Source organism: Ambystoma mexicanum, chromosome 12 (genome assembly GCF_040938575.1).
Source record: "Ambystoma mexicanum isolate Mex_15411 chromosome 12, UKY_AmexF1_1, whole genome shotgun sequence".
Lineage (NCBI taxonomy): Eukaryota > Metazoa > Chordata > Amphibia > Caudata > Ambystomatidae > Ambystoma > Ambystoma mexicanum.
The window spans coordinates 542,322,031-542,610,388 of record NC_090936.1 but is presented as its reverse complement, the minus strand read 5'-3'; the positions used below and the strand labels follow the sequence as shown (position 1 = coordinate 542,610,388).

Below are 288,358 nucleotides of genomic sequence, written 5' to 3'. Positions count from 1 at the left end.
TCCTTCATTAGGTCAATCCCTCCAAATCCATCCCAAGAGTTATATCTCTCCTCGAAGAATATGGCCAGTTATCAGGGTTTAAGGTCAATCAATCTAAATCCATACTGTTCCCCCTCCAGGGCACACCAGAGGCGAATGGAACACAATATTCCTCCCTTGGATTGACGTTAGAACATGACGCTATGCAATATTTGGGGATTCATATTACGAAACGAATAGACGCCCTATACGAGGCAAATTTCCCAAAACTCCTTGCGAGATTCCATGCAGACCTAGCCAGGTGGGACAAACTAACCATCTCGTGGCTTGGCAGACTTAATGCTATAAAAATGACATGCCTTCCGAGGTTCCTCTATCCCTTTCAGATGCTCCCCAATAAAATTCCGGAACGATACTTTGCCGAGGTCCGAAAAGCGACCCTAAAGTTTTTGTGGCAGGGGAAGAAAGCCAGAATCGCCTACCGCATATTGACACTGCCCAAAGACAAAGGAGGAGTAGGCCTTCCCGATATTAAGAAGTACTATGTCGCGGCTCAACTTCGAGTGCTCATCCCTCACTTACGCAACCATAAAGAGCCTCAGTGGATAGCTATGGACAACCACTATTTAGAACCAGCGACACTCTCTGAGTGGCTATGGTCCCCAAGAAAAAGAGTCTTGAGCGAGACAAGGGAGCATCCCCTTTTTGCCACCTTATGGGAAATATGGAGAGAGGGTCCAGAGATAAGAGAGATCACGACGTGGCCGTCCCCCTTGAGTCACCTGTGGTCCCCGGGCATTAATAACTACATCCCCAATGTTGAAAGATTCCAGGCGTGGTATGAGGCGGGACTAGAGAGGGTAGGACAGCTCCTCCGATGTGATTCCTCCATCACTCTCCCGGAACTGACAGAGGCCCTTCATATAGGTGTACTGTCCACCTTCCATTATCTACAGATCAAAGGGGTCCTAACGAAGGCGGCATGGAAGGCAAAACTTAGTAGAGAACTCACCATCTTTGAAAAGCTCTTGGACTCCAAAACTGACAGGAAAGGCCTGATTTCCGCCATGTATAAACTACTCGTAGAAGCGGGTGGAGGGAACACACTTAATCTGAAGACGTGTTGGGGGAAAGACATGGGCCTAGAAATAGATGATGACATGTGGGATAATATGTGCTGCATGGCAATGCGCACATCCATATCGTGCCAATACAAGCTCCATTCCATCAAACTTTTGCATCGCTGGCAGTATGACCCCTACAGACTATCCAAAATGTATCAGTCATCCCCCTCCCCTCTGTTGGCATGAATGTGGACAAGTTGCGGACTACTGGCACATGTGGTGGGGATGCCCTAAGATTAGGATCTATTGGGATGAGGTTTTGGGGTGGATTAGACACCTGGACGGGATTCAGAGAACTGCGGACCCTCACCTAGTCCTTTTCGGTCTAGAGAAAATAGACGATGAGTGGAAGAGAGTGCAAGGCTTGGCCCCCCATCTCTTGCTTGCAGCCCGAGCCTTAATAGCCACCACGTGGAAATCAGCTATGACCCCAACCGAGACTGAATGGATAAACATTGTAATGAACATATCCACCATGGAAAAAATCATAGCCTCACTCCACGGCAGAGCAACACAGTGTGAGACCCTGTGGTCTGACTTTTTATCCAAACATACATCAAACAGACATCCACCCTAGTGGGGCAAGGTCCAATGTTCGTGTGGCTTGAATGGGTCCCTCCCCGCTTGATGCTGTCCCTCCGCCGCCCTCCGCTTTGATCCTGTTCCCATACTACCGACCAGACAACATCCAAATCAAGATAGGATACAAAGCCCTCCCTATGGAGAACCCCTGCACACATGACATCGAAAAAGTTTCAAGCTGTGACAATGACTGCATGACCATACAAGCACGACTCCTTGGCAACACGACTTCCTAGTCCACGGGGGGTGGGGGGTGTGGGGAAAGCGTAAGAGAGTGAAGAAAATGAGGAATTTAAGTAAAACGTTTCACTGTTATTCAGTTTGATTCATGGTAACGAAATTGTGCAATGTACTCTGGTTTTTATTTCCACCTGTCTAACGCCTATGAATCCACATGTAACTTTTTCTTTTGTTCCTATTTCGTTTCTTTTCCATTGAATAATTGTAATGTGTTAAAACCTAATAAAAACCAAATAAAAAAATAAAATATTAGATGGATGGCTGGAAGACCTTTTTGTCTTCAGAAGCGGATGATGGAGCACCCATGTGGCTTGAAGATTTAAGTGATGTAGATCATGTTTTGAAGGTTGTTTAATGGTTACAATCTGCTGTGCAGTTTTGGATTCTCATATTGATGAGTTGATTATGTTTGGAATGTTGACATGGATGTTATTTGAGTATAATTTTGCACATGTGTGACATTTTAATATTAAATGTGGAATAGCGTCAAAGGCAGGTGATTGGAGACTTTCCTTAATTCCTTCAAAATCTTTATAGGTCTGAGTTTTGCTGACTGAATTTGAGCTTTTTGGTGTGAGGCTATGGTTCATTTTATGGTTCCTTCTAGTGGCTCGCAGGGCATGTAGGTTTTTAAGTGAACGTCTGTTCTCTATCTCCTTTGTTTAGTTTGTAAAGATGTACCCTCAATGTTAAGACCTGCTGTGAACAATGGAGCTGACTGTTTCTCTTTTTTTTCCTTTTACTTTTTATGGTGAGAGGATCAATGTCATCAATTATGTCTTATTTGTGGGCGTTTGTATGTAGAGGAGGTGTGTTTGTGTGTTCAAGTGCTTTTAGACGAGCTAGCTGTAATGTAAAGTGGGAGATTGCATGGGTGAGGGTCCAGTACGACAGCCAATTAAACCATCAAAACACATTTTAGGTTCATGACATGAGACAAGGAGTTCCTATATTTCTCTAGCCCCAAACCATTCCATACACTTGCCCAAAACAGTATGGGTTTAAATGAAATCTGAGCCGCTATCTGGACATTGTCAAGTTCTAGGTGACCAAACCCAAAGGGGCTGACACAGGTAACAGCAATAATTTCTTTAATAATTTATTTTCACAGGTGGATAACTCAGCAGAATTAAGATATCCCCACAATTCAGAACCAATACGTAGATGGTGGTATGGCTTGTTTGTGAACCAGTTCCAATGCGGGGGAAATTGCACCTCTGTCATGTTTAATAAAGAACGATAGAATTCTGCTACAGTATTTAGTCAAAGAAAGTGCTGATTTAGCCACCTGTCTCTTCCTAAATGGCCTTAACCCAGCTTGAAGATAGCTAGCCACTTGGTCCCAGTCAGCCTACTCATGGAAGAGCTTGAGGATAAGTTCCAAAAAAGCTTACCACCACCATCCACGAGTGAGATGGGACTGAAATTAGCTGGACAATCTTTCCCACCCTTTTGTAGATGGTAACAATTATCGCACTATGCCAGGAGGCTGGAACATCACGACTACACAGGATGGCATTAAACAGCCTGCTCAGCACCAGGGACCATATCTCTACTTCATCCTTAAAGAGGTCTGCCGGCATCAAGTCTGGGCCTGTTGCCTTGTGTTTTTAAGGGTATTAGGTGTGTTTGTGTCTTCAGGTTCTTTTAGAAGAGCTAGATGTAATGAAAGTGGGAGATTGCATGGGTGAGGGTTCAGTATGCACTGTCAGCTGTGGTCAGTTAAAAGACAAAGGTTGCACTGATTGGCTGCCAGTTCCTTTCGATTCATGTAAGAAAATATAATGTTAGCATCCATAATTTGAATAACAAAGCTCCTTTTGTTCTACTGCCTGGAGGTCCCACATGGTACCAGATTACAGAAATGTCACTGTATTAGCACTGGGCCAAAGATTGCCCTATATTTTTAAAAAAACTGGGACATATTACAAAATCTTTGCACTGGGAGAAGTGCAGTTGTGCATGGTATAAGAACATTTTTGGCATGTTGCATAAACCATGCCACACTGTACTTATCATGGTGCAATAGTTTTGGAATATGTCCCAGCGTTTTTAAAAATAGGAGTGCTAATACCGTGCAACTTTGCTCTTGCCCCCGTGCAACGTTTGTGTTATCTGGCCCCGGTGTTCAAGTGAAATTTCCTATAGCTGTTGTTTTTGCACAGTGATGAAAAGTGCCATTCTGTACATCTACCTAATGGTGAATATTTGTTTAACATCTATCTTGTAGTCTATTCATTGCTCTCAAAGACCACGATTGGAGACGTCTGGTTTATTAGGTGCTGTTCTACACATTTCTCGCGGATAGACGTTGTTTTGCCAGAAGACATATTCACCAGAGGAAAAAATCAAGGAGTAAATGAACTGATCAAGCCCACAAGATCATCCCTGTTGTCATTGTGCACTTGTCAACATTAATTAATGCTTCAGGGATCATGTCCCCACAGGCAAAGAATCGCATATAAACCATGACCACAATTTCAACACACCAGACCTCACACGTTGGATAAGAAGGATGTGCTGATATTTCCTATGCAGTGGATTCAGGAAGTGCCTGCCTGAAATACCTATAGGAAATGGAGTTTCAGAATTAATGTTGCAATGAACAAGTCGACCAACTGCTCTCCTGAAAGGAAACAGGTAAACTGTGAAATGTTCAGAATGTACTTTCTCTTATCATGTTTGTTAAAATCATATCTGTACATCAAGCTACCTCTGCCAGTCTGTACTGTCATTTCTTCAGTTATTATATAAATATACCCACAGAATAGGGTATAATTGGAAAAAGTGCTTAATGTTCTTAGGCCTGAAGTCAGAAATCACATGTTCCAATTGCAGGCTCTACCGCTAATGATAGGTGCTTGAGCTGAATGCTGCACCTGCCTGAACCACAGGGTCCACATTTTGAGCTACAAGTGCTCAAGTCTATTCTAAATGACTTTAGGCATTACTTACACATGACGAATTGCCAGATTTGAGCTAGATCCTAATGAACATGTTTTATAGTTTTAACTTATTTCACCAAGTTGTTAAACCTCCTACATTTTTCAAAATATTGTCTAACAATTTCAAAGAATTCCACATAGAATCCATTAAATCAAATAGTCCAATCAGTTGCCATTTTTTATTGTTCTTAGAGCACCATGCATTGGGTGCATCTGCCATTTCCATGTATGGACTACACACTTGGCAGGAAGACACTGATTCTTAGGACTTGGATTGGTATTCACTGCTCTAATGCATTTTAGGGTAACCAGAAAAGAAGCAATTAAGAAACAGTGGCAGACATTCTGGCAATTAGGGTGGTGATTTTACCTTTCGAGACCTGTAGGGGTTAAGGAAAGAGAATATCTATTCGTATTCGTTAAATTTTTTCTAGAACACACACAAACATGATAAACTGATATGGGACAGACAACCAAAATGCCATTGTTTGACATCCAAATAATACATAATGGGCCTCATTATGACCCTGGAGGTCCGTAAACAACGGTGGCAGTAAATCCGCCGCCACTGTTGTTTCCGGACCGACTGATTGCAAGTTCTACAGGCGGGAAGTGTCACTCCCGCCAGGTCTGACCTGGCGGGAGTAACGCCACCCGCCTGCAGGCGGAAATGGAAACCCTGGCTCTGTCATAGACGGAACCAGTGTTTCCATTGTCCGCATCCCCATGGAGTCCTATGGGACTCCATGTGAATGGGGATTTACGGAATTCCGCCTCCGGAATTACCGGGTCACCGGGGTTGTAATGCCCCGGTGATTCCGGCAATCACAGAGGCGGAATGGAATTTTGGGTCCGGCAGCAGCCTGCCGGTTTTTCCGGCACGGCTACCGCTGGACTCGTAATGAGGCCCATTGTCTCTTCATAACCTGTGTGTTGAGGTCGAGTTAGCCATGTCTTGCGTCACTTTTGCATGAGTAGGAATGCAAAAAGCAAACAGATAAACCATACATAAATATCCACAAAAGAAAATCATTATCTACTCTCAGCAATACCAAATACGAACATTGAGAGGTCCTGTTACTACGGACTGCTAGCGAATATTCTTTTAATAACATTGAGTGAGGCCCATCTTTATCACTGAGACTGTTCAGCAGGGTATGATTATGCAATTTATTAGAAACAACATTTTAAAAAGACTGTAGCTCACAAAGAGCAGAAACAATTATTGACAATGCAGGTATAGGAAGGCATTATATTGTGACTCTTTACTCTGCAATAGCAACAAAGTAGGCTAACTGTATACGTGTGGCAGTCATATTCTGTCACTCTCTCATCCTCTCATCCTCCTCCCTCTACTCTCTCCTCTACCTCTGGTGCCCCTGTGGCCACCTCTCCTCCCTTTTCTCTTCCTTTCCTCTGTTCTCCCTTGACAAGGTTTCTATACAAGTCTGATCTATGACAGTCTCGGCAAAACAGGTTCTTCCATGTTCTTCTAAAAGCACCAAGGACCACATTGACACCCTTGCTCCTGTGCTGGCTGACTTCTACAACCACTCCTTCGCCTGCCACTGGAGCCTTTCGTTCCCCCCTGAAGCTCTCTCTTGTGCATCCTCTTCTCAAGAAACCTTCAGCCGACCCCTCCTGCCTGTATAACTATTGCTTGATCTCCATCACTCCTTTCCTGGGCAAACTCCTGGAAAAGCTGGCCATCTCCCAGATTAATCTTCACACTGAATCTGTTGGTTGTCTCCATGACCATCAGTCTGGCTTCAGAGCAGCCAGAAGCACGGAAAGTTCTCTCCTGAACATCTGTGAAGACCTGCTCTCTGAACTTGATTCTAATCTCCCCTCTGTCCTCATGTTATGCGATCTCTCTTCTGCCTTTGACATGGTTAATCATGCCATCCTGCTTAATCGTCTCCATGATAACCTGGGTATCACTGATCAGGCCCTGGCCTGGTTGACCTCGTTCATCTCTGAACGACCCTCCTGGGTCCAACTTTGGTCCTTCCTTTCCTCTATCTCACTCTCTACCTGTGGTGTTCCCCAGGGGTCTAACCTCTGTCCCTGGCTGTTCCACCAATACCTGGCACCTCTCGCCCACCCCATTGCCGCTCTCTGATCCAACTTTCAGTGCTATACGGATGACACTCAGCTCGGTTTCAGGATCCCCTCTGCTACCTCTTCTCCTTCTCTCATATCTAACTGTCTGTCTGCAATCCAGGAGTGGTGTGCCGCCAATCATCTCTGCCTTAGATTCTCCTCATCAGCACACCTGCACCCTCCTTTCCTCTCACTCTCTGGCCGGCCTCCCTTGGCCCTCTTCCTGCTCCCACCTGTGAGGCTAAGAACCTCGGGTTCGTCTTCAGCTTCACACTCTCCTTTTCTCCTCACATCTCTGACATTTCTAAGAAGTCATATTACCAACTGCACCTCCTCAGAGGTATTCTTCCTTTCCTCTCCTTCCCCCAGAAGCTATCTCTAGACCTCTGGTTCTCTAGATTGGACTACTCAACAGCCTCTTTCTAAATCTGCCTGCTTCTACTCTCCACACTCTGCAACTCATCCAGAACAGGACTGAGAGACTTGTCATTGGCCTCAATCCCAGGGATCGTATCTCTCCAGCACTGAAATCTCTGAATTGGCTCCCAGTGGCTGCAAGGATTAAGTTCAACACCCTCTTCATTGTCCACAAGGACTTCTGCGGCTTGAGTCCTCAATACCTCCAATGCTCTCTTTGCAAATACCTTCCTACTCAAGCTCTTTGCTCCTCCACCTCCAACTCTCTCAGGGTCAGTCGCTTTTCCAAGCAACGAGTTGGTGGTAGATTTCTTTCTTCAGCTGGGGCTTACCTCTGGAACAGCCTCCCTGCCTCTATGAAACCTGTGGAGAACCATCTCTGGTTCGGGAAGCACCTCAAGACCTTCCTCGTTGCTTCTGCCTTCTCTCTTCCTCTCCTCTGCTGATTTCCTGTCTGATATTGCACTGGTCACCTGGCTATCCTATGATTCATGCCTAGGTCCCTGCCCGCCCAGTTGCACACCTGCACTGCCTCCCGGCAACCCTTCCACTTGGGTCTGTATCTGTAACCCTATAGTCCCCCTACCTGCACTTTTGGACACCTGCTGTCTGCACTTACCCTTGCACCTGCTGGCTGTACTTCTTGTTATTGTTTTGATCCCATGTACTGCACTGCCCCGTCCCCTTTCCCCTGGCACTTTTCCCCTCCCCCCTGCACATGCGTGATCTCAATGTCACTTGGCCTAGTAAGAGTGTTGTCTCTGTCCTCCCTCTGTTCCCTCTTCCTTGCCTCGTCACGCCTTGAAACACTTGTGTATAGGCGCGTTACAAATGCCATATCATATCATATCATTGCTTTCTTTATGGCTCTTTGCACATGGCTAAACTGGTCCCATGTCATGTCCAAGTGGTGCATTGAGTCACACTCTCTTGTGCATAATAAACTCCGAGTAAGGGCTCTGCCTATTTTCTTTTGATTTGTCCCAATGGTATACAAAGCTGGCAAAATAAATCACTGCCTCAAATGCTGCCTTCTTTGATATGTATGCAACCTGCTGGTACATTTTAGAGTATTGCCTTTGGAAACGCAACCAATAATCCTGCCTAAGAGGATCCTTTCAGAAACATTAAATTGGGTAATAATAACTCAAATTAAGACAGTATGCAGCCCCTACTTTGAATGGGCTAATCCATTGGACAACTGCAGAAAACGTGATTTGATTCTGTGGTTTGAACTATCTCGAACCCTAGCTCAACGGGGTGGTGAAGATTTCCTAAAAGGTACTCGGCATCCCATGCAGACATTTCAAACCAGACGTCCCATGTGGGGAATCCAACATTAATTTAAATGAAATATACCTTGCACTCTGTAGTACATCATTAACTAAGCATGGATTAATTTTACAATCAGAACCACAAATCACCCACATTTCAATGCAATGCACAATGTCAAACCTTAGCCAAACTGTTTAAGATGTTTGACTGAGTTTGCCCCCATGGCCTGTAAAGGGACACAGAGGGTTGGTCTGTGTTTTTAGCCGTAAGCCACTTTCAGGAGATGGTTGCTGGAAGAAGGCTTAAGACATTTAGGGAATGTTTAATATGCTGGAATGGAGTTAGAGTAGTTGAACAGTTGTGTAGGGAGAACTGCAGCAAACAGGAAATGTGTGACTGGGGAATCAGATTTAGATTTGATCATGTCTCCCTCTCTTTCATTGTGGACTAAAGAAATATGTTCTTTCACTGTCCTCTTCTTAGTTTGAGTTATTTTTTGTAAATTATGGGCCTCATTACGAGTTTGCTGCTGTGCAGCTTTTCTGATAGATTTACCGCCAGAATACTTCCAAACTGTATTACCATTACCAGATTACAAGTGGGGGTATGGTGGTGTTAGTCCCCATGTATGGAGACCATAGGCCTCCACAGGGATTTCAGCAGAATTACCACCACCGCTAATCCCGCCAAATGGCAGTTCTTTGGGCTGTAGGGTGGTGGAATGATCTCCAGCATTTTGCTGACGGTTTGTCCTCCACTCCCCATACCCCCTAAGAAAATCCTACTTGGGTGTTGCGGTAAGGCGGCAGTACTAGCCAACTACTGCCAATTTTAGCCACACGTCCAACTTGTAATGAGGCCCAATAATTGCCTTGATTTTGTACCATCCCAATATGTTCAGCACTTTGGAAAAAAAAACCTTAATGGGCTAAAAAATAGAAATACAAAATACATCTGGAGAAGATACCAGTGTTTGTTAAATGCAGCAGCCTTCTCTAAGTGACTGTAAGCGATACATATGTCATGAGAAAAAAAACCTGTGTCCATCTTGTGCTTTACACTTGGGAAGAGCAGGAGGAGATGAGGATTCATGATGGCAGCTTGAACAAGACTCACACCTACATGCCTATCGTGGGCGAAAGTGTCCATCTTGTGAAGTGAGTGACCAACACATTTAGCATTGGGTGCCACTTGCATGCAGGAGTAGATAATCCACTATGTTTGCATGTGCAAGATTGTAACTTGTGTGATTTTAGTGGGTGGACGTAGCAGAGATTCAGGGATGTGGGAAAAACTAGTCAGTATCTGTTACTTGAAGTGAGTGGATGAGACACCTGCCATTGGGTGACACTTTGGTAGAGGAGCAGAGAATCTTTGGGAGCAGCTTGTGTGAGACTCATGCTTGCATGATGTTTTGGGAGAATGTGTCCAACTCTTGAAGTGAGTGACCGACACATGCCGTTGGATGAGTTAAACTCCCATCTGTGTGATTTTAGAGGGAGGAAGAAGCAGACATTTAGGAAACCAAGGGATACCAGTTAGTGTCCTCTTTTGAAGATGAGACACAAGCCTTTGGGTGACAGTTGAGAGAAAGAGCATAGAATTCCAGAAGGCATCATGTGAAAGACTCATGTTCGCTTGCGTTTTGTGGGAGAAAGTAGCAGAGCTTGAGTGAAGCAGAGGGTACCAGTCATTAGTCTGTGTCCATCTCTAGAATAAAGTGAATGAAACCCATCCCATTGTGTGATACTTGGGAGGAGGAGCAGAGAAAATCTGACTGCATCATGTTAACACGCATTTACGGAACCAGCCCTGTGGGAGCGTTCTGAGAGGCTTACCTGTTTGATGAACATGGTTATTGACACTTCAACCATGCCAAACCCAATCTAGGTAAAGTGAGCTGTGCCGTAAAGCAAGTTTCAGAGGCTGTCAGGGTGTATTACAGGTACAGTTAACTAGACACAGAAAAAATGTAATATTGGTATCCACACAGAAATAAAATAAAATATGAATGTATTAGGCCTTTTAACGGAAAGGGGCTCCTTCCACGTTTGGCGGTGCAAGAAAAATGTGTGGTAATTCTGTTACTGACACTTATTCCTGCACTGCCAAACGATGATTTTGGGTTGATGTCCCACTGGTTTAATTACCGGGGGGTAAATCAGCCAATTTTTTTGAGGAAAAGTTGCAGGTTCAGAATCCTCCACTTTACTTCCAAAAAGTATCAGATTTTCTGTGCAGTCATTTCACCATGGAGTCTCATGGAATCCAAAAATAGGGAATTACACTGTCCTACCACCACTTGTAATCCTGGGTAAAACCAGGCGTCCAAGTGGCAGTAACAGTAACAGATTCTGGCGGTAATTTGGTGGATTTACCACTGAATTACCATCAAACTCACAAGTAGGCCCAAAGCAGCTAAAACTCAAGAAATGTGTATGCCATACAACTCACATATGCACAAGTATGCACACAGTTTGCAATATCAAAGCAATATCAAAGTGAGATTAGCAACACCTTGCACGAAAACACAGCAAACACAGTAAACACGGTTCATTTAAGTCAAGCAAAGTATTTGACATAAACCATAAATCATATACTCTACGTTTTAAGTATAAGGCATACACCTATGTTCAGCAGACATTCCCAATCAGGTAAGTAGTCCTGGTGCCTCAGAAGAATCTAATTTTGAGGTAAGTACCTGTGAGGTGGGGGGGGTATCATGCATACCCCAAGCAAACTTTGGCAAAGCCAACAAGTTGATACAAGGATGTAAATGTATTCCAAAAGTACCCTTGGGATGAGAAGGTAAGTATGAATTATTTAGGGGTAGAGGTAGACTTTGAATTCAACACCAGTTACCTTAGGGGCTGGGGGAATTCTTGGCTAGCATTTTATCACAGCCATGCAAGAGAAAGTTAGCAAGTAAACCTTGTGCCCATACCATCCCGATAGCAGCGGGGTGGGGTGGAATGAAAACAGTCAAGTATGCTTGTGCCCCTTTCTCTGATTGTCTGAGTGACCACACATGGGGTACTCAGAATTGCTGGTGACTTTTACTTCTAACCTTGCTCCCTTAAATGGACGTCCGGGGTCTGCAGGTACAATGACAGAATACGATGTCAGGATTGGGTACAGCTTTATAGCTATGCAGTGGTTCTGATCTTCGGTTCTGGAATGGCTCTGACAGACTTGTAGCTGGACAGGTAAGACACTTCAGGATAGCAGCCACAGCAGATCTCCAAATGTGAAGACTCCAGGACAAAGGAAAAAGGGACACAAAGTACCTCTACGCACTTTACTGTAAAGTAATGTATGCCATTTTAAAAACAACACAAGGATCATGAAAGGGGACACAGTCCCCCTGTACTGGTAATGCTAAGGGCTGACCAGTGTCCCCAAAATAAATTAGCTGAGCGTGGTAAGTGAAGAAAAAAGGCTTAACTTACCTCGAAATTAATGTTAAGGCCAAAGATATAGCAAAAACAATATGGGGCTCATTACAGGGTTACCAGTATCACGCTGGTCATTCTGGCAGGATACCGGCAACCCTGCCTTACCGTCTCTGTCACCCGATATCCCGGTATTACTGATATATAATGGGTGGCGGAGTGACGGTAAGTTCCCATTCCCATAGGACTCCATGGGATGGGATTCCCTGAATCACTGGCACCGTTTCTAACGGTGCCGGTGACTCAGGCACTTGTTTGCTGGTAGGGGCCTGAACTCCGGCCAGGTCAGGCCTGCCGGGGGATTAAGTGTGCCCATCCGGTAAAAATGCCAGAGCTGGAATTACTGGCATTTTTACCAGCATTATTACTGGACCGGCACACTTTTAATGAGGCCCATATGAGTCTCCTTGATGTATATAGAAAGAAAGTTGAAAAAAGCAGCATGTTTCTTCAAAACATGTGTGAGACTCACATTTCTAGGAGGAAGTAACAGAGAATCAGGAAGGTGGAGGCTACCAGCAAATGTCTATCTCCTGAAGTGAGTGGACTAGACACATTCCATAGGGTGGTGCTTGGAGGGAGAAGAAGGAGGAGCAGAAACATTCCTGGCATCAGCTTGTGTGAGACTAAGGGTTGCATGATTTTTGTTGGACTAAGTAGAGAGATTTAGGTAGGCGGGGATACCAGCTCTCGTCCGTCTCCTTTTATTGAAGTGATTGTAATGTAATGTCATGTTAAGTGGTCTCATATAGCGCCATTCTACAAATAATGTTGGCCTTGCTGCGCATGGCTCTGTAAGCCGGGAGGGCAGAGTGTGTTAGTCTGATAGCAGGAAGGCAGATGCAGAAACCTTTGGTGTTGATGGATGCAGGTCAAAAGTATCCATTACCTGTGTAACGATATGAACATCTCTATGTTGTTTGTGGTTACGATAGTGGGATAGTTGAGAGCAACAACTGACAGCATGGTTGTTGATAGCAGATGGATAGGGTCTGAATTTGGTAAGTCTGCTGGACCTGGTTGTCATCTGTGGGAGGTGTAAGGATGCGAGATTTAGTGGTTTGGAGTTATTTGAGGGATGAGGGGCCAGAAAGGGATGATGGTGGAGGGAGTGAGGGTATTGATGCTTCCTGGCTCTTGGTTGCAGGTTTCACTGAGATTAAGGTGCTGACCAGTGTCCCACAGCAGAGATTCCATGAATCCAATTGGTTTCCCACAGAAAGTAGTTTTCTGGATCACAGTTATTAGTTGGTTTCTATTAGTTCTCATTTCTTTCAAAGTGCTTGGTTGAAAAGCCAAGTATTTTGCTGTTTCCTGAAAGTCAGGTGGTTCTCTTCCAGGTGGAGAGGTTTGGGTAGGGTGTTCTACAGTTGTGTGGCCAGAACTGAAAAAAGGATCCTCCTTTCTGTTTCTTGTTTATGTTGGGGAATAGTACTAGTGCAGCATTGCTGGACCTAAATGTCCTAGAAGGTGTGTAGTATAGAAACCTACTTCTTAAAGAGCAAGAGTCCCCTCTATGTTATGAACGATGGGTGATGCACAGGTTTTGAAAATAACCCTTTGTTGATGGGTAGCCAGTGGATAATACTTAAGGTTGATGTGATATATTTAAATAATTTCTTTCTGAGAAGTTCTTGCTTGATTTTGAACTTTTTGAAGTAGGGGTGTAATGTAAATGTTGAAAGATAGAGGTGAGAGTGTGTATCCTTGGGGCACACTCCAAGTAAGTGGGAGAGTGAGCATCTTGTCACCATGTGTTCACCCTATATTTGTTGAAGATCGGTAAGAACGGGTAATATATTCCGGAGAGATGGGAGGGGTGATTTTTACTGTTCAATGTTCTTTGGGCCTTAGTTTGTGGTTGGTTTGTTAAGGATTTTCTTACATCTCTGTGTCAATGGTTAGTTGAGAGACTGTGGAACTGTCCCAAGAATACTGTAGGCCAATTGGCTTCTAGACTATATAGATTAGATGTTTTTCTAGGGGCCAGATTACGGAAATGATTCTTTCGCTGTTGCAGTGTATGCGGCTGTGGTTATAGTGATTCCGGGATTTATGAGGAACTGTTTGTGTTTGATACTCTTTGTGCCAGGGGCCTAGTTTCACTGAGATTTGACTGAATATGACATAATAGGTATAATAAGTGTGTTGATTTAGCTTGGTGCTGGTTATTCATGCAAATACAGGGAGTCCAACCAGTTATTCGTTGGGGGTGTAGACAAAATTCCATGAACTACTGTGTTATTATGGGGATAGCACAGTGAGTTAAGGTCTGTAGAAGACTAGTATGCAGGGCCTGTATGTGTTTGGTACATAGGCACAACTACAAGTAAACTAGCTATGTACTAGGTAGCAGTAATATGTCTGCAGTAATGGTGGAGGCACAGATACGAATTCAACCTCCCTAAACGGTAGGGATGTAAGCACAAGATGGAGCTAAGCATTAATTAAGTAGGAGCAAAATTGTATAAATTCATGATGCAGATGTTATGAGCAAAGCTTTATGAGAAAGGCTTCTAATGACTTTAGTGTACAAGGAAGTGCAAAGGATCAAATCTGGCTGTGGATGAGACACATGTCTTCACATGACACTAGGAAAAAGCATCATGAAGAGTATAGAATCCCTGAGGGCAATTTGTTAAATGCTCATTTTCACATGATTTCTGTGGAAGTACGCAGCCAAGATTTGGGACGGCAGGGGACACTGGCCCGGATTTGCTGCTTTAATTGAGTGGATGTGGCACTTACCTTTGGGTAACACTGGGGAGACGTTGTAGGAGGAGTGGGAAATCCCTGAGGGCATCTTGCATACTTGCAGAGTTAAAGATCCAACAAAATTACAAATGACAATGCCTGCACCAGGGCGCCCGGGGGCCCAGAAATAGTGATGTACCGATGGGGCAGGAGTGGATAGAAATAGTGAATTGTGCGCTGAAGCATTGCTTCATAATAAAAGGCTTGAAAGGCATGTTGAAAATGAACAATAGGAGCTGGGAGAAGCAGAGGCATGCATTCAGAAATGATCTCACCCCCCTTGTAGGACTATATATAACTTATCACTGAACCACCTAACTGTAAATGCATGTAACATTAATGTCACAGGCACAATGTGTAAATATGCCAGGGCTCCTGGTTTGGATCCTATTCTGCCCAGGAGGACTCTATAGTCAAAAAACAAGTGAACAGTGTCAATCATGCCTATTCAATTAACCAAAGAGTATTATCAATATAACATAGTAGACACACCTTTTTTTTTACAAGTATATTCAAAGGAGGAGACCATATGGTCTAATAGCATATGGAATACATCGAACATGTCATTAGAGGCCAAAATATGAACCAAATGCATTGTACTGTAAAACATGCATGTTTGAGACATTTGCGGCTCAAATTTCAGTACACATAAACTAAAAAACAATGAGTTGCCTACTATTGCAAGAAAAAACAACAGGTGTCACAACAGATAATATAATTACTGGACACAATATTGGGAGGTGGTGAACAGTGTTGACAATTGACACAAGGAGTGGAATTGAGAGAGTCTACACAGGTGTGTTTCAGCCCTCACAGGCTACTGTATAAGCCTATCTTGAGCGGGCCCTCATCAGGATGGAAAAGCTTGAGAAATGGCCTGTTCGGTGTGTGTGCTGCCATGTTTTAAGGAATAACTCAGCACGGTTTCAATAAAGGGGGGGGGGATGCCTATGACGTATCAGATGTCCTCTTTAGCAGACTTCAAATGTTGAAGTCCAATCTGTGCAAGCCACAGCGTATCTTTGGGAGAATTATTGTGGAAGAAGTGGCTTATGTCCACGCTCCTTCTGCCACTGAATCTAAGGGACCCACATATGGTTAGCGGACAGGAACCCTGCTGGGGTTGACCCTGGTCCCTGCGTGTCACCTTGCCTCTAGTCGGGAGGTGTATGCACCACCGAGATCTTAGTGGCTGGACCTTGTGTCCCACTAGGTACAATCGTCTCTTTGTTCCGCTTGTTCTCTGTTATCAAAGTGTAGATGGCACTGTGCGTGTCCGCCGTGGAGAAACAGGAAAATCCTAGCTCATGAAGGAGCCCTGTCACGTGGGTATCTCTATAGATTGAAAGAAAGCTCCGCCACACGGCAGTCTCGCAGCAGAGAAGATACAATTTGGCAAAATGTGCCTTTGAGAGTAAGTTAAATATATAACGGTATTGCACTATGCCACATGCAAAGGCAGGCTGAAAATAATTCAAGTGTGATGTATGTATGTGGAAAGATTTCAAGTGCTAAAGCGCACGGAATCATTTTAAACATATGGGGCCACATTGACAGTTCGATAGAATTAGCATTACTCTTACTATTCTGCCACATTCCGGGTTCCGTAAATTTGGCAGTAATTCCTCCTTTTACGGTGTGCACTGACCTTGTGTGGTACGTGTTAGTTGTTCTTATGCATGCCACACCTGCTGTTCCTTTGCAACATCATTGTGATCGTCGGTGTCCACAGAAATGTCTACTTCTTGCACAGTATCCTCATTTTCGAGTTGAAGTATGGCTCCTAGTACCCTAATTGTGAAGTGCAATGTCCTAGTACTGTCCCTCATCTCAAACAAAATTGCATTTCCAGTGTTAACATGTATGGGTGGATCTTTTTCTTGTGGGTGAATGACAATTTCACCAACAGCCTGCTACTCCTGGTGCCTTCTGCCTTTGCTCATCCATTGCTTTCTCGTGAGGTTATTGTGTTACCATCTAAAACAAAAAAAGGAAGTAGCAATGTTAGTCAACACTCTCATCAAATGCATTCACACCCCACCTAACACTTAATTCCTCTGGCAGATATGCATGATGTTTGTTCTAGTCCTAGATGAAAGTGCTAGCAAGGTCTGTTAAACACTTAGCATTAATATGGAAGAATCGTTCTCAGGGACATTGCGTGGTAATTGCTTTTTAATACATGCACAGATAATAAAAGTAGGGGTATGTTTACTGTAGCTTTTAGTTATAGAATGTGATGATGTTATGATGGGAACTATTGGCTTGTGGGGATGCCAAATGGAAACAAGTGGGAGGGGATTCTGAGGTAAAGCTTCCCCTTGTGAAATGTCTATGCGACATCTATTTGCAATGAACACTAGCATGTATTGTTTTTATTTCTTTCTAGCATACTTTATTGAGGGGCTTCCGTGGAACTTTTTACCTTGGGTAGTGCTTGTCCGATATGCAGTCAAATAGCGCATGCACCAGACGAAGGTGCTGCTACAATGATTTTGGGACTGGTTGAGCGGACTAGGTGAAGGCCACAAAGCTGCCATGTTTGGGACCAGCTGGTTCTGCCTGGTAAGGTAAATGGAACTCTGTTAGATACAGGAAAAACATGAGATCATGCTGAATCAACCCCCCTTCTCTGAGGAGGATGAGATGGAAAGTCGAGACATTTACTGAAAGAAACCGGAGGACTAGGTCACATGGTGATGGAAACGTAAGAAGAATAGAGGCTGCTCTCTCACCAGAAAACAGGGGGTTTCTTTGTTAGCGGGAGATGGGAATGGTATGCCCATAGGCCTACATCTGGTGTCTCAGAGATTCAGGGTTCAAGCATCACTTAGGGTATACAATGTTGAGGTGTAGGGCATGGAATGTTTTTCTAGGTTTCAAGTTTAGGATTCTGATTCTCTCTTGCAAGACACATTGTTAAATGAAACTCGTGATTGTTCATTCCAGAACACTAAATCGATTAATGTTTTAGTCTGTTGATCAATGGTGCCCGTGACCTAAATCCTTTGCACAATGCAGCTGCCCTTTGACATTTGGTGCCTTCTTCCAAAGTGTTCCTGCATGTTCTGATAATAAGGTAAGGAGCCCTTGTTAAAAACTCATAAAAGGGCTATCGCGAGGAGGATACCGGGGCCAGGGAGAGTGCATGCAGGTCCACACAGCAAGCCAAGGTTTAGGAAATATAGGCAGGAATAGAAAGGCCAATGGAAGGCTTGTTTAGGGGTTATCCTAATATGGGATGGGTATGGTGTAATAGTTTCTCTGTTTGCCTGTTTTATTGCAGTGATTTAGCCAATTGTTTATTGTCTGTGCACAGTAATACAATTATAGAAAAATAATGGGAGAGCTGACTATAAGTTGGTTACAATGGTTCTGTACATTTGTTTTATTCAGACTGTGCCCACTCAGGTCTTGAGGGGAGAAGGTATCCGTGGGAAACCTCTCTGTGATTGAGTTTTTATCTTTTTGTTGTCACTGGTTTAAAATAGTGAATGAAGAGGTAATAGAGCATAATTGGAATTTTAAGTTCTGAAGCCCTATTAACCAGGGACAGACAATGAGTGCTGGTTCAGTGCCCTATATTCCTGTCAGAGCAACTCTGCAGTGTCTCTGGTAGAGAGCCCATCCCTCTTAGGACCACGGAGGAGTGGAGTCAAAGAGTGACTGGTACAGGGGTGCCTGGGTGATGGGGACATTGGAAAAATGAGCAAGTGGTGGGAATCTAGCTAAACAGATGGACAAGGAACAGTCAAAACAGGCAGAGGACCCCTCAAAGGGGTCACCCACCAATTATTACGTTAATAACGCTAAATGTGACCTTTTCGGATTTTTGGTTTTATTGACTTGACAGAATAGACAGTTCCCGATCGAGGGAGCATTTTACATGGACAACCTGGAAGCATTGGGACAATCATTGATGGAACAGAAAGGCAAGGTGACTCTGAAACAGTGGGTTGCTTTCAATGTGGCTAGAGGAGGAAACAGCTTAACATAATGTGAAAGGGTTGAAGGACGTAAACAATAGGTTGCAAGGGTAACACAAACATTTGAGGTCAACAATATGAGATAGAAATATGCAATCTTGCCCTCAGATAGTGAACAAGAATGTTTTTTTTTAAAATATATGTTATTTCGGAAATACAAACTTATTTCCATAAAAACAACATCATAAAATAGCAGAGAGCATTACCAAAACATGTAAACAAAATGCCAGCAAGATAAACAACATTACAATATAATTAAAAGTAATTCGATCACATTCCTATTGATTTCATCAAATATTTCCTAGTAAATGATGCATTCTTTAAAAATGACAGAAGTGCCCACCCCACACGAGGTGAGACAGCCCATATCAAGTAAAACAGAGTGGGTCTATATCCAGCTCCTGGAAGAGTTGTTTTAACATATGCCCTATTAATCTAGGGCAAAAACAAACATGGGCCAAATCCTCCCTAGGTGCATTAAACAAAGGGCACAACTGATTGCCAATATCATTAGTACACGCTGCCACCACAGCTCTTCAAAAAACAAAATTAAAGTGTGCCCTGGTTAGAAGAATGCATTGAGAGGGATTCTCAGCCCATAGCAAGTAGCTTTGGGACTCCCAGTTCTCTGAGATATACAGATGGACGCTCGTTGTCACAGCTCTCAGTTCACTAACAGGCCACATATCTGATGGGAGAAACAAATGGCCACATTCATTTCAGCCAGTTTTACCTTGACATACACCAGCCAAGCTCCTGAAGACCCACTTTTTCACTTCTTCCTTCCCCCTCCCCTGCTAACACCCCTGTCTGCTGCAGTGACAGGTTATGTTGCCTGGTTCCCTCTGAGTTCTACAGGGCACCAGCCGCCCACCCCCCTCCCTGGCACTTGCCCCCATTGCCTCCCCTTAGCACTCATCTGGCTCCTGTTGCTCCTATACCCCTCCATCACGTTCACTCTGTACTCTTTACCCTGCACTTCCCTTCCCACCCTAACACTTAGTATTCACACTGACTGGCACTTCCGCCACCCCCTTCTCCCTCGCACTTCTTGTTACTGCACCTGCACAATCAGAAAGTCAGATTATTGTTATCTTCTCCCTTGCTCCGACTCTTGTGGTCCCTTGAAACACCATTTGTTTTATAGGCGCCTTACAAATATCCAATTAATAAATAAATAAATGCCCATGGCTCTGGACACCCCACTCCTGGCCTGCTTAAATCTCAGGGTTTGTTTGGCTACATGTGAATCAGGGCTAAATTTAGAAGAAAATCTAACTGGGAGGTAGTCCAAACTGTGGGCTCTTGGCATCAATCATCGGGGGTTATGCACCAATAAACATGTGTCATCCGTGTACAACAGGAGTGGCAAAACTTAAATTAAAAGGGAAGAGAAAGACTGAGGAAGAGCAGTGTAACTGGACAATGATTCAGCAGAAGATATGGCAGAATTGTTCACAATTGTTGGAGCCACGATGAGGGCGGGACAGAGATGACACCAGCAAGGACTGCCTGATCCAGGCGCGGGCCCAACTACAGGGGCCACTGTTAGGTTAACCCTCTGCACCTTTGCAACCCGCTCCATGGGAACAGGTGGTTTCGGCAGGTGCATATTTTCGTTGCACTGTAGAGCCCCACCGGTCTTGCAAGTGCCTTGGACACATGTGCCAACAGGTACCGAGAGGAAGATAGGGAACAACAGCAGCCAGGTTTGACACTGTACATGTACCATGAACTCTAAGTGATTTGTGAAATCTGGTGAAGGAATTTCCACATATTTTGGAGGAGTCGCAGCACTTCATGTTAGAACTGCAGATGGTTCTTCAATGTTACAATCCCTTTTGGGAAGATATGAATCAGCTCATGAAGTTAAAATGCGATCTCAATTGTGACAGTGTTAGGCAGAATCACATGCAGTACCCTTGGGGACTACATGCAATTAAGACTACAAGTGTCAGTACAATTTCACCTTTGATACAAGCCTGTACTACACAGTTATGTGGTAGCAGTGGCTGAGCAGCCATACCTATCTCAAGAGTTGAGTGAGCAGTAGAACAAGTTACACATAGGACCAACAAATACAGTGATTCAAGCAAACACTTACTCAAGGTTTCTTGGTAAAAGATTATCCATTTATTTACATTTATTTACAAAGTCAGTTTGAAAATATTACACCAGCAAGAGCAGCTAAATATCATATACTAATACACCACAAATACACAACCAATAAGTTACTGAACAAGTTCAGCCCCCCTAAAGTGGGAGCAAAATGGCACTTCAGATACTTTTAAAAGGGGTAAAAAGACAAGGTTATAAGAATCAGTAGCACAAACGCTTACATAGGCAGGGCAAAGGGCTTCAGTGAACTACAACCAGCAATTCAGTTCATAGGCCTGGGCCAAAGTCAATGGTTCAGAGTCTTTGTATAGGATAGCACAGTTATGGTAGTAAACGGTTAGGTCTTTGCCACAGAGTTTTGAAGAATTTGGCTAGGCGAAAAGTTAGACAAATGTTTAGGGCTGGACAAGCCTTCGAAGTTGGGAAAGTTTCATAAACTTTCGCAGTGGCCAAAAAGATTTCCAGACCGCGTTTGCACAGTACATTTAAAGTGAAGAAGAGCTGTAGCTGAGGCAGTTGTTCCTGGCAGTTCGAGCAGATCTCTCTGTTCCTGAGCTTCAGTCAAACGGACAAGAAGAAGGACGTCGGGAGGTTCCTGTACTGCCCAGGGATGAGGCCACAAGCTTGGAAAAAACATCGGTTTAAGGTGTGAGTGCCTTAAAGTGCACAAACTGGTTTCCTTCCCCCTGGCTATCCGGTTTTCAACAGCACTCTGATGAAAATTCAACCAGGATGGGGCTGGTGTCCAGGTGGCTTGCGAGTTGGTTGTTCCCACCAAACTCAAGGGAAGAAGTTAACCTTGAGGGGCTTCTCTGTCGATGGAGTTTCAGGCAATTCAGACCTGCAGCCGGGCTTCACTGGTCGTCCAGGAGTTGCAGCATTCGTCTTCCTTCAGCTCGTCTTCGGTTCTTTCGTACCAGTGGTCGGCGCTGCTTTCCAAATCCCAGACACCTGCTTTTAAACAGTTTTCCCCAATTCATTCCAGCATGGCTGTCACTCACACAGCAGGGTGGCTGTCTTTGCCGGACAGCCAGCCGGCCAATCACGCCAGAGTGCATTCAAGTCTCCTAGGAGAATAAGCAGAGGGAGTTTTGTGCACCTCCCTCACATCCTGTCCACCCCAGACACTCCGGCACTGAAGACCAACAAAGGCCAACGAACAAAGGGACCAAACCTGGTTTGGCACGCAGAGACAAACTCAAGAAGGACCTTTCCTAAAAGAAATGGCGAAAAACGTTGACCGGAGTCTGTTTGTACAGATAGGTCTGGGGCGCCATATTGGAAAACATGGCGAACCCGATTTTGAGCTACCGTTTTTCGTGGTCGGGAAAAATCATGGAAGTTTGATCTAAACCACTGCCACCAGCCATTTAAAGTAGGAAAGGCTATCATTTGACTGTTACCTGAGTGTTTTGACTCAGGGGAAGCTAGGCAACCCCTCCAGCACTCTATAGGAAGATAGGGTGTGCTGGGTCTGTAAATTTAAAGAGACTAGTAAAGTCAATTTAACTTTACATGCTCTGGGAGACAGTAGTCAGTCCCAGAGTCTGAAAGACATCCCTGTGCCACTTCAATGAAGGTGCTGTGTGATACACAGATAAAGATGATGCCTATGGAGTTGTCTTAAAACTCCATAACCGAAGAACACAAAAGTAAAACACACATCAAAATAAATGAAAGAGTGGAAAAAAAAGGCTCACACTTTTCCCAGGTAAAAAATAAAATCCTAGAAATCCAGCAAAGTTACTCGGGGTCTCAAAAGGTGAGGGAAATTAGCACATTCTTGAGAATTCTCCCTAACAGACAGAAATGTATAGAACAAGATGATTGACTGGGGGCAGACCCGGCATCAGGAGATCCATTAGTTCAGATGAGAGAGATGAGATCTTACTCACAATTCCGGAGGTCTGTCCATGGATGACTGGCTGGAGAAAAATAGGGAACTGTAAGCAGAATAAGTGACAATCCCAATAGACTATTTATGTATACTAAAGATAATGTTCACTCAACGCTCATGCATCACCAAGCCAGACAAACTGGCTCATAAGGCTAAAGCCAATTTTTCATTGTTGTGGTTGCAAACCATTGTGTCACGTCTCAAGAGCAAAGTAAGGAAACGGTTTGATGTTCATTCACCGGCAGTGTTTTTTTGTATTGATGTTTTTGCCAAAGAATTCTTTCCCAAACAATAATTGAAAAATATAGTGGGTAGTGGGCAAAGATTATTAGGTGTCGGGAGGGGGGGCAGGAGTAGTGTAACATTAACAGGGGAGGCAAAGGTTGGGAGGAACACCCAAAAATACAAATAAGAATGTCAATGAGTTTTTTCAACAAAAACGATTTCGGCAAAAAAAAAACATTGAAAAAACACTGTTAATGAATGAACATAGAACCAAGGAAACATTTGGAAGTAAGCTAATGATGTTACAGATGGAAAGCTTGCAGGAACAGGCGAATGGCCAGGTGGAGAATACGTAAGCATACACACAAAGGGGAGGGAAAACCCTGTTGAAGGGTCCAGGCTTGGCTCTCCGATGAGACATGTTATACAAGTGGGGCGAACTGGAGGCTTTCAAGGACCAACAATTCAGCAAGCGCAGCAGAGACCATCTTTTCCCCAAGGGCAGTGGGGCCCACTGTTATGATGCGCCTGCAAGTGTATGCTGAAGCATGTGATTTAAAGTGGAATGTTATGGTGTGAATGAGAGAATGTTTGTGGTGAGGGTTCTAAACCAAGGCAGTTGGAGAGCCCCTGCCTGGGTGCTGGGAGTCGCTGCTTGTTCCGTGTAACTGTTCCGTCCTGGTGTATCTCAAGAAGATGTAATAAAGCTTAATGGAAGTTACCTGCGTCCTAAGGAAGTCACTTTGTTATACTGGTGACGAGAATGGTCTTCTACAAGACAAGCAACAGACCTGCAAGGCAAAAGAGAGACAATTAAGAGACCAGGCTGCTGCAGTGGGCGCAGCAAAAAGACAGAGGAACACACTGCCCCCATACAAGTAAGTCCCAATACCCAGTGCTGGTATGTTCCAGGGGCAAAGCATGAAGGGCTGATCCTGGTTGGGTACAGAGGAAGCAGGAGCTGTGCCCATAGTAACAGAAAGAGTAACCCAAGGCGATGAAGAGGGGAGCCCAGTGAAGATAGAGAAGAGAAGCTGTGTCTCACTTGAAGTGCAGTGTACATACCTCCAGGGCAAAGAGAAGACAAGTATAGAAAATACAAGTCCGCGGGCAAAGAGCAGCACAAGGAATAAGCAAAGGCAGGGTACACAGCAAGATGTACCTTGAGGAGGCCAGGTGCTGGTATGGTTGTCCGGAGTGGTAGGGGAAGGCACAATACCAGAAGATGCACGAGAATGGTTGAAAGGACATGCTGTGTTTCTTCTAGTATGAAGCGTGCTGAAATAATGCCTTGGGCATAGCTACATGAATAGGCTAGCTTGATAATGCGCGGATACTATTGCGATTTGCCCGGTGTCATCGAAAACGAGTGGGGCGTTGGGAGCAATAGTTTGGCGATGGAGAGTTCCTTGCAGTCTGGTTTATTTGTCACGACTGAATGACGTATTTGGAGCACCGTAGGGTATGGCGAACACTCAGCTGCGCACCTTGAAGAGGAACAATGAAGTTATAACTAAAAGAACGGCACCCAAAGGGTGCTCTGTGTAATGACGTGTTGCTATAATCTGCGGTGGTTGAAGTACGAGGTCCCGAGCGTGAACCAGGAATAGGTTTATAAAGGGCTTCCCCAATCTGTCAGCTTCCTGATGTTATGGAAATTGACGGAGCACCTGCCGCTCAATGGCGATGTGGAGATGTAGAACTACGAGTGCTGGATAACTGGTGCCATTCGACCAGCATAATGAAATGAAGGCAGCACTGAGGGACATTAGGTTTTTATTTAAGTGGGGATTTTGGAGACGCAGTGAGGAAACGTCTGTTATGATTTGATAATGCTGTGTCCAGACGGTCATGTTTTTTTTAAAATCCCAGCAGTGGCAATAATGTAATACGCAATGGCACGGCAATGTTTTGCTGTGTCTTGGCATATTATTTGCAAAGGTGTGCCATTACAGTGGTGTCTGCTGTAAGTGTGAGTGAAGATAAATATGGACATTCGTCTGGTGGATGTTTGGGTCAGTGACCGGTGATGCTTGGTGAGAGCACTTTATAAGTGCAGCTGATTGATTTTGCTGTAACTTCAGCTGATTGATTTTGTCCTAGTAGATAACCTTGTGAGGAATTTTAGGGAAGCCACTCGCCGTCATGCACTTTTAGGCTTGAAGAGTATATGACGATGTTATGGGAAACAAGATGGGCCTCATTACAAGGTGGGCGGTAAGGGATTACCGGCACCGTTAAGGGCACCGGTGCCGGTAATCCCTTACCGCCCTACTACGAGTTCCCTTTGCAGGTCCACCCTTAACGCCTGGTTTTCCCAGGCGTAAAGGACGGGACCCGCAAAGGGACTCTGGAGCTAATAACGGTACCGCAATTTGCGGTACCGTTATTAGCGCCTTCTCCATTCCCATTGAGCCCTATTGGGGCCTATTGGGGCTCAATGGGAATGGGGAAGGGCCGTGGTGAATGAGGTATTACCGGTCCCGCCAACCTTGGAATGGACCGGTAATTGCTCCATTCACCAGGGCTGAGTCGGAACGGGTTTGGAGGACAAGGTGAATTAGGATTCCAACTGCCATAGTACAGACCTGTTTAATTGGTTATGTGAAGTGGAGTAGATAAGGGGGTCATGCCCTCCGCAGTATGAGTGGTCAGGAATTGTGAGTTTCCCACCAGGGAAGATAGGGGGGTCATGCCTTCTGCAGATTGACTTTAAGTCAAGAAGAGTTGCTGTATGAAATGTCAGCATGAGTAGAGAGGGGATGTAAGACTCCCGCTATGTGAGTAGATGTGTGTGAATCTGTAGAAAGTGAGTGGTCATGCAAGTTTGCACTATCTTAGGCTGATAGCGGTGTGGTTGCATTGCGCCATGGAATAAGAGTGCTGCATGAAGTGCCAGCAAGAGTAGAGAGGGAGGGACGCCTTCCACGTTACGGATTCAGAATATAAGGGTGGACGCCTCCCATAGTTATGCTTACAGAGTTACGCCTCTCTCTAAATAAGGCGCACCGTGCATGCGTGTGTGTGTGTTGGTAGCATGTTTTACCCCGTGAATGTGTGATGTGCCCCGTGCTCATGTGGTGATTCTGGAAGAAAGGGAGATGTTTTATGATGTGCATGCGAGTGTATGCATAAGCATGTGATTTAAAGCGGAATGTTATGGTGTAAATGAGAGAATCTTTGTGGTGAGGGTTCTAAGCTCAGGCAGTTGGTGAGCCCCTGCCTGGGTGATGGGAGCCAGTGCTTGTTCCTTGTAAGTGTTCTGTGCTAAGCTACCCTGATGTAACTCAAGAATATGTAATAAAGCTTAAAGAACTTACCTGCGGCCTAAGGAAGTCACTTTGTAACACCCACCTACAGATCAGCAACAGTCAGGGACATGGGTTAAATTGCAGGGACAGCGGGTGTCCCCTCAAACCCTTTAGTTTTGAAACAGACAGCACACTAGAAAATTGAATGCCCCTACCAACCTAGAAAACCATATTCTCAGAATAATGTGCATGAGTTTGGAATGCAAGTTCCTCCCCCTGTAAGAGCAGCCCCTTTTCAGATCAGACTTAAAGAACTCCACCTCCTTTTCCTAATCTGAGCAGAACCTGCCCACTCGTATACCTACAACATCCTAATTGAGCAGGATTCCTTCTGACTACAGGAGAGGGAGGTTTAGGAAACACATTTATTCCAGTTGGGCACGATAGTCCTTATGTACAGTGTCAGGTAGAAGGAATACCTGTGGTGTATTTGGTAGATTCAGGGCTATTAGGTCAGCATTATGTATGGCTACCTTCCCTGGTATTCCTCTATCCATAGAGATGGTAAAGGCTGTAGGTATTCCATACATCAGTCACAGAAACTCTCACTATCACATGGGGTTCCATTACTGAACAACATGACTTTCTTTTGAACCCCACTGCTCTGGTGAACCTGTTAGGTAGTTACCTTTTATGTAAGCTCATATGCACAATTTGTTGTACCCCAGATGGGTTATTTCTTAGTGTGTCCTTCACTAACTCTGAAGAGGTTCTTGCCACTCTTCAAGTATACACATAGGGGGAGATGGCATAAGGGAAGAAGGGGGGGCAAATTATATGAAGGCTCTAATTGACAGCATTCATTCTTCTCTGTGGTCAACTCATGTCAATGAGGTGGAATATATTTATACAGCTGAACCACTTACGATTAGAGAAGATCCATTCATGAGGTTGCCTTGCATCCCTCAGTACTCCTGAAGCCCGAAGGTGAACTGGGAATAACAACAGCTATTCAGCCACTGTTAGAACAAGGAATCTGTGTCCCTTCTACCAGGCCTTGGAATACTCAAGATTTCAGAGCTGGTAATGCAACTTTCCCTGTTATCCCAAATCCTATTGTTTTGTTTATCCCTCCTGACGCCACTCACTTTACAATGGTAGCTCTTTGTTCGCTTTTGTTTTCATCATGTATACGATTCCTAAACCTCAGACTATCACACAAATGAGGGCTTTGTTAGCGGTAGTCAGTTACTGCTGGCAATGGATAATAGGCTACAGAGATAGTTAGCCCATTGCAGCATTATACAGAATTTGACACAGTGGATCAGTTGCAGTGGACTCCCTAAACGGAGGAAGATTTAAATGGGTACACGCATGTCTAGCTGAATCACCGGCTTTGGGACTTTGGGACTACAAAAGGGGATTATCTTTTTTTTGTTATTTTTGTTTAACTTTATTACTATATGGTTTATATAAACCTTTACAAAACAAACGGACAACATTTTTCGTGACAATACATTTAAAATGACAAAAATGGAACAACCTTTTCACATTGCCGTTTTTTAAAATATACACATAGTAACCCAAATCTCAACTAATTTGCTTAATATTCCTTTACATCTTATTCTCTTTTCATCACTTACAACATTCTACATATCATTACCATCAGTTTTCTATCTTTTTACTATGTTTCCTTTCATAATAATTAAAAACAAAAAAGGAAAAGTCTTAAATTCGGAATATAACTCAAGTCTTCACATAAACTCCCTCATTTACAATAATTTTCACAAATATCCCGATTTTAAACACAAATTCTCATGCTATACAAATTAATATTCCATCTTAATATTTTCTGAATTCAATCTATAATGCAAACATTTTAAGAAATGATAACACTCTTAACTTTAATGACATTGAATCACCTTGTAATAAAGTTAACCAAAACTGATACCACTGGATCAATTCCTGGTTTACAAATCCTTTGAAATACTTTATCTGCATACTTAGTAAAGCTGGGCACAGCAGTAATAAGTGTAACAGCGATTCAGTCTCTGACCCATTTTTACAATGTCTGCAGCAGCCTTTTTATCAATTCTAAAGGATTACAGATAAAGTTTATCTGGTTTGTTGTCAGAACATTACATCTGAATCTCATGATACCATTCCTAGCCTTTCTGCTAGGATACTTAATTAGATAATTATCCATAGAGTCTGGGATTGTTTGTGGTGACACGACTTGTGAATAGATACTGAAGTCCAATATCTCAAGTCTATTTCTTTCCCAATCCATACTCTTATTGATCTTCTTAACCTTTCTTGGGTTTGTTGTTAGGATATCTATAGGGAGACCGGGGTTCCCTAGGATTCTATCGCAATCCTCGTGACAGTCCTTCATGAAACCTACAGTGTCATTCACCACCAACAATTTGTAGAAAGTCCAATCAGGAGAGGATTAGCATTTTCTTAGTAATGACAATTTTCTCCATGATACAATACTGGCAATTGACTGCAGACCCAACTCGAATCTTATAACCTGTATTTGGCAAGTAATAAAGCACGGACCTCCATATTGTACTTTCAATTACTTTAAATTCAGACTCTAACACTCCTGGCAGGAATTCTATACCATAACAGATGCAGGCAAAAACATTGCATCTGTAATATTCCCTACATGGCATCAACAAAAATGTCCTGTATTTCATATCTGTTTGCTGCATTTGTCTAGCCAGAATATTTGCTTTTAAATAATATTTAAAGAAGATGTTTTTGTATCTTGCCATCATTGGGTAATCCAGATATTGCATGTTGTCTTTTATAGCCAGTACACTATTCTCCCATTGCTATCGTAACTTGGATGATTATTTGTCTTGCCCATTGGCTACTCTCATTATGACTTTTTTTGAGGAGTTTATTTTAAGATTTATGGAGTTCATGTATTCACCAAAAGCAGAAATGAGTCTTTGCAGACCTGTGGGTGTACAATCCACCAGAATAAAATCATCGGCATAGGCCGCCCAATTTATTTTTAATGCACCAATTTTTGGGGATACCAATGATTTGTTATCCATTGCACCACCAACGTCTGCCGCATACAAATTGTACAATGTGGGATCCAGGATGCAACCATGCCATATCCCTCGTCGGGTAGTGCATACCCTGGATAACAAGCCCTCTGAGTTTAATCTTATTTTCATTTTGTAGTCTCTGTTTAAATACATTACAATGCTCAGTAACCCCTTAGGCATTGCAAACCAATCCAACTTCTTACACGACACAATAGGTTTCTATTTACAGTGTCAAAAGCCTTACTAAGGTCCATTGAAGCAAGAAATACTGCAGAATTAGGTGATGACCAGGCCAATCTCTGTGAACAACTCAATAGTAATCCCCCACAGTCTGTGCCCATATTCCTTCGAAACCCCATTTGTCTGTAAAGTGGTATGTGGTTTTCCATACTCCATTCTTCTATATGATCCAACACGATAGCAGTGAAGATTTTGGGGCCACATCCATTATCGAAATAGATCTATAATTAGTTGGTAACAGCCTAGATCCTTTCTTAAATATTGGCACCATGTGAGACATTTTCCATGTTTCTGGTGTTTCTTGCAAATCAAATATATTATTAAATTGAATGTGGAGTATTTTGGCCAACAATCCCACATTTTGTTTCAGGATGGTATTTGTTAGTTTATTCAGCCCCTCTGCTCTTGATGGATTAGCTCTCATAATCTTTGCTGCTATATTCCCTACTGAGGTGTTTATTTTCCACCTGTCGGAGGGATCCATTTTGTCCTTGAATACAGGAAAATCTAATTTATGGATGTCCTCAAAATACTGCAGCCAGACCTCCTCAGAAATAGGATTAGTTACCAATAGTTGATGATTTTCCTCCATTTTGCTTACTAGCTCCCAAAAAGCTCTGGAAGTCTCCCTGTCAGAGTTTCCAGCATTCTTTTCCTATCGTGTATTTTTGCACGTTCAAACTTAAGCCAGTTCTGGTACCCTTGTTTCAGTAAACAAATCCTCTCACCACTCCCCTCACCATAAACCCTATCATTCTGGATAGCTCTAAACTCTCTGTGCAGTTTGGTTTTCCTTTCTTTAATCTCAAGATTGAAGACATGTCTTTCTGCTGTGTGTGCACTGCTTTTCTAATCCCGTGACACACTCATACTAAATCAAAACCCCTCCAAAAGTACGGGAAAACTCTGAACACAGTACTTAGTTGTTTTATCTTCAAGAGGGGTGGAATTAAATGTCATCATCATTGTATTGTTAAATAGACTCATATTCTTTGTCCACCTAATCTGTTCTCACTTGCATTAACTTTCAATTTACTCAAATTTTCATCTAGTGCTACCTTCTGAAAAGTCAATTTCAGCTGTACGCTCAATTGCGCATGGTCACTAAATTCAGTATAGTTAACCTTGTGATCATTACCTTGGGGGACATATTTGTTGACAGAAATACATAGGGCCTCATTACAAGTCTGGCGTTAGCCGTGTCGGTAAATCCAGGAAGCATTTGGGTCCCATAGGACTCAATGGGAATGGGGATGATGGTTGCACCGGCACCGTTGATAACGGTGCTCCTGCTTCCGTGAAAGTCTGCAGGCCGGTGCCGTCCCTCCCGCCAGTTCAGACTTGGTGGGCGGGGCAGCAGCCGCCCGCAGACTCAGAGTGTGCCGGTCCGGTAACAATGGTGCCGGTAGGATAACCAGCACCATTTTTACTGTACCAGCAGAGTTGTAATGAAGCCCATAATTTATTTCAGATGTTAAACACCTTGCCACCCACGTGGGAGAATCATTATGCAAAAGTATTAATCCTCAGCTTTCCGCAAAGTTTAACCACATACCCCCATTGAATTATTTTTTGTTTTTGTTTCGGCACCTGTCCATGATCCTCCATAAGATAGTTCAAAATATCCATCCTTTGTACTTTGCAATTTGCATTTAGATCCCCTGCAAGGATTAAATCACCCGTCGGGTGGGTTAGATACCACTTTTCATTTATTTGATTCAACTTATCAATTACCATTTCCAGGTTAAGATCAGAGGTTCAGTATATGGGATATGGACAAACTATGGAACTATAGGCGCTGGTAGGGTATAGTAGTCCTATGTCCGTTGGTTTCAGCAGAAATTGTAGGTGAAGGATGAGGCAGATTAGTTTTATATTTAACATGTGATTTGTTTTATTTCTATTAGTTAAACAGCACTAATACAATTCTTAGCCAGTTTCAACATATTGATAGCTTTACACAGCCACAGCCGACGCGCGTTTCAACCTTAGTCTTTATCAAGGCCTTTGAGTAGTGTCATGTGCTTCAAGAGATTGGTGTGCTGGTCCTCCCCATGTTGGGGTGCCAGAGGACTGGTTAGTCAAGCTGTGCCGGCTGGCATGAATCTGCTATCTCGTCACGTTCTCTATCTCGGTTCAGTATACATCATTTAATAGTACATGAGAAATCCCATTCTCCCCATTTACCTCTAAAGCAATCCCCAGGATGTTGTCTATAATCCTCCATTTCTGGATTTTCTGTGATTCTTGCCCCTTTTTAATTGCCATTGCAACACCTCCCTTTGTCCTTCCCTTCAACCCCTGCTGAGCACAAATATTGATAACCTCAAAGCCATCCAAGATTGAGTTTGCAAAATCCCAGGTTTATTTGGAGAAATATCATGTTCTTTTAACTCCTTGCATACTGTTGCGTTGGTTAACAGGTGCCTATACCCCCTGGTTTTCCAGGTGAGGAAATTAAGCGTACGTATTCTAAAGTGGCTGGCTTAAAGATTTCAATTGAGCAATCGACTCTTTCAATGTTAGCGCCATCCAACGCCTTATTAGGACGCTTACCCATCGGTACTCCTTGGCTCAAGACTTCATCCAACTCTCTAACACTCCCCCCACTTTCCAAATATTCCCTCCCCCATGTTTCCTCCTCAGTATACAAAGCATTTTTAAATATTGCGATGTCATACCCATATTTCTGCAAATTGAGTGTTTCTTTCAGTATAATGTTTCGTACCAACAGGGATTGTATAATAAGCCTCACAAAATCATAGCCTTAACGGTGAATAAAATAAACCAATTGGATGTCTGCAGATGTAATCAGGCGTAGTGCAGAAATCTCATCAAACAGTGCAAGTATTCCCATCCTGTCCAATGAATCAGGCCCGCCTTCATCAAATAAATAATTCAAAATTGTACTGAGGGCCTCTGGGTATTTAGGTTCTCGTGACTTTGCTGCTTGCCCTCTCATATTATCTTCACCTCGTTTATAGGGATTTAGCTCCCTACAATCTGACTTTTCTACTTCATACTGGCCAAGTGTAGTCCCCTGAAGTGAATCCTCAATTTCTCTCCATTGCTCCCCCATCTTTTCAGGATTCTTACCTCCTGGATTTATTTTAACCACATCCTTTTGTTCAACTACATTCTCATTCTTTTTCTCTTCCAAAATATTTCTCACTTCAGATTCTGATAGAGCAGGACCTTTCAATATTGATCTCCCGTGATACCCTCTTTCCTCCTCCCCATCACCCGGTCCATAACAACTACGTCCTTGACAGTTTCCCCCTTCTAGTTCAGACAGTGAAGAGTAGGCCTTCTTTCTCCACCCCCCCCAAATGCTTTCCTGACTCATATGTTGGCTAACGGAATGAAGCCTAGGCAACTTATGTTGGGGGTGTATGACATTGTTAAAGATGTCATATATTTGTTTAGTTTCCACAGACTTTCTTAGATTTATATCAGATCTTCTTTTTTGTTTTAAAGAATCTACAAGTGTTTTTTCGGCATTTGTACATTCACATTGCTTATATTTGCCTTCATCAGACCACATTGAAAAAACCCTCTTATATTTCTCATGATCTTTCTCATTACTTATGCATTCCTCTTCCTCAATTAGATCCTGCTCACTACTTACTTCCCATTGCAATATTACAGAGGAATTTACGGGACGTGACTTTTGAAGTTTTAAGTTCAGATGCCTTAATCAGTCTCTGTTTTTGGAAGTCACTATTATAAGTGGATCCCCTTCCATATCTTGAATCCCTTCTTCTTGTACATCTGTTGAAACAACAATCACTTCCCCTTCCTCCCCCATACTCACATCCCGTAGTTCCACAGCTAAATCTGTCCTTGTTTCTTTTAGCTTCGTCCCAACTGGGTCCTGTTTCACATTTACTTCAGTTCCAATACCACTTGTTTTGCTGATCGGGTCTCTTATCAAGAGACTGCTAATGACCTCTTTCAAGTAAACAGTGTGTCAGCTTGATTCCCTCTTTACCCATGTTTTAATTTCTAGGACTGTCTATAGTATCATCTTTTGACCTTGGAACTCATTTATTAGATCTGTTGATTCCCCCTCTTCCACATCTCCCGTCCCCAACTCTTTCAGATGTTACATCATGGCCAGAAGTGTGAATTGCCCCCTTAAGAAGATGGTTGGGGTGTCCATAAACAAGTAATCATGGGCTCAGCTCCCCTACACCCCTTCACCCTGTTCATCCTTTTCAACCCCTCCAACATTACGCTTGACCTCTTACTCATACAGTGATTGTGAGTGACCCGGCACCCCTCCTTCTTGTATAACTACCCCCTTCCATATCCTTTAATGCTTCTGGCATTCGATTTTCATTTCTCTCAACTGCCCCCTCCTCACAGTCTCTTTCCTCTAACTCAGAGTCTGTTTCTGGAGACAATGGGAGGGGCAAGGCCAACGCTCTTGGTATTGTATTCCACCTGTTGGAAAAAACCAGAGGGGCAGCCAAAATGTCTTTACGGCTGCTCATGTTTTTTTTTTCATTTCAGAACTATGATATGCACTTACAGTTTTACCAACCTTTGCGGGCTCCTATAATAGAGACCCCACTTATGACAAGCAATATAGCACTACGACACACTGCGCAAACAGTTGCAATTATTGATAAATACAATGAGTAATCTTGTTCAGTACAATCAAAGACCTTATTTAATCATCACGGTGTACTGCCCCCCTCACTCCCAGCAGAACAGCAAAACAGCGTACTCTTAAGCGTACAGCTGATGTGCGCGCACTGATGCGCACAGCCCAACTGTTAAATATCCTGTCCTATGGGCGTGGCCTTACTTGCTCGTTTTGTTTTCCAGGAAATATTGAGTCATTTATATACACACGACTTTATGCTTCTTCCAACGCTGCGTAATGAAACATCAAAGGAACATCATTACACATCAAAATAGCGTACTCTTGAGCGCAGTCCTGATGCATGCACTGCTGATGCATGTGGCACAAGAATTAAATATCCCACCCTGTGGGTGTGGCATCACTTGCTCATTTCGTTTTCCATGAGATATTGAGTCATTTAGATCCACGCAGCTTCATGCTTCTTCCAACGCCACGTAATAAAACATTAGAGGGACAGCGTTCCACAGCAAAACAGCATACACTTGAGCATACTCCTGATGCAATCTCCGGAGTACGCTCAGAAGGGGATTATCTTATACTGCCATGAGAAAGCTCAGTTTGCATTGGCAGTACTTACTCAGAACATGGATTCTCTGTAGTTCTGTAGCATATTACAGCAAGAAGGTAGACCCAGTAGCACTAGGGCTAACATCAATGGCATCGGCAGCCTCTGCCACAGAACAAAGTGAGAATATTGTGTTAGGATTTTGATTAGAGGTGGCTGTCCCACACGCAGTGCTTTCATTACTATTGAAGACAAAAACGCACCACATGTCTGTTTCTAGAGAGATATGAAATTCTCATGTTGAATTCTTCAAATATCAATTTGACCAAGTGGCCTGTATTAAATCATGCCCCCCCCATGCTCCATACACCACAATATAGGGGCCCCATGCCAATACGCCACATGACTTGTACTGACATTATGGATGTGTTCTTACCAGAACCGGATTTACTGTTTTTCATTGATAAATCCTTTTATAGAGATCAAAATGGGAGATTGGTGTAGGGGTCCTGGGTGTGCCCCAGGGGATATGGCAAAAGGTGGAAGGCTAACCCAGTTTATATCAGCACATGTGGCAGAAAAGGTAGCTCTACTAGAGCCTATTGCTAAGCTGCCCATCATCTATCTATCTGTGAGAGTATGGTTACCCCTCCCTTAGTCTTAGAAAGCACTTAAGGGCTTTCACCATTTAATTACATCGCTGTTTGCCGCGTCTTGCACACACAGCTAAAGAGAGAATGAATACCAAATGATCTTATGTCACTTATTTATTTTAGAAAATTATTATTCAGCATACAAGATTAAAAACCGCTGAAGTCAGCTCAACAAAATACACAGATTTACAATAGTTAAATCACAAAAAATGTTTTGCAAAACAATCTTTTTTACAAGAACACCAACAAATGAAATGTGACTGGGGATTAGTATACAGTGACTCTGCACGATACGTTTTGACACATAGCAAAGTGCTGAAATATGAAAAATTAAAGGTCTGTACTGCAGTTTTTATTTTGCATTCATTTGTTTGACTTCACAACAGTTTTTTAGCTTGGCGAGTCCAAATTGCTTTACTATTATTCAGTGTCTTTTTTGTATGTGGAAATACCAAACAACCATGATGTTAGGTTTTTCTCTCAGGTCGACACGTGTTTTTTATCTCTTTACTCATGATACACTTCTACCCCCGTGTTCACGTAGTTGGTTATTAGAGCCATCTTCAGGACATACATGTAATTCTATTTCAGGGTAAGTCAGTTGAATGTTACATTGCTCACACTTCCTTTAATTGAGGCAAATAACGTAGGGTTTTGGGGGTGGGGTGATTATTTCCAGTCTGAGTACTTGGTTTGGCCAAATTACTGCTCAAGGGTGCATTTGCTTCCCTCCAGTTTTATATTTCAGTTGTTTTTTCTGGTGGATCCGGTTTACAACACATAAAATTCTTCCTTAGTGCATCCCAATGTGGGATTAGATCTTTTTCATTAATTTTAGAGCCGGATGGCATAACTCGCACAGTTGTTAAGCGGAACGCTGCAGAGGACTCTCGCATTGATAATTTGGCATTCAAGTGTGCATTAAGGAAGAGTTTTCAGCTCCCAGGTGCTAACATGTATCCAGATTAGAACAGCCCACACGGATCAGTGAGGTGTACAGTCGTGTCTGTTACTGCTGATCTGGAAAAAGAACCGCAGATAGATGTAAAGGTAGGTGATCAAACGTTTTCATTCCTGGTCAGTGGCTACAAAATCCTGCATTAAGGAAGGTGAAATCCCCTTGTCACTCAAAACCATGGACACGCAGGGATTCTCTGGGGCTATCCTGACGGTCCCTTGCACTGAAGATCTAAGTATTAAAGTACTGTGAGAAACCTGAAGGTGTCTCCCTAACTAATCCCCAGGGATCTGTCATCCAGGTGGCCAGGTCAGGACCATCTATACTTGATCCAGTTCCTGTGGGTGGACCAGTGAGGGAGGATCACCTGAATGGGGGGTCCTCAGGGAGTGGAAGTGGGACACTGACGGGTGAGACATGGTATCCCCCTTCTTCCTACACCTTTTCCCCATCCTACCATGTAGGACATTAAGAAACAGTAACCACCCTTTTCCGACACAAACACTTTTGCACACCACGAAAGATGATGGACAAACACCAAAGCCGTTTGCCTGGCATGTCCCAATACAAGGGTCAGGTAAAGTCAGGCAATTGACCAGGATCGCACACACACCTGACGGCTCTTTCCCTTCCCACAGGAATAAAAGGTGGAGCATGACAGCACAACATGAGCAAGGCAGACTGCAAAATGAGACAGCTATCGAGGCACGGCAGCTCAAGAGGAGGAGAAAGGCAGTAAGAACCGAAAAGCTGACAAGAAGAGAAGTGACCTTGCCATTTCTGACCCAGACCCATGAGACCTCCCTTGAAGGAATTGTAAGACAGCGAACAATAGCCGGAGTGTGTTGCAGCAGATGACAATGGTACACATATCATGCCTACGCTGATAAGCAGGACAGAGGGAGACGCCGGCTACTGTGGTACCAGCCTTGACTCCCAATACAAAGAAAGCAAAGCGGGTCATCATAGCCAGTGAGTCGAGGGGAGAACCAATAAAGAAACCAAACTGTTTTGAATGAAATTCCCAAAGTGGCACATTGAGGAAAGTTCAAAGAACTGTAAATTGATTAGGGAAGACCAGCTGCAGAGGGGTCCGGCACCACGTGGGTGCTCACTAGAGAGACTCTGGTTAATCACATGTTTGAAGGAAAATACTGATACCAGAAGGCCCTATGGGAGTCATGAGCAAAAAGGTCAAAGTGGTCATACAGGGGTCTAGCAAAATCCCTGTACAGTTGAAAGTCTTTGACCGGCAAATGAAAGTATAAAGCTAAGGGAAGTGAATCCCGCACTGTGTGAATTACAAAAGTGGGCAAATGTGAACCCGACGGAGGGTTGCAGTTGAAAAGGGGCCCGAGTCTGAAGTGCCAGTAAATAGTCTGTTGACAAGAGTAAACCAGGCAGAGTGATGTCCACAGTGAACTGTTTTCAAAGACATTAAGATTTGTGAAGCATGATTTTAAAAAGACATTAAGAATCCTGAATGCAACAGGAGAAACAAATTTGTGAAAAGTCGTAGTGAACCCGATGGAGGGAGGCAAATATTTAAGAAAGGGTCTGAGCCCAGACGAGGCGGATCCAGGGGTGAGAAGCCATCACCCCAACAACATATGAATGCAAGTGAGAAAACGTCTTTGAATGCAAGCCAGAGTGAACTTGATGGGAGGGAGGCTGATGTTCGAGAGGGGAATGAGCCCAGGAGAGGGTGACCCAGAGGTGAAAAATCATCACCTCAAGTGCAAATCCAAAAGGAACTTTTATTTTGAATCTATCAGATCATCAGAGGTAAGAAAGCCAAACTATGAAAGTCCTGATATCGTTAAGAACTATTTGGGGATCTGAACCTGGGTGAGGAGGATCCAGGGGTGAAAAGACATCACCCAATGTACAAGCAGAAAGGACATTTTTTTATTTTTGAATTCATCAGGTCCTCGGAGGCACAAGACTTTGTGTAGAAAAGAGACTTAACCACTGATGGACCTGCTATCTGAAAGCTCAACAGTTGTCTGGTGCTGGGAAAGCCTGAGCGTGTGCTGTGCTCAGGAGTCGCACCTTGTCCCGTGCTCAAAACATGAGGAAGGGAGACACCCAACTCGGCTAACACATCCTTACTTATCATTTGTGAACACTTCTTTCTTTCTTGTGAAACCTTTCCCCACACTCATTTAGAAATTAGTATATGGGTTGGCAATAGGCTTTTCTTAGTACAGCACCCTTTTTATTTTTACAAGAGGCCACTAGGACTGCCTTATTTTATTTTGATGGTCATAGCTTGCTCTCATCTTAGATTTAGGATTAGATTCAGTGTTTTTCCATACCTACCTCGACAGTTTAATGAACACCCTTGAACTGTGATTGCTTGTGACTGTCTATTCTTGATCCCAAATGCTTCTCTATTGACTATCCTGCTCTTCTCATTAAGGCTGAAAGGAAGAAGTTCAAGAAGGTTATCCTGATCTCCAACCCAGGCCTCCCTATTGCCGATACCTACACCAGTGCATCCGCCAGACAGACCCTCATTGACATCCTCTTTGTCGTTCCTTTGCCAGACCTTTGGACTCCTTTCTCTTCTTCTTCAATGATTGATGGTGGCACCCTGTGGGAGGCCCTCCTGCCATCCTTCCACTCCTCTAAGGTCCAAGGCCCTCAGGCCAACCTTCTCCTCTTTGATGGATGCTTCCAGTGCTTCATCAATTTCCTGCTGTCCCTTCTTTCCCTTCTTCTGCTTCCTTACCTCCCCCTCTGCTTCCTCCCTGGCTACTTTGCCCTCCCCTCTGTCCTCTTCTGCCCTCCCTCTGGCTCCTTCTTCACCTCCACATGAAGTACCTCTGATGTGTACCCCTCCCTGGAAGTCTTTCAAAGTTGGCAACCTTCTTTATATTGCCACTCTCAACTCTAGCCCTGAGCACTGCCGTCAAACACTCCTCTGACATCTGCCGTCTCCAGGAAGAACTCGACCTTGATGTCCTTGGTCTCACTGAGACTTGTTTCACGGCCAGCTCTGTCAAGAGCTTTGACACTCACCTACCTGATGGCTACAAGATCCTCTCCATGCCTAGATTCATCGGTCCCATTGGCGGTGCAGCCCTGATCTTCCCTGAGTGGATCCCTGTCTCTGTCATTCCTATGCAGGCCTAATCCTCTTTTGAATGCCTTTTCTGTAGGCTCTCTCTTTCTCCTGGTAACTCTCTCAAGGTGGATACTGTCTATCAGCCACCTGGCCCGACCACCTCCTTCCTCTCTGAGTGGGCGGACATCTCCTCCTCCCTCCTGGCCTCGACCACTCAACTCCTCCTCCTTGGAGACTTTAACATCCAACTGGATGCTTCATGTCCCTCCTCTGGACTCTTTTATGACCTCTGCAACGCTCTTGCTATTTCTATTCTCCCCTCTGACCCGACTTATTCTGCAGGGCACACTCTGGATGCTCTGATCTCCTCAGACCTCCCCCTATCCAACCCTCTCACCACTCCTCTCTCCTGGAGTGATCACTTTCTCCACTCCTCCCATCTCTCCCTCTCTACCCCTCAGGCCAAGCCAACTCCAGCACTACCACCTACCTTCTCGGTAATCCGACCCATGAAGCGTGTGTCAGTTGAGGTTTTCGCCAGCACTTTCTCTCCTCCTCCTCCACCAATGGCTGACACACATCCCAACACAGCGCTTTCCATGCTCCACTCTTCTATCTCTGACACTCTTGATGTTATTGCCCCTGTGATGAGGATCTGCTTGAAGCCCAAAGCCAAGTGCAACTCCTGGTATGACTCTGACCTCTTCACTCTTAGGCAATACTGGCTCTCTGATCACACTAAGAAGAGAGCTCACATCCAAGCCTGCATCACTGCGGCATCTAACAACTCGGCCGAATTCTTTAAAAGATACAAGGAGCAGGCCAATCCTGCTGCAGACTCTACCTCTCCTGTCCCCTCCCATGCCCTCTGCACTTCTCATTTCATCTAAAAAACCCAGGACATCCTGTCCACCCTCTCGTCCTCTCCTCCTTCTCCGCCTACTCTCTCCTCTACCTCCGGCCCCCCTGTGGCCACCTCTCCTCCCTATTCTCTTCCTTTCCTCTGTTCTCCCCTGATGAGATCTCTAGACAAGTCTGATTCATGAAAGTCTCATCAAAACAGGTTCTTCCCTGTTCTTCCAAAACCGTCAAGCACCACAATGACACCCTTGCTCCTGTCTTGGCCAACTGCCACAATCAATCCTTTGCCACTGGAGCCTTCCCCTCCCCCTAAAGCACTCTCTTGTGCACCCTCTTCTCAAGAAACCCTCAGCTGACCCCTCTTGCCTGGCTAACTATCGCCCGATCTCCATCATCCCTTTCCTGGGCAAGCTCCTGGAAAATCTGGCCGTCCCCCACCTTAATCTTCACACTGAATCTGGTGGCTGTCTCCATGACCATCAGTCTGGGTTCAGAGCAGCCAGAAGCACGTAAACTGCTCGCCAGAACATCCATGAAGACCTGCTCTCTAACCTTGATTCAAATCTCCTCTGTATCCATTTCTTACTCGATTTCCCTTCTGCCTTTGACACTGTCAACCATGCCATCCTGCTCAACCGTCTCCGTGATAACCTGGGTATCACCAATAAGGCCCTGGTTTGGCTGACCTCTTTCCTCTCCAACCGACCCTCGCAGGTCCAACTTGTGTCCTTCCTTTCCTCTATCTCACTCTCTGCTGGTGATACCCAGGGGTCCAAGCTCTCCCCCTGGCTTTTCAACCGTCACCTGGCACCTGTCGCCCAAAGCAATTGCCGCTCTCTGCTTAAACTTTCAGTGCTATGCGGATGACACTCAGCTCGTTTCCAGGCTCCCCTCAGCCACCTCTTCTCCCTCTCTGATCTACCGACTGTCTGGCTGCAATCCAGGAGTGGTGTGCCCCCAATGATCTCTGCCTTAATGCCAGTAAGACAGAGATCCTCCTCATCGACACACCTGCACCTTCCTTTCCTATCACTCTAAGAACCTTGGTGTCATCTTCGACTCCACACTTTCCTTTTCTCCTCACATCTCTGTGACGTCTCTGACGTCTCTAAGAAGACAAACTACCAACTGCACCTCCTCAGAGGTATTCTTCCTTTCCTCACTTTCCCCCAGAAGCTCACTGTCCCTAGAGCTCCGGTTCTCTCTAGGCTGGACTACTGCAACAGCCTCTTTCTAAATCTGCCTGCTTCTACTCTCCGTCCTCTGCAACTCATCCAGAACAGGACTGCAAGTCTTATCCTTGGCCTCAAGCCCAAGAATCGTATCTCACCAGCCCTGACATCCCTTCATTGGCTCCCAGTTGCTACAAGGATCACGTTCAAGACCCTCTGCATTGTCCACAAGGCCTTCTGGGGTTGGGGTCCTCTATACTTCCAACTCTCTCTTCAGAAATATCTTCCTACTCGAGCTCTTTGCTCCTCTACCTCCAACTCCCTCAGGGTCAGTCTCTTCTCCAAGCAGCGAGTTGGTGTTATATCTCTTTCTTTGGCTGGGGTCTCCCTCTGGAACAGCCTCCTTTCCTCTCTGAAAATGTGTCCAGTTCCAGAAGCACCTCAAGATCTTCCTATTTGCTTCTGCCTTCTCTCTTCCTCTCCCCTGCTGATCTCTTTTCTGATACTGTACTGGTCACCTGGCTACCCTCTGAATTCGGGCCCAGGTTCCTTGCCTGCCCAGTTGCATACCCGCACTGCCTCCTTGCTAACTCTGCACTTGGGGCTGAATATGCGACCCTACAGTCCCCTTACCTGTACATACTGGACACCTGGTGGATGCACTTAACCCTTGCACTGCCAGCTGCTGGCTGCACTACTTGTTATTTGTTCCCATGTACGCCACTTGCCCTTCCTCCCATTCCCCTCTTGCCTGTACTTGCATGATCTCAATGTGACTTGGCCTAGTAAGAAGTCTTTGTCTCTGTCCCCTCCCTTGCCTTTCACGCCTTGAAGCACTTGTGTATAGGCGCATTATACATGCCATATCATATCATACCATGCCTTCCTTACAGTAGGTACACACAATTAATCTGCTCCCTTGTTTTACTGTACAGATAACCCAGCAAATCTTTTGGGCAGAGACCCCCCAGTAAACACAATATGACCATCGCTTTCACAGAAGAAGGTATAGTATGCTTGAATCCAGCTTTGTATCCAGTAAAAGAAGCAGCCCTTTTGGATGCATGTTACAAGGAAAGCGTGGCAAGGGGGGGTTCCTTTATGGAGTAATGGTTGTATTAAGTTAGGTCCCGGGGATCAGACGTGGTGGATAACAATTATATTTTGTTTTGACCTGCTGTGTCACAGGAGGTAACACCAGGCACCATTGTCACGATTCTCCTAAAAGCAGTGGTTATCAAGTAGGAGAGGGTCATTCTATCTGGGACTGATGAGGAACGCCGAGAGTGGCACACAGTCTTGTGCATCGATCTGACCTCATCGCTAAGGGACGTGTCAGACGAACAATTGTTTGACGACAATTGTTTGAGGATGCCAAAGACACAAGTAAGATGTTTTTTGAGTTTGGGGTGTCTTGCGATAGAACCAAGGGAAGTATCACAGGCCATGTTCATCGTTGAAAAAACATTGCCATTTTGGAACAAGGATTTGAATAAGGTCCCAGACCATTTGCGGAACAGCAATCCTCATGATGTGGGGCTGTTAAAAAGTGTTGAAGACGTATGAGGTAGTATCCCATGTTTAGAGAGACTGGCAAAGGGATTTATGAGACCATTACTCTGTGAAGAAAGCAGAGAGGTCCAGTATGAGGATGGTTCAGGATTAGGGCCCTCTGAATAACATTGTCGAGGCAGAGTTTCCGGTGGTACCAAATCCTGCTACCATTCTCTCTAACATCCTTACTGGGTCGTCCAACTTCACTGTGATCGATTTAGAAAATGCATTTTTCTCTGAACCTTACATCCTGATTCCAAGTACCTTACTGTGTTCACGTAGTGTGGTCAAAGATCTGTGCTCACATGGTTACCTCAGGGGTACTGTGAATATTCAAGTGTTTTAAATAGGGTGGTTCAAATGGATTTGTGGAATTTACGTGTGTCTAGTACAGTAATCCAGTACCTGGATGATTTACTAGTCTGCAGCACTATAGAAGAGCATTGTTGAGGAGATTCAATAACACTCCTCACCCTGCTTGTGGAGACGGTGGACAAAGTGGAGAAAGAAAAGTTGCAATACTTCCAGACAGAGGTAGTATATTTGGGGCAGGTAATATTGTCTGCAGGATGGAAGGACGGAAGGTAATACTGAGAAAGCTACTGCAGTGTAGAATACCCCTCAGTTTTTGAGGCCAACACTGCAAGGACTTAAGGGAGCGCAGAAGGAGAAATGCCTGATTGAATGGTCCAATGAGATGGTGACCTGATTTTGGGAGCTCAAGGCAATCGTCCACTCTTGGCGACCCTAGATTATCAAAAGCCATTTTATCTATTTTCACATTCAGATGGGCAGGTGTTGACAGCTGTCCTGGCCCAGAAAACATCCTTAGGCCATAAACCCATGGATTACTACAGCAGACTCCTAAACCAAGTAATGCAGGGCCAGTCCCATGTAAACTAGCTCTAGCGGCAGTGGATTTTGTGTTACAAATGCATTGGCCGTTGCCATGGGTTGTCCGTTGACATTGTATGTCGAGCATTTGTTGCAATATAGGAAAAGTACAAATCAACTCTGATGACAAAGAGCGTCTCGGGGTATACAGCTATCTTATCAAATTCTTCTATGCATCCAATACAATGTATAGATGGACCAGTAAATCCTGATGCCATTGTCCATGACTGTGTGACTTATGAGAGAGAAGAGGAAGAGAGGATGAATGTTAAGGATGATGCCTTGGGGGGAGGTGAGGTACTCTTCGTTGATCATTCCTCGACAATTAATCAGTAGCGGCAGGTACATCCTGTCTTTTTTAGATATTTTACTTAGTGGGCGGGGGCTATTACTGTCTGCTGCTCATATCCTCGAGCTCACTATTCGTGCGGCATACCGACAGGTATGTCCTATCTTTTTTAGACATTTTGCTTTCCTTTGAATGCACATAACTGTGCTGGGTGGGTGACTGGGCACCCGTGTACAAATTGATTTATTTTCCTTGTAATCATCGTGCTCGGCGGTCAGGAAGTTGCCTGGCTTCCTTTGCTTGCCTCATTTCAGACACGCTTTGCAGTCTGTCTACTATGCCCTTCACTTAGTGGGCGGGGCTAGTACTCTCTGGTGCTCATATCCTCGAGTGTTTTACTCTTGAGGCATACCGGCAGGTACGTCCTGTCTTTTTAAAAAATGTTACTTTCCTTTGAATACACATTACTGTGCTGGGTGAGTGACTGGCACCCGTGTACAAATCATTTTATTTTACTTGTAATCACCACGCTCGGCGGTCAGGAAGTTGCCTGGCTTCCTTTGTTTGCCTCATTTCAGACACGCTTTGCAGTCTGTCTACTATGCCCTTCCCTTAGAGGGCGGGGCTAGTACTGTCTGGTGCTCATATCCTCGAGCTCACTAATCTTGCAGCATACCGGCAGGAATGTCCTGTCTTTTTTAAACATTTTACTTTCCTTTGAATTACCATTACTGTGCTGGTTGAGTGACAGGGCACCTGTGTACAAATAATTTTATTTTCATTGCAATCACCGCGCTCGGCGGTCAAGAAGTTGCCTGGCTTCCTTTGCTTGCCTCATTTCATACACGCTTTGTGGTCTGTCTACTATGCCCTTCCCTTAGTGGGTGGGGACTAGTTTTTGCACCATATGTATTGGTATTAAGGACCATTTGTGGAAGCACAGTGGGAGAGGGCTCAGCACGCCGAAGTCACGCCAAATTTAAGCCTGTTTGTGCTCGTCCATGCACACTCCATGCCATGGATGGATAATTTGGAGGTTGGGGCTCATATTATTTGGTCCAGGGAAAAGCTGTTGTCGTTAGCACCACCTTGTGCAGTTCTGCCTGCCCTATGTGACTGGAGAACTCCTTCTCTTGATCCATCAGGGAATGCATTGACTGGGCTACTTGTCAATACTCGCACTCTGGTTAAGCACACAGCTGCCTGTTCTGATCTGTTATCGGATCTGGCCCCAGACATGTTATGTGTTACAGAGACGTGGCTGAATGATGCCTCCGGGCCTGCACTGGTTCAGCTTCTTTCAGATCACCAAACAGCTCAAGCAGGGGATGGCACTGCAATGATTGTTAAGTCTGGCCTGGTTGCCAGCCATATTCCACTGATCCATTCCATAAAAATTGAGCTGATTTTAGGTAAAAGTGTTATTTCTACCCATTTTAGTTGACACAGTCTGGTGGTTAACCGCCCCCCTGAGTGGATGGCTCCTTTTGTGACCAATTCTTTGAGTTTGTCACAGATCTGGAACTTAGATATCAGCACCTCGTTATTACAGGTGACTTAAATGTGCATTTTAACTGTCCTGCCACAATGGCAGAGAAGCAGTTTTTTGCAGCAATGAAGGATGTGGGTTTGACACACCTGTTGTCTGCTCGGACTCATTCAGACGGTAATACACTGGATATAGTTTTTGCCAGGAACCCCATGGTCACTGCTTTTCCCTCCTTTCCTATTCTATTGTCCAATCATTTAATCGTGCCTTTCCTGATTCAGGTACAGGTTGCTCAGGCCTCGGTGGAAGGCAAATATCAACATTGTCGAAATTGGTTATAAACCTCTAATGTGGATATTGCCTCCAATATCCAGGCACAATGCCAAACAGAAGGTGCAATACATTTCTTCACATTAACGAAAATGTTCACTGGTGTGGCAGATACCTTAGCCCCGCTTACCCTCAGCAAGCTGAGAGGTCGACCCTCTCAGCCTTGGTTTACGGATGAACTTAAGGCCATACGGGCTAAAAAACGGCAGGCTGAGCAGAGGTGGAGAACATATTCCGCCAGTGCTAAGTCAACCTTTACCCTGAGCTGTAGCACTTATCATCTTGCCATTCGGATGGCCAAAATGCCTTTTATACTTGCACAGTTGAAAAATGCTCTGAATCCACCCCGAGAACTATTCTCTGATGTTCTGTCATTTTTTTCTACTCCGGATACTGCTTTGCAGTTTGGCCATTCTGAAGTTTTCTGTGACGACTTGGCAGCATGTTTTATTAATAAAGTAAATTTGATACAGGAACAGATTTGTCTATCCGCTTTTCCTGTTCGTGAGCAGCAGCCTTCTCTCTGCCCATCATATCATAGCTGGTCAGTATTTCCCATTTTCTCAGTTCAGGAGATGGAGCTTGCGATTGGCAAATTAAAATCTGCCTCACCTTTAGATGCCATCCCTCTGAGAATGTTGAAAGACATCTTTCCCCATATTTCTAAATGGCTGAAAGAAGCGGTTAATGACTCCTGTCAAACTGGATCTATTTCATTCGAGCTTAAGCAGGCTGTTATTATTCCGCTTTTGAAAAAGCATTTGTTATATCCATCTTCTCTGGTGAATTTTCGGCCTATTTCTTTGCTTCCTTTTTTTATGAAATTGTTGGAATCCCTTGTCTCTCCTCTGCTCACCTCTTTTCTGGAGCATTCTTCTTTTTTTTAACTCATTCCAGTCTGATTTTCGTTCGAGCCGAGGGACGGAAAGTGTTGTGTTCTCAGTGTATGACAATCTCTGCCTGTTGGCTGATGGAGGTGGAACAGGAACCCTCATTTTGTTAGGCTTTTCGTCTGCGTTCGATACAGTGGACCATCAGGTACTACTGAATTGTTTGGTAGTGGCTGGCCTTTCTAGTCAGGTCGTGGCCTGCTTCGCCTCTTTCTTGGCCTACCATAGCCAAACATTGACACTTGCTTCCTTTTTCTCAGCCGTCGCGGTATTGCTGTGTGTGGTCCCCCAAGGATCAGCCTTGTCCCCGGCCCTTTTTAACATCTATATTCAGCCTCTTGTTTTGCTCATCCGCTCTTTCGACTTCAGGTGTTACTCCTATGCTAATGATACGCACATCATTGTCTGGTTGGATTCTACACAACCGGGCCTCACATCTCAGTTTAGGAGTTGCCTGCTGGCCGTGAGTAAGTGGATGGGCAGTAATTTGCTGAAATTGAATGGGGACAAGACAGAGGTCCTGGTGGTGTACTCCCCACAAGGCCCTCAGGCGACTGTTTCTGCGTCTGCTTCAACTTGGTCTCCGGCCTTCTGGCCCATGGAACTAGGTCCATGTCCATGCCCAGTTTTGCAGGTAAAAAATTTGGGAGTAGTTCTTTCTGTTTCTTTGTCAATGGAGGGTCAAGTTGGGGCTATCTGTAAACAGGATTCTTCCAACTTCGAGTGCTTCGCAAGGTTCTGCCGTTTCTCCCTGTCCGACTGAGGCATCTAGTTATGGCCCCCTTAGTTCTAAGTCGGCTGCATTATTGCAACTCTCTTTTTCTGGCCCAACCTCTGTATCTTCTCCATCGTTTGCAGCTCCTTCAAAACTATGCTGCACGTATTTGTACTGGTACCCCATATGGTGCCCATATCTCCCCCATTCTTCGATCACTGCACTGTCTCCTGGTTCTCCAGCGGGTTCGATTTAAATCGCTGGTGATAGTGCATCTGGCTTTTTATGGCTCTGGTGCTGAATATCTCCAGGAACAATTCCGTCCCTATGTGCCCTTTCGCGAACTGCGGTATAAGGCCTTGTGTTTTCTCGTGATTCCTCGTTACCAGTTCGAGTGGGTGGGGGTCCGCTCTTTCTCTGTGGCTGCCGCTAAATTGTGGAACTCCCTGCCGGTCTCACTAAGGCCACAAAAAGTCTTGTTTTTCGTCGATTGTTAAAAACCTACTTGTTTTAAATATTCTTTTTGCTGTTAGCTACTTCTTAAATCCTTCCGGTTTCACTTTAGCACCAAGATGCTTCGGCGTGTGTGCGCTTTACAAAATCAATTAACATAACATAACAGTGCACTGGTGAGAGGCACACAAGTTCAGCCAGTGTGGGCCTTATGGATGCAGAATACTGGGTCCGAATGAAGAAAAGGTTGCCTTCACATTAATCTGTGCAAACAGCAGAACTAGTGACACGCAAGAGGCACTGGAAATAAGTAAGGAGAAGGCAGTCCCTATTTATTCTGACTCTGCATATGTTACCTCCACTGTACATCCAGGCTTGTCAAGATAGCAGAGAAGAGGGTTTAGGATATCTGACAGGGCCCATGCCAGCATGCAGCACTGCTGTCCAGACTAATCAAAGCATTAACACTGTTCACAGAAGTAGGAATAGGTAAGTGTGCTGCACATACTAACCGTACCATACTAACCGTACTGACCTAATATCGCTTGGAAATGATTCCGCAGATAGTGCTGCAAAAGAAGCTGTGTTTCTGTTATTCACAGATCCCCAGAAAATGGAAAACGTGTCCCAGCAGGTACAGTTCCAGCCCTGTACACTCCAGTCCCTTTGCATCATATTGAGGAAATGCAGGAAAGAACACTTAAAGATGAGAAGGAGTTCTGGGAATAGAGGGGATGTGCCCCTCACCCATGGATTTGCTGTGCAGACAGGAGCTTAGGGGACAGGTAGTAATACCTGTATAGCTGCTTCCTGTTGCTCTGGATCATCTACACAAACCGTCACTCACTTATCAGTGACAAATCGCAGCTGAGCTCCAGGAGGAATGGTTTATTGGTTAGGTGAGTAAATTTGTAGGGAACTGTATAGTTTTTAGGGAATTCAACCCCAGAAAAACCTAAGTGGGGCTCGCTAAGTGGGATTAAAGAGCGGCAACCAGGAAGGCACCAGGTGGGCGGGGCTTAGGCCAGGTGACCAAGATCCACTTGTAAGTGCTCCCATCTGCAAAGGAAAAGAGGCTGAAGGAGTCCTTAAGTAGGGAAAAAGAGCGGCAACCAGGAAGGCACCAGGTGGGCGGTGCTTGCTAAGTGGCAAAGGAAGCAGGAATTACACCTGAACCTTAGTTGGACTCTCTTTTCTCTTGGTTGCCTTCCTGGATGTGCATAGCTGTGAAGATCCTCATGTCGATTTTTGTTGTCTTGCTTATTATTTTTCTGTACCTGTCAGATTATCTTATGATGATGTTCTGCCCATATACCTAAAACAGCTGCCATGATGAATGTGACCCAGTCCAAGGGTAGGACCACTGCCATTTCATATCACATGTGTACTCAGACTTAGTTAGAAATGGATCCAGGGTTGGTTGGGACTCGAGGGGCGGTTTTATGTCCTCCACCAAATTGGGATGATTGTGCAGAACAGCGGATAGACTATGCCCATAATGGGACTAGCATAAGAGATGTTTGTAGGGCTTTGCTTCCTCAAGATGATGGGCTAAAATAAAAAGGAATTTGTTTATTAGGTAATATATTACTTAAAGGGGGGAATGTTGAGGTGGTCGATATAGGTCTCAATGGGAAAGAGGGGTTCACGTTGCATGCACCATATTGGTGGCTGGGATGATGGTGATGTGGATGCAGCGTGGTGATTTGGCATGCATCTAGTTTAGTTAATGTGAATGGATTGAGAATTACTATTACTGTGTATAGTTGTTACATTTTAGGTTTACACATGCATAGCAACATAAAGACAAATCTGCTGATGCAATAAAAAAATGATGTAGTCTCGTGGCGTGCCACATAGCACCTAAAGATGTGAAGCAAGGAGCTTCATATGGGCTCACAAGAAAGGAGATTGCCGCATAGAGAAGCTACTGTGAGGGACACTTTAGTCTTGAACATACATGTACATACATACATACATGGGGTCTTCAGGGAGATGTGTTTGGGACAATTGGGGGACAAGGGGTACATGGTAAATACACAGACCTGTAAACCACGAATCCCTCATAACTAGGGGTTGTGCAGGCCACAGAAACCTGGGGGGGGGACAAGATATAATTTTTGTGACCAAAGAAGCTGGTTGATCGAGGTTGAAGGCTGGGGGAAGGCAGTTAACTGCATTCAGCAGCTGTGATAACATCAGATGATCTTGTTTTAGGACTCAGTGCTATTGTAAAGAGGAAATCTAATCTTTAAAGTACATGGGAGTCTGTTGTTCAGTGTCCATTGAAGTCGGGCCACCTGGTAGTGTCAGTTTTGGGCTGGGTAATAAACTTGGTGCAAGTGGTGCTTAAGGACCGAATGGACAAATGGTTTATGGATTTAGATCAGGTTCTGAGGAATGACCAGGATGTGGCAAAGGCCACGCATGCTGAAATGGTAGTTACAGATTAGTGTGAAATGAGGACGCCAGCAAGTCTGGGCAGGTAAGATGCTTATCGTCAGTTCAGAGGGAACTTGTTTGTTTCTCTCCCTCCTGGCATTGTTGAAGTATCCTTAGTAAAGCCATGCGCATCATGACCGGGGTTAGAGGTCCCCGACCAGATGGAACTTGGAGTACATTAGGATTGTTGTGTGAATGTGAAAACATGTGATGATGTCATGACCTACTACGCAAAGATCCTGAAAAGGGGTATGCAGTAAATATGAGATAATGCAAATGTATGTTGAAAGTGGATGGTGGTTAAATAAATGTATCCAATGAGAGTGTGGGAACTGAAGGGGATTAGATTTATTTGTATAGAGTTGGCCAATCATATTTGGGGGGATGTCTTTGTAATGTAATATGTGGGAGTGTATTAACTGTTGCCATAATGTATGTAATGTGAAATCTTTGTGTATTTCGGAGAGACTCATGTTACTTTGACTCTATGGCGTCATCAAGCCCCTCCCGGCCATTTGTACAATAAACTTGCTTTATGGACAAATATGCAGTTGCTTCTTAAGAGGTGGGCCTATTTTTGGTATGGAGATTGGAGGGTCACACACACCACTATTTGTTCATTGATTTGCCAATATGCAGTCTGTATTGGTAAAAGTAGCACCAAAGCATTTGATATGATATGATATGGCATTTGTAATGCGCCTATACACAAGTGTTTCAAGGCGTGACGAGGCGGGGGAGGAAACAAGGGGAGACAGACAACGATCCTACTAGGCCAGGTGTCATTCATATCGCACAAGTGCAAGGGTAGAGGGGAAGGGAAAAGTGCATGGGGGAAAGGGAGAGGGGAAAGTGCAGTACAGGGTTATTAGCATACAGCATACAGGATAAATAACAAGGGCCAGCTGGTGGCAAGTGCGAGGTAAGTGCAGACAAGTGCTGGGAAGGGGGGCTGTAGGGATACAGACACAGTCCCGCAGTGCAGGGGTTGCCGGGGAGGCAGTGCAGGGGAGAGTGGCTGGGCCAAGGACCAAGAACGGTGAGTGGCCCAGTTGCAGATTCAGTGCAGTTTCAGTAGTATTAGCAGCGGAGAGGGGGAGAGAAAGCGGAGGCAAAGAGGAAGGTTTTGAGGTGCTTCCGGAACCGGAGATGGTTCTCCTCAAGTTTCAGGGAGGCAGGAAGGCTGTTCCAGAGGGAGGTCCCTGCAGCGTAGAGAGATCTGCCCCCAACTCGTTGTTTGGAGAAGCGGCTGACCCTGAGGGAGTTGGAGGCGGATGAGCGAAGAGCTCGAAAAGGAAGATATTTAGGAAGAGAGAGTTGAAGGTATTTTGGCCCAAGGCACCACACGACCTTATGGACAATGCAGAGGGTTTTGAACTTGATCCTCGCAGTCACTGGGAGCCAGTGTAGTGATTTCAATCCTGGAGAGATACGGTCCCTGGGCTTGAAGCCAAGGACAAGTCTTGCAGTCCTGTTCTGGATGAGTTGCAAAGGGCAGAGAGTAGAGGCAGGCAGATTTAGATAGAGGCTGTTACAGTAGTCCAGCTTCGAGAGAACCAGGGCTCTTGAGACAGTGAGCTTCTGGGGGAAGGAGAGGAAAGGAAGGATACCTCTGAGGAGGTGTAGCTGGTAGTGTGACTTCTTAGAGACGTCGAATATGTGAGGAGAGAAGGAGAGTGTGGAGTCAAAGATGACCCCGAGGTTTTTTGCCTTGCAGGTAGGAGCAGAAAGAGGGCCCAGAGAGGCCGGCCAGAGAGAGGAAGGAGGGAGGGGGAGGGAGTGGGAGTGCTGATGAGTAGAATCTCAGTCTTACTGGCATTAAGGCAGAGGTCGTTGGCGGCACACCATTTCTGGATAGCAGAAAGACAGTCAGAAATGAGGGAAGGAGAAGAGGAGGCCGAGGGTAGCCTGAAAATGAGCTGATAAAGAAATACGTGATGCTAAAAGGAAAATGCAATAGGAAATTAGAGATATAAAAAATCAGAAATTGTCCCTTAATTGCACATTTATGTCCATAAAGAAAATTAAAATTGTTATCGCAATTGGGTGAAATGGTGAAAGTTCTATGGAAGAAATGCCCAGTAGCAGCAGATGTTTGCTTTCCTGAGAAGCGGAAAAGCAAGGCAAAGGGCTAGGGTTACTAAAGATACATTTATAAAAAACCTGATAGATGCATAAACCTGGTGGCAGCATATTCTGAATTGGCTTAACACTAGAAAAAGTGGCAAGCCCTGCTGTGAGAATGGACTTATTGCTTGGCCTTTGACTATAGATAAAGAGTGTGTCCTGGATGCATTCTTGAAGTTAAAAAAACTCAAGGGGCCTAATGGATTAGCCAATGTTGTCCTTAAGAGTGATCCTTTACTTTGGGCTCAAATGTTTACTATTCAATATGGCAAAATCTGTAAAACTTGTACCATACCTGATTCATGGCGGCAGCCAATTTTAATACCAGTCTTTAAAAAAGACTCAAAACTGTCCCTTGAAAATGACAGATTTTTGTCAACGCTCGAAGCGACTGGGAAAATGTTCACCTCATTTGTTTTAAAAGAACTACGAGAGAATGGGCAGACAACTATAGTTTCATTGGAAATGTTCCAAACTGTATTTAAAACTGGATCTTTAACTTCCTATGGCATTAGACTTATCGACAGGTTGACTAGTAAGGCCTTTAATAAAGGCAACCCAGTTTTATATGCAGTTTTTGTGGACTTCAGAGCTGCCTTTGGCATTGTTAATCAATCTTTATTATGGGTTGAGATGGAGAAAATGGGATGTCCTTTGGCACTTTTCACATAGTTAAGCTATTGCATGAAGACACAACAGTACAGATCAAGCTGATTGGTGAAGGAGTACTCACAGCACCTGTACAAACTACTAAAGGTGTTAAGCAAGGTTGTGTAATAGCCCCATTCTTATTTAATGTACATCTTGGTGCTCTCTTTATAAGATTGAATGCAGTTGAAAATTACCCTCCCAAAACTGGTGTCTCTAAAATGATATGCCTATCCGATATGGACAATCTAGTCCTTTTAGGTCATACAGCTAAGGTTATGTTGCAAACATTGAATGAGTTATGGACATATGCTTAAGAAAATGAACTTATGATTAATATGGACAAAACAAAGGCCATGCAATTTACATCAAAATGGGTAATTAGACCAAATCTAGTTACCCCCTTTGGCAGAGATGAGTATGTTGAGAATTACACCTATATCGGGGAAATGACAAATAGGACAGCAACATTTGCTGACCTATTTCAAGGTAAAAGAATAATAGCCTCACAGCTTATTGTCCTCTTTGACAGTTTTGCCAAACAGATGGTAGGCTATAGCTTGGCCCATTAGCTTAGATTGTATAAGCCATGCTTTTGTCCGGCAGTGTTATATGGCTTAGAGACTTTGACTATCAGAGACTTGCATTGGTTGAACATTCCTGAGGGAAAATGTTAGTGTAGTATCCCCCCCTTGTTACCGATGGAATACCTAAGACTTGAGCTTGGTCTTATTTCTCTTCAAGGTCAAACTTTGAAAAGACGGGGAAACTATATTTAATCTGTATGTTTTCCCACGTGTCCATTACTGACTGCCATTGATGAAAATGATGCTACTGAATCCATGGTTAAACTACAAAACTAGGAATCATTTAATAAAGTGTTCTTTAAATTGAATGACTGGGAATATCCTGTAGGGGTAAATGGCTCTTATCATATATTGAAGAATACTTTCGGGATAAAGGTTGACCTGGCGGATTGGAACACCAATTAATCTTAGTTGGGTAATTTGAAGTCCTATCAGAATGTAAATAGGGTTACTCACAATTTTAAGATCCCTCAACCATACCTGTGTTACTGCACTGGTTACCTGGCCACCCTTCTGATCTCGGGACCAGGCCCCGCCAGTTGCACACCTGCACTGCCTCCTCGGCAACCCTTGCACCTGGGGACTGTTTCTCTGTATCGCTACAGTACCCCTACCAGCACTTACGTATGCACTTACCTTGCACTGCCACCTCTGGCCTTTCACTATCTTATTTATTCTACTATCCCAAGTACTGCACTTTTCCCCCTCCCTTCCCCCTCACACTTTTCCCTTTCCCCCTTCCCATGCACTTGCGCGATCTGAATGACACTGGGCCTAGTAAGATCGCTGTCTGTCTTCCTTTGTCCCCCCTCCCTTGCCTCATCGCACCTCGAAACACTTGTGTATAGGTGCGTTATAAATGCCATATCATATCATGTCATGTCAATGCAATGCCTGAACCCTAGTGTACGGAAATCCATCCCATTGTTGAGAACAAACCATCTTCCTGTAAAAACGCTAGTGGGATCGAAGTTAAAATGACCACATACTGCAAGATTCTTCTGCATGTGTATAATGCAACATATTGATGAAACAGCAAGTCTTGATATAACAGAATGCAGCATTTTGGGTAGTGTTTTATGTGTAATTTAGGTAACTATGTAGGTAACCATGGTACTATCAAAAGTAATGAATTCTGGAATCTTTGCCTAAATACCAACAATTCTTCTCTACACATTGCACTTTATAGAGTATGGTTATAAGTGTTACGATTATTGTAAAACAAATGTTGTAAATAAGATGTAATTTAATGTGGTTTTAATAAGGAATTTTAAGATTGAAATGTTTAATTTATTATCATGTAAACTGTTTTTATTATGTATATTTGTGAAAAGTCTTATTGTACTAAGCACAACAAAACAAATGAAATAAATAAATGTATTGTTATCATTGGTCACAATAACATATAGGATGTATATGTTTCCTATGTCAGCTTTTGCTGGATGCTTAAGTGTATGTACCCATCATTGGCATTCCCTGGGGCCATGGCAAGTATGACAACAATGCCGTGAATGTTGCCAGTAACGTCGTGCCATTTGATCAAGTGCTGGCCCTTCCATCTCATGTTTGCCTGCAGAATGTCAGTAGAAGACCACATTACTGTTTTCCTAAAATCAATTATGTCATACTCATAGAGACATATACACTGGCAGTCATCCTTAAGAACCTGATGCTCCTCATGTGTGTCCCCACTCCTTTGAATATCCATATGTCTCCTTTTTTTCTACTAGAACTCATTGTCGGGGGACATGGATGAAAGCAACAAGAACATGACAAGGGAGTTCACACTATTTGGACTCACTGATATCCCTTGGCTGCAAGTTCCACTACTGGTGTTTTTCCTTCTCATTTATATCTTAACACTGCTGGGAAATATTGGCATGGTGACATTAATTTGGATCTCATCTCCTCTTCATACACCCATGTACTTCCTTCTTGGTAATTTATCATGTATAGACATTTGCTACTCCTCAGTCATAAGTCCAAAAATGTTATCTAACTTCCTGTCAAAAACAAAGGTTATTTCTTTTTTTGGATGTGCAACACAGATGTTCTTATTTGGTGGTTTGGGTACAGCAGAGATTCTTCTTTTAGCAGTGATGGCCTATGACCGTTATTCTGCTATATGTAAACCACTGCAATATTCTGTCATTATGAACAAAAGAGTATGTATCTATCTTGTTGCTGGAGTTTTGTCCATTGGCTTCCTAAATTCCCTCATACAGACCATTCTTGTCTTCCAATTGTCATATTGTGGCTCTCATACTATCTCACATTTCTTCTGTGATATTCCTCCTCTGTTGAAGCTATCATGCTCTGATACCTCCCTCAATGAGATAGTGCTTTTTGCCCTTTCTGGCTGGATGATTGTCGGATCACTCCTTGTTATCATCGTCTCCTATGCCTACATCATTGCAATGATCCTGAAGATACAGTTATCTCATGGAAGGTATCGGACGTTCTCGACTTGCTCTTCTCACTTTGTCAGCGTCACTTTACTTTATGGGACTATTCTTTTCATGTATCTAAGACCTAGCTCTGCTTACTCTCTTCATCAGGACAGAGTAGCTTCTGTGTTCTATGCAGTGTTAATTCCCATGCTGAATCCACTGATATACAGTTTACGGAACAAGGAGGTGAAAGGTGCTTTAGAAAAATGCTTTGAGAAATATTTCATGATTAATAAAGAAATGTGATGAGTGAAAAATTTGACAATACATCCAGTCCTCGCTTCATCATATTACAATTGTTTCTGTATAAATGAAAACAACACTTTAATGTCTATTCTCCTGCACAGTGGCACCTGAAAAAGTAGAATATCAATAACTATATATATCTGACACTCCACGACACGTGTGTATCAATAAAGACACATATGTTGTCTGTAGGAACTAAAACTTGTGATTCTAAGATTATAATAATAAGGGTGCAAATCATACAGGAAAAGTTACACACATGTTCTGTGTTAAATTCCTTCACAGTGTACATTGCAAATGTAGCAAGGAATGAAGCATCCATCTTAGGGCAATTGCCAAGAACATCTGCTGCTGTGGAACTCTCTTCTTCAGTACCTGTGCCTGGAAAATCATAAAAGGTTCACAGAACTTGTTTTCTTTCTTCAGATGACAAATATTCTTTACTCATCAACAGTTTCGCACTTCAGAAATCTAGCACAACAAAATTAGGATATATTACTTGGAAAGATAGCTTAGTGAGATAAGAACTCACCTCTGCAATCAATGTCCAACCTGCGGAGTACAGGTTTGAATCCTGGTAAGCCTTGCTCATCTATTTATCTTTCTGTGACTGATAAACTGCATACTAGTACATTGGGTTTAATAATGCAAGTTATTAGCAAGTTTAGAAATCTATCATGAAACACTATATTAAGTGAGGTATTATTTGATCAGTTTAAAAACTGTAAGACTACTACACAAATCACAACAATCTGTATTTTATCTTTTCTGTCTTAATCGAGTTGTATTCTGCTTCTGCAATTATAGCCCTTTGAAACTGTGTAACACATTACATGTATACAATAGGGAACAATAGCATACACTTCTGGCTTTGGACCATGGCTTTTGTGAATGGAACATTTGCTCATTCTGAAAGAGTGTTGCGTTTGTGCCCATAGGGCTTGTGCATGTTTGGGTTTTTACAGATGGATTCATAGTAAAAGACAGTAATTATTGTTGCATGTGAGGAATTAATCAGAGGTGATTGAGAAACAACAGGAGACATTGCATGGCATCTTTCTTTCTCACAAATTACAAAAATGGAACACTTCATCTACAAATACTTCCCAAAATGTTTCAAATTTGTCTGAATGTAATCAATTAGTATTCATAAATAACATACAAGCAAACATGGAAATGGCAGTACTAATGGAAGTTTCGACATTAATCAATACAGACTACTAATCTGGTCAATTTAATGCATCAGTTACTTTTTATTTCACAAAATAAAAAATAAAACAATCACCAACATAAAGAAAACAGAAATAGATATGTTGTATTCACTAGAATATGCATTCAAGTGTGTCTATGTGAAAATATTATTCAAATATTTACATTATCCTTTGGACCCATGTATTAATATCTACAAAATAAACATATGATCACAAATAGGCAAACATGCTAACGTATTTATTTAGTACATATTCTCTAATTTCACAATTTTTTACAAGTCTTACCACCATAGTGAATAGTATTTTTCAAACCGTTAACATCTAGAATTTAGCACAACTTCATGATTTTATGGGCCTGATTTACGAAAACACGTTTGAATGGGAATATCCCATTGAAAAAATCTTTGTAAATTAGAACCTTAAATGTTTACAGATGTTCCTTCCAATCACAATCAACTAAATCAGTCTTTGTTTCTTCCCAAATATTGCATTCAATCGTAATAAAATGAGTACATTTTACGCAAGGTGATGAGAACTTATTTCCTAATATTTATATTTTCTTGCAGAATATAAGGGCCCTCGAATGAGGTCTCCTAATTGTTGCAATTCACTCTTCCAAAATAGCAAATCTTGTTAAAGTGAACACTGGTGACTGCTGCAGATTCTGCTGTTATACGTGTTTTAATGGGCAATCCAACAGTATGCTTCCTAGATTCTTTCCAATCCTGCATCTGGACCTCTTAACTGATTGCAACTGTATTGATGATGAAATGAATACTGCTTACCAACAGTACAGAAACAAGTAATGAATAAAAGTCCGTCTCAGCCCCACACTACTACTAAACCAGCCGCGATCTCAGAAACAAGGGGGGACAGGTAAAGTAGCATTGGCTGATGGTTGGTTACACTCTTCAGGGGAGCAGGGGAAGGTGAGCACAGAAGCAGTCCACAAAACAATTCTGTATCAAAATAAAAGAGTATGCAACCAAGATTCTATGAAAATAGGACACTTTAATCAATCTAAAAATTGCAAACAACTAATAAAAACCCTAATGACTCACAGAGAATGTAGACTTTCCAATAAAGAGGGATTACAGGCAATGATTTCAACAGTTATTGTCCAACGTTACTGGGGATGCTTTGAAAAAGGTGGAGCATGGGTATTTACAAGTCCCTAGGATCATTAAAGGCGGCTCAGGACAGGTAACAGAACCTTGCAATGGCCATATTCAGGCTCCAAAGCATTGAGCAAGACTTTTATGTGCGTTCAGTGGGATGCATTGGTTTTCAAACATTTCAAGTCAGTCGTTCCTATGGGACCGCTGCTAAGAGATAGTTGAGTTGGCTGGAGGTGGTCCCACGATGAGGTGCAGTCCTGTAGCGATGATCGGCTTAAATTGTGATGAAGAAGCTTGATGACAATGGGTTTAATCAGTGTCTCTAAACAGTTGAGCTGGCATGACAGGGACCAACTATGGGATGTGGTTATTCAATGGTGATTAGCCCAAACATGCTGGATAGCAGTGTGATGTTTTTAATCAAAGGAATGTTTTTGAATTTTATTTTTAGCATTTAATTTTTTTAGGAACAAATGTCCCTGATTTACCACCCTCCAGGTTGTCAATCCTACCATACATCTGGAAAAGAAACAGGCGGTTTTCAATCTGAGAATTCAGTCTTATATAAAACTAGCTGATATACCTGGCATTGCCCGGGATTTTATTTTCTTATAGGTACCATTTGTTAGAAATACCTTAAGGTAGCTTTACGCTTTTGGGAAAGCTCCATCAAAAAGGTGAAAAGAATAATTCACCACATTTTCTGATTATTTTGGGGTTGAAAGCCCGAGGGAGAATTGTTCGAGGGAGAAAAGACTGAAAGATTATTTTTCTCAAATAACCTTCAGTCTTTTCTCCCCTGAACATTTCCGACTTGGCCCCTGTCCCCACACACACCCTTATCCACACCCCACCACACCCCCAGCAACCCCCATACTTACCTTGCTTCCAACTGTCTGTGTCCCTGCAACACCTGTTCCCTTTCACTTCTGTGATCAGGAACCAGAGCTGCAGAGTCCTTTCCTTTTATTTTTTTTATTTTTAAATGTCAGGACGGCTGCGGGGGACACCCCCACAACCCCCGCTCACAATGTAGTGAGGAAGGGTGTGGGAGACACCCGCCTAGCCCCCAGTACAGAATGCGTGATTCGGTTTAACTTTTCAGCCATTGGGAATTTTGGAACACCCAAAATTTGGCCAAATCATGCATTCGGTCATTTTTTGTCAGTCATTTTGGAGGTGAGAACAACATGGAGAATTCTGAGCAGCATGATAGGTGACAAATGTTACTAAAGTACATGTCATTGTAAGGCTTGTTTATAAACAACATTTTTTGTTTACCTTCCCAGTGAACACTGTCGCTTCAACTACATTGGGCAGCAATTTTGTGACGCATAGCCTTGTGACATTACACAGCCTTGGTGGGCCGAGTTTGCAAAGCAGCACGATGAGTGGCCCAACTTTCCATCAAAGGTGATGTGGTGGCATTCCCGGGGGGTCGAATGAGTTGAGGAATTCTGTTGGATAGTTTACGGCTTTGTCGGCATCCACTACCATATCGATTGAGCTGTACTCAGTAGCTGTGCCTGAACACATATCCAGAATCTGATCCTAGGACCTGATCTCGAGTTTTGTTCCTTGTGTCAGGACCGGTTCTACTATGCCCACATTGATGTCTGCAGGCTCCTAAGAGGTAACTATGCAAAATTTGGTGCAGATTGGTGAAACAGTGCGGAATTGTATAAGGAACGCTTCACCAAGCCACAAACCCACAACATTTTTTTGACTTTCGCTGAAATATGGGAATGGGTGGGGTGTCCAAATGTCAGGTAGCCATGTGCGGAGAGTCCTAACAGGTAACTATGCAACATTTGGTGTAGATTGGTGAAACTGTGTGCTCTTCCACAAACCCACAAACACATGTTGATTTTTGCTGAAATCTTTGTAGAGGCGTGGGGTGTCCAAATGTCATGTAGCCAGTAATGTCTGGAGGGTCCTAACAGGCAACTGTGAAAATCCTGGTGCAGACTGATGAAACAGTGTGGAATTGTATAAGGAACAACACTTCGCGTAGCCACAAACCCACAAACAAATTTTGACTTGTGCTGAAATCTAGGGAACGAGATGGGGTGTCCATGTTAACAGTAATGTCTGGAGAGTCCTAACAGGTAACTGATACAAAATGTAGTGTAGATTGGTACAACTGTGTGCTTTGCCACAAATCCACAAACACATGTTGAATTTTGCTGGAATCTGGGTATAGGGGTGGGGTGTCCAAATGTCATGTAGCCAGTAATGTCCAGAGGGTCCTAACAGGCAACTATGCAAAATGTGGTGCCGATTCGTGAAACGGTGTAACATTGTATATAAACAATGCTTCACCACAAATCCCACCACAACACATTTATATATATAGATAATAGATCAAGAAATTAAAGGTGTTCACCTAAATTTCAGTGTCAGAGAAGTCAAACACAAAAGTAGACATATATATAGGCATCCAGTCTACAGAAAAGAAATGCAACCTGCCTGCTTTCTCTCACTAATGTTACATTCATGATTCACGCAGACATCCACTTGTATAAAAGCAAATCTGAATAACAATTTTAAGCAAAAGAATGCAATCCTCTTTAATAGAAATGTACATATTGTCATTGAAATTGCATTAAAAACAGAATCATTCGTAGATTAAACTTTACCCAATACAATTGACTTAGCTTTCTCTGAAACCATTGACACATGTGGGCATCAGAGAAAATATTGTTTTCACATAGAATTGTAGTACTTTATACTTTTGGGTACTATTGGTTTATGGTTTATATGGTTTGGTTATTGTCTCGAGAGGATAGCTCAGGGGCAACATGCTTGCCTTGGAAGCAAGACGACAGGAGCACCACAGGTTTGATCCCCGGGTCCGTGCTTAGAAACCTCTGGGTATTAAGCGTGTTATAAATAACCTATCATATCACATCATACCTTGGACATAGATACAAGAATTTTTGATAGGTTTTATTTGCCTACTCTGTCTACAGGCTTTGGTTTAGGATAGAAGCAAAAATATCTTAAAATATTAAAGGGTCACACAAGCATGAGATCCTAAACTTTAGATATAAAATGAATCAGCAAATTAACTTCACTTGGTATTAGGAGTCCATTTAACGCACAATAATGTATTTTCTGAACAATGCTAGTTGGAAAATATGATGTTAAGAAAATTGACATTATTTTCTTGGGAATGAAGGAACATAAATAACATGTTTCCTATTCCACTCTGAGTGGTAGAAAACTCGACACCTGACTATGATTTTCACAGACCAAGAACTCTATGAAACCTTGAAAATCCGTGAGTCATCCCACAAACCCAAATATAAGTTTCTCCTGGGAATTAGTTAACACTTGGTTACTGTCATATGCTCTTCACAATTTAAGGTGTGATGGCATTCTATGTTAAATATTCTCCCACACATTTCCATTTAGAGGCTAATTTCCTGCTCAGAGATATAGCTTGTAAACAGGTTTCATCCAAAAGTTTCAATTACTATCAGGGATTGAATACATTTTTAGGATATTTATCTAAATACACTGGTATTATTGTAATTACTTTCAGTTTGTCTTTTAAAGTCACAGAGCAGGTAGGGAATCCACAGCCCCAGGCAATTGTGCCAGGTAAGCTCTTCCTTTTGTTCTGTCCCCCTGCTTCCAATTCCCTCTCAGGCAATCTGGTCCTATTGTGGGAAAGACTTCAGAATTTAAAACCCTCCGCAAAAGGCCTTCTTAAAGAGGATTTCCTTCAGCCACTTCCAGGTGAAACCCCAAACAGCTGTTCTCCTGTTGGACAGTCTCTCGACATTGGCTACTAATGTGTTTGAATTTAAATGTTCAGCAATTTTTGATTGGCCAGAACCCGTGTTAGATTCCCCTCAAAAATCCTACTTGTTGCTTGAATTGGCCCAAAGTAATTTCCTATATCACACGGGGATGTATTTAGATGTGGGTTAGCCCCTCTCAGGAATTATGATCAAATTAGACTAAAATATGCCTTCCCTCTATCATTTATGTATGTATCTGTCTCATTGCTGAGGCCTGTATATTAGGAATCAGAAACAAATTCTGAATTCAGGGACATCTTTGAGGGTTCTATAGCTGCAGGTATAACTGTGAAATTATTGAAAAATAATTTTCATATATTGTTTTATAGGTATGCCATGGGACCTCTTTGCAAAAATTAAAATTGAATCTTGTTTTTTGATCTGAGCAAAGGATTCAAAAGTTATAGCCAATAATGGAATTCATTATTGTATCATCATAATTGCACATTGTTTCCAATCCACATAAATGCATGTTTTTTTGGAGTTTTGAAATTAACAGAATGATGTGCTAATCAGACATGCATAGGAAAACATTTAATAAAATGTGTTTTTTTTTTTTTATAAAGCAGACACGTATAACCCTAAACATTTACCTAGGCAGAGCAATACAATCATCCATTAAGTGTCTGCTTCATGAAAGACACCATATTTACAGGCCGATTCATGGAATAATTAGCGCGGCGCAAGTGGCCAAAAACGTGCGATTCGCAGTGGAATAGCGAAAATCGCAGTGGAATAGCGAAAATCGCACGAAAAGCAGAGCACATCGATTCATGGAAGGCCGTGCGCGAGAAAACCATCGGACGTGCGATAAGAAAGTGCGCGGCGCACGTTGGCGCACAGGCCATCTAACGGCATGCGCCAGGTCACAGCGAAAATCGCACAGTCCACAGCGAAAATCGCACATAGCGCGGCGCACGCAACAAAAGTAGGCGGAACACGGGGCGTAACACTCGGAATGGGGAACAACTTGCCAAAATGTGGGCGTCAAGGGGGAAGCACAGGGTAAAAGTGCGCAGAACGCCCACACGCTCGCCTACAACACGTATTCATGGAATAGAATAGGTCAAAAAAGCGCACGCTCAAACCAGCGCACAGGCACAAACACGACCGCCACAAGAAAGCAGGCGGTAGCGTCTCAGCGGCTGTAAGAAATGTGCACCAAAAGGTGCGCCAACAAATAGCACCCATATACTGCCATGATGAATGTCCTATATTGTGGCCCTCCAGGACAAATGAGGTGCAAAGGGGTACCCACAAACACGGACACGCTGACAAAAAATACGTGTGCGCGGGAAGTCTCACACGCGATTTGGCCGGGTACGTGGATTTCAGGGGTGCGCGGGAAGGTCCACACGCGATTGCAGCAGGGTACGTGCATTTCAGGGGTGCGCGGGAATTTCCACACGCGAATAGCCTGGCCGCGTGTATTTCAGGGGTGCGCGGGAAGTTCCACACGCGATTACAGCAGGGTACGTGTATTTCAGGGGTGCGCGGGAATGTCCACACACGAATAGCCTGGCCGCGTGTATTTCAGGGGTGCGCGGGAAGTTCCACACGCGATTACAGCAGGGTACGTGCATTTCAGGGGTGCGCGGGAATTTCCACACGCGAATAGCCTGGCCGCGTGTATTTCAGGGGTGCGCGGGAAGTTCCACACGCGATTACAGCAGGGTACGTGTATTTCAGGGGTGCGTGGGAATTTCCACACGCGAATAGCCTGGCCGCGTGTATTTCAGGGGTGCGCGGGAAGTCCCACACGCGATTACAGCAGGGTACGTGTATTTCAGGGGTGCGCGGGAAGTTCCACACGCGAATAGCCTGGCCGCGTGTATTTCAGGGGTGCGCGGGAAGTCCCACACGCGATTACAGCAGGGTACGTGTATTTCAGGGGTGCGCGGGAAGTTCCACACGCGAATGCGCGGGAAGTTCCACACGCGAATAGCCTGGGCGCGTGTATTTCAGGGGTGCGCGGGAATTTCCACACGCGAATAGGCTGGGCGCGTGTATTACAGGGGTGCGCGGGAAGTCCCACACGCGATTACAGCAGGGTATGTGTATTTCAGGGGTGCGCGGGAAGTTCCACACGCGAATAGCCTGGCCGTGTGTATTTCAGGGGTGCGCGGGAAGTTCCACACGCGAATAGCCTGGGCGCGTGTATTTCAGGGGTGCGCGGGAATTTCCACACGCGAATAGGCTGGGCGCGTGTATTACAGGGGTGCGCGGGAAGTCCCACACGCGATTACAGCAGGGTACGTGTATTTCAGGGGTGCGCGGGAAGTTCCACACGCGATTTGGCTTGGTACGTGTATTACAGGGGTGCGTGCGAAGTTACACACGCGATTAGGCTGGGTGGGTCCTGTCACCCTCGACGGCCCCTGCAGGCAGCCCACAAAACAGGGGACTACCCTGCACACCTGCTCATGTCTCCCACCACCCCCACCCCCCCAGTCACCAGGGGTACCCTCCACCAGGCCCCCACTCATGTCTCCCACCACCCCCACCCCCCCAGTCACCAGGGGCAGCCTCCACCAGGCCCCCACCCATGTCTCCCACCACCCCCACCCCCCAGCAGTGCAGGGGCAGCCTCCACCAGGCCCCCACTCATGTCTCCCACCACCCCCACCCCCACCATCCAGGGGCACCCTCCACCAGGCCCCCACTCATGTCACCCACCACCCCCACCCCCCCAGTCACCAGGGGCACCCTCCACCAGGCCCCCACTCATGTCCCCTATCACCCCCACCCCCCAGCAGTGCAGGGGCAGCCTCCACCAGGCCCCCACCCATGTCTCCCACCACCCCCACCCTCCCGCCACCAGGGGCAGCCTCCACCAGGCCCCCACCCATGCCTCCCACCACCCCCACCCCCCCAGTCACCAGGGGCACCCTCCACCAGGCCCCCACTCATGTCACCCACCACCCCCACCCCCCCAGTCACCAGGGGCACCCTCCACCAGGCCCCCACTCATGTCACCCACCACCCCCACCCCCCCAGTCACCAGGGGCACCCTCCACCAGGCCCCCACTCATGTCCCCTATCACCCCCACCCCCCAGCAGTGCAGGGGCAGCCTCCACCAGGCCCCCACCCATGTCTCCCACCACCCCCACCCTCCCGCCACCAGGGGCAGCCTCCACCAGGCCCCCACCCATGCCTCCCACCACCCCCACCCCCCGCCACCAGGGGCACCCTCCACCAGGCCCCCACTCATGTCACCCACCACCCCCACCCCCCCGCCACCAGGGGCACCCTCCACCAGGCCCCCACTCATGTCACCCACCACCCCCACCCCCCCAGTCACCAGGGGCACCCTCCACCAGGCCCCCACTCATGTCACCCACCACCCCCACCCCCCCAGTCACCAGGGGCACCCTCCACCAGGCCCCCACTCATGTCACCCACCACCCCCACCCCCCCAGTCACCAGGGGCACCCTCCACCAGGCCCCCACTCATGTCACCCACCACCCCCACCCCCCCAGTCACCAGGGGCAGCCTCCACCAGGCCCCCACCCATGTCTCCCACCACCCCCACCCCCCAGCAGTGCAGGGGCACCCTCCACCAGGCCCCCACTCATGTCTCCCACCACCCCCACCCCCCAGCAGTGCAGGGGCAGCCTCCACCAGGCCCCCACCCATGTCCCCTATCACCCCCACCCCCCAGCAGTGCAGGGGCACCCTCCACCAGGCCCCCACTCATGTCACCCACCACCCCCACCCCCCCAGTCACCAGGGGCACCCTCCACCAGGCCCCCACTCATGTCTCCCACCACCCCCACCCCCCCGCCACCAGGGGCACCCTCCACCAGGCCCCTACTCATGTCTCCCACCACCCCCACCCCCCCGCCACCAGGGGCACCCTCCACCAAGCCCCCACTCATGTCTCCCACCACCCCCACCCCCCAGCAGTGCAGGGGCAGCCTCCACCAGGCCCCCACTCATGTCTCCCACCACCCCCACCCCCCACCATCCAGGGGCACCCTCCACCAGGCCCCCACTCATGTCACCCACCACCCCCACCCCCCCAGTCACCAGGGGCACCCTCCACCAGGCCCCCACTCATGTCCCCTATCACCCCCACCCCCCAGCAGTGCAGGGGCAGCCTCCACCAGGCCCCCACCCATGTCTCCCACCACCCCCACCCTCCCGCCACCAGGGGCACCCTCCACCAGGCCCCCACTCATGTCACCCACCACCCCCACCCCCCCAGTCACCAGGGGCACCCTCCACCAGGCCCCCACTGATGTCCCCTATCACCCCCACCCCCCAGCAGTGCAGGGGCAGCCTCCACCAGGCCCCCACCCATGTCTCCCACCACCCCCACCCTCCCGCCACCAGGGGCACCCTCCACCAGGCCCCCACTCATGTCTCCCACCACCCCCACCCCCCCAGTCACCAGGGGCACCCTCCACCAGGCCCCCACCCATGTCTCCCACCACCCCCACCCTCCCGCCACCAGGGGCACCCTCCACCAGGCCCCCACTCATGTCTCCCACCACCCCCAACCCCCCGCCACCAGGGGCAGCCTCCACCAGGCCCCCACTCATGTCTCCCACCACCCCCACCCCCCCGCCACCAGGGGCACCCTCCACCAGGCCCCCACTCATGTCTCCCACCACCCCCACCCCCCCGCCACCAGGGGCACCCTCCACCAGGCCCCCACTCATGTCTCCCACCACCCCCACCCCCCCGCCACCAGGGGCACCCTCCACCAGGCCCCCACTCATGTCTCCCACCACCCCCCCCCCCAGCACTGTGGGAACCTGCCAGCAGGCCCCCACACATGTCCCCCTGGCCCCAGGTCCTGACGATACACAATCATGGCAGTAATGGCCAGCATACCCAGCACAAACACCCAGGCAAGGATTGCATCCACCCACATAGTGAATGCAATCACATGACACAACCCCAATGCCAAGTATGCAAAAGAACACATGTCTGTCACACACACATACACAATGGGTGCAAGTGAATGTCAAAACCCATATCATGACATGTAACAAACCAATGAGAAAATAACACAAGTGTAAGAAAATATAAAAAATGTATTAAATACCAAAAATAAGTGAACTTTTCAAACATACAACGATGTGGCTAAGTAAATAAATGGCCCATGTCCGAGAACAAAAGTGATAAACAAAAAAACAAAGGAATAAAAAATTAAAATGATTTTGTCCAAAGCAATATCATGTCATAGGAAATTAATGAAAAACCATTACGTCATGGTGAAAACAATAAGAAATTAAAAAAATGTATCTCCCAAAAAAACAAACTATATACAGGAATGTTCCAGGGTCCATGAGCCCAACACCAAAAATGAAACCTACCACTAACTAATGAAAAATATATGTACAAAAAAGTGGCCATTGTCCGAGCGGTCCAAAATAATAAAAATAAATAAAGGAAACCTAGCACTAACTAACTAAATAACTATATACAAAGGCAGCGGGCAAGTCCTGCGGCTCACTTGGTGATGTTGCTGGCCAGGGCATCATCGAACTCCATGTCGATGTCCTGGAGGCGGGACTCTGTCCTGGCCCCGAGGTCTCGCAGGGACAACCCCATGTCCACCTCAAACTCCCTGCGAGCTTCCTCGAGGCACTCAGCCCGCCTCAATGCCCGACGCATGGAGAACTCCGCCCTGACCATGGCGAGCCGCTCCTCTTCCGCCCGCTGCCGCTCCGCACCTATCTGCTGGCCAAACTCCTCCCACACGGAACACACCACCATCCCAGGGTTGCCCTGCCCTCCGGCCGATGCCTGCCCCTCTGATCTTGATGGCCCCGAGCCATGATGCCTCCCACGTCGAGCCCGCTGCTGCCTCCGACGCCACTGCCTCTGCCAGCACGACGGCATCCAGGCTGATGGAAACCACCGACGCCGTCGTGCACGTGCCCTGCCCGATGATGCCGTCACATCTTCCATCTGCTGGGGTCCACTTGCTGTGTTGTCCACCCCTGCTGGACCTCCGACTCCCAACTGTGGCAGGGATGGGATCCCCACCGAGCTGGCTGCATTGGTCGGGGCAGGTCCACAGGGGGCCCTGGTGGCATCTGGGCCGGAAGACGGCAAGGAGAACGACCGGTGGATAGCCTGCACAGAGGAGGAGAGGGCCGTCAGATTGGCCAACACATGCAGGAAACCCCCGAACATGGCCAATCCCAATTGGGCCACGTCGGCACGGTGCACTTCGTGATGACGTGCGTGCTCCTCCCGGGAAGCACGCACGTCATCACGAATCACAGCCGTGCGCATCGCGACCCCAATCAGGACCTTCTCCACGCGGCCAGGGGTTACCACGTCCGCAGGTGGAGGGGAGTCAGGTGACATGGACATCCCCTCTACCTGCGGACGGGCCTGGGACGGGGCATCCCTGCTGGTGCATGGTGGTGCACTCACAGGGTCAGGGACAGTGACATGCACAGGCCCCTCCACGGTGACCTGTGCTGCCTCCTGCCCCTGGCCCTGGACTGCACCACTTGCACCAGCAGGGATGCTCCCACCAGGCCCCATGTGTGCACCAGTGTCGGCCTCCTCCTCCTCTGTGCAAACCACCAACCTGGATGGCTCCTCACCGTCTCCCGCCGTAGCAGGCCCCTGTTGGGGCTCACCCACCCCTTCCGCTGCGGCCGTGGGGGCATCCCCGCCGCCTTGCTCCACAGCGCCGTCTCCGCCCTCTTCTTCACTAGCCGCTGCGTAGAGGGAGACAAAGGACACAAGCATCAGGCAACTGTACAATGGTCCCCTAGACAGGAAGCAATAGCAGATGAGCACCACTGTCAAAGTACACTTCCATCATGTCCCTCCACAACACATGGGTCAGTCCAGGCAAAACACACACAGTAACAGGCATGGTGCATGCCATGGACATTTCCATGCATGTCCAATGGACTCTAGAAACATTCAATGATATGTAACTCACATGCATCATGGCTCATGCATATCACATGCACACACTTCACCTCAGTCACATCCATCTGGCCCCAAACACACCGAACACAGGCGAAACAAGGGTAAGTTGGGTGCGTCACTGAATCTGTGCATTGTCACACACATGTGTCATGCATCCATGGCATGCACAAGTCACAGACACGCAGGTCAGGCACACAGACATGGCTACCATATATGTACCTGGCATCAGCACCCATCCTTCACCCCCATCCATGTCCAGGTACAGAGACTGGCATGCTCTCATGTCCAAAATCTGCATAGGGCTCCCCATGCCGCATTTCAACACATGCAACAACCATGTGGGTCACACATCACTGGTCGCACATGCATTACCATGATGTCCCTGCACACATACATGCATACATGGCCCATGGCACACATACAGGCAAGTATCATAGAACCAGCACACCGCAACATGCCCTGTCTCACACAGTAATGCTTGGACACATACCGCTCAACTCCAGACGGGCCTCCCTCTCAAGGACCTGGGCGTGGAGCGCTGGGCGTACGCGTTCCAGGACCCTCTTCTGGATGGAACTCATGCGGCCCCGGCCCCCCTCCACGAGGCGCCGGGCCTTCACAAGGGTCCTGGACCTCAAGTCCTCCCAGCGCTTCTTGATCTTCTGGACGTTGCGGGTTGCCACCCCCTCCGCGTTGATGGCAACCACACAGTCGGCCCAGATCCTCTCCCGTCCTTCCTTGCTGGCGCGGGACGATCCAAAGAGGGCATCATACTGCCCCAGGACATGCTCCACCAGGACACCAACTTCGGTGGCAGTGAAGCTGGTGCCCCTCTGCCCCTCTGGCCTGGGGTTGCCACTGGTGCCAGATGTGGAAGTGCCCGACATGGCAACCCCAGAGGCAGGTGTGGGTGGGCAACTGGGTCCTGGGGCTGGGCTGTGGAGCGATGTAATCCCAGTTGGGAGTCTTCAGTTCCAGCAGGGGTGGACACAGCAACTGGACCCCTGCAGATGGCTGATGTGCAGGCACCAAATGGCAGGGCACGGTGGCAGCAGGCAGGCAGGCAGGCAGCAGCAGATAGCACGTGGGAGGCTGCTCGGGGCACTGGGGGGCAGTAACTCGGCCTTCTGGGCAGGAGCGTGGTGTTCCGTGTGTTTTCGGGTGGCCAGCTTGATACGGAGTGATTTGGCACGTGAAAATCCTGCACGTCAGCGTGAAATCCGAGGAAAGGCCCTTAGCGCGTAAGCGCGTCAGCACGCATACGCGATTCTATTGGACCAGAGTCCCTCAGCGCGTAAGCGCGTCTGACGTGACCCGCACGGGCGTTCCCCACTCAGCACGTGATGACGGAACACACGTGGAAATACTGCACGTCAGAGTGTCATCGCGTGATTGGCCTATGTACGTGTATTTCATTGCGTGTAATTGGACAAAAGTGCGCGTACACGCGATTGGCCTATGTACGTGTATTTCATTGCGTGTAATTGGACAAAAGTGCGCGTACACGCGATTGGCCTATGTACGTGTATTTCAGGGGTGCGCGGGCACTTACACACGCAAGTACGTCAGCGCACCTGTATGGCTGCTGCGTAGGAATTTCCACACGCTATTGGAGTGGGAACTAGATTCCAGGGGTGCGCGGGTCACACGCTCGCCTAGAACACGCGCAAAGCATTAATTTGCGCACTTTTCAAATAACAAGCCAGATGCCAGGATGAACATACCGTTCCTAGCAGCAGTGGCAGTGGGCTACCAAAGGAGGAGGAGGAGGATAGTCAGGGCCAGAATATTCACACCCAGAACCAGCCTTTTCGGGATGCCTGATGACCAGGTGTATGGAAGGTACAGGTTTCCACCACACATAATACTGGACCTGGTGAGTGAGTGGGAGGATGACCTCACATCACCCACCCTGTGCTCTCAAGCACTCAGCCCCCTGGAGAAGGTCCTCAATGTACTGCACTTCTTAGCCACTGGATCATTTCAGCGGACAAGTGCCATAGTGGGTGGGGTGTCACAGGCCACCCAGTCACGCTGCCTACACCAGGTCTTGGACATCATCACTGCACGCCCATCAGTCCGCAGGCACATATACCTGCCCAGAACACCTGCTGAAAGGCATGCTGCCGCCCTGGATTTTTACGGAGTGGCACGATTCCCCAAATTGCTAGGTGCCATCGACTGCACCCATGTGGCTCTACGTCCCCCCAGGGCATCAGAGCACATCTATAGGAACCGCAAGCACTGGCATTCCATCAACGTGCAGGTAGTATGTAATGCCAAGGGAATCATCACCTCAGTATATGCCAACTATCCCGGGTCCACCCACGACAGCTTCATTTACCGAATGTCCACCCTATGCCGGGACATAGATGCTGGGCGGCATGGCGATACATGGCTTCTCGGTGAGTATGTATGCCACTGCACATGCATGCATGTTGGATACTGAGCAAGGTCACAACCCCACCAATGATACCAATCACCACCTCCACAGGGGACAGTGCCTACCCTCTCAGCCCCCACATGATGACGCCAATTCGGAACCCCACCACGCCACCCGAGGTAAGATATAACACAGCCCACATTACAACCCGGGGCATAGTGGAGCGCACATTCGGAGTGCTAAAGTGACGCTTTCGCTCCCTTGACCGTTCTGGCGGGCAGCTGTTATACGCTCCCCCAGTAGTGTGCAGGATCATAGTGGCAGCATGTGTCCTGCACAATGTTGCAACACGCCGGGGCCTGCCCGTGGACATGGTGGTGGCCCCACATCCCCAACCACATGCACAGCCGCTGCGCATGGAGGGGAAAGGGCACGAGGGGAGGCAGCCCGTACACAGCTAGTGGCTAATTACTTCACATAGTATTCACTCCCCTGTGGAGTGCACACTGGCCTGGCACATTCCATCTGACAATCAATGATGACTCAACCTGACACTGATCCTGAATGTCTGGAGATTCAACCGTGAAAAGCATATCAGCCTGAGATTGTTCACCTGGAAGTGTTACAATGTGTGCATCCCTACCCACACACAACACCAATGCAGTTTTGTGAAGGAACACATTCAAGCAGCCAAAATTAATACCCACTTGCTAAATGCAACAAGAGGACAGTGCCATGTCACCCAACCCATCCCCAGCACCGCCACACAACACACCGTGCCATGTCATGCTATGTGCAGGTAAACAAAGTAATCCCCACAACATGACAAGTGTTGCGATGTACAGTGTCCCCAATTGAAACTTCCTACACCTGAAATGCTCACTGTAATGCAGGACAAACAACATACTTGAGCACGTACTACCATAAACATGACTTCAGTAATGTAATAAATCAGTTGTCTCACCACCTGGATATGCCTGCACTCCCACCACTTCCAACTGAACAGTGTTGGTGCCATGTAGAGTTGTAGGTGCACTGCTGCCAACAAGGACCCCATCTCCAGACTAGAGGGCCTTGTGTAGACATGAGGAAGGGACCTGCAAATTGGGAGGCAGACACAGATGATGAGTTACACATCAATGCAACATGCAGTGTACAACACAACAGCAATATGCACTAGGAATGTATACACAGTATTGACTAGACTACCCACACATGTAGTGGGAGTCCAATGTCACCATGTACTTCAATGTCACTTGGGCACACCCTTTGCAAGCCCATGGAAACGGGAAGCTGGAGGGGTGTGTGTGACTCAAACCCAGGCATCTGAACCTAATACATGACAAGCCTGCATGTGCCCAGCCACAATGCAGCGTATGCCCACAGGAACCACGGAAGCCTACAATGTGTCCCCAAAAAATTGGGTAAAATATAAAATTAAAAATAAAAATTTAAAAAATATAAAAAGAAAAAGAAAATCACAAATGGCCATTAAAGGGCCCGGGGGGGTTGGGGAGGCCACCCAGGAGGTCCGAGGTCAGGGTGCACACCAGAAACCACCTGTGTGGATCCTGGGAAAAAAAAAACACCTCCATGGGCTCATGGCCCACACGGCTACCCTATTGTGGGAGTATCACTGCTGTCGCTATTATCACCCTGTGCAGCTGCATCCGGAGGTGGTTGCACTATGGGAGGCAGCCCACACAAGGCCCTACTCTGTTCCTCCATGGCTGCAAGCATGCGGGTGTGGTAGGTCTCGTTCTGGAGGATGAGGGTGCGGAGGTCCCCATGCAACAACTCACGGGATGCCCGGACCTCCGCCCTCGTTGCTTGCATCTCAGCTGAGAGCGTACGGGTGAGACGCTCCAGCTGCTGTTCTGTCCTTTGGTGTGTTGAAGCCTCTAGCTCAACAAGAGTCGTCCTGAGTTGATGTAGCTCCTGCCTCAGGGCTTCCCTGTGGCCCTGGGACTCTATGGAGATGGCCTCCTGCAGAGTCGCCAGTGCCGCCCGCCTGTCCCTGTTGGACGCCAACATGTCCTCCCTGTGTGACTGGCAGATGGAGTCGGTTGCCTGCTCTAGTCGCTCCATCAGCCTTTCAGGGGGGACAATGGAAGTGGCCACCCTATCCATGGCCTGAGCCATCATCTCGGATGATGCTGCCTGTTGGGTAGCCATACCGTAAATGGATTGCTCCCATACGGTATTGCCAGGTGGCGTACGGCCACCACGTCGGCGGGCACCACACCTGTCTGGGGCAAGGCGGACTGCGCCTTGCTGTGCCGGCACTGCCTGAGGCTGCAGGACTGCATTCCCCCTCTGATCTGCTGGCCCAGGAACAGGATCAGATGTCGCGGAGTGTGACCCTGCATCCGTAACCACCAAAGGCCTAGCTGCCAACACTGACATCCCCATTGAGGGTTCTGACCCTGGAGCAGGTGGGTGGGACAGAACAGATTCCCTCCCTGGAACACTCACCTGCGACGGCACGTAGGTCTCATCATCCGAGTCAACAGCTGAGTACAGCTCGGGGGAGGTGCAGCCAGAGACACCCCTTAAGAGCACGACCTGCAGCACTTGTGGGTTTTCACCCACCAGCACACCACGTCCCTCACTGGTGGTTGGTCGGCCCTCGGACCCCTCCTGGCTCTGCACCATCTCCACAACCCCAGCAGTATCAGGTGCGTCTTCCCCTGCAATGACATAATGACAAAGAAATGGAAACCCGCATTAGCACCATGGCACACAATGAGGGCTGTGAAACAAGAGAACCAGTACTTGATTGACACATGTCCCACATGACTAAGACCCTCCCATGCATGCACCCTCACTGCGTATGAAGGGCAGGCAAATGGCACACACTCATTACACAAAGATGGAAGATGAACACATTTCATGCATGCTGCCTGGCAGTGGCATCACACATTGCCCTGTGATTGCCAGGTGACACACACATGCCATCACACAGATGGCATGTGCCATTGCTATTGAGTGTAGATGGAGAGGAGGGCAGCACTTATTCATTCTGTCCAGTTCCCACATGCAATAGCTTTTCTAATTCTGACAGGTCTGCTTTATCACCTGGAGCTGCCAGTCCAATATGGTCCAATTGCACAGGGACATGTGTGAACATATGATATCCAGGTAACAAAGTAACTCCACTTTACCATGGCCATGCCATACATGTGACTAGAGGACTGAGGAATGCCTAGTATAAGTGGTGGAATGCATACAATCTGTCTGATTGAACATAGGAAAATAATCAACAATGTAGTGGCAAGGTGACACTTCAAGGCCAACTTGGGTGCTGTTGGGCTAGATGTCTACTGTTGGCAGAAGGGATACTGCAATGGCGAAATGCAGCTGCCCAGGATGTCTTGCATGAAGCACATGGCTGACCCATTCGACTCAGGCGCACACACTCTCACCTGGCACACAAACAGATGCCCTCACACACACACCATGCACATGGATGACACACACATGCATGTGCACTCACCGGACAATGCCTCGTAATCAGGCAGATCTCCCACGCCTTGGATCTGTTCCTCCGTGACGTAGGTCCCAGCGACTGACTCATGTGGAGTGAGTTCCATGTCTTCTACTGGAGACCCACCTCCAGTCACTAGAGTTGCGGCATGACTTGAGGCCAGCTTCTTCTTTGCCCTGCGCTTTAGGTCATTCCAGCGCTTGTAGCAATCATTGGCTGTGCGCCTCACGATTCCAAGGGCACTTACGATGTCCGCAATGGTCTGCCAGTGTGCCTGGCGTTGTGCAGGTGTGGTCTTGGATCCTGCAATAATGACCATCTCGTTATCATGTCCGGACACATACTCGACAAGTGCATTCAGTTCCACATCCGTGAAGCTGGGCTTCCTCGACGGACCGGACTGTGTAGCCGTGTCGGGGGCATCAGCCTGTGCCGGACGAGCACTCTTCCTCTTCCGCTTGGAAGGTGGTGGTGATCCTGAGTGTCCTGCGCCACTCTGGACACTAGGGGCAGGAGCCCTGGTGGGCTCTGTATCAGGTGTGTGGGATTGCACACTCAGCATGGGAGTTGGTGCAGGCATTGGCTCAAGTGTAATGGTGTCATGGGGAATGTCAGCAGAATGGACTAGGACGGACACTGTCCTGGCTGGGTGTGTGAGAGCTGGGGTGGATGGAGCTGCAGCTGCCCCTGCAGCCTCTCCGCCCTGCCTACTTGGGGCAGCAGATGACCTTGCTGCCCCAGATCCACGTGGCATGATAGCATCAACGTGCACCAGCGCACGTGTCGTAGCCCTGCTGACCTGGAAGTCAGCCATGGAGTCAGCCAGGTCTGGTGCCACAATGGGCTGGTCCAACAAGGGCTGAGCATGGATGGTGTCAGCCACTTCAGCCTCAACGGGAGGGGGGGAGGGGAGGGAGGGGGGGATGATGGGTGCCCTTGACTGGTCCTCCACACATGGGGGGACAGGCTCACCCTGCAAGTTACGACCACGTCCCCTACCGGATCCACCACGGCCACCACTTGTGGCTCTTCCACCTTTGCCACCCTTACGGAATCCTCGCCTCCCAGCCATGGCACTGATATTAATGTGCGTATGGGAGTGGCTGTAGACAATTGTCCTGGGCAATTGGGGTCAAAGGGGTTGGGTACCAGATGGTAATTGTACCCTAGTGCTCTAGCACGGCTGATTGTAACCCCTGGGGAAAGATGACGGGTCACGCAACGCACAGGAGGCCCAAAAAAGGGAGATGACGTGAACGCAACCCCTCCTAGACCACGTGTGCAGAAAGAAAAACCTGCACTACGCTGTGGCACCCAGTAACACAAGAATGAACGTATGCGTGTCACACGCAGCCTAGAATGACCTCTGAAGGGGTAGGCTACACACGGGGCTAGCACAGAAGTTGGATACGTGCGTGACTCACCGTCTGCCAGGTAAAAGAGCGTGAAAAATGAGCGCGTTTGGCTGGCTAAACCCCCGCCAAAAGAAGATGTGTACGCTGTCTGAGAAGACAGGACAACAGTAGAAGGGGACACTGTTTGAGGGAACAGGCCCAGGTAAACCAGTACAAGAGGAAAAATAGAGAAAAAGCTGTCAGAGGTAACAGGGAGTACGAACTGGAAACGCCGTGAAGTAAATCGCGTGTGAAACGACAAGAAGTACAGAATTCACCCACTCGCTCTCCACGAAAAGCACGTACAAGGAAATGGTGTTCTACATGTACCTTATATACAAGCCCACACGTACAGCGTCACTTACGCGGCGTGTACGTTCACCAATCACACGCTTTGTCACTCCTGCGTGTAGATCCATTTTCACCAATCACACGCTTTGTCACTTCTGCGTGTAGATCCATTTTCACCAATCACACGCTTTGTCACTTCTGCGTGTAGATCCATTTTCACCAATCACACGCTTTGTCACTTCTGCGTGTAGATCCATTTTCACCAATCACACGCTTTGACACTGGGACGTGTCACGCAACAATTTCCTGCACGTGCAGGTGACTATAGGCGCGCATATGCTGTTGACGGGTTTACGCGCTAAGGGCCTTTCCTCGATTCACACGCTGACGTGTGGGATTTCACTCCCTATCAGGCTGTCCACGCGTTCACACACGAGAGACCACGCTCCTGGCCAGGAGGCCAAATTACTGCCCCCCAGAGCCCTGAGCACGCTCCCACCTGCCATCTGCTGCTGCCTGACTGCCTGCTGGCCACGTGCCCCACAGTGCTGGTGGGTGGGGGTGTTGGGAGACATGGGTGGGGGCCTGGTGGAGGCTGCCCCTGGTGGCGGGGGGGTGGGGGTGGTGGGGGGCATGGGTGGGGGCCTGGTGGAGGCTGCCCCTGCACTGCTGGGGGTTGGGGGTGGTGGGAGGCATGGGTGGGGGCCTGGTGGAGGCTGCCCCTGGTGGCGGGAGGGTGGGGGTGGTGGGAGACATGGGTGGGGGCCTGGTGGAGGCTGCCCCTGCACTGCTGGGGGTTGGGGGTGGTGGGAGGCATGGGTGGGAGCCTGGTGGAGGCTGCCCCTGCACTGCTGGGGGTTGGGGGTGGTGGGAGGCATGGGTGGGGGCCTGGTGGAGGCTGCCCCTGCACTGCTGGGGGTTGGGGGTGGTGGGAGGCATGAGTGGGGGCCTGGTGGAGGCTGCCCCTGGTGGCGGGGGGGTGGGGGTGTTGGGAGACATGGGTGGGGGCCTGGTGGAGGCTGCCCCTGCACTGCTGGGGGGTGGGGGTGCAGGGGGACATGAGCCAGTGTGCAGGGTAGTCCCCTGTTTTGTAGGCTGCCTGCAGGGGCCGTGGAGGGTGTACAGGGAACACCTGTGAGGACCCACCCAGCCTAATCGCGTGTGACTTCCCACGCACCCCTGTAATACACGTACCCAGCCAAATCGCGTGTGATGATTCCCACGCACCCCTGTAATACACGTACCCAGCCAAATCGCGTGTGATAATTCCTGCGCACCCCTGTAATACACGTACCTGGCCAAATCGCATCCCTGTAAGACACGTACCCAGCCGAATCGCGTGTAAAACTTCCCGTGTACCCCTGTAATACACGTACACAGCCAAATCGCATACCCCTGTGATACACGTACCCTGGCCAATCGCGTGTTAAACTTCCCGCGTACCCCTGTAATACACGTACCCTGGCTAATCGCATGTAAAACTTCCCGCATACCCCTGTAATACACTACCCTGGCCAATCGCGTGTTAAACTTCCCGCGTACCCCTGTAATACACGTACCCTGGCTAATCGCGTGTATAACTTCCCGCCTACCCCTGTAATACACGTACCCTGGCCAATCGCGTGTTACACTTCCCGCGTACCCCTGTAATACACGTACCCTGGCTAATCGCGTGTATAACTTCACGCGTACCCCTGATATGCACGTTACCCGCTTTGCGTTCCTTGTTTGGCAGCCCTGTAAACTGGTCCAGGGTTAGCGCAGCCCTTTGCGATGATTTTGCGATTTTGATGGCTTTTCCTTGCGCAAGGGCGTTCTTGGGGGCGTTACTGGCGCTGCTGCTGGGTCGCTGCGATACTCTGCGCCACGGCTGGTTTGGGAGCCTGAAATCCATGAATACGCTGTGCGCGGAAATCGGTTTTAGCGCACGTGCCTGGCGCAGTCAATCGCACGCGGACACTCTGCGCCAGCCGCTTGCGACACTTTTCTGCGAAATTCTATGAATTACCCTGTGCATGAAGCCCATCTGTTCCTCAGAAGTGGCCAGTACTAGCTGGCAATGAATCATGAACTATTACCTTAATTTTCTTTAAAAACATGCAGGTCCACCCTTTTGAGATAATTCTAATATATGGCTCACATTTAGCTCTTTTTGTGGTATTTTAAGATAAAGCCATTTGTATAATACCCATATCTGTGCCAATTCATGCCTTTTAATGGATTAATACCTGATTAATGGGGGTGGGGGTCTGTTTTAGAGAAAGGATACCTTTTCACTATGTATCTTAAGTACTGGGTCCTGTAAAATATAACTCGAGTCCAACTAATTTGATTGTTTCAAAGTTACATTTATACGGTACAACAACATTATTTGTGTAATTCATACTGGTAATGACAATTTAATTAAGTGTATGCCTTATCAACAAATGTATTTCAAATATATTGCTTTTAATTAGTTCTATGTTCTCATCAAAATATATTAAATATAATTGTATCAGTCTGCACATTTCTCATACACATGGCTGGAGAAACAGTAACTCTTTGCATCAGGTAATTTCCTTTCAGAATATAAATCCACATGTTTAATTAAAAACACATTACATTTATTCAAATAACTTCAACAGCAGGCAGGTGATGGGCCAAGCCTGACGGCTTAACAGCGGATTGAAAAAGCAGAGATTGTCGAAGACAGGTTTGGGTGCTTTGCAGCAGCTCAAAAAGTATCTTGAAGCAGGCGTGTGAGCTCGGAAATGGATCAAAGCTCGAAATCAGCATCTAGAGCTGGCCCTTGACATGTGGGTTCTGTGGGTCTGGCAGCAAAGTCAGTCCTTTCTTCTGTACTTCACAGCCAGAAAGTTCTGAGTGAACGCCTGCAGGGTTCTGTCACCTCCAGTAAGCAAGTCCTGTGTAGCAGTGACTAGAACTGGGGGGCACCAGCTTTTGTGTCACCACTCATTCCCTTTGGATTACTTTATCTTTACCTCTAAGGCAGATGACTTAGGTTCAGACTGTACTTCTCACCAGTATTCAAGTGTCCAAAGAGGAATCAGCTAAGCCTGACCCAGAGATGGTCTCTTTCAGAATATTCTTGCTTGATGATGTCAAACCTAGAGTGCTGTGTCTGCAGGAAATGGATAGGGAGACAGGAATGTAGAGAGCCCTAGAACATTGAGGATGGGGGAATGTCTCTTTCACTGGATAGTCCTCTCCTGGGCTATTCCACTGCTCGCCTTCCACTGTCTGTACACCAAAAGGCCTCTCTTAATTGACAACCTGATTTACTTCCTTTGGCCTGTTAGAACGTAGCCTTTGAAGCACTGGATCTTTTCTTGCCCCTTAGGGGCAATTCATGTTGTCTTATGAGGTGAAATATCCTGTGATGGGATCAGTCTCAAATGTCCTGTTTTGGACAAAACACAGCCCCACACATAAATACTCCTGAGCCCTTGACCAGGAAGATCACAAGTAACAAAGCTAATAATAAAATGACATCAATAGGTTTGGCAAATATAATGTTTGAGTACCAGGAATGGTTGTAGGTGACTTGTTCAAAATACAAAGGATCGAATGCCTTTTCTTCGACACCAAAAGTGCCAGAAAAAAAGTTTTTAATGCTTTTTTTTTGTTTTTTTTTACCCCGTATTCTTTTTTTAAAAAACACTTTTTTTATGCATACTAAACTAAAATATATATAAATAAATAAATAAAAAAGCATTCAATTTGGTTTTTTTCCGGTCCTTTTGGTTTCTAAATAAAGGGCATTCGATACTTTTTTTTTCGAAACTATGACTGTACACCACCAGGAATCACTATGTCATAACCAGACATGGCTTGTATTTAGATTTGTCATCTGCCACCATATCTCGGGGCACACAATTTAATATTTTAATTTAGGCTCAGGATTGCCCACAGTTAAATGCCTATTATGACATGCTGTACGTTTGGGTCAAACAGTTGCTGACAGGAATGCTCATTTGAATTTGTAACTGGTATGTAGCCAAACTGCAAGGCAGCTGTTGAGAAGTGGATGCAAAAGTGCCAAATTTCATCAGACTTTTGATCAAGCACTATCGATGAGGACCAGTTGCTGTAAGACATTTCAATAATTCCTGAATCTAGCATTTTCTTCAAATCCTCCTGAATATTCATTTTTCAGGCCTTTGGTAGCCTGTAGGTTCTTCATCAAATGTCCTTTCTTGGTGGAGTTTTGATTGTAGGAAAAATATTTTATATGCTTCCTGATTACATGAGAAAACATCAGAGTATGTCAGGTCAATGAGTGACTAGGTTAGTGAGAAAGTGAGTGGCCTTCAAGGATCTCTTCTTGGGAGACATTGATTGAAAGCCTTGGGGATACCTCTATCTCTACTGAATAGACTTCAATACATTTACTGGGATACCAAGACCTGCATCAGATTTGGGCTGGATGAAGAATGTACAGAATATTTTTCTGTATTAAGGAACATTCATGATATGATATGATATGATACGATATGATATATGATATGGCATTTATAACGCACCTGGACACAAGTGTTTCGAGGCGCGATGCGGCAAGGGAGGGGGAACAGAGGGAAGACAGAGACAGCCATCCTACTAGGGCAAGTGTCATTCAGATCGCACAAGTGCAGGGGAAGGGGGACGAGGAAAAGTGCTGAGCAGGAGGGGGTGGGGGACAGTGCAGTACATGGGATAATAGAATAAATAAAAACAATATGAGAAGAAGGGCCAGTTGGTGGCAAGTGTAAGGGTAAGTGCAGACATCAGGTGTCAAATGCTGGTGGGGGCCTGTAGGCATACAGAAAACAGTCAGGGGTTGCCAGGGAAGCAGTGCAGGTGTGTAACTGGATGTACCTTTGTTCACCATTGGATTATTTTATATGTCAACACCAATTCACATGCTACTGTCCTCCTAGCCATGATGCCTGCTGCCCTCCAAGACCTGATAGAAACAGATGTGTCATGTATGAGCAAAAATGAATTGTCTATTCACACAGTGAATGCAAAGGTTTTGGTAGTGGGCAAAAACATGTATTGTTTTTTTTTTTTTATTAGTTTAAAGTGCAATTTGGTTAATTAAAACCGTATACACTACATAAAAGAATACATCAGCAAAAACAATTACATTTCAGTCATAAAACCATTTAGCAAACATATTACAATTATTTCCAATCTAAAACCATATAATAAAGGAGGAAGGAAGAAACACATAGTTAAAAGACAATTACAAATAATTTACTAACAGGTTGCTCGCTTCCAAATATAAAAGGCTGCCCCAATAAAAACCTTTATCTCTCCGTCATAAATAACTGACCAAAATTGGTCGTATTCAATCATTTGAAGATCCCCAACTATATTTACATACCATTTGTAATACAATTCCTTTAATTTAGTACACATGGTAAGAATGTGTCTTACAGTCTCCACCTCTATTTTACAATGCCTACACAGTCTTTCTGTTTGAGGGATATTTGTCCATACCCCGGTTATTTCATTACAGGGGGGTTATTCAGGCGTAATTGCAAGATGAATCTTCTTAGAGCCCTGTTACCAGTATTTAACAGGTATTCTCTCGGGGTGGCAGGTTTAAGACCTTGGAGAGCATAGGCAGCGTATTGTGACTTAGTATAGAGATAGGATTGGTTTTCACACAGATCCCAGATACATGCTTTTTCCTTAAGACTTTTCAAAATGCAAACAGTGTTGTCTTTCTCCATAGGATCCTTAAAGCCTAAAGCTTCAAGGAAGGGTAATACTGTATTTTGTAAACTTACAATATAAGTATTCTTAAACCTGCCTTCGCTTTTACTTTTTCCTATAAGATTAAGCAGATTTCCTTCCTCTCCTTCCCCCGATATTATTCTGAAATAGAGTTAACAGCATCTAGAGGTCTATGAATCTCCCGCTTTCAGTTTTCTAGATGCTGCAGGGCAGGCAAATATGTATAAGGCTTTGTGGCAGAGGTTGCTTCTATCGCTGGTTTATTGTACATGGGTTCAGTTTGGCACTCCAAATGCGCTGTGCAGTTCATTGTTGTTTCCAATGGCAATGGAAGTGAATGTAACCTACCTATTCGTTGAACTCTGGTGAAATATTGCTAATCTGGCAGGCATGAGTCGGTCTGATAGCACAGCGAGTAGACTGCTCACTTTGACATCTGTGCAGAGTGTGCTGATGCAAACTCAACCTATCATCCTTCCGAGGTCGATAAATGAGCACCACACACCGTGGGTAATAATAAGAAGCGCTCAGATGCCTGAGGGCTCGTAGCGCTATATGAATGCAAAATTATTATAATGATGTGGGGCCGAGCCAGGTGGATAGGTTGTCTCTGGACTTTACTGTTCTGCTGGGCAAAGGGCATGAGTTAAATGGGCTGATGGCTGACAGAAAAGGATTATGAATAAAAGTGATAATGTCATATAGAGTGCCACAAATATGGTGAACCAAGTCATAACTCCATCACAGCCATGGGTCCATAACAATGGATTTTGACATTTTTTGAATTAAGGTCGGTGTCATGGTATTAAAGTCGGTGTCAGGCATTGTAAAACAGGCCTCGTCCAGATCCGTGATAGAGACGAGGGGAATCAACTTTTGAATGTATTACCAGCCAACAATAGCCCATTTTGGCATAAGTCCAGAAATAATGTTAAGTGTCTATGAATGCAAGAGTAACCTGTGCTTTCAATCATAGGCCCTCATTACAACCCCGGTGCTAAACCATGGCGCTATTAGCACCATGGTTGGTGCCGGTGTTGTAATGAGTCCGCCATGGTGGAATGGGGAAATACCGGCCCATTCCAAGGTTGGCGGGGCGGTATTTCCCCATTTCACCATGGCCCTTCCCCATTCCCATTTTCGCCCCATAGGGCTCAATGGGACTGGGGAAGGCGCTAGTACGGTACCGCAAATTGCGGTACTGTAATTAGCACCGAGGTCCCTTTGCGGCACCCTACTTTAACGGCTGGTAAAACCAACCATTAAGGTCAGGTCCCGCAAAGGGACCTCGTAATCAGGTGTTAAGGTTTTAACGGCGCCGACACCTTTTACGGCGCTGTTAAACCCTTAACGCCAGGGTCGTAATGACCCCCATTGCCTTCCACTTCCCTCGATATTGTGTTTTCAGAGTTGGAGCTTTACAAACACTCCATTCCATCCTCTTTATATATATCACAGAGCGCCTCATTGTGATTTTGTAAGCAAATCATAACAAATGTTTATAAGGTGTGCTATAAAGCACAAGGTGTTTCCAGGCACCACAAGACAACAAGGGGAGGGGGACAGGGGAGATGAACAACAATAACGGTCCTACTAGACCTTGCGACATTCGGATCGTGCAAGTGCAGTAACAAGAACTGCAAGGGGGCAGGGGAGCGGTGGTGGGGGGCCAGCGGATAGGTAAGTGAACTGTCGGTGGAGGGTGCATAAAATGCAGGGTGTAGGGGAAGAAGGCAGAAAGGGCCCAGGGGCTAGGCAAGTGCTGAGGTGATTAAAGGGGGGTAAATGCTAGGGAATGTCGGGGGTGAACCACTGTGTAAGTGCAAGGGTGGGGGTGGAGCAGACTCAGGAGGGATCCCCAAACCCCAAGGCTAGTCAGGGAAGGGGGCCCAGAAGGGCAGTGCTGATTTGGGGGGTTGCTGGTATGGGAGGGTTAACATGATGTATAGAAAATGTTGCCACATATACGCTTAATAAAAGATTTTGCAGAACGTTTTACATTTCTGTATTACTTTATTGTCTGATAAATATGGGTCAGCAAACATTTCTAACATTATTGAATGTATAAAAAGCAATATTTGTTCAAATGAAAATCAGCAGTTAAAATATATAACATTAAATGCCTACACCATTTAATGTAAATGCAGTTTTTATGACCCCCATAAAAGTTATCTTGTGTGTGCATTTCTCTTACACACAACATCATTTAAATAGCACTTCAATATAAGTGACTTTTCTGAAACAGACTCTATTCATAAGCCTTCAAGCGAAGCCTGAGTGTGTTTTGAGTTCTTCTCGGTTCTGGAACCATGACAACACTGAGTGAATCATGATTATCTAGCAGTTAGCCATGCGAGTTAAAGTCTCCAAGGACTAACCACATTAACACCAACTTGTATTTGTACCCCTCAGTTCCTCTCCCTATCCCATTCCTTATAGTATGAGGTGCCTGCCCTCATGGATGCTTTAGTGCAGCTGGACTAGACTTCCTCTGGGCCTAGGCAGCTAGATTGTCAATCTATTCACGAAGTCCTATTTTTGTATTGGCTCCAGAGATCTACCATGCTCTCATAGGTACTGATTAACACTGTTGCTTTCACACAATGTAGGCTATTCGCCCCTCAATATAGGCATTTTAAATGCATAAGGGACCCGCCCTGCTCCGGATTGTGCCCTAACTCACCTTTTATATACAAACTGTATTTCGGCTAATTGGCATAAAGGTTACACAAAAGAAAACATAACATACCACCAATAACATTCATTAGATGCAGACAAAACATTGTATAGTTACTAGGTACAATCACAGAATGATCCTTAACAATTTAAACCTGTCATTGATACACTTGCCCATACAAGCTTGTTATACACATGTATAAAGTTAACAGCTCCTTCTCTAGGGCAGCTTTAGTTCATTCCTAAATAAAATATTTATCGTTTATAATCAGTATCTTGGAGCCATTATTTCTTACAACTTGCTATTTATAGCGCAATGGACAGATAGGTTTCTCTCCCTCTCCAAGCACTTAGTAGTTAGGTTGATACTGCAAAAATAACATCCACTGTACTTGCTCTTTTAGACATATCTTCTGCTGCAATCAGGAAGCAAATACCTCTATTCACTATATAGCTTTTCCGGTTCCTCCTCCTAATATCAGAATACAAAGGGCAACCACAAAGGACATACTGTAGAGACTCGTTTTCCCTAGTGCAGAAAGCACACATAGGTAAGTGTTTGCTTTCCCATCAAGCTTTCATCACTGCTACTGGCAAATTGCGCCGTGACATTCTCATATATAAAGCTTGCTGGCTTGGATTTACAATGTAATACAGGTATTTTCTCAAAGAAAAGCTTTCTTTGAGGTACAGATAATCATACCCCATTGACAAGTGCAGGCATTTGGTTACATACTCTCCCCATATCCAATCTGTATATCCATTCATAAGAGTTTGTCTTCTGCAACCATTGATGCATTCTGGCCTATCCCAGAAATCTTCTAATTTCAGCTGGTACAGGGACCCCCTAATATAGCTAACCCATTTTAAGGAACCAGCCTTTTGATAGGAAAAGACATCCTTATGGGCTTCCCTACGTTTCAAAAGGACATCACAAGACCTAATAGGCACCCAGAATAAAGCGGGTTTTAGAGCTATTTGGTCAATGATACATAACAAGCCTTGTTCCATATAGAGTGGTATGTTTGGTGTACTCTATGGAACTCATAGCAGCCTTTTCAAAAGGTCATTTTAATTTACCAGAAGAGCTGTAGCCTTACTTTCTCCTCAAATCTCTGCTCCATAAAGAGCTCCTTTTAATGCCAGTGCTCCATACATTTTGATCGCGAGGGCTGCACAAGTTTTTCCGAATATATTTGCAACACATAAGGTACAGTTGCATTTTCTACATAATGCCAGCTTAGCCTTGTTTAGGTGCTCCTGCCACGAGCGATCAACTGCAACCCTAACTCCTAGGTAGTAATAATCGCTCACTTCATATATTCTCAAGCCATCTATATTAATATCCAAGCTTGACCATCGCCCTTGTTCTCTACCACCTCTCATTGCCTTGTTTTTGTTGTCGTTTACTTCCAAGCCTTTTTCCCTACAAAAATTAACAAAGTGGCTAGTCTGTTTTCTCAGCATGGGGTTTGGGACAAAATAACCACATCATCCACCAAGAAAAGTATACCAATAAAATCACTTTAAGTACCCAATCAATTATATTCCACCCTCGGAAATGGAATTCTTCTGGTGGACCATCTGACAAACTGGCCCGCAGCCTCCTTCAAAGGCAATATCGACTCTGCATCCGCTCCACGAAAAGAGTCTTTATCCAAGCCCGCAGCATCTCTGCAGCATCAAACAACACGGCCAGCTTTGTGACACCTTGGGAATCAGATGTCAGGCTCTGGCTTGGTTAACCTCTTTTCTCTCCCATCCGGGGTCGAACTTGGTGCCTTTCTAGCAACTATCACCCTCTCAATCTGCGGTGTTCCCCAGGGTTCTAACCTATCCCCCTGGTTCTTCAGCATCTACATGGCTGCCCTGGCACGTGTGATTTCCACTCTCACATCAAATTTCCAGTATTATGCGGATGACACACAGCTATCCTTCAGGCTACCCTTAGCGGCCTCCTTCTCCTCACACATATCTAACTGTCTGTCCGCTGTTCAGTCATGGTGTGATGTAAATGACCTATGTCTCAATGCCAGTGAAATGGAGATTGTTTGCATTGGGACACCTGCTCCCGCTTTCCCCCTCTCACTCTGGGCAGCCTCCCTTGGCCCTGCTCCTACCCCCACCTGTGGGCCAAAAACCTTAGGGTCATTTTCGACTCCAATCTCTCCTTCTCCACTCACATTTCACACATTTCAAAAAATCTAACATCACCTCCCTAGAGGCACTCTACCTTTTCTCACTTTCCCTCAGAGGATCACTTTCTCCAGAGCCCTAGTGCTCTCCATGCTGGACTACTGCAACAGCCTCTACCTCAACCTCCTTGCTTCCACCCTGCGTCCTCTGCAACTCATCCAGAACAGAACCACAAGACATCCTTGGCCTCAAGCCCAGGGAATGCATCACTCTGACACTGACATCCCTCCACTGGCTCCCTGTGACTGCAAGGATCAAATTCAAGACCCTCTGCATTGCCCACAAAGGTTTCTGGGGCCTGGGACCTACTTACCTTCAACATTGCCTTCCTAAATACTGGCCCTCTCGAGCCCTCCGCTCATCTACCTCCAACCTTCTGCGGGTGAGCCGGTTCTCCAAACAGAGTTTTGGATGGAGATCCCTTTCCTCAGCCGGTGCCTCCCTCTGGAACAGCCTTCTTGCCACCCTCCGTCTTCAGCCTGAAATTCTCAAGTTCCGGAAACTCCTCAAGACCTTCCTCTTCTCCTCTTCCTTCTCTCTCACCCTACCATGCTAACCTAGCTCTCTGCTCTTCTTCTCTCTCTCCTTCCACACAGCTTATTGACTGGCTGCCTGGTGTACCTCAGATCTCACAGGTGCCAGGCACCCCTGCCAGTCCTTCTGCACTTGCCACAAGGCTCTACACCCCACTGCACTTGCAATAAAACCTTGAGAGCTTCTCTCTCTGCACTTCACCAGTCTCTACTGTCTGGGTGCACTTGGTCCACTGCCCCTCCCTTTCCCTTCCGCACTTGCACAATCTGTATACAGCCTGCCTGAAGATCGTTCTTTCTCTTCTCCCTTTGTCCCCACCTCCTTAATATGCACTTGGAAAAAAACGCAGAATCACCAGCAGGCCTATTTGCTGTATCTAAACTGTTAAATGTATAATATTTACTTAATCTGTCTGTGCAGACTGTTATCGTCTCAGAAATTCAAGCGCTCTTGAGCGACTGTTGTTTTTCCCCATGCTCCTTCCCTCCTTGAGCACTTTGAAACACTTGACTGTGTAAATAAACAATACCATACCACCACTTGGCAATAACTACCTCGAAATTGCATAGAGCCTCAGTCTTCACCACCCACCTTTCCAATTTGTAAACCATTAGCAAAAATCTTGCTAGTGGCATTGTAGGGAGAGAGGGCTCATAACTTTAGCCAAGGCTCTGAATGTTAACTAGGACTCGGAATTTCAATAAAGATGAAAACTGATTGAACTTGCCAACAAGACTGTGAGACTCAGGTGTGAGACATTGAACTAGATCTAGTGTATGTCAGTATGTGAATGCACAGAGCAGAGAGCACATGCCAGCTAAAATAAGGTGTTTATCTTGGCACTGCACAACAGCTGCTGTTATGTTATCATTTTGCACCACACCACAGTTATGAACTGGGTGCAATGTAGAATAAACTAACATGTTCTAATAATATCTCCTAACATGAAACATATCCCCTTTTAACATTCACGGCTGTTCATTCTATGACTTGTGGTACAGACTTTGGTGCAGATTGATAAACTGAATGTGATGGCAAAAACAGGCTGTGCAATATTAAATGAAAGTGCAAGAAATTGAACATGAGAAATTAGATTTGTTACACGTGACAAGTTGAAGATTTGGAATGTGGAGAGCCACATTATTCAAAGTAGCCCCAGTGTTCATTTTCAGAACAGAAAAACATAGTGGATTAATGTAACACTATTCATCCATTACTGCACTCTAAAAGCCAGGCTGATCACTTGTTTCTAGAACATTCTAGTGAGTTGGTTTGTCAGTGGGAGGTGGTTCTGATTAGCACATGACATCACTTCAAGGGTGGTATTATCTTACATTTTATGTAGGCAGACATGCATCTATGGGAAGTCTCAGACAGAGGATTTAAAAAGAGCTGCCTCAGGCTCGGGCACTCTCTCTCTCGCTGGCTGTGGGTCGATGTGCACCATTTCACGACAGTGCGTAGGCTGATAACTTCCCTTGACAAGTGGGAGAAAAACAGATAAAGGAATTCTTCAGTGCGGGCTCCATCCATACAGATAGAAAGAGGTCCTGACTTTGCTTTACCGGGTGGGTTCCAGTTAATTGAGGCATGTGAGATGAATGAATGAATATCCTTACAAGAATAATTTACAGGCACTTACAGTATGAAGAATTTTAGATAAATTAACAAATTTGGGTAGGTCATTTTCATGTGCTATTCAATGTAATTACTCAATTTCAAGTGTTTTGATAGATGCATGTTACAAACTGTGGATGTTTAGATTGTAGAGAGATATTTTCAATTAGTTTTTGAACAATCATGTAATAAGATTCAGATGCAACAGAAGTTTAAAAGGCTGCCAAGATTAGTAGCTAATTCCAAGATCAGTATTATCATAGCACAATTCACTGAGGTAAGTACTAAACGTGCACCATATGTTTCTAGGCCTAGATGTACTTGGCATGGTGAATATATATAGTTCCTCACAATCCTCGGCCCACATCATTTTGGAAAACTATTCCTGTTAGGTGGGTGGACTGACCTTTTTCCAGCATTGCAGTATACAGCGTTTAGAAGTTACACACCTAGTGTTAAAAAAGGCTTGAATACATTTTTCCTGAATGATCTCTCACAATCCAAACATTGCCTCTATAGGCGAGTGTAGGAGTGGGCGCTCTACTATCGTTGCTAGTGTGTCGAGCACTTGTTTCCAGAACCTCTGAAGCATATTACGGCTGAAGAACATTTGCAAGTGACTAGCCCCTTCATTTTTGTACCGGGGGCACCTACTAATCTGGTCTGGGTATATCTTCTCAAGTTTACCGGGAGTGTGATATAACCTGTTAAGTATTTTATACTGAATGAGTTTGAACCTAGAGTTAAGGGATACAGTTTTAGTCAGTGAACACATTTTATACCATTGCGCATATGTGATATCAATTTCCAGCTCCTCTGCCCATTTGTCTCTAGCCAAGGGCGCCTGTTCACCAGTTTTATCTATAATCATCTTGTACAGCGTTGCCAGTATTTTGAGGCATCCATAGGAATTACACATATACGCTATAAACTCATTGTCTGCTGGATCCCCTGTGTAAGTGTTCCAACACCTGGACACCGCTGTGCGCATCCTATAGAATTGCACGGTGTCAGACATGGTGCTCATGCCCCCCTGCTTCCATGTCTGCATGGTAATGAACGTCCCATCAGGGAACAGATCTCCCACTGCCCGGTACCCCAATGCTTCCCATCTCCACATGAGCGTGTAATCCCATGTGGGTCCCAGCCCTGGGTTCCTCCATAATGGCAGCCATTTGTAGTAAGGGGCGGGAGACCCCTGTGTGTTGAAATACGCCTCACCATGCATGCAGCGTGGTTTGCACTGGATTGAAGGGGCAGTCATCAGTAGATTTCCTATCCAACCATAGAGTTCTAAAATCGGACTTGCCAGATGCCCTACGTTCCAGACGAACATGTGGGTACATGCCCTCCGTTCCGTACCAATACGTCCAGAATTGTGCTTGGGCCACAAGCCAGTATATTTAAAAAATGGGTACGGTAATGCCATGTCAACCCATTTCTTATGAACTGACCGAGAATGCCATAAGATCTGTGCTAGTGTACAGTGACGTCTGGTGAAGTACTCCTTGCCTGGCCATATGGGCACATTTGCAAACAGATATAACAGGGACGTCATTTCACCAAAATTCCAGGGGTAACGCAAGTGACATCACACGACCTTTGACTCCCCTCATGACATCACAGGAAGTAATGTCATTTGACCCCACCCCAAAGTGATATAGCAGGAAACGATGGAACACAACCTTTCACCCGTGGTCAAAACAGGAAGTGGCATCAAATAGCATTGTACACTATGAAAAATATGGTTACGATATCACTAAAATGTGATGTACATTTCATACAAGAATGGATCGCCATATGTATCATTAAGATCAATGTGTATAGGCCCATATTACAAATTACTGTGAATGCAAGCAGACGTCCATGACCAAATGATAATGATGTTACTATATTGTACTTACGCGTAAGCACTTTATATAGAAAACATATACACCAATATCACCCAACCTGTGTTTGTACTCATTTATCGACCTCAGATGGATGAAAGGCTGAGTTGAGGCATTTAAGAACAGACTTAATCAGTGACTCACCCCGTGAAGTGTACCTGAAATAAACCTTTAATGAGTCTAGAAATGATTGTACAGAATTCCAGAAAGACACATTATTTGGTATTCCTATTCTTTCTTAGTTATGGTCAGTGGTGAAAGTGTTAGACTTGTGGCACCCCTGTTCTCATTTTTCTTCTTTTCTTTAAGGGGCCTGAACAATAAACCAGCCACTCCAGAAGTAAAGAGCCATATGGTGCTGGCCACAGCGCAGGAGCTTGCAATACAAAAACAAAGAAAATGTTTCCTCTTTTTTTAGAGGTCACAAGGGAAACCTCAGAGGTTGCAGTTGTGACCTTTGGTCACCCCTAAATGACGTCCTTGAGATATAATCATTTGGGCAGAAGAATCATTTTAACCAGTGACCGTGGGAAATCTTCCCCACCACTTAAGTCTCTTGCACTGTATAGTTACGGGTTAGTAAGGATGTTTTGTCCCTAGACACCTGGATCCCCAAATAGCGAATACCATCGGGTTACCACTTTAGAGAGTATGCCCCAAGAGGCTTGCTCATCTGTTCAGTAGGGCAAACATTTCCAATTTTGATTAATTCATTGTGAAGCCGCAGGAGGTCCCAAACTCAGTTTTGTCGTGTATTATCGGGTCTAGGTTCACACTGAGGTCTCTAATGTACAGGAGGACATCATCAGAGTATATTGAAATAACGTCCGGGGGACCAAGCAGTCTGATTCCCCTATTCATGTGCCACTCATGGACCATTATCCGCCATTGGCTCAATTACAAGCGCAAATAGGCGTGGGGATAGGGGGCAACCCTGGCACAGTCCCCTATATAGCCATATTGCCTTTGAGAGTTGTGAGTTCACCAGCACTTTAGCCAGTGGGTGTGTGTACCGGAGCTTGATACATTTGATCATATTCTCTCTAAGGCCACATTTCTCCAGAATAATGAACATGTACTCCCAGGAAACCATGTCAAAGGCTGTCTGCGCATCTAGTGCCACGGCCACTGCGGTGGTGTCATGTTGAAGGCATGCCATGATGTTAAACAGCCGACGGATGTTCAATGCTGTGGACCTACCTGGTATAAATCCTGCCTGGTCATTATGCACTAAGTGCGGCATAAGGGAAAGGATTATGTTTGCAATGATTTTGGCAAACATTTTTGTATCCACATTAATTAGTGACAGAGGCCTGAATGACCCACACTCGTTATCTAGCTTGCCAGGTTTTAGGAGAATTGTTATGGTAGCTTCCCGTAGTGTGTTGGGCAGAACCAAACACATCAGTGCCCCTTCCCACACCTTCACTAGGTGGGGACCCGGTATTGGGCTGTATGCTGCAAAGAACTCAGCCGTTAGTCTGTCTGGCCCCGGGGGCCTTGCCCCTTGGAAGTTCCTCTATTACTTTGTCAATTTCCACTACAGTGAATGGGGCATTTATTTTTTCCCTAGCAATCTGATAGTGGTACCCTGTCTAGCAGTGATTCAATGACACAGGACCTACACTGCAGGGCCGCCCTGAACAGCGCTGTGTAAAATTAATTGAATACTTCTAGGATATCTTTATCAGAGTGTTTACTTTCTCCTGTTCATTCAGAACCTCTTCCACATGTGAGGGGTCCCTCTCTGCCTGTACTAGTCAGGCTAGTGTCCTGTCAGGACTCTCGCCCTCCCTATATTGCTGTACTGCTGCAGGTCTTAAAAAATACTTAGGGCCTCATTACACGGTAGGCATTATGGATTTAACGTTACCGGTAACAGAATACCGGTAACGTTAAATCCCCAGGCGTATTACGACCCAGCTCACCTCTATTAGCGGCACCGCTAAGTACAGTGCCACTAATAGCGGGCAGGCCGCGTGCGTGCGACCCTCCATCCTGTAAATTACGCCATGCCGCTATTAGCACAGCATCACAAGGCTAGTGGACATGCCAATAGCGGCATGGTAAAGCCCCCAAACCCTTACCACCATGGTGCTAATACTGGCATCGCGAACCACACGTTAAGAGAACTGAGCAGTGTTCCCACCTACCACAGGTGGACACAATCAGCACAGGTGGAGGCAATGGAGACTGTGGCAGCTCAAAAGGAGCACACCACACCCCTTCCCACACCCCTTCCCACACCAAGATGGTTCCAGTACTAGCAGCATTACATGGGCTGGAGGACATGATTGCAGCGCAGCTGCAACAACAACAGGCAGCACAAAGGAGACGCAGGAGGAGGAGGAGGAGGAGGATGAGGGCAAGACAGGCACAGCAAGCACCACCACGGCACCTAATCATACCACAGAGGCACCCACCAATCCCCAGGATCAGAGCCAGTCCATTTAACCTAACCCCTGAGCAGATACACACCCTGTACCGTCTGGACCGGGATACCATCACCAGCATCGTGGACATGATACACGACGACATTGTGAGCCTCATAGACATCAGAACTGCCACCCCCCCGCTACTGAAGGTGGTGAGTGTGCTCCACTTCCTGGCCACCGGCACCTACCAGCATACAGTGGGCCAGATGCATGGCATCTCACAACCAGTATTCTCCCGCACGCTGAACCAGGTACTCAATGCCCTCCTGAAGCATGCACCTGAACACATATCCATGCCACGGAATGCCCAGGAGATTGCAAACACCTAAATTGGCTTCTATTCACTGGCAGGCATCCCAAGTTGCATGGGGGCCATCGACTGTACACATGTGGAATTGGTGGTCCCACATCACAATTAAGTAGTCTACCGAAACAGGAAGCAATTCCACTCCATCAATGTCCAAATGGTATGTGATGTCAACAAGATAATCACAGATTGCTGTGCCCGATTTCCCGGATCAACCCATGATTCCATGGTCCTGCGGAACTCAGCTATCCCATGCTACATGGAGCAACACACCGGACAACATTCGTGGCTACTTGGTGAGTAGCAGGGCAAGCACATGGCAGCGCGATTGAGGGGGAGAGATACATACTCCAAGTGGGTGTGATTTAGGGGGGGGGGGATACATACTCCAAGTGGGTGTGATTGGGGGGGGGAGAGATACATACTCCAACTGGGTGTGGCTTGTCGTCTGTCGGCAAAATGCACATACAGATGTATGCCAATGTCCATCTGGGAAGGCCGCAACGTACTTGAGATGAACCGACATGCAAGTATAAGCTACACAACGCAGATGACATTCCAGGTCTAGTAACATTAAACATCCATCCACATACACATTGCACAACATTCCACGCCACAAAATACAAAAATTTCACACATGCCATCAAGATAGTCATCCTGAATTAGTCCAGCACAAAATCAATAATGCAATGCGCCCTATAATGCATGCAAAGGGATCACCCCTAGCCATAGCATTTCACCACGCACCTATACCACCACCGAAGTGATGCCTCCCTGCATGGCAACATCAATGTTGGAATGGCAGTACACCAGCAGTGTGGAACCAAATCTGTCTGGGCCCAGGGACACGTAAAACCTCGCCTCATTCAGGACATGTCAATTACTGTTGAAGGCATTAATATGACATGTCTACTTGCAGGGTCGAGCTCACCCTTGCACATTGCTGTCACACAGACCATCTGCATGTATGCTGTTAATTGTGTACTTGAATCACAATGCAATGTCAATTTGTCTGATATGAACAGGCCGCTCTTGAGGTGAACATTAACAGGACCCCGTTCGTTCCCCCATACAGGTGATGCGGGCTATCCCCTGAAGAGCTGGCTCCTCACACCTGTACGGAACCCACAGAACAGGCACGAGGAGGAATACAATCGTGCACATACCCGTACCCGCATCGTGATCGAGCAGACTTTTGGCCTTTTGAAGTCACGGTTTAGATGCATTAGCAGGTCTGGTGGCGCTCTCCTGTATGGACCTGAGAAGGTGGCCAAGATCACCATGGCATGTGTCATGTTGCACAATATGTGTATCAGACGGAATGTGCCACTGCCCCCTGACGTTGAAATAGAAGCACCTGATGAGGATGATGATGGTGATGAGGACGGAGGTGAAGAGGATGCAGGTCTTGCAAGAGGGGATGGGCAGGAGGGACGTGCTGTGAGTCAGCATCTGATCAACCAAATATTCTGAGGAACATGTTTTCGTACTGTCACATGGATATGGGTAGTAATGCACTGGTGTATGTTTGGAAGCACGCAATGGACCCTGTCAGCAATAAAGTACACACACACAATGAAGATGTCCAAGCCTGTGTTCTGATCAGACACCAGTGTATTAAGTAACGGACAGGTGAAAAAGTGCAAGTCCCCAAACATCCCACCACCCTTCCCCCCACCCCCCACAACAGACCCATAACACCCTTCCCCCCACTCCCCACAACAGACCCATAACACCCTTCCCCCCACCCCTCACAATAGACCCATAACACCCTTCTCCCAACCCCCCACAACAGACCCATAACACCCTTCCCCCCACCCCCCACAACAGACCCATAACACCCTTCCCCCCACAACAGTTCCTCATGTGTCTGCCATGTTTGCGTTGGCCCATGCATGCAGAGGAATCGCCATTAAACCCCTATTGGCCATTGTCTGTAGCAGCATTTGGAGGATGGCCAGACGTGCGCCTGGTGGTGCGTGTTGAGCGGCGGAGGGGGCTTGTCTGTCTTGATCCGCAAGATGACGATGGGGCAGACTGTCCTGGTTGTGAGAAGTGGCGGTCCATTGTGTCGGCCATGAGAGTAAGGACCTCCCTGAGCCTGGATATCTCGTTACACAGCCTGTCAGTACAGGCGTCCAACCTCTCAGTGGAGTGCCTTGCCGTCTCCACAATATCCTCCCTGAGATGGGCAGCCTCCTCAACATGCTGGCCAACCAGCACAGTCAGTTCCTGTTGACGCTGCAGGATGGTGGTCAGATGGAGGGCAGTGCTGGCTGATGGTGTACTGGATGCTGTGCCCCCAGATGCATCCATTGCAGCAGGTGAAGCCACCATGGGGGACATTATGGCTGGATTGTTGTCCTTAACAGTCACTTCAGACCCAGGTGTCTGGAATGGTGCTGGCTCTTGGGTTCTAGGGGGGCTTGGGGTGTGCATCTCCATTGGGCCAACTATAATGTCCTCAGGATCAAATAGGGGGGCAGTGGCGGCTGCCTCACCAGCAGAGCTTGCCGCAGCTGATGGTGGGCCCTCGGTGGCTGGTATTGGTGCCTGTGGGTTCACCTCCGGTGGTGGGGTTGCAGTATGTGGTGCAGCTACTTCTGCCCTGGCAGTGGCACTCCTATGATGTTTCACGCTCATCAGGTGTGACCTTCCCCCCTTGCCCCTGGATGTTGTGGGGGTGTCCTCCGAGTCCTGTGCCCTTGGCCTCTTACTCATAGCTGGTGCCTGGGATGCATTAGCGGCATCCTCACCATCTGTATGTGAGCCTGTCAGGGACAAGAAGGGGGATGGTATTGGTTGTGTTTCAATATACGTAATGCAGATTACATCAATGATCCAGTTGTGGCCATTGGGAGTTAGTAGTTGTGGATGCAGGGGATGTGCCAGTTCAGTGCCTCATCCATGCATGGTTGTGTTTGGAACTTGTCTCTGGTGATGTGTGCATGTGTGTGTGTTTGGGTCTGACGCTGACATGGTGAGGGATGGATGCATGTGTGGATGTGTGGCCATGCATGAGAGGAGTCTGTACTCACATATGGGGGGAACAGTACATTCACATCGCATCCTGTCATGTGTACACTCACCTCCATCCGCAGTGGTACCCACGCCGATCTCCATGGTGTCTACTCCCTCAATGGATTCCACAGCGATTAGGTTTCCACAGGTCTCCTCCCATTCTTTTACTCTGATGGGTGAACCATCTCCACCTGCACTGGCAATTCGGTGATTTTCGGCAAGGATGCCCCTCACCCGCAGTCTGAGGTCGTCCCACCTTTTCCTGCACTCACGCACAGTGCGGGTGCTAGTGCCCCCTGCACTGACTTTCACTGCCACTTCTTCCCAGATGGCTTTTTTTTAAGTAGTGTCGGCCGCTGCATGTCATTTGCAAAAACAACATCAGCATTCTCAGCCAGGGTCTGTGTCAGCATGTTCAATTCGTCTGCTGTAAATTTCTCTTTGTGCTGCTTGTCAGTGCTTTTTTTGAATGCCTTGGGCATGTTGCAGGTGTCCAGGATGATTTTCAACTGCTAACGACTCCAAACAGGTCCAGGGTGTGGTGTCACGTGTCCCGTTAGCCGGGGCACGTGACCCTAGGAAAAATAAAGGAACCACCGGAGCTGGCATCAGCGCGCCAGTCTGGGTTTATGCACCTCAGCAAGTGGTCGTGTCTTCCTTGCTGCGCTGCGCCCCGCCGCGCACCAGAGTAGGCCTCTGTCAGGGCCCGCTCCCTAACACCGCTGCCGCCCGCATCACCGGCGGCAGCAAACATCACACTGGCGACGAGGTACAGAGAGAGCCCAGCAAGACCCTTCTCATCAGAGCCGCGCTGCCCAGCACGCACCCGCTGGCCCTCACCGCCTGCAGCGGCAAAAGGAACATTCCCTACAAGGCCGTGCATCGGCCAGAACAACAACGCGACTCCGCCCCACTATCCCTCCTGGAAAGAGGTGAGGTGACTTAGCATACGCGCACCATCAGCGCGCAGCGGCCGCGTGTAACACGCACACTGGCAGCGCTCCATCTGACACCAGAGGAGGACGTCGGGCAGGGCCGCGTATCGGCCTATACAACGACGGAAAGCGCGTATCATATGCGCTCCGTCTTCAGCATCGGCTGCAACGTCATCAGGAAAGAAGAACGTTCGTCAACGTTCCTAAAGGCCGTGCATCAGCACACCGCGTCGACGAAAGTACGCATCATACGCGCTCCGTATTCAGCATCTGATGCACCGTCTCCAAGAAAAAAAAAAAAAGTTTGCCGACGTTCCAAAGGACTGTACATCAACCCCCTACAGCAACGCCGTCACGTTATTCACCCAACGTTTGTGAAACCGGCCAGGGGAAGGGATTTGCCATCAAACAAAACGCTGCATAATACTATCCCTGGAATAAAGGGAGACGACACTGGCAAGCCTAATCTGCTAATGCCTCCAGAGTACACGGCATCAGCCTCAACAACCTGTTGTCACACAATGTGCAAGGTCCGTGGACGACCAGTACCAGTGCCAACACCAGGAACAGCAAGTATCGGTGAGCGCACCCCTACAACCGCCCTCAATAACCCACAGCAACATGTCTAGCACCGAAACTAGCCCTGTGAGGGCCACCACAAGCTCAGCCATCAGAAAAAGCATCACCACTGACCATCCTGACCCTGCACTGACCACGCTCATGCCACCATTCGACCCATTTACCACGGGAGCAGCCATCAGATGGGGAATCTGGTTGCAACAATTTGAAATGCACCTGGTTGCCAGAGACATTACCATAGCAAAAAAGAAGCGCGGGTTTCTCCTACTCAATGTCGGAGCTGCCACCCTGCGCCTATTCAACGCCACCCCAGACCGTAGAGACAACAACAACTACGACGCAGCCAAGTCAGTACTCACAAACATGTTCAAACCAGACCTCAACCCAGACTATGAACGCTTCCACTTCTGCATGGCCAGGCAGCGGTAGAAAGAAACAGTGGACAAATTTCATGCTCACCTTCGTGAGATGGCGGTTGGCTGCGAATTCCCGGATGAAGAATTTGCAATCCGCCTCCAAATAATTAACGGCATATCCTCAGAAAAGCTGAGAAGAGCGATACTCTCTGAAAGAAACATGCACCTGTCCCGTATCCTAGAAATGGCGCGCCTCCGCGAGCAAACAGAAGACCAGGTAGCAGTGATTGAAGCAGCAATCCAAAGGCTCCCGCTGGACAACCCTAAACCATCTGAAGACGTGGCAGCCATATCCAAACACCAGAACACTTGCATGAAATACGGCCAGAGAACACCGGTGCTGCAAGAACGAAGCAAGGCTTGCAAATGGTGTGGTGGCCCATGGCACAAAGGAGAATCCTGCCCAGCATGGGGATCCATATGCAGAAAATGCAACCGTCTCAATCACTATGCGGCGGTCTGCATGAACCCACCAAATCGAAACGATAGGGAAACAACGTCACGGCCAGCACCTGAGCAACGGAAGAAGTTTGCACCGAGAGAGTCGTCACGTCAACAAGACCGAAAAAGGAAAGGCAAAGCCGTCGACCACTCTCAAAGGTCCCCAGATAAGATTGACAGCGAAGACAGCGACGACAGCGGGGGACGGAAGAAAGGAGGTAAACGGATACATCGAGTACATCTTATATCAGCCGTCCAACCACACCGGTCACGAAAAAGGAAGAGACCATCGTGCACCGTCATCGCCAACGGCGAACCTCTGAAAGTGGTCATTGACACTGGCGAGACAGTGAATGTAATGCCAACGTCAGCATTCAGCAAGCTTCACCCGAAACCCATGCTCCACAAGAAGAAGGTCAGACTATATGCGTATGGATGTAAGAGACCCCTACCAGTACAAGGGTCCTTCAAGTCTGATTTCACCCACAAGAACACTAGCTGCAGGGCGCGCATCTATGTGGTGGACGCTGGCTGTGAGACGCTACTCAGCTGCAAGACCGCAGAAAAACTCAAGCTAATTCACTTTGCTTTCAACCTCCAACACAACGACCTTGATGATCTAATACAGCAACACAAGAAACTATTCCAAGGCATCGGGTGTCTAAAAGGCCGCACAATCAAGCTTCACATAGACCCCACGATAGAGCCGAAAGCGGTACGGCATCGGCGGATACCGTTCCACCTGCAAGAAGCCGTAGAGGAAGAATTAACTAAACTCAAAGAAGCATGAATAATTGAAAAGACATCCTGTCCAACCCCGTGGGTGTCACCAATGGTGGTGGCCCAAAAACCAAAACAACCTAACGCTGTGAGAATTTGTATAGATATGAGGCTCCCCAACGCAGCGATCGGAAGGGAACGCCACATAACCCCAACGATTGACGAACTCATTGTAGATCTCACTGGAGCAACAATCTTCAGCAAACTAGACCTGAGATCTGGCTATCACCAGCTCAGACTAGCCAGAGACTCAAGGTACATCACAACATTCTCCTCTCACCTTGGGCTAATGAGATACAAGCGACTCAACTTCGGAATATCGTCGGTTGCAGAGGTATTCCAGCACGAAATCCGCAAGGTCATCACGTGCCTAGATGGCACCACGAACATCAGCGACGACATCCTTGTGTACGCATCAAATGAAAAAGAGCACCACAAATGCCTAGCAGCAGTCCTGAGCAGGCTAGAAACAGCAGGCCTAACGCTAAATGCAGAGAAATGCGAATTCGCAAAAGAAGAACTATGTTTCTTTGGATATATTTTCAGTGCCAAAGGTGTGTCCCCTGATCCGTCGAAGGTAAACGACATTAAGAACACCAAAGCACCTCAATCAGCCACGGAAGTGAGAAGTTTTATGGGGATGGCGACATACTGTGCGCATTTCATTCCAGACCTTGCTAACATCGCAAGCCCACTACGTGAACTGACAAAAAAGGACCAAAAATGGGAATGGACATCGATCCACCAACAAGCATTCCAGCAAATCAAGGACACATTGTCAGCATCCACAACCATGGCATTCTTCAACGTAGACAGACACACTGAACTACTAGTGGATGCCAGCCCAGTAGGCCTAGGAGCCGTCCTAACCCCAACGGATAACGAGGGCAATGTATTCCCTATTGCTTTTGCCAGTCGGGCACTCACCAAACCAGAGCAAAACTATGCCCACATAGAGAAGGAAGCCCTTGCCATCCTGTGGGGATGTCACCATTTCAAAGTATATCTGCTCGGAAAGCAGGCAAAAGTCTATTCCGATCACTAGCCATTGATTCCGATATTCCGAGGCTCTGCTCCACACCCACCGGCACGCATTGAGAAATGGATGCTGCAGCTACAGCCCTATAACATAGAGGTTGACTGCCGCTCAGGGACAGACAACCCAGCGGACTACTTGTCCCGCCACCCGAGGCCTGCCACCAAAGGAGAACAACACCACTCAAAAGAAACAGACGAACACGTATGCCACGTGGTCACCTGCGCCCGACCACGTGCCCTCACCATGCAGGAAGTAGCCGGCGAAACTGAAGCCGACACCATCCTGCAACACACTACAACTGCCATCCAGTCAGGCAACTGGAAGACCTACCTCACATCCATAGCTCAGCGCACCACATCAGCCCAAACCAAACTCCGGACACTGTTCGGGATACGACACAAACTCTCTGTTGCTCCCGAAGGAGTGCTCCTCAAGGGCCACCGCATTGTGCTACCTGAGTCATTGGAGAAGAGAGCCCTACGGCTAGCTCACAGCGGCCACCAAGGCATCATCAAGACTACAGCATACCTCAAGTCTAGAATGTGGATGCCCAATATACAACAAAAGGTAATGGAGCTAGTGGAATCATGTGCTGCGTGCCAAGCATCCAGGAGACCGGAGAGCCCAGAGCCCATCAGCAGCGCCCCAAGAAGCAGCAAGTGGTGGGATGCAGTTAGCATGGATCACTGCACAATTGCAGGTGAAGGATACCTACTCGTAGTAATCGACGTGTTCAGCAGATATACTGAGATAGAGCACGTCGCATCCACAAACGCGGAAACCACGATACTCACGCTGGAGAAGATATTCGCGACACACGGAATTCCGAGAAAAGTGAAGAGCGAACACGGTCCATCGTTCACCAGCCAAGAACTGCGAGAGTTCTTCAAAGAAACAAACTTCAAGCACCAGTGCATCACCCCCAGATGGCCCCAAGCGAATGGCGACGCAGAAAGATTTATGGGATCGCTGAACAAAATCATTCGCATCGCAAAAGGAAATGGACATCCCTGGCTGAAAGCTGTCTATCAATTCCTAAGAACTCACAGGCAAACCCCACATTCATCCTCCGGGGTCAGCCCTGCCGCCCTCATGCTCGGGGTGCCGATAAAGGCAGAACTTCCCATACACCCTCTGTGGGTAGCCCCCGAACCGGACATCCCAGCCATAGACGCAATGAGACTGAGGCGGAACCAACAAGAAAGTATTGCCCGGCATGCCCGCCACCGAGAACTGATACCAGGTGATCCAGTAATTGTCAGAAACCGAGAAACACCTAAGAAAACGTCCTTCAACTTCGAGCTACAACCACAGCATGGTCACCACCAAACGAGGACACGAGACCGTGACGAGAAACGTGTCGCACTTCAGGAGAGTACCAGCTGAACTGTGGGAAGAACAACCAACATCCCCAAGAGCGAAGCAACAGGGCCGCTCACACCCCAGAGCCAAACACCATCACAAACCCACACCACAATGCCCACCTCCGGAACACAGCCCCAGCAAGAAGACCTAGCCATGCCGGCAACACCGAGAACCGGTGCACCGGAGAGAAGTAGCACTCGGTACCTTCTAAGAGGAAGACCCAGACCGTCGTCCCGTCTTCAAGGATACGTGGTGGACAGAGTCTACAGAAAATCCTGCCAAGAAAGACTCTGAGACAGTGGAGCAAGTAATATTCTATTATAAACACTTATGTTGAACAGTTGGTTAAACACCTCCAAGTTGGGGAGGAATGTGGTGTCACGTGACCCGTTAGCCGGGGCACGTGACCCTAGGAAAAATAAAGGAACCACCGGAACTGGCGTCAGCGCGCCTGTCCGGGTTTATGCACCTCAGCGAGTGGTCGTGTCTTCCTTGCTGCGCTGCGCCCCGCCGCGCCGCGCACCTGAGTAGGCCTCTGTCAGGGCCCGCTCCCTAACATCGCTGCCGCCCGCATCACCGGCGGCAGCAAACATCACACAGGGGGCAGAGGATGGCAATGGATTGTGTTTTTAAAGATGGCCGTCGTGCTCTTTCCCGTTCCTGTGCGATGACGCTATTTCCGGTTCCGCATTTTAACGGTCACTGCTAATTGTGGTGACCGCTATTTGCATGCAGCAGGAGGGCGGAGGTGCAATCTGCACTTTCATCGAGGGCGGTAGGTGACTTTATTGGGTCTTTAACGCCATGGCGGTAGGTGGTTTACTGGCATGGTGCTATGCTCGTGTCCGCGTACTCGTAATGGTACGTTATTAGCGCCCTCTTGCGAGGGCGGACACATTGACAGCGCCATGCCGGTATTTTGGGGTTTTTACAGCACAACGTATAATGAGGCCCTTAATCTCCCTGTGTGCGAGGCTCCTGAATTGTTCTAATACGCAGTGTATCTCAGCCATAATTGTAGGGTCTGGGCCAGCTGCATATGTGTTTTCTAGCATTTTTAGTCGAAGCTCGCAAAGGTCCAACTCCCGCCTAATTGTTCTAAGGACCTATCACCATCCCCCTGGTGTAGGCCTTGAATGCTTGCCACAGTGTACCGTGTGATGTATCCCTGGGCTTGTTGTGATGAAAGCAAGTGCATATGTCTTCTTCAATGTCTGCTTTAAACACCACATCCTGAAGGGCTTCTGACTTAAACTGCCAACGTGAGGGAGTTTTAGACTCCGAGCCCACCGCAATTGACATGGTAAAAGGGGAGTGATCCGAGAGCGTGCAAGGTAGAATAGCACAACTAGAAACTCTCCTTACCAAGTATTTTGGGATTAGTATCAGGTCAATACGGGAGGCCATGTCATGGACGAAGGAATAATATGTGTATTGGTGGTCTTGTGAGTGAAGTACCCTCCATATGTCCCTCAATTCCAGCTTGCCCATCCAATCAGTGAGACTGCAACTACTTTTGGATAGTGGCTGGGTGGCTGTCCCCATACGATCTAGGTCCTGATCTAATATGCAGTTCATATCGCCCAACCAGATTATCGGGATCAATGGGTGTGTGCAGATGTGTCATCAAGAGCCTCATAGAAGTCGTCTGTATATACATTTGGTCAATAAGTGTTGACAAGCAACAATTTTACTCCTCCAACACATATCTACCCTCTGGCTCAATTTAGGTCAATGTGGGGCCCCTTAAGTACATATTTAAGCATTTTGTTTATTAGTATCATAAACCCTGTGGATTGAGTTGAATACACTGTGAAAAATCTATCAGGCCCCCATGAGGACGCATTCTGATGGTGAAGAAAGAGAACATTGACTTTATGACTTTTGGCATGGGATATTATTGGTAGGGCCTTCGTGTGGTTTCCCAGGACCCTGACATTCCAGCTTAACAAATTAACCACCCACATAAAGTTGTTAAAGAGCGCCCGCCACCACAACAGGGCAGCCCAAATACTCTGTCAGCATATATCTGTGTGCATCTGATGTCAGCCATGGTGTCGTAGAAAACCTACATGTCAACATATGGGATTTTGTGCAATATCCCTGGCCCCTGATACTCCAACTCAAGTGATTAATTACCCCCATTGTGTCTCCAATCGATGTCCAACCAGTAATAATAATCCACCCTTACAACACAGCAATACCCAGGCTCTGCAAGCATCACTCTTTGTCCAGTTTCATCTTTCCGGTTTCATCTGCCATAGCCCTTGTTATGTTTTTCCAACCCCCAACAGATCCCATCCCAGCCCCCCTTGTGCCCCCGCAAACAGGGCAATGGTATCCCCCCTCCCAAACAATGTGTGTCTTCTTCTGAACTGGGTGAACCATACAACAACATACCAATTGAACAGTGCAGAACTGCATGGGGGATCTGTTGTTTAACCTGTCTTAAACTCACATTACCAACACCAACCATCAGTTGACAGGATAACATGTTAAATTAGCACACCGTAGACCCCTAGTATAAATGATTGGTTTCTCAGCTTAAGTGTTCTTGCCTGCCATCTCACCATTTTCATTGTTGTGATGCGGGAGGGGACTATTTGCTTCAATATAGGCAACAGTCTTTGTAGGCATAGTAAAGAATAGTGTCTTTCCCTGGTGATGAAATCTCAGTCCTGCCAGGAATAGCATTGCGTATTGCGCCAAAATGTCCCTCAATAATATCTTTACTCCTGCAAATGTCTTGCATTCCTGCTGGACTGCTGTGGAGAAGTCTGGATAAATGTGGATGTTAGAGGATTCATACCGGAGAGGGTTCCTCTCTCTGGAAATCAAAGGATAACATCATGTTCATGATAATTCAGCAGGTGGACCAGCACAGGCCAGGCGGAGCCCCAGTCTTAGGCCTCACCGCCGTTGACCTGTGGGTGCACTCCACCACAAATTATGTTGAGAAGGGTGGGTCCCCTAAGAGTTCCCTTAGGAGAGTATGAATCGTGACTTTCATGGGCCCCTGCCAAACCCCTCTTGCAGCCCAACTATGCAGATGTTATTATGCCTGGAGTAAGATTCAAGGTCATCACATCGTTGCAGAGGGCATTTGAGGTTTTTGGACTTGGGGGTTACTTGTGTTTTCAGTTCAACAATATCATCTTGCGCCGACCCAATTCTTGTCTCTGCCTCCATCACCCTAGCACTTTCTCGCTCTATTTTTGCGCTCAGGGTTGTGACCTTGGTGTCAATGTTGTCAAGCTTACCACTCATAGTTGAAAAGCCAGTCTGCATGCTCTCCAAGTACAGCATGGGGAGCAGAGTGGAGCCTCCGCACAGCACCCCTTTATGCAAAGCAAAACAACCAGGGCCTGGACCACCCCCCAGTCATGGTGCCCCAGCATTCAATGGGGGTCTACCCAGAGGACAGCAGTGTCCAGCACACACCACTCAGATGGGCACCCTAGCCACCAGCAGCCATATTATGATCAGTGGTCTTGGTATATGCAACACCTCACCAATAGGTTTAATGGTGGCGTCCAATCCGCTTCAAATATTCACAGCCCCGACACACAGCAATAGTTCAATGAGGGTGAGGGGTAAGGTTGGGCCCAGTCCGCCTCAGCATAACATGTCAAGAGTGTCCCTCTTTCTAGCTGGCCAGCTGCCACAGCAGTGTAAGCCCTCACAACCAGGCTTTTATAAAGCAAAGAAAAAGCGAGGTGAATCAGTCTCAGACTACTTATCATGTGTCTTGGTCTCTTGTGGTAAAACACAGACAGCTGTGAACCAGATGGTATTTGCATATTACTGCAGGTGATGATTGTATTTTATCGCTTCTGGTATCCTGGTAAGTGTGTGCTGGTTTACCGACAAAGCGGTATTGTAGATAAAATACCACAGGAAGATGAAATTATGATTTAGAACGTACCAAGAACAGTTATGGCTTACTGTTTATGTTCTCAGTATAAGAACAATATCAGGCAGTCCTGTGTATTTAGGCTTCACCAATATACCATGAAATTCACCCACAAGCTCCTCAAAAATACAGCAAAATACCTCTAACAGCATCTAGTATGGAGATCGGCCTGTAATTTCCATGATCCCCTTTTTTGAAAATGGGGACAATCTCTATCACTTGCCATGAAGGAGGTTTCTGGCCTGTTTTAAGTATAGCATTAAATAACGCCAAAAACGTGGTACGAATATTACTGTTTCACTCATATCCCAGTCCACTGGCATACAATCACAGTCTGGGGCTTTTCCTTTGGCCTGGCTACACACTACTTCAGTAACCTCTGCCTGTGTCAATTTTAACAGTGATGAATCAAGATCTTGAATCCCTAGGATAACAAATTCCCTCCTGAGATTCAAAAAATGAGGTCTTGTTTCATGGTAAAGGTCTGTGAAATGTTCTAGCCTGGTATTTTTTGCCACAGCAAATTGATCCGGGTTTTGACTGAAGCAGTTTCCCATTGAAACCAGCCTCCAAAAATCTTTGGCATTTTCTCATTTAATACTTTGTTCAGAGAGTCCCATATTTCAATAGATGTTGTTTTATCTTCCTTGCTACGATCAACTTTTATTCCTTTCTATATATTTTGATCATCTCATTTCCTCCTCCATTTCTATCTTTAAGGGCACCCACAATCTTAGCCTTAGCGGATCTACTCCCATGGTCGTACCAACTATCTGTTGTAGTTTGTAGACCTGTCACAACTTTTAAGGTTGTTGAAAAGAAAGGGGCAAGAGTGTTAGGAATTAATGTGGCAGTTGTTAACATGGCACTATCAATAACTTGATCAGGAATCATTACAACTTCAAGGATTGGTAAAATTGCTTCATAATCCAGTGGCAAATTGTTTTTTTTTAGGGCGGTTCCTCCTATTTTAATCTTCAGCTATTATTGGAGGGGCATAGCACCTGAGTAAGTAATTTAGCTACATGGACCATAGATTCAATAGCAATGGTCAAAGATATTACATTAGGATCACTCTCACCCCTCATGAGAAATTCTAGGGATTTTAGGGTTTTCCAGTTTGCCAGATCCACCAATATGTAGCCAAGAGGACCACATTCATCTCCACTAAAATAAAATTGGGATGGGGCGATATGTGGTCTAAACAACCATTGCACTCCCCCAAGCCCAATTTGAAAAAGAGTTCTGCAGACTGTAAGGATTATTTGTATGATGGTTTCTTAATTGGCCCTACTAATTGTGGGAACTTCCGTCCTCTCCTTCTATAAATTCAGTCAGATCGTTCATTGGCTGGAATTGGAGGTTTATAGCCCCCTTAAATTATTACCAGGTGTTTACAACTATATTCTTATTTCCCTTTCTAGATTATCCCCTCCAACCTCTTGAGAATATTCATGTCTTTTGCTCCATACGGTCAATTATAAACTTCACAAATTAATACTTCTCTTCTATTCTTTATTTCAATGAGGAGGCATTGCAAATCAGTGCAATCAGTATCAAGTATTTTAGTCTGAACATTCTGACCTGTACTAACCCTTGTACATAACCCTCCACTAGGGTGCCACACTTTAGTCCTAGACCTAAAAGCTGGAACCATCAAGGTGGAATAACCCGCGAGTATAGGTCGTGCATGTGTCTTGCATGTGTCTAGCTACTCCCACAATATTCCATGATACCACAGTTATCTCATCTCATTATCTCATTGTGCTCATTGTACTCTAAGGCTAAAGTATCCGAATGGTTTCCATTATCTGCTCTACTGAAGATAGAAGATAGATGTAAAGTGAGGTTCTAGGGGGCATAGAACTTACTATGGAATTGTTAACTTGCGTTACATTGGGAATCGGGCACCTGCTATGCCTATCGCTGGTGCATAGTTCTTCCCAGTACCAGTACAAATGTGCCCTGATCGAAATAGTGTCTGCAATATCCTCTCAAAGGAATGAAAGAAGCCAGAGTGGGATTCCATTTGAAAAGAATGATCCAAACCCTACCCACTACAGGGTTTGAGACAAACAGGGTCATTCATGGATTATTTGCGCTGAAAAAACGGGATTTGTGTGCCATTCTGCCCGCAAATCCCTGTTTAACAAATGGGGATTTGCGGGCAGAATGGCGCACAAATCCTGTTTTTTCGGTGCAAATAATTCATGAATTACCCCCATAATCTCTTGAGTCCCTTGAAGCTGACATGCCCCAGCCCTGCTACTCGGGACACAGCCTATCTTCAACACATTCCCTTCTCAAGGGTCTTGTGCCCTGCATATCACCTTGCAGGATAGGACGAACTGTGCTGACATTCTTGATCTTGCGTAAATAAATCATGATCAGCTTAGACATATCCCACAGCAACTTCCCACCTACCTGAACATTAAGAGTATGACGGTGGGGTATGCCTTCCATCTTTTGGAGACACTTTGGAGACTGAAATTCCAGATGACTGGACACAGTTATTGTATGTTGTGGTTATGCAAAATATTCCTTTTCGTCTCTCTAGACTCGGTACTGAAGCTAAAATCATAGTCCAGAGACCCCCTAAAGAAAATGTGAGAGCATTTTCAAGACATTTTAGAGAAAGGAGCTGACAAAAAGTCCCAACAGATGATAGTGGGATGGGGAGTACATTGCATTCTGCTCTTTGTGGTGAACCAACATGTCATGGATGTCCTCTTCAAGATAGAGATGTTCCAATTGAGCATTCACCTTGTATCACCAAGGCGTTTCATGACCTTGGTTGACCGAGAGGAAGCTTATGTTTATGTACAAGTCTTTCCAACTCATCTGTGGAGCCTAAAGTGAATGGTGGAGGGTGTCCAATATCAGTTCAAAGTCCTTAAAAGGGACTGCAAATCCACCCTAAGAGTGTTTACAAAGATTCTTGCACCCTGAGCCGGCATCCCCCTTGACACATGAGAGGCAGTTCACTACTAGTATTGGCTGATTACCGCTAGCCTAGGCAGCTGTCAATACCAGCTGGCTGTGCAACCCTGTGACAGAGTACAGATTGCTTCTCGCTTGTGCTCCCACAGTTCACATCTCTTGCTATTCAAAGTGTTTGAGATCCCATGTCCATGATTAGATCACTGTTTCCAATCTGGTACCTCCCATTGGAAATGATCTTTTATTCCACCACTTCAAACACAGAGAATCAATTAACTTGGATTGCATGTCCTACAAATGCCTTTGATTAGTTGACATATGCTTTCCAAGTATACTGGGGTAGTTTGACAGATTTATGTATACTACCCATATTTTCACATTGCATTGTAGGTACCAAGCTTTCATCCATCATCCCTCTTTCCCCTGCCAGTAACATTGATTTTCTACTTATATGAGGGCCTAGCCGAGCGCTAACACTCTGAGGGTCGCAGGACAGAGTGCCACGGGTCTCTTCCCCTAACTCCTTGGATTTTGACAGAATAGCACGCACACAACTAGCCCTTTAATTCAATTGAATTTAGGAGGATCTACTTCCAATGAATTTGGTCCCAGATGTGCTAGTAAGAAACCAACAATGACCTATCTGATTAAATGGGTTAGGACAGCCATTTCTCTTGTCTACCATCCCTTCAACATTTCCCCATTAGGCCAACCCGTATGCAATCTATCAGGGTAGTATCCTCCTACTGGGGCAGGCTTTAATGGGTTTACTCTGGTTGATATTTCTAGGGTGACTGTCAGGAATTTCCCTGACACTTTCATTAACTTCTGCACATTTTATGCGATCTATCGCTGCCCATCTTTGAATTAGAAGTCCTCCGCTAGGTTAATAATTGACTATTCCAGTTGAACGAAAGGACAATTGTTTACACAGTACATGTTTGTCACCCTGGTTTCTTGGAAATGTCTGGTGTACTGCTTGCCATGACCTTATTTTGTAATGTCTGGAAAGAGGAAGAGAACAAAACCGAGTAATGACTGGATTACATTTCTGTAATCACGTTTCACTGAGTTCTTCTCTTCCCCATTACAGTTGGTGAACTACACCCACCAACAAATGGTGGACATTGCCAGTATCATGTATTTCCTTCAATATGTTCAGAGCATGCTGGATATTCTGAACCTGCTGTATATACCAAGCCCCAGACTGGGAGAAGTCCCAGGGGTCAGCAACCATCAAACAATATTTTATTGATTTTTTATCATTGAGGTACTTGTCTCTGAGGACGGATGTGCTTCCTCATATCGGAAGGACTGGGAGAAGGAAGAGTAAGACTTAGTGTAATGTGCATATTGTTATGTAACCATAGTATTCCTTACTGTATTCAAATGTCCACCTAGGTAGGACAGAATAGGGGCTCGACCAGGCAAATGTTCAGGAATTTGCTGCCAGTAACTTGCTGTAACCTTTGCATTATTCAATTACCCTATTGTTTTTACTGCATATTGCAAAACACATGGTGAGGGGCGCATTTGAATTAGTAATAACATCCTGGCTATTAAGACACAAATAATGTGAAATACCAAGACACTGCATGGTGAAAATGAAAGAGAAACACACAATGACTAAGAAACAGCAATACAAAATCTGTCAGTGGTGAGGCTGAGTGTAGCTCGGAATGTGTCGAGTGCTACAATATCTAGGAACACAGGACACAGAAGTATAAAATGCTACTGAGCAGTGACACTGTGCTTTATACATGTACTAACATAGATAAGCTTTGCAATATGTTAACACATTATAATGCTTTCTGAAGAGATCTTAGTGGAAAAGGCATTACTTCCGTTATGGTCATCTGAAAATGTGGGAAAAGAGGAAAGGATGTAACTAGGAAATTAGGTATAGCCTGGAAATAAAACAGAAAGCATTTCTCAGTCAAACAGAACCACAGAATTGTCAATGGTTGACTTCTTGAGTTAATTCTGGGTTTTTAAGTAAATTATACTATTTGTGGCAGAGCCGATTTTGCTGTACTTATTACTACTAATCATGGCTCAATATATATCACTAATAAGTCATGACTTTAGAGACAATTTATTTTCACATCTAGACACTATTTTATACCATCATGGGATCAGAGAATACAATAAGAAATGTAAGATTGAAAAGATGAATGCACGCAGTCTGTGTGGTTATTATCAAATGTCTGCAGAAGAAGACATCATTATATTCCCTCCACGCACAAAAAGATGCTTTTCAATATGTTGCATTGCAGAATTGATGAACCTACAGGTATGTTCTGTAGAGTAGATATTAAGTACAGTTCTTTGAGTTAAGCCTCGTGATATTCAATTTGATACCCGAAACATAACATCTCTCATTGCCCCTTTCACTTCTTTGTTCCTCAGGCTGTAAATTAAAGGGTTCAGTAATGGAATCACTGCTGTATAGAACACGGATACCACCTTATCCTGCTCCAGGGAGTAGCTGGATCTCGGTCTGAGGTACATGAAGATAATTGTCCCATAGAATAAAGTGACCACAACAAAATGAGAGGAGCAGGTGGAGAAGGCTTTTTGTCTTCCTTCTCTTGAAGGGATTCTTAGGATGGTGGCAATGATACGAATGTAGGAAATCACTATTACAAAAAGGGATCCAACTTCAACACTTCCAGCCACAGTAAAGAGGATGATCTCATTGAGGGAGGTATCTGAGCAGGACAGCTTAAGCAATGGAGGGACATCACAGAAGAAATGTGCAATAATGTTTGAAGCACAGTAGTGCAGTCTAAAAGTAAAACTGGTGTGGACCAGAGCATTTAAAAATCCTACTATATAAGCCCCAAATGAGAGAGAAACATATTGTCTCTCTGTCATAATGACATGGTAAAGCAGAGGATTGCAAATTGCAACATACCGGTCATAAGCCATTACTGCCAGGAGTAGAGCTTCTGTGCTTCCTAACCCAACAAAAAGGAACATCTGGATGGCACACCCAAGAAAGGAAATCTCTTTCTTCTCTGACAAGAAGTTCACCAGCATATTAGGTGTGATATTTGAGGAGTAAACAAGATCTACAAATGACAAGTTGCTAAGGAAGAAGTACATTGGTGTTTGAAGACGAAGAGAAATCTTGATCAGAACAATGATGCCAACATTTCCCATCAGGGTGATGGTGTAAACCAGTAAGAACAAAACAAACAGTGGGATCTGAAGCACTGCCCTCTTTGTGAGTCCTTCCAGAATGAATTGTCCCACAGTGGTTTCATTATGTCTTATCATTTTGTCCAGAAGATGAAGTCTGCAACAAGAAATAGAATAAGGTTCAAATGAGATGGATGTTTCCCTTAATTCTGATGAGTCTTAGATTTTCTTCCCATCAACTTACTTAAAACATGTGTATAACATTTGTATTCAAAAAATAAAAATCGGTATAATACATGCATTCTAAATCTGATATTGTTTTTCTCCAGTTACCACATTCCTTGTGATTGTTCTATTGCCCTGTCCAACTCCAACAGATAACTGCACAATTATTTTTGTAAGGGAGCTTTTTGACAGATTATTCTGAACTGTGACCAGCGTACACTTTCAGGATATTCATAATTTTAATCATGCAAGCCTAATAGGTTTCAAGGATACATTTGTGACAATGCAGCCAGAGAAACCATCTGTAAACAGTTGGGTGGAAACTACAGAGCGTTCCCATTTTCCAGCTAGTAAAAACAAAACAAAATTTCACGTTCAAAGGTATTTGGGTGCAGCTGTAATGACAGACAATTCTAAGCTTTAAAAAAGCAAAAACCGGTTTGTTTTAGCTGACAGAAAAATAATTCCTGAAAATTGCATTGTTGCAGCAGGTCATCTTCATAGTGTATCACTGTGCTCTGTGTCTGTATGTTTCCTGGGATCTGTAGTACTCTGTTAAAAATACTTGGTGATTCGCAGTACCCTTCAGGCAAGCAAGTGTGTTGGAATCTTTGGCCTCTGTACGTAAATGCGGTAAAGGTAAAGGGCATGGAGTCCGGGTGTAGTGGGATAGAGAAGAATGCATTCTTAATTATTACCACAGTGAAGTGAGTTGCTTCTGCAGGAATATTTCATCAAAGGATGGCAGCAGGATTAGGGAACACTGTGAATTCTACTGATACAATGTTGTTCAATGGGCACAAATCCTGAACCATTCTCCAAGATGACCATTTTACTTTTTTGACTGGGTACACAGCCATGTTACATGGGGATTCTGATATCTGAATGAACTCTTGCTGCCACAAGGCTACGAAGATTGGGTAGATGCCTTCCTCTTCCACTGCAGTATGTGTCCTAGCCCCAAATGGATCAGGATAATCTAATGCATACTTTTCCCTCACTCACAGCGGGACGGGGCAAGTGGATCTATGTCCTAGAAATACACACAGCAGGAGTTACGTTTGCGGTAGTGGATATGAAAAGGTTGCTTGCCTCCCTGTTCGGGGAGCAGGCAGATGAGATTTTGGGAAAGTCAGGACTCAAGGGAGTGACATTGCGCAAAACCACACACACTGGTGGTCTCTTTAAGAAAACCAGAGTTAAGCACAGTTGTGGATGCTTTTGTGGGATATATGGCCTGATAGGGCAGATATGAACTCTATTATGGCCCACACAATGAAGGCAGGTGAGAAATCCACAGCTTACATACAACAGATACAATCAATGTGGCTATTAGAGACCAGAGAAGCATGGGACACAAACATACCCGTTTTCTATCACCTGCTTTGTAAGGGCCTCCCCACAGAAGTACACGCAAATCTGAATAAGGCGTTTGGGATAGAAGCAAAATCAAGGACTGAGATACAGGCACACATAGTATATTATTCTCGACAGAAGCAAGAGAAGGATAAGGATTGGGCAGAACAGACACAGAGAGCAGAAGCAAAGTTAGTGCAGAAGTAATTAGGAAACATGAACATTGAAGGTGCAGTAATAGCCAGCACCATGGACGTACAACCAGAGCCCAGACCCATACAGGGAGGGGCACCTGGGCTTAGAATGGACATGCAAGGACATAAAAAGGGATGAGGAAGCTTTCAGATGGGTAGAAGGGAAGGGTTCACAGGGACAAGATCATGAGTGGGACAGCAATGTTGGTCATGTGTGAAGATGGGTCATTTTGCATGAGAATGTATGACCCCCCAGGTGCAGCAATATTCCCCCGCTTTTTATGCTGCGGGCCCTGCACCACAACTGTACGTACACCCCCAACAAGCACGGCATGAGCAAATGCAGTCTCAGGTGCAGACTCCCTTCTTTTCGAGCGTGAAAATGCATTCCTCCCTTTCTAGATTGTAATGCTTTCCTTGGTGTCCTGGTTTTAGCTAAGGTTAGTGAACCAAACATCGGTCAATGTCTGTTGCTCCAAGGGGTTGGCTCCTCTGAGACATCTGACTCCCACTCATTATCACCTTTGTCTCATCCACCCCCTGCATACATTGAATCCTGCTCTGGCACCCCTCTGTCCTTGTTTGTATGTTCCTCATCCTCCCTTTCCCTTGTCCCTATGAGGGGTATTTGGACCACCTTGCCATCCATTTTAAAGAATATGTGTACCACTCTACGCTCATCGATCGCTATGGGTGTGTTGTGCTCTTGGTTGTTGCTCCTACTCTGCAATGTTTTCCTTAATTCTTGTTCTGCTTCCAGTAATGTTTCCTCTACCTGCCTGCATGCCCTTTTCTTGATGGCTAAGATAACTGACTCACCAGGGGTACCATGTGACTTTCATGACTTCCCTTCCTTCCATCCCAGAGAGAAAATATAGAGTTTGTGTTTCCTATAGCGGACTGCAATGTGAAGGAGCAAAGGGGGCAGTTGTGACAGCAGGCCCCTCCCTTCCACTCTTTGGGACACTCCCTTCTTCTACATTTTCCATAAATCTAAAGTACTTTGATGATTTTTAAATTGCTTTCCCATATAATGTGACAACAAATAAGTGTACAAATGTCCAATGAATGCTTACCATGTGTGCCCTCTTCAGGACATGATGAAAACATTTTTCCCCAGTTCCAATTTCCGGTGACATTTTAAAACGTTGTCCTTATACTGTGTTAATGTTTTACACATATGATATAATGATGTGTCCATATTAACTTAATAATATTGACCAAATTCAACTTTTAAAATAAAGTCTTGTTAGCTCTGATGGGACGGCTGTTCTCAAACAAGAACACGACAAATCAAAGTTACCTTCAAAGCTCCCCCTCTACAGCGAGATTGTCCTATTTAAACCTGTGAACAATGTGCAAACCCCAGCCACCTCTGGCTTTTCCCTCACAACCAACAGCGCCTTACAACCAGCGCTTACACAACTGCTACCGTCACCTAAATAAACAATGATCAACAATAGCAAAATTCTGGGTTGCAAATTCAAGAAAAAAAAAAAAAACATTTGTATATACAATATTATTAACAATACTTTCAGGGACAGGTAAAGATATAGAAAAGCGTAGAAGAAAAAGAGCAAAAGAAACACTTGCATTTATACAAGTGCCTGTATTAAATCCTGCAACAAAACACGTAAATAAACACTATGTTCACCCTTGCGCTTCCACACCAAAAAAGTCAGATGTATATACACAATAATGTAGATTTTTCCTTTGTCCCCTTACCTCGGGACGAGCGTACTCAAATCCTCCTCATGTTACCTTCTCTCTAGCTAACCTTTCTATTAGCTGCACAACATTGTCTTTCTTCTCTCAGAGAAGCATTTCCATTCTTCTCATTAATTTATTAAAATATCTAAATCAACATAAGACATAGCAAACAAGAGAAAAGTAAAAAGAAAAACAGCAAACGTATTTCCACACAAAATGTGCTCTCAACTTACTATGTGCTCTTTTTCCCCTTGATGCGTGTCCCCCTCAAACTGCCTGCACAGATCAGCCTGATGCCCCCTTTCAGAAATCAGGCAGATGTTTAGACAAACATGGTGACTACTAACCTATCCATTGGTTGTGCACAGAAACTCCTCTCAGGGATGGGGCACCCCAGTCTGATGTGTGTGGTAGGAGGACCCTCAGCTTCCCTCTGGATGACTGTGATCGCAGTCCGCGAGTCGGCAAGTGCCATTTAAGGCATTCTTTAAGATAGTCAGGTGAAATGTGAGATCGCCTGTCCATATTGGATACTATTCTGGCAGGCACATGTTGTACCACTTGAAGTCACACATTACTAAATGCAGGAGCCCTCTACAGTAGAGCATTCCCATAATCCAGTTTACTTCCCACAATTCCTCTAGCGATGGTGGCTGCTTTGGTGTCTGTTATAAACGGCTAATCTGTTGCAGCAAACTGATATGATAGTGACATGCACTTACAGTGGCTAAGATGTGAGTATTCCTGTTCATATCTGAATTTAAGATGATGCCCTGGAACTTCGCTTTATGAGGAATGGGAATAGTATAAGAGCCAATTGCAAAAGAGTCATAGGCCTTTCCCAATTTCTTTGACATGGCCGGGGTGGCCAAAAGGAGTAACTCTGTTTTTAGATCATTGAGACAGAGCCAATTATCCTTCATCCAATTATTAGCCACGTTGAATACATCATTAATCAGGCAGTTGTCATCCTCCTTATTGACAGACAACGTGAACAGAAGCTGGGTGTCATCAGCATACATCTGGAAGGTAATGTGTTTCTTCCGTAACAAGTCATGAATTGGCTTAATGTACAAATTAGGTATTGTTAATAATATTGTATATACAATTTTTTTTTTTTTTTCTTGAATTTGCAACCCAGAATTTTGCTATTGTTGATCATTGTTTATTTAGGTGACGGTAGCAGTTGTGTAAGCACCAGAGTTTGGTTGTAAGGTGCTGTTGGTTGTGAGGGAAAAGCCAGAGGTGGCTGGGGTTTGCACATTGTTCACAGGTTTAAATAGGACAATCTCGCTGTAGAGGAGGAGCTTTGAAGGTAACTCTGATTTGTCGTGTTCTTGTTTGAGAACAGCCGTCCCATCAGAGCTAACAAGACTTTATTTTAAAAGTTGAATTTGGTCAAGATTATTAAGTTAATATGGACACGTCATTATATCATATGTGTAAAACATTAACACAGTATAAGGACAACGTGAACAGAAGCTGGGTGTCATCAGCATACATCTGGAAGGTAATGTGTTTCTTCCGTAACAAGTCATGAATTGGCTTAATGTACAAATTAGGTATAAACAAGCCCCCTCTGGGACTCATTTCAGGAGGGAAAGGGCATTAGAAGATGATTGGATGAGCACTACCTTAGCTGATCTACCACCTATGAAGGAGTTGATCCAATAAAAGGACTGTTGACTCAGATTGAGATCATTAAGTAATTGCATCATTAGTACATTATGGTCCAAGACATCAAAGGTGGCAGCGAGATCTAAGAACATCAATAACCCTGCCTTACCTTCATCTAGAATTTCCAATATATTAGATTGGAAATTTAACATTGATGTTTCAGTACTGTGCATAGGGCAAAATCCAGATTGATGTGTTCAAAGCAGATTTTGTAAAATCACAAAATATTGTAATTGGGAATAAGCAATTTTGCCTAGAATGTTTAAGAGGAAACATATGTTGGTAATGAGATGATAGCAGGGTCATCTAGATTAAGTGTGGCTTTCTTAATAATAAGTGTTGTACATGTATCCATTAAAAAATCTGGGATTATACCAACAGAGAAGGTATCATTTACTATTGTGGGGATAGCTTCAACCAGACATAGAGAACATTCTTTGATAATATTCCCGTGACAGATGTCTCTTGCACAGTAATTGCTTTCAGCCCCTAAATTCTTTTCCCGAACTAGGCAGACTAGACAGGTCTAAATGAAAACCAGGAGTGAAGCTCTGAACTTTTTTTGCTACATCTTCAACAACTGTAACCTCTTTAAATTATTGACTTGTGGGAACTTTAGCATCAATGGTATTTCTGATCTTTTGAAGTAAGAGCGTAAATTGGTCCATTAGGCGATTACACCATGTAAAAGTGGTCCAGTAGAAATGATATGGCCCTTTTCTAAATTGTGCAGTAACTTAAATAGTTATCTTTGGCCATTTAGTGCCATAAAAATGTTGGTGTTATAAAAATAAATCTCTCTTCGAGATTAATAGGTCTGATTTTTATATTCAGCTTGAGCTGAGGCCCATTCCTGCTTGTGTTCATTAAGGCCCGGTTTGCGCCATTTTCTCTCAGCCACAGAGCGTACACCTGTGAATATGTTTTATATTAGGAGCATCTACAAACAAGTTTTTCTGTGATCTGATTGTCTTTTGCCTCATAGGTGAGATGAGGTCCAACACATCTTTCAATGGTGAGTGATAGCAATTGACTTGTTGTTCCAGTGTTTTTATAAGAAGGAGTCTTCCTGCAATTCCGAGAGCAGCAGCAACACAGTCTCACAGAAAACTTTGATATGGTTGCAACACACAATTTCGGTTATATTGGCAGTTGGGAGCTTTAATTTTGCCCTGCAGTATTAGATCGAATGTACTGCAAAGTGTTAAAATACATTAGCAAAAAATCTAGAAAAGTCACTCTGTTTACATTGGCATACACATCCTGGTAGCACTTTTAAAGGATCCAAATTGTCTCTTCAACACTTATATAAGAGGTTTGAAAAAAAGAATTTGAGGATTTCTCCAACTCAGCTGTAATGTTCAATTGGTCGTTAGACACACACGCTGGGATTGAGTCCTATTTAATATATTGGTAACACCTGAATAGCTCATCAATAGCTCTATGAAAAAATAAACATTTAAAAAAACAACAGCACTGCCCAACAAAACAAGAAGATTTTAAACAAATATCAACATGCATCAGCAATTTGACATACATGCTAGAAAATGGATAATCAAATAGAGGATGCATTTGACTCTGGCAACTTTATGGAGTCCATTTATGTTTCATATACAGCTTGTTTATTTGACAGAATCTCTATAGAAACAGCAATTACATTGGTCCTATTTTGACAGTTTTATCAGCAATTGTATTAAAAACACAATAGCCCTTTAACACTGTACCTGGGATGAAGAAGTGGTAACTTGCATTTTTATATTTCTTCCTCATGAGTGGTAAGAAGGCATGCTTCACACTGTAATACAAACATGTGAAAGTCATGATTTTAACAAAATAGTTCCATGTCACTGAAAAGATGTAGCAATAAAGACAATATATAGATCTACAATTGAATTATTAAAATTGGTGTTAAGTATGCAGATAGGAAAATATTTGGTCAGTTGAAAGATTGTGATACATTGTTAGTAATTACTTGATCTAGAGTTCTCTAGTGAGTTTTCTACTAATTGTATTTTAATGGTTTAAAGTGATCAGTGGATGCCAGTATGTGGTTGTTTATGACATTCTAAATTCACTTACTGACCAGTTTTATTTTAACATATTGCATAGCCACACTGTACTCGAGAGAGACATTTGTATGTATTATTCGTTTTAACTGTCAGGAAATGCCTACTTCAGCCAGCAGCTCCACTGACACAGACCCTGAAATAAAATGGTGACCTTGACCAAGCATTGAACTGCAGATGGCATCTGTCTAAATGCCGAGCAGGGATCAGTCAGAAAAGCAAACATCAGCTTCCTCCATTTGTGAGTCACATTCCTGCATTTATTTCGATAATCATTCTCAAACTAAAAGCAATACGTTGTAAATTAACATAAAGTGCAGTGAAATAATATCTAATAATATACGTACTGTAGTGCTTTTGAACATATTTTTTACACCGTGCAATGTATAAAAGACTCTGGATCTGCTTTAAAAAATAACAATCCAACACCAAGAACAATCCAACACCACGTAACCAAAATATAAACATAGTTATGAATGCAAGAGTCAGGAACAAAATAATGTATATAGTCAATACTTTCTATTCTATTTCAGGATGACAACCACTATTTGCAAGTTGTTCCCAGTTATATTTTTTGGCAGAGATGCATGGGAGTATGCTTTAAGCAATATGAAACTAGTGACCTTATGACAAAGGGCCAAGATTAAAAATGTCGATGGCAAGTTTGATACATTGGTGGACGGCATTGTGCTTATCTATGACTTCATCTGTACAAGCTTTATTTATTTGATATCGCAATACTTTTGCCAGACAACATTGTATTGTTATAGAGAAATGTTTTGTGGAACAAATTATGTTTCTGTCATTGCCTAAATTCTGATTTTAATCTAAATCTCAGCCCAATGCAAAAAACAAATAGTGGAATGTCTTAATGCAACACCTGAAATGGCTTCACGTTGAGACTTTCACAGCAGTGGAACACACACATCACCTCTAACCTATGGTTTCCCCACGTCCATTTCTTATTCATCATAGTAATAGTGAGCCCTACCAGGAAAATATATACTTGCTGAGGGCAGATTAATTAAAGTCAGCAGGCAAAGCCTTTATTGCAGTGATTAAAATGATTATGCTCTATGATTTGTATACTCTACAATATGTGACCCATGTCTATCACTGTTTTTAGCCAGCACCAACAGTGTTATGTTATCTCACTTCTCCACCCTTCATAGGAAATTATGGTTTGTCATTTATCCTCATTTGGCATGTGGAGGGCATGAGGGTGTATGGAAGCGTCTGCTAAAGGTTTTTCCTGAAGCTAGGACAGCGCTCCACAAATGCCCTAAACAATAGTCATAATAACAGTGATAATAATAATAATAATAATAATAATAATAATAATAATATACAAAATGTTCTGGGAGCCCCTCTACCAAGCACAAATAAACTGTTCCATGGGAATGTGCTCACTCGTGAGGGACTACAATCACGTTTTAGCTCACTGTACCTGTCGCACAGGAGAAATATCCATTTGTATATCAGTCTGGTCCCAACCAATTAGGCAATCCAGCACCGAAATGCTATCAAATTCTCCTCTGAACAAGAGTACCAACAGCAACCACAGACACTTGTTTTGGCCTAGTTGGGCCTCATCAGTGAGGTGCAGCTGTGCCTCTTTAAGCACAATGAGCAAGGGGTCAACGTCTGGATTACCCTGAGCAGTCCAGCACCAACATGCTAGGCAATTCTCCTCTGAACAAGATTACCAACAGCAACTCCACACACGTGTTTCAGCCTAGTCAGCCTTATCATTGAGGTGAAGCTGTGCCTCTCTGAGCACCGTGAGCAAGGCTTACTGTCAGGCACATGAAAAAATAACCCCTCCCAAATCAAACAATGCTGCAACAAGCACCATGAACTATGGTCAAGAAGGAAGGCAAATGCCTTGTAAGAGACTGGCTGAAGAACCCATGTCCCTCCCCCACCAGAACATGTCTCAAACACTGCTGCAACAAATACCAAGCAGCCATATACAATGGCAACGCCACCCACTACATCCAAGAACTCCAGATTTCAGCCAATTGTACACCTAAACATTTCAACATTATGAAATCACTATCCTCAACACCATCCACAGCCTCCACATGGCCATCCACTTCAGTATGCAACTCCTACATAGACTACTTCAATTCTAAAACATACAACATCAGACAAGTGCTCTCTGTTGGCTGTTCCACTACCACTTCATCTCCCAAACATTCTAAAACACATGAGGCATGTTTCACCCTATTGACAGAGTCCCCCTTTGTCATCCTCACAGCCAAAACAAAAGCTGAACACTTACTTGATGATGCATGCACACCTCAAGTTGTATTCAAATGCATCACCACCCTCACCCCAGACTGACTAAACATAATCAACTAGTGTCCCAAAAACTACTGCCTCATCACCATCATACCATTACACACCAGAATCATGAAATGCTTCTTCAAATGCAACTCCAACAACACATTACCACAGACCTCCTCAACCCCTTCTTATCTCATTTTTGACCTGGCCACAGCAATAGCACAATTGCACTTCACATCCTCGATCACCTACATAACATCACAGACAAAGCAGATGCTGTCCTGCTCATGCCCCTTGAACTCTCTGCAGACCTTGACACAATTAACCACACCATTCTCCGCAGCAGTCTATCACACAGAATGAAACTCTCAGACAATGTCCTCAAATGGCTCACCTCCTTACTCACTAATAGCACTTGTCACCATTCCCCCTTGTAAATATAAACTCACCCCAATCAAGAATGTGGTCCTGCAAGGATCCACTTTGTTTCCTCTCCTCCTTAACCAACATGTGGAATTTCTCAGACAGAACACAACCTTCACGTTCACCAATACGCAGATGACACACAAATATGCTTTCAAATCTCATCCTCTTCAAAAACTCCACATCCTCAAAAACTGTGTCTCCACCATTACCACATGGATGGCCACTCACTTCCAAAAACGCAACGCTTCGAAAAAGGAATACCACCTCATCTGTGCACCAAAGCAAAACCCCAACCTCACCCAATCAAATAACTCCCCATGGACAACCCAAACATATTCCTCTCCACACCAGTCAAATGATTACTCAACCCCATTGTCCCCATCTTTCCTTCACTTCAGGCATTAAAGCATGCAGCCTACAACTACACCTCCTCTGCGAGATAAGAGACATCCTTCCACCTGCTGACTTTGGTGACACAGTCTAAGCACTGGTTCTGTCCAAGCTGGATTATGGTAATGCTCTTCTCACTGGACTTCCCAAGAGCACCCTCACCGCAATGAGAGTCATAAAAAATACCTCAGCAAGACGCATCCTCCACATCCCTGAACACTCACATATGACATAAGCTCTCACCCAGCTCCACTGGCTCCCTGTACTATGGAGAACAACCTTTAAAATCACAAATATTATTCAAAGCCATCTACCTCAAAACCCCACCTTACAGTCATGACAAACTGAAACCTATCACCCACACAAACACCAGTCAAGGTAGCCTGCATCTTCTAGACATTCCACTCTGCAAATTAAAGCACAGAAAAACAAGCGTTTCCTCAAAGGGCACACAGAGCATACAACACACTACCACATAATATCCTCACTGCACTCTCCATAACCACTTGCTGAAAAAGCATGAATACATACCTGTTTCTGCATATATAATCCATCTATTCTATCTCGCATGCTATTGTATATCACTCCTAATATTCGTATCCTGTCCTTTGACCACCCACATTTCACATTCTTGAATCATGTATGGTGCTCCAAGATGCTCTGGGTAGTGTCAATGCCGAACAAAAATATAATTAAATAAATCATCTTCATTCTAATGCCAGCTTAAAAACTCGCCAGTTTCTGTCTCTTACAGGTCAGTAAAGCCAATCATCTCATTCCTGCTAAATGTTCCTCTATTATGTCTCCCCATCACAGTGACAGCCTTCACTCACAATTTCAGTACTTTAAAATGTATGCTTGTCCTTTCACCTCTTCCCTACCCATTCCCCTTCTCCACCTGTTATTCTTTCACATTTTAGTCACTTCTGTGGCATTAAGGGCTGGAACGGGGATTAAGGGCACGGCAGCCCAAGTTATCAGCCAGAGCGCCAAACCCCCAGTCCTTGGAATGGGGGCTTAAGTCTATTAGCACCCCGGGTTACCAAAGCTGTAACCCGGGGTGCTAAAAAAAAGGATTGTCCTTCATTCAATGGGACGCCTGTGAGTCCTGTTTAATGAAGGAAAATCCTTTACAAAGATGGCCGCCATGGACAAGGGAAGGCAAAATAAGGTGAGTGACAATAAAGAAATGTGTGACATTTGGTTTACTGAGACATGGGTACCATATTACAACAAAAGGTACACTGAGTGTAGGCCATTATTTAAAATGTTGATGATAAGTACTGTCACAATACATGCCTGCAGACTATGGCAAATCACCACTGACCGCATTCAGCGATGATGGCTCATTGTCCATGTGAGTTCAGATGTAGGAAAGTGGAGTGGGTTTGTTATTTGGTGCTAATGACTCTGGTAGCTGTATAGTACCACAGTTGGAAATTAGTGTATTATCATTTAACTTATATTTTTAATGAACATTACAGGGAAAACAATGCATTTCTGGCACAAAAATGCATTCAAAAGTTTTATCATTGATTTACAGAGTGGAGGACCAGTGTCCTCAACAATGGGTGAGATGATGTGGATACGCGACCAACTGATGCAGGGGAGGTAGAAACATGAACACAGGATAATGACAGAAGAGCCTGACATAGGAACGGGAAGTGGAGAAATATTTAGGATTAAGGAATGAGGGATAAGTGCCATGAGGTATTCATAGAGAGTTAGGGGCAGAGGAGAACAGGGAAATGTGGTGGTGTAGAATGATACGCAAGTGGTTCTTCAGAAAGGAGGAGAGCTAGTAGGTTGAATTTATATAGAGAAAGAGTGGGTGTAGTGCAGATAGGGAGAGGAAGGGCATTCCAGAGTAAGGAAGTGAGGAGAGAAAGAGAGCAGAATAAGAGGTTAGCGCACGAAGTATGAGAGGTGGCAAGGAGGTGAGCCGAGGAAGATCGTAGGGAGCGAGGGAGAGAGTAGGGAGTGGTATGGGCTGGTATGTAGGGCGGGGCAAATCTGTGTATAATTATGAAGATGATGAGAATTAGTTTATACTTTGCCCTCTGTCTCACAGATAACCAGCATGACTGATGATGGGCTGGGGTGGTGAATGTGTAGCGTGGAATGTTGAAGAGTGACTTGTTAGCAAAGTTGAGAACTTTGTCGTGAAGCCAAAGAGTAGACTGGCAGAGCAGCCAAATTGAGAAAGTGCTAACTAGGAGATTAGCTGCTTAGCAGTGTTGAAGGGAAGAAGATGTCTTATTTTTCTGATGTTGAAGAGATTGTCTGGCCATAGAGTCATATTTGGAGATGAAGAGCAGGAAGTTGTGAGATGGGTCAAAGACAACACCAAGGCTGCAAGCAGAAGTAAAGTAGGTAAGGTAGTCAGGAGAGAAGAATGGAAGAGTGCTAGAGGAAGATATAGCTTATTTTGATGGGAATTAGAGAACTTCAGTCTTGGTTGAGTAGAGCATGAACAGTTAGAACATGTTGACCATAGCTCTTTAGATAAGGATGGAATGTATAAGAATATCTGAGTGTCATCAACAAAGAGTCGATAGGAGAAACCATAGGGGGAGATCAAGGTGCCAAGAGCAGAGGTATAGAGAGAGTGAAGAGAAGTTGACCCAGGACTGACCCTAGGGAAGAACAGTAAGGGGAATGAGTGGGGAAGTAGAGCTATTCTTGGTCACATAGAAGTGTCTGTGGGCAGGATATGATGCAAACCTAGTGTGGGCCCTATTCCTGATACCTAGGAACGTTAGTGTTGAGAGAAGGTCAGAGTAGTTGACAGTCTTGAAGGAAGCAGAGAGGTTGAGAAGAATAAGAATAGACAAATGGCTAGCATGATGAGTGGAAGAGATGTAGTTACTGACATTGAAGAGAGCTGACTCAGTAGAGCACATAGCTTGGTAGCCTGATTTAAGAGAATGCCGTGGTTGGGAGTGTCAACTTCCCGCTGTATGATTTTGCGATACAGCTAAATTAAGCCCAAGATAACATGTCATCTTCTTGATTGACAATGTTAGAATGTCAGTCATTCACATAGTTGAATTGTTCACTCCCTCCCCTCATAAAATAAAGGGGTTGCTTCATCAAATTTATGTATGGCTTCCACACGCAGGAGTGTTGTAAATTTAAAACTATGTAATTCTATGCCACAAAGGGGAGTTGCCCACTCAGACATGTTTATATCCCAAAAGAAGACAGCTAATTCTTCTAACTCCCTCTTTTCCCATTGTCCATTTACAGGTGAGTGGGATGGTTGTTGACCAGGTGTCTCCTCAAAGTATAATTGTTTGGCATGTCACTCAGCACCCTGGCTGCATTCTGTCACTACAATCAGGAAATGTGCACCTGCATACCAGAATAATCAAATCAGCAAACACTATTTGGAGTCACATTCACATACAACACAACATTGGTCCATCCAGGTAGTTGTGCCATGGATGAAAGACCAGGTTATTTGAAGGTGCTTCATCATTTGAGCTAATTCCGCAGCTTCTCCTCTGTCACGTGTATGCATTACCATTTGATCTTTCCCTACACATTATCATGTCAGGAATCTCCAGAACAGCCCCATTTGCCACCCTCTCTACCACTGTCTGACCCTCCTCCCCCTATTCCCCATTCACCCTTCACTACCCTCTCCTGCAGTGTATATATGAAACTAAACAGAAAATAACAACACAGTCTGCGGTCTTCAAAAAAGCATCCAGAAACAACCACTATAAAGCAGGACTCTTGCCTGTTCCCCATCAAATAAGATGCTGTATGAATATCCATTTACTGGCTGCTAGTTCACTACAACAGCAGTCTCTAGCATGTTTATTCAGATGGCAGAGATAAGCAGGAGCCAACGCAATAACGCAGCACCCTTTCATAGTTATTGATCAATTATTTTATCATCTCTAAAATTCCTAAATGTGAAACAAATTGATAACAGCAAAGACAATAAGCCAACATGCCACACAACAATAAATTCACATCAGAATTGATAAACTGACACAAAAAAGTTACCAATCCCTCTCGTTTGCAGTTTCTCTCCAGCTCTCTCACATTAACTCTTCAATTTCAGAATCACCTCATCGCCCTGCAACCTAACAAAACTCATAACTCCAGGTTGTAATTTGGATGAAAGGTTGAACAGCCAAGCAGGCTCAGAGGTACCTATGCACCAGTTTGAACTTCCATAAGGAATTTAAAATGGAATCACCAGCTGTTTTAAAGACGTTTACCCAGAGCCACCTGCGTGTCACAAGGTTGCCAGGGCAGAGCCATTCACCTTCTGAGTATATTACTGCAGAGTTGTCGATAATTAAGTGTTAACATCATCCCTTCCCACCTAGCCCTTTACCTTTCCTAGAGCCACCTTCCATTATATTTTATATTTAGAATATTTGTATTACACATGCCTGTCCTACAACTCGAGCCTCAATACTTATGTGAATATTGTCCAGAATGTCATGGTTTATAAGGAGAATAATGCCAAACCAGGATGTAAGAAAATATGTAAATACGTGTGAGTCATTCTAATTCTTCCTTGGAGATTTGTGAATACGAGCAAATCGCGTTTCAATGTGTTCACAAAAGTATTTATCACTACAACTAGATCTCTGTGTGACACCATGGAACTTGGCTTTGTAATGGATAAAACATAGTTCAGGTTGCAATTGAAAAATTGTATACATGTTTCGCCAAGTCAGAATCAAACACAATAGTGAGAACTGGACACAATGGGTACAATATTATTGATTTTATTTTCACTTTGTAACTGAAATATGAATCTCAAACAAAATGAATGAAAGGTTGATAAAGAATCGCCTTCTAAGTGGATCATACATTAACAGTTTGCACAGTCCAATAATGCGAGCCTAGATCTTTAACCTACACACCAAAAAAGCAACTCTAATCAATGGAGTTGAAGGAAATTGAGCTTGCATGAAGTACATTGGACACAGGTAAATATTTACAGGACATACACATACCAGCAATGTTGCTAGCATGCCAATTGAAACCTACCATGCACTGTGATGATTATTGAAAAGTAACACAATGTTAGGGGGATACATGTTTCTTGCAACACAGATGTACATATTATTTTCTCATTCAATCATTTGTACAACTAATAATCCAGGCATAGGAGTCATACATTTTTATAAAAAGTAAAACATATGGTCAAAACATTTCTAAAATCTGCAAAGGATGAACATACTCAGCGGTTTCAACAGGGTAGCATATGTAGCATCTGTAGAAAGGATGTTGACTCCATGAAGACATCACACTTCTCATTTAGCCAATGTTTTGTCTGTGCCCAATTGTATTTGCAATTGCGACTTGCCTCAGCACTTTATTGTTCCTACCCTGAGGAACCATCTTGTATGTGTTTCTTTTGTTCATCAGAGATATTCATATATTGAGCCTGAAGGCCAATTGGCTCTTCAGTCACACCCTCTTGACGGCTTTGATGTAAACTACACTGATACTGAAAATGTCTTTCATTAACAATGAAAGTCCACACATGTACCAATACCTTCACTTGCATCTAACGCACATTTGGCAAGTTGGTCAACTCTGTAAAACCTCAAAATGAATCTTTTGGAAAACCCTTGAAATGCATTCAAAATAGCCCAAATTCCCAAAGCAATATGTTGCCACGCTTGTACTGTTCATTATGAGTGATGTCAAAGAAAAATTGCAGTATTAATCCAAGTCTACATTTAATACATTGCAATTTTTAAATTATTTTGGGGTGGTATTGTGGAAAGAGTACGTTGTATGAGTAATTGATGCATTGAGAGTTTCATATCTTCTAAACCAAACGATAACTCTCAGACCAACTAATGATGGTTCAAGCACTCAATACTCTAGTATGTTAATTGCATCACCAAATTGAATTTGCTGTTCTGCACATCCCTAATTTACCTTTGCTAAGACGTACAAGCTGTGTGTACACGCTCACACCTGCAACCCAGGAACATGGTGCAAGTTAAGCCTCTGCCCCCACTCCTGCGAGAGGTGGGAGATGCAATTGGTGTGTTAGGCAGAGAAACATTCTGCTCCTCTAACATGGACAAATGAGAATATCTATGCTGCCCTTGACCTACTCCCAAGAGCTGTAAATCCAAACTCATGTCACACATCCCGACTTCCATTGATCACCACCAACTTCAACCCATTTTCCAGCATGCCCAAATGTGTTTCTGCTCCCGCAGAACAATTCAACTGGTTGGTTTGTGCACGAGTGCACCTGTTCAAACAAGCTGGACCATTGCAGATTCCTCCTCTGCCATACTGATCAGTGTGCTCAAGCAGGTGATGTGATGCACCGGACAGCCATTCTACCTGCCGCAAATTCCCATCACCTGTGATCACCACCAGGTCCCCCCAGAACAATTCAACTGGTTATGTTGTGTCTGAGTACAGCCATTCACATGAGCTATCTCAGCACAGGTACCTCCTACTGCTCAGTGCTAAAGCAGCTCATTGTGTTACACAGCCAATCAAACTGCCAACATTTCTCACCAGCTGTGATCACCACTGCCTCAAACAATTTTTCCGGCACTCCCAATGTCATTCTGTTTCTCCAAAACAATTTGATCAATTGTTTTGTGAATGAGTGTGTCCGTTCAAATAAATTGGCAGAGCGTAGATTCCTTTCTGGTCCCCTTTTATCTCAGTATGCTCAAGCAGGTAATGCACTGCACCAGACATCTATTCAATCTGTCACAAATGCCCACTGCATGTGATCACCACCATCTCCATGAATGTTTCCAACACCCCCACATGCTTGCCTCTTACCCCAAACAGTTGAACTGCTTGTTTTGTATATAGGTGTGTCTTATCTCTCTCAGTATGCTTACACAGGTGGTGTATTGCATCACACAGTCAAACAACCTGCCAATAAATGCCCACTCCCTCTGTTCACCACCACTTCCAACAAGTGGTCCAGCACTTACACATTTATTTCTGTTCAAAGAAAACAATTCAACGTATTGTGCTTTTTGTGATTGTGCCCATCCAAACGAGTTTGCACATCACACATGCCTCCTCCGTTCTACTGCTCAGTGCTCAAACATTTGGTCTGTTGAATCACAAAACCAATCAACCTGACACTAATTGCTCATGCTTGTGCTCACTATCCCCACTAACAATTGCTCCAGCACCTTCAAAAGGTTTCACATCCCCAAAAATTATTCAGCTCCCTGTTGTGCAAGTACAATCGTTCACATAAGCTGGCCTTCATGCAGATTCTGCTTCCATCCTACGGCTCAGTGTGCACAAGCAGGTGGTGTGTTGCATCACAGAGGCAATCAACCTGGCACACATGCCAACTGCCTGTAATCACCAAATGTTTTCCAGCACGTTCACTTTTATTTTTGGTCCCACAAAACAAGTCAACTGCTTCTGTTGTGAACAGGTATACACATTCAAACAAGCTGCCACAACACCCATTCCTGACCTCTACTACTACCCATGCAGATTTTGTGTTTGCATGAGTGCACCCATTAAACAAGGTGGACCAGTGCAGATTCCTCATCATTCATTCTGCTCTGTGTGCTCAAGCAGGTGATATGATGCAACACACAGAAATGCAATCTGCCCCAAATTCCAGCCACCTGTGACCACCACCAGCTCCACCACTTTTTGCAGCACCCCCACATTATTTTCTGCTGCTCCAATACTTTTCAACTGCTTGTGTTGTGTGTGTACACTCATAAAACAAAACTGTCCCACCACAACTATCCACTACTGCTCAGTGCTCAAGCAGGTGGTGTGTTACACAGCCAATCAAATTGCACTCATTCCCACCAGCTGCAATCTCCACCACTATCAATGTTTACAGCACCCCTATTTGTTCTCTTTCTCTGTTTCTCTAAAACAATTCAACTGGCTCTATGTGCTCAAGCAGGTATTATGTTGCATCACACATCAATTCAATGTGCCACACAAGCATTCCACCTTTGAATGTAACCACGTCCAACAATTGTTACAGCATACCAAACATGTTTCTGTTCTGCAAAGTAATTAATGTGTTTTTGTTGTGCGTCAGTGGGCCAATTCAAACAAGCTGGCACAGTGATGATTCCTCCTCTGTCCTGCTGTTCAGTATGCTCACGCATGTGGTGTTTTGAATCACACCACCACATAGTCAATCAAGTTGCCACAAATGCCCACTTTATGTGATCATCACCACCTCCAACAAGTTGTCCAGCACCTACAAAACAATGAATCTGCTTGTGTTATCTGTGAGTGTGCCCATTCAAACCATTATGCCCCGTGTAGATTGCTCCTCTATATTATTGCTCAGTGTGCTAACGAAGGTGCTGCGTTGCATCACACAGCCAGTCAGTCTGCAGCTAATTCACACTGGTTGTGATCACCACCACCTCCAACACTTTTTCCAGCACCCCCATTTTTTTCTGTTTATCAATTCAAATGCTTGTGTTTTATGTGAGAGTGCATATTCCTCCTCGTTGCTCTTCTCGGCATGCTCAAGTCAAGCAGGTGATAGGTTTCATAACACAGCCAATTAACCTGCCACAAATGTCCACTGTCTTTGATCACCACGACCTCCAACAATCTTTTCTGCACCTTAATGTTATTTCTGTTCCCCAAAATGGTTTATTTTTGCTTTGTGTGAGTTTGCCCATTTAATTGAGCTTGCCCAACACAAATTCCTCCTACGCCCTACCACTCAGTGCCCAAGCTGGTTACAAATCAACCTGCCACTAATGCCAACCGCTTAGGATCATGGCCAGTTTTGACAGCACCCCCCTCTTTTTTTTCCTGTTCCCCAACATTGTGGCAAATACATATATTCCTCTGTATGATTGTGAATACTATCAAGCTGCTCCACTGCATATATCCAAAGTAAAATTGCTGATCTGTCTGACAGAGATAGTGGAATCTCTCAACAAACTCCCAACGCCTAGACCACCTTTTTGTGAAATGCAGATTGCTTTTAAATTATTTTCTATTGAGGACTGCCTAAAACCCACCCAACTCATGTTCTCTACTGTGATATTAAATGAAACCTGCAATGATGCTGTGTTTACATGTGATCTGAGATTCGAAAACAGACATGAAAGGAACACGTATTCCACAGCACAGTATACATACCCAAACAAGATTAAAGAGGACCCTTTTGGTTTCTATCAAGCAAGAAATAATGCTGAAAATGAATGTAGTTCATATTGAGCCCAAAGTGCAAAAAAATCTCAAACAGTGTGGGGACGCTAGAGAGCCCGGCCAAGATGGCCATGAGCCCGTGAGATCTCCACACTACGAAACATATCCGATCAAAATCCTGCCATATAACTACCTCGAAGTCAGACTCTGCACATGGGACAAGTTGACTGAGGGTCCCTGGCACACACTGCTGAAATCCGGTGCCTCCAGTGCCTCGCACCGCGGAGAAACAATCAAAAAAATCTGGGCCGTGAGACCTCAGAGAAACATGATGCGGTGGGCAGTGGAGTAACTTTGGTAAAAATGTTGGGGGGACAGGGGTGGGGTGGAAGGAGGGCGGGTGCTAGCTGTTAGCGATAGTTTCGGCCAAATTGTTCAATAAAATTTGCTTGAATTGTAGATTTGACTGAATTCGGTCACCACCATTAGTTCGAAGCCAAGGATACCGAGCATGAAGAGCTGGGGTTGCGGGAGTGTCCCCCGCTCTCCATGTTCGGTATTTTATACTTCAGCGGTTGCCGGGGTATCCCCCACTTCCTCAGCATGGTTGGCAGGGGTCCCAACAAAAAAAAAGAAGAAAAAGCAACACTTCACCGTCAGACCCGACCCGCGTTAGAAGGATGGATCTGATGCTGCAGGGTACAGGAGAGGGTTCCATGTCATTTCATCGCGGGATGATTTTTCGCAAGGTTTTTTACTGTGATACTTTTATGAAAAAACTCTACAAATTTTGTAAACAATAATTTTGGGGGGGTTTCCACCCCAAACCCCCCCCATTTTCTTTAATTTGAATTTATTACCAAACACCCACACCAAATATATATATAATGTACTAACCCCCCTAAAAAAAGGGCTGTTTTTTTGCGAAAAAATATTTGTGGTAAAAAACCCCGTGAAAAGACAACCCGCGATGAAAGGACGTTGTACCCAGGAGAGGCGGCGGATGGAGAAAAGGTAAGTAGGGGGGTTTATGGGCATACTGGCAGTTTGGGGTGGACATGAGTTTGTTTTTTTTGTACCAAAATAAAAAACGTATTCGCAGCAAAAATGTCTACGGTCAATTTCCCTGAGGGATAACACTAGACTACTACACCACAAGAGTCCATGGCTGATGCTCTGTTATAACTTTCATAAAACTGGTGGCCTATCTTTAAAATTCAACTGGGCCCCCACACTTCTCCAGCCGGCCTGCCATGCACCCAGTGACACAACATACACAAACTTAATTCCAATAGAACATACAAACAATGCATTATTTATCATTCATTCACACACAAAAGTCAACAGACATTTGCTCGTATACACTCTCACTCACACACAAATGCACCCAGCGCAAACATTGACATACACTGTGTGCACACAACATTTATATGTACATATACAATAACACAAACAGTGGGTCAACGTCCCTTGAGCAGACCAGACTATCACCCCCTGATACCTGAAATTCTGGGCTAAGTTGACTTGACCTAGCTGAACGATAAAGCTCTGGCCGAAAGGGACAGATTCACTGGAATGTCAACAATTCCCTTGATTTTTTCTTTCATTCAAAGGCAGAAGCCATCGGTTAATGCAGTGCAGTGGATGACCAAGTGTACTTGGTATCAATTTTTAAAAGTCATATATCTTCAAACTTGGGTTCTGCACAGCACCTTATATGTGTACGTGCTGAATGATTAAAATGAATGTATGTTTACTGTATTCAAATGGCTCCAAGCAGTGGAGTACCAAGCGGGAGAGGTGGGGGGGTGGCAAGCTGCTCCCGTGGCTCTATTAAGAGCCAGACCGGGACATTTTTCATTGGGACAACTCTCCCATTCGGCAAATCAAAGAAGGCGCCCAAAGGCAAAGGTGTCCCGCTGGCAGGACAATGTGTGCTGAGCAATTCCTACTCAGCAAGCTCATTGTCCTGGCAGCAAGACACCTTACCCGTTACGAATGGTAGCGGTGTCCCAAGGAGCTCCGGGCAGTAGAGGGTTCTCACATTGCTCTGTATCAGCAGAGCATTACAATGCGAGCGATTAGGCACTGATAGGAGGGAGGGGGTTTACTATTAGCAGGGACTTTTGTCCCTTTAGAAATGGAATGGGTGGGAGTGATCGGAAGTGAGAAGGGTGCATAATGTTGCATGCTTTATGAAATAATGCTATGGCTTTAAAACCCAAGGGGGATTTGTTAGGCCCACATTAATCTACATGATGCTATTGTGACTTTGCATGCGTATCGAGGAAAATAAAACTAAACCCATACTCCCATTGCTCAACATATTTCTATGGCAATCTATATAGTGTATGGTTAGTTTACTATGAACAGCTAGTTTATTATGTAATGTGGTTTGCTTCCAAGGCTTTTCTATAAATAATTATTTAAGCACATGAAATGTAATGCAAAACCTTAATAAATATCTATATCAACTGAACCTGGGAAGTTGTGCGCAGTCGCTTAAATTGTCCACATCCCAGTTTCACCATTTGTCCAAGTGTGTAATCCTGAGCAAATCATGTAATCACATGGTGCCTTATCTGCAGCTCTGGAAATGACTCTGATTCAATTCAAAGCTTATGTTAATGTATCATGGTATTATAATGGAAAAGCCTAATGACTAGAATTGCTCCACCTATAGCAAAAGTGCAATTTAGGTATTTTGCTCCACAAAGTTATTCGTCACTTGGCTTATTTATGGCAACTTATTCTAAAGTCACTTCCATTCTGCCTCCCAGAATCAAGGACTGATGATGCGCCTTGCAATGCCCTTTTCTGTGAAGTCCCTTCTGTTGGTGCAATCCATATAATAATTAGGAAGTTTGCATGTATTTTGCCTCAGAGGGCTTGTATAGAGCTCTAAAAGATGAGTTTCCTGCATCTGGAATGATCCTGCACTTTTATTTTTGTTGTTGTGTGTTAAAATGCCATCTTCCACTAATGTAACCAAAACAGTAAATTGGGGCAGTGGTGGGTGGTTTGGGGGCGCCAATGAGACCATGTGGAATTCCACACAATGCATTTCGTTGCTCACCCCTTGCCCCCCACTTTTACAATGCTGGTTACTCCCCTGCTTAGTTTGGTAAGTGAAGAAGTTGTTGGTGGCCTGTAACCTGAACCATGACACCCATTTACTAATTTGCACCAAACCGTCTGGAAAAAGTGTCTGCAAAACTCAAAATACTTTTTGCCAGTTTGGTGAAGATTACTTTTGGCGGTAGGGGGAAAGGTTAAACAGGGCTCCTAAAAGTGTGCTTTTAAGACAAAATTCCATACGGTTCCTTCTGGGCACATAGAGCAAATTCTGCTTTGCAAAGGTTCACCATGTTTGCAAGGCGTATAGCACTCAAATTCATTTCACATAATTTGCAGAGTACGACAGTTTTGGGTCACAGGTTTCCTCAGCTTGACTCTTTCCGCTCTACTTGGGGAGGGCGAAACTTCCGCCAACTTCATTTTGAAATTAAGATGGTGGTGCTTTATTAGCATCTGAAAAGTGGCAAGACTAATTTAAGAGGCGTTGCAGAGCTGTGGCTTGCCACATAGAATGCTCCATTTGTTATTGTTAGTGTGTCTTCATACCTGGGGCCTTAATGTGTACTGTGAGCTCTGCTCACATTGTCCAAATGTGACATGCGCCCTCACTAGGGTCAGCCTGCAGCCCAGCCCCCAACAAACATACACAAACACAATTAAACATTATTATTTTTATAAAGGTTCCTCTGCTCTGCTCTCAAATGCCACCCGGGCCACGTTTCATGTTACACCGACCTAACCTCTTTGCACTCACGCACCTCCAGATAGAAACCAGTAAACTGAATGAGCTTCCTAGTTCCTGTTTGTGTGTCGCAAGAACACAAAGCCGGAAAGCGATTCTCTGAGCCGCGGCCCCTGGAAGTGCTGCTGCTAGCGTGGCAGCACAGGTGTCAGTCCCTGCAACACCCAGTCAGCATCCTGGCTGCTGACTTTGAGTCAGGCCAGCCAGGGTTAGGGACTGAGCCATTGCAGGGCATCCCGGCCCTGAATGTGGTGCAGAGTGGCTGCCAGGCATCTCAGCATTATGTAATTAGACAGCGCAAGCCTTGCAGGGCACCCCAGCCAGGCTTGCGCTGTCCAATTACATAATTGATGATTGTGGCCCCCCTGCCCTCCCTCCAAAAGTCGGGGGGGACAAAAAGACATGCCACAGAAGTTGGGGGGGATAAAACCCCCTGTCCCTTCCCTATAATTACGCCCATGGCGGTGGGAAGAAGGTGGCGCTGCAGGACCCGCGCCTGAAGAATACTCCCGGCGAACACCCCAGCCTGCATGAGTGCTGGCAACTCGGCGTGAGAAGGATTGGAGTGCCCCACGAGAACTCCCCTCCACCCTGACTGGCGCCAAGAAGACCAGAAGCTGCCCAGGAGATCCAGCGCAAAACACTGGTGAGCGGGGAGACACCACTGCTGGGCCATTGCATGGCACAAGCAGCAGAGGTGCAGACGCACGTGTAGGGCGGAACAAACAGCAGGCCACCTGGCCCCTAACTCCCTCAGCCCCCAGAGGCATGGTGAGTCTCCCGGGTCAGCACTGGGACCTGCAGAAATTACTCCCATCCAGTTCCCTGGCGCACAGCGGGAGGAGGGAGGAGAAATGTAAACACCCGCAGCCAGGTGCAACAACAAGGCAGCGGAGCACAACTCCCCAGGAGGACGGGAGAATCTCCTCGAAAGGCAATGTAAAATGAGGACCACAGTCTGAAGTAACAGTATGGGCCCATTACCTCGAGGAGGGCTCGCACCACCTCTGACCCATAGAGCTGCACAATGCAGCGACGCAAGGGGCGTTAACAGCCACCCCACCATAGAGAAAATCGAGACTATAAAGACAGTGACACCCCCAAAGCTGTCTCACATATGTGGGTGCATTGAATTATACATAGCACCATCTGATAAACCCAGAAGTAAGGCTCATTGTGAAGATCAAGGGCAATCTTTTATCCACCATCGGGATCCCCTTAGAGAAGCAGCATAATAAAAAGATATTTTACCTGCAAAGAAACGCACGCTAGAAAAAGACACTTGATCATGAGAGCATACCCTTTGCAGAACCCTGGAACTACAGACATCACCAGGTCAGTCAATCATCTCCTCAGCGCTGTGTCTCTTGAGCCCCCCCACGACCACCAGTGATACACCACCAACTGTATGGGGGCTGGAGCACAGGCAGTCACTCGCTCATCCTAAAAGATCTGTGGTTGAACAATAAAGTAATGATCCACCTCAAGCAGGCAAAGTATTGGGGGGGAACATTGGGCGCCATCAGAGGCTGTGATACAGAGCGCAGACAGCACTTAAGGAGCACCCACCACACACCACTTAACATCCTCACACCGTAACATCCTGATGGCAGTGCCCACACCCGCCGGACAGAGGTGTACAACAACAGAAGCGCACATCACAAGGGTCAGACAGAACTAAAGAAGCACCCAACACGCACCACTTAATGCCCCTATGTCACAACACCCTGTGGGCAGTACACACACCCGCTGGATAGAGGAACACAAGAAGATAGTCAATGCAGGCATTGTTGGGAAAAATCCCCCGCGGAAACAAAGCGACACAAACTTGGTACTGAACAAGCACTTGACCAGCAGAACATACCCTTAGTGGGACACTGGAGATGAGAACGGCAGACATTGCCAGGTCAGACATTCAACTTCCCGGCCGGAATCTCCAAAGGCCCCCACGACCACCACAGGCACAACATCACCTGCATGGTGGCTTGAGCGAAAGTAGACAATTACTCATCTTTAAAAAGCCTAAACCTGAGGTTGAACAATAAAGTAGTGATCCGCTCCAAGCAGGCCAAGTATTTGGGGTTCTGAATGCTGGGCACCACCAAAGGGTGTAAAACAGACCTTGGGCAGAACTACAGGAGTACCATTCACACGTCACTTAATAGCATCACATTCTGACATCCAGAGGGCAGTGCCCACACCCACCGGACAAAGGTACATAACCCATGAAGAGAAATGGCTTAGTGGAAGAGAGATATTGGTGGATAGTAACAGCCTGAAGGATGGCCAAGGCAAATAAGAGCGGCAAAGAGCAGACCAAGCTCCAATTTGAGGCTGCTTCACAACCTCGACATATCGTGACAACAGATTCGCCCGAGGGGTGCAACCTACAGATCACCCATGACACCTCAACGACATTCCACAATGTAAAGGAGATGTTTAGTCAGCTGCAAAGTAGTATACATTCCCTCGATGGGAAGATGGACACGCTGACTTGCAATGTGGACCACATGCAACTCTGCCTGGACAAGCATGGAGAAACACTGGATGAGGTGGAGGGAAGGATCTCAACGGTTGAGGACGAGGCGGCCACGACATCTAGGGAATTGCAACAAATGAAGAGAACACTGAAAGAGCTCATGGAAAAGCAAGATGATTTAGAAACAAGGTCCAGAAGGAATAATCTGCGAATAATTGGCACTTCCGAAGCAGCTGACCAACGGAGCATGCAAACAATGGTAGAGGAGATCTTGAGAGATGCATTAGGGCTGGAAGGCTTTTTGAACATCTTTGTGGTAGAAAGAGCACTCAAAATACCCAGCGGTAGGAAGCCAAACCCTGGAGCACCACCACAACCAATAATCGCATGAATGCTAAAGTATCGGCACATGGATTTAGCACTGCGGAAAGCAAGAAAGAAGGGGCCCCTTGCAAACAAAGGAGACACAATAAAGATCTTCCTCGATTTCTCCGACAAAGCTCAGGCATCACAAAGAACATATATTGATGTGAAGAAGAGTTTGCGCGAGAGAGGCATCCGCTATGCCATGATGTTCCCAACCACGGTCCGGGTGGAACACGAGGGGTGCACAATGTTCTTCAACAACCCAGCGGAAGCCGACAAATTCCTTGAATGCTTTCCCCAGAACCCAAGACCCAGCGGGAACAATGACTGAGATAGCACCGAGATTAATACAATCTTTGGGGACCAGGAGACAACGAATCAAGGAGGAGAGACTGAGGGGGTCATTAACGGACCTCATTGCTGTAAGTGTGGAGACACGTCGGGCTACTGGATGCCACCCAAGCGGAAGCAAGATTAACAGACCTAAACACTGGCAGGTTGGGGACGCCAGCCAAGGGAGGGTGGATGTATATTACTGACAGTTTGGAGTTGTCGGTGGGAGAAGGAGAGGGTAACGGGGGAGGTACATGTCAAGAGGAAGCATTACAACACACAAGAAACCAAGGTTTAGATGACAGGGAGGGTCTGGGACTACGGTTCAGGACACATCCAAGTCTGGGAAAAAGCGCTTGGAAATGGGAGTGCAATAACTTGACATATGGCTGGGTCAATTAGATACCTCACATGGAATGTGTGAGGGCTGAATTGCCGGTTGAAATGTCGAAGGGTCCTTCTCTATATGCAGCGTCAACAGGTGGGAGTTAAGTTTCTGCAGGAGACGCACCTCACAACAGCAGTTGAAGCGAGCTTTGGAAAATCCTTGGGCTGCCACTGATATTTTTCTTCCTACTCATCCTAGGCAAGAGTGGTGTGCACTCTTGTTCACAGTACAGTAGGGTTCAATGTAATCTCCATAATCAGGGATAGTGAAGAGAGGCGTCTGATAGTGTGGGGCACAATACAGGGCCACTTGTATGGTCCAGTTAACTACAATGGGCCTAATCAGGGGACAGTTACAACTTTGGAAAAGCCTCACCAGGGATATAATCTGAGCGGGCGATTTTAATGAGGTTATGGACCCGGTATTGGACCGCACAATAGGCCCAATGCGACCCCTGACTAAAGGACACAATGAACTAAGAGGAATGAGTCAGACGTGGGAATTATAAGATGTGTGGAGACTCAAGAATCAGGGAAGTGGCAATATACCTTTCACTTTTCCGTCCATGGCACAGCATCGCACCTGGACTTCTTTTTGATCTTTCAGGCACTAATGGGGGTCGCAACGGAGGTCACCATCTTGGCCTGCACACTTTAAGATCACGCTCCGGTACTACTGAACATGGAACTGTCAGGGAGAGGGAGGGAGAGGAAACCATGGCGATTCAAAGGAGAGGCCCTAGCGGACACATTGTTCTGCAAGGGTGTGTCGAAGGCCATCAACTCCTTCTTCGAGACTAAAGAGAGCTCTGTGGAGTCGGCGGGAATCCTCTGGGAGAGCTTCAAGGTCATGATACGGGGGGAGTGTATTGCCAGAAAGGTGGGGATTCTTAGACAGATTAGACGAGAGCTGGGCACTGTCGAGTCATGCTTAAGCATACTACAGGCACCCGGGGACTTGGAGACCCCAGGTAACAGGCAGAAATTAAACAGCTCATTGAGCAGTTTAAGACGTTGACACACAGGGAGATGAAAACATTTGGGTGGGGAGCAGTCATGAGGCAGTACGTGGAAGGGCAGAAACCAGGAAGGCTACTGGCAAGGGCCGCGCAGGTTGGAAACACACAAGGGATGGGTCACATCTATAACAGATGAACAAGGTGTAGAGTGATTTGATGACGCTGGGATAACACAGGAGTTTTGACGTTTCTATACAGACCTGTATTTGTCCCATACACATGCCTCCAGAGCAGAGCTATCGGGATGCTTAAAACAGATGGCCTTATATTGGTGTACAAATGAAGACATGGTGGGACTGAATCACCAAATAACCTTAGAAGAAGAACTGACAGGCATCAGGTCTCTGCCATCCGTGAAAGCCCCCAGGCCTGATGGGTTCGGGCCGAGTTCTATAAATACTACACACCAAAAATAGGCCCCCCCCTCCTGCAAATGTATCATCAAAGCGCCCTAGAAAGGAAACTCCCGGAATACCTGAGGGAGGCCCTAGTCACAGTTTTACCTAAACCCGGCAACCACCAAATGACTGTGCATCATACAGGCCGATCCCCCTCATTAACCTAGATAACAAGATCCTAGCTAAGATATTGGCTTCAAGACTGTCACCCCTGATGAACAAGATGGTAAGAGCTGACCAGGCCGGATACATTCCGGGACGCTCCACGTCTTTTGGGATAAGGACAATGTTTGGACTGATCTCAGCAGTTGATCAGAAGGACCACATAGTCGCTGCATTGCTAGATGCCACCGAGGTGTTTGATTCAGTGCAATGACACTTCTTGTTTACGGTTCTGCGCAGAATGGGGTTGGGAGAGTAATATATTGCCTTGGTGGCGCTACTATAGCGTCAGTATCACTAGAGTGAGGGTCAATGGCCAACTCATGCCAAGGATAAATCTCACTAGGGGTACGAGACAGGGATTCCCCCTCTCTCTCCGTTTCTGTTTGCCCTGGTGATTGAGCCACTGGCTGAAATGGTTAGGGAGATCCACATACACATGGGTATCCAACTCTTCAAGCACAAGGTAGTCTCCTCGCTATATGCAGACGATATGGTTTTGTTCATCAGGGACCCTAAGCAGAACCTGTACCCCATCATGGAGGATGTGGCCAAATTCGGGCTCTTCTATGGCCTCATGATTAACATGACAAAATCATTCCCTTTCCCATTAACAGAAAGTTTGACACAGTATGCCAACAAATGGGGGTTCCAATGGCACCTTGCACAAACTTACTACCTGGGGGTCATCATGTCCCGAGATGCGTTCACAACATTCAAAGGTAGCTTTCAAAAAGCACTAAACCAAGCAAGAGAGGCAGTCATCAGGTGAAGAACTTACCACTTTACCTATAGGGCAGGGGCTCCCTGATCAAAATGGTGCTGCTTCCTCGATTCCTATATGTGCTTCTCAATGTGCCTATAGCAGTCCCCGCAGATTATTTCTTGGAGGTGAAATTAATAGTTACTTAGTTCATCTGGCCCGGTAAACAGCCAAGAGTATTGTGGGATAAATTAATAGTACCAATACATGGGGAGGGCTGGCGGTACCAGATTTGGAAACGTACTATAATGTAGCGCAGGCTGGGTTTACCCTTTATTGGTTTGGAGGTCAAAAATAGAGTAGACACATGGAGTTAGAGAGGGCACTAGTGGCTCCCTTTTTTTTGCTGCGATCCAGCTTTCTCACTGCCCCCAATAGAGGACACAGAGCGAAGAACATGGTGGAACTCACTTGCACCGCATGGACACGCATAGAGCCAAGGTCAAGGACAAAGGTCCTCTACTCCCCAGAACTAACGGGTCTGTTTACCCTGAGTATCCCACTCACCTCAGAAAGGGGCTTCATTAATCTCATGAGGAAACTGGAAGTCCACTGTTACTGTGACCTGTTTCCTGAGGATAGCTTCATCGCATTAGATGAGCTGAAGACAAGGGGGTGTTTCTATTTTATAGGTTGAAAACAGCCCTCCCTAAAATATTTCCAAATTTCCCAGAACAACCAGCAGCAGCTCCAATACTCCATAGGATGATCTCTGGGGGCAGCAAAAGTGGCTGATCTTGGTCATGTACGCCCTGTGCCTGGAATCTAGGCCACTTTTCTTGTCCCCTAGGGAGAAGTGGGAACAATCCTTGGGACATGACAGGAGTGGAGATACTGTTGTGAAGGAACTAGGAAGACAGCGATAAACGGCAGAAACAAACTAATACATTGGAAGTTCCTACATCAATTTTACTATACCCCTATCCAGATTCACAACTACTTTCCAGAGGCATCCACCAACTGCACTAGGTGCAATGAACCATACATGGCATGGGGGTGCCCACAGTATATACCTTTTGGAAAGCAGTGTGCAAAACTGTAGGTTTTGACCACTGGCCATAACAGAAGGCCATGACTAGTACCCATTCATGTGTTAAAATATATTTGACCATGCACACTGACTATGACTGAAGGCTGTGCTTAATACCAGTTACTGTTGTAATAGAATTAGTGATTTCATCAGTGATGTGATCTGTGATGTTATCATTGTCATCATAGGCTGCGCAACAGGCAGCGCAAAGTTAAGGTGGCTTAAGCTGAATTTCAGGGGTTTTGTTGCATTAAGTTCTCACCTTAATGTCCATGCAACTTAAGTTTTTTCCTTGAATATCAAAGTTTTTTTTTTACAATGTATTGTTCACCTTAACGTCCCTGCAACTAATGGTTTTTCGTAGAATTAAAAGGGTTTTGTTATTCCATAGATTTTTAGAACGCTTCCAGACCACTAGCATGGTCTTCAGCCATGATTCCCACTGCCCATTTTAAAACGCTACCAGATCACTACCCATGCCCTTTGGATTGCAGGCTTTAAGAACTCACAATGTTTTTCAGCAATGTGCAGTGAGACCAAAATGATTTGCCATGGACCACACACTTTGGTAAAGCATGCGCTCCAAGCAGTACACTCCTTTTCAGTGCCGTCATTTTGCCACGTGCCAATTTGGCCAAGCCATTCCGCTGCAGCACCTATTTCGGTGCACCCTTTTCGGCGGCAAAGCCTTTCCGGCGCCATTATTTGTTGCGCAAGGGATGTTTGGGCATGGCTGACATTGTAGTCACGTCTAAATTCCCTCATGCCAAATAAGATCACAGGACTGCACTGCAAAAAACCTCGCCACCTTCCAGTTGTATTACTTTTCGTTAAAGTAAATTAAATTAGTTTTAATAAAAACATAGAGCCTTGAACATGTGTGAGCGTGTGTGTGTACATGGTGTGAAGATGTGTGTAATGTATTGTGCATGCAGTGTGCATTTGCTACATGATGGTGAGTGTTAGTGTGTGCACAAACATGGGCACCCGTGTTGGTATGTGAGCATTGTGATACGTTGAATATGAGTTTTCAGTGTCAGTGTGTGTGTATTTGAGTTTTTATTTTGGGGCATTTTGTGACTTATAGTTTTGTTTTGTCGATCAAGTGTCCTGTACTACAAGTCCCAAAATGCAAAGTAAAAAGGAAATCTGAATGATCATCTTACAAACAATAAGGGACGTGTGGCATATAACAATATATAGAACACATGTAAGTAGGCTATATTCATGATTTCTCGTGCACCTTTATTTGTTTGGGTTGAATGACAGTAGGGGATCTGTACGTTGTTGAAGGAGGAGGTACGTAGTTTAGAATCAGAGGAGGGGGAAAAAAGTAAACTATGTTTTTTTTTCAGCTGGGGAAAGTGTGAATAAGGGGCTGGAGAGGATTGGTGTCTACTTGCCCAACCGTTTTCAAATTCTAAATGCAGCGCAATATATCAAGGGAATAATGGGACTGTGTGGCAAGCACCTCCCTTGAGCTGCAAAGAAAGTCTTGTTTGCGCTGGCTCACATGCAATGGAAGACAACTATTATTAACCCATTGTTAGTGCAGCACAAAAGACCTTTTTAAAATCATGCAGTGATTGGGTGAACATTTCCATGAAGGAGGCCACATGGATCAAAAGCATGCTTGTTAAGACTACATAGTCCGGAATACAGAGTGTTTACCAAAATATATACTGTTTGACTTTAAAAAGAAAAAGTCTTCAAGCCTGGTCTGCCAGAGTTCAAGGACGAGCATTCAACCACTACGCCACAATTGCTTAGTGCTTCATGGTGCATACATGTCATACTTAGCCGACAATTTAATTTGTCCATTTATAAAAGGCTAAGTAGGAAACTTGTGAAAACCAAAAAATATCATTGTAACATGATGGTTAGGTGCTGCATCTCAAACTCCTGCAGGCTAGGCAAAGGCAGCCTTCAGCACAAATGTGTTCTATTTCTTTTTTTTCAGTTTTATAATGTTGCCTAGAGATGGTCTAATACGTGTTCTATTCTTTTTTTTTAATGTTGCAGTAAATATATATGTTTCATGTTTAATACGTGTCCATTTCTGCAACTTTTGTGTAGTACATGCCGCATCCTGTTTTATAATGTTGCAGTAAATAAATGTTTTTCACCTTTAATCAATATCACAAAATGCAAAGTGCCTGCAGGTTCATGCCAATTGCCACCTCTTGCGCCAAAACATCCTTGACCTGAGAGGTACACAATGCAATGTGCCTGCAGGTTCATGCCGTGCCAATTGCAACATCTTGCACCAAAACATCCTTGTACTGAGAGGTCCCTTCACCCAACTGGCTGCATCTAACTGGGTGCGTCAAATTGGGACCTGCAGCGAAACGGTCGTGCTATAACTGTGTGTGCCCAACTGACCGCGCCAAAATGTCCTGTCCCATGCTCCAAGCATCATGTTTTCTGGTCGGTCTCTTGTTGACTGTTGTGATACATAGCACCACCCCAACCAACCACATTTAAGCATCACGGAAATGGGAAAAAATGACTAGCTGCAAGAATAACATATGCCCAGGTACTTTCTGCATCCATAGTGAAAATCAAAAGCTGGCACCTATGTATATATGCACAGTACTGCTTAGCTTCAAAGTTATTAAGGCACCAGCCCCCTCAGGCCATGTTGCTCTAAGTGGTCATGTAAGTTTGCCTCACTAATTAGCACCATGGCCTGAGGGGGCTGGCCTTTTCCTCAATTTGAAGCGAAGTAGGATCGGTCCTGGTTACTGCATGAATGGGAGAGACGGGCCACCTGTGATATTCACCCTCGATGTCGTTGTAGCTGTGAACATATCTATGTCTTTTTATTATGCATAAATGATTGCAGGCTTTGAAAACTCACAATGATTTTAGTTAATGACCTGTGCAATTAAATTATTTGCCAAGGATCACACACTTTGGTTAAGCCCCTTGTTGAATGGCCAGTCTCTTGGTGTTTGTTGCCATACATCGCACAACACCAACAAACCACATTTAAGCAGCATGTAAAAGGGAAAAAATTACGAGCTACAAAAGTAACATATGCCTAGGTACTTTTGCCCCATAGCGAAAATCAAAAGCTGGCACATATGAATATATGCACAGTAAGTGAAGATATATCTGAAAGTGAAATAAACAAATGTAGTTCAATAGACCTACTCATTAGATGAAAGTGTGCAAGACAAAAAAGCATTGGACATTTAAACAAAAGTTATGAACACCAGAAACATATCCTGAGAGAGGAAATGTTCCAATAAACATGCTGGCAAAGTATAAAAGGTGCTCAGCTTTTAAACCGAGCAATCTGTCATTAAATATTCGCATGAAAACGAAATCCCAATACGAAACAAGTGCTTGTGGTCTTGTGAGTAAGCATCTGAACGGGGAACATGACAACCTGAGTGAAATTCTAATAGCCAAGTACTCTCTGAAAAAAGTTACGCTGTCCACCCATATGTGTCCTTTATTGGTGCCGTGAAAAGCAGCCACAATCAGGGGAAAATAATTGCACCAGTGTCCAGGATTGCAAACTATCGTGCCACATTTTGCGCAAATACTCATGACATACTTTTCCTCTCATGATTTTCCCTCCCCAGCCCCTTGTCTAGCTTTCAGAAATACTCTGCTTTGTGAAGCTAACTTGAAAAGTGCAGATACCATAGTGTCACTCAAATATATAAATCCTTATAGAACTATGTTAGGCAAACAGTGGACAATTGTGGCATTATTCTCCCCATCTTGACTGTGAGACTAGAACTACTAAAATGCAATTCAGCTAAAGGCAAAATATGGTCTCTGAGTGTAGAACTTTCAAGGTATGACAATAGAATGGTTTAAAAAAAAATCAGATGCTGTCTGTAATGAGATATTTAAAACTAAGAAAACACATGGCATTCAAGACTGTGGACTGTTTCCCATCCATGCAGTAACCCGGACCGACCCTGCTTAATTTTAAAGCGAGGAAGGATCCAGCCCCCTTAGGCCATGTTTCTCTAAGTGGTCTTGGCAGGTGGGCTCATTTTTGAGGCAACATGGCAGTAGGGGCTGACCCCTAGGCATAGCTAGGCCTGGCTTTTAACCATGCACATTGGTATTTTTGAGCACTAGCTGATCACTAGCTATAGCTTTCGGTGCTAACCATTGACCACAGCCTTTGTCATGGCCAAGCCCATGGCCGAAATTGTTATTAAGGTAATCAAGCGTTTCATGAGCTAACTTATAAATGATGTTATGTCTATTTCTATTATTGATGTAATCAGTTACATAGAATGTAATTAGTGCTATCACCAGTGATGTGATTTGGAATGTCATCAGTTTTTTCATACATGTAATTAGTGAGCTCATCAGTGATGTGATCTGTGATGTCATCATTGTGGTCATAGGCTGTGCGGCAGGGGGCGCAGAGTTAAGGTGGCTTTAGCTGAATTTCAGGGGTTCTGTTGCCTTAAGTTCTCACCTAAACCTCCCTGCAACTAAAGTACTTTCCAATATATAAATATATATATATATGTACAACAACACAGCTTTGGAGTTGCACAGCCTCAAATGTAGTGAGTGCCTCCGGGCATAGCTCATCGACACAAGAAATACATCAAAATGACCTGTAATGTGTCACCCACAAAAGGGCACACTAACCAAGTTGAAAATAAAACCTGGCACAAATGTAAAGCACAGAAATGTACCATACTGATTAAAAGTATCCACAAACCGTGTAGATTTTGAACCGCAGTAAGGTCTAGTACCCCTGAATTAGTATTATGCCACACTTCCATTCCCACATTTAGACTTCCTCAGGCAAATACAATCTACAACGGATGGCTCTCCAATGCTATAGTTCCTGCTTTCTACATTCATAAAAAGATCCTGTGCATGTGATCTTTACTGTTTGAGATTTGTTTGCACTTTGGGCTCGATATGAATTACATTAATTGTCAGCATTAGTTTTTGTTTGAGAGAACCCAAAAGGACCCTCTTTAATCTTGTTTGGCTATTAATGATGTGAGTTTTGTTGCGTTAAGTTCCCACCTTAAAGTCCCTGCAACTAAAGTTGTTTCCTTGAATATATATATATATATATATATATATATATATATATATATATATATATATATATATATATATATATATATATATTCAGTAAAAAAATCTTTGTTAAAGGGACGTTATGGTTAAGTTGCACTACTAAAAACCTATGAAATTCATACAAAAAAACTTGGTTAACGGGACGTTATGGTTCGCAGTAAGCTAAGCAACCATAACTCACGCCACCACCGTGCACTGCTAAGACTAACACCCAGGACATCAAAGATGACATCACAAATGTCATCAAAAACACTTACCTTTCTTATGCAATATACACATGGAATATACACATAGATATAACGTTCACACATTTGGAACCATGCTCTCATCCCAAGCAGTCTACTGTGCTATGCCATTCTCAATTTCTATAGGAACCTACACTTGCTGTCGAGCCTTACTGCATTTTTTAAAACATGTATTTTTCACTCTTATTTACAAATGTACCGTTGAAAACTGAAAAGAGGCCATATACCCCTCAATGTCCCCAATGCCCCTATCATGCTGGTGTCATCTTTGTTTTACTCAGTTGGCACCCATGCTCTGCTAATTGCAACAATCAACTATTAAGGGGACTGTACTGTCCAGTCTTGTCACCAACTGCCCTTATCGAAGGCAAATGTGTGTGGGATTACTGGGTCATTATGTGTGTACAACCTTCCAAACAGCTGATTACCATTAAAACACAAGAGCTGTTGTAAAGTTAGCTTGAAAAAACAGGATAATAAGGCAAACACAAACAAATGTAGTTATGTTTACAAGCTGGAATGTGAGGTCTGTCTCTAAGTATGAAAACTATTCTAAAAAAAATAATATATCATTTATGGGGAATTCATTCACTTCTCAGTTATAGTTTATCTCAGATATAGGACCCTAGTAAGAGAGGTGCAGAAGACTTCAAAACTAAGCAAAATAAATTTAAACCACCCACAGACATTGGGTTGTAACCACAGTCCTAGATGTACCAGAGATCTTCAAGTCGGCCTTTTAAGCATGCATGCTTGCTTGAATAGTGGACACAAGATGTACAATTGTAGCTAGCAATACATGTTTTCTATTTCTCAAATACATTTTATTTACAAAGGGTCTCATTCTGAGTATGATGGTGACAATGGTGACAATGTAAATACCACCATTTTTACCGCTCTGCAATATCACAAGCATGGAGGTAAATAGGATTAAGTGTGTTCACATTGTGGGTGGGGGTATTTCCTGCAGAAAAATGCAGTCCTGTCTTTGACACTATTTATCATTTGAATGCATCAGCCAGTTTAAGGGGAGCTCCTGCTTCACATGCTAGCATAAGTGGATGCAAAATACATTGAGAATACCAAAACACAACTGACATCTGAGACAGCTAAGAGACGACATTGTTTTCTATCAGTTACCGAAGCTACAGAAATAGCATCCCTACCAGTGGTTACAGGGAGACAGACGTCATCACCTTCATCTCTGTGTTGTAGATTGGTACTGATATTGTGGAGTACACTGCAGTGTTTATATTATCATTGGACCCCTTGTGTTCTTCATCCTTCACACAATAATTACAGCCCAGGAGATCAAATTAAGAAACCAATCTCCCTAGTCGACCTAAAACATTAAACCATAAGGGACAACAAACAATTTGGCTAATTTAAATGGCAACATGACTTATGCAGATGGATTAGTGAACACTGCAAATGTGCTGGAGAAAGGATTGAAGCTGTCTCAAGCAAAGTTCCACTGTGCCTCCTCACAGTCCTTTTAAATAATGCCAGATCTAATGTTTTTATGGCCAGCATGGCATCCCAAACGGCTTCTGATGATGCCATCGTAGGCCGATACCTTAATTCTACCTTAATGTCTTTATTGTAGTAATGGTCCTTCATGGGTAATACACAAACATACTGCACATTAAGAAACACTGTCAACAATGAGAATGTGTATTTTAATATGCCAACGCTCTCATATTTGCTTCAACCGTCTATACATTTTAAGATCCTCATAAGGTACAGATATGCATTTTTTTAAGAGAGATAGGCATCAAATGGGTCAATCACTAACCATATAGTCGTGGACAATATGGACATATTCATAAGGTTGTTCTGGCATGTGTTAAGTGCATTTCATCTAAGTATGAGTACGCTATTTAAGGTGGAGGTTTAACGCTTTATGGTGTTCAGCCGGACTTTTCATGTGAATAGTGGGGTTGGAAATGCACCCACTGCCTCTGACTTGTAGATTTGTTTCTCATCTATATAGGTCTTGGGGATAATGGGTGGAAGAATTGAGAGAGCATGGTGCCTGCAGGTACCACTGCAAAGAACAGCTTTAAGCTATGGTATTTCATAAAACTGCAATGTTCACTCTTTGATGAACAACTGAAAATGCCAAAATTTATAAGAAAGACATGTTTTTCTTACCAGGCTCATCTTACGCAGATAGCATACACTGAAAAAAAGATCCAGAGGACTTAATTAGCACTGCATTAATTCCACTGGGTGTATCCTAGCATGTGAGATTGTTAATTGATTATTCGTTCATTCACCTGCATGAATGGGTGTTGTTTGATTTGTAATTTCGTAGGTTTTTATCACAGTGATGTTAGAAATAAATGTGTAAATTAATTTGTAGTATATACTTTTGGCTCCCTGATGAAGACTTTGTCAAAATGAACCGACACATCGAAATCGGTTGGTAGTGAAACTGATTGGGGATGTGATCATACAAAATTATAACCACCATCAAGATCCACGCCAAAATATGATGAAATATATAACATCCATTGAATGTTTTGCATTTATTTATGTTGTCACCAAACATTATTTATAATGTATGTGAAAGTATTATTGTATGTGTATGATTGTATGAGTATGGTTGTTGAATGAATTAATGGTGTTTGTTGTGTAGAAATGATTAATGTCATCTACACGTTTATTAGATGTGATTTTACCTGCAACCTAATTGTTGTTCTTGTTTATGATGTATTCAATATTAATTATCATTCATAATTATTTCATCAGTTTAAATAAGTATTTTGGGTACCGATTTATTAAATTAAGTACTCTGGATCTTTTTTCAGTGTATGTATTTTGTGATGAGTTTTTGGTCCAGAGTGTGGGGTCTCCCTGATCTTCAGCGTACTAGGCATCTCACACAGATAACCATAGAAAGCCCCAAATCAACCTCTCTCTCAAAACTCCATTTCAGGATAAGTGAAGATAGCAGAGACATCTATTGCCATTAAGGTTTGATTCTGCTTTGGTCTGTAAAGGGTCAAAGACCCTTGTGCCACTGATAATGAAATGTACATGTGTCTGCCATTTTACATACTGCACAATACCTAATATCGACACACAAACACCTCACACGTCCTGACCATAATCCAGTCAAGTAATGGGTCAAACAGATCTGTTAGGCAACTAACACATACGATATCTTTCAGGGAACACATAGTACACATTATTCCAATAAATACCCCAGATGGAACCACCCATGGTATCTTTTGAAAATGCCAGGAAACAATTAAAATGAGTTAGAACCCTACAAATCAATAAATATAAGGCATCATTCCCATTCACAACATTGATACCCAGTTCACAGCATAAAACATGTAACAATGCATTTGATATGAATAGAAATTCCCTCATAGATGCACAAGTATCAACAAAACAAAATCTACCTCAGATAACATCAAAAATTCATCAAAGTAGAAATGATACAACCAATTAAAGATTTTGTAATTCATTCAAAAAGACAAAACATTCCTCATCCATGTTGTTCCCATAAGGATTCATTGCCCATTTGCAATTGTTAGTCTGGATTCTAGCTGCCACAGCTTCAACACCCTATTTCGGTTTGTCAGGAGTTCAGGAATATGTTCAATTTTATAAAATGTCATTAAAAAACGGATTACTATTGCGATATTCTGCAAAATATAATGCCAGTGGATAATTTGAATCCTTATTTTTAAGAGCCCTGTAAAGTTGTAAAATACAAAACTTCATAGGACAAATCATGGAACCACTATAGATTAGTTCACAAAGATGTAAAATTGCATGAACTGAACATTATGTTCAATGGGTAATTGCATGGCTTGTATATCATGCCTTTGGGTATTTAATATAGCTAAACTGCCCTACTGAATTCGCCAGTTCACACATTTTGCACTTATTATATTTAGAAAAACAAAACGGGTATTTTTACCTTAGAAAGCCAATTATTTTCACAGGTTTTTAAAAAATAATGTTCTTGGTGATATTCATTATTTCAGAGATGGAACTTTGTAACATGTATTCTCTGCATAATTACCTTCTGATATACATACATCTGTATTAATCTGAAGAATGAGCTCAGGGTTTAAGAGGATCTGTTTAATGGCACCATGTTGAATATTCAAACTAGTGATAAATCTATAGCTTTATTTTCACTTATTAATGGTGGCAGGGATTTAAAAATATCACGTATTTTGTGAGACTTAGCTCTGCAATATGATCTCACAATGATATTATGAGAGTATGCTCACACTACAAATCATGGTAACTGGAGGGACAGCCCGACTACGGCAGAACAATGGGCTGGTGATACTTGGTCAACTAAGGGGGTCTGTTCTGACGTATAACGTTTTCTGGGGACTACTTATTGACTTTAGTAGGCCTAGGTTATTTCTATGATGTCAAAGAGATACAAAAACACTTTGAATGTGAAAATGCACAAGAAGGAGTTCAGACACAAATAGATATCAATCTGACAGCTTTTAAATTTATTTTGCTGCTAGATGCATTTAGTAGTCATACATCAGTAGTTTTTTTAGAGAGGCATTTGTTGAAAAGACAATCAGAAATGCGAACGATTCATTCACAAATACAGAGTGTGCAGGGACGTTAATTCTTAGTCTTAACCTTTCCCTCAAACAACTGTTATGGCAAGATAAATTTGCAGAAATCCAACAGTAAAACAAGATAGTGTTTGAAGAAACACTGTGTAACCACCACCTATAGTGACAAGTGATTTAACATGTAGTCAATACATAGTAACCAAAGCAAAAGCAGTAAATGAGAAAACTCTTGGTTATATGTAGCCAGGCTGGAGGGTGACCTAACACGTGGTCGACGTCTAGATGTAGATCAAAGAAGATGTTGGGACCAGGAGGAGTACGGAGGTGCTGGTCGGAAAGACGTTTCGGCTAAGTGCCTTCATCTTGGGCCTGGAGTAGGTCTCCCTAGGATAGAGATAGGGGGACTCTATTAGTGACTGAATGGAGAGTTTAAAAACTATTTATTTTTAAAAAAAACACAAGACATAATGTTTTCCAAGAATATGGTACACCACTATAAAATCGGGGACAGGGGAGACTCGGGATTGACCTTTGGGGCTGCAAATCTGCATAGATCTGGAGATTGCTGTGGCACCGGAGCGGCGTATGGTGCAGGATAGATTAGGCTTCTGGTGTCTAGCAGCCGGCTGTGGATAGCTGCAGGAGTCAAAGCACATACAATTCCAGGTAAGTATACTGTTAATGGTGGTCACAAACTAGAATGTGGTGAGCTAAGTGCACAAAATTAGCATGCGCTCACATTGCTAGGTAACATCTGCGCGAAAAATCACAGGAAATGCGCGGGGTGCCTGTTGAGTGGCAACTGTTCACAAGGCTGGGGACCAGCGAGAAATGGTGGCTGGGTGAGCCTAACCTGTAGCTGTCCTGTGAAAAAACGAGATGCGTACTCCCGTTTAGTTAAATGATGTGACTAGATTCTGCATACAGTAGGAATACCGGGGTATGCGTTTACCTGGGATTGGTGTCCCAAACTTGCTGCAGGCTGGCGTGTGGGGCCGCGTTTGCAAATTGCGACTGGAGCGCGACGTGTGGGAAAGGAAAATTACCAAAGAAAATGCCGAGCTGTTCACGGCTGTACTGGGTGCGCATGCGCGCCGGGGGTATTGTTTTTCTACTACCCAGCGTGTACGCATGTGCAAGACCACATTTCTGTAGCGTTTCTGTGCGTGCCTGAATGTTCCTATATGCTGGTCTCCTGCAGATGTGCACTCAGAGGCGGAGTGCCGAGTCCGTCATAGACTTTAAGTGGAATGTTTTCCGTGCCTGCATCTGGCTCTTGACCTGTGTAGGCTATGTGGAGGTCTGGAGGCCAGATGCAGGCTACAGCTTAACATTAAGGGGCAGTATGTACACTAAATTTGGACCTGCAGGCATGTGTTTGTGAACAGGTTATCGGGTACTACCCAGTTAAATGGGAGTAAAAATGTAGGTGCCATATTTGAAGGAATGCGGGTCCTACAAGGTGGCAAGTGCGCGAAGTGCTCGTAAAATTAAATGTGTTATCCGTGCCTGCATCTGGCTCTTGACCTATGTGGGCTCTGTGGAGGTCTAGAGGCCAGAAGCAGGCTGCAGCCAACACCAATGGACAGTATATACAATAAATGTGGCCCTGCAGGCATGAATTTATACGCAGGTTTTCGGTTGCTTCCAAGTTGGATGGGAGTGTAATTATGGGTGCCTTGTTTGGAGAAATGCGGCTCCTACAAGGTAGAAAGTGTGTGAAGCGTTCGTGAAATAAAATGTGAGGGGAAGATAAGAATAGAAAAGGACCTCTTTGATGCCATCTATGGTGGTATCTCCAGTTGGCAGGAGAGGTAGAAGATGACTCAGGAAGAGGAGACAAAGGCTCTTAGATTATCTACAAAAGCACGTGGGGTCTATCTAATTTAGCCCGTTTGTAGTGCTTTTAAGTTTAAAAATCCACCATGCTTCTTTATGGTTGAGTGAGTTGGTGGCGTTGCTTGTATTTGGTACTGAATCTGCTATCCACCACAGGATATCGTCTGGTCCATGATGGTTTTCGATGAAATGTTGTACCATTGGGGCAGTGGCAGATTTACATCGGATTCGAGATCTGTGTTCTCCTATCCTTTTGTGGATTTGGCGAGTTGTTTGGCCAACGTAGCGAAGACCACAGGGACATTCAATAATGTAAATTACATTTGCCGTTTTGCAGTTTGTGAACTGTCTGAGTTGCCAGTCTTTTTCACCTATCCTAAATGAAGACATTTTTCTGGTAAATCGACATACTGTACAGGTTCCACCGGGGTGATGCCCCCTTATTTCCCGCATGTTCCAGAGCGTTGATCTTTGTGATTTCTTCTCTAGTCTAGCATGTCCTTCAGATTCTTGGATCCAAGGCCTCTAGACCTCCACAGAGCCCACATAGGTCAAGAGCCAGATGCAGGCACGGATAACACATTTAATTTTACGAGCACTTCGCGCACTTGCCACCTTGTAGGACCCGCATTTCTTCAAATATGGCACCTAAATTTTTACTCCCATTCAACTGGGTAGTACCCGATAACCTGTTCACAAACACATGCCTGCAGGTCCACATTTAGTGTACATACTGCCCCTTAATGTTAAGCTGCAGCCTGCATCTGGCCTCCAGACCTCCACATAGCCTACACAAGTCAAGAGCCAGATGCAGGCACGGAAAACATTCCACCCAAAGTCTATGACGGACTCGGCACTCCGCCTCTGAGTGCCCATCTGCAGGAGACCAGCATCTCGCAGAGTCAGGCACGCACAGAAACGCTACAGAAATGTGGTCTTGCACATGCGTACACGCTGGGTAGTAGAAAAACACTACCCCCGGCGCGCATGCGCACCCAGTACAGCCGTGAACAGCTCAGCATTTTCTTTGATGATTTTCCTTTCCCATACGTGGCGCTCCAGTCGCAATTTGCAAACGCGGCCCCACACGCCAGCCTGCAGCAAGTTTGGGACACCAATCCCAGGTAAACGCATACCCCGGTATTCCTACTGTATGCAGACCCTAGTCACATCATTTAACTAAACGGGCGTACCCATCTCGTTTTTTCACAGGACAGCTACAGGTTAGGCTCACCCAGCCACCATTTCTCGCTGGTCCCCGGCCTTGTGAACAGTTGCCACTCAACCAGCACCCCGCGCATTTCCTGTGATTTTTCGCGCAGATGTTACCTAGCAAGGTGAGGGCATGCTAATTTTGTGCACTTAGCTCACCACATTCCAGTTTTTAACCACCACTAACAGTATACTTACCTGGAATTGTATGTGCTTTGACTCCTGCAGCTATCCACAGCCGGCTGCTAGACACCAGAAGCCTAATCTATCCTGTACCACACGCCACTCCGGTGCCACAGCAATCTGCAGATCTATGCAGATTTGTAGCCCCAAAGGTCAGTCCCGAGTCTCCCCTGTCCCCGATTGTATAGTGGTGTACCATATTCTTGGAAAACATTATGTCTTGTGTTTTTTTTAAAAATCAGTAGTTTTTAAACTCTCCATTCAGTCACTAATAGAGTCCCCCTATCTCTATCCTAGGGAGACCTACTCCAGGCCCAAGATGAAGGCACTTAGCCGAAACATCTTTCTGACCAGCACCTCCGTACTCCTCCTGGTCCCAACATCTTCTTTGATCTATATCTAGACGTCGACCACGTGTTAGGTCACCCTCCAGCCTGGCTACATATAACCAAGAGTTTTCTCATTTACTGCTTTTACTTTGGTTACTATGTATTGACTACATGTTACATCACTTGTCACTATAGGTGGTGGTTACACAGTGTTTCTTCAAACACTATCTTGTTTTACTGTTGGATTTCTGCAATTATACCTTGCCATAACAGTTGTTTGAGGGAAAGGTTAAGACTAAGAATTAACGTCCCTGCACACTCTGTATTTGTGAATGAATCTTTCGCATTTCTGATTGTCTTTTCAACAAATGCCTCTCTAAAAAAAACTACTGATGCATGACTACTAAATGCATCTAGCAGCAAAACAAATTTAAAAGCTGTCAGATTGATATCTATTTGTGTCTGAACTCCTTCTTGTGCATTTTCACATTCAAAGTGTTTTTGTATCTCTTTGACATAATAGAAATAACCTAGGCCTACTAAAGTTAATAAATAGTCCCCAGAAAACGTTATACGTCAGAACAGACCCCCTTAGTTGAACAATAAAAACACACTACAAATCAATCACAAATGATTTTAGTTTCTCTAAAAAAGTATTTTTTGCTAGAAATATTGTTTTGGGCCCTTCAAAATTCTTCCTCTGGGATATGTTTTATAAGTGACCTGGAATGACATTTAAAACGGAATTTGATGTTTTTCGTTTTATATATAGCCTATTTTTCAATGGATTACCAATGATCTGAAATCTTACATCTAAGAAAACAAATTCTTCCAAATTTGAAGTTGCTGTTATTTTAGTTTAACTGTCCGATTCATGGAATTATCTGCGCCTTAAAAGGGGCACTTGCGCACCAAAACACGCGCAAGTGCCCGTTTGCCGATTCATGGAACACAATGCGCAGGGTTTACTGTAGACTTGCGAGGAATCCATGTGGGTCCAACACGTCACTGCAACACTACGAATGCCTTGCGCCAGACTCCCAGCGAAGGGGCGTACCTTCTTGTGCAGTCACCTAAAAAGGGGGCGGAATACGTGGAATGGGGACCAACAAGCGTAAATGTGGGCGTTACGTGGGAAGTACCATGGTAAAATACTTGCAACGCTCACACGCATGCTAACAACACGTATTCATGGAATCAAACAGGGCTCACGGGCACGCGGGAAAAGACACACAAATCCGAAAACACGTCGCCAATGCGAAAGCTGGCGTAAGCATCACTGCGCACAAGTACATTGCATAAATAGACGCGCAAAACACAAACGCTCATATACAGCTACGATGAATGTGTCAATTGTTTCAGCAGTGATCGTGGGACACTGCAGAAGAAGGAGGATAGCCAGGGCACGCCTTTCTTTACCCAGCACCAGCCTTTTTGGGATGCCTGATGACCAGGTCTATGGCAGGTATAGGTTCCCACCTCATATCATCCTAGACCTGGTCAGGGAGTGGTAAAATGACCTCACATCACCCACCCTGTGATCCCAAGCCCTTGGAAAAGGTGCTGAATGTACTGCATTTTTTGGTCACTGGGTCATTTTAGCAGACAACTGCCATAGTGGGGGCTGGGGGGTTTCACAGGCCACGCAGTCACGCTGCCTATACCAGGTGTTGGCAATCATGACTGCACGCCCATCAGTCCGCAGGCACATATACATGCCCAGAACACCCGCAGAAAGGCAGGCCGTGGTCCAGGACTTTTACGAAGTGGCGCACTTCCCTAAAGTTCTTGGTGCCATGGATTGCACACATGTGGATGTCCACCTAGGGTCACTGAGCACATCTATCGGAACGACAAGCTCTGGCATTCCATCAATGTGCACGTGGTATGTGATGCCAAGAGAATCATTAACTCTGTATATACTAACTATCCAGGGTCCACCCATGATAGTTTCATATACAGAATGTCACCCCTACACCAGGCCCTGAAAGCTGGGAGGCATGGCAACACATGGCTCATTGGTGAGTACGAATGGCCCTGAAAATGCATGCATGCCTCACACAGACTAAACCACACCATTGACAAACAATCTCACCTACACAGGGGACAGTGCCTTCCCATTGAGCACCTACATGATGACGCCAATATGGAACCCCACCACACCACCCCAGGTAAGATACAACGCAGCACATATTGAAACATGGGCAGAGTGGAGTACATTCGGGGTGCTCAAGTCACGCTTTCGTTCCCTTGACCACTCTGGTGGAGTGCTCCTATATGCACCAAGAGTGGTGTACAGGATCATTGTGGCAGCATGTGTCCTGCACAATGTTGCAATACGGTGGGGTGTACCGGTGGACATGGTGGTGACCCCACATCCCCAAACACATGCACAGCGCTTGCGCATGGGAGGGGAAAATGCATGTGGCGAGACTGCCCGTACCCAGCTTGTGGCACAATTGTTCACCTAAAATCAAACCCCTGCGGAGTGAACACTGGTCTGGCACATTCCAGTTGACAATCGATGATGACAAAGGGAAAATCATCTGTCCCAACCTTACCACCCTGAGAATTTGTCCCTGGAAGTGCTACATTTTGTGCATCCCTTAGAACTTAAACTAACTCAATCTGGTGTGCACAAAAGGCACACATGGAAGATGCATCATGCCACCAACCCCATGAAAAAAAACACATCCAAATGCTGGTATTTCATCTAAAACCTCCAAAGTGACACATTAATGGCCAACACACAACTTTACTGTCAGAAAGCGCTCCAAGAAAAACGAAACTAGTACTGAAATAACTCACTTTAGCACCTCAAAACATTGTGTACAATGGAACAGCAATTGGCCAGTATAACCTAAAAGAAACACCAGACCCAACAGTAAATATGTCTGATAGACACCAGAAGTGCCTGAATGTGCCCTAACAACCCCATTGCACCCTTCTATTGGTAGTGTGTCCTTGCCAACTACAGGGGGCAGGGAAGCGCACACATCATGAATGCCAACAACAATGACGACCGGCAAGCTAATACATCAATTTGTAACATGAAAACATGATGGATCCCAATGTCAAAACAGAAAGTGATGGGAACCCTGCACTGGACAAACAATCATTAATCCCACTAGGGGTGTATACACAGGTTGGACTTGAGACTGCCCACAGATGAAACAGAACCTCAATGCTTCTGTGTAAGTTACTTTCACACGCTGCACTCCTTGCAAGCCCATGGAAAGGGGAAGCAGGAGTCACATATGTGTCTGGACCCTAAGGCTCCCAAACAAAGAGTGCACCAACACGAGACAAGCCTATATGGGCCCAGCTGGAAATTACAGTGGATGCCCTTGGATGCCACACAGAGCAACACACTGTCACATAAATGCCCAAAAGACAAAAAAAATAAAACAAAATGAAAAATGCCCATGGTAGACCGGGGATTTGGGGGGCACCCAGGAGGGTGGAGGGACAGGATGCACCTCAACACCCACATGTGTTGATGTTGAGAAAAAAAATGAAAAATAAAAACACCTCAATGGGTTTGTGGACTGCACGGCTATCAGGTATCGGGAGCGGCTGTCGCTGCTGTCGCCACCCTCTGGTGTAGCAATAGTAGGTGTCAGTGGTAATGGAGGTAGACCACGTATAGCCCTGGTCTGCTCCTTCATGGCAGCAGCCATGCAGGACTGCGATGTTGGCATCTGCACATTATGGCACGGATGTCTGCATGCAACAACTCATGGGATGCACGCAGTTCTGCTTGCAACACCTCATGGTTCACTCACTGTTCCACAGATATGGTGTGTGTCAACTGTCGCTTTTCTGCCTCTTCCTTCAGGGCAGCCCTGTGGGCCCAACCCTCTGCAGCCATGGCTTTCCGCAGAGACCACAGTTCTGCCTGTCGGCAACTGTTGCTGGCCTGCATGTGGAGCATGTGTGAGTGGCATGTGGACCACACTGCCTGCTGCTGGAGCTCAATCTGTCTTTCTGTGGGGAGAATGGAATTGGCCACCCTATCCATGCCCTGAGCCAACATCTCTGTTGGCACACCCCCAACACATTGGCGGGCCCCACGCTTGTTGGGCCCAAGGAAATCTGGCCTTGATGTGCTAGTGCAGTCTGTGGCTGCAGGACTGCATCCCTCCCTTGAATATCTGTCCCAGGAACAAGAGCCAATACTGTGGAGCATGGCCTTGCACCCATAACTACCACAGACCGATGTTCCAACACTGACTGGCTTTGTGAGGGGTCTTCCCCCACTACAGATGTTTGGGATAGGCCAGCATCCACAGTTGATTCACTCACCTCCAACAGTTCCAAAATATTCATGTCTGATTCAACACCAGAGCCATAGGCTTCCTCAGCGGTGGAGTCAGAGTGAGTCATGGCCAGGATGGACTGTAGCACCAGTGGATGTTCATGGGCTACCACACCATGTCCTCCACTGGTGCCTGGTTGCGGCTCACTCTCCTGCAACTCCTCCACCTCGTCCTCTGCATCCAGTGCCTCATCACCTGCACATGGACAGAAAAACACATGAATACACTTGTAAATAGCATAGCCCACAAATAGGTATCACAGTGTAGTCATGCAACACATCGACCTGAGATGTCAGTGAGGTCACAAACTCTGGCACGTACACAGTGTGAATGGAAGGCAAAGGTATCATGAAAGCAGACATGGATGTGTGTCAAAGGGCACAACACCACATCTAATGGATGCTGCATCTCACCTGCTTCACACACAAGCACTAGACTGGCATAGTTGAGTCACCAGCATCACTGATGCAAATTTACAGATGCCACTAGCATGGCCCTGCCTGAACTGTCAAACAGCATGAGATCTAAGTTGATGCCTGCTGTCCCTGATCCATGTACAAAGCTTTTGACATGACATGGTATGGAATTAACAATTACAAAAAACCCAAGTGTCACACGGTGCTACGATGCTAGGGTGTTGGAACAAAGTGAAGGCAGGCATACCAATTCCATGAATCCAGGTCACATTGACATAACGGAAGTGAATAGGCATGTAGAAGGGAGACCTGGGTTTGGAAGTGTGAGGTGGCATTGCAGTACATGGGAATGTGCTCAACGTAGAATAGAACTACATAACCCTGAAATGCAAAGTTGCGGGCTGACGGTAGTGTAAATGCAAGTGCATGAATCAGGTGTAAAGTGTTGTCAGTGGGTTGGAGATAAATAGTAAATACCCCCCCCCCCCCAACTGCGGGTGGTGCCTGGGAGCCAGTGCCATCCTCACAGTCCTAGGGAGAAACCTGGCCCAAAAACAAAAGTACCCATTTTTTTTTACTACATTTTACATTATTGTTCTTAATCTCGTAAGTATAAATAGTTAGCTATATAAATCATCTCATTTAGCATACATTCTAAGATAAAAATATAAGCTATTGTAGATTCATAAAAGACAATCAATAAATCCATAAGAACATTAAAATTGGCTAAAAGATGCAGATGAATCTAAGCGATGACTTTGTTATCAACAGGTTGTAAATCAAGTTTGGCAATAAAATTCACTATGTCAATTATTAATCTGTTACTAGAAGCATTAAAAATGTCAATCCATCTTTCGATCAAATAATTCTGTGCTTGAAGTACTTAAAAAAATGATTTTCTCTTAATTTAGATAGAGTCTCACATTCAGTTATTAAATGAACCATAGTCTCGGGTTGAGGATCAAATTTACAATATCTACATGAGTCAGAGACAGTGGATCCTTTAGCGTAAGATGCGATTTTAGAATTAGTTGGTAGAAGGTTGAGTCTGAAGCGTAGGAATGTATCAGCATAAGATCTATCCGGAAAAGCTTGAATGTAGGTTGGAACCTCATTTAATAACTTCTCAGGAAATGCTCCTAATTTAAAAGCTTGATAGTTCAGACATCTTTCCCTTGTGTCAATCCAATCTTTTCTATATAATTGCAGCTTAGCTTTGTCTGGAAACTCTAAAAGTAGGTCTATGGATATGGAGGCATCCAGGAGGGTATTTAACCACTGTTTGTTCCAATTGGTTAAAGAATTTAAAGATGTACTTGTTAGAAGTTTTTTTACTGCTGGAAATAGATTTTTAGATATGTCTGGGGCAAGGAACACTTTTCTATAAAGTGCTAACATTGACTATTTAACAGCAATTTGTAATGAAATTAGACCCAATTCATGTCAGGTGAGAGCTATCGGAATACTCTAGGGGACTGGTAATATTGTTTTCCATAAAATTCCCTCGAGAATGTCCCATTTTACCTGCTTATTCATTAGTTTTGTCTGCCCACTGTAGGTTATAATAGGAATGTCCTTTTGTAAATAAAACATACGGACTGGCATTAAGGAGAACCTTCCATATTTGCGATGGATAGCTTCAGCTTGATTAGCTAACATTCTCATTCTTACAATTAACTCTTCTTTATATGGTTTCTCCTGTGGATGCACATTCATGTTAACTCCTAGGTACTTATAAAAGTTGATTTGAGCAAGATTTTTGTTAGCTAATTTCCAGTTGAATCTGAATTTAGTCTTTTTATTGCCAGGATTAAATATCAAAATGTTAGACTTTGTGGTGTTTATGCTTAGATTGTTATATTCTGCAAATATAGTCAAAGCTGTTAGTTTTCTTAATAAACCAATTGGTGTCCTGTCAAAAAGGACCAAATCGTCTGCATATAGCAGATTTGGAATATGTTGGTTGCCGACCCGTGGTGAAAAGAAGCGGATATTAGACAGAGCCTTATAGAAATCGGCAATATTAAAATGTAATGAAATAGAGGTGAACGGACAGCCCTGTTTCAATCCCATATTTGTTTTGATTCCGAAAGACAACCATCAGTGGTTAATTTTATTTTAATGGTTGTATTAACATAGAATTGTTGTATTAGATAAAAAATGTACCGAGGGCATTTGGCTTTGGACAATTTGTCCCATAGGGCATTTCTGGATACCAAGTCAAAAGTTTGTTTGAAAGACACCAGAGCAACAAATAATGGGTATTTATTTCTGGTTGCATCGGTTTTAATAGCCAATATGATCAGGAGATTTAATGCAGTTCCAATGCCAGGAACAAATCCAGACTAATGTGGATCCATTAGATCTTATTGAATAAGCCATTTGGTGAAGTCATATATTATAAATCTTGCTATGATCTTGCCAGGGACATCTAAGAGCACAATAGGTCTTTAATTTCATGGATCTGCTCTGTCGCCTTGCTTAAAAATTGGGATTATAATGGCCGATTGCCAAAATAGCAGAATGATCTTGGATTAGATTATTTTTTGGAATATTATATTCAGCAAGCTCGCCCATGCCTCTGGATTTGCCTTAAGAATACTATTAGAGAGCATATCCAGTGCTCTAGATGAACTTAGTTTTTTAAAATTATTTTTACAATGTCCATGATGTCAAACTTTAGTTCTGTTAGGTCAGATGGATCAACATAAGGATCTGTGGATGAGATTTCATTGAACAGTAGATTTTGATAATGAGTTCTCCATGTTTCCTCATTAATGCCATCTAGTTGTGTGGATTTGTGGGCATGTCTAGAAATGGAGTTTATAGTTTGCGATATCTCAGTTGCAGATTTGCTCAATAGTGCTTTAAACATAGTGTCTGCGTCATTTTGTTTTTGGATTAAAAAAATGTGTTTAATTTGATTTTTATATTTGGTCTTTAAAGTGGTTTTAAGGGCGATGTTAGTGTTTCTAGGTAAGGCCCTTAAGGCTTTTCGTAGATCTCTTTTTAAACTGCCAATTTCTATATTCGGTTTGTGTTTGTAGAAGAGGTTTGGTTTATGATTGTTTCCAGCTCGTTGAGCTATAACCTGTATATGCTCATTATAAAATATCTGAGGGGTCTTTGGGTCAGTATTAGAAACAAGTCAAACTTTAGCTTGTGGAAATTCAATGGATTTTAAGTTCCATTTAATTCAATTCTTAGCCAAGTTTACCTCAATGGTAACTTGGAAGTGAGATTCTACTCAATGATGGTCATTGCGTTATTAGTATTTAACAAGACGTTGTCTAGAATTTCCTCAATTTGATAAAAAAAGAGTTATCAGTTGGAGACAGTGGATTCCAGTAGATGTTTATTACTGTTATCATTGGGAAAAATTGGTGATTTTTGTTTTTAGTTCTTATGATGACAGGTTGTATACCATGGTGAGGGGATGGTAAAGCTTCCATATATAGCTGTGAATCAAGTCGAGTCGCAATTAGTAGACAGGCGGCAAGTCTTCCCTTAGCCGGTTTGGAAGCTGAAACAACCGTGAACTGATGATCAGGCCACAGCAGGGCCAAAGTCATCCAGGTTTCTTGTAGTAGAACTAAGTCATACGTATTTAGATGGTTGTTTTTTGTGGTCAATAAATGCGCTCGTGTGTCTCAAGAAACCATTGTGCATTTGCGCAATTCTGTTGTCACTGGTAGCTAATGATTATTCACTGCTTTAGTGTTAGCGGCTGAAAGCCAAGTCCATTTGGAAATTAATGCTGGCACCGTGAATGCTGGTGTCTGGTTACAGTTACAACAGAAATTTGGTCCCATTTTGTTATTGTTATCAGTAGTTTTGTCCCAACTTGTCAGAGAGTTAGTTGCCTTGGTCGAGGCCGATTTGCTCGGCTTAGGATGAGTAACCATTTCTAGAGCCAGGCCCTTTTCACATAAAAGGTGTTTCTGTTGCCAGATGTAATTCTTAATTATTAATGAAGATACCTCGATGTCAACAATATCTTGATATGCAGGTTTTGGATAAGAGACTCGCTGGATGCCATTGGAGTTAATGTGACGTAATACTGGAATGCACTGAAACACAGTTAGTAAAGTGGCTCTGCTTGGAAATGGGTCAGAATGGATTCTATCTATCATTGTTATTCTTAAAATGTCATCTTGTAAGTTCTCCATAGGGCAGATATTCTCACTTGTGGAAGGTTGTAGGTGCTGGAGATCGTGTACAATAGGGGCCAACAAGACCGGTTGAACAGATGGAGAGCTCTTCCTATCATGGTCGATTGATGAAGGAGGGGCCAGCAAGATCGGTTGAACAGATGGAGAGCCCTTCCTATAATGATCGATTGATGGAGGAGGGGGAGAACTTGTAAAAGGAGCTCTTTTAGTTAAATCATTTTGTTTCTGTTCCAAAGTTTTGAAAGAAATACAGTTATGATTTAGGTTCACACAAAACTTCGGGCTATGTGTTAATTGAATTGGGTTAGGTTCATGCAGGGTTTGATGCACAGCGTCAACAATTACATCATTACTATGTGAGTAAACAGATAAATTCATCTTTTCTTCTTGAGAGATCGAATTCTCAATATTAGAGCAGTTAGCTTTTGAACCAATTTCAATAATAGGGAGGGCAACAGGAGCTTCAAGTGTCTTACCTGTGGAGCCTGCTGGCCCAGGCGAGGCAGTAGGGACAACTGCTGCGTCGACTTTGCTTGCGTTCTCAGTGTCTGAGGGCGAGCAGATTTTATCTTTGGATCTCAGGGTTGATAAGTTTGCTATGAATGCTTTGGTTTTAGATGTTTTGTTTTTCTTCGGCACTGCCATGTTTTTTGATTTGTGTGGTTTAGTATGATTAGTTGCCGTCTTTAATTCATCACTCCACTCTGATATCCGCTTTCGGTTTTGTCTTTTCTTTCTGCGCATATTTTGAGAAGGGCGACAGAAGACGTCATAGAGTGGTAGCTCTACATTGGTTTGAGGGGTGAGTTCATTTGTGATTAGTTGATCATTGGCAGTAGGACTTTTACCATTGATTATCAGTTGGGGAGGAGATAGATTGGGTCCCTCAATAGAGGGAGAGATCACTTCCACAACTGGATCATCGACAGGGGACACTGGAAGCTTCTGTTGTAGGCTATTACAATAGACAGAAGGGTGCACATTTTTTGATACATTGGGAACATTCCATCCCAACCAGTCAAGCTTGTTAGTAAGCATTGTCAAATGATTTTCGTGAACGGTGGCTTTAGTTTCTAATATTTCCAAAATTTTAGTGAGAGCTTGGATGGAAGTGTTGATGGTGGTTAAAGCCATCTCAAGCGCTTGATTGGGAGCGGGGGGAACCGATGGACAGCCGTGGCATGGGTTTAGCAAAGGAAAGGGGGAGAGATACATTTGAATCAGGTGAAGAAATGATGTCATTTGGGCGGTCTGTAGGGTAGAGTTCAGGTGATATAGATAGTCTAGGTTCAGAATGCCCAAGGTACGGCTTCTCATTGCCTGATATAGCAGGAATTGTAATAACCTGCGTCGAGTGAGCTACAGGTAGAATGTGATCAGAGGTCGATCTCAGCGGTAGTTGAGTCAAAAAGTCCTCAGATTCAACTGATTCACTTGAGCTGTGAGCCCCCTAAGTATATCTGAATAGAGAGAGTGAGGGGTAGGAGAAATCATAGATTGAGAAATAATAGTGTTGAGTTAATGCCCAGATCCCGTGGTTGTACCTAGTAAGACTACGGGCCTCATTACGAGTTTGGAGGTAGCCATGGAGCCTACAAAACGGGCTCCTTTACCGGGTTCCTGCAATGGGGACTTATCGGGTCATTCCGACATAGGAGGACCTGGTAAATCCTCCTTGCAGGAACCATTCCTCATTCCCTTTTGAGCCCCCATAGGGCTCAATGGGAATCGGGACGGAGGTAACAACGGGCACATTATAAGTTTCCCGTTGTTACCTCCCTCTTCCCCTCGCGGGACCTGGAAAAGACGTCTGGTTTTACCAGACGTCTGGTCCGGGTCCCGCAAACATTCCAGGAGCGCAAGGGTCGTAATGAGGCCCTACGTCAGTTTTATCATGCATGGGGATCTGTTCAGTAGCATAGGAATCCATATTATGGTCAGAGAGAAAATGAACCAGTGGAGCAGAATTCGGTGAGATTGGTAGCTTGATCAGAGCCTCCCCTTCTCCATAAGAATGAATTTCTGGCAGAGTAGACTTGGGTGGCCTAACAGTGTGCCTTCCCATGGAGGAGAGCTGGAAACCAGTACGTATATTCAAAGGCATACGATGGTAACAAAAAGGTGGGGGGGCATCCCCAAAGTAAACCGCATCATAGTGAGACAGTCAGTTTTTTTTTTTTTGTTTTGTTTGTGTAGAGTTAGCTTACTTACTATAGGGCAACTTCAGGATTTTGAAAATAATTAAGCAGTTATAACTTAGCTAATCGGTGCTGAGTGCATAGGATTCTACTCACTCTAGCTTGGTGCATAGGATCCTACTTACTCTAGTTTAGTAAATAAGCGGCTGGTGAATAAATGAAAGTCTCGATGTGTGGCCACTGAAGGGGGCAGAGCTGGCACGTGGATCTTCTGTAAATCCGGGAGTGAATTACCATGAAGTTAGAATGGATGACTGGTGACTCAAGACCGCAGTTATCATCTGCAGTTGTCGAAGCAGTTGTGAGGTGACAAAAAGAGATTCAGTGAACCACGAGATTGAATGTTCGAAGGGCGTGTTCAGCAGTCCACCTTATCACAAGCTGATTTTTGTTGGATGTTGGGGTGAGCATCTTAGCATCAGCTGTCGAATTTCAGTTTGCTTATTCACGGGAGCATTGAAAGCGAGGTGTGTGAGAACACCCCTTTGAAAGAGCTGTTGGGACGCAAGTAGCTACGGGTGAATGTAACACCAGAATTTTAAGTTCAGCGGCAAGACAGATAAGAAGGGTTAGAGGGGGCGGGGAGCGGGGCACAGGGAGCTGGGAGCGGGAAGCGGGAAACTGGGAAAGGGGAACAGGGGACAGGGAACAGGGAACGGATAGTGGATAGCGGAAAGCAGAAAGCAGAAAGCGTACAGCAGACAGTACTCGTCAAGTACTCGCTTCTGGTGCGCGCGTGCTGGTGCACGCGGGCGCTGGATTTATGTGATGGTCACGGAGGGAGGGGGCGTGGCTAAAAAAAACAACACAAGACTAGAAAATTAGCGCTTAGTATTGAGGTTCTTAAGTCCATGGGGGTCATTACGACCCTGGCGTTAAGGGTTTAACAGCGCCGTAAAAGGTGTTGCGCCATTAAACCCTTAGCGCCTGATTAAGAGGTCCCTTTGCGGCTCCCGACCTTAACGGCTGGACCTATGGGGCAAACATGGGAATGGGCAAGGGCCATGATAAATGGGGAATTACGGCCCCGCCAACCTTGGAATGGGGCGGTATTTCCCCATTTACCATTGGCGGACTCGTTATAATACCGGCAGCAACCATGGTGCTAATAGCGCCATTGGTTACCGCCGGTGTTTGTCTCAGATGAATGTCCATAAGGTCTTTAAAGTTCAGGATTGCAGCCAAGGTAGTAAAGCTGATTATACCCAATGATGCTTTTTAAACTAAAAGTGTCCACATCAGAGACGATCCGGGCAGCGTGGCTAGCAGATCAGCAGACAGTACTCGTCAGGTACTCGCTTCTGGTATGCACGCGCTGGTGCACGCGGGCACTGGATTTATGGGATGGTCACGGAGGAAGGGGGCGTGGCCAATGATGCTTTTTAAATGAAAAGTGTCCACATCAGAGATGATCCGGGTAGCGTGGCTAGCAGATCAGCAGACTGTACTCGTCAGGTACTCGCTTCTGGTGATACCATTCACACAGACCAGTCCTGGGTGAGTTGCAGAGGCAAGAGAGTAGAAGCACAGAAATCATTATATAGTCTGTCACTGAAGGCCAGCATAGGAAGGACCAGTCCCCTGGAGACAGTGAGCTGATGGGGGAAGGAGCTGAAAGGAAGAATACCTCTGGGGAGGGACATCTGGCAGGGTGACCTCTCAGAGACCTCAAGAGATGTGACGAGAAGATCATCACAGGCAATACTCCATGACAGGTTGCAGCTGGAAGAGGGCCAAGAGAGGCTGCACAGAGAGTGACATGGAATGAGTGAGCAGGAGTGGTGATGAGGATTGGCTCGGTGTGCAGCACATTGTCCCTATGCAGTCTGCATGACAACAAGCACACCAGTCCACCATGACATGGTCAACCCATGGCAGTCAGGTAATTGTAGGCATAACTACAGAACAATCATGCCACTTCATCCAAGCATCATACACATATCCCAAACACACACGCATCACCATTCACCGCATATATAATAAATTGGCAGGTCTCCCACGCCTTGGATCTGCTCCACATTAATGAGATCACTGACAATCTCCTCATGTGGAGTGAGTTCCTCGTTCTCTGGCTGTGTCCCACCTCGGGTAGAGGAGTAGGCAGTACCCAGCTCATCCTTGGCTTTGCGTCGGAGGTCATTCCAAATCTTGATTACCTCCTGAGCTGTGCGCCTCTCATGGCCCATGGCGTTAATACCATCAGGACATATGCTGAGCAGGCATATGTGTGCTCCCTGCCCACACAAGCATGTCATGGTCGTACTCCAACATGTAGTCCAGGAGGATGTCGAGTTCCTCATTACAGTAGCTCTTCTTCCTCAACATGTGGGGATCCTGTGCCGTGCCTGGGGTTGGAGCCTTTCCCGCTACTGCGCACCTTTGCTTCTTGCAAGGTCATGCAGACCTGGAGTGTCTGGGACCACTTGCATCAGTAGGGGCTTGAGTCCTGGAGGACTGGGCCATGGCATCAGCCACTGATGGCACAGCAGCAGGCTGACTTGCAGATATCCGTACCAGGGTGCTGGGGCCAGTACCTTGCACTGCACGTCCTGTATTTATTTATTCATTTATTTACAATTTGAAAGCGCACACACAGCCCGGGGGCATCGAGGCGCTGTTACAAAATTTGTTTTTTTTGTTGTTGTCTTAGTTGCTTATTTATAATGCATTTAAAAATACCCAGAGGTTTCTAAGCGTGGACCCGGAGATCAAACCTGTGTTGCTTTGTGTCGTCTTGCTTCCAAGGCGAGCACGTTGCCACTGAGCTATCCTCCCGGGACGTACAGACAAGGACATGTGCCGCTGAGTCACTCTGGGCCTGTGTTGGGACAACTACAGTCCGGCCTGGGTGATCCTGAACCTGTGGGGTGGTAGCCATAGCTAACCCTGCAGCTTCCACACCCTGGTGGGTCGGGACAGGAGATGACACAGCTTCCACACCCTGGCGGCTCTGGACAGCAGATGACACTGCTGGTCTGTGACCCTGGGTGCTGGTGCCAGTAGCCTGCACTGCACGTCCCTTGCCCTTATGAAGATGGAAATCAGCCCCCGAGTCACCCATGGCCTGTGCTCGGACCACTATAGTCCGGGCTGGGTGACCCTAAGCCTGGGGGGTGGTAGCAGCAGCTGCCCCTGCAGCTTCCACACCCTGGATGCTCCGGACAGCAGATGACACTACTGGTCCAACACCCCGGGTGCTGGGGACGTCAGCATCAGCTGCATCTCCCTGACCCTGTTGGGTGGGGGACATAGTTCTCGCTGCACGGGTCTGGATACCTCAGACACCTTGGAAACCTTGCAGATCTCGCCCACCTTGGCCACCTTGGCCACCTCCGCCAGGTTGCCCACCTTTGCCTCTCTTCCCACTTGTTGCCCTCTCAGCCATGGCACTGATGGATAAGTGTAATGGGAGGTGCAACTATCAATTGTCCTGGGCAATTTGAGTGAGGGGGCAGGGTGCGCGATGTAAAACATACCACTGTGCTCCAGCAAGGCTCATTGTAACCCCTTGGGAAAAAATAACGGGTCGCGTAATGCACAAGCATCCCATAAAAATAGAAAATGTGTACACAACCTCTCGGAAGCCCACGTGTGAAGTAAACACGTTAGACAGCACGCTGTGTCACCCCGCAACACAAAAAAAGCATACGCGATGAACATGTAGGGTACTATGGCCTCGAAAATGGGGGCATGTGACACACAGGGGAAACCACAGTATGGATAATACGGATGTGACTCACCCTTTGCCTCGTACAAAACAAAAAAAGTAAAAAATCTCATGCGCGTGTGTGCATAGGCATCTCCCCCGCCAAAACAAGAGGTAGTACCGTCACAGTAGTGAACAATTCATGTGGGACCCCAACAAAAATCTGAATTCCACGCGTTTGTCTGCCACGAAATGCACGTACATTGTAATATTGTCCTACGCACACCTTTAACCTGATAGTGAACGCCAACGCACAATGTTCAGCGCGAGTCACGTAACTTACGCGCTTAGGGACTTTCCTCTGATTCCATGCTAACGCGCTGTTTCCGCACATGTGGAGTCACTCTGTTTCCGGCTGGCCACACAAGAGATACGGAAGACCCACGCTCCTGACAACCAGCCAATTTACCTGCCTCCAACTGCCCCAGGCTGCCTCCTATGAGCCATCTGCTGCTGCTTGCCCACTCTTTGTGCCTGCTGCCCACATGCCCTGCATTTGTGTGCCTGCTCATCAGCCATTGCCAGTTATCCTGTCATGCGACCACCTCTGCTGATCCTGAAGACTCCCGACTGCCATACCACTGCTCCACAGCCCAGCCCCAGGACCGCCTTGCCCACCCACACCTGCCTCAGGGGTTGTCAGGTCTGACCCAACACCATCTGAGGCAAGTGGCAACCCCCCCGACAGAGAGGGCTGTCAGCTTCTCACCCAGGGAAGATGGCATTCTGCTGGAGCAAGTCCTGGGGCATCATGATGCCTTCTTCCCCAGACCATCGTAAGTCGTCAATGAAGGGCGGAAGAAGATCTGGGCAGACATTGTGGGTGCCATCAACGCGGAGGGGGTGGCACCCCGCAACTACCAACATGTCCATAAGGGCTGGGAAGACTTCAAGTCCAGGACCCTCAACAATGCCCGGCGCCTCATTAGGGCTGGTTATAACCAAAGGTGGTGCCGGGGATGGGAAGCAGGTCCTGGAGCACTTCAACCCAGTGCTGCATGCCCAGGTCTTGGAGTTGGTGCTCCATCTGGAGTCGACTGGTAAGTGTCCATGTGTTGTTGTCCATCATAGTGCATGTGCATGTTGACGTGTGGTTGGAGTGTGCACCTTGGCCTTATGTCTGGCTTGCCTCCTGTAAAGATGTCTTTGTGCATGTCCCAGTCACTGCTCCATGTGAGTCCATTGAAGCATGTGCCACAACAATGATGTCTGTGTTGAAATGCGTGATGCGTGCAAGCATGAAACAACGTGCACATGTTTGCATCCTTGTGTCTGGATTTGTGCATGCGAGAAGTGTGACAGATGGGGGCTTTTGGCAACATCATGGACATGCATGGTGTACATGTGCATGTGTCTGGCCAGTGAGTGTGTGACTGGCCAACACTTTGTGATGTATGTTACTTGTGCTTTTGATTGAGTGATTTCCTAACCCTGGCAATTTCACCTCGAGTGCACTCTGTCATGATGGCTCCATGGCCTGCCTCATGATTGTCAGGTGATGTGTGTGAATGAGATGTGTATCTCCCATGATGCGTGTGAGCTGAATGCACAATTTTGATTTTCTGTCAGGATGCGAATGTCTGTTGTGAATGTCAGACATGATTGTGCAAGATTGTGCATGTGTGTGAATAGCACTGTGAATAGCAGGTCCCTGTGTGTAGTGTTCGCTGATGATGGTTGTGACCTTTGACAGTGCCACTGATGTACATTTGCATTGTGCCAAACACACATATGTTCAGTACCCTGATGTTTGTGTTCTATGTTTCCCTATCCACAGCGACGATGGAAGAAGAGGCCAGAGAAGGTGCTGTGGAGCACAGCAGCAGGGGTGCCTCCACCAGGCGTAGACGCAAGTCCAAGTCATCCTCCCAGGTAATGTCATCTTCCGGGAGCGAGGATACTGGTGACGCGTCTGAGTCAACGACCGCAGCTTGTGAGGGTACGTTCAAGAGAGCGAAGATGGTGGAGGACTCCTCAGCAGTGGGAGGGACAGGTAAGCCCACACAGGGGCAAGACACTGCAGAAAGAAAGTGGGGAGGCATCCAGGTTGGCGGAGGAGGGAGAGGAGGCCACATCAGCCCAGCCCATGGGGCCTGGCAGGGGTGATGACGTGGGTGTGACTTCTGCAGTCCAGGGTCAGAGGCCTGAGGCAGTGCAGGCTGCCGTGGAGGCGCTGGTGCCTAATCCTGTCGCTGTTACTGCAACTGCAGCAGTATGCACCTGTGGGCATGCTCCAGGTCGGACCCGTCCGCACATAGCGGTTGTTTCCACCCAGACGGAAAGACCAATGCCCGCGGATGTCGCAATTCGGTACAGGGTGGAACCTGTGCTAGCCGGTATCATGGGGCGCGCAGACTCCATTCGTGATGATGTGCATGCTTCCAATGGGCGCTTGCACGTCAACATGAGGAGGTCTGCCGTCTCATGAACTGGCTAGCACATTTCCTGGTATCGCAATGGGTGCATGGGCTGGCCACCTATGTGACCCCCTCCCCGCCTGCCTCCTATGTGTGCCAGTCGTCCTCCCTGCCGTCTTCCGGCCCAGATACCACCAGGGCCCTCTGTGTACCTGTCCTAACTCTGGCGTCCAGTTTGGTGGGGACCACATCCTTGCCAGGATCGGGAGTCGAAGGAGGATCAGCAGATCCATCCGGCGACAGGACGTGTGGCGATGGTGGAAGAGCTAGCACCAAGCAACAGGGCGCATGCACGACAGCCCCAGGGGTTGCCATCATCCCAGAGGCTGTCCCAGAGGTGCAGGCACCAAGCTTTTAGGCGGCAACAGGACTCAGGGCTTCCAATGAAGGAGAGGCAGGTATCGGCCATCGGGCAGGAGGCACACGTGGACCTTTCAACAAGGATGTCGTCTGTGTTAGAGCGATTTGGCCAGCAGTTCGGAGCAGAGCGGCAGCGGGTATGGGGGGCATGACTCACCATGGCCAGGGCAGAGAATACCCTGTGTCGGGCAGAGAGGCGGGGCGAGTTCCTCGAGGAGTCTTGCAGGCAGATTGAGAGGGGCACGTTGGAGTCCCTGCAAGCCCTCAAGGGGAGAGCACAGGCCTGCCTATTGGAAATCGATGCAGAGTTCGATGATGCCCTGGCCGAGACCTTGGGGGGAAATTGTGAGTCAAAGGACTAGCCCACTCCCATTGTCCATAGTTCTTTAGGTGTAAGTTTCCTTTTGTTTTTTTCTTTCTTTGGAGTTTCTGGACTTTACTCCACGTTTTGTATATAGTTCTTTGTTGTTTTTATTCTTCATCATTATTGGACATGGGGCCTCATTATGACCCTGGCACTAATGGGTTAACGGCGCCATAAAAGGCTGCGGCGCCGTTAACCCATTAGCGCCTCACTACGAGGTCCCTTCGCGGGACCCGACCTGAAAGGCTGATCTAGACCAGCCGTTAAAGTAGGGACCCGCAAAGGGACCGTGGTGCTAAGTAAAGTACCGCAATTTGCCCAGTCCCATTGAGCCCTATGGGGCAAAAATGGGAATGGGGAAGGGCCAATGTTCAATGGGGAATTACCGCCCCACCAACCTTGGAATGGGGTGGTAATTCCCCGTTGAACATTGGCGGACTCGTTACGATGCCGGCACCAACCATGGTGCTAATAGCGAGGGCCATGGTTTGAGACAATGGACCCTTTTGTACATAGTTCTCTTTTTCACTGATCATTTTCAGTTTCACCATGGAGTAATATATATATATATATATATATATTTTCATTTTGGACTACTTTGTGGACATGGAGCACATCTTTACTTTCATCTTAATTTGTTTGACTTTACATTTTTTGTATTTTTTACAACATTTTATTTATTGCCTCATTTAATGCTGATTTAATTTATTTGTTATGTCTGAGTATGACTTAATACTGTTTTCAATATATATTTTTTCTTTTGAAATCAAAGTGGTGTCTGCTCTCGATGGTTTAGTGCAAGTTTCACTCTTGCTTACTCTGTTCTATGTCCATGATGCTGGACTATGTTGTTCATGTGTGTGTACACATGCATGCATGTGTCATGTTTGACCTCCAATGGCATGTTGCATGTTGTGGTGTGCATGACCAATGGATGGGTGTTAAGATGCACTTGGTGTGCAGTGTGTGGTGACATTTCATTTCACATCTGCTATATTTAAGTCTGTCAGTCCACAGCGTGTTGTGGGTTGGGGGTGTTCCATGAGGCGGGGCCTGCCTGCAGGTTGCCGTCACAGATGGGGGGTGGGGACATGAGGCGGGGCCTGCCTGCAGGTTGCCGTCACAGTTGGCGGGTGGGGATATGAGGCGGGGCCTACCTGCAGGTTGCCGTCACAGGTGAGGACTGGGGACATGAGGCAGGGCTTGCCTGCAGGTTGCCGTCACAGGTGGGGTGTGGGGACATGAGGTAGGGCCTGCCTACAGGTTGCTGTCACAGGTGGGGGGTGGGGACATGAGGCGGGGCCTGCCAGTGGGGTATCATCACGGGTGATGGTGGGGGTCCCATGTGTTGTGGGCAGCCAGCGGGGTATGGTCACGGGTGATGCTGGGGGTACCATGTGGTGTGGGCTGCCTGCAGGGTATGGTCACGGGTGATGGGGGGCCATGTGGTGTGGGCTGCCTGCGGGTGTGTTCACAGGTGATGGTGGGGGACCCATGTGGTGTGGGATGCCTGCAGGGTATGATCACGGGTGATCGGAGACCATATGGTGTGGGCTGCCTGTGGGGTATGGTCACGGTGATGGGGGACCATGTGGTGTGGGCTGCCTGCGGAGTATGATCATGGTTGATGGTGGGGCTCCCATGTGGTGTGGGCTGCCTGCGTAGTGTGTTCCAGGTGATGGCTGCTGGGGTCTGGCTGTCCCATGAGGAGGTGTCTGCTTCCACGGGAGTTGTGCGTGTATTGCAGGGTACTCATGGGCCTTTCCACGTGATTTGGCTGGTGCGGTGGGGTACGCGATTACGCTGGGGTGTGGATGGGCTATGCTCAGGACTTTCCACATGATTTGACTGGTGCGACTGCGGTACGCGATTACACTGGGGTGTGGACAGGGTACGCATGGTCCTTTTTCACGCGATTTGGCTGGTGCGACCGGGGTATGCGATTACGGTAGGGTGCGGACGGGGTACGTGTGGGACTTTCCACATGATTTGGCTGTTGCCATCGGGGTACGCGATTACGCTGGGGTCCGGACAGGGTACGCACGGGCCTTTCCACATGATTTGGCTGGTGCGACCGGGGTACGTGATTACGCTAGGGTGTGGATGGGGTACGCATGGGACTTTCCATGCAATTTGGCTGGTATGACCAGGGTACGCTCTGATTTTTCACGCAATTATGATGGGGGGGGCTGTGTGCTGTCCCACGGGTGGCACGGGGCCTTGCACCGTAGTTGGCATTTCATTGGCTTTTTCCTGTGCACAGGGGAGAGTTGGGAGCGTTACTGGTGCTGCTTTATATTCATTGTGCCACGGCTACTGATGCCTCAGAAAATCCATGAATATGCGTGCCACGCAATTGCTGGTTTGCTCCTTCTAGGCGCTTGCGCTGGATTCCATGAATCGGGCCTTTAGTGTGTTCATGTTTAAAATATTCACATATTCATGCAAATGTTGTCAAGAACCATTCCAAATGATAGACACATCATTGATGTATCAAAGCCAGTGTGATATATTATACACATATTTATCATATCTTTCTGATGTAGCTATTGTTTCTTTCCACCAGTCCATATTTCAATTGGAATAGGTAGAGACTGGACATGAAAGTATAAAAGTTCCACATACAGGGGAGGACTGGCAACCTTTGGCCAGAGAGGCAAGTATAAATGAGTGGCCCATGGTGAAGCAGCCTAAGCACAATGCAGCAGCCTAAATTTCCCAAAGAACGTTAAGTGATGCCAGCAATTTGACAGCAGGCTACATTGTCTCCCATCCCATTCCATCTTTAGTGTTAAACCAATGTAAAGAGGTGTGGAAGCTACAGAATGCAATGCTAGAGCCAATGCAAAGAGGTTGGGAAGCTAGCACATTGAATGTTAGAGATGAGGTAGAGTTGAGCCAGGGGGCCTGGCTTCACTCTAGGCTTCACTCTAGGAGTCAAACTCGATCTGGCATGGCAGAAGACGCATACCTGGCCTCTTCACATCCTACCCACAACACAAAACCCATAACTGGCACCCTGATTAGCCAACTTCCACAACATAGTACCTTCACTTGGCATCCTGCATCTTTACCTTACAACACAAGACACATGCCTATAAACCTGTCACACCCACAGCACATATTGAATGGCCAATATTAATAGTTTAGTTACTTATGGATTAAAACAATACATTATAATATCATAGGAATGACACGTTCCCTGCAAAAAAAGCATCCTAATTTTGACAGCTAAGGAAAATAAGGAACAGTGAGGTAAAGTGATTTGCTCCGGATCACAAATTGAATGAAGTGCAAAAAATGGGGATTTGTGCACTAGTTTCCTGATTCCACAGCAAAGGAGACTTCATCTTCTCGTGTTCCAAATTCAGTTTTAGAACCGACAAAGGCTTCCTGCAAAGCTGTTATTCAAGGGTTAAACTGGTACATATTCCAGTAAATCAGATTTTCACAATGTTCTATAAATCTGCCTTTCAAATCACCAGGTTACATGATAAAGCAACCTGACAAGTTTAGGAGAAATCTTAATCGAAAAACATGCTAAAAAAGCAAATATGCACCACTTCGTCAGAAAAAAGAAATGGGTCCAGCCAGGCCCACAATTTGGTGCAGCAGCATGAAGGTTAGGCACAGATCTCAGGAACTGTCAACCACTTTGCTGACCTATCTTTCCAGATGTGCACCTCTGTCTCATTTGCCCTATTTTCCTTGCCCCATCACCCTCAGGTGTCCTTCCCTTGCACCTCAACTTCAATGCCCTTTCATCCTCTTACAATTATCTTTCAGACAAGAGCACAATTCCTCGTTGCTCCATCTATTAACCCTTAACAGAATCCCTTTCCCCGCACTTAACTCCTTTCTTTGCCCATGTTGCTCAGTCATCACTGTTACACTCAACGCTTCAATTGCACATTGCAACAACCCTATACATTGCTCCTCACCACCTGCCATTGCTCTGGCTTACAAGAAGTTGGTGAATCACCTTGATTTTTCACTCAACCTCTCACAGACATGCCATTGGTATTGCTGGTAATTGTGGCATTGGGGTCCGAACTTGGACAACACAGCAAAAGATTGCAAATTACCTTGGCATTCATTGTGCTCCCAAGTTGCATTTTTCTGTAAAGGCAGCTGCTTGCTTCAATTCATGCAGGCAGAGGAAACTGTGAGGGGAGTTTGCCTTGGAGCTGGTGATGGAGATGTAGTAATGATGCCATATTATATGTATTGGTGGTCACCAGGAGGATGTGTGTGTGTGTGACGGTGGGTGTGTTGGTGTCTGTGTGTGCATGTGTGCACTTCAGTCTGTGTGACTTTCTGTATTTGATTGCATTTGTCACTCTATAAAGTATATGTGTAAGGATGTTTATGTGTTCATGCAACTGTGTATCTATGTATATGTAAATCTTGCTGGTGGGTATGTGTTTCTGTTGTTCACGTAAGAGTTTTCTGGGCAAGACAATGAAGAACTATTGCAAACTTGCTTTGTATTCTACAAATAATACATTCCCAAATTGTACATCTTTCAGTGTGTGTTTGTCCACAGTGCCCAACAATCAGTACCTCAAACAATCCAACAGTGATTACAATAACTATCATTTAGTAACATTCATTGCTGCTATTCAGGCTTCTATTAAACTCCTTTTGTAGTGGACTCAAACGTGATCAAGAAATTTACCAGAACACAAGTGAAGCATTTTTACAAGATAAAACCAAGAATGCACTCTACTAAGATATCAACCCTTACTTCCTTATCAACAAGGAATCTTGACATGCTGCTGAGGATCAGAACAAACCATTGGTGTATGGAATGCAGTGGAACCAACTTTACCATTATGATATGATATGATATGATATGGTATTTGTAACGCGCCTATACACAAGTGTTTCAAGGCGCGACGAGGCGGGGGGGGGGAAACAGGGAAAGACAGACAAACGATCCTACTAGGCCAGGTGTCATTCAGATCGCGCAAGTGCCGAGGTAAGGGGAAAAAGGAGAAAGTGCAAGGGGAGGAGGTGGGGGGGAAAGTGCAGTACAAGGTAAGTAGCGTAAAATAAATAATGAATAAAAAGGGCCAGCTGGTGGCAAGTGCGAGGTAAGTGCAGAGCAAGTGCTGGGAAGGGGGCTGTAGGGATACAGTGACAGTCCCACGGTGCAGGGGGGGCCAGGGGAGGCAGTGCAAGTGGAGAGTGGCTGGGCCCTGGACCGAGGTCGCTGAGAGTGGCCCAGATGCAGGTTAAGTGCAGAATTCAGTGGGGAGTTAAGCAGGTTTAGCAGGGGAGAGGGAGAGAGAAGGCAGAAGCGAAGAGGAAGGTTTTGAGGTGCTTCCGGAACCGGAGATGGTTCTCCTCAAGTTTCAGGGAGGCAGGAAGGCTGTTCCAGAGGGAGGCCCCTGCTGCGGAGAGAGATCTACCCCCAGCTCGTTGCTTCGAGAAGCGGCTGACCATGAGGGAGTTGGAGACGGATGAGCGAAGGGCTCGTGAAGGAAGATATTTAGGAAGAGAGAGTTGAAGGTATTTAGGCCCCAGGCCCCAGAAGGCCTTGTGGACAATGCAGAGGGTTTTGAACTTAATCCTCGCAGCCACTGGGAGCCAGTGAAGAGATTTCAGTCCAGGAGAGATACGGTCCCTGGGCTTGAGGCCAAGGACAAGTCTCGCAGTTCTGTTCTGGATAAGTTGCAGAGGGCGGAGAGTGGAGGCATTCATTATTCAAACATGTTAATTGCCTCTGGGACATATGAATGTGCCCGTAGCACCTATGCTCTTTTCCACCACACTCACTAGCAGTGGAGGCCTGTGAGGAATTGCCATTTGACACGGATGTACCTTTTTTGATTTTTGTTACTTAATAAAATTATGCTGGTAATTCCATCTCTGAAAGGGTAATCTTCTAATCAGATTTCCCTTTCATAAGCTCTATGCCAAATGTGTAATGTACACATGTATCCTGCCTAACCTTCAGTGCCTACTCTCCAGTGGCACAGAGCAGGTTCAGAAGACACAGGTGTCCCTATGACAGCTGCAGTGATAGCTGTGATGAATTAGAGGTGATTATCCCAAGAACCATGGCCTGGAAACTACTCATGTGGCCAGGGAAGGGCACACACTTCCTGATCCTGGGGGTGGTGTTGTGTGGGAGGATAACGTGAGAGATGACTCGGGTCAGGATAATTGGGAGAATCCTCTAACTAATTTCCCAAGAGACCCTACAGTTTTGATGGCCTATTGCAAAATTTAGGCCTACAATATATATAGAAATCAGAACATTGCGGACTTCGGTTTCCACAATGTCCTAAGCACTGGGACGAAGAAGGGGATCTCAGAGGCACCAAACTGCAGTAGGCAGTCTAGTGGTTCTAAGGCCTTAAAAATTCAAAACTTTTGAAATTTGAAGGCCCCTGTATGAGCAGGCCATTAGAACAAGAGGGTCGAGCAGTAGTAGGAGGTGCCAGCCACAGTGGCAGCAGCAGAAGCAGAAAACTGAGCCGTCGCTTTCTTTGAAGTGGACTAAGTCCTGCGAGTGTCCTCTGAGTGGAGAACCTGAACTGCAGAGGTTGTGCAGCAGGAAGCAGCATTGTGACAGGCTTCCCCGCGGGAGAGAGATACTCTCCGTATTGCATATCTGATCCCGGTGGCTGGCGAGCACCGGAGTGCAGGAGGAGCAAGGCAGGCTCCTTTACCGAGCGGCGCAGGTTGTGGGAATGCAAACGAAGCTGCTTGGCATTCAGGAGTCCAAAGAAGAAGCAGAGGCAGCAGGTCAGGCCAACGCGTGTGGAGAAATCGGCAAGTTGGCCTGTCTTGGTAACCCCGGAAGGTTTCGTAGCTGAACGCTGACCACTAATGAGTGTTTTGAATACCAAACTAATGCAAGAAGGTTACATGGGAGATATACTCACTTTAAAGGAAAGTCAGTAAACAAAGGTTACAATTACTATACTGAAGGAAAACTATAACCACCATTACCAAAGTAAAGAGGGGGCAATTTTGTATTTGTATTTATTTTATTTATAACGCGCAACCCGCAGGCGCGTGGGCATCAGGGCGCAATTTGTAAGGTTACAGAAATGCATAGTTACAGGAGTCACGATGCATGAATTTACAGAGGAATGACATTACATGATATGAACAGGACATTAAGTACACATAAACAGTCAGCAGATCAGAGAGAGTAAGACAGAGGCGCTGTGTGGGACTTAAGGCAGGTCGAAAAGCCAGGATCTGGTATTGGCTTTGAAAGTGTGAAAAGACTCTTCCGCTCTGATAGTAACAGGGAGAGAATTCCAGAGCTTGGACGCTAGGACCGGGAAGCTTGAACCCCCTGCTTTTTGCAGTTTAAATCTAGGGATTGCTAAGCAATGGGACTGGGCAGTTCTTAGTGGATGGGAGGTTGAGTGTCGCGACAGTCGACTGCCGAGATAGATGGGGGCCTTGTTGGCCAGACATTTGTGCGTAATGGCGAGTGCTTTGAGTGAGATTCTTTGCTTGACAGGTAGCCACTTTAACTTTGATCTGGTTTCTGAGATATGGTGGTTACGAGGGATGTTTAAGGCGGCACAAATGGCATTGTGTTGGGTAGTTTGGAGTTTATTTAAGTTCTCTTGACTAGTGCCTAGGTAGAGAGCACTGCAGTAGTCAATTTTAGCCATGATGAGGGTTCTTGCTAGTGTGACACTGTTGGAGGTGGTAAGGAAAGGTCTGCAGGCTGCAATGAGTTTGCATGTGTATGCTGACGCAGATCTGACAGCATTCGTTTGTCGGGTTAATGATAGCGTAGCGTCAAGGTAGAACCCTAATGTTTTAGTGTCTTTTGAAACTCGAATGCTATTGCCATCTATAGTGAAAGATTGGTATGCCGGTTCAAGTCTGCTCAGGCGTTGTGCAGTGCCCAAAATGAGAAGCTCTGTCTTATCATCGTTGAGGCATAGCTGGTGTTGGGCCATCCAGGCTTGTATAACCAGGTAGACATCATTAAGGGCCTTGGTTTCAGCCAGATAATCACCAGTAATGGGGATGAGTATCTGGGTGTCATCCGCATAATTAGTGTAGGAGACACCCAGATAGTCAAGCACATCAAAGAGTGGTTTTGTGAAGATGTTATAGAGTGTGGGTGACACACAAGAGCCCTGAGGTACGCCGCAGTGAATTGGGGAAGGGTCGGCAGCTGCGGATGGGGCAAAGACTCTCATGGATCTGATGCTCAAAAAGGATTTGATCCATGCTGCAGCGGAGGATGAGAAGTTGGCAGCGGTGTGGAAGTGCTTGCAAAGGATCTGGTGATTAACCAAATCAAAAGCGGCCGAGAGGTCGAGAAGTAGTAGCATTGCTAGCTTACCCTGATCCTTTAGGACTTCGATTTGGGTTTTGAGGTCTATTAACGCAGTCTCCGTCCCGTGTCTGGGGCGGAATCCAGATTGTCGTAGACCTAGCATGTTATTGGATTCCAGGTCGTTTTGAATCTGAAGGTACGCAGCACGATCTAGAATCTTAAGCAGAAATGGTACTGTTGTGATGGGTCGGAAATTAGTAGGAATGCTTGGGTCGAGGGAAGGTTTTTTGAGCAAAGGGATCACCCAAGCATCCTTCAGGTTATCTGGGACAATACCAGTTTTGATACTTCAGAAAACATATAGCCCACACTGGCAAAATACCAAGAGAACAGGATTGCAGAGCAATTGTAACCATTATTCCCAGAGTGAGGAAGAGGTAATAGCTAATCCATCTATTAACAAGCATTACCTAAGCCAAATAAAGGCAAATATGACACAGAGAAATGTCAGCAGTTGTTTGATGTGAAAGTAGGAAGTGAAGAGTGGCAGGAGAGAAACCTTCCTTGTCAGAAGTATCAAGGAGGAGAGGAAGATAACCTGCATTGCCTGTGGCAAATACATCAGTGGAATAAACAGCACCAATGTGTAATGTGTATTCACAGAAGAAGATGTAAATCTTCATGTTGTTAAGAGTAAAGAACTTTTCTAAAACTGCAAAGCAAGCCTTACCATATAGTACTTGTACCAGTGTTTGGAGATTTTTCATCCTGGCAGCCGAGTATACCAGGATAGGAATTGTTTGTGGTAGTCCTGGCAGTTAAGTGGACCAGGAAGAAGACATTGAAATGTCCTTCCCCTAGCGTGTACCCATAAAAAGAGGTCTCTGGCAAAGGCAGCTCAGAGCGATATATGGTCTTTCCACCCAATATACAATAAGGGAAGGGAACAGACCCAGGGCTTCTCAGGACTTTGAGGGACAGGAAGGGAGGGAAGTGGCAGTGGCCATCTGACATTTGTTCTGGAATCCATTGATTCCTATGGCAGGACCTTGGTGTCCCATAATGGAGGAGACACAAAGCCCCTGCAAAATCAGCATGTAGCTGCCACCAGCCCATATCCTGCTCTGTCAGGCAACACACAGGTGCCCAACACCACACACTAGGGGTACCCATACCCATGGGTGCAATAGGGGTATCCCAAGGGTTTTGTTCACCAACAATACAATAATTAAGAGATGCCCTGCCTCGGGTCCAAACTGAAACATGCAGCAACACAGACTAGAGGAGTTGGGGGACAAGGATGAGGATGCCCTGTCCCTCCAAAGCATTTCCAGAATCACAATGTTATTGCAAACTTTATCATACCAGGATTTCCCCACATAGAGTGTATTCAAGCATTTATTAACTGATCACGTAAGGAGATCAACTAGTGGCTCTGTTATGAAAAGATACAATCATGATCTTCTGTTAAGATGATGCTACCTAGATAGTCATCAATTGCCTGAGAAATAATTGACAGAACTTATGTTATTTTCATTGGGATATTGTTTATAGTCACCTATTATTTGGGAGGTTCTTCTGGAAGATATGTAGTTGGGGTGAAGAAGGGACGGTGTGATTAAATGCCATGGTAGTGGTCACTTTCAAAAGCCAAAATTGTTTGGAAATCAATTATGTTCTTTCAAAATTCCATGTTCTTTAAAGTATAATCTATATATGAAGTATAAAAGCACACAGAATACATACTTAGTTTCTGGATTACATCAGTGATTGCTTGCCCATTGGCCGTATGTTATCAATATTTGTGCTACCTGCTTTCTGACAAAAGTCACAAATGGCTTCAATAACTCCCAGACGCTGAACGATTTTTAAAGAGCTTTTATTTGCAAATGGTAAAAAGGATGGATTTCATCTGGTCAAGGTGCAAGAGGGTACACTTATAGGGTTCCCAGTATCAACCTTGTGTGGACTCCGTCCAGCTTAATCCAGGTGTCCCTAAATTCCAGGTTTTGCAAGTATTGATTGGTAAACCCTACTATCTAAATGCAAGCTACAAATGAGGACCTAAAGGCCAAAGCATCATTAATTGGGTCTCTCTGGTGTTCTTCTAAAGGGTTTCAACCTAACACTCCCCAGGACTTGTGCCAGTAACAAGCAACCTGGTCCTTTCTGTCATTTGTGTCCACATCTCTCTCTCTCCCTCTCTCTCTCTCTCTCTCTCTCTCTCTCTCTCTCTCTCTCCTTTCCCTTATGACGCTTTTCCTTTCACAACACACTCTACTCTCAAATGCCCCTCTTCCTCCACTGCCTTCCCTCACACCCTATGATCTTCTTCCCCTCCTCACTCTCCCTGGTGGCTTTTCTTCTCCACCATTGTGGTGTCTCTCTATATAGGTAATAAAAACCTTTATTTTCGCAGGTGGATTCTCTTCAGACTCTTGACACCCTGTTGGGTTTTTCCCACACATTCTCCTTGGGATGGGTTTTCCTGCCTTACCACTGGCCCAGTTAAGTCGACCCTCATCTTTTTCCTCCCCAGTGTTTAGCAGGTGCAGCCCCGGGTCTTTATTCACTTTGTGATCCTGGACTGGGCTATCCCTTTACTGAGGAGGTAAGGTCAGTTGTCCTGAACACGGCTTCACCAATGGATCGGGCAGGACTAGGTGTATGCCACCCTCTTCTCTGCTCCCTAGCTCCTTGTCAAGATCTTTCTATAGAGGGAGGACTTGCTGGGGCTGATATTGGTGCTCTATCTCCTTTCCCAAATCGTTCTATAGAGGTTGGGCTTGCTGGCGCTGATATTGGTGCTCAGGCTCCACCGTACCACTGCAGACGCCAGTAGCCCTTGCTACTTCTTCACCTCCCCCTGGTGGCAGGTACTGTGCCAAGACCTCAAAGGAATTCTTTAGTTCCACTTGTCAATATATTGCACCCTCAGCAATGGGACTGGATTCCCATCATGGGCAACAACTATCACTATAGGTACTTTCACTGCCTGCATCTTGCTTCACAATCCACAGGGTATCACATCAAAACCTGTCATTTATCTTATCCCCTGGAGCTGGATAGGTTTGGGGAGGAGATTGACCAGCAGGGCCTAGACATTGCTACACTTCTTCACTGGGTTGACCACTTTATCCAACTGATACAGTGGTATCTTCAACCAAAACTACTCTTAGGTCAGTCTCGACTGTGATCCTCAGATATGCGGGGAGCCAGTAGGTGGGGCTATGAACATCATAAGTGGCGATATTCAGGTTGTTGGGCATGCCTGATCGGTCAGTGCATTGAAGATTGAACCCGGGACTCTAATTTTCTTTCACTTCATAGCACTATTCCTTCTTTCGCACCCTCTACTTTAGTCTCACTTGCCTCTCTCCTTACTCTGCCTTCTCTCACACCCTCTGGTCTTTCCCCTCTCCTCTCAAGCTCCTTCTGTTAATCTGATGTCCACACTCTCTTTCTTTCTTCTCCACCCCACCTTCTCTCTTCTCACCTCTCTCTCAATAGCCCCGGTCTACTCTTCTGTCTCCTGATCTTATACACACTTTCCACTTGTCTCTCCCCACAACCTTCCCCCTTTTCTCAGCACTCCCCAATACTATCCTACTACCACCTTTCACTCTCTTCCCCCACTCTCCTGTCTCTCTCTCTCTCTCTCTCTCTCTCTCTCTCTCTCTCTATCTCTCTCTCTCTCTCTCTCTCGCACTCTGTCTCCTCCTCTCCCTCCCTCTTCCTCACAAGACTAGACTCAGCTGGTACCATTCTCTCCTACACACAATGTGCATTCCCTCTGAACACTGCCACACTCACCTCAGCACACCACTGTATGCCTACCACCTTCTCTAGTGATCCACCACCATCTACATGATCTCAGCCTGACACCTTTCAATCTCCTCTGTGCTGGCTGAACTTGTATAGTTCAGCCTTCACCCTTCCAACACTCCTCCAAGCTCCCATTTGTCCCCCTGGTCAAATCCACCCAATCCATGGAAGAATTCAAAAAGGAATATAGCCCCACCCCCTTTTTCGATATCCATTTGAAGGGTAGTGGCATGTGCTCATGCTGCCCGTTTTCCTTGTAGTTTTTTTCACATGCTGGTGAGTGTTTCTTCCAATTCAGTTTGGGGAGGATTTTTGTGTCTCTCCTGGTCCCCTTTTCACCCTTAGTTCATTTTCTACTGCTCCACTATTTTCCTTTGGTCCATTTTGGGATTTCGGTTTAGGTGTCTCATGTCTGTTTGGCAAGAAAAATCCCAGCCCATTCCATTACGTTCTCAATGTCATTCCCCTAGTTATGGTCTGGGTGTTCTTGGTTGAGCGCAGGTGCTTTCTGGGAGTTAGTGTCTTGAAAATGAAAGAACAGAACTATGGACAGAAGAGAGGCTGACAGGCATTTTGGAAGAGACATCAGTCCCATAAAATGCACGCTCAATTGGTGCAGGATATGCCATGCCCCCAGTCCCTCACACCATTTATTGATGGGGTCCCTGTTCAGCCCTGACAGGGTCATGTCCGTGACAATGTCACAGAAAACAATGGGCCTCATTACGAGTCTGGCGGTAACCGAGGTGGTAAAACCGCCTGGTTACCGCCGGACTCGTATTATCATTCCGCCTCTGTGACTCCCGGAAATACCAGGGCATTACGACCCTGGTGTCCCGGGAATTCCGGAGGTGGAATTCGGTTAATCCCCATTCCCATTGAGTCCTGTAGGACTCAATGGGAATGGGGAAGTGGAAACACCGGCACCATCTCTTGATGGTGCTGGTGTTTCCTCTTCCGCCTGCAGGCGGGTGGTGTTAAACCCACCAGGTCAGACCTGGCGGGAACATCACCTCCCGCCTGCAGGAGTCGGGATCGGGCGGTCTGGAATTAACAGTGGCGGCGGGTTTACCGCCACTGTTATTTCCGAACCGCCCGACCTGTAATGAGACCCAATGTCTCACCTGGGGTCATTTTCCATCCCAGGTAATCCCCAAGAATAGTATTTCTCTAAAGAAAATCAGATGTATTTCAATCTTGCTTCTAGGGAGACAAACTCTCTCGCTGTGATTTATAATCGCAGAGGAACTCAGAATAATAGACATTATTTGAATACAAAAACTTAAAGGTGGGGCTGACCAATTGTTAGGATTACTGTTTGTGATCCTTAGTCAGCTAGAGGTTCGGGGAATCATATAATGTTTGTGTCTGTTCCCCCCACCCATATTTCTTCTGTTTCACTTTTGGAGGAATCTCCTAACTGGGTGCAGCACTGGGTTGTATGCCCTTAAGGGGGTTCTGATATAGCTTCCACATCCAAGAGGTAATTTAACATGTATTGGTGTCCTAGTACCACTATAACTACATCAAGGGTTTTGAGGAATTGCCATCTGGCAAGGGTGTAGATGTCCTGTCTTTTTAATTTGTACTAGCTGATATACCCAGCATCGCCCAGGATTTAATTTTGTCATAGGTAGTATTTGTTAGAATACCTCAAGGAAGCTTTACAGTTTTCAGAATGGCTCCATAATTAAGGGGAAAAGAAAATTCACTACATTTTTTTAATATTTATTATTTTTCAAATGTTGTCTTATAAAGACTGCACAATACCATTGTTTTTTCTTCTTAAAAACTCATTCTGAAACGTATAAGTGTATGTGAAAACAACACAGAGATTCCTGAGCAGCAAGATGGGTGACATGATGCCAATGGTGCCAACAACTATGGACCTAAAGTTTACCATCACCAATGTTCATTGTAAGTCTTGTTTAGAAACAAGTTTTTTTTCTCCAGTTGGAGCAAAGATATACAACTGATTTGGGGAACCCACTCTAGAACATGTAGATTCCAAGTTTGAATCAGTGCACTTCATTAACTGGCCCTGTGCCTTGTTGATCGTGATACCGAATTCCAGCCTGACCGGGTATGGTAGGCACTTGAAACTGAACGGCTTGTCTGTCGGAATGAGTGGAATGCAGGTGATAAACCCTTCTCCTCCTTTTCCCTTCCCAGTCAACACAAACCTGATTTTTAATTTCATTGACAGAATCATTTTTAGCAGCAAGGATGGCTCATTCACACTGCCACGTGTAAAATAACACTTTAGCACTATTAGTAAGAGAGTAATCGAAATGCCTGTCGCACCTCTTAATATAGCAACAATTTGGAAACTTCTGGAATTCTACCTGCCTTCACTTTCGGCTCTCAGGTTCATTTGCCTCCAATACATCTCACCTTCGCCTCCCATACGCCTCTGCCTTTTGTCCCTCATACGGCTTTGCCTACCATACGCCAACTCTTCGCCAAGCCACAAACCCACAAACATGTTTTTACTTTGATATATATGTAGATTATTTAATAAAATGAAGCAGGTAATTCGATCTCTGAAAGGGTAATCTGCCAATCAGAGTCCTCTTTCATAAGCTCCATGCCAAAAGCACAGTGTACACATGTGCCCTGCTGCACCAGTAGCCTGATCTCAAATGCTTGTTCTTCAGTGGCACAGAGCGGGTTCAGAGGACACTGGTGCACTTGTGACAGGCAAGTCCCTGCAGTGCAGGGGTGGCATTTAAGACATGCTCCCCTGCACCGAAACTTTAGAATTATGAGCTACTGTCCTGGTGTCCGAGTAATCTTTAAGTTTAAGCCATACCTGAGTTATCTTGGATGGTACCCTCATAATTATTACAGCTATTGCAGTTTGATATCACACATGGGCCAGCCCTGTTAGACCAGCTCAGCTGTGAGGGATTATGTGTATTCTCCCCAGACAAGGATGGCTCTGCTACTACTAGCAAGACTATAGCCTTTGGGATTACCTCTCTTTGTTCCTTTTCTGAGGGCAGGTAACACCCTTCCCAGAATACAGCCCCTCCACAAAGCTTGCCTGGGAACAGGAATCAAAGGAGCACACTTATTCACACTGGAGTAGCCTCACACCAGTGCACTGCATATCTAAAGGCCTTTGATTCTTTTGAGAAGGGAAGGGGTGGGGTTAGTGTAACCAGAGGGATCTCTTTTAGTTGGAGGAAGGTTCATATCTTGTTTCCCACAGTGGGACACAACAGCATCCTGAGTGCCAAGACTGCCAAGATCCCTGTCCTTCACTGCATCAAATCAGTCTGTCATTGAACCGGGTTGACTGCATCCCGAACTAGCAGCACTCTCTGCAGCTGCCTGGGACACTCACCACATTCTTTGAACTCAAACTGCATGTCTAAACCTGTTCGGTGCTGCACCTCACCAGATGAGTGCTACATTGCCTCGATTCGGCAAAAACTGCTCTTGGTTGCATCTGCCGCTGCCTAAACAGCACTCCCTCCGCCAGCCTAACCACCACTCCAGCTGCTGCATCGAACCACTCAAACTGAACCTTGGCATCTAGTCACCACTGTCTTTGCCATCTACTCGACTGTCAAACCAACCATGGTGGCACACACAATCCACATCTCCTGGAGCTCTTCATCAAACAGATGCCACACACAAGCACATCCTGTCACCAACCTCTTCGAACTGACTCTGGCAGCACTCATAATCCTGCTCATCTCCAAGCATTGCATTACAGCCGCAAAGAGCCCTGTTCGATCCCTGTTTGACATTGCTCCCCACCAAGTACACCGCAGCCGCTGCACGTGAACAGTCTTGGACCGCAAAGATGGTACTATGGGCCCATATATGCCCCCTTGGCCCATTTTGAGCCCTAGAGACTGGTTAGGTACTTGTGCACGTTTGCAGTTAGCGTGTTTAATTAAAGTGTATATATTTTAAAGAACCTCGATTGGGCATTCCCTTTGTTCTGAGCTGTGATACGTTGCTTTTTGGGTCACTACTGAAGCACATCCATACTCCTCTTAAGAGTATAGCCTTGTCTCAGCCACATGTTCACCAAAGGCAAAGAAGGCATATCTCTTGACTCTGCCTGTTTTACCTTTATAATTGGGATCAATGTTGGCTTGTAGAGGTGTGAGGGCTGAATAGGTGGTGTATTGGCTACTCACTTACAAACTGTGGTTACTTTACTATTTCTACTCTATTGTGTGGACTTACTGACAGCAGAACCTGATGTAGACTGTCTAATTATTGTTCCTGCCTTCACTATTTTATTTGCTGTATCATCAGGGTTTTTAGGGGTTGTCCCCAATATGTGTGTCTTATTGTAATGAACTCAGTACACCTCATTCACCAGAATATGTGCACTAGGACCATGAGAACTGAAGCAACAGACGGTGCATTATTAATATTATTATTATTATTATTATTATATGTGTTGAGTTGTGTTTAACTGCCAGCAGCTTTAATACAGATGTGAAACAATCCAATTTACAATAAAACATGTACAATTAAAAAATGTTATCAAAATTGCAGCAACAATGTAATACAATAAGTAATACAAAATATGTTCAAAGTGAAACTCTCCAAGACTAATTGACCCTTGGTTGCCTGGAATTGGGAAGTGATTGTCAGATGCCTCCTTCTGTGGTGCGGATTGACATGCTTAGTGAGCGCTGAGATACGTTGGGATACGTCCTTAGGTCCATTTCTCTAATTCTTTTTGTGTCGTGCCGTGGTGATTTGGGTCCTGAATTGCTGCTGCTGTTCTTGCGTCCCTAAGAGTGCACTGGCGTCAGGAATTGTATTAATAGTATTTGATGACTCACTCTCATCAAATACAATTAATACAATTCCTGACGCCTATGCCCCCATTTGCACAGCGTTCGTGATGAAAATCTAATATATTCAGAAGTTTTAGAAGTTGCAGCATAAGGTACACAATATTTGCAAAACAAGTGATTAAGAGAAATTGTAAAATAGGGTCTCTCAACTAAAAATATCAGCTATCTCCAATCGTAAATAACAGTCTGGTCTAACCAGCTGGTATCATACATTTGAAATACACAATACACATCAGTTGCCCAACTGTATGGTCAGGAGAGCATCACCGTCAAAAACAGTATTTCAAAATGTGCAGCAGTAGCACGAGATATTCAATGTATTCAAAACGAGTGATGAAATGCAAAAGTAAAACAGAGACTCTTAAGTAGCAGAATCAGCTGGCTCCATGCCAAAATGTAAAGACCCTGTGGATTCCAGCTGTTATAATGTAAAATATAATATATGCACATCTCGCGCCAATTAACCAATTTCATTGTCAGCCAACACTGGTGTAACAGAAACAGTGTTTCAGAGGTTGTAGCAACAGCATAAGATTCTATTGATCTATATATATTCTCAATGAGTGCAAAACGTGTGATAAAGTGCAATTGTGCAGTAATGTTTCTCAATGAGAAGTATCAGCATTCTTAAAGTGGCAGGTTACAAGCTATGCATGCCCCGGGCCACTCTCCTACTTCTGACCTTAAACCTTACATTTTTACCTAGAAAATTCTCGCCTGGCTCAGAGGAAAGGGCTTCAACTGGAATGAATTGTAAACTACTCACTCAAGGCTACCTTCGCACCAAACTTTAAGGCAGGTAAAGCAAATCATCATCTAACAGACATAATACGTATTGAACATGCATGTCATGATAATTAATTCGTTGAATGAAACTTGGTACAACAGACCAAAACCAAATGGTGTTGTTTGGAAATGACGCAGAGGCCTAGAGACAGCACAATATAATGCTGATTCATAGTAACACGTTAAAACGAGTCATAGCAAACTCCATTGCATTTAGTGATCTCAGTTACAAGAATATACGTCCCTGTTCCCTACGTCTCAAATGTATTTCTTAATCCCAGCCTCAGAAACAGAATAACTAGGTACTCCATAAACCACACATCATGCCCCAAATCAATACAGAGCACCTGGTTTCTAGGTTCAGACTTCAACTGAGGCTTCAATTCAGGATCAATATAGACACTGTCACCAGCAGTGCTGACTGTCCCTGACCAATCCCCAAACGACCATGCTTTTCTGCAGCTGAAGTGGGGAGGAGTTACTGATTAATGTAGCGGGATCCCAAGTCCTCCATTCTGATACGCTAAACTACTGTGCTGCACCAACTGACCTGCTGCGGAGTAGTTTTTCAATAGCTGAATGGGGCTGAGTTGCTTATTACTTTTGCAGTGTCCTCAAGCTTCCTACACTCTGATACGCTGACCTAGATTGCTGTGCTGCTGCACGTCGTGCTGCTGCACGTCATGGCATGCGACATACTGGATTGTTAGCGGCTGAGGCAGGGCTGAGCTACTGATTACTGTTGCAGGGTCCCACAGTCTCATCAACTCTGAAGTGCACTGTATGCTTCTGCCTGGATGCTATGAGGACTGGCTTTTCAGGGGCTAAGGTTGTGGGGGAGGGCAGCTATTGGTACCAGCTGGCCCACAGGGGTGCAATGGGAGACCGGCGCCCTGGAGGCCCGGTGTCTCAAGGGGTTGCCAGGGAGCACCCAGTCATAGGTGGGGGCAGGGCAGCCCATACCCTGACCATGCGGACCCTTGTCACCTTGGTGGCACGAGGGCCCCACGGCATCATGGCCTGCAGGCCCGTGCTCACACGCTGTGAGCCTGCAGGCCTAAATGAAAGACAGACTCTGTCATTCCTCTTTAGGAGTCTGCAGCTGTTCTAATGCACGGGCCTGCAGGGGCTCCTTTTATTAGCTTGGGCCATGACACAGTCATGGCCCATCTTAAAAGGGCAATACACATGGGAGGGACACATTCCATTAAAGGGGCAACACACTTGAGAGGGACACACACCACACTCCTCCTTTTTCAAAACAAACAAACAAACAAATGTTACTGAAACATAAATGATTTCTTCCCCCGTTACAAAACAACATTGCATATACCTCTTGGGACTTGCAGGGTAGACAACTAGCAGGATATGCTAGTGATACGCACAAAGGGACACAGGTAGTTGCAGACACAAAACACTTATCAGCACACTCTAAATATGATAAGCAGATTACAGTCGTGGTGGGCAAACCGCTGGTGGAATGTTGGTAGTTCTACCACCTCTCACAAGACCCGTTATTAACCTGGGGTAAGTGGGACTTCCACCACTGAATGACGCCATTGGTAGCTGCTGGCACCATTTAGAACATGTCTACAAACTACAGGAGCACAGCTTCACATCCATTTATCTGGGACCATTTTAAGCACATCGTTGACATGCAGGCTCACAGCATATAAAAACATGTTTACTCCGTCTTCTCCGAGCACTTGCAGGATTGCAGGAGACCAGTTCACTTTGCTTCAGTGTCCGTTCAGGATGGTCATTACCACGGGTCCAGGTCTGTTGATGGTACAGTTAACAAACTAGCAAAGCCGCACCTGGAGGTACCAGGGGCCACATCGGCGTAGTCCCTTGACTGTTAGGGCAGGGAGTGAGACATTGGTAGCAGGGCGTCTAGGCTCTGCCACATGATGTTGACAGGGCATGGGGTGACAGCATGTTACTCACCCCCCTTTTCTTGGTCATGCTCCCGCAGGCAGGAATGTCACTTCATTGCTGTGCTACAGGAGGGTGCACAAGCACTCTTGCAGAGCTGAAACCCATACTTGCCCGTTGCACTTCTTCCTGGTGGCGGTTGTCAAGGCCGCATGATGTTGGTTGGCCAAGCACAGGTGACGGTTGTCTGGCCCATTCCTTTTCCTCTCCCAGGCAGGGGTCACTGCTGTTGATGGAGAAGTAGTCCTGGCCAGTCTTTCTTCCAGACAGGACAATTGGGCAGGTGATGTCCCAGTTCGGGTGGCAGGAATCGCACCCGGGGCCACATCGGCCTGGTCCATGGATGGTGGGCCAGGCAGGGCGACACTAGATGAAGGGTGTTGGGGCCACTTGCTTCATACTTTGCTCCCCCAGGCAGGAGCCACTGCTCTTTCTTTCCTTTTGCCGCAATCACTATGGCAGGTTATCTGGGCCACTTCTTGTTCTGCCCCACTTGCAGGGCAGCAGAGCGACTCTAGTGGCAGAGTGTTAGCCATGCGCCCCCCAGGCAGGAGTTCTTTTGGTCACCTTCTGGACCTAGCCGCACAATCTCTCTCTCGAGGTGAGAGCGGCAGCCAAGTGAGTGACTTGAGGGGCTGAGCCCGCCCACATGTCAGCAGGGCGGTTGCACTGGGTGGTCTTCCCACGTCAGGAGATGTTTTTTTAAAACTTTTACTGTGGAACTTTCATGCAGCACTTTCCTCTCCCCCCAGGCAGTTGTTCAATTTACGGCAGCAGGTGCAGTATATGGCGGATTCAGCCGCTTCTGCTGACGTTCAAGTTGGCATTTTGCCCACCCCTAGGCCGGAGCCGCATTTATTAGTCGCTGGCGTTCTCAGTAACCTTCAGGTTACACTTGGAGAATATTTCATGGATGTTGAAATTGGCCACTTGAATGTTCTTTTCGCTAGTTTCACACCGCTGGTTTTACACTGCAGTTAACTGCCTCCATGCAGGATCAATTTGGGTTTGAGCATCAGGTGCCCCCTCACCCCCCATTGTTCCAACGCTGACTGTTCCTTTCCGTAATTGCAGAAGAAGGAAGTTGATGCAACTGCCGCCCGACCATGAGCTGGGAGTAAGCCTTTGTGTGCCCGTTCCCCACTGAAATAGCAGGGGGTGCAATGGGCCAGGATTGAGGTGTACTGGAAAAACTGCATTTTTTTGCAGTACTCAAACAGCAGAGTTTCTTCATTTCAGCACCACCAACTTATGTAATTGTATAGCACGCTGTGCAGGTGTGAGGTACACTGGGCTGTGTGAGGGATCTTAGCGCTGGGTCGGCAATGAGTGCTCTTGAAACAGCATTTTCTCAATGCAGACATGTACTTATTTGTTGCTGCCGTTCCGAGTGTAGGGGGAACACCCATGGTGTTGTGCAGTGTCTATATTTCTTTTCTGCAGCCCTCAGCCCGGGAACATACAACCTTCATAGAGGTAGGCATCTTTATTTATTGTTAAATATGCAAGGGCTCCTGGTTGAGACCATATTCTGCCCAGGAGGACTCTATAGTCAGTAAACAAATGAAAAGGGTCAATCTTGCCTATTCGATTATCCCAAGAGTATCATTAATGTAACATCATAGACAGACCTTTTTTCAATAAATGTTTATATTCAAAGTGTTACCAAGGTAATTACACTGCCAAAAATCTACGCACGACATTCATATTGGATCATGTACGGCACAACTATGATGCATGCACCCAATTTGTAAATACAAAAAAATGTTTAAAAAAAAATTTCTTTAAAAAAATATAATTTGTATATGCACAGGGATAGATTGCATTTAAACCCTGTGATGGCTCCCAGACATCTAAAATTCATTTTATTTAAACCTACAGGCACCCCAACTAGGTACCTGATAATTAATCACAGACAGGTCTTCGACCGTCAGCGGCACCAACCAGTGCGGACTCACCGTCCAGCCATTGCAGACTCATAATAACGCCGTGGGTTGCACAGGTAAACCCTTCTTTTGATACACAACATGACATGGTAATATTATGACACCATTGATCAATGTAGACGATCTGTGACACAAGCTGTTGATTTTATAGATTGGAATTCAATATTTTAATGCACGAAGTCCAGTTAAGAGGACATCTAATATGTTATAGATCTCCATCCGTCCACTTTTAATTCTTGAACCGTGCAGAGCAATTCGCTACAGCACGGTAAAATAAATCAAACATTAATTGATTACAAAAAAAAATAAGGATACTCTCTTGCCTATTCGACAATTTTAAAATACTGAAACTACCCCTTGTCTTTCGTTTTGTAGGCAGCACATATACTAAACAGGCTTTTTCAACAGGTCTTTTCGTCCTGATGAAGGCCTGTGCAAGAAAGGACCAATCAGTAGCCTGTGAGGGCCAAAACACACCTGTGTAGACTTCTCATACTCCACCCCCTTGTGTCATTTGTCAACACTGTTAATCATTGTTCCAACACCATGTTTAGATATTGTATTAACTGTTGTAACCCCTGTTGTTGTCTTTGTCTACAACAGTAGGTACTTAATTATTCAATGTCAATATGTACTAAAAATTTGAGTCAAATCTCTCAAATATGTATTTTTACAACACCATGCATTTGGTTCATGTTCAGCCATCAATGAAATGTCTGTGTTTTCCGTGTGCTATTAGACCAGTAGGTCTCCACCTTTGAAAATAAACATTTATTGAAAAAAGGTCTGTCTAGATGTTACATTAATGATACTCTTGGGATAATCGAATAGGCAAGATTGACCCTTTTCATTTGTTTACAATCTTTATTTATTGTCCACGCTCCACTCCGGAGCACACTTCAGACACTCCATCTGGTGTTTTCTTTTGTCAATCAGCGCCCATGGGCCCCGGATCGTGCTGGCCCATTCTGCATTTTTTGTGCCTATCGCAGACATGGAACACTTCTTTTTTCCTGTCGCTCCGACACAGAGCTATATATTCTTTCACCGACTGCAGCTCGGATATTCTGGGCAGTGGGACTTGGTTGCTATGAACTCCATCACCAGAGTGTATTAAACCTCACTGCTGTGCGGCCTGGGTTCTTACTGGGAGCACCTTTAAAATTCCAACATGGAGTGCAATCATATTCACCCAGGTGGCCTGGGATTACAAGGGAGCACAAGCAGCCTCCCTATTCACTTCTTCCAGGCGGGCATTACCTTACAGCGATGTGGTGGTGTTCTTTTCACGCCCTGCTGCTTCTTTGCCTTCTCTGATCAGGGAGCACTTTCGTTTCACCGCCGGGTGGCCCGGGTTATCAGTGGGGGCCCCGGCGGCCCATGCAGGCTGCTGCCTGCAGGGGCCAATCGGCTTCTCTCCCTCCCTCCCTCCCCTAGGCAGGAGGCCATTACAGTTGTGGCAGAGGCTGCGCTTCCCTCCCAAGGGGGGGGACTGCTCACTTTCTTCCTCGCGGGAAGGAACAAATACACTGGGTGGCAGATGTAGGAGAAGCTGCAGGCAGACCCCCACCCTGGCTGCATGAGCACCCTCTTCACCGAGGGCGGTGGCCAGGTAGGAGCCACCGGCAGGGGGCTTGCGTGCCACACTCTCCTCTTTTCCCATGGTGATGGATGCCACTGCGCCTTTTCCCCACGGCAATCGATGCCGCTTCCTCCTCTCTTCCAGAGAACACCGCGGCAGCAGCCAGGCCCCAACTCACTGTTTCTCCCACAAAAAAACATTGTTTTTCCTTCTATGAAAGGGACAGGAGAACCCGGGGTGGGCACATTGTGGGGGTTCCGTATCTCGTCGCCATTGTTGGGAGGGCTGGCTATTGACATCCAATTCGGCCCTCAGGGGTGCTATGGGACACCAGAATCCTGGAGGCCCAGTGTCTCGAGGGGTTGCAGGGAACACCTGGTCTTATGTGGGGGCAGGGCGGGCCATACCCTGACCATGCAGACTCTTGCCACCTTGCTGGCACGAGGGCCCCACGACATCATGGCCTGCAGGACCGTGCTTACACAGTGTGCGTCTGCAGGCTTAAATAAGAGATGGACTTAGTCATTCCTCTTAGGGATTCTGCAGTCGTTCTAATCAGGGTCGGACTGGGCCATACAATTGTCTCGGGCACCAATGAAAAAGTGGCCCACAGTTGCAAATGGCAATTCATTCCTTTTGTGACACTCTTTGAATAGTAACCAAAGGGGAGCTTTTTGATACGTGTGGTACAAACTGTACATTTTAAAGAATATTTATTCAGCAACACTGTTCAAAACCAAAACTACTAACCACTGAATAAAAAAACAATCATCAAACTGACCCAAATTGGCCAAAAAAAGTGTCCCATGTTGACCCGAAAATCTGGCCCACACTAGCATTTTGTGTTTTTGTTTCGGCCCTTTGTTAGGCCATTTCGAGCCTGGTTCTAATTCACGGGCCTGCATGAGCTCATTTTGTTAGCTTGGGCCATGACATAGTCATGGCCCATCTTAAAAGGGCAGGGCAATACACATGGGAGGGACATATTCCATTAAAGGGGCAACACACTTGGGAGGGTCACACACCACAGAGGTGGCTACATCACTGATTACTGTTGCCGGTCCAAAAGCCTCTCCCATTCACAACGATGCTCTGCCCCACATGGCCGTACTGCTTACGCTACAGAGGTAAATGCGTTTGTTGACAGAAACATGTGCTTATTTCATAGGCCACAGATTCAGAGCTCCGGAGTTTCCAATTCCATGCGTAAGAGGACCGACAGTCCTATTTTTTGTCTTTTCGATCTGGGACTTGTAGTTTTTTATTTTCCTTTGAAATGTGTTACAAGTCCCAGAATTTGAAGCAATAGCTGGACAGGATAGCTTTCTCACGCATGGCCATGGGGTACTTTAAAGCTCTGGCAAATTACAGCTGATTCAGAAACCTCACACATCACAGCATCCATGACCGGCACATGGAAATATGCATGTCTGAAACTTGCAACACGTGCACGCTACTTACATACAAGCAGATATTCAAATTAATGGACAGGGTGTGTTTTTTTTCTTCCAGACACACCTACTGTGCATGTGCAAAGTGGGTGTGTCTGGACGAGTTGCAATGTCCGGGCAGTCTAAAGGAGTGAGGTGCCTGCAGTCACATATGAAACAACTTTATTCACACAGTACATGCTCCTTTAGAATCTTTCCCAGTTTCATCCTGAACATACACTGGAACCATTTTAAATATTTTCCCAGAAAGTAATTCACTTGCCCCAAAGTGTGGTGCACGTTCAAATAAAATTATTTTAGTGGTTACCTTTTCCCCTTTAATGACTATTTCTCAGTTCTAATGACGCATGGATTCTTTACCATTCTTTTAGAATCAAGTGCTTTTGCAGTTGCAAAATGTGGTACACAGAAATTCTGTGTGATGTACAATTCCACAGGAATCACCAAGTTGTGGTTGAATGGCCACAGACACAACTTGTGTCTACTGCCCTTTGCACATAAAAATGGAAATCTTGAATAAGGTGCAGACTTTGTAGATGATTGTGCTAAGGAAAGCATTTAATATCCCCAGCTGTCTAATCATTTACATATACTATGTATGCAGAGAATTGCTCTGTAATGTACATCTAAGTTTTTACACTGCATTATACATGTTGTTTCATCCAACTAGTCAAATCTATGCATTGTAATGAATAATCAGCGTGAGGGGGTTTAGATTCTATCAAAGACACCTAGGCAAGTGTCATGCCATCCATCTTTACTACTAGACACCACAGCAGCAAAGACAAAACAAAGACAAAACAAAGACAAAACAAACTTCAACATAAAACATGTTTTGTTTTCAAAGACAAAGATTTGTGTGTTAACATAATTTAAAGGGAATAACCCCAAACCTATATGCTGGACAGGTCATGCCCTGCCAACAACCAATAGGCAGGGACACCCCACCATATAAGTCCTTTCCTTCATGATGACATCCTCTTCTGTAGCTGTCCCATGATAGACACTATCCTAAAGAGCCAAACTCTGTAACACCGAATCCGAACCATCAACCGAATCCGAGGTTTGCTTGCACGACTGCCCTCTGCTGTATCTTCTCAGTGGAAAGCACCTCACCCGAAGCTGCATGAAAAAAGAAAACATACGGGTGGTAGGGTGCGATAATACTCACCTCTGTATCTTTAATAGAATCTAAACCCCCCTCTCACGCTTGTGAGGGGGATTATTCATTCTATTTCAAGCCAGGAGGCTTCATATTATGCAATTTTAAAGCCCTTGCATTACGTCTATAGCAACATTCTGAATGCGCTTATGATAAAAGTTCTTGAATGTGGACTCTTTCGGCCAATCAGCTGCTTTTAAAATATGTTCCAAACTTAAGGCAGCTTTTGAAGCCATGGCATCCCTTACTGTATGAGCCCTGAAAGAGAAGACATCGATACCCGCCTCCTTTATGACCCATTTTAGCCACCTGGCTGGAGTGGCCGGAAACACTAGTTCCTGGGGTCTACGGTAATAAAAATTAGCAGCTGAGAGGTACCTGGAGCTCTAAGCCCCACAGTCTAGTGTTCAAAACATTTTAAACATTGCACTACACACAGTTTGTGATCGTCCGGGAAGGAAGGGTAAGAAACTGAAAAAATCATACATGTTGTTCTTTTATATACAACGAAGGTCACCCCTTGAGGGGAAAACAATGTATTATTCACATCCAATGCCCTGATCTCTGAAACCCTTTTAATAGAAATGAAGCACAACAACATGGCTAGCTTGGAGAAGACTTGCTCCAAGGTTATTTTGCTATAATCCGGCTAAGACTGAAACACACTCAAAATTAAATTAACATCCCACAAGATGGAATACCCAGCCCTAGGTGGAACCTTGATGCAAATTGATTTGACAGCTTTACGCAACAGAACATTTCTCTACATGAGCACATGCCCAGTAGAAATGGCACCATTAATTGTTCTGTACGATTTACCTTCCTTAAATAACTCAACCAAGAAATGAACCACTTATACAGGAGAGTCAGAAAAGGGATTGAAGTGTCAAGCCACGCACCAGCCCACCCACCGGTTCCATGCCAAGGAGTAGCCAGACTTGGTGGAGACCACCCGAGAGTCCATGATGATTAAAAAAAAGCATTTTGCGAAAGCCCTCAGAAACACCAGGAACAGCTGAAATCTTCCAGACCATGAGGGAGAGATGGCCCTGAAGGACCAGCTCATGAGTTCAACCCAATGGGTCTGTTATGATGTAAGGGTGAAGAGAAAGAAGTTGTGGAACATTGACCACTAACTCCAAAAGGGCCAGAAACCACACTTGATAGGGCCAAAAAAACGGAGTTGCTATTATCATCTTTGCAGCCTGCTTGCCAACTTGTACTAGTACCCTCGCTATCAAGGGCAAGGGATGAAATGCGTAGACATGATGCCCGACCAATTCTGAAGGAACGCGTTGGTTGCCAACACTGGGATCTGGCCTCCAACTGTAAAAGTGCGGTACCTGGCAATTGAGTCTGGAGGCAAAGAGATCTATCTGAATCAAACCGCATAGAGAGAGGATCCTGGAAAACATGCTTCTGTCTAACATCCAGTTACTACTGTCCTGAAGGTGCCTGGAATTCCAGTCTGCCACTGCATTGCTGGATCCCATAAAGTATTCTGATTTCAATAGAATAATGCCAAAAGTTTCTCGCCAGGTCTGCCAGGGCCTTTCAATGAGGACCTTCCAGATGGTTGACGTAACAAACTGCTGATATATTGCCCATCCGAAAGAGGACACAGCAATTCCCCTGGTCCTTCAGAAGACTCTTGACTGCAAAGGAACCTGCTAAAAGTTGCAGACAGTTGACATGCAGAAATTTCTCCTGATCTGACTACTTTCCTCCAGTGGACATTTGTCCTATTCTGGCCCCCCACCTTCCCCTGCTGGCATCTGACTCCAGAATGACATCCGGAGATGGACCATAAATCACCCTGCCGTTCCAGGAGACCATGTGCTTGAGCCACCAAAGTAGTTCTATCCTGGCCCCGGGAGACAGGTCTATTATTTGAGAGTAAGAAAGATTGTTGAGAAGATGTCTGGATGTCAGATGTTGCAAGGCTCTGTAATGAAGTAGGGCTGGAAATATGGCCTCAAAGGAGGCTGATTGCAGCCCTACTACTCTGGCTAAGTGTCTGAGGGAAACTGTTGCCTTCCTGCGGAGAAGGCGGATCTCCTTGTGGATTTTGCACAGCTTGTTGTCTGGAAGCAGGAGGATGCACCGCTTGGGATCTATACTGAAGCCCAAAAATGTGATACATTGCGTAGGCTGGAAAATGGAATTGTTTGCATTTATGACAAACCCCACTGCTTGCAAAAGAGAGACTGTTATTGCTAGATGAGTCTGAAGAGTCTGAAAATGTTGTGCCATTGGAGTATGTCATCCAGATAGATGATTATTTGTTTCCCTTTAGACCTGAGATGGGCCATAACCAGCCTCATTATCTTAGTTAAACAGCACCGAGCTGAGGAGAGGCCGAATGGGAGAGGTTGGCAGTTATAGGGTCAAAAACAAAAGGATGGAATGCCTTTTGATCGACAGTCAAAGGACCGAAAAAAAAGGGTCGATTTTTTTTAAAAAAAATTTGGGGGCGGGGGGGTTTCTCCCCCAACCCCACGTTTTCTTTATTGAAAACATTTTTTTACCAACCCAAACTAAAAAAAAATATATAAAACAAAAATTCGACCCTTTTTTTTTCGATCCTTTGACTGTCGATCAAAAGGTAATTCGATCCTTTATTTTCAATCCTTTGACTGGACACCATGGGAGAGAGACAAACTGCCAAATGTGAGCCCTCCACTGGAACTGGAGAAACTCCTGGTCAGGAGAGCAAACCGGGACTACCAAGTATGCACCCTTAAGGTCTATCTTGAACATCCAATCTTCAGGGAGAAGCATATACCTGAAGAGGTGAATGTCCTCCATCTTGAAATGTTGATAAACCACGAAGGAGTTGAGGGCTCTTAAGTTTATGACTGGTTGAAACCCCTCCTCAGGATTCAGGACTAAGAAAAACATGCTCAGGTATTGGGAGGTCCTGAAGGTGGCCATGACCACCAACACTCTTATAATGAGATCCTGGACCTACACATTGACTGCATTCTGTTTGGCCTTGTCGAATGAGAGTGGAACCAGGCATGTGAAAAGACATGAGGGGAGTAGAACTCTATGTCAAAGCCTCTTACTGTCTGCAGGACAAAGCGATCTGAAGTGATCACCTCCCATTGCGGAAAAATCCTAGCCAACCTTTCCCCTAAACCTCTGTGGGAAGAAACATTTAAAATATGTGGCATTACCTGGAGCTGTCCTTGCTCTACCAACAACTCTGCCGGCACATCCTCTCCACTGGCACTCCCTCTGGGGAAAGAATGCTACTTGGGCACCTCTGAGGTGGAGTTGTGTGCACCCCTGGTCACATTTTATGTGGGACAGCATGAGCCCTGGGAGTGGCAGCCAGAGGAGCAGGCTCTACCTATTCCGGCCTGGTCAAAAATCTTAGGTGCAAAAACCTTTAGGATATTCACCTCAACTTTGTCCAAAGCTGACAAATCTTTTATAAACCTTTCTCCCCAAAGATTCCCCATGGCCTTTGGACCTGCTTTGCCCTCCACCATGTCTGCCAATTTGGAGTCAATCCTCATGAGAAGCGCCTTATGCTGTTCCCTGGAAATGGTGGCATTGGTATTGCCGAGCAGGCAAATAGCTCTTTGCACCCGGCCCCAGAAGGCGTACACATCGAAATGAGAGTTGGAGAGTGCAGCATGTTCTGCCATTTCAAAAATATGCATCATAGGACCCAAGATATCCAGAAATCTATCTTGACAGCCGCTCAAGGCCTTATCTTCCCTTTCTGTGATAGAAAAGAAACCAGGCCAATATCTGGGGTAAGGGCCGCCTTATCAGGAAGGACCGGTCTGGGACACATCCAAAAAGAGCTTATTCCTATCTTCCTTCGGCAAAGGCCTCCTGACCCAATGTTTTAAGAAAGCAGAGACAGCCCCTGGATGCCATTCAGCTGATCTGGGATGGTGAATGAGGGAAGAGTCGATGGTAGGCACCCCACTATCATCTAGAAATGGGGCATCCACACCCTGGGAGAGACCTATGGCCAGATCCTTAATTAGTGAGCAAGGCATACAGTTGCCATAACCAGATAGGTGTACATTGCCTTTGACCCAGATTGACCGCTCTTGTCAGAAGCCTTCATGAATCTCTGGGCTCAGGAATCCTTGATGCCAGTCTTTGCATATACCGAAGATGAGAAGGCAATGGCCCTGGAAATTGAGCACACTGGCAACTGATATCACATGAGACCCACAACTGTTGCAGCAAGATGCACCACTCTCTGATTATATGGAAAGGCTGACAGAAACATGAGGAACTGAGTACATGGAGGCAAGGTATTTGGTGTACCGTGACTCTTGGAGACATGCACTGAAGTTATTCTACTCTGTTATGAGGCCTCTTAAAAATGCTAATCATGCAAAAAGACAAGTGGTCCAGATAAGAAAAATTATACATCAGGTTTCCTTCTTACAATCAGAAGCATGTTAGGTGACTATTCCTGTTAGTGAACATTCTTCACAATACTAAGGTTGACACTGTGGCTCGCTACCCTCATCTTTATCACCTGCCAGCACATGCATCCTTCCTGTCACATGCAGCACAGAACATTTTGTGAGTGTTATTTCCTCTACAAGTGTATTGATATTTACTTACCTATTTTACTTATTTATTTACTTTCCTCGACTCTCAAGATATTCATTTCCTTCAAATTTTCCATCTTTAATGTAGGTGGTGATTCACCTAGTACACTATTAACTTGATTAGTGGGTAAATGTGCCTCCTCTGTAAAGTGACTTTCAATAATAATTCATTAACATGTTGTGACATTCTCATTGTGTCCATTCCACCTGGTCTTGGTCCATGGCTGCAGGGATATGCAAATGCCACATTCAGCTGTATGATGGCACCTAACCATGGCTTCACCCTCATCAGCAAGCAGGCACAAGTAGATCAGCATATGGGTTATTACATTCAAGATGATAGCAATCCAGGGCAAGCCACACCTATCCCTCAGGAGTGCAGTTTTCATACTGCTTCAAGATTAAAGCAGACAGCTGATGGGCGCATGCAAGGATGACTTTATGCAGGGTCGGATATCAGGTTGACAGTGAAACAAAGCACATGTACAGGGCTAATCAGTTGTGATTAAACCCAATACAGGCCAGAACAAATACAAGCTAGTGCAAATACTTCTATGCGCTATGCCCAAACATGTGCCACAACATGGTTCAGTGATGTTTTTGCCATAAAGTTTGCACAACTAGAAAGTGAACTTCCTTTGTCTCAATGTTGGAAACATTGGCTGATATGCGAGTCAGCTGTTCAAGCTTCCAAGCAACAGCAACACTAATTAACTGCCAAAAGCCATCCATCAAAACCTCCCCTGCAGCCAACGCCTAGTAATTTTCCAAACTCCTTCTACTATCTTCACTGTGACATCTGTACCACACTCATTCTTCAGGCCCGGATGACTATGCAACATTTTCATCCTGCAGCTTCTTGAACAAGCAAAGAATTTTTACAAAATGTATCCCACTGCCTGCATGTACACTGCGGTTCAACTTCAACTTCAACTTTCACATGTTATGCATTTCTTTCTAAACTCACATCACTGTGTGAATGATGCCTTTTTAGCCATGACCCACAGCAAGGTCTTCTAATTAATAACAGTTTAGTTTGTTAAAATTATTGGTTAATGGTTAGTAATTAGTAGGTTAATTGTTAGACCCTACAAATTACACTACACTGTCATGCTGTGCAATGCAATGCTATTCTATTCAATCAATTCAACTTGTGCTATGTTCACTCCTTTTTTTGTTTGTATGATTGAGGCCTTGGCTGCCATATATTAAAAAGAATCAACCTCTCTGGGTTACAGTCAGATATTTAACAACTTGCCTATGAATGGGACATTTGATTCAAAAACCTCGGCTGGAACGGACCATGAATGGAAATTCTTCAGGAGACTAGATGCAGAAAAAACAAAAACCTAACTAAGCAGTATATTGCTAATGAGTTTTATTCTTCATCTAAGAGATATACTAATTGGTTTGAAAGACCTGAACAAGTGGTATGTTGTTTAACCTCAGGGAAAATAAATTTCTTATAGCTTCTTCAGGGAAAAACTGGAGCAATGAGTACACCTAAGCAAGACATCCTAGCTGTCCCGTTAGCAACCAGCGGTGGATGAACGAGCACACCTGTTTTACTCTTTTTGTCCCCGCTATACTCTCCCAAGCAGAAAGTATTTAAGGATAAGATATTCTCAAGGATACGAATGTTAATCAAATGGGAGAGGCAGAAAGATTCCTGTGCTCTATGCTGAACAAATCAATTGCCCTGGTACCATATGTCTACATGGAACTGTTAAGATGGATTTCTAAACTCTGATTTGGTGGGCAGAAGTTTAGGAGGCCACGTTAGTTTAGTGGAACAGGGGAAACTTCTGGACAAACCAGACCAATCTACGTTAGCTTGGCAGGCAGTCAAGACCAAGTCTCAGGAGGGCTGAGAGTGAACGGAAGCCTGCAGAGAGCACACACAGTCAAACTACACAGATTACTCTTAGACAGATGTATATCAAAAATACATTCATTAGGCATGGCTTGAAGCTATACGGTCGCTTCTTTGAGAGCTCTGGAGGGCTCTGAGCCGTATTAGCTGGTACATGGGCTTAATCCCATGACATTGAACAGGGAGCAGCACTGAATAGCTGCGGAAGGTCCACAGATGAAAGCCCTGCAGTTGCAGGGAAAACCGCAGCCCACAACCGCAGAAAACAGGGACCGAAGATCAGCCGGCCCGACAATAGGCAGCTGGCGGCCTCCTGGCATGGTGCGTGGTGAGACCTGCGCCATCTGAATAGACAGCAGAGACATGGATGCCTCTGCGTTGTGGAGGGAACGAGAGGCGGTCCGCCCCGTCCATGCTGCTGGACATCACCAAAATGCCGGCACCCGCAGATGAAGCATAGGGGAGTGGGGCCCCGGAGTACTGGATACTGGAGCGTCTCTACTCCGTACCATGAGGAGAGGCTCCTAATAGGCTGAGGTCGGGACCAGTAGCCAGCAGCAACACAGCAGTTATCTACGGCCGCCCAGCTGAGTTGGCGTGGTAAGCGCAAGGCCACAGTCGGCGTGCTCTCTCACTGGGAGCGGAGGAGAAGCGACATGGCAGGGGTGCTGGCTGGCTGCTGGCCCTTTCAGCACCGAGCCCTGGTGCAGCATACCAAGAGCAAGGCAAACAGACAGAGAGTCTGCAGAGGCGGCAGTCGGCGAGGAGGATGTGGCCCCCGGAGGGACAACTGCGGTGAATAATATAAAGTAAGTCCACCCCTGCCCCTCGCTGGCAACCTCAGACAAGCATACATACAAGAAGCAGGGGGCAACCGGAGAGGGGAGAAAAGGGGGAAGCTAGCATCAGCACAATCTAGGGCCCTCCATCCTCACTGGCACCACCAGCACGGGGACCGGCAAAGACGGTAACAAGAAGCCCCCCCCACAAAGACTTAGCCACGCTGACACCCCGTAGGGGGTAGTAGGTGCAGGAAGACAACTGGGAAAGCAGCCAGCAGCAACCAAACTCACATCAGAACATCACCACATCGCGGGACGCCCCCAGACACAATGGCAAAACAATCCAAAGCCCAGAAGGCAACAGATGTTGCCACCATGCTACGGCAGGACAGGACCAAAAATCTGACCAGGGACAAGCCACAACCCACTCCCAGAGCGACCGACAGGCCACTGGGCCACCACAGAGGACATAAATTCCCTTTTGGCGACATAAAGGCAGAATTCAGGAACTGTATGACCAATATATCATCTAAGGTAGAGAACCTCGATAACCGCGTGGTGGAGGTGGAACAAAGAGTTAACTGGATGGAGGAAGAAGTCTTAGCCCACGCAGCCCAACTGGCGGAGCTCCAGAGGAAAGTGCAGACCCTAGAAGAGATTGGTGAAGATATGGCACGTAAGCAGGAGGACATGGAAAATAGGCCCCGGAGGAACAACATCCGCATCTGAGGAATCGCACCATCAGTCACAGGCCAGGCCCTCCAAACTTATGTAGGGGACCTCTTCCAGATGCTTCTCCCGGACTGCGACAAACCCCTATTACTGCTGGACCGAACCCAAAGGCTGCACGACCGCAGGAGACCCCCAGCAAACAACCACCCCCAGATGTAATCACCCAGGTCCACTTTTTCTCCACTAAACAGGACATCATGGCCGCCAGCCGCACGCAGGGTGACTTGACCTACCAAGGCTCTCGGTTCCAGATATATCAGGACATGGCAGGAGCGACAGTACAAAAGCGAAAGGCGCTGAAACCCCTAACAACTTTCCTCCAAGACCAAAAGATAAAATATTGTTGGTCTTCCCGGCAACGGTCAGCTTCACTTTTGAAGGCCAACTACACACAATCAATTCTGTAGGGGAAGCCAAATGCATATTGATGGGAAGACCCTCCACACCAGACAAAGATGTGACCAACCCATCACCCTCAGGAGGCCCAAAAAAGACCCAAAAGCCCAAAGAAGCTCCTGGACTAGAGTGACACGCCAGGGGAAAACAACATTTCTACCCTTCAAACCTTGAAAGTCCGCCGTCATACAAAGCCCTGCAACCGGCAGACCCCTACAACACTAACTGTAGCACCCGAAACAAAACTGAAATGTTTGGAGCCTGCACAGCTCACCCCGGCCCTAGGAGTGCACACACTCTTCGGCCCAAGGCCCTATGGGCCCAACAGGAAGTTAAATACCATTCAAAGTTGCGTTGTTGAAAATGTTGCATATTTGCAAAATGTTAAAACCCTGGCTGCAACGGAGACGCAGGACACCTACTGAGTAAAACAATGATGGGGGTCCTCCCAACCTCCAGGACACCCTACACCAGTAGAAGACCCACCGGGAGACACCCCACATCATCAAAGACTCTGCTTCATAACCCTTAACGCCAATGGCCTGAACGCCCCCAGCAAACGGAAGTCAGTTCTGCGACAACTCTGGGATTTTTCGGGCTCAGTGATCTTCCAGCAGGAGACCCATCTGGTCCCAGACGACTTCCACAGACAGAGCAGAGGAGCAGAGCCTTCCCAAAACAGTTCCTGGCATCCAGCAGCTCCAAAAAAGGGGGCACAGCGATCCTTGTGGCCGAAGGAGTCACATTTACAGAAGTAGAGGTTCTCAAAAGCCCCGAAGGCCACTACATTGTCGTGAAGGGCAAGCTACTCGGGCAGCTCTACATCCTAGTCTCAATATATGCCCCCAATGAGAAACAAGAGGCCTTCTATCAAGCCTTGGAAACAGATCTCCATCCATTCCTTGAAGACCATGTAATGATGGGAGGGGACTTCAACAGGGTCCCAAACCCACTGACTGATCAATCCCATCATCCAGCACCAAACGACTTCAAAATAGCCCTGGTCCTGCTCCACCTCTTCAAAACCTGCAAAGTGGTCGACACATGGAGAATACTAAACCCTAACACCAAAGACTTCTCCTTATTCTCACCAGTGCACTGCACCTCCTCTGACATTGACATATTGCTCGCTAGACCCTAGCTGCTCTCCTACACAGACGAGACAATAATAGGGGTAAAGGTGATATCCGACCATGCCCCAGTAATCCTGACATCCCGGGTGTATGACCCAGACCCTCCACGAGGCCCCAATGGTCCCTCTACTACCCGTTACTAAACAACCTGCCACTGCGGGATACACTGACCACAGCTATCCACAATGATTTTTTTAAAAACCATACCGAAGACACATCTACGGTCACAAGATAGGAAGCAATGAAGGTGGTCATAAGGGGGGGGCTGATAGCCCACAAAACAACCTACTGTAAACGGCGCTCAGAACTACGAGAAGCTCTGGAAAAAGACATAGCAGCAGCAGAGGCAAAACACCACAAAGGCTGGTCACCCAAGGAAGCCCGAGCCCTACGTCTCGCCTGTAGCAAACTCGAAGCGCACTATGCGGAAGACACAGCTCAAATCCTCAGCAGAACCATTCAATGCTACTATGCCAACGGCAACAAATCCAAAAAATTCCTAGTCAGGAAACTGTCAAAAGCACACTCCCGGAACTACATAGCAGGCCTAAAGGATGCTGAAGGGGCAACCCATTACGAGGAGGAGCTTCAAATAGCAGCAGCACACCTGCAAAGCATCATGACGCCTCCCACTGATCCGCAGACCAGCAAAAGCAATAGGTTACTGAAGCCAACTTGCCCCACCTCTCAGAAGCAAACAGGCAGGCCCTAGACCTCAACCGAGGAGGTGGATGAGGTGATAAAGACCCTGATACCCAGACCTCCCCGGCCCAAATGGCTTCTCGCCCAAGTTTTACAAACTCTTCAAAGGCCCCGTGTTAAGGCTGCTGACTGACCTCTTCAATTCTTTCCAAGAAACGGGTACAATAACCCCATCGATGCAAGACTCAACCACAATACTTCTATTGAACCCAGGGAAGGATCCGAGAATCTGCGCCTCCTACAGACCCATATCACTGTTGAACATAGACGCAAACATATATACCAAAGTGTTAGCAAACAGGCTAACAAAAACTCTTCCAATCCTAATAGATACAGACCACACAGGGTTCATTCTGGGGCGAGGAGCTGGGGATAACATCCGCTGAGCAACCAATCTACTCGAAGTTTTGTCAACGACCCATAGCGAAATGGCGGTACTGTCATTGGATGCCACTAAGGCCTTTGACAAAATAGACTGGGCCTTCATGGAGATGGTCATGAAGGCTTTCCACTTCGGCCCTCTCTTCCGCAAAATGATATTAGCCAATTATCAAGCCCCGAGAACATCCCTGAAGGTTGAACCAGAGATGCTCAACCCCAGTTCCCCTCTCATGTGGAACAAGGCAAGGATGCCCCCTGTCCACCCGGGCCTTTGCCCTCATGATGGAACCTTTTGCCCAAAGAATTTGCAATAACCCTGCAATTAGAGGAGTGGCCATAAATGGCAAGCAATATAAGGTATCCCAGTACGCAGATCACATGATGCTCTCCCTGACGCAGTGTCTCTTCTCTCCCGGAAGCCTTTGCTGAGCTGGAATGATTCAAACAGGTGGCAGGTTTCTCCATCAATTACTCCAAATCAGGGGGCCTTAGCCATAGGAATTCCCGAGAGTACACTGAATGAGTTTAGTCAAATATGCCCCCCAGCGTGGGACACGAAAGCAATCAAATATTTGGGAGTATAAATCACAGCAACCCCCAGAGACCTCTATGTGAAGAACTTTACGCCCTTATTCAACGACCTGGAAGCAGACCTCAACTGATGGGCAGGCCAGGAGATATCCCTACTGGGGAGAGTTACAGCCTGCAAAATGAACCTCTTACCTATATTTGTGTACATGTGTTCGACCCTGCCAGTGGAAATTCCTATCAAACCACTCCAGCGCCTCCAAAAGCTGCTCATCCGGTTTATCTGGAAGAAAGGAAAGGCCTGAATCCCAAGGGCAGTGATGACAGGAGCGGCCAAATGGGGAGGAATGGGAGTGCCAAACCTGTGTCACTACTATGTGGCAGCCCAACTCACAAACACAGTGGCATGGGCAATCCCTACTCACACCCCAAAACGGGCAATCATAGAGCAAGCCCAGTGCACTCCACCACTAAGCTCCCTACTACACGCCTCAGGACCAGCTCGCAGACACTGGACAACCATCCTCTCCTCAACGAAAACCTCCTGGAAGACCTGGGAATGGCCTCACGAAAGAAAAGGATCCCCAAAGGGTTGAGCAAGAATGCAGCGGTCCTGAAAAATCCAGACTTTACCCCAGGACTAGTGGGTACCAACTTCAAAAACTGGAAACAAGGAGGGCTGACACGGATCTCACAACTGTACGAGGGCAGCGCCCCCTTAACATTTAAGGAGTGCAAGTACAAATTTGCACTACTGGAAATGGACAGGTTCGGATATATACAAATCCGCCACTGGATCTCTGAGCCACACATAAAACGGGAAGCAACTAGACCACTGAGCCCCTTGGAACTAACGCTGCAGGAGGACCATAGAAGGGGCCTGACCACAAAGCTATACAAATTGCTACAGGAGGACATTCTGTTTATTGGTATCGATATTGATATTTTATTTCTATTGCTCTCGTACACAAGTGTTTCAGAGCGCGACAAGGCAAGGGAGTTGAACAGGGGAGAACAAAACAACGATCTTACTAGGCCCAGTGACATTGAGAAGGTGCAAGTGCATGGGAGAGGGGGAGGGGAAAAGTGCATGGAAGAGGGGAAGGTCCCCGTTACATGGCCCAATGGGAAACGGATCTGGGCCAGCTGATAGAAGACGCCATGCGGCTGGACATATGGACAAGGAACAGTGAAGCCACAAGATGCGTAACGAATAAGGAATGCGCACTCAAGCTACTCTATCGATGGTATTACCCCCCAGAGTGCCTACATCATTTTAAGAACTCGTTGAGCCTGGAAAGTTGGAGACAATGTGGGGCGCGGGGTACATACCTCGAAATGTGGTGGGACTGTCCAATATCCAGGAAATACTGGGAAGAGGTGCTCCGGACCACTGAAGCAATCACACACCGCAAACTACCAATGGACCCAGAGGAGATCCTGCTGGGGACCCCATTAGCAGATAGCTATCTAAAGACTGGCCGAATGGCGAAACTGACAACCCAGCTCCTCCTGGCGGCAAAAGTCACCATAGCCCGGAAATGGAAGTCGCAGGAGGGCATGCTATTGGTACTGTGGTGGTTAAAAGAAGTCTGAGACATCACAGTGGCGAGAGAGGGAGCCCTACATCGCTTTGCAGACTGCTGGTCCCACATGCTGGAAAATGACCAGGAATTCCCGGCACTCACCTTTAAACCAAAACTGGCAGAGCGTACCCTGCGCTCCTAGTGGAAGATGGACCTGAGCTGCAGCTTCATCGAGGGATTGTTGAGGGACTGGGAGCGGGTGGGTATACCAGCGATATTGAACAATGCCTTTGCATAAGCTTCTGTAACCACTCCTTTGCAACCAATGTTAAATAAAGTTGTTAAAAAATAAAAGAAATACATTCATTATAGGCCTTTATAACACAACACAAATAAACCACTGTAATAATAAAACAGTTACCATGCACGCTTTTCACTATGTAAAATATTTACAAAATGTGTTAAGCCTAGTGCTGATGAAAGGAGAGAAAGTAACCACATGCTGCAACAGAAGAGGTAATTTCAACAAAGATCTTGCATTCAGCAGTTCCTCGAAGTCAATCCCTATCTTATGCAGTCCAGCCCTAAGAAGTGCCAAGCCTTGTGCTCAAATGTACAGCAGTGAGCAGCGCAGTGTATTCACAACACGCAGTCATGTGTAAAGCAAAAAGCGAGGTCTCTTCAGGGTGCTGTAGCTGTTCGGGAAGGTGGTTGAGTCAATGATGAATAAAGTCCTACTCCTTGTGAAGGGTCTACCCTTGCAGATAGAGTGACGTTCGTAGTTTGGGAATAGCTGGGAGCGCAGGCTAGCCCAGCTGAGGTGAGTATCTTCTGAGGGATTCGTGTGCGTAAAAACAGATGGTTGTGCCTGGGGGCCACCGGTAAGTGAGGCAAGTACTCACCAACCCTCAACACAGTCTGGGCCAAACTTTGGCAGTCTAGTCCAATTCTCTTGTAGGTTCCCCCTGCAGTTACAGGACGCTCTAGCTCTCAGTGGTAGCGGGATGGGATGCTTCTCTGTGGTGGGACAGTAGCCTTTTCTCAGCTCTCAAAAAAAGGGGAATGATAGTTCTGGTGCAGCACATCTCAAGACATGGTGGGGCAGTTATGCAGGCACTTCCAGCTAGAGACAACACGGCGGGCGACACAGGAACCACAAATGCTCATGGCATGGAGCTCTGGCATGAATTGTGATCCAGATGAGCTAGGACCATGAGTTTTGGCAGGAGAGAGCCCAGGGCCACAAGTAAGCGATGTCCAAAGAGTTGAGTCTCAACTCAGACAGTTGTACTCCTGTGCGATACTCCAGGTTCGAGCTCATCAGTTTGCTGGATCGCCCAAGAACACTTCCAAAAAGGCTCTTTGTGAGTGTAAGCAGGAGGTGCCGAGAGTAGTTGGTCCCACTACTCCAAAGGGTTGAAGCACCCTTGCAGGCCTTCTTTGTATGATACAAAAACAGGGATAAGAGGGGACAACAGCGGTGTCAGGGTGCCAAATCTTCCAGCACATCTTTGCCGGCTCCACAAGTCTGCTCTTTCATTCAGGATACTTGGCTCCTTCTGTAGGTCAGTGTGAACTTCAGGTGATCCACCTGGAATGGATGCAGAGACCCTTCTCTCATCCAAGATTCATTTTGCTCTCAAATCAAGGATAACCAATGGAAGATCTGCTCTCTTGCATGCACGCCAGGCATGGGCCAATCGTGGCCCATGGTGTTTCCAATCTTTCAGGCCTACAAGACATACTGCCACCAGTAGTTTGGATTGGGACCACACAGTCCCAACCCTCTGCCTGGGCACTAGCACACACGACATGCAGGAGCCATTGAAAGATGCAGTTTTCGCAGGAGACTGCATGCCCAAATAAGGAATACCTGGATCTCTCGAACTCGGGGAAGGCAAAGGGACAAAACGGCCAAAGGACAGAACAAAAGACTTTGTGGCACAGCCATTTTCGGCACTGGCCACCGTCTTGGTCCAACCACGGTAAATGAGGTTTGGTCCATAAAAACAAAGTAAAAATACTTTACAGTAAACTGCTGCCACCAGTTCGTCCTAGGCATACCTGCACAAACACCAAACAATCCTTAGAGGGTGGTTAGGGCCATAAAACAAAAAGACCCCTATGCGCAGTACTGCAAGGTACATGGCACATAGATACAAAACTACTAAGAAGTGACAACATAGTCAAAGGCTAAGAGAAACATAGTTTCCCAGTACTGACAGCCTAAAGGACGTGTACTTTTCCCCCTAACAAATGAGTGAAAACCCAGAGGGATGCAGCTGAAGGCTGTGCTCCACTGGAAAAAGTCATGTTAGGTACGCCAAACAAAAGCAAAAAGTTTGGGGGTTCACAAATGGAGGGAAAATTGCACCTAAGGGAAATCTTTCCTAACACTTGTCCCTCACATACCTAAAGATACGGGGAATAATTGACCCCTGGATGAGTCGCATGTTCAGGTCGATTAAAAATTCTGGACAACCCATCACAGTTGCTATATTGGACACCTGCTCAATGGTGAAGTCAAACCCTTGCAGGTTTACGGACCGCCTGAGCACCTTTGGATTCTCTACCTTCATATTCATTAGCCACTTTAAGGGCTTATGGTCAGTTTTCACAGTGAAGTGGGTCCTATAGAGGTAGGGCCTGAGCTTCCTTACGGCCCACATGACAGAGAACCATTATTTATCTACAGTGGACCACCTGGGCTCTCGGTCCTTCAGCTGGTGACTAATAAATCCAATCGAGTGTTCCTTGTCTTTCTCATCTACATATGATAGTACAGCACCTATCCCAGTGTCAGAGGCATCTGACTGCACAATAAAAGCATGTTTGTAGTCAGGGGCCCTGTGAACAGGGGCCTGGCACAGGGAGTCTTCTAAGCCATTGAAGGCCTTCTCGCACTCCTCAAACCCAGATATGTCCTTGGGTTTCTTTGGAGTAGTGAGTGCAGTCAGAGGGGGAGCTATGGTACCATAGTCTGCCATGAAGTTTCAGTAATAACCAGTGAGACCTAAGAAGGCTCTCATTTGGGTTTGTGTAGTGGGGTAGGCCAGTCCTGTACTGCTTGTACTTTACAGGGGAGGGACTGAATCCTCCTTCCAACTACTTCATGTCCAAGGTAGTCCACATATCCTTGTCCAATCTGGCACCTACTGGCCTTCATGGTCAAGTGGGCCTTCTAGAGAGCCTGTAATACTATTCCCAGGTGTTTCAAATGTTCTTCCCAGGCAGCGCAGAAAGCTGCTATATCATCCAGATATGCTAAGCAGAATTCATCCAACACATTTAGGACATGATTCACAAGCCTTTGAAAAGTAGCAGGTGCATTCTTTAATCCAAAGGGCATTACCCTGAACTGGTAAAGAACCTCTGTGGTTGAGAATGCTGTCTTCTCCTCTGCATGTTCTGCTAGGTCTATTTGCCAATACCCTGCAGTGAGGTCAAATGTGCTGAGGTACCCAAGGTATCAACCAGCACATCAGTTCTAGGCAAGAAGTGTGCATCTGTCCTGGTGACATAATTCATAGCCCTGTAGTCCACACAAAACCGCAGTTCAGAGGTACCTGCCTTGGGCACCAGAACCACAGGACTGGACCATGGCCTACTAGAGTTTTCAATCACCCCAAGATCCAACATCTTGTTGACCTCCATTTTGATGTAGGATCTCACCTTGTCTGACAACCTGTAACCCCTACCTTTGGTACGTACACTGTCCCCTTAGTTAATTTCGTATTTGCACCAAGGTGTCAAACCAGGAGTCAGTGAGAACAAGGGGGAGAATTGCCTAAGAAAAGTTCTTACTCCCTCTTGCTGGGTAGAAGTCAGGTGAGGGGCGACTTTGACAACCTCAATGGAGCCATCTGAAGGAGCACCTTGGAACAAGTCAGGCAGAGGTTCAGATTCCTCTACTTCTCTGTCTGATGCCAAATGTAGTGGTGCAATTTCAACCCTAGGGATGAAAGCCTTCAGCCTATTTATGTGGAACACTTTGGGGGCCTGACCCAGTATCCGAAGGTCCACTAAATAGTTTACCTCCCCCCGCTTCCCCAAAACTGTGTAAGGGCTTGGCCATTTATCCTGTATGGCTATAGGCCGTATGGGTTCATAATCAGGACTTCTTGGCCAGGGGTGAAGTGAATAAGTGAAGCCTTCTGATCATAACAATGTTTCACCAGAGTCTGACCTGCCTTCAACTGATCACTGGCCTGAGCCATCAGAAGGACCATTTGCTTCCTCAATCCCAACACATAGTGTACTACATTGGTAGTGATGGAAGGAGTAGGGAGCTCCCACCCTTACTTGACTATGGCCAGTGGTCCCCTAACAGGGTGACCAAAAAGAAGCTCAAAGGGGCTGCAACCAAAACCCTCCTGAGGTACATCTCGGTAGGCAAAGAGTAAGCATGGCAAAGGGAGACCCCACTTTCTCCTTTGAGGTTCTTGCAGAGCCCCAATCGTGCATTTGAGAGTTCTATTAAACCTCTCAACTAAGCCATTAGTTTGTGGATGATAAGCCGATGAAAAATTATAAGTGACCCCACACCCTTTCCCATGGTTTGCATGTACCTAGACATAAAGTTGCTGCCTCTGTCTGACACAACTTCTTTAGGGAAGCCAACCCTAGTAATAATGCCAAGTAATGATTTTGCAACTGACTTGGCAGTCACAGTCTTCAATGGGATGGCTTCAGGATATCTGGTGGCATGGTCAACCAGCACCAAGATGAACTAATTGCCAGAGAATGTCTGAGGGTAAAGGGGACCAATGATTTGATCACTACCCTTTTAAATGGCACCCCAACCACAGGGAGTGGCACCAATCGAGCCTGGATTGTTGAGCCACTTTTACCAGAAATCTGACAAGTGGCACAACTCCTACAGTGGCCTTCTAACTGGAACCCCTTGGGCCAGTAGAAATACATGCATAGCCTCTGCTTGGTTCTCTTGATCCCAATGTGACCAGCTAGTTGAACTTCATGTGCCAGTTGTAGGAGGAAGGGTCTTAATTGAAGGGACACCTCCAACCTCCTATGGTCCCCTTCAGTAAACTCTGTCGGCCCACTGTACAGTTGCCCACCTTCCCAAAATATCCTATGCTTGCCAGGAGGTTCGCCCTCAAGCTGGGAACAGGCTTGTCTCCTTAGGCCTTCTAAATATGGGCACTCCTGTTGACCCTTACTAAACTCTTCCCTATCAGGACCACCTACAACCAATACTATTTGGAGTTCAGGATGGTCATGTGGGTTGAGGATTTCAGGCAAAACCACCTCCTTGTCAGGTCCAGATGCTTGGCCAACCACCTCCACCTCAGTGACAGGTGAGTTAGGGGGAATATTCTAGTTCCCTCTTCTGAGTTGTTTGACTCCCTTATCCCTGTGTTTCCCTTTGCTTTGGCTCTTCCTTGGACTTGGCCAGGGCAGCCTTTGTTTGTGACCTTGTGCATGGTCTTTCTGCTTTGTACCCCTCAAAAGACCTAATTCTCTGAGGTCATTTCCCAGCAGAACCTTTCCAGGGACTTGCCTCTGAACACTCACAGGTATCCTTACTATTGTACCATTTATGGTTAGATTTACATGAATTACTGGGAACTTGAGAGGGGGGCCAGCAGCCAACTTATTGGGCATCAAGGGAGCTCTGGCCAGCGCATTTTGGTTTACCAAAGTGGAATACACCACAATTTTGCTGGCCCCACTATCCCTGAGGGCAGGAGTGTCAACTCCATTGATTAGCACACTGTCTTTAAAGAAGTGCTTGTTATTATCTGGAATGCTACCATAGGCCTCTGATAACCTAGGCTCCCATGAACCCAGGAATACTAAGACTACTTCAGACTCTATCCAGCTGGGGAAGGAATCTGAAGAGAAGGATGCCCCTGTCACAATGTCTTCCTCTTCATAATAGGGGAAGGCCAGACTCACAGGGTGGACCCCAAGGTTTTGATCTTACATCTGGGGTCCCCCTTCACATGGGCTCTTGCTCCACAAGCCACACAAGCACCACTGGGTCTTGAGACATAGGGATGCTTTCTGCAACCAGAGCTATGCTTGAGAGGATGATTCCCACTATTCTGAACATTCTCATGTGACTTACCCTTGTTATGATTTTTGTGGCCCTTATGGGAGGACATTTTATCAGATCCCCACCATCCTAATGTTTGTGCTTTTTCCCCTCCTCCTGCTTACCAGCATCAGGCTTTTCCTTATGGGACACTGTGTGTGACACCCATAAATCTGCTGCAATGGCTAACTTCTTTGGATCTATCCCGTTAGAATCAGTGAAGTGCTGCTTAAACTCGGGGAAACAATAAGCAAAGGTATGTTCAAGCATGACTAAATAAATAATACCCTCAAAAGTGGTGATCTTATAACCTTCCATCGAGCCAGGCAAGTTTTTCAAGTAATCAGTTAGATATGTGATTCATATGTCACCTTCTTTCTGTTTGTAATCCCTGAATCATTTCAAGTATTGTGCAGGAGTCTTCCCAAACTTCAAGACCAGAGTTTGCTTCAATTTCACAAAGTCTTTTCTTTCAACTTTTGACATTTCCATAATGGCACTGCAGCCAGAATGGTGTAGTCGACTGAGCAAGCATGCAATGTTATCATCATCCACAACTTCTTGCACTTCACATGCATACTCAAATGCAGTCAACCAATTCATGATGTCATTCTTGTCATCATGCATACAAAGCAGATGTTTTGGAAACCTTGGATGAGAGAAGGATCTAGACCCATTGACAGATCATCTAGAGGAGCCATTGGCAGCTTGTAAACTGGCAAGCTCCAACTGGTCACCCCTGTCCTTCTGTTTCTCCGCTTTCTTCAGTTCCAGCTTAGCCATGCGTGATTCAAGCTCCTTCTGCTTAAACAGCAGCTCTGTTCTTTTGAATTCCAGCAGGGCCTTGGTGTCAGAGCCAGCAACAGAAGCATGGAACCCTACATCATCCTGATCATCATTTATCTCCTCAATGATGGCAGTAAAAGCCCCTTCAGCACTGTTACTGGGAGCAGCCCCAGCACCTTCTGCAGTGTTATCTGCAGGACAAGCTGTGATCTGGATTTCCTGCCATTCCATGATCGTTTGGATCATCTCAGCTTTCGTGCCAGAGGCTGACAAGCCTCTTTCCGCACAGATCTTCCCTAGCGTTTCTGATTTGGAAGCACTCAAAGTTATGTCCACAACTGCTTCCATGCTATAAGTGAGGCAGGTGGCTTACAGTTAAATTTAAAGTAAGGTCACTGTTTTCTGTGTAGGTTGACTTATTTCACCAGTGCGCAACACTGGGTACCTCTGATCTTATCCCACTGCTGTACACCAATTTGTTAAGATGGATTTCTACACTCTGACCTGGTGGGCAGAAGTTTAGGAGGCCACCCTAGATAAGTGCAACAGGGGAAACTTCTGGACAAACCAGACCAATCTACCGTAGCTTGGCAGGCAGTCAAGACTAAGGGCCTCATTACGACCCGGGCGGTAAGGGATTACCGGTACCAGTAAGGGCACCGGTACCAGTAATCCCTTACCACCCTATTACGAGTTCCCTTTGCGGGTCCTCCCTTAACACCTGGTTTTACCAGGCGTTAAGGACGGGACCCGCAAAGGGACTTTGGTGCTAATAATGGTACCGCAATTTGCGGTACCGTTATTAGCGCCTTCCCCATTCCCATTGAGCCCTATGGGGGATCAAATGGGAATGGGGAAGGGCCCTGGTGAATAGGGAATTACCTCCCCCACCAACCTTGGAATGGGGCGGTAATAGCTCCATTCACCAGGGCGGAGTAGGTGAGGTTTTGGAGGCAGCCATGGCTCCAACCTCGTAATGACCCCCTAAGTCTCAGAAGGGGTGAAAGTGATCGAAAGCCCGCAGTGAGCACACACAGTACAACTACACAGATTACTCTTAGGCCGATGTATAGCAAGAATACATTTATTATAGGCCTTTATAACACAACACAAATAAACCACTGTAATAATAAAACAGTTACCACACACGTTTTTCACTATGTAACATATTTACAAAAAGCATTTAGCCTAATGCGGATGAAAGGAGAGAAAATAACCACAACCTGCAACAGAAGTGGTAAGGTCAACACAGATATTGCATTAGGAAGCTCTTCGAAGTCAATCCCTATCTTATGCAGTCCATCCCTAAAAAGTGCAGCGTCTTGTGCTCAAATGTACAGCAGTGTGTTAACAACACATGGTTGTGCATGAAGCGAAAAGCAAGTTCTCTTCAGGGAGCTGTAGCTGTTCCGGAAGTGAGTTGAGGCTATGAAGAATACAGCCCTTCTGCTTAAGAAGCATCTACCCATGCAGATAGAGCGACTTTCGGAGATTGGCAATAGCTGGTGAGCGCAGGCTAGCCCAGCTGAGGTGAGTATCTTTTAAGGGGTTCTCGTGTGTAAAAACAAATGGGTGTGCCTGGGGGCCACAGGTAAGTAATACAAGTACTCACCTACCCTAGACACAGCACGGGCAAAGCATTGGCAGTCTAGTTCAATTCGCTAGTAGGTTTCACCCCTACAGTTGCAGGACGCTCCGTCTCTCAGTGGCTGTGAGACAGGACACTCGTCCGTGGTGGGACAGTAACCTTTTCTCCGCACTCGAAGAAAGGAGAAGGATAGTTTTGATGCAGCATGTCTCAGGACATGGTGGGGCAGGTCTTCAGACACTTACAGCAAGAGTCACATCAGCGGGGTGACACAGGGACCACAAATGCTTGTGACATGGCGCACTCTCATAAATCACGACCCAGGGGAGCCAGGACCAGTTTTGGCAGAAGAGGGCCCAGGACCACAAGTAAGCAATGCCTAAAGTCGCGAGTCTCAACTCGGGATGGCGGCGCTCCTGTGTGATACCCTGTGTTTGAGCTGGACAGTTCGCTGGATGGCCCAGGAACTCTTCCAAAGAGGCTCTTTACGAGGGTACGCAGGACGTGCCGAGAGTGGTTGGTCCCACTACTCCAAAGGGTTGAAGCGCTCTTGCAGGCCTTCTTGGTACGATAGAAAAGTAGGGGTCAGGGTGCAGAGCCTCTTCCCTTATCCAAGATTCGTTTTTTGCGCCTAAATCTAGGATAACCAATGGAAAATCTGCTTTCTTGCATGCACCCTAGGTGTGGGCCAAACATGGCCCACGGTGGCTCAAGTCATTCAGTCCTACCAGAAATACTGGCACCGGTAGTGTGGATTGGAACCAGACAGTTCCAACCCTCTTCCTGGGCACTAGCAAACATGACATGCCGGAGCTCGCAAAAGATGTGGTTTTCACGGAAGGCTGCATGCCCAAATAAGGTATACCCGGGTCTCTCGACTTGGGGGAAGGCAAAGAGACAAAATGGCCAAAGGACAGAACAAAAGACTTTGTGGCACAGCCATTTTCGGCACTGGCCACAGTCTTGGTCCAAACACGGTAAACACGCTATGGTCCATGGAAACGTAGTTAAAACACTTTGAAAGTAAACTGCTGCCACCAGTTCGTTATAGCACACTTGTACAAACCCCAAAATAATCCTTAGAGGGTGTCTAGGGCCATAAAACAAAAGGACCCCTATGCGCAGTACTGTAAGGTACTTTGCACATAGATAGAAAGTTACCAAGAAGTGGCAACATAGTCAAAGACTAAGGAAAACATAGTTTCCCAGTACTGACAGCCGGAAGGACATGTCAGTTTCCCCAGAACAAATGAGCGAAAGCCCAGAGGGGCGCAGCTGAAGACTGTGCTCCACTGCAAAAAGTCAGGTTAGGTAAGCCAAAGAAAAGCAAAACGTTTGGGGGATTCACAAATGGAGGGAACATTGCACCTAAGGGAAACCTTTCCTAACAGGAACAATGACTACAAATTAAATACTTTTATATACAAAGGAAATATTTTACTCGTATGTGCCTCGCAATCTTAAATAAGTAATGTTTACCTATTGCATAGCTTTTTTGATGTTATTTATATGAAGTCGTGAAAATATAAATGTGGATGTTTTGGGTTTTGAATGCCCTAATAGTATTCAAATGTATTGACTGTTTTATAGCATGTTTTTGTATACAATTTGCTAAATTATTGTTTTAATTGATATATTTTATTGTATTTGTACTGGTGTTATGCAAATTGTTCAGAAATAAACTATTTACCTACATTGATCAAAGAAGGGAGCAAGATCCTTTCTTCAATGACCTCTGATAAACAGAGGAACTGTATGTGTAAAAACACAAAAGCCTGACTGCATTTAAGTGCTCTTGTACAGGATCATACCATTACTGCAACCATTTAACTGTGACCACTGAAAATGTTGAGTTTTTTTATTTCGCCCCCTTTACACCCCATATACATGTGAGGGGATGGGTATAGTGTATAATGCATGTAGTGTGGTATTCCCCCCACATATAAATGGGGTGAAAAGGGGGTTGAAATAAAAAAAAAACAAGTCGACATTTTCCGTGGTCGCAGTTAACTGGTTGCAGTATTCACATAGATCCATCTTGGAGCACAACATCCAGATATTCTGATGGGGACAGTGCCATATAGGTAACTTTACATGCATTTCTGGCATGGAAAGTACTCAATAGTGCAGCAGTCAGCTCTTGCATTGTCCTTGAGCACCATTTACATGCAGTACTCCGGCTTTGACAATGCTAGACCTAGGGCTGCACTAGGCACACTACCTTTTCACATTAGTTATATTGGTTTGCCAAATAAACAAACAGAGTAGATTTACTAGACCACACGAACAATGGACCTGCACATGCACTTAATTTATCATGTATTTTTATATGCAATTTGAAAACCTCAGCTTAGTTCACAATGTTCGCAAGCAAAAGAATAGACGCAATGTATCAAGATGGATGTGACATTTGCAATCATAGGAAAATGAAAACCGCAATCTGTCATTTCACATTTTACACTGGAAAGAAAAACACTCTGTATTTTTGCAGGCCAAGACAGTGGTGCGAACACACTTCAAAGCACCCCTCCCACAACAGAAGTTTCTTTTCTCGCTTAGTGAAGTTACTTATACATCAGCATTTTGGCAGGAGAACATCTGGAACCTTGGCAGACAACTTGCCAGACCTTAGCTTTTCTGTGATATCTGCCCCTTCGCATTGGAAGAGAAAACACATTGAAAATGGATATGTTTGTGCTCCCTGTTTATTTTTATTCCAATTGCACACCTACCAGGCCAGGGATCACCCTAATCACTTGCTTTGTTCATTAACATTACTTTAAAAAACATGCTCACCAAATTCAGCGAGGAAACTCAGCTTGCATGTGAAGTGCATTCGGTGACACCGGCCGTCTCTCTCTCACTCAGGACTGTGGCTGTCTACCCAACTCCAGCAAACCCCTTCCTTCCTCCACTGTCCAGCTCCCGAAGCACACCGCACACCCGCCTGCCACCAGCTATTCCCAGAATGTCTCCAATTGTACTTCATTTGAATCTCCTCTTGATTCCCTATCTCTTCACAGAAGGCCCCTACTTCCTACTCTTTGCTCTTTTTAAAGGCTTCTCCCTGCCATTCCACTTTTATTATACCCTCATAAGGAAAGTATATGATTTCACCACCCACTTTGTGGACTTTTTCTCTATGGGAATATGAATGGGGAGTAGTCTGACACGATATTTTATTATTTTTTAAATTAATTTTTCAATTTCTAGCAAATGCTTCTCAAAATCTCCATTCTTGGGTGGGGGGATGGGCCCGTGACCTACTTTTGTTTTGCAAAATTTCAGCCAATTCCATAAAGCGAGTCAAAGATTATTAGCAAATCAATTGTTTGTTTTCCTATGCATCTCGATATTCACCTTAACTATAGTGTGGCGACCGCCACAATCTAATATATATATATATATATATATATATATATATATATATATATATATATATATATTATATATATATATTATTTTTTTTTTTTAATTAAATACACCATATGCAATAATACCTGAATAGAAAAACACTACATAAACTCACCCCTGTGGAAAGAACACAAATTATGCCAAGATAAAAAGATGCAGCACTCTGGGTAATGAAACAGGGGTGAAAGGCAATTAAAAAACCACAATGTTCATAAAATGATATGTTCTTTTGTGAAAATAGGATTACAGGTGATGTAACCAATCTCTACGGCCCAGAGATGGACCAAGGGGTCAGTTAGCAGTCAATAACGTTCACTGTTCTTAGCAGTTACACAACGTTTAACCAGGCTGCTTGGTGCTGTGCATACAGTTCAAACCAGGTTTGAATGTGGCAGTTGCATTGTTCCAGACATGGAGCAGGTATCGATCCGAAGTTCACTATGGTTCAAAACGGCGCCCAAAGAAAGGCAGATAGTGAGGTCTACCAGGGTCGGTTTGACGGAATGATGCAGGGGACTGGATGGGCAGTTTGAGTCTGGCAGTTTGATGCAGTGTTTGAGGGTCACTAGTCAATGCGACCACGAGTTTCGGGTGTACTGTTGACTTGGATTGGCAATGAAGAGGCTGATGGTTCGAAAAGTGGTGTGAACAACAATGAACTTTGCGTTAGAACTACAGCAATGATACGCTTTCTGCTGCACTGCAGCAGTGAACTGGTTTGAATGTTTGGCACAGCGGCTCGAAGATCAAGCAAGTGACAAAAGCAGCTGTGGAGGGTCCTGTTATATCAAACTGTTTTTGAAACAAGGTTCGAAGCAGTTGGACTGTGAAAACACAGGGATCCCGTCTGTTCTGACTCTCAGGTTGCTATGAGTCCCACTCCAGGGGTAAGACAAGTCCTGTTCTTGGTGTCTCACACAAAAGTGGGGCTAGCAAACAACTGCAGGCGTCCTTCACCTCCAGTGAGGTCCTTGGTACTGGTGTAAATGGCAGAGAGGAAGGTCTTGCTCCAGTGCAAGGTCACACCCAATGTGGCCTGAGGATGGTTAGGGCCAGCACTTGCCTATGCCTTGGGCGCTTAATGTTCACCTCATGTACGGAGAGCTTTGGAAAATCAAGTCTCCCAAAAGAGGCCCAAGTGAATTCTTCCTTCTGGCTGGATGGTCCAAAAGTGAATCAAAGAAGGTTTGGGAGAGACCCTCTCTTATAGCAAAAGTCCAAGAAAGAAAGCCTGCTTTAGGGATCAAATTCCTGTCCTTGAGACAAGTGGTCTTTGCCTTCATGTATCATAACCAAATTGATTTGTACTGTAGGAAGTAGAAGGGACAGTAAGGAAAGAGAGGTACAGAGAGAAACAAGATGGTGGAACCCTTCCCCACTTGTGCTGAGCGCCCCTGTCTAGACTAACCATATCCCCTTCTCAGACCCATATTATCAAAGGCCCTTCCGAATGCAACACCCTGGTGTGTGGCTAAACGTGTTGGGTTGGCTGCTCCCTTTGATTCATGTTCCCCAGGACTGCTCCTGCTGGGAGGATGCCCAGCGGGAGAGAGGTCTTACCAGACCTCATAAAGGTTCCAAGGCGAGGCACAGTCTTTCAGCCTTTTTCCCTTCAGGCTGACAGGGCCAGGCTGTCTGACCAGAATACACACAATTCTTCCATTGCTGGCCTGGGTTCACAGTGCTCACACATGGAGGATATACATCTGATGTGGTGTTTCAAAGGTGTGTGAATTACTATCCAACATATCCTAAACTCAGGTATGGCTTTATGTTTAAAGATTAAAGCTCCATCAGAATAGTAATTCCTCATAACTTTGTGATTTTGGAACAGAGGTGCAGACTTTAAATGCAGCCTCTGTGCTGAAGAGACTTGCCTGTCACAGCAGCTGGTAACAGGGCACCTGTGACCTCTGAACATGGTCTGTGTCACTGCAGAGCAGGTTTTGCAGGTAAGGAGACTCATGCAGCAGGGCACATGACACTATGCTTTTGGAATGGAGTACATGAAAGGTGGCCGGTTTAGCAGGTCACCCTTTCTGAGATGGAATTACTTGCATCATTTTAAGAATGAATAACAATTAAAAAGCCAGGGGTTCTACACTCTTGCCAGATGGCAATTCCTCACAGACAATATCTGAAAACATGCTTGTTAAAAAACACTTGCATGCTCACTAGTAATCCACATTTCACAAATTAGTTACATTCTCATTTGCCTGATTGATCTCCAGAGATCTATTGTGATTCTTTAAATAGCAGCTCCCAGGGGTTATGGAACATGCTATAAGGCAGATCCAGGATACAGCTACCGCTTGAGTTCCCGATTCAGAAGAGTAAGGAACAGGCATCTCACATTTGATGTCTTCTGTCCTCTGTGTTCCTTCCAAAGTGTTATTTATCTTGAAAACAACCTCTGCTGAAGCACCTTAGTACCAAAGCCCAAACAGAAGATATCCCATTTGGCAGTCCCGTTCCGTTGTACACTTGCAATCACAGTGGAGTAAGTGCTACAGTCGATAATCTTTGCAGGAACAGCCCAGAAGAGTGTGGAAAGAAATAACACAGAAGACCCTGGAATGGAACATCCGTAGTAAGTATTGTAGGTAAATTACCTTCATAGGAGTATACAAAAACAACGTATCACAATATATCATGCGAATGGAATGTGCTTTGCACATAGCCCATTGCAATATCTTGTTGTAATATGATTTGAGTGAACAAGATGAATATCAGAAGGACAGCCATTTGGGTCCAAGCCATGTCGCTTGCACAGACTATCTTTCATGGAGCATGTGTGGGGTATTTATTTAGTGTATCAAATAAATATGGCCTTTGAAAGTAATGTTTCTCCTTGATGTACTCTGTATGAGACCCATCTCTTGTTGCCATATGTTTTCCATGCAGGATGTGCAAACATATTTAACATATTTATATATGATGTACAGTACATGCAATGCAGAATATTTATTTTAAGTTAGTTTGGCTCCTTCACAACATGACAAACCCTCTGCAAAATTGGACGATTCCTATTGGTCCTGCCAAAAAATGTCAAGTGCTTCAATCACATATTTAAGAATCTTGGATGTTTGGGCAGATATGTTAAAGAGAATTGACAATAAGAAAACCAGTGTATCAAATATTTTATAAACATCTTGAATGGCAGGGTGTACTTCTTTTAACGTCCAAGTGGTCTAGTAACTGGACACCAACTAAGAAACAAACATCTTTATTTCTTGGTGATTTATAAGGCAATACACACTACTTTATAATTTGCTTCAAAATGCTGAGAGTGAGTAAAGAAAGGGGAAAGAAGCACACACCAATCATATTCACAGAAACATAACAAAGGGCGGAGAGGCAGCTTAACCTTTTGTGTTGTGGTGTCATCACGGTTAGAGGAGCTCTACATTTTTCTCACAAAGTACATAGACAATCAAGTTTCTTCTACACTAAAGGGCAGGTGAGATATCTTAAGTGGCCAACCAAAGACCAAGGAGCACAATGCACAGAGGATGGCAAGGGGAACAATTGAATGAAAGAGCAAAACATTGAGAACATGTTTTGTCATGTTGAGAAGGAGCCAAAATAACTTAAATATTCTGCATCACATGTACTGTACATCGAATATAAATATGTTAAATATGTTTCTACATCCTGCATGCAAAACATACAGCAACGGGAGATGGGTCTGCTTAACCGAAACCTGGTTGTAGGAGTCCAGTGGCCCCAATATACATTTAGCTACGCCTCCAGGTTACACATTTTTTGGCCAGAATAGAGACATTCGGAAGGGTGGGGGAGTAGCCATGGTGGTTCTTGAGGACTTAAACTTTTTCTGGGAACCCACTAGCTGTATAAACTGTGAAATAATGCTACTCAAAATTACCCCACCCCAAATATCTGTATGAATATTATCCTGGTCTTCCGTCCCCCCAATGATATGCCACTGTTTGTTGATGATCTTTCAGAAACCTTGTCATCGCTTAATAAACCTAGAAATGCCTCTCTTGTACTGAGAGACTTTAACAGATGGCACAATAATCCCCAGGATACAGAAGCCACTTGCCTGGTACAAAGGTTTGGGACAGCAGGCTTTGAAGTTCATAGTAAAGACTCTGCGCACAAACTAGGTATTCCACTGGATTGGGTTGTCAGCAAAAACCTAGTCTTAAATCCCTTGGAAATTGAACCATGTATCTGGTCCGATCACTTTTTTGTCTATTTAAATTATTTGACTATTCCCTCTTATGTAGTGGACAAAGAAAAATACACTGGGAAACTCAGTAATAGGAACTACAATGAAATCAGCCAAGCAGACCCAGTGGACCGCTTTACTAGGCTTATGGAGCCTACTTCGGATTTGGACTTTCCTAATCTACTGGTACGAAATTATGATAGAACAATAACCTACCTATTGCATCAGGTAGTGCCCATCATTGTTAAAACCTGTAGATAAAAAAGTAATAACCAAAAATGGTATACAATAGCTCTGACTAATCAGAAGAAAGAGACATGTAAGGCTGAAAGACAAACCAAACCAAACACAGACTAATAAGGGCACGTGGAAATGCTTGGAGAAATTATATTGCACTGAGAGTGTGCTAGCCAAAAATAATTACTTTGACAGCAATATCACTAGCTATCGGAACAACTCAAAGAAACATTTTGAGATTCTCTGAGATCTAGAAAAACCCAAAGTCATGACTCACTCTTTCACGCCATCTGATACTGACTGCAAAGACGTTCAGGACGATTTTTCTGACAAGCTAGCAAAAGTCCATGTTAATATTACCAGAAACAAGGGTCTGATCAATCAGGAGATATGGCCGAAGATTTTGGAGGAACCTCCGAGCACGGATTACGATCAAATGAGGAAATCCAAATTCACTTTTAGTCCTATTCAGGAAGGAGATTTGATAAAAACTTTAAAATCTATGAGACCATGCACATGCGCTGGAAAGACCCTTCCCACCAAAGTTATCCTTGCGATCAGAGAGCTTATCATCCCTTTTTTGGTCTGCCTTATTAACGCGACCTTTAGAGATAGTAAGATTCACGACTTTCCTAAGAATGTAGCTGTGACTGCACTGATAAAAAAATTGGGGCTGGTCCCCAAAGACTACTCTAACCTGAGACCTATTTCCAATGTGCCTTTCTTAGTGAAAATAATCGATAAAGTGGCAACAGCACAACATCAGGTATATTTGGAAGGTCTGAGGCCCTACACCCCAATCAACCAGCTTTAGGGTCCACCATTGCACAGAACGTGATTTGGTGGATCTGCAGACAGAAATGTTTCTTTTCATGGATAAAAGTAAGGCAGGGCTGCTGATGCTATTAGATCTTTCAGCAGCCTTCGACCTGTTAGGCAATGTGATGCTCATAAACAGACTGAAGAACATTCTTGGTTACTCGGGTGAAGCTGCCACCTGGATCAAATCTTTTTTGGAAAATACGATGTCCAGAATTGTTTGGGGGTAATGCTAGATTGCCAGCTGAAATACTGAAATGTGTTGTACCTCAGGGCGCCTGTCTCTCACTGTTTTTGTTTAATATATTTTGCCAACCCCTATGTGTCTGACTGGATGAATTAGGAGTGTGTTTCATGAATTACGCCGACGATACACAGCTGGTGATTGAGCTGTGTAGAATGTACGAGAAAGACGTAGAGAAGGTGTCTCTGATTCATAATTTGATTCAGAATAGTATGGAAAAAAATGGAATTTGCCTGAATGCAGCTAAAACTTAATTGCTTCTTTTTGGCTCCCTTCAGGCCAGAGAGAAACTTGTGGAACTTCACACTGGGTTTACCATCGACAAACATTCTATCCCCATCATCGCACAAGTGACAACTTTGGGGGTTGTCTTTGAAGCATCACTAAGTTCAGACGGTCATATACAGAATGTGGTTAACAAAACTCAGTACCACCTCAGATTACTGCGATTATTTAAACCCTACGTCTCCGATGCCAATTGGGCCACCTTGGGGAGAGCCTTGATTATGCCAAGGATCGACTATTGTACTGCACTGCATATTAATGCTAGTAAGAGAGGCTTAGGACGTTTGCAGGTGTTACAAAATGATGCTGCACGCATTGTTAAAAATGTGCATAGAGATGAGCCTATGACGGTGCAATGAAAAAACGTACATTGATTGGCTCGCAGTAGAAGGTAGGACTCGTTTTAAAGCTCTCACTATTGTTCACAAATAAAATGTCACTATGGACAAGCCTCAGCCTTAATATTGTTGATCTTAATGAGGAACGTGCCTCATTACGAGCATTGCAGTATTTCTGCAGGAAATACTCATTTATTCTTACCATCACTCATATCAGTGGTACATCAACCAGATGACTGTGTTGGAGTGGCAGTATTAATCCCTGTTCATGGAGTCCTGTGGATTTGGTGCATTTACTTTGGGTGGTAAATCCAGTCAGTGTAAACTTGCCATTGTGTGGATGTAATGTGGAAGAAAAACCTCCAGCAAGTGGCTGGAGAGTTTTCCTCCACATAATTCCCGTCCTTGGAATATGGTGATACAGTAAAAGGTGAGTGATTTGATTGTCAGCACATGTCTAATGTACCTCCAATGTTGTAAAGAGCAGGGCGTCTTAGTGGATAAAGAGGATCATTTAGTCCTCATCAAGTGCCGTCAATAACTTACCTCTAATGTCAGATATGTGCCTCTTGCTAGTCTAAACTTTTATTTAGGGTCATGGAATAGCAGTTTGCCTTGTCTATAAGATTATACCACCTTGGTAAACACTCACAAGAAATATAGTGTATTGTGTGGGTAGGAAATGACACAGTGAAATAACAGATTATGTTTGTCTTTAGAAAAAGGAGTCACTAAGGCTCGTGTGACCTGCATGGGGCTGTTTCATGATGCTACAAAGACGTTATTTATTTATTTTTCGTAATTACTCATTTGGGACCATATTACACAACATGATTTAAAGTTACTCACAATGGCAGCTGTAAATAACTTCCACTTGTAGTGTAATAGCCATTATATGAAGGCCAAATACAGACTGCCAGTAAAACCATTCTGCAAGGCTGACACTAACAGTAAGTACCACAAGGATAATTATCATTGGGGGTAAAAATGTAGCCCGGAAGAATTGTATTTTAACTTTCAATTTCCATTATGGAACACTATAAAGCCATGATTTGGCTGTATTTTACTGGCCAAAATAATACTAGCTTTTAGCTAGTCATAACATTATTAACATAACGCGCACACACGGACGTACACCGACAAATTATTATGTTGGAGTTGTTTTGGCATTAGGAGTTACATGCCAGCTTCTAAAACGTAAATGTCTTAGCAGCTGTACTTTTACGACAAGTGGTAATTACCACTGCTGGTATTTACCCCTGGCAGTATTTGTATAGATGATGCAGAAGCAATAATATATGTTATTCTAGCTATATATTTTTAACAGAAACAGTAATTACCCTGGAATTGTATTTACCTTGGTGTGCCTAGCCATTCTGCCTTTCTGTGCCTTACTATATCCCTTCTCCTTAATGCATTTCTGTGCTTTTTGGTTAATTCGAATCCTGGTGTGTTTTTAACAACTCTTCATCCCCATTTTGCATTGCATTTCTGTGCTTTTCGGTAAATTCAAATCCTGGTGTGTTTTTAACAACCCTTCACCCCCATTTTGCATTGCATTTCTGTGCTTTTTGGTAAATTCAAATCCTGGTGTGTTTTTAACAACTCTTCACCCCTATGTAGAATTGCATTTCTGTGCTTTTTGGTCAATTCGAATCCTGGTGTTCTTTTAACAACTCTTCACCTCCATTTTTGGTACTGAAGTGTTTCTATTGAATCTGTTTTCTTGCTTTAATTTGAATAATAGGCTGCATGGTGAGTTGGGGTTTGTGTTGTGCAGTCTCTGCTCTATCTTCAACCTTATCTCTCCATCACTGCTCCCTTTCATCATCTCCCTTATCTATTCTAACTGCTATACTGTCATCTATCCTCACTCTCGCATGAGGTCTGGAAGGAAACATTTTTTGAAAGACATCCTGACTACTAACGCTGATCTACCCATTGTAGATACCTACGTCAGTGCAACTTCCAGACAGATTGTCACTGATAACCTCTTTTCTGTCCCCTCTCCAGATCTTTGGACTCCTCATCTTATCTCTCCTCTCTCTCCCCTCACATCTTCACCCATTAATGGTGGCACGAGTTGGGAAGTACTCTTGGTGGGCTTCTCATCATCCAGGTGTATCATTAATGTCTATCGCAATGGCACTATCATGGCTCAGGGTCGTCAAACCAACTTTCTCTTATTCGACAGGCGCTTGCCTTCCCTCATCAACTTCCTTCTTACACATGCGACTCCTTCTTCCTCTCTCTCTATCCTCCACCTGGAATTGGGGTACCACACCCCTGTACCACTCATTGGAAAACCTTCAAAGGCAGTGACCTGCTGAATCTAGCCCTGCTTAATGCTCGCTCTGCTATCAAACACTCTACCAACATCTGCCTCCTCCTTGAAGACCTTGACCTCGATATCCCTGCTCTTACCGAGGCGAAGTTCAATGCCAGCTCAGTCATTGCTTTTGACTCCCTTCTCCATGATTACTACAAGATCATCTCCAAGCCTCCACCTTACCATGCTGGTGATGGGGTTGCCCTGATCTTCTCTGAGTGGGCCCCTTCTTCCCTCATACCCACCCAGTCATACTGGTCATCTCTCCCACTTCCTCCCTGACCATTGCCACCATCTACAGGCCACCTGGCTCTATCACCCTGTTCCTCTTAGAATGCGCTGATTTCTCCTCCTCTCTCCTCACACCTACCTCTAAACTCCTTCTCCTGGGTGACTTCAACATCCACCTTCACCCCTCAATCATGGTGTTCACTCCCTTCTGTGACTTCTGCACCTTTCTCTAACTCTTCATTCTCCCAACTGGTCCTACCCACTCGGCTGGACACACTCTCAATGCCTTGATCCACACTGATCTTTTGCTCTCTGCCCCACTCACCACCCCACTGTCCTGGTCAGACCTCCTCTCTTCTCACCTGGGTCCACTCTGCCATCTGATTTCACCTCCCCCAGCTCTGCCAAGCTCGTTCATAGACATCCGTCTAATGAAACACGTGTCTGCTGCTGCCCTCGCATGCACCTTCATTCCCCCCTGTTCCCCCACTGCAGACTCTACCTCTGACTCTGCTCTCAGAAACCTCCATCTTGCTATCACTAACACTCTCAAAATTCTTATCTCAGTCATGAAGGTCGGCCCGAAACATGCCACCAAGCATAACACCTGGTATGATTCTGAACTTGCCGCCCTGAACCGCAAGAGCAGAGCTGCGGAACGGAAGTGGCAGACCTCAGGCTCACCCTCTGACAAACTGTCCTGTCGCTTGCTCCAAAGGCAATATCGACTCTCCATTTATTCCAAGAAAAGGGCCCACATCCAGGTTCTCATCTCTGGTGCATCCAACAACACTGCTGAACTCTTTAAAATTTGCAAGGAACTAGCCAACCCTTCCGCAGTCTCTGGCTCGCCTCTTCCCTCTCAGGCCCTCTGCAATGCATTGGCCACACACTTCACTGCAAAAGCTCAGGACATCCTGAGCACTCTCTCTTCCTTTTCCCTTTCCACTTCTTCCATGCCCCTGCCACCTGTGGGCTTCCAATTGTCCCTCTGCCTTTCTCTCCTCCTTCTCTCCTGTCACATACAATGAGGTCACTGGAGTTGTCGGCTCTATGATGGTCTCCTCCAAACAGGTCTCCCCCTGTTCTTCCAGATCTATTAAGGACAACATTGTCTCTCGTGCCACTGCACTTGCTGATGTCTGCAATCACTCGCTTGCTACTGGGTATTTCCCCTCTTCCCTCAAGCACTCTCTACTGAAAGACCCTTTCGCCAACCTCTTGTGTCCCGCTAACTACTGCCCCATCTCTATCACCCCCTTCTTTGGGAAACTCTTGGAGAAGCTGGTCTTTCCCCAACTGATGCAGCATACTTAGCTTGTCGGTTGCCTACAGAACCAGCAATCTGGGTTCTGAGCATCCAGAGGCACGAAAACTGCTCTCCTGAACACCCATGAAAACTGCTTGCATTTCTTGGCTCTAACTCTCCAGCTGTTCTCATTCTACTTGATCTCTCCTCTGCATTTGATACGGTCAACTACTCCATCCTCATAAAACGGCCCCATGATACCATGGCTATCTCAGAGCAGGCACTGGACTCGCTGACCTCCTTCCTCACTGACCGTCCATCCTAGGTTATCCTGGGCTCTTTCTCCTCTCCCACCGCTATCTCCACATGTGGCGTTCCGCAGGGCTTCAACCTTGTTCCATGGATTGTTAACAACTATCTTGCTTCACGTGAACACCTAATTTCCACTTTCTCCCATTACTTCCAGTGTTATGCAGTTGACACACAACTCCTCTTTAAACTTCCTTCTCATCGTCTCCTTACTTCTTCTATCATTCCTGACTGCCTATCTGCCATCCAGTCCTGGTGTGCCTTCAATGATCCTTGCCTCAATGTCAGCAAGACTGAGAGCCTTTCCATTGAGACTCTTGTTCCCTCTTTCTTCCCTTCACTCTGTCCACCCTCTATGGGCTCTCCCCCTCTCCTTCATCTGCAGCCAGAAACCTTTGCGTGATCTTTGACTACTGTCTTTCCTTCCTCACTCACATCCAGGACCTTGCCAAGAAGGCCCACTTTCAACTCCACCTCATCAAAGGAATCCTTCCTTTCCTTACTTTCCCCCAGAAGCTCAATACCTCTACGGCTCTGGTACTCTCTAGGCTGGACTACTGCAACAGCCTCTTCCTTAATCTACCCTCTTCCTCTCTATATCCCCTCCAGCTTATCCAGAATAGGGCTGCAAGACTTATCCTTGGCCTCAAGCCCAGGGACCGCATCTCTCCAGCCCTAAAATATCTCCACTGACTCCTGGTTGCTGCAAGGATCAAATTCAAATCCCTCTGCATTATCCATAAAGCTATCTGGGGCCATAGACCACCTTATGTAAAGCTGGCTCTCACCAAATACTCTCCCTCCAGATCTTTACGCTCCTCGGGTGCCAGCTTTCTGCGTGTCAAGTGTTTCTCTAAACAGTGATCTGGTGGCCGATCTCTTTCCTCTGCAGGCTACCACCTCTGGAACAGCCTCCCCCTTCCTCTCTGTCTTGAGCCGGATCTCCTAAAATTCCGGAAGCTCCTCAAGACTTTCCTTTTCACCTCCTCCTTCCCCCTATCCCTTCCTTGCTAAACCCCACATTCACTGAGATTGATAACCAGGGCCATAGTGTCCTTCTGGGTCCTGGTCTTACCCCCCCAATTGCCTTCAGGCTCCGCCCACTCCCAGCACTTGCCTTTGGGCGCCCACTGCCCTTTGCTGTTACACAGGCCTGCACTTATTGTATTGGCAGTTGACCACACTTACCAAGTGATCTCTGCCTGGCACTTAACAGCTGCTTGCAACCTACTCCCTAGCACTTCCCTCGTGGAACTCCTAGCACTTTCCCCCCTCCCTCGTTGCTCCTCTCTCTATGCACTTGAAAGGTATGAATGCACACAAGTCCTAGTAGGACCGTCTCTTTCTTTCCCTTCATTGTTATAATATTTGCCTTTCATTCCCATGTTCCCTGCACGTTGCCCTGTGGGCACTTTGAAACACAATTTACTTGATGTATAAGCACCTTACAAATGCGCAATAAATGTACCCATATAGTAAATGTCAATTTCACTTTTAGTATGGAGATAATGGAAGTGGTAGGCCCCAGAAGAAACATGGAACCTTCTCATTGAATTTATCAGTTATGTAAATCACAACCTTAAGCAGTTGGGGCTGGGAGATTCCCCAGAAGCGTTTTTTGCTCTATGAGGTCTCCCGGTCATCTCAAGTATCCATTCCTGGGAGACAGGCCGGCCTCCTGCCAGGATGGACCATATATGTTCTCTCTGCATTGATGCAAGACAGTGCTGGTAAGACTGATCACAGACATTAGGTTCTAGTCTAAATGCTGCTCATGTTTCAGAGCTGTCATTAAGGAGACTGATGTGACCATTGATTTGACTAATAGCCATGTTGTTGTTTTTCATGAATTGGTACTGCTTAGGTTTGTTGGTGAATGTGTTCACCCAGGAGTCATGCCGAATGGGATGCATTCTCAGAGCAGGTGAAACCAAGGAAACCAAGATTCTTAAACTGTTTTTTTCACCCCGTCTTTCTCACATGGTTTCATGTGCATTCTGTTTTGTGATGCTTTGATTTTGTTACTGAAATATGTATTGTGTTTGTAAGGCGTGCATATTTAATTTGGTAACCACTAATGTACTCTTAAAATAAATGTACACAAAAAGAAAATAAACATGGATGCCTTCAAAAAAGAAAGGCATCAATTGCTCACCCTGTGAACATATGCTATAATGTGCTCCCCCATTCTGCGAGTTGCAGCAATTCCTGCTCAGAGTCTTTGTCGTATTTGCTGTTTGAAAACAAGTGTACTGACAAGGATTTGTTGTTCAAACCTATAATGGGCTAATGAGCGCTAACAGGATGATTTCTGGTGTATGTTTTTATTTATTTATTGTGATTTGCTTTATAATTTAAAACATTCACATATAAATATGTATCATATAAATAGATACGTTTGTATGAAACGGACAAGCATTTCCCATTATAGGCACATGCTTGTGTATAGTCCTACATATATTTACTCTTTTTCTGCTATGCCAAATACTGTAACATGCTTAAGTTGTCATGTAAACTGTTGCGCCCAGCTACCCTCGGGTTTGCCGCGCATTACCAAATAATAAACAAACAAACAAACAAACATTGATTAAAACTATTTACCATAAAACTATTTTACAAATACAAAAATCGTTGTATAAACACAATCATACTTATTTCACACTCTACAGCAAAACATTCATATTTGTGACACAGAGTAATGTGCAAAGTGTTTACAATACCAGGCGCAATGCGTTTCTCTTGGAAGCAAGACAACACATAGAAACACAGGTTTGAATCCCGGTCTTGTGTTTAGAAACCGATATCAGCTATTAAGCGTTATAAAAGAACAATGAAAATAAACATAAAAAATCCTGTAATAAGCAAAATCAATTCAACAATTATAATTTCAATCACATTATGCCTTTCATTTTATAAGCAAGACTAATGTTCCCTCTAAGCTGTGCGCATGTCCTCTTGCCCAGCTTCCTTCTGGGTGCCGCTCAGAAGAGTTTTAGCAGCACACACAGACAATTCTCACCTATTCAAAAAGATTTAATAAGGCACAAGCCACATCAATTACCTGAAATTGTTTTTATTTAAAATTAAGCAATTAGTCTTGATATTCTGCTCATTTGCATTACACTACTATGCAAGGGTGACCGTAAACACCTAAAATGCCTAACGGCAAAATGCCCACAAAAGAGGTTAAAAATTAATGTGAAAAATTGGCTCCATGAACAGAAGAATCTAACCAAGATATGCCTGCACACAGTCAAATAAAGTTCCCTCCCCGCCCATGACTCCTAAACCTGACTCTACCACATTTTTACCGTATAACTCTAACTTCGGCCCCAGAACAAATTAAGATACTATCGGACAACCTTGACTCTTTTTCTCTCGGCTCTGCGGAAGGCTAGCATACTTGTACCTACATGTTTTATGTTTGTTGTAACATGAATAACGTTCATGCGCCAACATTTCTGTTACTCATTGCGCCTTACCAAAGCGTCACCCACACTATATAATCGAATTACCAGCTCAAATATCGGATACTGACTGTAAGTAAGCACGCTACTTGGATGCGTAACCTTATCCCATACTTCCTCTTCCTTATGTCACGCAAGTGCTTTGAAGCAACCACCTTGCAAGTTAACACATTATAAAACTAAAAAATTCATTTGCCCTCTAAAGATTTTGAGAAGACAAATGTGATGCTCAGCGTCTCCTATTTTAGCATTACTAACATGACCCTATAAGTGGAGAGCAACACTGCAATATCATTTACTTAGCCTACAAGGCATAATGGGTATGGACTATGCCTCTGATTATTCGTCCATAGTATCAGGACACTGGATATTCAGACAGAGGATTGCTTTTCATACCATCTGCATTGTTTCCAAGTGTTCAGAGTTCCTTTGGGCATAGACCTTCACACATTATATGGTAACTCGCTTATTTACAAAAACAGTTTCACTGAGTTCTTGTGTAATCCTACACAAAGGTATAAGGGTGAGGTATGTTGCAAACAATCTATTATGCACTGCAAACACAATTGTGTACATGCATAGTTATGACATTCTTAAAATCCACATCATATGTTGAGGCATTTAAATATGCCTTGCTTGCAAAGTATTGTGGGTCTGCAAATATACCAGTGAATGTTTACTGCTAGAATCCCTTACTTTTTTCAGTGCTCTATCAACTAGTATTGGAGGCAAGCACAGGGGCCGGGGAATGGTATGGGTGGAAGAGCAAAGGTCATCACTCCTTGTGGGTGATGAACAAAGCAGCACATTTCAAAAACCAAGGCAGACGTTTGGGCAGTACACTGAAGGATATGTGTTGCATGTTTGCTAAAGGATAGGAAAATCTAGTACCCAACTAGAAAACAGCACCTTCTTTTTCTTTCTATGCTCAGCTGCTGAGGGCTTTTCAATATAACCATGTGTTCTGTGTGTATCGTCTCTAGCATCCCCCTGCGTCTTATTTAAATGATCACAAAGAATTACAGAAGAGGGATACATAGTTAAAGAAGAAGGCACTCAATCAGTTGTATCTGCGATAAATTGATTCTATTAAATTAAACGGCATATATTTGTGATTTTCTTCAGTAAGGCTCTTGTTTAATTGTATCTAGGCTGTGGTGAGGAAGGGTGGGCAAAACTATACACTTGATCAAGTGCCCTGTCATTTTGCTTCCTATGTAGTGGTACAAGCAAGGCTCTAATCAGATTCTGCTCCCTTCTTGGAGTCAAATGATTTTTCAGGGAGTAAAAAAGTAATTAGCTTTCCCAATAGGGATAATTCTGCTTATTAAAAGATGTTCTCTTACTCTTAACATTCCTCTTGAGATCGGGCATTAGTATTATTAGAGTTCCTTCTTATGCCACTGCTCTACTGGGGTCACTCATTTTCGATCCTCAAATTCTTGCAATTATCATCCTTACACAACTTATTAAAAGCATGTTCTCCTGGTCCTTGACTTACTTCTTTAATGTGGCACTTCAACTCCTATCAGCATGTTGTTTGAAACATTGCTTTTAATTGCCATTAATCCATCAGCAAATCATGTATTCTGTCTGAATTTCTTGACAGCCACATCAGTTATGCCAAGAGATATTTGTGTTTTGTAATAGACATGAGCGATTTTCCAGTGGCATAAAACATACATTTGTTTGCAAGGTACTGTGGCAGATGTTGAAGTCTGGGACTGGTCGATGAGCTTTCTTTATACTCACATATGACATTTTATTTTAGCCTATGTGTTTGGAAAACGAGTTGTAATGAATTGCAGTGGTTCGGAAGAGGAAATTCCTTTGCAAACTCTTCTGCAATGATAGCTTACAAGTGGCTTATCTCATTAGTCAATTGTACACATGGAAAATAATGTGTGCACAACAGCCAACCAGTTCTGCACATAGAGGAAAATAATTAGAGGGAACATTGAGCAAGACTATATTGTTTGGGAACTTATCTGATATACTTCTACATATAAAAATAATCACAGACCTCAAAATAAAATATTGAGAATGCACATGTACTGTGACATAAAGTGTTTGCTTAATCATTGGAACTCTTTTTTACACCCTATGAGAAACCTGAGGGTATCCTCAGACCTACTCCCCTTGAATCCTCTTCTCAGGTGGCAAGGGAAAGGCCATCACTTTTGGATTCTGACCCTGGGGGTGGAGATGCGAGGGAGGAACACCTGGTTGGAGGGATCTTGGGGATTGGGGAGAGGTTATCAGCAGGCGAGACATGGTATTCCCCTTTTCCTTGAGAACCAACTTCACACTCCTCCTGCATTAATAGGCTGTTGCAAACCATCTACCTCATTTCCCCTCATTAAGACTATTATAGTACAGAAGAAAGAGGTGACTAGGAGTAGTGAAAACTAACATGTCATTTCACCACTCTAGTACTGAGATGAGGAAGAGGCCTGCAGACTGGTGTAAGGGTCAGGTATGTCCGGAGTGCTCCACTAATTATGGTCAGGCAATTGAGACTGTGGACTCACACCTGCAACCTATCAAATGGTTGAAGGTGTATAAAGGGTGGAGTCTTTAGGTGTGTGAGAGAGACCAGCAGTAGAGAAGCCGGGCTGAGTGTTGCGTGCCTGAAGGGAGAATGCTGTGCCGAATGAGGGGGCAGAGGTGGGTCCTGCAGGAGAGCCAGGACGCTGGCAAGCAACTCCAAGAAGCTGTGGAGCTGAGGCCTGAGCTGGCAGTGAGAAGGCCACAGAAGTGGGAGCCTCATTGGTCGGGTGTCAACAGCAGGAACTGCAGACACAGCGGAGGTCTGCAACCTGCAAGCTACCCGCAGTGTCTGCGGGAAGCAAGTGGAGCTGCCGACAACCCACAACCCACAGTCAGAAGGCAAAGTGTGAGTGGGGGTCGCGGTCAGAAGAATACGTGTCGGCAGAGCGGAAACTGGAAAGCTGCCGAGAGGAGATGCCGGGGACCGGTGAGTGAAAATGGAAGAGCACTCGAAACAGGGCACTCCTGAGGCTGTTGGGAAGCCAAAGTAGATGCCAAATGAATGAAAGAGTATGTGCAAGAAGCAACAAACCCAATGAAATGGGTTGTGAGGGATAATACAGAAAAGATAAACTGTGAGTAGCAGAGTAAAAGATCAAATCATTGAATACTGAACTAAATGCACACTTTTGTCAAAGCAAAAATTAAATCTTGGCTCGCTAACAAGAATACTGCTACTGTTTGAATTATTCACCTGACCGTGCTTGTAACCCTCCTCATCCTGTCTTACCACTGTGACCACTATGTAACCTGGTCAACTGCACTTATATCCACTGTCTTGTATAACTCTGAAAATGTATGTAACCTGTAGAAACTCACTTTAAGTCTCTGGCGCCCAGTTACCTCAGCGTTCGTCGTGCGGTATAAATAAAGAAACTAAACTAAACTGTGAACAGAGGATACGTTTGTGTGAAGCACACATGCAGTGTATTGAAAGCCAAGCACAAATCACAGTGGAAAGCAAGTATGGAATATTGCTGAAAAGTATGAAATAAATGTGGTGAAGGAACAAGAATACCACCAAATGAACTGTATACAAAAACACAGACTAGCACAGCCAAGTCTGGCAATGAAATGCCAAGTGAGTGTGAACCCTCAAACAGGTACAGATACAGAAGAACCTGTGTGGGCTAGAAAGCCAAGGGTTCCTGGTTGCATGACTTGTAATCGGTGGACTGTGTGGTCCGACAAATATGCCTAGACCGGGTATACCCTGTTTGTGAAAGGCAAAGAACTATACAGCGAACAAAGGTTGCAAGAGGTTGCTGAAGGGAAGCAAACTCTATGAACTGCCAAGAAAGCAAAACGGGTGGAAAGTTGATCTGTAACTGGTTTTGAATATTGAGAGATTAAAACTAATTAGAAGTAGACAAGCTGAAGTCTTGGGGAAGGGAAACCTGAGACTTTATGTCCTTTGGTGCTGTCTTGAGGAAGGGAACCTTCAGACACATTTTGGAACTATGTTGTCCTGAACTTGGGGAAGGGAACCCCAAGACTTTGTGGAATTGTGTTTAACTTGAGCAAGGGGAGCTGAAAAGTAAAACAGGAGCTGGAAGAAGCTCAGAACATTATTTGGAACACTATTTCATTTGTTACTGACATCCCTAAACATTGTTTAGCTCTAGTTGTGAGGGCAAGTATAGGTTTTGAACACAGACAGGCTTTTAAGGTGAACTTCCCGACTCAAACTTTCCTTAGTTTCTTTAGGTAGGGAAATCCCACCTTAGTATAGGGCAAGTTAGGCCTTCAACCATCCTGACATTTGAGTTAATAAATTACTTTTGTTTGAACTTTGAATCTGTTGTCTTTGTCTTGCTTCATGATGCCTTCACAGACCATAAATGCCAACAATTATGAACCAGAACGATGGTCTAACTTTCTGCAATAACAGTGCATAATAAACCTTTTCCCCCAAGAGATCAAATATCTCAAGGCCAGAGGGTATGCCAATTCAAAAGGACGTAACAAATGGTAACGATGTATAAAAATACATATAACAGCGAAATAAATCCCATAAAATAAAGCACAACAACCTTAATCACCACTAAGCCACCTAAGCTCAGTATGGACTCCCAAAAGCCAACACACGTCACATAACACACCAAACACACATACTGCAACATCATATATGCCACATATGCAATTATCCCAAAAAAGGAAGAACACCCCCATGCAAAACGCACACACAATGCCACCAAACAAGACAAACCTAAAGTCCACACACACACACAGATGCAGAACATCACCAATAAAGAAGGACAACTCAACCCATACAACGATGATACACACCACAATGCACATCATTATGACACACGTACCATTATAAAGGTTCACAGCACCACTCCACATATTCCATCCCAGGAAATGTTTCCCTGCAAATTGGCAATAGCGCTCTACACACAGGAAAGTTACGATGCTGCAGTAGCTACCACTGCTGCACCCCAGCTGAGGAGAAGACAGAGGGAGTGGGTTTTCGGCACCAGGGTCACCCTCTTCGGTATGCCCAACAGAGGTCTTCGGAAGCCACCACTGTTGTCATGGACATGTTGCAGGAGTGGGAGACTGACCTGCTCCCCACCACCACATATTCACATGCTATCAGGGCACACGTGAAGCCCTTGGCCGCTTTGAATTTCTTCACCACTGCCTCTTTCCAGAGGAACAGTGCATGCACTCTGCTCTGTGACAATCCTTCGGATATCGTCACTTTACCCCAGAGGGGTAGCCCCTTTCCACGAGGCTAGGGAGGTGAGGCCGCTAATCAATAGTCCGACAAGGGGTGGCAACATACTGAGGACCTCATGGAGAGTACCTCCCCTCCCGGGGATAAGGATGCAAGTGGGAGACACAGCCCCTTTAACTCCCAACCCCACAGGCTAATGTTAATGCCCAGTTTGAGTGTGTTTGACCGAAAACAAATCAGTCTCAGCAAATAGATTGAAAAAAAGCTGACTGCATGCAACATCATATCGTATGATGAGCGGCACAGCTTTGAGGTTTAAAAAAAAATGTTTTCGTTCCCCACCCCCTAACCTCCACTTAGCTGTTATCTTGCCACCTGTTCCACTTCAGCCCTGTGGCTTCTCATCCACCCCTCCACATGTTCGGTATGTATTAGCCTAATTGTTCGATTTTATTCGATTGAATGTTACTGGCCAAATTTGGTCAAATAAAACCAGACAATTATACTAATACTTAATGCCTGAATCTTCTACACATAAGATCATACACAAAACTATGTGCTATTGTAAAATATGAAACCACCCTGATGTAATCGGTACAGGGGCAAAGAAGAGCTTAAGAACACTGCAATCGAGCTAGAGGAATGCTCGACCAGCTGCTGTCGATTGTGCTGACGTTACGCTGGGGCCCTCCCCACTATTTAAACTGAACACAAAAGAAGGGCTGAGTTCTTCTTCATCTTCTGATCCGTCTGGCAATGGCCTGTGCAGTTCTGGTATGCTGAGAGCTGTTGTACATCCAGAATCATAACTCAGCAACCGGGATGGCTGCACTGAAGTCAGTGAGGTTGAACTTGGGCTTTGAGAGAGGGCAGCGAGGCACGTCTCAAAATGAAAGAGACGAACAGTGGCATGCCTGGGAAACATCTTGTTTGTTGGTTGGGAACCAGCGCAGTAGACCTAGAGAGACAGAAAGGTGGTGTTGAGACCTGTAGCAGGTGGATCATCCAGTCAACATTAGTGCTGAGATGGCCTACCATAGCCCACAGCAGAGCCACATATGTGAGTGTGTGGAGAGTACAAAAGAGCGTGGTGGTGGAGTGCCCTCTCGTGGGTGGACTGAGTGGTTCAATAACAGTGCCGAGACTGTTAACAGTGAATCAGCGACCCCTGGCGAAGCTGGTGAAGTGTTCCCTGCTAGAATGTAATGGAAACAAGTACAAGTTCGGGAGGGGGCCGGGAAGACTTGCAACTTTAAATCATGGAGAAGCAGATGAAGTAGTGAATCACCTTGTAGCAGAATCCCCTTAGCAATTCCACAAGTGCGGTTCTGTAGAGTCCAGAGGGACTCAGGGAGCATCTTTGTTGTCCCAGTCAGAGCAGGATAAAGAGTATAAAGAAAGCAAAATGTGTTGAGACTTCCTTAAAGGAACTACAAATTTTGTTGAAAACTATAAGGAACATTGCGGAACCAGCTAGTAGAAGGGAGGCATTCTCCTAGCCCCACAAGGATCCTGTAGAACTGTTTGTTACAAAAAGCTTGGGACCTTAATGTAATTTTAACTTTGAGAAGGCTTTGCGTTCTTTGAGACACTTAGCATCCAGGAAAAGGGAGTCATTCTCCTGGGTCACCATCAAACTTTATTATTGTTTATCTTTGGCACCACTTGGTCAGTCTCTTCATTCCTTGTCACCACAGCACGAGGTAGTGGCATGCATCATATCACGCAGCTGACACCACGTGCACATTCCCATGACCCAGGAGGGATGCAGATAGGTGGTATGTGAATTCTATGAGGCGCACAGATTCCTCCAGGTCATGTGTGCCTTTTACTGCACCCATGTCGCACTTTGCCCGCCCCCAGGCCAATATGTACATCTTCCTTAACCGGCACTGCTGGCACTCCATCATTTTCCAACTTGTCTGCGATGCCGGTTTACTCTTCATGGATCTGCATGCCAACTTTCTATTCTTGGTCCACGACAGCCACATCTTCTGGTGTTCTAGCTTGTGTGCGCAGTTGGATGCCAAACACTACGAGGACATGTGACTGATAGGTAAGTAACAAACCTCCCTCCATGTTCTACCACATGCATAAAGCCTCACATTCCCACATGGGCACAACGCCACATGACCATCGCAACATGTGCCTCCCATCACATGGTACACACAAAGCCAAATATCTTGCATTCAACAATCCACACAAAGGAACACCCATACTTACTAACAACAATCTTGCCCTTCCTCATGCAGGTGATGTTGGTTACCCATTGCACACCTACCTCATGACAGCTCACAGGTGGCTCCCAGTACGAAACAGGAAAGCTACAACATGGCACACAGGGCCACCAGGGGCATCTTTGAATGGTCCATTGACATCCGGAAGTCATGATTCAGATTCACAAACCACTGCTTGTGCGACTTCATTAATGCCTGTTGGGTCCATCATAACATTTCGCAGTACGTAAAGGTGTACATGCCCAACTGGAACCTGACCTTGGCCACAGCCACTTGTCAGGCCAGCGACCCAGGCGGAGCCCAGTGCGACTGCAGCGAAAGTGAGGGAGTGGCTGATCAACAGGGGGACATGCTTGGAACCCCTGACTCCCATTAGAGCGACCAAGGGTAGCAGGGTACACCCCTGAAACCTCTGCTCTGTTTGGTTGCAGTAATGGGATTCAGAATCTTTTTAAATGCTGACTGCGCAGTAAATATGCAGTCAGCATTTTAAAGGCTCAGTGATTGTACATTTCCAGATACACCGCACACTTGGACTGGAGGGTAAAATGGGATTGACAGATTAGGGAAAATCACATGTTGCCCTCTGACCCCTCGTCATGGCTGTCCTCCACCAGGAATGTCTCTATCTCCTCTTCCTTCATCTCACCATGTAGGGGCCACTGGCTTGGCGAGATGGAGGAGGAGGGAAAAGGTGTCCCAGCTGTGTGTCCCCGCTGGTCATGGCTGGGCATAGAAGGAAGTAAAATGGCAGAGAGTGCAGGGGATGCGTGAGGTGAGGAGGCTGTCTGGGCAGTGTGAAAAACCAGAAGGTGTCTCACACACTAGTCTCAGAGGATTTTACATCCAGGTGGCCAGGACACAGCCATCACTTTTGGATACAGTTCCTGGGGGTGGACCAGTGCGGGAGGATCATCTGGGTGAGGGGTCTTCAGGGAGTGAGACGCCAGATGGTGAGACGCGGTATCCCCTCCCCTCTAACACCTTTACCCGATCCTATCAGATAGGATACGTAGGAACTCTACCTTCGCCCCTTGTCCTACATGAACACTTTCACACAGACAGCCCATTCTGGGAGAAAACAGGCTAACTCCAGAACAGTATACCTGTCATGTCCCAACATTTGTCAGACGAGTTCAGGCAATTACTGACCATCACTCACCCCTGACTTACATTAAGCTTCCCCACAAGGATGAAATGCTCTGAGTGAGGCAAAGCACACAAGGAAACAGCAATTTCGAGATGGCAGCTGAACATGAGAAGAAAGATGGCAAAACAGGAGGAGATTGCAAGGACGGAAGTTCCCCTGCCCTTTCCGACAAGAAATTGTTACTTCAAGAGCCCACAAGATTAGAAAGCATAAGACCAGGAAACCAGGCTCAAGAATCCTGTATTGGTTGTCAGAGATACCTGGGTCTCTCCCGCGTCACTAATCAAGGCTGGGAGAAGCAGCAGCCACTGTCGTACCATCCTTGGCTCCAAGAACGAAAGCAGCGTCAGTGAAATCAACACAGCCGGTGAGTTGGGGAGACTGATACAAGACCAATCTGTGTTGAAGCCAAGGTTGCAAGCAGCAACATTGTATGGCGAGCACTGGAACGAACATTGTTAGAACGTGTGTGATAAAAGACACAAGTAAAGTTGAACTGCTGATGAGTTCTTGAACTTTGAAGAGACTTAGATATGATACCTTTGACAGAGTGGTTTGGCACTGCATTTGTGCTCAATTGAAGGTCTCTGTAAGGTATCCAGCTGAGAAGTGGCAGAAGTGAAAGTTAAAGGGTTATATTAAGAAGAGTACAAAGAATTGTTAATCGAAGTGGTCCTGTGACGGGTCAAGCAAAATCCTGTGCACAGTCAAAAGTCTTCGATTTTGATACAGTAAAGATAGTTTGGAAAATGAGATACATTTGGTCTGAGCCCAGCGAAAGGAGACCAATTGAAGGTTTTGTGTTAAAGTGGGTCTGAGACCTTCGGAGGGGGACCCAGGGTGAACAGTGAATCACCAGAAAAGTTGTGTATATGAGAATCCTGAGGAGAAAGGAACTTTGAATGTTTGTTTGTCGCATCACTCCCTCTGAAATAAGAGACTCTGGGCCTCATTACAAGTATGGAGGTAGCCATGCCGCCATTAGCGGCATGGCTACCCCCATACCGGGTACCTGGTCCGGGTTCCCGGAATGGGGAAGTACCGGGCCATTCTGACCTTGGAGGGCCTGGTAATTCCCCTTCCCGGGAACCCGGACCCGGTACATCCCCAATCCCATTTGAGCCCCCATAGGGCTCAATGGGAATGGGGAGGATGCAAACAACAGGTCCGTTAATGACAGGCCCGTTGTTTGCATCCTGGTCTGCTCGTGGGACCCGCTAAAGACGCCTGGTGAAACCAGGCGTCCTTAGCGGGTCCCGCAAGGTGACCTCGTAATGGGGTGGTAGAGGGATAACGGGGCCGGCATCTCTACCGGCCCCCTTATCTCTCTATTGCATACCTCATAATGAGGCTCTCTGAATGGCAAAGAGACTTTGGCATGACAGGTCCTGTTACTGAGATTTTGAACTGCATCCTCGTGCTAGAAAAGCCAGAGTATGTGCTAAACTCGAGTGTGACGCCTTGCCACGTGCTGAAAACATCGAGAATGGGAGCTAATGGTTCAACTATCTTGAAATATCATTTCTTGAACACTTTTCTTTTGTATAACATTGTTTCATCCACCATTTGTATTTAGAAGTAAGGATTGCCAATAGGTGTATTAGTATAGGCCCTTTTATTTTGAGAACACTCTACTAGGACTGTGTTATTATTATTTGATGGTCATAGCTTGCTCCGACCTTTAGATTTAGGATTAGATAGCCATTTTTCAAACCCAATTGCAGTTCAATAAACACCCTTGAACTGTGATCACTTGTGTCTGTCTTCACTGTTTGATACCATGCCTTCCTTACAGCAGCAACAGATGTTCTTCGATGAGCTGGACAGCATCCCTTACCTCCCTCAATTCACCTCTGGCCCCCATCCCTTGAGCCCTCAGCCCTGCAATCTCCAACCTGAGTTCCCTATGTTCCTGTAACTGTCTCACCCCTGCTTCCCTCACCTCCCTTGCCCCCTCATGCAGGCCAGCCAGCAACTGTGTGTTGAAGTCCACACTTCCATCTTTAGGTGTGGGGACATGGGCCATGGTAACATCTGACTGGTCTCTGAAGGTGCAGTGGCGGTGGTCGCTGGGCCGGGTACAATTGGCTTCATAGGTGGCTGAGCTGCGACCAGCAGAGACAGTCCAGGTAGCACATGCAGCAGTGTGGGTTCTTCCCCTGCTGGTGTTGCAGTATGGCATAAACCTTTATTATTCCAGAAATAAAGAGAAAACCTACCTCTCTCAACTCTAATAGGGGTTTCCCCTACCTCAACTAAAATACTAAGAATTCAGTTAGGATGTCGATGTCAATCGAGAGTCCACCATCCTGTGTCAAAAACCTATTTCTCTCCCTAACACTTATAACTAAAGAAATGAAGTAATAAATCTTCTTGGTCCAGAATTATGGATCCCTTCTTCTGAACAACCACAGTTCCAATTCATAGGTGGCATCTTTACCTGAGGGAATTACTCCCTTTCCTTAGGTCTCAATCACTTTCCAAAGCATAAAACAAATTCCAGGTAGTAATGTCAACCAGCAATAGAGATCTCAATTCAACTCAAAAGGTAACATCAACATTCCTTATTGGCCATAGTTGCTTCTTCACCATTGGGTTCCTGAAGAATCCTTCCCTTCTTGAGGTATCTTGCTCCTTGGTTTTCTATCACCAGGGCAAATGCCTTTTCATCCCCTGGCCTTTCTCAAGCTTTGTATCACAGTTCACAACACCAGGGAGAATGTTTCTCTTCCCCTAGCCTTTTCTCTCCTTCCTGCTCTGACAGACCTGGTTCACTACACGGCCAGGTACTGCCATGAAGAAGATGGTTTAAAGGTTCCTGTGTTCTTCTATGGGAATCACAAACCCGGCTTTCCTCTTCTCCTCACTTTGGCAGATGTGGTTGACTACCCTGCCAGGTACTGTCGCGAAGACGATGACCCAGGAGGCTTTTAATTTTTGGGTGTGGGTCCCAGACTTGTGCTTCATTACTTTTCAGCATTGTTGGTGTCCCACCAACTGTCCCAGCAACCCACGTACCTGCAGGGCACTTTCTGGTCAGTTGTGGGCTTCTCGGCATTCCCTTCTCAGACTTTGGGTGGTTTAGCCAGTGGCTGTGGTAGCTATGCAGCTTTCTCTCCTTCTCGCGCTGCGCTTCTCCAGCTGACTGCGCGTTCCACATCCCTTGGTCAGCTGGATGCCCGTTCTTCCTCCCGTTTTGTCGGTCCAACTGCAGCGGACCTGTCAGGACCGCATCTGCCAGTAGAAAAGCATCTTGGATCCCGTTCTCCCTGCTTATCCTCACTTGATATGATATGATATGATATGATAGGTTATTTATGACGCGCTTAATACCCAGAAGTTTCTAAGCGCGGACCCGGGGATCGAACCTGTATCACTCCGTGTCGTCTTGCTTCCAAGGCGAGCACATTGCCACTGAGCTATCCTCCAGGGACAGCCAGCTTTAAATCTTGTGGCTCCTCCAGGGAGGGATTCTCTCCCTCTTCCATATTCCTTCCTCTATTTCTATGTGTTCTTCTCCAATGGGAGTTAGAGAAACACTAGAAGGCTCATTGGAGGTTCTAGGAACAGTCCCAGTATGTGCCCATTGTTTTCTTTCTGGGTAGTCATTGCTCTTGTTTGTCCAAGTATGAACCAAATATGTTTCTCTTGGGTAGTCCCTACTCTTCCATATCCTGGTGGAAGCTAAGCATTGGGTTTTGCAGAGACACATGGATGTCTATGGTATGGAGGGGAGGTGTGTAGAACAGGGTTTATGGCTTGGGATATATGAAGATGTTGGGTGAGGGGTGGCATGCCACATTTCCCTTAGATGGTTGTCCCTGTCCCTAGAGCGGGAGTATCTCCCCATGAGATCCTCCCACTGAGTACCACCCCCAGGGGGACTATAATCTAGCAGGGAGAACCAACGACATCTAAGGATTCGTCACAATGTGCAACATGCACAAGACACATTTGCACATGCGGATAACAAGCCAATGCTAACTTGGTTGGAGGTGCAGTGTACATGCATGTGGTACACACATCTGGGGAATGATAGGCATGACACGGTCATCATCAAGATGCCGTACAGGACGCTATCTTGGAGAACAGTTACTGGTTGTTAGGACAGATTTTCTATACTCTGGCCTGGTGGACAGATGTATAGAAGGCCAACCTGTATTGCAACAGCGACAACTCTGGGGAGCTGTATCCAAATTAGTTCAGGTAACAGTGAGAGGTGGTCTAGGGCAAGATCTTCAAGGTGGTGAGCTTGTAAAAGGTCCACAATGAGGTCACACAATGGCTCCAATTAAATCAGGGGCAGACAACAACAACACACTTCAGAGTGTCAATTAATAATGACCATTGTCACGAATTTGGCATTTTTCCGTGTATTTTTGACCAAAAGATGGCCGCGACAAAGAAAACACAAACAAAACAAAAAAAGGACCATTTGTAAACAAGCAAGGAACACATATATGTTACTATGATTAAAAATAGACACATAATTATTTACCCGCATTGAATTCCATCATGGATATGAACACATAAGGTCGGAAACAACTTTTTAGCAACACGTAGTATCTATTGGTGCGTAACTACGAGATTAACAAATATTTTCTTTTAATTCGTATTTCACAATATTTCAAATATACGTACATATAAAAGTCATTTTTAATGCTAATATGGAAAAAGAACGTTGTTAAGTGGTCCTTAGCCTCCCGTAAGTGAGGCAAGGAAACCAACATGGAGAGCATAGTAAACACAATGATAGGACTAGTTAACATCATGCTGAAAGTAAATAGGAAGACGACAAAGAACCGCGAGGACCATTTGAAACAGTATTCGTGGCTGAAGGTAAGCGTACAAGCAGGTCCCCTTAGGGGGCTGCATTAGGAACTAGCGCAAACATGTGAGCCCATATGAAGATGCGGAAAAAAGTTTTTTTTTTTTTTTAGAAATTATCAGGACGTCAGTACAGCGTTGAGGCTTAAAGATTACCCCATTTGACATTTGCAACTTTAAGCGACAACAGAATGTTAGAATGGTAAAACCAGCACAAGCCTTTAAATTAAGCCGAGGCCATTTTTTGAGGACCTAAAGTCTGTAGACGAATACTAAAAATGAGCACCTTAATGTACTAGTAGTGTGTACAGGAACATTGACGCAATGTTAAAAATAAGCGGAAGTATCTAAGTATTAAAAGGGAAATCAACCTGTAAAGCTTAACATTACCTTTTGTGTGAATTTACAGGGATTTAACCCATGACTTATTTGAGTCCACAGTAATGAACGTTTCAAGTATTATGAATATCCAAATTAAAACATTATGTAAGAAATTTGATGAAACCAAATTTCAATGTAATTTAAATGAATATTTGAATTACTTTCAAATACAATGTACTTCAAAACTTTTTTGTTAATCTTTATTTTTTGCAAATTTATTTCTCTCTCTTTGTTGTTTTATTTTTTATCCCTTACCAATCCGTCCTTTCACCCCTCCCCAATGGCCAACCAAATGTTTTTATATTGTTTTGAACCATTTGATTATTGCATGAATATAACAAAAATGTTTTCATTTCTCATGTACTTTAATGTTTCAACAACCTGATTCATGATTGTCAATTTATGTTTTCAAAAAATCACTATCTATTTTGATTTACTAACTAGCCCTGATTTGAAAAAGGTGATGGTTTCGCCGAAACACGTGTTATCATAGAGGGCAATTCAACAAACATAACAATATGTTTGAATAAAAGATATCCATTTATTACAAAATCAAGAAAAAAGTTTGGTATACATATTCTTTCTTTCTATAAGGGCGCAGAAGACAAACAGCAACCCAAACCACAAATTATACTTAGACAGGATGTATAAAAATATAATCATTATTTGTTGGCCAAAACACACTAAGAAAAATGATTACTAGCAAGTAGGGTTATCACACAAGACTAATAAACTAAATACATATATACATTCACTTTGTCATAGCGCATAATTCATTTCAGAAACTCCTTCAAAGGAAAGGTTAGATCAGTTCTATGCACTCCATGTCCACAGAGATGATCCCTAACTAAAATTGTCCAGCCCTAAGTTGTCTGGGGCCTCTTGCCCAATTGTTCAGGTAAATGTTCCACAGAAGTTATGACGCAGGAAAAAATGCAGGTATGGTCTCTGGGATCCTGTGAAGGATTATTAGAGTTAGAGTACAAGTAAAACTAACTACCAAAAGTAGCCCAAACTTTCACAGGTCTTGCGCAAGCAAGCAATGGCAAAGACAAAAGTATTAGAATAAAGGTTTATAATAAGCCCATTTACTTATAATGGGAGTAGAGGGGTAGGTAAGAAGCTCTGTAACTTACTCCCATACTCCGATTCTTCTCAAGACTTGGCAGGAGAAAATAAGAGGGTCCGAGGCTGCTTTTCCTGCTGCAAGTCACAGTCCTTGATTCGCAGGGCTTGCAAGTTTGAGCTGATCTCTGGTTGGTGTCTATCACTGTTGCAAGGACTCTCGATGGAAGAATGCTACCACTACTGAGTACAGCAGAGGAGCTCCCTCTGGGACTGTCATCCAATAGGGTATCAATGACTGACTTGGCAGTCATTCCCTGTGGGGTGGCACAAGGGCATATAGGATTATGATCAGCAATAAGCAGTAACCTATTGCCTGAGGTCACCAGAGTCAGAGGGCTAATGAAATTAGGCCTTGTCTCTGGTTGCAATGAGTTCACTCCTAAACGTGGACTCTGGAGTGATTGAATTCATGTATTACCCCTGTCAACCTGGTGACAGAAAGTGAGACTCCTACAATGGTTTTCTTCTGGGACCCCCATCATGGGCCAGCAGGAATGTGTGTTAAACCACACATGTGATATCCTGGCACAAGGATGCATCACCAGGGGAATGTCACACACCAACTGTAGGAGGAAGGGTCTCACAACCAGAGTAACCTCCAATCTCTCAAAGTTTTCTCTGGTGGGTTCTGTGGGTTTACCGCGCAGCAGCATGCCTTCCTTTTGAACTATTTGCTTCACTGGAGGAGAATCCTCGCATTGGAAGCAGGCCTTTCTCCACAGGCCTAACCATGATGGTTTTCTTTTCTGTTGGCCAATACTTCTTTCTCTCCTGGGACTCTCCTCTACATGTATACTAGGCAGCTGGGGTGGCTCATAGGATTCAAGGTTTTCTGGGGGTCCTTCTTCCAAAGTTGGAATAGGGACACTTCCATCTACCTCAACAGATGTTTTAGGAAAGGAAGGGGGATCATTCTCTTTCCCTCTTACTCTGTTTCTAACTCCTCTGGCCAGGGTTTCCCCTTAGGCCTAGGATTTCTCTTAGGCTTGGCTAGGACAGCCTGAAACTGTGACCTAGTGCTTGATGGGTCTGGTGACGGCCTATCAGGAACTAAGTCTTGAAGACTCAACTCACCCAGCACTCTTCTTGGAACCACTCCCCTTATAGTGGCAGATGCCCTGACCATTTCCCTATTCCCAGCTTGAATGACAGGTGCTACTTGACAATTAGGAGAGGTCCTACCAGCCAACTGAGTATACCCCACAGGAACTCTGGCAAGAACCTATGGGTTTACCATGAAGGAAGCTACATCAGTAGGACTGGGCCCAGTGTTCCTTACAGTGAAGGTATTTCCACCTCCTACCTGAATACTATCCTCAAAAGAATGGTCACTTTGCAACAGGATTGGGATGGGAGCCAATGCTCCAGCACTACTGGTTTCCAAGGAATCTAGACTAACTTCAGACTCTTCCTTTCAGGGAATGCAGTCTAAAAGGAAGGACACCCCTGCTACCTCTTCTTCCTCATACTGAGAGAAGGCCAGACTGGCAGAGTTGACCCCCACGGTCTTACACTTACATTTGGGGTGCCCCTTCCTGTGGTGACTTGCTCCACAAGTGTAACAAGTCCCACTGGAGCTTGACACATAGGGAGGCTTAGAGATACCACTCGCATTCTTGGGAGGGTTAGTCCCACTACCCTGACCGGATTCTGATGAATTCCCCTTATTATACCTTTTGTGGGCCTTCTTGCACAACATTTTATTAGTACCCCCATCCCCATTCTCTTTCTGCTTCTTTCCCTCCTCCTGCTTACCTGAAGCAAGCCTGTCCTTATGAGCCACTCTATGTGATACCCAAAAGTCAGCAGCAATGGCTAACCTCTTTGTATTTAACTCCTTGAGTCAGCCAAATGCTGCTTAAACTCTGGGGAACAAGAGACACAACTATGTTCAAGCATGACCAAATTGATCATACCCTCAAAGGTGGTTACTTTATATGCCGCTATCCAGCCACACAAGTTTTTTACGAAATCTGCAAAATAATGTGCATAGGTCATACTTTCTTTTCTTTTATATTCTTTGAACGTCCTTAAGTATTGGGCAGGAGTCTTCCCAAACTTGAGGATACGAGATTGCTTTAGTTTCACAAAGTCTAATCTATCAGCCTTTGACATTTCCATAATGGCACTGCAGCCAGAATGGAGCAGTCTGCTGATCAACCATGCAATCCTTTCAGCGTCACTCACTCCTTGTATCTCACATGCATACTCAAAAGTTACAAGCCAGTCAATTATGTAATTTTTCTCTTCATACATACTTAAGAGATCTTTTGGAAAACTAGGATGTGAAGAGAACCCAGAACCATCTCCAGATCCACTGGAGGAACCACATAATTGACACGTGTGGTATTGATAATGCGCACCATGGGGCACTTATTGTTTAAATAGTTTTTGAAGCTAAATGACTTAAACATGGATGCCTATATTGTTTGGTTGTGTCATTGTCGTTTGCTAAGACTGCAGTAATGTCACTCAGGAAAGTAAAGCCGTGGGTCACGAGTGCTGTAGCACTACACTGTTGCGAGGGATACATCGTGATTTACATTCTGGCAGGTGACTATGTGTAGTTAAACATGCATGGAACGACTGATCAGAAGTTTATTGCATACTGTATGATTTGTAGATGGAACTTTGAACATCTCCAGTTTCATAGAAATGGAATACTGTGAATGAATATTGAATCAAGAAACATACGTCTTTAGTCCAGGCGACTGGAAAGCTCTCTTAAAGTAGGGGCTCCCTGACTGGTGGTGGTGGTACTGATGCAATGGTGTATGTTTTGTTTCGATTCTCTTTGAATGTAGCATTAGGGTGACCAGTGCTCTGTTTCTATCTTTTTTGACAGAGAAGCTTGGATGCTACTTAGAAGCAATTGGAAGTGATTAGATTCTTATTGAATTGGAATCAACTCTACCATGTGGCAGAAGTATCATGCATAGTCAGAAGGTATTTACTTGTACATGAATATCTTGGCCTGAGTGTAGCATGGGTATTCACCAAGATACATTATTTATTTTGTGTAACGGTGTATATAAATGCAGCATTAGCATTGGGGGTCAATTTGGTGATATGGTATCTTTTCTTTTATCCCGTTAGTGTTTTTTACACTGCAATGAATTTTTATGTGAGAGTCACCCACAGCACAAAGTATTGGAAAACAACGTAATCAATGTGTAAAGGACATCCCCTGATGAATGTTCTACCAATGTGGTGTGATGAACAGAAACATGTTGGGACTTTGAAAATGTGACACATTATTTGGAATGAGTTATTATTTTTGTAATTGTGTGATCTATGAATTGTTTATTGTGCATGTATTGTTATTGATGTGTGCTTTTATTGTATGGATATATGAATTGCTTTGTGTTCTGTTGGGTGTTAAGTTTTTATAAGATGGTGTATGTCATATTGACAAAATAAATATAATTTGAATTTCTTTACCTTTAAGGTCTACTGTGTCAATTTTATCAGGACCTACAGTGGGATAAGAGAAGGGCAATTCACCAGATATGAGATACTGGTTGAGAATGATATTTATCTGTCTCTTCTCTTTATTTACATAGTTGGGTCTGCCTCAGTCCGGAGAGATAGACTGACCTTGTTTGGGGTCATCTGTGTTGTTTTTGTATATTACCTATATTGGGTGCACACAGATATGAGTATAGCCACATTTGCATGTTGGCCATTGATTAGCTTGGAAGCTTCATGTCCCACCTCTGGACTCATTTGCGACATCTGCGACTCTCGCTCTCTTTCTATTCTCCCCTCTGGCCCGACTCACTCTGCAGGGGACACTCTGGATCTTCTGATCTCCTCAGAAATCCCCTTCTCTATCCCTCTTACCACTCCTCTATCCTGGAGTGATCACTTTCGCATTTCCTCCCATCTCTCCTTCTCTACCCCTCAGGCCAAGCCAACTCCAGCACTGCCACCTACCTTCTCGGTCATCCGACCCATGAAGTGTCAGTTGAGGCTTTCGATGCCACTTTCTCTCCCCCTTCGCCTCCTCTGGCTGACTGACATCCTGACACAGCCCTTTCCATGCTCCACTCTTCTATCTATGATACTCTTGATGTGCTTGCCCATGTTATGAGAATCCGCTTGAAGCCCAAAGCCAAGTGCAACTCTTGGTATAACTCTGACCCAGTCACCCCTAAACGCAAGTGCAGGGTGGCTGAGGGGAAATGGCTAGCTTCCTGTGCATCCTCTGACAAACTGGCCTGCTGCCTGCTCCAAAGGCAATACCGGCTCTCTGTCCTCACTAAGAAGAGAATCCACATCCAAGCCTGCATCTCTGCTGCATTTAGCAACTCGGCCAAACTCTTTAAAATGTGCAAGGAGCTGGCCAATCCTGCTGCAGTCTCTCCCTTTCCTGTCCCCTTCCAGTTCCTCTGCACGGCCCTGGCTTCTCATTGCATCTCTAAAACCGAGAGCATCCTGTCCACCCTCTTGTCCTCTCCTCCTCCTCCATCTATTCTCTCTCTACCTCTGACCCCACTGTGGCCACCTCTCCTCCCACTTTCTTCTTTCCTCTGTTCTCCCCTGACAAGGTTTCTAGACAAGTCCGATTTATGAAAGTCTTGTCAAAACAAATTCCTCCCTGTTCTTCCAAAACCATCAAGCACCACTTGACACCCTTGCTCCTGCCCTGGCTGACTTCTGCAATGACTCCTTTGCCACTGGAACCTTCCCTTCCCCTGAAGCACTCTCTTGTGCACCCTCTTCTCAAGAAACCCTCAGCCAACCCCTCCTGCCCGGCTAACTATCGTCCCATCTCCATCACTCATTTCCTGGGCAAACTCCTGGAAAAACTGGCCATCTCCCAGCTTAATCTTAACAGTGAATCTGTTGGTTGCCTCCATGACAATCAGTCTGGCTTCAGAGCTGCCAGAAGCATGGAAACTGCTCTCCTGAACATCCGTGAAGACCTGCTCTTTAACCTTGACTCTTATCTCCCCTCTGTCCTCATCTTACTCGATCTCGCATCTGTCTTTCACACAGTCAACCATGCCATCCTGCTCAAACGCCTCTGTGATAACCTGGGTATGACCGATCAGGCCCTGGCCTGGCTGACCTCCTTCTTCTCTGATCGACCCTCCCAGGTCCAACTTGGGACCTTCCTTTCCTCTATCTCACTCTCTACCTGTTGTGTTCCCGAGGGGTCTAAACTCTCTCTCTGGCTGTACAACCAATTCCTGGCACCTCTCGCCCGCTGCATTGCCGCTCTATGCTCCAACTTTCAGTGCTACGCGAACAATCCGCTCACTTTCAGGCTGCCCTCTGACTCCTCTTCTCCTTCTCCCATCTCTGACTGTCTGTCTGCTATCCAGGAGTGGTGTGCTGCCAACAATCTCTGCCTTAATGCGAGTAAGACAGAGATTCTCCTCATAGGCACACCTGCACCTTCCTTTCCTGTCACTCTCTGGATGGCCTCTTGGCCCTCTTCCTGCTCCCACCTGTGAGGCTAAGAACCTCAGGGTCATCTTCGACTCCACACTCTCCTTTTCTCCTTACATCTCTGACATCTATAAGAAGTCAAACTACCAACTGCACCTCCCCAGAGGTATTCTTCCTTTCTTCTCCTTCCCCCAGAAGCTCACTGCCTCTAGAGCTCTGGTTCTCTCTAGGCTGGACTACTGCAACAACCTCTTTCTAAATCTGCTTGCTTCTACTCTCTTCCGTCTGCAACTCATCCAGAACAGGACTGCAAGCTTTGTCCTTGGCCTCAAGCCCAGGGATCATATCTCTCCAGCACTGAAATCTCTGCATTTTCTCCCAGTGGCTGCAAGTATTAAGTTGGAGGATGTGTCCATATCAATTAGTCAGCAGGCCCGTAACTGTGCACCGGGTCCTGATGTCATTCCTTCTGACCTATTTCAGGATCACCTTGATGTGTGGCCACCGCTACTAACTGTAGTGTTTAACGACTGTATGGAGACGGGCAGTTATCCTTCGTCATGAAAAAAGGCCATTATCTTCCCTCTATATAAGAAGGGGAACCCAGGAAGCCTAATTTCATATAGACCAATTTCGCTTCTGGACACATCTTTCAAGATATTCAGAGAGTTCTGCTGGTTTTAATTTGAAGCTTGGCTCTCTGAATAGTCGGTCCTGTCTGATGTACAGTTTGGTTTTCGCCCCGGGGTTGGTACCATGGAGCAGAGTCTTAATTTGTATCTATTGCTGGCCAATTCAGTTTTTTGTAAAGGTGAGGCGGTGTACCTTGTGTTTATGGACCTGAGTACAGCCTTTGACAAAGTAGATAGGACAAAGCTTTGGGCCATGCTCGTGTCCATGGGTTGCACAGGGATATCCTGAAGGTTTTGGTGGAAATCCACAGAAAGAATGTGGCCTGTGCATGCAGTGGCCCGGGGGGACACTGCACAGTTTGTTTTGAGGTTGGGTGTGGTGTCCGGCAGGGATGCGTTTTGGCACCCATCTGTTTCTGCATGTACATTAATGGTCTCCCAAAGGATCTGATTAAAGCAAAGGCTGATTTTTTGGTTTTGGCGGTCGGGCCCTTCCTGTGCTGGCATATGCGGATGATACTGTGTTGCTAGCCAGGACCCCCAGAGAATTACAGATCTTTATTGACGCATATGAGATCTTTATTGGAAACTTGGGGCTCAAGATTAACGCTAAGAAATCATCTGTAATGGCCTGTGTAGGAAGAAAGCGGTCAGCGAAAATGCGGCCTATGTTATAAATTGGAGAAACTATCCCAAGGGTGAAGGATTTTGATTACCTTGGGATTAGATTGTCTGAATCTCTTACGGGGAAGGCGCATTTAAAAAAACAATCAGCTAAATTGACCCAACAAGTAGGGGGAATATTCCGCTTTCTGTTTTATAGTGAGGGCCAACCGTTGGATGATGTGGTTAAAATTTATTTGGCACAATCGAAGTCTGTCACTCTGTATGGTGCTCCTTTATGGGCTTTCCAAAAGGCTCATGAGCTCCAAGTGAAGGAGAATGTGTTCTTGAGGAGACTATTGGGGCTCCCGAGTTCCTCTCCCTGTATCTCTATTCACAGAGAACTAGGTATGGAATTTTGGGAGGACCAGTGGGCGTTGGCCTCGATAATTTTTTGGGTCAGGATATGGGAAAATTAATGTGCTTTACTCTACCACTTCATAATCAGGTCTGTAATGGCCAGGGTTGGTTGGAGAAGAATTCTGTGGCTCGATTATATTGATAAAGCCCTAGCAGAGGGCAGCAATATAAGAGTTATTTCTCCCGCAGATGCACGTTTGTCCAACATTCAGTTGAGTAGCTATACATGCTTATTGGGGGAAGTGTTTGCAATGAAGAGAACTTTTTGGAGCATGTGCCAAATTCAGATAAAGAGCATGCAGTGATTAGCTGGGCTAACGAGATACAACCCTACCTAATTTGTGGCACTTACAGGAAAGACCGCTGGTTAATCACTCGTGCAAGGTTTGACTGTCTTCTCTTGCGGGGAAACACAGTTAATTGGAGTGGTTATCTGGATTCGGCAGAATGCCCAGTGTGCGGCTACATAAAAGAAGATTTGGCCCACCTGCTATTGTTTTGCCTGGGCTATAGTGGGATTCGACAAGCAATTTTATTGCCAGTCCTAAGAGAGTCTAATATTCGCTTTTATAGACCTGGCTGAGTGCTGACTCTGCTTCAACTGTGTGGGCTCTGCTTTCTTTTTTGAAAAGAGCTATGCACTTTAGGAAGGGGCTGCTAGGCGAATGCCATTATCTGGCTATCTGTATTGCTTCATTATCCTTGCGAGGAATGGGAGTCTTGTTTATAGGTTAAAGAAGAAAAACCAAGTGAAATTGCTCGGCTATACAGTTGCTCACATATAGTCCCCCATATGAGGTTACATGCTTATTTTGTGGGATCCATGCTTGTTAAAGTAAACAGTCTTGCTGCATGTAATATACTTATTGTGGATTATTCTCCAAAATCAAGATGAAATAAGTCCAAAATCAAACATATTTAATTATCAAGTATTCAAAATTCAAGAAATTTCCTTAGGAAGAGAAAGCCACAAAAGGGGGTCTAACAAATAAGGTAGATAGATTTAATGCCAATGCATTTCGGAGATTCCATCTCCTTCTTCTGGGATATACTCTATGCTATATGGTAAACCATAGCCAAATATGAATGACAGTTATTGCATAAACACATAGATCAATTACAACATATTCATCATGTATGAAAGTGAAAATATACATAACAGCTATTAATATACACCATCATCACAGACCAAAGAAACAAAAAGGAAACATTTTAATGAGGTAACTGCATTTGCATCAAGTACTCAATCTGGTTACAAAGTGATAGTTTAATTAGGTACCTTAACGTGACTGCCCACTGTTCTCAGGGCACCTAAACAAACTTACCATCAAGAAATTCGATGTTCACCTGCAAATAAATAATACGTGTTTGTGTAAGTATTGTAAATGTCTGGTGTGTAAACATGTGACCGTTAAGCCACTACTCACATAAATAACGTGTGCTCGGTGGCGTTAGTGTGAAACAAATAATCCTCCTACGAATCAGCTGCCGTATAGTCTATGAGAAATGAGAAATAGTAGGGAGATAAAAGTTATATCCACGATAGGGTTGTTCATCTAATGAACCGTGAACACAGAGCTTACCTTGCAGCCGCCGTGTGAGAATTGAAATGAGAAGCGCGCATGCAGTACTCTGTCAGTTGTTTATAACTGGTTGCCATGGCGTTCGCTGGAGACGCCTGGATTCAACACTCTCGAGGGTGTGTCAACATTCCAAGCATCTCGCGTCCCAGCTTCAGCTGTGCAGCGTCCGCTGGGATGTCCGAAACACCCGAAACACCAAGTGTGTGCATAAAGCCTATTACTGAATGGATACAATTGTGAATACAATCATTTCAGAAAATATATGTCTAAAGCCTCTACTACAGTAATCTAATGTACTTTAACTGCCTATATCACCTGAAAACGCTCACGCACAGTGAGGCAAAATGTGTACCAGCTGACAGTTGTCACAGCAACTCATGAGGAATCACTAAATTACAGTTGCAGTGTGAGGACAACTCACATTTAAGTAAATATTAGTACCACAGTGTTACCTCGTAAATAATAGTGGGGTCACAATTTAAATGTAAAGAGAGGGAGTTCAGATGTGTGTACATATAAAAATGGCTTTACTATTCAATTACTGTTAGGTCACTCAATTAAAATAACAGGAGTCCCTCAATAATAGTTGCAGGGTATGTAGAGCTGATAGTTAGGTGAATATCAATACTGCTATATATCAATACCGCAGTGTTACCACATCAATAAAAATGAAGTCTCCACATAAATGTAAAGCAAGGGAGTTCTGATGTAAGTAAAATGTTGCAAAGGCTTTTGTACTCCATCTATCCTGGAGAGCAGATACACACTAGTTTCACAGGGTTTCAATCAACACTAACAGAGTGAAAATAAATCATTGCATTAAGTCAGTTGGTTTGGACAACTAAACTAAACTACAAATACTAATATCACATTGCAATTGGGTAGAACTAAGTATCAATGCTATGAGTACTGAGTACGGGCTCATATAATTGTTGTAATCAACACCCATATGTCTATAAAAAATAGTATCACAGTGCCCAAAAATGTTCTTTGAAGAGGAAATATTCCAACGTTCAAATGCACCTTAATCAATGTCTAAAGGGCTCTATGATATCCATGCCTGTTGGGCTTTATCATCTATATAAGAAATGTACTGTGGTCAACATGGAAAAAATTCTCTGAAGCATCTATTTGTAACATGCAAAATGAATCTCTTCATTCATGCCAAACGGACTTAAACAACCCAATCGGTCAATCCAAAAGGTTTCTCTTTTATCAAGTTTTAGATCCATATTCTGATGTGGGTTCAATGTGCTCAAAACCTCCAAAATCTGGATTCCAATTTGTGATATATTGTGTTTCTTTTCTACCTCGATTGGAGATCTTACAGGGATTTAAAAAAAACAAGTTTCTCCATGGCCACTTAGGATTTACATTCGGATACCTGCACGACCACCGAAGTCACCATTTTTTTAGTTTCAATGTCCTGAAATTGGTATGTGCAGCACTTTGCTGAAAATCCGGGGCTGTCACACTGTCCATCGCCAGCTAGCCTGAACCGTTTTTCGGAGAATGCACTTTGAATAGACATTTGTTCAATTTTCCAAGCTTCACTAATAGCAGGGAATAGATATTGATGTTGATATTTGTAGTACTATGTTTAAGAAAGGAACTGGAGTACCAGAAATTGACAGAAACTGGACAACTTACTGAAACTAGAACCACTGAAAAGTAAAGCAGCTGCACACGGTAGATTTGCAGCTGGCAGTTTCCCCAGCATCGGTTGAGCGGACCATAAACATTTTGCATGGAGCATTTCACAGGTGGCTTGTATTTTGAGGTTACTGCCTTGTGATACAAGAGTCACATTCACCAATGGCTTCCCGCATACTTCCTCTCTCACTGGATGCACACATTTCAGCATCATTATAATCTCCATCAATCAGCTGTCGAATACAATGTATTTGGGCTCCTTTATTAGACAATCATCCTGCATGAATTTTGTTTCTGACTGAACTGTGGGTGACATATCACCCCAACTGGACAAACTGTAGTCGAGATCTTTGGCTAGTTCCTCGGCCAATTGTGTTGATGCTTCAGTCTCTGTTATTTCAGCTTCTGTTACTTGAACACAGATCAGAGAAAACATCAATGTCGATTGTTTTTTAGGTTGCCCTTTTTTGGCGGGTGTCGATTGTGTCAAGTGGTCTGCGTCTAATTCTAAAGCATCTTCATTACATTCAGTTTCATCTTCAACTGGTGGAGCTCTCGCATTGTAGCAATGTTCAAAAACACTTTGCTGACTTCGCCGGTCACATTCAATTCATTTTCTGGCCATTGGGCAAAAGCATCTCGAGTCTGCTTATTGATTTGAACATGCTGCGCCTCAAATGATAGTTGCTCCATGGTCAAATCAGTTTGGCAAGCAGCATCTCTGATTTCTGTAGCTGTCTGTGTCTGCATAGTTCGTACACCATCGGGCCACTAGAAGACAGGTTGGAAAAACATGTACAATGTAAATCCAACATACAGTAGATGGCACTTTAGATTTTATAAAAAGCATGTTATGAAGGCACCAGCACAACACACTGTTTGAAAATGAAATTGTTTGTAAATTCCTGTAGCTTTCTTGGTTTTCTGTGAAACCTTCTTATTCTTCTTTACTGTAACGACTGCACCAGCAAGCTGGTCCACCGACTCAGATCCACATGCCTCCTCTTCTATATCCTGATCTTGTATACATCCCTAGAAAAGAGTATCCATTAAAAATAAGTCATTCGTATTTGAAATCAAATTATTCCATCGCACATATGGCTTACACAGATACCCTCGTACACTGTGTACCTCACTTAGTCAAAATATACCTTTCGAAATTCACCTGATTGATGGCTAGTTTACTCGATGAATGATGACTCTGTGAAACCCACCGCAAGTTCGCAATATCTGACCCATTCTCTAATTAGATCTATATTCCTTGGGAATACATGCATTGTATTGCCTTTAGGTTTGTTATGGATCTTAGAGCGGCAACCGTAAACCGTACATGCAGGCATTGTTGGAAATTCTGTAAAAAACAAAGGTCAACATTATTAGAAAATTACTTTGCATAAAAGCGTGAGAAGGATGGAATTATATCATGCATTTTTCTATGCAATCTATGATTTGGTCATCAGAGCAAAACCTGTGAAGCATAGCCGGCTCTATCATAGAATAACTTTCATACACAATTCATTGATGTGACGCACATAGTAACCTGTTAATCGTCCCTTGAAAATACTATCGTGCATCAAAAGGAAACATGCTTATAGACACGGTCCACAAAGGATGCAATTCGATCCCAATTGACACTGATGACAATTGCTATATATCGATAACATAAAAAATTAAACTCAAATCAATGGCAATGAGATGAATGAACATTACGCTACTGGGTAGGTTTGTTCGAAATAGATAGAAATTTAAAGAGCAAGGAGATATGATTAGTTGACCTGCCCTTATATTGACCAACAAACAATTAGATTCAGCAAGCTGGGTAGTTAGTAGCAGGAGAACAGGGAGATGTTCACAGGTAGCACAATGATGAGCTGACTCGTAGTGGTCACAGAAGTTCTCAGGTAGCACGTTCACAAGTTGTCTTGCAGTGCTCAAAGATGTTCTCATGATAAATATCAAGTGGTTTATAAAGAATTAGAAAAGTGGGTTTGTATGTGAATTAATGACGTGTATATGGCGTGGTCTTATGTGGATTGCAGGGGCGCGGCCTGTTTCAAGGGGGAGCCTGCCTGGAGACACAGCACGTAAGATACCTTTGAAAAGTACATGGTGTTTGGCACCTTGGCTGTTCCCACCCCTGCCAGCCCCCTTTGGCAGAGCACATCCACTGGTGCCAACTGCCTTTGATAATGGAGGGGGGATGGCTGGGCATGAGGCGTGCAGACAAGGCCCGGAACACTGCTGAATGGAGACACACTTATGTGGATTGCAGGGGCGCATCCTGCTTCAAGAGCAGCCTGCCTGGAGACACTGGTTATGAGGAGAGTATGTGAACAATGACCACTGCATGTAAGATACCTTTGAAGTGTACATGGTTTTTGGCACCTTGGCCGTTCCAACCCCTGCCAGCCCCTTTGGCAGCGCACATCCACTGGTGTCAACTGCCTTTGATAATGGAGGGGGGGTGGATGGGCATGAGGCGTGCAGACAAGGCCCGGAACACTGCTGAATGGAGACACACCTGATTTACTGAAAAATTGATACAACCATTGATAAAAGTTCTGTTGTGTTTTATTTTGTTGCTGATTTTGATGGCAAAAATGTACTACACATTAAAAACTTCGGGTTGCAGCACAGTGTTTGAAAATCCCTTGTACTGACCGCTGTCACTGGGGACAGTTTTTCTAATTGCACCAACGACTGTTAAGGAGAATTCTCCAGTATGGCCTGTGTTGCAGCACAGTGTAGGAAAATCCCTTGTAATGACCGCTGTTGCTGGGGAACGTTTTTCTAATTGCACAGACGACTGTTAGGGAGAATTCTCCAGAATGGCTAATTTCCCTTACCTACTGAGTCCCTCAGCAGCCTTGCTGTATTTTTAGAAATATGTATTTTATTTGCACCTGGTAAGAGTGTGAGCCTTTTTTCCCACTCTTACATGTGTTTTGCTGTATGTTTTACATTGCTGTGCTCATAGACTTTGAAAGCCTCACCTACTCCATATGCATCATCTTTTTACTTTGTGTCACACAGCACCTTTAGTGCAGTGACACAGGGTTGTCACAGACCCAGAATCTGTCAGAATTCACAGACCCAGTACAAACTATCTTACAAAGAGTACTGGAAAGGGTTAACAGTTATCCCTTTTTGTCTGTCTCTCATGAAACATTATTTTGTTCCCCTTTCTTTAAGATTTGGCTGGTGGCAGTGGTATCTATCATATTTTTCCAACTGCGATCTATGAGAATAGCCTTGATACTGTTTTAGGCTATGTTAGTAGCCTCGAACTTTAATCCGCTGTACCCCATTTACTTTTATTTGGTTCCGGCTGGGTTTATTCTCCATTTCTTTTTGTGAAGGTCTTTCTTGTGATTTACTCTGCATGTCAAAAAAGTTTTGGTTCCTTTGTTCGTCGTCCTTGGGTGTGCTTCTTCAGAGAAGCCCTCTGTAGGCGCCTGAGAGTCTAGGTAGACAGGATGTGAGGTAGGGGTTTTAGGCCTCCTGCACAGGATCTCCTTGGAGACCCAAGTCTCACTCTTGTTTGATTGGCTTGGTGACTGTCCTGCCTGGACAGCCACACTGCTGTGTGATTGACAGCCATGCTGAGTGAATGGGGGAAAACTACATAAAAAACAGGTCTCTGGGACTTGGAAGGCAGAGTCACCACTGGATCGAGAGAGCCGAAGAGAAGCTGAATGGAGAGGATGACTGCAACTACTGAACCTCCCGATTAAGCCCTGCTGCGGGTCCCAATCTCCTAAACTTCGACGACAGAGAAGATCTGGAAAGAATCATCTTCCCTTGAGCTGGTGGGAAAAACCAGTTCCCCAAACTTCTTAATTTTAAGCTTAACTTGTCCAGAATTGATTGGATGTTGTGTAGTATATTAAGATTGTGATTTTCTGCTGTTTTATAATAGTGAATTGTTTTATAACTGATGGTGTAAATAAATGTATATTCTTTTTCTCAGAAACCTTGAGTCAGTGTTTGTTTGAAAAAGCAGATCAGTCTCATTACAAGAACAAAACCTGATGATTTTGGAAATGATTCACTTTACACTAACCAATAACATTTTCTGTTTTGGAGACAAATTATTTAAACAAGTCCAGGGAACTGCCATGGGCACCAAATGTGCACCTACATACGCCAACCTATACATGGGACATTTCGAGACAAAAGTCGCCTGGCAACATCCAGATTTCACCACTAACAATAGAATTGCCTTTTGGGGTCGATATATTGATGATATCATTGTAATATGGAACGGTACAGAACAACAATTATTAGAGTATCACTCTTTTCTGAACAACAACGACTACAATCTGAAATTCACTATTTCCTACAGCCGGCAATCTATTAATTTTCTGGACCTAACCCTCTACATACAGACCAAACCATTCACAGCACGCTGTACACGAAAGAGACGGCTGTCAAGAGTGTTCTACATGCTACCAGCAATCATCCTCACCATATCATCAGTAACATACCCTTTGGTGAACTACTACGTATCAAAAGGAATTGCACATCAGCAAAGGAATGTACCAAACATCAAGCCATGGCTTTCAAGAAATTCCAGAATCGGGAATACAGTACTAAACACCTCAAAAATATGGTAACCAAGACTATGGCAAGATCCAGACAAGAATTACTTAAGTCTCAACCTGATAAAACACCAGAAACAGATAAACCTCGGTTTATCACAACCTTCAGTACTAACAATCACATTATCAAAAAGATTCTTCAAAGAAATTGGAACATTCTTACAACAGATCAGAATGAAACACCATTCTAGATAAGAAGCCCAATATACAGGGTCATTCATAGAATTTCGCACAAAAGTGGCGCACGCGGCTGGCGCACAGTGTGCGTGTGCGAATGTCTGCGCCAGCCGCATGCACTAAAATTGATTTCCGCGCACAGCGTATTCATGAATTTTAACCTCCAAAACCAGCCGTGGCGCAGAATGGCACAGCGACCCTGCAGCAGCACCAGTTACGCCGCCAAGAACGCCCTTGCGCAAGGAAAAGCCATCAAAATTCCTAATTCAGCGCAAAGGGCTGCGCTAACCCTGACCAGTTTACAGGGCTGCCAAACAGCAAACGCCAAGCGGGGAACGTGTATTACTGGGGTGCGCGTGAAGTTTCACACGCGAAAGGGCCTGTGCGAGTGGGGTACAAGTATTATGGGGGTGCGTGGGAAGTTTCACACGTGATTGGGCTGGGTACGTGTATTTCAGGGGTGCGCAGAAGTTTCACACACGAATAGCCTGGGTACGTGTATTTCAGGGGTGCGCGGGAAGTTTCACACACGATTGGCCTGGGTACATGTATTTCGGGGTTGCACGGGAAGTTTCACACGCGATTGGGCCTGGGTATGTGTATTTCAGGGGTGCGCGGGAAGTTTCACACGCGATTGGGCTTGGTACGTGTATTTCAGGGGTGTGCAGGAAGTTTCACACGCGATTGGCCTGGGTACGTGTATTTCGGGGGTGCGCGGGAAGTTTCACACGCGATTGGGCTTGGTACGTGTATTTCAGGGGTGCGCGGGAAGTTTCACATGCGATTGGCCTGGGTACATGTATTTCAGGGGTGCGCGGGAAGTTTCACATGCGATTGGCCTGGGTATGTGTATTTCAGGGGTGCGCGGGAAGTTTCACACGCGATTGGCCTGGGTACGTGTATTTCAGGGGTGCGTCCCACTCATGTCCCTTTGCACCCCCACCCCCCAGCAGTGCAGGGCACCTGCCAGCAGGCCCCGACTCATGTCCAACTCATGTCCCCTTGCACACCCACCCCCCAGCTTTGCAGGGCACCTATCAGCAGGCCCCCACTCATGTCCCACTCATGTCCCCTTGCACCCCCACCACCCAGCAGTGCAGGGCACCTGCCAGCAGGCCCCGACTCATGTCCAACTCATGTCCCCTTGCACACCCACCCCCCAGCTTTGCAGGGCACCTATCAGCAGGCCCCCACTCATGTCCCACTCATGTCCCCTTGCACCCCCACCACCCAGCAGTGCAGGGCACCTGCCAGCAGGCCCCCACTCATGTCCCACTCATGTCCCCTTGCACCCCCACACCCCAGCAGTGCAGGGCACCTGCCAGCAGGCCCACACTCATGTCCCCTTGCACCCCCACCCCCCAGCAGTGCAGGGCACCTGCCAGAAGGTCCCCACTCATGTCCCACTCATGTCCCCTTGCACCCCCACCCCCAGCAGTGCAGGGCACCTGCCAGCAGGCCCCCACTCATGTCCCCTTGCACCCCCACCCCCCAGCAGTGCAGGGCACCTGCCAGAAGGCCCCCACACATGTCCCACTCATGTCCCCTTGCACCCCCACCCCCCAGCAGTGCAGGGCACCTGCCAGAAGGCCCCCACACATGTCCCACTCATGTCCCCTTGCACCCCCACTCCCCCAGCAGTGCAGGGCACCTGCCAGTAGGCCCCCACTCATGTCCCACTCATGTCCCCTTGCACCCCCACCCCCCAGCTGTGCAGGGCACCTGCCAGCAGGCCCCCACTCATGTCCCCCTGCCCCCAGGTCATGACGATCCTCGATCATGGCCCTTATGGCCAGCCTCCCCAGCCCAAAGACCCAACCAAGTATTGTATCCACCCACATTGAAAAGGCAATTACATGATACAACCCCAGTGGCAAGTATGTAAATGAACACATGTCCGTCACACACACACAATGGTTGCAAGTGAATGTGAAAACCCATATCATGACATGCATGAAACCAATGAGATCATACCACACATCTAAGTATGAAGAAAAACATGTTTTAAAAACAACATGAATGAAATTAAAATCAAACAAACAACAATGGGAATAAAAAAAGAAAAGCTGCATATCTGTAAAATAATGAAAAAGAAGAAATCATAATCCAAAGGAAAGGTGTCCAAAGTCACAGGGCCTCATTACGACTCAGGCGGTAAAGGTTTTACGGCGGCGTAAACAGCGCCGACCCTTACCGCCTGAGTACGAGGTCCCTTAGCGCCATGGCGGATTTAACACTTGCTTTTAGCAGGTGTTAAAATCCATGGCGCTAAGGGACCATGGAGTTAATTACGCCACTGTAATTTACGGTGGCGTAATTAACGCCTTCCCCACTCCCATTATGCCCTAAGGGGCAAAAATGGGAATGGGGAAGGGTAAATGGGGATTGGGGATTTACCGCCCCGCCGACCTCGGAATGGGGCGGTAAGTCCGCCTACCACCATGGCGTAAACATAGTTTACGCCATGGTGGTAAAGTCACGGCCCAGGCGGTAACTTACCGCCTGGGTCGTAATGAGGCCCACAGTCCAACAAAGCAAATCCAAGGGAAAAACAAAAATCAAAACCATTGCTCCATGAGGAAATCCAAAAAAATAGATGAATCCAATAGTGAACTATATACAGATGAACAATCCAGGGTCCATGATCCCAACTGAAGGAATGAAACCTATCAAAAATACTACCTAATGAAAAACTATATACAGAAACATGGTGCATTGTCCAAGCGCAACCAAAATAAAGAAAAAACCAAAGGAAACCTAACACTAGCTAATTATTTACAAGGGCAGCGGGCTAGTCCGACGGCTCACTTTTGGATGTCCCGGGTCAGGGCATCATCGAACTACTGCTCAATGTCCCAGAGGTGGTCCTCTTCCATGGCCCCGAGGGTTTGCAGGGGCGACGACATGTTCTCCTCCAATTCCCTGCGAATTGCCTCGAGGCCCTCGGCCCGCCTCAAGGCCCTCCACATGGAGTTCTCTGCCATGACCATCGTGAGCTGTGCCTCTTCTGCCCGCTGCCGCTCCGCATCTATGGCATGGCCTAACCGCTGCCACACGGAAGACACTTCCCGTCCTGGGTCCTCCTGCCCTCTGGCTGATGCCTGCCCCTCCGATGACGAAGGCCCCGAGCCATCATGGCTCCCACCTTGTTGCTGCTGCTGCTGTGCCTCTGCCCGTGCCCTGGCTCTTGCTGCCTGCACATCCTCCTCCGGCTGGGGTGCAGTTGTTGAGGTGGCCACCCCTGCTGGACGTCCGACTCCCGACTGTGGCAGGGATGTGTCCTCCACCAGCCTGGCCGCAGGGTCAGAGGCAGCTCCACAGGGCACCCAGGTGACACATGGGTGGGAATATGGCACGGAGTACGACTGGCGCATAGGGGGTTCAGTTGAGGAGGGGGTCGGAACAAGGCCCAGCAAATGGAGGAATCCGGCCCTGGTGACCTGTCCCAGTAGGTCGACGTGGTCAACGAGCCATTCGAAACGACATGCAGTCTCCCCATGAAAAGACTGCATTTCACCTCGCATGGCCCGTTGACGCAACACCACACCACCCAGGACAGGCTCAACCCGGTCCCGGATAGCCACGTCCGCAGGCAGAGGAAGGCCAGTTGTCGTAAGCTCATCCCCTGCCTGAAAACGGGTCTGGACGTAGGTATCCCTGCTGGTGCAAGATGATGCAGTCACATGATCGGGGACAGGATTACACACAGGCACCTCCGTGGCGGCCTGTGCTGCCTCCTGTCCCTGACCCTGCACTGCACCACTAGCACCAGTGGAATCCCCACCTCCAGACCCCGTCTCTGTCCCTTGCACGGCCTCCTCCTTCACCAAACCCCCCACCAACCTGGATGACTCCGTGCCATCTTCCTCCGTTGGGCCCTGTGGGGTCTCAGCTGCCCCTTCTGCTGCCGAGGAGTCCAACTCCGACCTCTTCATTAGTCGACGCTGCAGACAGGGAGAGATAGGACACAGGCATCAAGGCACTGTACAATGGACTCATGCACACATGACAGTTGCAAACGAGTGTCATTGTCAAATTTCAGACATGGCATCACAATCCCCAACACACATGTCATTTCAAATCACACACATGAGCTATTCCACAGCCATATCGCAACAGCCAGCACCATCCATACACATACAACAGCATCAGCAGGCACAGGTGAGCCAGACATCACATGAGACACAGGGAGTGCACTAGACATGCACACACACCTCTACACTTACATGCATGTGTAGACCTCCACAAGTGTTGCAGTGATGAGATCGGCATCCATGTCACATCTGGCAATCAGTCTTCTACATATCAGTCTCACAGGCATCCATGTTGCATGACAGTTGCACACTTGTCAGATACACATGCATGCACATGTACACAGTGCAGATACATGCAGCTGGAACCAACATCCATGTGTGACACCACAATCTTGACAACTGACATACACAGTCATTCAAACATGTGTGCTCACACATCTGCATTTGGCCTGCATGCTTATCCACAAATACACCATCCATGTGTCTCACACATGAAAGGACTCGCATGTGTCAGCCTCACGGCCCTGTACATACACATCCATACATGGCCCTACAAAACCACATGTGCATCCTGCACACTACTGGCACACCACCACACGCACAGCTTCCAATCAGTATGCATGTACACTTACCGCTCGACTCCAGACGGGTGTGCCTCTCAAGGACCTGGACGTGGAGCGCTGGGCATACGCGTTCCAGGACCCTCATTTGGTCTTCCGACAGGTGGCCCCGTCACCCCTTAGCATCCGCTGCCTTCAAGAGGCGCCGGGCCTTGTTGAGGGTCCTGGACCTGAAGTCCTCCCAGCGCTTCTTGACATGATGGAATTCGCGGACTGCCACCCCCTCTGCGTTGATGGCAGTCAAGATGTCCGTCCTGATCCTGGTCCGTCCTTCCTTGTCGGCGCGCGACCTTCCGAAGAGGGCATCATACTGCCCCTGGACTTGCTCCACCAGGACACCAACTTCGGTGGCAGTGAAGCTGGTGGCCCTCTGCCTCTTTGGCTGGGGGTTGCCAGTGCCGCCAGAGGGTGTAGTGCTGGACATGGCAACCCCAGAGGCAGGAGTGGGTGGGCAACTGGGTCCTGGGGCTGGGCTGTAGAGCGATGGAATCCCAGTCGGGAGTCTTCGGTTCCAGCAGGGGTGGTCACATTAACACCCCTGGCTGACGTGCAGGCAGCAAATGGCAGGGCACGTGGGCAGCAGGCAATCAGGCAGCAGCAGATGGCAGGTGGGAGCGTGCTTGGGCTCTGGGGGGCAGTAATTCGGCCTTCTGGGCAGGAGCGTGGTCTTCCGTGTGTGAACGCGTGGCCAGCTTGATACGGAATGATTTAGCACGTGAAAATCTTGCACGTCAGCGTGTAATTCGAGGAAAGGCCCTTAGCGCGTAAGCGCGTCAGCGCACGTACGCGATTTCATTGGACCAAAGGCCCTTAGCGCGTAAGCGCATCTGTGACGTGACATGCGCGGGTGTTTCCCTCATAGCAGGTGATGACATAGCACATGTGGAAAAGCTGCACGTCCGAGTGTCAGCGCGTGTAATTGGAGGAAAGGGCGCGTACACGTGTAAGTGACGTGTATGTGTGGGCCGGTTTAAAAGGTACGTGTAGGATGCCATTTCCTTGTCCGTGCTTTTTGTGGAGAGCGAGTGGGTGGATTCTGTACTTCTTGTCGGTTAACACGCGATTACTTCACAGCGTTTCAAGTTCGTACTCCCTGTTACCTCTGACAGCTTTCATTTTTCTACTTTTTTTGGGCCTGTTTCCTCAAACAGTGTTCACTTCTCCTTTTGTCCTGTCTCCTCAGACAGCGTACAATTCTTCTTTTGGCGGGGGTGTTGCCAACGCGCACACGCCCATATTTTTCAAGTTCTTTTTCCAGGCAGACGGTGAGTTCCGCACGTACTTAGTAACTGTGCTTGCCCCGTGTGTCACCTACCCCTTCAGAGGTCATTGTAGGCTGCGTGTATCACGCGTACTCTTATTTTTGTGTTTCTGGGTGCCACAGCGTAGTGCGGGGACATTTTTCCACGCATGTGGTCTACGAGGGGTTGCGTGCACGTTTATTTTTGTTTTTGGGCTGCCTGTGCATTGCTTGACCCGTCATCTTCCCCCAGGGGTCACAGACAGCCTTGTTAGTGCACTAGGGTACGAATCTAGTACCCTACCCCTTTGACCCCCAATTGCCCAGGACAATAGTTTACTGCTCCTCCCATACGCACAACAACATCAGTGCCATGGTTGGGAGGCGACCAAGCGGTAAGGCAGGCAAAGATGGCCAACCTTCAAAAGGTGGACATGGTGGGTGCAGTAGGGGACGTGGCCAGGATTTGCAGGGTGCCCCTATACCCCCATGTGTGGAGGACCAATCAGGGACACCCATGACCCCCCCCATGGTTGAGGGAAACGTGGCTGAGACCATCCCAGCTCAGCCCTTGTTGGACCAGCCCATTGTAGCACCTGACCTGGCACAGGATGACTTCCTGGCTGACTTCCAGGTCAGCAAGGCTAAGCCACGTGTGGCGGTGCAAGTTGTCACCAAGCCACGTGGATCTGGGGCAGCTATGTCATCTGCTGCCCCAAGTATGCAGGGTGGTGAGGCTGCAGGGGCAGCTGCAGCTCCATCCGCCCCAGCTCTGACTCTCCCAGCCAGGACAGTGTCGGTCCTGGTCCATCATACTGATGTTCCCCCTGCCAACATCACACTTCAGACAATGCCTGCACCAAGTCCTATGGTCAATGTGCATTCGCACACTCCAACAACCCAGTCCACCGGTGATTCTGCCCCTACTGACCAGAGCGGCGTTAGCCACTCTGGCTCCGCTCCACCTTCTAAAAAGAGGAAGAAGGGTGCTCTGGCACAACAGGCTGAGACCCCAGGCACGGCTACGCACTCCGGTACCTCAAGGAAGCCTTGCTTCAATGATTCGGAACTTAATGCACTTGTGACCTATGTGTTGCAACATAGCCACGAAATGGTGGTGACTGCAGGGTCCAAGACCACACATGGTCAACGTAAGGCACACTGGCAGACCATCGCCAACTACATAAGTGCCCTTGGATTCGTGAGGCGCACAGCTGATGATTGCTACAAGCGGTGGAACGACCTGAAACGCAGAGCAAAGAACAAGCTGGCCTCAAGTCATGCCGCTACTCTGGTGACTGGTGGTGGGTCTCCACAAGAGGACAATGAACTCACTGAACATGAGACTGTTGCTGGGACCTTCGTCACAGAGGAACAGATCCGAGGTGTGGGAGAACTACCCGATCATGACACATTGTCCGGTGAGTACCCATGCGTGTGTGTGTAATGCATGTGTATGTTGTTTGCGTGACGGGTCCTGATTGAGTGCCAGGTGAGGGTGTGTGTGACTGAGTAGTATGGGTCACCCATGTGCTTCATCCAAAACATTCTGCGGCCTTGAATTTTGGTGTGGCACTATCCCTTCTGACCACAGTAGTAATTTAGCGCAACATTACGGCAGTTGCCCTTGAGGTGGCATCATGCAACAACATTGTTTGTATTTTTCAGTGTTCTTTCAGGCTGATTGTTTCAATTCTCCCACTTTTGCAACACATTCCTCAGCCCTATTGTTACATATGTGACATGCTTCTGTCATTGAAGAACCCCACATTGGCCCACATTTGTCACCTTGGTAGTTGAATGATTTGACCATTCAGGCTGAATGAGTATTGTCCTGATCACATTATGTGTTTGGGCCTGTTTGAATGTGAAACATGCTAGTTGTTTGCTGTCATGTTGAAGTGCACAACCATTGATGTGTACATGGCCCTGCAATCACTGTATTTTTGTACACTGGATGTGTTGCAGTGTGTGGCACATGGTGTATCTTTTCACACTATGTGGCATTTTTCATCTCTTCATGTCCATCTCACATGGATGGGTGACAGTACTCAATCACTGACATATGGATGTCCTTGTGGAATGTACCATGGCTATGGTACATGCCATCTGTGTGATGGCATGTGTCATTTATGTGTATAGGACATGCCACTCACAGGCCAATGTGTGATGGCAGTGCTACCCAGCATGCAGCAAATGTGTTGCTCTTCCATCTTGGTGTCATCAGTGGCAGACTTTTGCCTCCCTTCCAACTCTGTGACAGTGCATGCATGGAAGGGTTATAGTCAAGTGGGACATGTGTAAATCATATACTGGTTCTGTAGCTTGTCAGGCCTATTTGTGTGCTATGGTGCTAATGCCTGTTTCCATTTTTTGTCTTTCATGTTTTTGCAGGGGATGATGCACTTGATGCTGTTGAGGTTGAGGAGATGGTGCAGACCCAGGAGGAAGCTGAGGCACGACCGGGCACCAGTGGGGGACGTAGTGTGGTGGTGGGTGAGAACCCACTCTTGCTGCAGACGATTCTGTCCAGGGGTGTCTCTGGGTGCACCTCCCCAGACCTCTATTCAGGTGTTGATTCGGATGATGAGACCTATGTGGCGTCGCAGTTAAGTGTTCCTGGAAGGGGTTCTTTTCTGTCCAACCCACCTGCACCAGGGGTAGAACCCTCTATGGGGATGTCAGTGTTGGTTAGTCAGCCTTTGGCGGTTACGGGTGCCGGGTCACACTCCACAACATCTGATCCTGTTCCTGGGCCAGCAATCAGAGGGGGAATGCAGTCCTGCAGCCTCAGGCAGTGCCGGCACAGCAAGGCGCAGATCGCCTTGCCCCAAACAGGTGTGGTGCCCGCCGACGCGGTGGCCGTACGCCACCAGGCAATACCGCATGGGAACAATCCATTTACGGTATGGCAACCCAACAGGCAGCATCAGTTGAGATGATGGCTCAAGCAATGGAGAGGGTGGCCACTTCCATTGTCCCCCCTGAAATGCAGATGGAGCTACTACAGCAGGCAACAGACTCCATTTGCCAATCACACAGGGAGGACATGTTGGCGTCCAACAGGGACAGACGGGCGGCACTGGAGACTCTACGCCAATCGATATCAATAGAGTCCCAAGGCCACAGGGAAGCCCTGAGGGTAGAACTCCATCACCACAGGGAGACTCTTGTTCACCTTGAGACTTCCACTAACTTGAGGACAGAACAGCAGCTGGAGCGGCTCACACGTTCGCTCTCAGCTGAAATGCAGGCAACTCGGGAGGAGATCCGGGCATCACGTCAGGTGCTGCATGGGGATCTCCGCACTATAATCCTCCAGAACGAGACCTTCCACACCCGCATGCTTGCTGCCATGGAGGACCATACCAGGGCTTTGCGTGGGCTGTCTCCCATAGCACCACCACCTCCTGTGGCAGCAGCAGAGGGTAATGAGAGCGACAGCAGCAGCTCTCCCACATTGGCATAGCCGTGCAGGCCATGAGCCCATGGAGGTGTTTTTTTTCCCAACATCCACACAGGCGGCTGTTGGTGCGCACCCTGTCCTCGGACCTCGTGGGTGGCCTCCCCCCACACGGCCCCCACATGGCCATTTTTGATTTTTGATTTTTTGATTTTTGATTTTTGATTTTTTATTATTTTTTAACAGTGTGTTGCCTTGTGTGGCTCCCGTGGGCATCCACTGTAATCCGGCTGGGCACATGCAGGCTTGTCCTGAGGTTGGGTTCGATGCTTGGGTTCGTGAGACCCACACCCCACCTGCTTCCCGTTTCCATGGGCTTGCAAAGGGTGTGACCAAGTGACAGTGATGTACACAGTGATGTTGGGCTCTCATGAGCTGTGTAGGCAGTCTGTAGTCAATACTGTGTAGACATTCCTTGTGTATATTTTTGTTGTATTGTACACTGCATGTTGGAATTATGTATGCTTCTGCTTCCATGTCTCCCTCTGAATTTGCAGGTTCATTCCTCATGTCTTCACAAGGCCGTCTACTTTGGAGATGGAGTTCATGTTGTACGCAGTACACAGACAAGTTTTGAAGCTTGCAAGACTACAGATGGAAGGCGGCGATGTGGTGGCATATTCAGGTTGTAAGACTATGACTACTTTAACTTAGTACTGTCATGTTTTAGTTATGTTTGAGCTTGTGTAGCTGCATTGTATTGTTGGTAAGTATTTGGTCATGTGTGTTGTTAGTTCAACATTACTGGGAGCATATTGTGTGTGGCCAGTTTCCATTAGGGACACTGTACTTTGTGACACTTGTGTCAGGTTTTTGGGATTGCTTTGTTTGCTCTCACATAGCATGACATGCCATGGTATGTTGGGTGGTGGTGCTGGGGAGGGGTTGGGTGACATGGCACTGTTCTCATGTTGTATTTTGCAAGGGGGTAATGCATTTAGCAGCATATGTGCCTTTTGATGACACAGCATTGGTGGTGTTTCTGTAGGTAGGGAAGCACACATTGTGACACTTCCAGGTGACCAGTCTCAGGCTGGTATGGTTGTGACAGTTCACTGTCCCTTGTGTCATCATCGATTGTCAGCTGGTATGTGGCAGGGCTGTGTGCACTCCACAGGGGTGTGATTCTAAGTGAAGTAATTAGCCACCAGCTGCGTTTGGGCTGCTTCACCCCGTGCCCTTTCCCCTCCCATGCGCAGCGGGCGTGCATGTGATTGGGGATGTGGGGGCACCACCATGTCCACCGGCAGGCCCCGGCGTGTTGCAACGTTGTGCAGGACACATGCTGCCACTATGATCCTGCACACTACTGGGGGAGCGTATAACAGCTGCCCGCCAGAGCGGTCAAGGGAGCGAAAGCGTGACTTGAGCACTCCGAATGCCCCGCGTTGCAATATGGGCTGTGTTGTATCTTATCTCGGGGGGCGTGGTGGGGTTCCGAATTGGCGTCATCATGTGGGTGCTCAGAGGGTAGGCACTGTCCCCTGTTGAGGTGGTGATGGGTATCATTAGTAGGGTTGTGACATTACTCAGTATCTGGCATGCATGCATCTGCTGTGGCATTTATATTCACCGAGCAGCCATGTATCGCCATGCCGCCCAGCTTCTAGGTCCCGGTTTAGGGTTGACATTCTGTAAATGAAACTGTCGTGGGTGGACCCTGGATAGTTGGCATATACTGAGGTGATGATTCCCTTGGCATCACATACTACCTGGACATTGACGGAATGCCAGTGCTTGCGGTTTCTATAGATGGGCTCTGATGCCCTAGGGGGACGTAGTGCCACATGGGTGCAATCAATGGCACCTAGGACTTTGGGGAATTGTGCCACCCCGTAGAAATCCTGGATGTCAGCCTGCCTTTCTGCAGGTGTTCTGGGCAGGTATATGTGCCTGTGGACTGATGGGCGTACAGTCATGATGGCCAAGACCTGGTGTAGGCAGCGTGACTGCGTGGCCTGTGACACCCCGACCACTATGGCACGTGTCCGCTGAAATGATCCAGTGGCCAAAAAGTGCAGTACATTGAGGACCTTCTCCAGGGGGCTGAGTGCTTGGGGGCAGAGGGTGGGTAATGTGAGGTCATCCTCCCACTCACTGACCAGTTCGAGTATTATGTGAGGTGGAAACCTGTACCTCCCATACACCTGGTCATCAGGCATGCCAAAAAGTCTGGTTCTGGGTGTGAAAATTCTGGGCCTGACTATCCTCCTCCTCCTCCTACGGTATCCCACGACCACTGCTGCTAGGAACGGTATGTTCATCCTGGCGTCTGAGCTTGCTTGTTGTTTGCGTGCACTTTTATGCTGCGCGAGTCCACGTACGCCTGCTTCCTGCTGGCGTACGTGTTTCCGGATTAGCGCGTCTTTTTTGGCGCATGCGTGTGGGCGTTCCGCGCATTTGCCTCCTGTACTTCCCCGCCCACCCCAGTAATACACGTACCCCGCTCGCCCAGGCCCAATCGTGTGTAAAACTTCCCGCGAGCCCCTGAAGTACACGTACCCTGCTTGCCCAGGCACAATCGCGTGCAAAACTTCCCGCGAGCCCCTGAAGTACACGTACCCCGCTCACCCAGGCACAATCGCGTGTAAAACTTCCCGCGAGCCCCTGAAGTACACGTAACCCGCTCACCCAGGCACAATCGCGTGTGAAACTTCCCGCACATCCCCGAAATACACGCTATTTTTGACACAGTGGGTGTACCCCTTTGCACATCATTTGTCCTAGAGGGCCACAGTATGGGACATTCATCAGAGCTGTATATACAGGCTTTTTGTTAGCGCACATTTTTTTAATGCGCAGGGACGCTACCGCCTGCCTTCGTGTGGCGGACATGTGTTGATGTACATAGTTGACTTTTGGTTTGTGTCATGAGATCGCCATTTCACTGCTGGGGGGAGGGGGTGCAAGGGGACACGAGTGGGGGCCCGCTGGCAGGTGCCCCTCAGTGCTGGGGGGTGGGTATGCAAGGGGAAATGAGTGGGGGCCTGCTGGCAGGTGCCCTGCACTGCTGGGGCTTGGGGGTGCAAGGGGAAATGAGTGGGACATGAGTGGGGGCCTGCTGGCAGGTGCCCCTCAGTGCTGGGGAGTGGGGGTGCAAGGGGACATGAGTGGGGGCCTGCTGGAAGGTGCCCTGCACTGCTGGGGGGTAGGGGTGCAAGGGGACATGAGTGTGACATGATTGGGGGCCTGCTGGCAGGTGCCCTGCACTGCTGGGGGTGGGGGTGCAAGGGGACATGAGTGGGACATGAGTGGGGGCCTGCTGGCAGGTGCCCTGCACTGCTGGGGGTGGGGGTGCGAGGGGACATGAGTGTGACATGAGCGGGGGGCTGCTGGCAGGTGCCCCTCAGTGCAGGGGGGTGGGTGTGCAAGGGGACATGAGTGGGGGCCTGCTGGTAGGTGCCCTGCACTGCTGGGGGGTGGGGCTGCGAGGGGACATGAGTGGGACATGAGCGGGGGCCTGCTGGCAGGTGCCCCTCAGTGCTGGGGGGTGGGTGTGCAGAGGACATGCGTGGGGGCCTGCTGGCAGGTGCCCTGCACTGCTGGGGGGTGGGTGTGCAAGGGGACATGAGTGTGACATGATTGGGGGCCTGTTGGCAGGTGCCCTGCACTGCTGGGGGGTGGGGCTGCGAGGGGACATGAGTGGGACATGAGCAGGGGCCTGCTGGCAGGTGCCCCTCAGTGCTGGGGGGTGGGTGTGCAGAGGACATGCGTGGGGGCCTGCTGGCAGGTGCCCTGCACTGCTGGGGGGTGGGTGTGCAAGGGGACATGAGTGGGAGCCTGCTGGCAGGTGCCCCTCAGTGCTGGGGGGTGGGTGTGCAAGGAGACATGAGTGGGGGCCTGCTGGCAGGTGCCCCTCAGTGCTGGGGCATGGGTGTGCAAGGTGACATGAGTGGGACATGAGTGGGGGCCTGCTGGCAGGTGCCCTGCACTGCTGGGGTTGGGGGTGCAAGGGGACATTAGTGGGACATGAGTGGGGGCCTGCTGGGGGGTGGGTGTGCAAGGGGACATGAGTGGGGGCCTACTGGCAGGTGCCCTGCACTGCTGGGGGGTGGGTGTGCAAGGGGACATGAGTGGGGGCCTGCTGGCAGGTGCCCCACAGTGCTGAGGGGAGGGTGTGCAAGGGGACATGAGTGGGGGCCTGCTGGCAGGTGCCCTGCACTGCTGGGGGGTGGGGGTGCAAGGGGACATGAGTGTGACATGAGTGGGGGCCTGTTGGCAGGTGCCCCTCAGTGCTGGGGGGTGGGTGTGCAAGGGGACATGAGTGGGGACCTGCTGGCAGGTGCCCCTCAGTGCTGGGGGGTGGGTGTGCAAGGGGATATGAGTGGGGGCCTGCTGGCAGGTGCCCTGCACTGCTGGGCGGTGGGTGTGCAAGGGGACATGAGTGGGGGCCTGCTGGCAGGTGCCCCTCAGTGCTGGGGGTGGGTGTGCAAGGGGACATGAGTGGGGGCCTGCTGGCAGGTGCCCTGCACTGCTGAGGGGTGGGGGTGCAAGGGGACATGAGTGGGGGCCTGCTGGCAGGTGCCCCTCAGTGCTGGGGGTGGGTGTGCAAGGGGACATGAGTGGGGGCCTGCTGGCCAGTGCCCTGCAATGCTGGGGTGTGGGGGTGCAAGGGGACATGAGTGGGACATGAGTGGGGGGCTGCTGGCAGGTGCCCCTCAGTGCTGGGGGGTGGGGGTGTAAGGGGACATGAGTGGGGGCCTGCTGGCAGGTGCCCTGCACTGCTGGGGGGTGGGGGTGCAAGGGGACATGAGTTGGACATGAGTGGGGGCCTGCTGGCAGGTGCCCATCAGTGCCCGGGGGTGGGGATACAAGGGGACATGAGTGGGGGCCTGCTGGCAGGTGCCCTGCACTGCTGGGGGGTGGGGGTGCTAGGGGACATGAGTGGGACATGAGTGGGGGCCTGCTGGCAGGTGCCCCTCAGTGCTGGGGGGTGGGTGTGCAAGGGGAAATGAGTGGGGGCCTGCTGGCAGGTGCCCTGCACTGTTGGGGGGTGGGGTGCAAGGGGACATGAGTGGGACATGAGTGGGGGCCTGCTGGCAGGTGCCCTGCACTGCTGAGGGGTGGGGGTGCAAGGGGACATGAGTGGGGGCCTGCTGGCAGGTGCCCCTCTGTGCTGGGGGGTGGGGGTGCAAGGGGACATGAGTGGGGGCCCGCTGGCAGGTGCCCTGTACTTCTGGGGGGTGGGTGTGCAAGATGACATGAGTGGGACATGAGTGGGGGCCTGCTGGCAGGTGCCCTGCACTGCTGGGGGGTGGGTGTGCAAGGGGACATGAGTGTGGGCCTGCTGGCAGGTACCCCTCAGTGATGGGGGTAGGTGTGCAAGGGGACATGAGTGGGGGCCTGCTGGCAGGTGCCCTGCACTGCTGGGGGGTAGGGGTGCAAGGCGACATGAGTGGGGGCCTGCTGGCAGGTGCCCCTCAGTGCTGGGGGGTGGGTTTGCAAGGGGATATGAGTGGGACATGAGTGGGGGCCTGCTGGCAGGTGCCCCTCAGTGCTGGGGGGTGGGTGTGCAAGGGGACATGAGTGGGACATGAGTGGGGGCCTGCTGGTAGGTGCCCCTCAGTGTTGGGGGTGGGTTGCAAGGGGACATGAGTGGGGGCCTGCTGGCAGGTGCCCTGCACTGCTGGGCGGTGGGGCTGCAAGGGGACATGAGTGGGGGCCTGCTGACAGGTGCCCCTCAGTGCTGGGTGGTGGGTGTGCAAGGGGACAAGAATGGGGGCCTGCTGGCAGGTGCCCTGCACTGCTGGGGGGTGGGGGTGCAAGGGGACATGAGTGGGACATGAGTGGGGGCCTGCCGGCAGGTGCCCTGCACTGCTGGGGGGTGGGGGTGGAGGGGGTCATGCGTTGGTGATCAGTAGTGCAAGCTGACATGTGGCTTGGCTGGGGGGCATGCCCATGGTGGATGGGCTGCCTGCGGGACATGACCAGGGGTGCAGGGTAGTCACCTGTGGTGTGGGCTGCCTGCAGGGGCCGTGGAGGGTGTAGAAGGAACACCTGGGAGGACCCACACTGCCAATTCACATGTAGGACTCCCCTGCTTCCCAGATATTCACTTACCCCACTCGCACAGGGCCTGTCGCGTGTGAAACTTCCTGCACACCCCCGAAATACACATACCCTGCTCGCCCAAGGCCAATCGCGTGTGAAACTTCCCGCGCACCCCAGATTTACACGTACCCAGGCCTATCGCGTGTGAAACTCCACGCAAACCCCAGGAATACACGGACCCCACTCGCACAGGACCTATCGCATGTGAAACTTCCAGTGAACCCCAGATTTACACGCACCCCGCTCGCCCAAGGCCAATCGCGTGTGAAACGTCCCGCCCACCCCCGAAATACACGCACACGCTATTTTTGACACCGCGGGTGTTCGTGTTTGTCGTGTACCCCTTTGCGCGTCATTTATCCTAGAGGGCCACAGTATGGGACAATCATCAGAGCTGTATATACGTGCTTTTTGTTAGCGCACATTTTGGTGCACATTTTTTTCATGCGCAGGGACACTACCGCCTGCCTTCGTGTTTGCCTGGTTTGGTTTGCCCTATTCGATTCCATGAATACATGTTGTATGCTAGTGTGTGGGCGTTCTGCCTGCACTTCCCCCGTGACGCCCACATTTTCACGAGTTGTTCCCCATTCCGCGTGTCATGCCCCATGTTACTCCTACTTTTGTTATGTGCGCCGCACTATGTGCGCTTTCGCTATGGCCGTAGCGCACGCCGTTAGATGACCTGTGCGCCGGCGTGCACCACACAGATTTTCAGCACACATCCTAGATTTTACTCGCGCACAGACTTCCATGAATCGATGTGCGCAGGTTTTGCTGCGATTTTCACACTTGCACTGCAATTTTCGCACTTGCACTGCAATTCGCACTGTTTTGCACGCTTGCGCAGGAATTTTCAGCGCACATTAATTCCATGAATCGGCCTCTTAGTCTTTCGGAACTGCACGAACCTGAAGAAAATGATAAGTCCATCCTACTTCGACAACAAATAATTTGAACAACATCAACTAAAGGAAACCAACTCCTCACTAACTTGGTTAATACCACCTCCTAAAGGGAACTTCAAAATGCAAAAATTGCCAGATCTGTCCATATATGTTTAATGGAAAGAAAGAATTTTTGTTACCGAATGGCAAAAAAAACCAAGATAAAACAACTTATCAACTGCAACAGTCAATTCGTGATATATGCCATAATATGCGCATTCAACAAAACATACGTTGGCAGTACAATCAGGAAATTCAAAATTAGATTGGGCGAACATCTGCGAGCAATTAAGAACAAAGATACAAGATCGCCATTAGCTTCTCACTTTGACCAACACCAAGTAGCATCTGATATAACTAAAGTTAAATGCTACGGAATTGAAAAACTGTCCTTACCAAAAAGCGGAGGAAATTTGGAGAGTCTACTCCGTAAAGGGGAAGCTTTTTGGATATGGTGCTTAGACTCCATTCATATGGGTCTAAATGTAGACCAGGAAGTACACCATTTCCTTTGATAAGTACAATATTAAGTGTGGTACTTTTCTGTATTCTTGATTGTATGTGTCAACCACCATCTAGGTTTACTTTTCCTTTCGATGTAATTGTGAAATATACACACTAGCTTGAACAATATATATACAATTAGGTTGAATCTTATTATGAACAATTAGAAAAAGCGAATTGTGTTAGCAATGATGACCGCCTCTTTTTTATATATTTTCTTTTCATGTACATCATACTATGTCAAAACAAATTTCTTAGCCTGCAACTATGAGAGATCTCCACGATTAGTTTTGAAGACCTTTTTCTTCACAGCAAAAATCTTCTTTTTTACAAACCAAACATTTAAATTCAAATTTGAATGGATTGATATGTTATTATCACCAATCCATTAAAATCCATAAATAATCTCGAAACACACACCTATTTCGTTTTTTACCCCGATCCAAAATGGAACCTTGTGAATGTTTGTAACGTCACGACATCACGTGACTCATTCATGCGTAAGCTTCCGTTTACAATGCAGCCTCGAACGCTTTTGTACGAAACACTAGGTCCTCGACAAAATGTCACGACATCACGTGACTCATCCATACGTAAGCTTCTGTTTATAATGCAGTCTTGAATGCTTTCGCGCGAAACACTAGGTCCTCGGCAATCGAACCGCATACAGCCATCTGTTCGGCAAACAGCACGATCGTTCCTCTCATGTAAGTAATACTTTCATCACTCTACGCTCACACAATATGTGAGCTCGCAAACCAGATACAAATACTATAAAGGCGGATTTACACATATTCATTTTTTGCTCATTTAGTGTCAACAGGAACTCCATCCAGGAGCTTTATTCAAACGCCCATACGGGAGACCATTTATTACGTTAACAGACTTAGAGATTACACATGTAAGGTAAAAGCAGCACCCTTTTCTTTTATTCTAGTTTTTACCGCTTTCTATGTGCTTAAGATCTAGAACTACACCATAGATCGTAAAAATTTGTAAAACCTTTTCAAAGCTGGTCATGAAGATCTCATGCTTGTTTTTTTTCTAAACAACCATAAACATTGTATCTTTTGTATTTTGTTCTAACAGGATTCAAATGTGTAACTGACAATTTTGAATTGTGAGGTTAATTTACACCATTTCTTTGACAAGAGTCAACCACTAAACCCCTGAGGAACCGTCAGGAAATAGACGGGGAAACACGTGTCGGGAAAGTGTTTGGACATTTCAAAGTATAGCAAAGTGTTGGACATTTCTAAATACAAATAATTTTTTTATTTCTGACAAATTGACCTCTAATTTTTGTCAAAGGACTCGATTGAAACCTTAATTTTTATATACACTGAACCTTTACTGCATCAAAAACGACATTGATGTTTCAAATTTGATTGATTCTACAATTCAAATTGAATGTATTATTTAAGCAACTTTGCAATTAAATCAAGTTCTCAAGGCTAAGAAAACCAAACCAACTGTCTCATGCATCAGTGATTTCACCGAAAAAAACTAATTTACAAAACAAGATACTCTTTAGATTGATTTTGCTCTAGCGCAGACTTTTCTGAGGTCTATTTCACCCATTTTTTTCCAGTTGTTGTCTCTCTACAGTCTGAGAGGTTTAGACCTAGTCTTGCAGCTTGCACACATCTATATATTGTGTTGACAAGAGCAGCGCCGGAATCAGCCAGAGACTGTACCTCTACATTTTCATCACTTTACTCTTGAGATAAGTCTGGCTGCTCAGCCATCGCTACCACTTTACTGTGTAGTACAGGCTTGTAACAAAGGTGAATTTGTACTTGCACTTGTAGTCTTAATTGTCTGTGGTGTTCCGAAAGGGTACTGCATGTGATTCTGCCTAACAACGACACAGGCGTGTATTACTCGTCGAACACAGTGTCCAAGCCTCCCATGAAGCCACCATGTAAACGAACGATAGGCCACCAGCCTGTGTCACCTGTGAAAGAAAAAGATACAAACTGTTTTTAAATTAACAAGATAAGTGTAGTAAACCTTTGATGAAAATGCAATCTTGTATCCAATAGCATTGTTGCCAGTACAAATGTTACTTAGACACTGTACAATATTGAACGACTATGCATTCCATTAAAGTTGGGACACAAAGAAATATTGCTTCATGGTTGCACATGAAATAAACATATGGAGACCACTATGATTTCCCCAAATTGCGAGTGATGTATAGAATTTCAAGACTACATTCGTTTGGCATTGATAGATCAAAGTTACAACAATATAGGAGACAACCATGAAATGGTAGTGTCCTAAGTGACATCACAACTAGAGTACACTTACTCGTTACTTGGATTGCGAGGGCTAACTGTTGCTCGAAGTTCGTGCATAAGCACCATCATAATCCTCAACACGGACCGTGTGAGACAGGCTGCCCTGAAGTCATGCAGCTCAGTAACACATTGTGGCCGTGTCTCGTCTTCTGATATGTAGGACAAGCATCCAGAATTTTCTCGGCAGCAGCAGCAGCTCTCCCCCTCGATAGGCATTACCGCGCACCGATTGCAGGTACACCAGGTGGAAACGTTGTCCATGAGACTAGGCTCAGACTCTTGATCTGTTGAATCGTCCTCCCAACTGTAGTGCAAAGCCCCATCGTTTGCGCATCTTTCTCTTTTGAGTAATTCCGCCTCGGAATGCTCCAGCTCGTACTGGT

The 288,358-nt window shown here is 45.8% G+C and overlaps 2 protein-coding genes across 2 annotated transcripts; one reads left to right on the top strand and one right to left on the bottom strand.

Moving 5' to 3' along the window:
- The first annotated feature begins 55,689 nt into the window (after positions 1-55,689).
- Positions 55,690-56,637, top strand: LOC138514548 (olfactory receptor 5AR1-like). The gene has a single exon (XM_069630011.1). It carries the CDS (start codon positions 55,690-55,692, stop codon positions 56,635-56,637), a length of 948 nt encoding a protein of 315 aa, XP_069486112.1.
- A 55,520-nt stretch (positions 56,638-112,157) lies between these two features.
- Positions 112,158-262,298, bottom strand: LOC138513002 (olfactory receptor 5AP2-like). The gene is made up of 3 exons (XM_069627718.1): positions 262,227-262,298; positions 120,076-120,146; positions 112,158-113,346 (listed from the first exon to the last, which is right to left on the bottom strand). Exon 3 carries the CDS (start codon positions 113,325-113,327, stop codon positions 112,395-112,397), a length of 933 nt encoding a protein of 310 aa, XP_069483819.1. The 5' UTR covers positions 113,328-113,346; positions 120,076-120,146; positions 262,227-262,298; the 3' UTR covers positions 112,158-112,394.
- Between the last annotated feature and the right edge of the window lie 26,060 nt (positions 262,299-288,358).

Excerpts from the sequence above, each read along its gene's own strand:
- LOC138513002 (XM_069627718.1), bottom strand. The coding sequence starts at position 113,327 with ATGATAAGACATAATGAAACCACTGTGGGACAATTCATTCTGGAAGGA.
- LOC138514548 (XM_069630011.1), top strand. The coding sequence starts at position 55,690 with ATGGATGAAAGCAACAAGAACATGACAAGGGAGTTCACACTATTTGGA.